We start from the raw sequence: 288,358 nt of genomic DNA, 5'->3' as shown, positions 1-288,358 counted from the left end.
CTCTTTGATCGGGTCCAGGCATTCCTTTTTTTGCTTGGCAAAGCCCTCCCGAATAAACTCCACCAACTGGTCTGGTGTCCACTGGACCGCTGAGCCAGTACTCTGTAGATCCTCCAGGCATTCCTTTGCTGCAGAATCTACACGTGCCTGCTCGATTCGGTTCTTCCTTCCCTTTTGTCCACTTCTGTACCGTGTCTCCATATACTGGGTGGGATTCCGCCGCATAGTCTCATCCACCACCGACCCTTCAAACAAATTCCCCAAAAAGTCAGGGGGAAAAGGTCCAACAAGTCCGTCACGAGCGGGAGCCACCAAATGTGCAACCTACTCCCTCATGGCTGCCACCGGAGGTCGATCTAACACGATCTTGCGAGACGTTCCAATCTGATCACTATTTTGCAGCTCTGCATATTAGAGCCAGACAGCTCAGTCTCACTCTAATATGCTCTCCCCTTCGGGGAGATTTCAGATCTCGGGTGAGCGATGTTCAGTGATGGTCTCCACAAACGGAGACCAGATGGAATAGCACTCATGGCGATCTCCCAGGGAATCGGAGACCCTCAGATACTTGCCCCCTGGGCAGGGTGGCACCCTGGCACTACTGGTGCCAGGCTGACTGTGCCTCGGTGTCATAGTGCCAGGTTGCCCATGCCAGGGATTGGGCCTGGGCAGCCTTGCCCTTAAGGTAGGCCTTGAAGACCCCATATAATAACAATAATCTTTGTCACAAGTATGCTTACATTAACACTGCAATGAAGTTACTGTGAAAAGCCCCGAGTTGCCACATTCCGGCGCCTGTTCGGGTACACAGAGGGAGAATTCAGAATGTCCAAATTACCTAATAGTACGTCTTTCGGGACTTGTGGGAGAAAACCAGAGCACCCGGAGGAAACCCACGCAGAGAGAGGGAGAACATGCAGACTCCGCACAGACAGTGGCCCAAGCCGGGAATCGAACCTGGGACCCTGGCGCTGTGAAGCCATAGTGCTAACTAGTATGCTACCGTGCTGCCCGGTAAGTTGGGTGCAGTGGGGGTTTCCAGAGGCCACGGTGTGGTGGCTGAAGGGACTTTTCCTGTCAGTGCATGAAATTATGTAAATGCGGCCTCGGCGGGGCGTTCTTTGCGGAGGCCAAAAGAGACCGCAAAATGCCAAAACATAGCAGTGTCATAGTTGGCGCCGCAGGTGCTGAGAAAACCCTGCTAAACGTGCCCAAAGCAGGACTCTGTTTCCGTCCGTTAGATCACGCCATCGGATTCTCAGAAACCTGATTGAGAAATTGTTTCCCCTTGTGGGAGAGTCTCAGAGTAAGGCATTGCTTATTTAAGATGGAGACGAAGAGGAATTTCAGGGGAAAGTGAATCTGTGGAATTCTTCACAGCAGAGAGGGTTGTAGAGGCTGGGTCATTAAGTATGTTCAAGGCTGAGACAGACAGATTTTTAATCAGTAAGGGAATCAAGGATTATGGGAATAAGGCGGGAAAGTGGAATTAAGGATTATATCAGATCAGAGATCAGTCATGATCTCATTGAATCGAGCAGACTCGATGGACCGAATGGCCTGCATTTGCTCCTACATGGTTTGGTCTTATGGTCGAACAGAGCATGGAGACTGAGCCCTTCGACAGCACCACCACTGCAAAGGACATTGAAATAATGCCAGAAAATGTATAATTGCTCACCAGGAGGGGAAAAAGGTAAACATTACACAAAAAAAAAATTGTTTGCTTGTACCGTGTTTCCAGTCATTCGCGGTTCTTTAGTTAACGTGTTGTATGCATGGTGCAGGTACTACTTCATACTGCCTTGAATAAAAGGAGAGACATCAGCTTTCTCCTCCTATTCTGGCACTATCGTTCTTCATAACCACACCTGTTTTCTTAATTCCTCCACTTACGGCTTGGCACCATGTTACCCACTCGTTTCCATGCTTGGCACCATGGTGCCACACGTCACCAGCTCCTTCCAAGGCTGACTGAACGAAAACCCTGACTCCTGTTTGCGATGTTGCTGCCATCACTGACATGGCATAGCAACATGAGCTCATTCACATGAAATCAAGCTTTTAAGAAAACAAAAAGACTGCATAGTCACAGATTCCAGGGGGCATAAAGCTATTTAAAAGCGTACGAGGCTTCATCAGAGGCTGCTGCAATTAAAATCCTGCCTTGTTACCTACAAAATTCAAAGTGATCCTGATTCCTCAGTGAGACTGAATGTTATTATCCCTTTATTAGCGCTGCTGCATTTATGACTCAGGCAGCACCCACACAGCCTTTCCTTTCTATCCCGCATCTGACACAAAGCTTCAACGTACCTAAAATCCTTCCCTTTCGCGCTCATTAGGTTCCACAGGAAGAACACGCACTGAAATTAGCAACAGAGGAACAGGCCATTCGGCCCAATTGGTCTATGCTGTATTGATGCTCCACACGTATCTACTCCATCCAGTGTCATTGGATAATGGCAGTAGGGGAATATTAACCCTCTGTTGCTTTCATTGTTCAACAATGTTCCAATTGAAAGACTGATTGTGCCGCCGTGAAAAGCTTTCCAAAAGCTCTCAGAGCCAAACTGAGTAGTCTCGCTGAGAATGATAACAAACTCTCAGTGACTTCCTTAGAGGATTTTCCAAAAATGTCACTTCAGTTCCTTACAGTGTTTCTAATGCCTGAAAGGGAAGGAATAACGGAGCAATATAAATTGAGAGGTCTTGACTAAGTCTGTTTATCTGACTGGAATAATCCAAATTTGATATTGGTCTTGTACAGGAGCTTCAACATTTTGCCACACGAAAATCATCAGAATCTGACATTTGACATCCAGCTCATGGGACAGGCATAGAGGTCGGATTATTTTATAAACCTCCTCTGTGGGATAGTTTGAACCCCTGTGGATGCAGACATCAAAAATAATCCTTCATCCTGTCATAGCAAGGGTAAACACACATACTTCATTGTGTCAAGTTATTTAATTTACATAAGAGGCAGTTGTACAAGCATAACTGCCTGTAAGAAAGGAAAGATGATTTAAATAATTTTATACATGATAAAAACAGGGTGTGTCTCTGGAATAGTTAGCTCATAGTAAGAAGAATAGTACCAGTGGGATTAACTCTCAACTTGATTCCAACAACAACAATATCTTATAATACCTTTAACACAATGAAATGTTCCAAAGAATTTCATAGGAGTATGATAAAATAAGCCAGTTAAGGAGAAATTAGATCAAATGACCAAAACCTTGGTCAAAGAGGCAGATTTTAAGGAACCTCTGAAAATGAGAAAGAGAGACAGAGAGATTTCGGGAGGGAATTCCAGAGCTTGGGACCTAGGCTACTGAAGGCACTGCTGCCACCATCTTCTGAAGGGCAACTAGGGATGCCGTAAGAACGCCACGGGTGAGCCACATACAATGGAGAACTCCATTGACCTCGGGTGGGATTTTCCCGTCGCCAGGCGAACACGGCCGGAGAATCCTGCCCAGTGTAAATCAGCGAACACAGGGGTGACAGCGGATCGGGGCTTGCTGCAAGTTAAGACACGGGCAGCAGGGTTTTGGACGACATCAAATTTCCAGAGGATGGAACGTAGACCAGCCAGCAGTGTGGTGGAATAATCGAGTCTGCAATGAGATTGGCGTAATCTCAGACAGGGAGAGGGGATGGAGTCGGTAGCTAGGGGATAACGTTTTGGAGCCAGGGCCAAAAACAATGGTTTCAGCCTTCCTAATATTTAATTGGAAGAAACTTCTCATCCAGTACCAGATGTCAGATTAGCAGTGTCATCATTTAGCAATAGTGGAGGTATCAAGAGATGTGGGTGCCATCAGGGTACACGTGAAAGCTACAGCCGAGCTTTTGGATAATGTTGCCAAGGGGCAGCATGCAGCATTTATACATCTGATGTTGTGTTTGCTGCTAAATGAATGAAATACTTCATTATACTTACTGGATATCCAGTGTAGTATTAAACTGTACAGAATTGAAAAGTCTGACGTTTGGATATGATATTTGTGCTGATCTTAGCCAAGGCAGCAGATGGGGTGTTAAATCTGCCTTCAGCACTACAGAGATGCAATCATCGCCCAACTAACACTACCGGGACTCAAACTAAATGTTTGTTTATCCCATTTATTGTTTGCAAATTGGTTACGAAGTGTGCATATGTGATAACACTTTCGCTGGGTCAGACCTATCCTCTTTTGGCAGGATAATTCAGAGGCTCTGGAATGTGCTAATGCTCTCAGCAGACACGCAATGCTGAGTCGGTGATGTCTGCGCTGGCTCGGTTCGGCCACCTTCACCAGTTGATTGACGGCCACATACCTAAAGACCTTCTATGCGGTGAACTGGCCACTGGGTATCCATGCATCTCCTCTACAAGGACATCTGCAAGCGAGATATGAAGATGGCGGACATTGACTGACAGCTGGCAGACAGTTTCTGACACTGTGACCACTGTAGGCCGACTGTTTGGAGGGAAGAGGCGAGCAGAAATGAAAAGCACAGCTGGCCAAGAAGAGAGCCCAAAGAAAGCAGAGGACTGTGAATCTCCAGGGCACACTGTTTTCCTCTGAGGTAGAGACTGCCATGGCAGAGTGGGGCTCCTGAGACACGGCAGGTGATGCTCAGCACAGAATTGGTCATCACAGTATAAACCATCGTCTGACAAGGCAAGCCGCTGCCACCAATAACAATAACCACACTTCAAACAATAATTCATTGGATGTGAAGCATTTTGGGTGAAGTAAATGTGATGAGACTCGCTATAGTTACACGATTCTTCCTGATTGTTATTCATGAGCCAACAGCAGCCAGCAGTCAGATTGGTTTGGCAGTGATGTTACCCATGACTGAAAAATCTATCAACACTCACAAGACTCAGAACTAAATAATGGGCACTTGTCTGACAAATTCTACGCTGGGAATTCAGTAAGAACAATAATAAAAATGTTCATTCTCCGATCCAGCAAACTGTGGTTTAAAAGCTGTACCAATAGCAAATGAAAATCTGTCGTATTCTGCCAGCTGGTTTCGGGCGGGATTTCCCAGCCTTTCCCGCCAGCGCGATCGTCCTGTCCTCCCAAAGGTAACCTGCTCCCCCGCCCCCCCCCCCCCCAGTGGCAGGGCGGTGATCCATGCAAAACCCGTGGACATCGGCGGGACCGGAAGATCCTGCCGGCAGCCAATGGCGAGCCTCCTTAGCTGCTGGAAAGCAGTCAGGAAATCCCGCCCTTTGTTTAAACTGCGCTGCATTTTCCTTTGTGCATCAATCACATTTTGACCGTTCATTGGACAACAGAACGAATCATATGAAAACTTAGCAGGTTTACAGGGTGTTTGAGGCAGGTGTGAATCCCTGACACGTGTAATCAGTGGTACCAAAATGGAACAAAACGGTTCCGGAAGTGACGCCATTTCTGCCAATTCAATTCACGGTTTTCTCAGCTTGGGTTTGTCTGAGGTGGGTCAGAGAATCCTGGAACCTTATCGGCAGTGGAATGCATGTTGCTCTATTTTGTGTTTGAAGGCCTGCAACCTCATAGTTCCAAAACAATAAATCCCAAATTAATTTTGTAATTGTTCGTACAAAAACAGGGAAGAAGTGTATAGCATGAGTAAAGCTTTCAATTAACTTATTTTATCTTCAGAAGTAAGTAAGAATGCAAGTCCTAACTGGTTCAATGCATAACATTAACATCAGAAGAGCCATGGACAAGATGAAGCTATTTGGTTCATTAAAGCTTTAGCATCATAATCCTCCCCCATATCAGGGGAATTATGTTACTGGTTAACCGTTTGGGTACGGTTTCAGCTGTTTCTTTCTTTGCTCGATGTTAAACCGCACCTGGTTAGTCTGTCTGGCTTGGCAGTGTACGGTTGTTGTTCCTCTTGATCATTCCTAGCGGCACGTACGGATTTGTCGACTTGGCGGTGTTTTTTCTTCTTTCTTCTTCAGTTAAGCTATATGAAAGCTCTGTGAGGTTAAGGAAGAGCGTCACCGTGTCAAAAAGTAGATTGAGTAGCATGCTCACCCTGCTTTTTGTTGCCACCAGGTTCCAGCATCCCTTGTGGTTCTGGCTGGAAGTTGCAGCATGTGCAGAGTGATTGGTGTGTTTATTTTTATAAATTTTTTATTGGGTTTTTGAACAAAGTATATTTACCGTTATGTACACAGAATAAGAGGGCGGAGGGTGGTCCGGTGGTGGCGAGGGGGGTTACAAAGGGGCACTATCTTACTAGTCGGGTCCGCAAGCGGCCGCCGCCATGTTGTACGGTGTGGCTACCACAGGCCGCCGCCGTGCACATGCGCAGCCCTGGACCCAGCCATTCTGCATCCATATCAGCAGGTAAAGCCGGGGTTTCACGTAGCGTGGCTACTAGCCCTCCACCGGGCAGAGCATCGGTGCGGGGGCGGCGCCGACATTTTGACTTTTTGGTCATAAGACCAGACGCTTCCTCCAGACATAGCCACAAAATCGGAGAATCCAACCCCACATTCCCTCATGTCCTCCAAGAAAATGGCTATGCATCTTCTGGGTCTTTGGTCTTGACCTCGTGGATGACCTTTGGGATTTCAGTGTTTGATGCTGGGGTTTCAACTCAGACAGTTTATCAAGGTGCCCCTGTCTGTCGCTGTGAAAGCTCTGCGCAGTACCTGTCGCACACTGATCTTTCCTGTGTGGACATTTTGAACCGCAATGCTGGCAAGGTCACTGTGCTGGATGGTTCAGGTGTTGCTTTCCCTGACTTGGGTGGTCCCTGCATTTTTTATAACTTGATGTGGTGGACTGAAGATTGGTTTCTGCCCACGAAGTGTTCTCTATCCTTAAGATAGCCCTCTGTCGTTCACATAGATCAGACAGTCTAACCAGCTAGATTGCCTTTTCAAGGGTAAGGTCATCTTCAGCTTCTGGAAGTCAGACAGTGAATCGCCTGCAGTACCCACCACCATTCTGTTTCAAATGAGGTCAGATTTCAAATCGCCATAGTTTTTAAAAAATAATTTATGGTATTTGGGCGTTGCTGTTTAGGCCATCATTTATTGCTCATCCTTATTTGCCCTTCAGAAGGTGCTGGTGACCAGCCTTCTTGGTACAGAGGTGTTGGTACAGCCACAGTGTTGTTAGGGAGGGAGTTCCAGGATTTTGACCCAGTGACACTGAAGGAACGGCCGATATATTTCCAAGTCGAGGTGGTGACTGACTTGGGGAGGAACCTCCAGTTGTTGGGTTCTCATCCTCTGCCCTCTATAGAAATCGGTAATAAAGAAATCGACAAGTTCCCCAGGGACCTGGACTTTCTTATTAAATTAAGCTCTTTCCAGTATTTCAGTGTTCCAGTATATGGATCTCAAGTTGAAATAGACGTTGAAAGATTTCAAAGTATCATCAAATTTGGCAGATACATCAATGGCTTGCCATGCAATAATGACGTCTGCTATCGGCCCAATTGAGTGAGGGATGTATTGACTTTTTCTGCCTCGGATTTTTTATTGAGACCTGAAGCAATGCTGTATCTTTAAAATCTTCACTTCCAAAGACTCTAATTGTGTGTCTTGTCTGGACCATGGATGGATCCCAGTGGAGCTGCAAAGTTGGATTAGCAATCCAGTTTTGAAGATGGCATTGCCAGTTACTGCAACAAAACACCTTCCCACACTTACAGGTTTATGGCTTTTCGAAACGTGATGGTATGCTTCTGCTGAACGAGGAAGGGACCGCAAGTGTGATGGATGCCGACTGGCTACTGACTTAATTGATTCAACAGTGTCATGTTTCGAGTCGGGGCTCTTGGGAAAGAACCACGGGCTTGCAGTTTCCAAACCTGGATAATTCATAGAATTTACAGTGCAGAAGGAGGCCATTCAGCCCATCGAGTCTGCATCATCCCTTGGAAAGAGCACCCTGCACCTCCACCTTATCCCCTTAACCCAGTAACCCCCACCTCACCTTTTTGGAAACTAAGGGGCAATTTAGCATGGCCAATCCACCTAGTCTGCACATCTTTGGACTGTGGGAGGAAACCAGAGCACCCGAAGGAAACCCATGCAGACACGGGGAGAAAGTACAAACTCCACATAGACAGTCACCCGAGGCTGGAATTGAACCTGGGACCTGGAGCTGTGAGGCAGCAGTGTTAACCACTGTGCCACTGTGACACCCAAAATTAATTATTAATCCTGATTTATTTTTCTCACGGGAACCATGCTGAAACTGGAGTCTGGAATCGGGTCGAGCGAAGAGTTGCTTTCAAATGGAGTTTCTGACTGACCAGCTTAAAAGGGGCTTTTCAGGATTAGCTGGCCCGGAATTGTAAAAATGTGATCTCACCCTTGCAGGTTGCGAGTGCTGCGTGCTGAAGCTGGGCTTCCAAGGGAGAGGAAATGGAGTCTTCTGCGTGAGTAAAATGTCTACCTTTTTTGTCTGCTTCCGGGGCTCTTGTGCCTCTGGTTTTTTTTCTTTCTGATGAGTTTTTCAGTGTATGTAGCTTGAGTTAGGAGTTAGGTTCAGTGTAGAATCTATTGACTGTGCCATTTTTCTTAAGTTTCTCAGCATTGCTGTGAGGACGCTGGTTTCAATCCCGATGCTGCCACCATGAAGAATCCTGCTTTGGACACCGTGAAGTCAGATGTTAACAGTATGTCTTTATGGACAACTCAAAGCTACGTAGATATTTACAGTAGAGGGTACAGGTATGGAGCTGACCCCATTCTAACCCCAATTGGGTCCATCTCCAGACTGACCCTGGCTATGGGTCAGGTGTCTTCTTACTTCACTGTGTGGGTAGCACTGCATTAACCCTTTATGTACCAGGCTCTCCTATGACACTATGTGTCAAAGTTTTGCATTAACTAATCTGTCGACGTCTCTGTAATACCCTGCTCTCTTCTATGCAGATTGCTGTACTTTCTAATTGCGGGGAAAGGAAGGAAGAAAAATATTTTAAAACTTTCTCGAACCTATAGCTTTGATCCATGCCTTCCGCAACTGGGTTATTGTTTTGATGTGGTGACAGTTCTAATTTACCAAGTATTCACCCCCCCTTCAACAAAGAAGCTCAAAGTCTTCTTACTGTGATGTTTATATGTGAAGTGTCACATTTGTTGTAGATAGAATAATAAAAGATTCTCTTCAAATTACTGAGAGATATGTCATCTTCAACAAAACGTTAATCAAATGCAGAAATCCCTCAGTTGAATGGAGTGATATTATATATTTGGATGTTTGACTGTTTCAAGTGCAAAGTATCCTTCCTTGATTTAAATTCTATGTAATACTTCCCGGAGAAATTATTTATCTTGTAAAATGAGGTGGCGCTGTTTAAGGTACTTTTAACTCCCAGGATTTGTATTTGTTCCCTTACTACAGTTTTTTTTGTTGATAACAGGTTTAGGTTCACCTAAATACCACAGAATAATCTGTATTCTGGCTGATATTTTGCAGGCTTGATCTGTGTGGGTATAATCACTCAATGCTCTCCAGCAGCATGACGCAAATCTATCGAGAATGAATAAAGCTGAGAAAATGTTTCGGCCCAGGGGATTTGGTGACTCATTGACATCCTGCGTCATTTATTCTTGAACTGAATGAGCTGTTCCATTCCGAACAGCACAATGACAGGCTGAAATGTTGTCATGCCTTTGGAGTGCTCGGTGAAGGAAATTTATGTGGAGTTATTGATGAGGTAGCAGGGTACCATGTTCATGCTCCTGTTACTCAGTTCAATCAATTTATTTTTCTGTAACATTTTGTCAGCATGACGATTTTAAAAAAACATCTGCGGAAGCAGGAGGTTTTCAGTTATACACGGATGGCAATCATAATTTAACTGACAGAATTTTGACAATGCAAACATGTCCAGATGATCTTTAGTAAAACACTGCCCCCTGTCATGACAGGGAGATATGAGGAACTTGGGTCTAGAAATAGGGTCTAAGATGTAGCAGGCAATTTAGGGGTTAAACAGACTGAGTGGAAAGGACTGCTAGCAGCAGACTCAGAGGGATATGCCTATAGCCTGAGTTACCTTATCCCAATCAGAATTAACCTAATTAGTGGAATACACAAGATGTCCCGGTTCAGACAGGATGACCCACTCAAGAGCCATTGTCATTTGGGACAACTGCTTTGACCAGCCATCAGCCCATCACAGAGTGTGATGGTCCATTTGTCCATCAATGGAAGGTTAGTTGCATTTAAATGGCATGGCTCTGTTCTTTTGTATAAACAGGAGTGGACAATCAACCAAGATAACGATAAGAACGCACCGTTGGGAACTCGGCCCATCGTGAGCACAGCATCGTGGGTGGGCTGGCCGATGAGGCACCAACGGCATTGCGACTGTGCACTGCATGCTGCGTGCATCACTATGATGCTATTTCGGAGGGGGCGGCGCATGGCTGACTGGCGTCAAACTGGTGCCGGCCCTGATTTCAGTGTCAGCGCCCATTCTCCACCCGACTGCCGAACACGTTTTCGGCGTCAGTCAATGGAGAATCCCGCCCTAAGTGTTGACGCCTGGACTTCTACGACAACTAAATTGGTGCTGGTCCTGGAGCAATTCATGGTCCATTAATGGGCTAGCACCGTCGCCACATGGAACTCGAGCAAATTCAATGAAAAACGGTGCCCGATTCGATGGGGTCAGGATTGCCACTCGAGAGGTCAACAAGCTTCAACCGCATATTAGCATTCCACCCCCCACACACACTTATCCCAACCAAGAAGATGGCAGAAAGAAGAGGGGCGCCCCAGTTCGTGGACACAGAGCTCGATACCCTGCTGGACACTGTGGAGCAGAGCCGAGCCACCCTGTTCCCCGGGCTGAGAAGGAGGCTGCCAGCTGCCGCCTTATACCGGGCCAGGGCGCTGGGGCAGAGGCCATGAACGCCATGGGCAGAACCGTCTGGACCGGACAGCAGTGCCGGAAGATGTTGCACAGCCTCCTCCGTATGGCAGGGTGAGTAGGCATCATCATGTCCCACACATCCGTAAACCGCCCCCCTCACTCCACCTGGAGGGCGACCAAACGCCACCGGCCGGCAATGTGCACGCACCCCACCTGCGAGGCAGGTTTTTTTGCACAGAAGGTGGTGAGTGCCTGGAATGCGTTGCCAGGGGAGATTTTGGAATCAGATACTTTAATGACGTTCAAAAGGCATCTTGACAAATTCATGGATAGGATGGGTATAGAGAGATACGGCACAAGGAAGTGCTGACGGTTTTGGCCAAGATTGGTATCATGACCAGTGCAGGTTTGGAGGGCCAAAGGGCCTGTTCCAGTGCCGTATTGTTCTTTGTACCACATGCCAGCACCCATACCGCCTGCCATGGCTGGATGCCTTGGCCACAAAGGCTATCAGCTGCCCTGATTCAGGCTTGAGATGGGTTTGCTATTTGTCCCAAGGTAAAAGCAAATTACTGTGGATGCTGGAATCTGAAACAAAAACAGAAAATGCCGGAATCTCAGCAGGTCTGACAGAGAAGGGAGCTAATGGGCAGGATCTACCGGTCGCGTTTCTCCCAAAAAGCAGTGGCGCGGCGCAACACAATCGATCGATGCCGTGAGATCGCACTTTCAGGATCCATCCGGCTTGCCACGCCTCACAAGATCTAACGTGATCTTGCGAAAAGTCGCAATGTGAACCCTGCAATGTGGGCGGGATCACTTTCTGGCAAATCTGCATATTAGAGTGAGACAGCTGATCTCACTCTAACAAGCATTCGCGAGATCTACCCAAGGCGTGGGATATAGCCCCCTCGCCTTGGAGACCTCGGGCGAGCGCTATTCAGTGCTGGTCTCCACAAATGGGGACCAGATGGTCACTCATGGAGGTCTTCCAGGGGATTGGAAGCCCCAGGTGCTTGCCATCTGGGCAGGGTGGCACCCTGGTAGCGCTAGTGTCATCTGGGTACCCTGGTACTGCTGCACTGGCACCTTGACAGTGCCACCTGGATGCCAGCTGGGCATTGCTAAGATGCCCAGGTGGCACTTCCAGCTGGTGGGGCACTGCCAAGATGGCATTTTTTACATGCCGACGATCGGGCCCAGGTGTGCCCTGTGGGAGGGTGCGGAGTGCCTGGAGACCTCCTTATAGAGAGTTGGGGCTTGGCGGGGCGATTCGCGCCAGGGGCTTGAGAGATTGGGATGCCATTTAAAAATGGTGTCCCGATCGCTCGCTGCATTGAGGAGTACTAGCGAACAGAGCACCTCAGGGCAGAAAGCAGGGCTAGTACGGCCTCATTGGGGAGTTCTTCGCTGAGGCCCCCGATCGACCCGGATGGGCGATAGATAATGGGGTGTTTCTCGCCGTTCCGAGCGCTGGGAACTGTTTTTGAAAACTCACCACTATTCTTAGAATTCCCCCTATACCAAAAAGGGCCGACATTCTAAATGGTGATCAGGGATTCTCACTCCCCGACTCCGATGCAAACTTCAGTGGATGCTATTCAGGTCAAACTTTGTTTTCAAGTTATCCCCGGTATAGCCCATACCTTCACCAAAGATTTCATCTACTTACCACTTAGTAGCATCGATCCTGGGTCCCGCATTGCTAAGTAAGTAAAGTAGACTTTGGAATAACCACTACTTCAGGTTAAATTAAGTTATTTTATTATTATATTTTTCCTTTTAAGAGCTGCAATTACTGTCTTTACAGAAAGGTAAAAAGATCTTGTTTCTGGATCCTTCTGGTTGGTTGAAGGGACCTTCAGGCCCAACTTGACAATCAATCTTCTTTAAAGTCTGGTCTTCTTTAGATGTATTCGCTGGTTAACTCGGTTGCTGTGTCCTATCTTTCCCATGTACCGAGCTGTGAGAGCTGACTCTGCTGGCTATCTCTGAGCTGACTGAGCTGACTCTGCCTACTTTTTAAATCTAGTCTTCCTTAGATGTATTAGCTATTTTAGCTCGGCTGCTCCGTGGGATCTTTCCCTACATTCTCTCATGTTTCTCTCAGACCAGATATTGCCAGGCTTCCATGTTTCAAATGACACATCTTTCCATATTTTCAATAACACCCCGTCTTGACATTTGAAACATAACTATATCATTTTGGCAATTATCCCCCCATCTAATTGCACTGACTAATATTTATCCCCAATCTTTTTCATTTGAATGTACATGTTTTGTGATTTTAAATTGTGCACCAAAATCAATTCGTAAATGTATCCATATCACAGTGCAGTGTCTTTTTTCGTTCTTTCCTCAAGTCCAATTACCGTGAACCATAGCCGCAGCCACTCAGGAAGGTAACACAATAGCTATATCCATGTGTTCCACTACCTCCAAAGCATTTTACTTCCTTGGGGTACCAGCACCGTAGAAGCTTCCTCATGTCCCTTAGAAACAGCACACAACTCAGTCCATCAGTAACCAAAAAGGTTAATTGTCCATCACTGGCTGTTAAGTGTCCCCTTTTTCCGTCATCCAAATTGCTTTCCGTTTCTCATTGGAATGGTAAATTATGATACCATGTACCACCCACTGATTCCCTTGCTTCATTAATTTAAAAGGTTCACTTGATCCTGCTTCTATCCCTGACTTCTCCACATTAATGTCTAACATTATCCTGAACCATGTATGTCTGCCAACCCCTGGTGTACATGAGAGAATATCTTTCTGACAAATGTCCTTCAAATCTATTTCGTCTGTCATCATTTCCCTTACAACATTTGCAATATAATATGCCACAGTATTCGCAAAACCACATCCAACTATCACTATTTCCAAATAAATTCTCCCTATTGTTAAATACACAGTAAAAAAAAATTAAGTCTTATCTTAACACATTACTCATTACCTAACCACACAAATAGACCGTGTGTTACAACTTTACATATTTGCAACTGTTATCACAATTCCAATACTAAAAATAAAGTACAATATTGACACATCCCTTTGTGGCTTTGGGATCAATAGTCATTATATACTAAATATGGCGTGTAAACAACATCAATATTATTTGTGATGTTCCATGCAGTTAAATCAAGACAGCACTCTAAACTAACACTATTCCCCCTCTATTAAAACATTCACACAGTTTAAAAATGCTGATCAAGTTCTTGAATGGCACACATACCCCCATTATCATACATAACAGTCCCGACCAATTTACATGACATTTCTTCCTTAATAATGTTTACAGCTCGTCAATGCAATATTGTTTGCTGCATGGGTAATAATTTTCCCACCGTGGCATCAAAGCTACAAAAATTCTTAAACTTTTGTCATTTATCATATTTGGGTTCCTCGTCAGTCGCTGCTGTCTGCCGAGACCCTTAATAACTCCACCGCGTAGTACCATACCCCGTGGAGACCGCAGATCATCCATCAGTTGATGTCTAATTAGAGATGTCTGACCGGAGGTTTCACTGTTCAGTAACAATTTGATATTTTGATTTATTTCTAACCCGTAAAGTTTTCCTCCGGGCTCTGTCATTTAATTCTCTCAAATATGTAGCCAATTGTATCATTAGTTTCCCCCCAATCCTGTCTAAAACATTATTTTCTGGAGTGCAGTTCTCTTCCTTCTTGTGAACTGGTTTGTCTGTTATTTATCCTTTCCATCTGAAAAATCAAATGAACAGGTCAAGGGTGGAGAGGGCCCTATTCTTTAATTTGTACTTTCTATTTTCATTTGGAAACTCCAGAAGTGCCCTCTCCAGGACTTCCGGATTTCTTTTGCCACCATTTCTTTCTTTTTTCTTTTTGAACTGGTTTATTTTCCTTATCCTTGATGTACATCATACAATTAAGGCCTGTTAAGCCTCCTTCTTCTATCATTGCACCCCTGAATGAGATTCAAAGAATCTCAAACTCCTCCTCTTTTGCTCACTCTGATTCAATCTGTCGAAACCTTACCCTGATACATTCCTGATATTGCTACTGCATTTACTTTCATTACTTTATTTTGATTACGGCCGGATTTTATGAAGGTAAGTTCCAAACATGACATTTTAACTTCATCATCTGTCCAATCAATGCTGCTAACGGGTTTCAATTTACTGTCTTCCCACCAGTTGGGTCATGTATTTTAATCTCTAATTCAACTGTATGTTCACCCATATTCTGAACAATCTTGTCTTTACATTTTACAGCTTCACTGATTATTCTCCCTGCAGTCTTAGTTGGGAGCTTCACCCAAACTTCCTCTGTGTTATCAATTGTTTTAATATCTTAATTTTACCTGCATCTATTTTTATCAAATCTTTTCCTGCCATCAGATTCTCTTTTCCTTATACTGCAAGTAATTCTCTTAATCTAACTTTTCATCCAATAACTTTATTCTCCAAAGCTCCTTCTTCAATGTATTTAACATTCTAAACATCATGGGCGTGATTCTCCACTCCCACGCCGGTTGGGAGAATCGCCTGGGCCGCCAAAATTTCCGGGGACGCCGGTCCGACACCCTCCCGCGATTCTCCCAAGCGGCGGGAACGGGCCGGTCGAGTTTCGCGGATCGCAGGCCGGAGATACCCAAAATGGCGATTCTCCGGCACCCCCGCTATTCTGAGGCCCGGATGGGCCGAGCGGCCAGGCCAAAACGGCGGGTTCCCCCCGGCGCCGTCCACACCTGGTCGCTACAGTCGTGGGCGGTGCGTGAACGCTGGGGGGGCGGCCTGTGGGGGGCGAGGGGGGTTCCTGCACTGGGCTTCACCTTGAATGTGGGGTGGCCTGCGATCGGTGCCCACCGATCATCGGGCCGTCCTCTCTGAAGGAGGACCTCCTTCCTTCCATGGCCCCGCAAGATCCATCCCCCAATATTCTTGCGGGGCGGATTTGGACAGGACGGCAACCACGCATGCGCGGGTTGGCGCTGGCCAACCCGCACATGCGCAGATGACGTCCGTTATGCGGCACCGGCCGCGTCATCTATTCGGCGCCGCTTTTACGCGGGCGACAAGGCCTGGCGCGGGTAGATGACACGGCCCCGATACTGGCCCATTGTCAGGGCCTGAATAGGTCGGGACCGGGGCCGTTCCGCGCCGTCGTGAACCTCGACGGCGTTCACGATGTCGCGGCCACTTCGGCGTGGGGGTGGAGAATCCCGCCCCATTATTTTTGCTAGTGACTTTCTTGTGATCATCGGGCACTAGGACCCTGCGGAGCTATGCAATGTCAATTTCAACGCTCAGTTTCAAAGCCTGCAAGCAGCTGACTGCTGCCCAGTACAAACTCTTTATCTGTTTATTCTGAGACCAATTTAGTTCTGAACATACTGATTCACTACCTCATAATACTGATCACATTTCTACCTGCCATTTATAACTTCCAATTAATGTGAAACTCGGTTTTACAAAATACAACATTTTTAAAAAATACCAACACCAAAGGAAATTCACAATTCCTTATTAAACATACACACACTCATTCATCCACTCAGATCTCGGATCTCTACTTTGTAGGGTTTCACAAACCCTTATTAAACACACACACATTTATCCACTGAGATCTTGGATCTCTATTCTGTAGGGTTTTAGTTACTCTTAACAAAAATCGAGACCCCTCCATGCTGATAAATTTTCACTTATGCAGGAGTTTATTGCCTCTGTTAATTTCTTCCACTCTGTTTCATTGCTTCAACTCTCTTGACCATGTTTCAGAGCAAGAGGATTATTCTAATTGCCATTTTTCAGAATTCTAAGTTCTGTTCCTGGTTGTCCCTTTCAACCGCAATCTGAAATTAAGGATAAGTACCCTTTCTGGGCCCTATCCAAGGCTAACTAAGGCACTATATTCCTGTTTTAGTTAAGGGTCGATTGGTTATTGGTCTCTAAAGATTCTAGGCATCCCCATTTCTCTAGGATTTAACCTCACAATCTGCCTTACTCTAAGGATGATTTATTTTTTGGCCTCCTTTTACCAGTAATGGATGCAAGATTTTTAGTGCTGTCACCAAGATGTCTTGCAGACTTTTTCTCAGGGTCAGCATCTTCTAGTCTGCTGATTTTCACACCCAACCTGAGTGTTATGTCCCCTCGATCCACAGAATATCCTTACAAAAGTCAATCACACATGACTTTACAGACTAAACTCGGCAGGTAAAGTCTGACTCACACATAGACTAGAAACTTCTAATATTCTAGCCCTTGTGCCGATTAGAAACTTCTAATATTCCAACCGTTTCTTGGGAACTAGAAATTTCTAATATTCTAGCCCCCACTCTAGCCCCCATTTTGCTCAGCTAGAAACTTCTAATATTCTGGCCTCGCTTTACCTAGAAACTTCTAATATTCTAGGCCTCCACGCTGGATGCCATGGAGAAAGCAAAACAACCAGCTGGGCGTAATTAACACAGTGTTAACACATAGGGTACCGAGCTGTGAGAGCTGACTACCTCTGAGCTGACTCTGCCTACTTTTTAAATCTAGTCTTCCTTAGATGTATTAGCTATTTTAGCTTGGCTGCTTTGCCCTGTACCTTTCCCATGGCCGAGCTGACTGTAATCTGACTCTGAACTGCTTCTCTTCTCTGCTTCACTTTCTCACCCTCTGAGTTCTGGTTCTCATTCTGGTTCTGCCATTCCCTTTCTTCGGGTTTATATATTTTTCTAACAGTTATTAAGTTTTTATGACGTTATTGTAAAGTAACATTTTTCACTTTGATTGTAAAAAGTATCTTTGATCTAAACCTTCTAATCCAACTAAGTATTCATTTTGACATGACTTCATCTCATAGATCTGATTACATTGTTTCCTTTGTGATGTTCGAAATGCTTTGGTTTCAATAGAGGTGTGAATTTTAATTCCTGTCATTTCTATAGTTTTATTTACCAATTGTGTCCTCAGCTCATAATTTTGACTTTAATTTTGGCTTTGAATTATGTTTCTCGTAGACTGATAGTCTCCAGTTTTCTTTAATTTACCTGGTATTAGCAAATTTTCACACTAGAATTATCACCAAATTTCAACTGATCCTCATCCATTTTTCCAGCTGCTAACTAAGATAGTTACTTTCAATGAAGGTGTGAGCCATTGTTTTTGGCTTCATTCAAAATCCTGTTTGTCTTGTTTGCTAAGCCTGCTTGACCAAGGCTAACTGCATTTTACAATCCTTCCCTGGCAGCTGCTGTTAACCCTTTGTGGGATCTTTCCCTACATTCTCTCATGTTTCTCTCAGACCAGATATTGCCAGGCTTCCATGTTTCAAATGACACATCTTTCCATATTTTCAATAACAGAACACCTGGCTAATCTCGCCCGCTATGGGACTGTAACCACCTAAAATGGCTGATTCCCTATTTGGCCAAAACCCGGTTTAAAATGGTTCACCGAATAGGCCGATGGGAAAAGCAGCCAACAGGACACAAACGGACAGCTGCAGACAGAATAGCGTATTAGGCTCTGGGGAAGTCAGCCCAGATTGATACTCAAGACCATTAGCACCACATCAACCCAGACATCTACAGTTTAATCAGCTATCCCCGGGAACAATTGCAACATATTAGCAATTGAATGCCGGGCCAGACCTGTCGGCGCCTGCAGTGGCCGAAACAAAGACAGGTGAATGACCACCCCACGATCAAGGAATCGCCCCGTTATTGGACAAATCAAACCCAGTGATTGGGAACAAGTCCAATCACTTGGGACTCAGGGTCAAGGGCCGCCCCGAGAGGCGGGAAGCCCCTGGGCCCTATAAAGTATGGGGCCAAGTTCAGATCTCTCTCTCTCATCTTCGCCTGCTCGCGACCTTCGCAACAACATCGGCCATAAAGCGTAAGTTTGACTCCAGCGATCGCTACCCGATAGAGACTCTGAGCCATCGACCTGTATCAGCATTTTGATTCCCGCGGGCCAGATCCGATTGGGTAAGCCATTCGTTTCCCTGACCTGGTGGGCCCTTCCTAAAGCTAAGTATTGGCCAGTAGTGATAGGTTTCCATATAGAGAATAGCATTATTGTGTAAGCATTACTTGTTGTATATAATAAATGACCGTTGATTTCAATCTTACTAAGCGGTGTGCTGACTTATTAATCATAACTCGAGCTTGAACCACGTGGCGGTATCAGAAAGATACCTGGCGACTTATGAGCAAAGGTGACGTAATTAGAACTAAATAAACTAAGGCTAATAAGAGCAACAGGACCCTCATTCCATTCGGGTAGATTCGCCTCACATTTTGAGTCTGGATGAGACCTGTTGAAATTGTCCAGCATTTTCTGCTTTTGTTCCTATTTGTCCTCCTGGATCGGCTGTGGTGATACGCCTGTAGACTGTGTTGTATCTAGTTGGTGGTAGGTAGCAGTGCAGCTTCACCATGCGTTCTTGAGACAGTGGTCATGTGACAAAGCACTTAGATATAAATCAGGGCAGATCCGGTGATCCTCAGAAGGTTGTAAGACGTACATGTGGACAGTCATGCACATGGTAGTTCCAGGGGAGTCTAAAGAAACTCCATGACTCAGTATATGATCGTTACCTTACCACAAGTGTGCTTTCATAAAGATCTAGGTTTGGACAAGTCACCAGCAGTTCTGTCGATTTCTTGTTAGATAACGAACACCGAACACAGCATGATACCAGAGTACTGAAGATTTGAAGTTAGCGACGACAGTGCCAAAGTTGCAATTCAGCGGAAGGACTGACCTGGTGAGCTGTGACCAGTGGCGACTCGGTGCAACAAAAGGATGAAGTTAGAGGTTCGGTTTAACGGGACCTCACCAGCTTCAATTCACGTGTAACGTAGAAAACAATTGGCGTGCTTTTAAGCAGCAATCCGGATTCTATGTATCAGACCTAGGTCTGCAGGCACAGCCTGACGAAAGGCGAGTAGCATTGCTGCTAACGGTGGCAGGTCTACCAGTAATTGAACTGTATAATACTTTTGGTTTTGACAATAAGGAGGATAGCAAGATATACAATGAAGTAATTGGGTATTTTGGACGATATTGCTCCCCAAAAAGAATGAGACCTTCCTGCGATCTATGTTCCGTACGCACGCCCAGAAACCTGGCTATTTGATCGACAGTTTCATCACTGACTTGAGGCTGAAAGCCCAGTCATGCAACTTCAGTAGCCTGAAATCTTCTCTGATCCACGACCAAATTGTCTTTGGTGTATCAAATGATAAGCTAAGTGAGAGGTTACTGCGGGAAGAAGATTTGGTATTGGAAGAAGCAATAAAGATTTGCCAGGTGAGCAACGCAGCTGCACAGCAAATCAGCACACTCTGCTCGAAACAACACAGAGGAAGTTGCCAGTGCCATTAGTGCTGTGAAGAAACATCATGAAGAAACGCGGTCTCAGTGCGGGCGGCCATTTTAAGCGGCCGACAGGAGCCCCCATCTTGTGCCAAAAGTGTAGCAATCGACGTGGCCCACGGCAACGTCCAGGAGCCTTTGGAAAAGTCTGTTACAGATGTGGCCGTGTTGGGCATTTGCAAAACAGTGTTTTGCGTGTCCTTCAATGGACCATATAAGATCTGTAAATATGGTTGATGAGATACATACACACGAATGGTTCTTCATCGATCTCATTGCAACCAAGGAGTAGAAGAATCCGACCAAAGAAAATGAACACACAATTTCAAAAAAGAACAAAGATAGTAAGAACTCGCTGGAAACCATCAAATCCAGATGGAAAGCGATGGTGTTCCTAAATAACTAATTATTACAATGCAACTTTGACATTAAAACGAGGGTCAACTGCCCAGTCGGTCAGCCTTGCACAAGCTGAACACACAGCTGAAAGTCGCTGACCGACTGGGACTCCCGGTATATTACGGTACAAATAAGATGGAGACTTTTGGTGAATGTGAACTTGAGCTCTCTGGACGAGATGGCATACATGTTACTCTTTATATTGTGGATATGAAAATTGAGTCCACCATAGGAGCGGACGCATGTGAATCTCGGAACTTAGTTGAGCAACTGTATGTCCCAGAAGACGGGTGGCCAGCTGAATATTACAGATCCATACAAGATATCACAGTGTGCACATTTGATGAAGATTCAGAAGAAATCCAGGCGAAGGACGACAAATCAGACAGAGAGACAGAAGGGTCAGTGAGCATTCCGCAATTAACAGTCTTCAAGAAGGTGTATGCGCTCAACGGTATGATACAGGAGCATGACGAGTCCGTATTAACGCATCTACAAGATGTGAATGTTAAATGTTCAGAGCAAGAGAAGCCGAGGAGCTTCATTTTGGAGTTGAAGTTTGAGCCCAATAAGTATTTCACAAATGAGGTGATTATGAAAACATACCAGATGGATTCACGGTCTGACAAGCTTGAATCTTCATTCTTTGATGAACCAGAAATCATGGGATGCACAGGCTGTAAGATTGACCGGAGGGAGGGCAAAAATGTCACGTTGAAAACAATTAAAACTAAACCGAAGCACAAAGGTCAAAGCACTCGCAGAGCAGTTACGAAAACTGTACTAAATTAATCATTCTTTAATTTATTCAGTCCTCCTGCAGGTCCACAGCCTGGAATGTTAAGCAAAATTTCGGCAGCAAAACCTGATGTTGACTTTGAACTTGGCTTCCTCCTGCGCGAACACATAATTCCGTGTGCAATGTTGTACTATACAGGTGAAATTATTGCAAACGATGCTGCATCTGACGATGAGTACTACGAAGATATATATGATGACTTCAATGATGATACAGAGAGTAATGGCATGGAAGGTGAGCCAGATGAAGATCAATATGAAATGCGCGTAAATCTCTTTCACAAGAGCAATGACGGGCGTAATGAAGAGGCCCAAGAGGCGCTGCTCCAGTGGTTTGGAAGGAATGACAAAGTGGTCAAAGGGACACCCAGACTGCGCTGGATACTGAGAAGGACGAGACCTCTGAGATGACGCACTCTAAAATAAAAAGTGAGATCGCAGTGGCTGATAACTCGGAGGATCAGTTCCTGGACAAGCTAGTGACAGATGTCACCGTACCAATCTTAGAGAAGCTTGCTCCAGAAGCACTTGGTGAATAGTTCCAGGTCACTGAAGTGGCTCCGGTATTCGACTCCCTGATCCTTGAGGATATTGATGATGCGTGAGAAGATATTGATGACTATGATGATATTAACTCTGATGTTGAGGAAAATGACAACTCTGAGAGTGAAACAGCGCAGGAGCGGATGATTCCTATGTAGCTCAACGGATCACACATATATTCTCGAAAAAGATCAGGGTGACCCAAATCCTGGATCATCAGACACAGAGACTGCTTGCATCGTCATTTCCAGTGATGAGGAGCCATTGAGCAATGCTCCAGTGAGCCAAGAAGGGGCAGCACCTGTTGTCGTAGATCTAACCTCCACCCGGGTCCCAGAAAGCGACGTTCTCCAACATCCAGTTGAGGCTGCAGAATTGGACGTGGTCACGTAACCCAGTGATGATGCACCTGTGCCTCAGGCTCCACCTGAGCATCCGCAGACCTCCGAGCACAGGGTGCAGACCAGCACCGATCCAGGAGCTGCCTAGACCAAACATAAAAAGAAAAGAATTTGCAAACTAATTGTTAAAACAAGGAGGAAGAGGAAAAGACTGGGAGAGCTAGTTTATCCCACTGACAAAAGTAAAAGAGAAGAAGGTGAAGTCATGATTGACAATCCAGAGACAGAAGGGGCAGAAAACATTTAGCAAAGCAGCCAACAGCGTTGTGGCAGGAAATGGGAACAAAAGAAGCTGGTGACACACGGGTGGCAATCATGGGTGCATGCCTTCCAAAGGCACAGAGTAAAGAGGATACGAAGCAAGAGACCAGCACATAAACCAGTCTTCGATAAGGCTGACAACAGCTCAAGTGATCACAGGGGTGATCCCATGAGGGAGGCACATTAACCTGTGTGAAAGGGACAGATGCTAACCAAGCATATCATGTTTATGGACACACTAGTTAAACCTGTGAGAACGTTTATGCGTATTACTAATGTATGGAGTAATGGTAGTAATCATATTTGTAAACAAACTTCAATATCTCCGAAGGAAGGGGGATGTGATGATATGCCTGTAGGCGGTGTTGTATATAGTTGGTGGTGAGACCTCCAACCAGCAGGTGGCGGTACAGATCTACCATGAGGTCTCAAGACAGTGGTCATGTGACAAGGCACTCAGCTACAAGTCAGGGCAGATCCGGTGATCTTCAGAAGGTTGTAAGACGTACATGAGGGCAGTCGTGCATAGTGGTAGTTCCAGGGGAGTATAAAGAAACTCCATGATAACTTGCTCTGTATCTGATCGTTACCTTACCATATGTGTGCTTTAACAAAGATCCTGATTTGGACAAGTCACCAGCAGTTCTGTGGAGTTTATGATCGACAACGAACACCGAACACAACATAGGCAAGGTTCATACTTTGGGAGACGATGAGAGGAAGAACACGAGATGGAAAAATAGATACCAACAAGATTTTAAAAATCGCTCAATTGTCTGCTTTTTTGCCCTCTCTCTTTATATATTGAAATCTGAGTGAAAGATATTTCATCTGGTATCTGGAATCAGTTCATCTTTGCAGCCACAGTTTATACTAAATTTAAGCAGATAAATGAATTTGGCGGTGCAGACTTTTGCAGACACTGTGTGGGATGTTAAAAAAGTCAAACGACTGAAGGACTATGATTCATACTTTTCTTGCCCCCCCCCCCCACACACGCACACACAAACGCCATGATTAAACTGTTTACGTTTTTAAAAAAGGCCTTGGGGATGAAGATCGGAATGGATCTAAACAGGAAGAGGAAACTTGGCAGTACGTTCATCTTGACCGTCTGCACTCTCCCCGCCAGGGAGAGTGGGAGTGAGCCCCACCGTTGAATGCCTTTTCTTTCTTCCTCCACCAGGCTGGTCAGGTTCCACTCGTGGATCTGTGTCCAGTCTCTGGCTATCTGGATCCCCAGGTAACGGAATCTGTTCTGGGCCGTTTTAAACGGGAGCCCCTCCAGCTCTGTCCCTCCCCTGTTTGGGTTCACTGGGAATGCCTCGCTTTTGCCCAGGTTAAGTTTGTAGCCCGAGAAGGTTCCAAACTCTTTCAGTATTTGCAGTATTGCCTTCAGTCCCTCCTGTGGCTTTGAGACATAGAGGAGCAGGTCATCTGCATAGAGTGCGACTCTGTGCTCTCTGTCTCCTCTCCGGATTCCCTTCCAGCTTTTCGCGTCCCGCAAGGCTATCGCCATGGGTTCGATTGCGAGCACGAACAAGAGTGGGGACAGGGGGCAGCCCTGTCTTGTTCCTCTCAGTATCAGAGCTGGTGGTGTTAGTTCGGACACTCACCTTGGGAGCGTTATACAGGAGCCTCACCCAGGCGGTGAACCCCGCTCCTAACCCAAACCATTCCAGCACCTCGAGGAGGTATTTCCATTCGACTCTGTCGAAGGCCTTTTCTGTGTCTAGGGAGACGATTACCTCTGGTGTTCTGTCTCTGGGGGGGGGTGCCATTATTATATTTAGCAGCCGCCGATGTTTGCTGAGAGCTGCCTACCCTTGACAAAGCTGGTTTGGTCCTCTGCGACCACCTCTGGTACACAGCCCTCCAGCCTTTTGGCCATGACCTTTGCGAGTATTTTCACCTCCACGTTCAGCAGTGAAATGGGTCTGTATGATCCGCATTTCGTCAGGTCTTCATCTTTTTTGGGTATCAGTGAAATTGTGGCCTGCGTTAGCATGGGGGGCAGGGTACCCCTTGCCAGTGAGTCCGTGAACATGTCCCTTAGGTGTGGGGCCAGGACTTGTGCAAATTTTTTGTAGAAGTCTGCTGGGAACCAGTCGGGTCCAGTCTGCCTCTGCTATCCTTTTTTTTTAACAAACAATTTATTGAGATATTTTTTGGCATTGTAAACAGTTACAGATTACAGAAATATGCAAACATCAACGGAAAACCAACACTTCAACCCAACCATAATGCACATACCCGCTCCTCCCCCATAGACACTACCTGCCTATTTATCCCTCCTACTCCACTCTAATCTCCCCCCTCCCCCCCCCCCCTCGCCCCCCACTCCCCCCACCCCTTCTGATGTTCACTCTCCCGCGAAGAAGTCGATGAATGGTTGCCACCTTCGGGCGAACCCCAAGACAGATCCCCTCAAGGCGAACTTGATTTTTTTCCATACCTAGAAAACTTGACATTTCCGAAAGCCATAGTCCGGTCTTCGGGGGTTTTGAGTCCCTCCATGCCAGCAGTATTCGCCGCCGGGCTATCAGGGAAGCAAAGGCCAGAACATCAGCCTCTTTCTTCCCCTGGACTCCCGGGTCTTCCGAAACCCCGAAAATTGCCACCTCTGGACTCATCACCATCTTTGTTTTCAGCACCTGGGACATCACCCCCGTAAATCCCTCCAAGTACCCCCTAAGCTTAGGGCATGCCCAAAACATGTGAACGTGGTTCGCTGGTCCTCATAGAGTCCAAGCCCGAGTGGAAGACCAGGATGATCCAGCCCTTCCTTAGCCTAGTCTGGTGCCTCTGCCATCCTTAACCTGTGCTGTTTCCCTCATGGCTGCCTGCTTTCTCAGCTGGTGAGCCATTTGGCGGCCAGCTTTGTCTACGTGTTCGTAGAAGGTCCCCCGTGTCTGGCGGAGTTGGTATACTGCTTTCCTAGTCGATAGCAGGTTAGAGGCCATTTGCAGTTTTTTCCTCTCTGCGTGCAGCCCTATGGTCGGGGCCTAGGAGTATTTTCTATCGACTTCCAGAATGGAGTCCTCTAGCTGTTGCCTGGTCATCCTCTCTTCCCTATCTCTGCTTGCCTTGTAGGCTATGATCTCTCCTCTAATCACGGCCTTCAGTGCCTCCCAAAACGGGGAGGGTGAGACTTCCCCGTTTTGATTGTTAATTCTTGTTGATCGCCTCAGAGGTGGAGGGGGGGACGCCGGCACTTGGACAGGCGGGATTGCTACCATGTCGATGGCCTCATGGAGAGGCGGGATCGCTGCCAGATCAGTGGCCTCTTGTTGCGAGATGTCCGGAGGAGGCATGGTGACATGCGGAGAAGTGCGGCCAGGCGGTGGGCAGGGAACTTTTCGTAGCGCCCTCCTGTTGCGCCGTAAAATGGAGCCATCAGCCATTTGGACAACGAAGGACCTGGGGGCAGCCTGCCTGATGACAATAGCTGGGGCTGACCAACCTCCCTCAGGCAACTGGACACAAACAACATCGTCTGGAGCCAGCGCAGGTAGATCCTTGGCATGAGCATCATACATGATCTTCTGCTGGTCCCTGGATTGCTGCACTTTCTGCAGCACTGTGAGGCGGTCAAGGTCTGGAAGATGGATGGCTGGAACAGTCGTCCTCGGGTTGCGGCTCATGAGCAGCTGCGCCGGAGACAAACCAGTCGACAGAGGGGTTGCCCTGCATGCCAACAGCGCCAGGTTGAAGTCCGAGGCTGAGTCTACAGCCTTACACAGCAACCGCTTGACAATATGGACCCCTTTTTCGGCCTTCCCGTTTGATTGCGGGTAATGGGGACTGGATGTGATGTGACTGAAGTGGTAGGATCGTGCAAAGTCGGACCACTCTTGCCTGTAGAAACATGGGTCGTTGTCACTCATTACTGTGAGTGGTATGCCGTGCCTTGCAAACATCTCTTTGCAGGCTTTAGTCACTGACTTGGATGTGAGGTCCGACAGTTTCACCACTTCTGGGTAGCTGGAGAAGTAGTCGACCAAGAGCACGTAATCACGCCCATTTGCGTGAAAGAGTTCTATCCCCACCTTGAACCCGGAGAAGTCACAATCTCCTGCTGTTGCAGTGTTCCCTTGGGCTGGGCTGGTTGAAACTTCTGGCATGTTATGCAGTTGAGGACCATGTTGGCAATGTCCTGGCTGATGCCAGGCCAGTAAACTGCCTGTCGAGCTCTGCGTCAACATTTTTCGACCCTGAGGTGACCCTCATGGATCTGTCTGAGCACCATGGCTTGCATGCTTTGGGGAATGACGATTCTATCTAGTTTAAGAAGGATCCCCTCGACAACCGTTAACTCGTCCTTAACATTGAAGAACTGGGGGCACTGCCCCTTTTGCCAGCCACGGGCAAGGTGTTGGATCACGTGCCGCAGTGGAGGACCTTTGGCAGTTTCTTCGCATATCTGGACAACTCGTTTATCAGTGGCTGGGAGGTTGCTGGCACACAACTACACCTGTGCCTCGATGTGGCGAATGAAGTCGCCCGGTTCACACGGCATGGTGCTGGATCGGGATAGGGCATCCGCGCCGATCAGTTCCTTGCCCGGTGTGTAGACGAGTTCGAAGTCATAGTGGCGGAGACGAAGAAGAATTCGCTGCAGCAGAGGTGTCATGTCATTTAAATCCTTCTGGATTATGTGGACTAAAGGCCTGTGGTCTGTTTCCACCGTGAACTTCGGCAGACCGTATACGTAGTCATGAAACTTGACTATTCCTGTCAGGAGACCCAGACACTCCTTTTCGATCTGGGCATACTGTTGTTCGGTCAGAGTCTTGGCCCTGGAGGCATATGCCACTGGAGCCCAGGACGAGGAATCGTCTCGCTGGAGGAGCACCGCCCCAATGCCGTCCTGGCTTGAGTCTGTGGATATCTTGATATCCTTGGTTGGGTCAAAGAACGCCAGTACTGGGGCTGTGGTGAGCTTCGCCTTCAGCTCAAGCCACTCCGCTTGTTGTGCGGGAAGCCACTGGAACACTGTCAACTTTTTAACGAGGTGCCGGAGGGCCGTGGTGTGGGATGCCATGTTGGGAATGAATTTTCCAAGAAAATTTACTATCCCGAGGAAGTGGAGGACCGCCTTTTTGTCCCCTGGTGTCTTCATGGCATTGATTGCCAGCACCTTGTCGGCATCAAGTTGCACACCTTGCTGTGAAATGTGGTCACCTGAAAACTTGATAGCGGACCGCCCAAATGAGCATTTGGCCCTGTTGAGCTGGAGGCCATTTTCATGAATCCTCTGGAAAACCTGTTTGAGGCGAGCAATGTGATCCTCGGGCGACATGGACCAGATGATCACGTCGTCCACATAGACTCGCACCCCCTCGATGCCCTCCATCATTTGCTCCATTATGCGATTAAATACTTCGGAAGCTGAGATGATACCAAAAGGCCTGCGTTTGTAGCAATACCTGCCGAACGGAGTGTTAAAAGTGCACATCTTCCAACTGGACTCGTCCAGCTGAATTTGCCAGAAGCCACGGGAGGCGTCCAGCTTGGTAAAGAATTTGGCTTGAGCCATCTCACAGGTCAATTCTTCACGCTTCGGTATCGGGTAATGCTCTCGTATGATGTTGCGATTCAGGTCTTTGGGATCAATGCAAATGCGAAGTTCGCCAGAGGGTTTCTTGACGCAGACCATGGAGCTGACCCAGTCAGTGGGTTCCGTGACCATTGAGATGATGCCCTGGTCTTGGAGCTCTCGTAGCTGCGTTTTTAGACGATCCTTGAGAGGAGCCGGCACCCGGCGTGGTGCATGGATGACTGGGGTGGCATTCGGCTTGAGCAATATCTTGTAGCGATATGGGAGCGTGCCCATCCCATCAAACACACTGTGGTATTGAGAATGTTGTCTATCTCAGCCTGGAGAGTCGCATTGGGCGAGGCCGTCGCCGGTGTCGAGGACATGGCATGAACTCGCTGTACCAGATTTAGGAGTTTGCATGCGCGAGCACCGAGCAGGGATGCCTTGTCAGGCCAGACGATCTTGAATCTCAACATCACCTTGATTGCCTTGTGAGAGACACCTAGCTGACACGACCCACTGGCAGCTATGGCATTACCATTGTAGTCAAGGAGCTGGCAGGCTGGTGGAAGAATGCTAGGTTGGTGTTGGATGCTGTCGAGGTCCGACTGTGATATGAAATTCACAGACGCGCCAGTGTCCAATTTAAATCGGATGCGAGACTGGTTGACCGTGATGACGGCACACCACTCGTCGTCAGGATCCACACTGAGGATCGAAAGGTGGTTGGCAGGCACGGTAGAGACCCACTTGCGTGTGGTGATGATGCCCACCCGATATGGAGATCAAGGCATCAGCATCGGAGGTCCGTTGGGCTGTCGGGATCAGAATCCTGCATGCCTTGTTGTACGCAGCGGACACGTCTGCGCTGCAGCTGGGATCGCTGGCTGTTGTTCGGTGGAGCGGTCCTGCAGAAGGCCGCGTAGTGGCCAGGCTTTCCACACTGTAGACATTGCCTGCCTTTGGCTGGACATTGCCCCTTTAAATAGGCGGAGCCATAATTCGGACACGTCATGACGCTGACGTCAGCACGTTCTGTGCGCCATCGCGTAGTGCGGTCGGCCGATGTTCGCGTATGCGCCTCAGGGTCTTCGGCCTCATCATCCACCCGGTTGTGGCGCGCATGCATAGGGACCCGGGAAAAGCGTGTGAAGTGGCCACTCTCCTCGATGCTCAGGCCTTGCATTTTCGCTATGCACCTTTTCTGCCTCGTGAGAGGCCAGTTTTGCAGTTTCTGCCACCCTGATGCGGGAGTAGCGATTTCTGGCATGCTCATGGACAACGCACGTTTCGATGGCGACGGAGAGGGTCAACTGTTTGATTTTGAGGAGCTGCTCCCGCAGGGAGTTGGACTGGACCCCGAAAACGATCTGATCCCGGATCATGGAATCAGTCGTCGAGTCATAATTACATGACTGCGCTAGGATGCGGAGATGGGTCAAGAAGGACTGAAAAGGTTCATCCTTGCCCTGAAGCCTCTGTTGGACGATGTACCATTCAAAGCTCTCATTCACCTCAATGTCGCAGTGGCTGTCGAATTTCAGCAGAACTTTGCCTTGTCTTCGCCATCGGCAAACGTAAGCGAGTTATAGATGTGGATGGTATGATCCCCCGCAGGCGACAGGAACAGAGCGATCTTTCTGGCATCCGATGCTGCCTCGAGGTCGGAGGCCTCGATATACAGGAGGAACTTTTGTTTGAAGACTTTCCAGTTGGCGCCGAGGTTGCCGGAGATCCGGAGTTGCGAAGGAGGCTGGATCCTTTCCATGCCGCTGGATGGCTGCTTGCTGGTCGTTGCAGATGCACTCGAGGTAGGTTTGTTAGGATTAATAGCTCCCTGGTACCATGATGTGTTAAGTAAGTTGGTTCAACGTTGACTGCAACTGGATGCTGTGAAACTAGAAACAGGCTTCCGACACAGGAGATGGTCTAACACTGTTTTATTGAACTTCCTGATTGCTGTACATAGTCTGCTGTGGGTTGACACTCTATCAATCTAACTGATAACCTCCTACTGGCTTGACCAGACTAACTCTCTACCTCATGGTGATAGTGCTCACTGGCTTGTGCACTCTTACTATCTCAGTAGCTGTGGCCTGTAGAGAGAGAGTCTTAATGCCCTGTGTGCTTTATAGTGGTGGTGTCCTGTCTGGTGATTGGTTGTTTAGTGTCGTGTGTGTTCATTGGTTATCCTGTGTGCCAATCACTACCTGTCTGCATCTCATTATATACATGAGTGGATATTATGACATTGCGGTCAGGGCCAACACCCACGGCAGCATTGCCCAGCCCGCACCGCAACATGCAGCGACTACGGCAAAAAGGGACATTTTGCCAGAGTCTGCCTGGCCCGACATAAAGCTCCGAAGTCTAAAGCGTACCAGGCCCGATCCACGGACTCACAGGCCCACAGACCCCACAATGTGCCTGTGTGTCGGCCGGGAACGCCCCCTTCAGACGCGTCATCCGCCTCGTGCAACTCGTGGGGGGTGCCATCTTTCACACAGCCCGACACGTGCAACTCATGGGGGCGGCCATCTTGGCTGCCATCTTCAAAACCAACCGACACGTGCGACCGATGGGAGTGGCCATCTTGGTTGCCATATTCAACTCAGCCCGACACGTGCGACTCTTGGGGGCCGTCATCTTGTGACTCTGATACCTCCGACCACGCAGACTTCCCGCAACTCGGCGCGGTCACCCTCGATCAGTCGCAGCCAAAGCACCTGAAAAATTCAATGATGGTCGTCCGGGTCAACGGACACGAGACCCCCTGTCTTTTCGACTCCGGGAGCACAGAGACCTTTGTCCACCCCTACACGGTAAGGCACTGCTCCCTCCACATCTACCCCGTGTCCCAGACAATCTCCCTTGCCTCCGGATCCCATTCGGTGCAGATCCGGGGGTACTGTATCGCGAACCTCGCGATACAGGGCTCAGAGTACACCCAATTTAAACTGTATGTCCTCCCTCACCTCTGCGCCCCCCTACTGCTTGGACTAACTTCCAATGCAGTCACTGAAGTCTGACCCTAAAGCTCGGCGGACCCTTACCCCCCCCTCACGGTATGTAGGCTCGCGACCCTTAAGGTCGCCCCCCCCCCGGCTCTTCGCGAACCTCACCCCCGACTGTAAACCCGTTGCCACCAGGAGCAGATGGTACAGTGCACAAGACATGACTTTCATCAAGTCAGAGATCCAGTGACACTTGAGGGAGGGGGTCATCGAGGCCAGCAGCAGCCCCTGGAGGGCACAAGTGGTAGATGTCAGGACTGGGGGAAAAAAATCGGATGGTTGTGGACTACAGCCAAGCTATAAACCGGTTCATGCAACTGGTGCGTACCCCCTCCCCCGCATTGCGGAGACGGTCAACCAAATCGCGCAATACCGGGTTTTCTCCACGGTAGATCTGAAGTCAGCCTACCACCAGCTCCCGATCCGCCCGGATGATCGCCATTACACGGCTCTTGAAGCAGCCGTCAGGGGGAATATCGTGGCTTCAATAAGTGGGCGGGCTTTGTCCGCATAGTTGGGGACCCACTGGGCATAGTAGGAGAATAACCCCAGGCATCGTTTGAGGGCCTTGAGGCTGTGGGGAAGGGGAAGTTCCGTGAGGGGGCGACTCTTCAACTTCCTCAGGGTCCCTTTCGGCGTCACTAATGGGGTCTCAGTCTTCTAGAGAATGATGGACCGAATGGTGGACCAGTACAGGCTGAGGGCTACATACCCGTACTTGGACAATGTCACAATGTCACCATCTGCGGCCATGATCAGCAGGACCACGACGCCAACCTTCAGAGCTTGCTCCAAACCGCCCAATCCCTCAACCTCACATATAACAAGGAGAAGTGCGTTTTCCGCACAACCCGGCTAGCCATCCTCGGCTATGTCGTGGAAAACGGAGTCCTAGGGCCCAACCCCGACTGCATGTGCCCCCTCACGGAACATCCCCTTCCCCACAGCCTCAAGGCCCTCAAACGATGCCTGGGGCTATTCTCCTACTATGCCCAGTGGGTCCCCAACTATGCGGACAAAGCCCGCCCACTTATTGAAGCCACGATATTCCCCCTGACGGCTGAGGCCTGCTCAGCCTTCAACCGCATCAAGGCCGATATCACTAAGGCTGCAATGCTCGCGGTGGACGAGTCCGTCCCCTTCCAGGTAGAGAGCGATGCATCAGACGTCGCCCTGGCCGCCACCCTCAACCAGGCGGGCAGGCCAGTAGCCTTCTTTTCCCGAACCCTCAACGCCTCCGAGATTCAACACTCCTCTGTCGAGATGGAAGCTCAAGCCATCGTGGAAGCTGTGCGGTATTGGAGGCACTACCTAGCCGGTAGGAGGTTCACCCTCGTCATCGACTAACAGTCGGACCCTTTATGTTTGACAACGCACAACGGGGCAAAATTAAAAATGACAAAATCTTGAGGTGGAGGATCGAACTCTCCACCTACAATTACGATATCAAGTATCGTTCTGGGGAGCTCAACGAGCCCTCAGATGCCCTGTCCCGCGGCACATGCGCCAGCAGGCAAGATGACCGACTTCAGGCTATCCACAATGACCTCTGTCACCTGGGGGTCACCCGGCTTACCCACTTTATTAAGGCCCGCAACCTGCCCTACTCCACTGAGGAGGTCAGGGCCATGACCAGGGACTGCCACGTCTGCGCAGAGTGCAAGCCGCACTTCTATTGGCCAGACAAGGCTCATCTGGTCCCTTTGAGCGCCTCAGTGTTGACTTCAAAGGGCCCCTCCCGTCCACCAACCGCAATATATACTTCCTGACCGTCATTGACGAGTACTCCCGCTTCCCCTTCGCTGTCCCTTATCCCGACATGACCTCGGCCACTGTTATAAAGGCACTGCACAGCATCTTCACCCTGTTCGGTTTCCCAGCAAACATCCACAGTGACCGGGGCACATCGTTTATGAGCGATGAGCTGCGTCAGTACCTGCTCAGGAAGGGCATCGCCTCGAGCAGGATTACGAGCTACAACCCGCAGGGAAACGGGCAGGTGGAGAGGGAGAACGCGACAGTATGGAAGGCCATTCTTCTTGCCCTCTGGTCTAGAAGTCTCCCGATTCCCCGCTGGCAGGAGGCCCTCCCCGACGCGCTCCACTCCATTAGACCGCTCCTCTGCACAGCCACGAACGAGACCCCTCACGACCGTTTGTTTATCTTCCCCAGGAAGTCCATCTCCGGGGTCTCACTTCCATCCTGGCTGACAACTCCGGGGCCTGTCCTTCTCCGGAAGCATACGAGGAGCCATAAGACCAACCCCTTGGTCGAGATGGTCCAGCTGCTTCACGCCAACCCCCGATACGCCTACGTCACGCACCAAGACGGACGGCAAGGTACGGTCTCCCTATGGGACCTGCCGCCCGCTGATTCCCCGGCTAACGCACCCCCCCCCCGCCGCCTACTGCCACCCCTCATGCTCCTTGCGCTCCCCTGGGGCTCCTGTACTGTCCCGCGCCTACACTGCCGCCATCCACCACCCCCCTTCCTAACCCCTCCCCTGAACTGATGCCGACACGCCGGACTGAAGATCCAGACAACACGCTCTCTGAGTCATCAACTGCAACGCCCCCAACCGATGCACCGCCAGAGCTGAGGAGGTCCAAAAGAACAATCCGGCCTCCAGATAGACTGAATATATGATGACCCCACTTCACCCCCGCCGGACTTCATTTTTTAACGGGGTGAATGTGTTGAATGTTGTCAGTTTAGTACTGTGGCCTATGGCCAGGAAATGGTAATACAATCTACCCTGTCTGTATAGTACCGTAGCCTATGACCAGGAAATAGTAATACGATCTACCACCATGTATTGTACAGGAGCCCCGGTGGGCTCTGCCTCTGGCTCCCCCCACCCCCCCCCCCCCCCCCCGGGCTGTATATAGACCTGGCCACCTGTGGGCGGCACTCATTGTTACTGGACTCATAGGCAGGCAAGTTCTCGGTTAATAAAGCCTCTGTTCACTCGTTCTCATCGTCTTGCAGTAAATTGATAGTACAACACAAGGCATGAATATTTAGCAAGGGGGATCATGTGGCAAAGGGGCCCTTTAATCATATTAAAATGTATTTAAATGTATTACAATGAGGTGCTCGCCCCTTGCAGGTGGGAACATCATTACGCCAATGGCTAGGGGGGTGAAAACTGGGAAACACGATCTCGCCGGCGAGAATCACGTTTCCTGACTCTCGCGATATTTTACCCCCATGTCGCCGTTCTTGCTGAAGGCTGACACGGGTGCAAAATCACCCCCGATTGGACCATGAAAGGGAATTAGGCCACCAAAAGGAAGATTTCTGTAAAAGGTTATAGATGTCACTCACTCTGAACCTGAAACCTACATTTAAGACAAATGCAATCATTGGTCTGCTGTAACTCTCCTCCAATATTATTGAAACAACACCCCATTTCCTCTCTTGTATCACTAATTGCTGAAATTTTGGAACAAAGTATGGTCAGCACTCTCGTTCCTGATCACAGTTCATCGAATCCTGCCTGAGTTGTGGATGTGTTGACATCAGGGGCGGGATTCTCCAATCCCACGGCAGAGTGTCCACGCCATCGTAAACGCAGTCACGTTTTACGACGGCATGAACGGGCTGCTCCCAGTACTAATTCTGGCCCCTACAGGGAGCCAGCATGGCGCTGGAGCGGTTTGCGCCGCTCCAGCTACCGATCCTGGTGCGAATTGGGCGCCGCGGGATCCGCGCATGCGCAGTTGCGCCGGCGCAAACGAGGACCTGTGGTGCCGCGCCAGTGAGCGCATGCGCAGTGGCCTCCTTCAACGCGCCGGCCTCGACGCAACATGGCGCAGGACTACAAGGGTCGGCGCGTAGGAAAGGAGGCCCCCAGCCATAGAGGCCGGCCCGCCGATCGGTGGGCCCTGATCGCGGGCCAGGCCACATCGGAGGCCCCCCCCCAGGATCGGACCCCCCCCCCCCACCACAGGCAGGCACCCGACCCTTCCACGCCGAGGTCCCGCCGGCCCAGAGCAGGTTAGAATGGCGCCGATGAGACTCGGCCCTTTTCTTACGGCCGCTCGGCCCATCTAGGCCGGAGAATCTGCGGGCCAGCCGCGTAGAGAGGACCGCGACCAGCGCCACGCCAACCACGCCGGCGCCAATGGTGTCCGGCCGGCGTGTCCCGTTCGCGGGGATTCTCCAGCCCGGCCCAGGGCTGGGAGAATCCCGCCCTCGGTTTTTTTTAAATTTAGAGTACCCAACTTTTTTACACCAATCAAGGGCCAATTTAGCGTGGCCAATCCACGTACCCTGCACATCTTTGAGTTGAGGGGGTGAGACCCGCATAGACATAGGGAGAATGTGCAAACTCCACACGGACAGTGACCCAGAGCTGGGATTGAACCTGGGACCTCGGCGCCGTGAGGTCGCAGTGCTAACCACTGTGTCCAAGTGATGACATTAGGTGATGACAGATTCAGGTTTGGCTGCAAAAGGCCTGGAAGGTGAGTGTTCTATCTAAATATATTGTCTGGAGTTAGGTATTATCGAGGAGCTTTTGGGTAAAACCACATCATTGCCTTGAAGAGGAAAGAAAAATGGAGAAGGAAAATGCTAATATTTTAAGCACACTCTGCCTCGTTGCTATGGTGCTGCTGTGGCTCATGTTTTCACTTGTGAAAAATAGACGGGAAATCCACGAGAGCTCTGATGTATAAGCTTCCCGATTCCCAAGATAGCTGTGCAAACCTATTAGACTGTAAACCCTCTCTTCAACTGGTTAATTGGACTGTGTGTACAAATCATGTTGGGTAGTTGGGACTTTGGAAAAAAGGTAAAGAAATAAAATGAATGATGGAGGGAATCGAAATGAAAGAAACTAAAAATTGGTGAGAAAAAAAACCTTACGAAGGGAGCAAAATAACATGCAGAAAGAGTGGAGCGAGGTGTTCTGTCAAAGCTAAATGTTAATTACAAATATAATGGCAAAATCTTAAATCAGAATTATTCCATTACTTCCACTGAGTGGAGGGAAATTTTACCTTTGACCCCCCACAGCGAGCGGCTCAGTAGCAAGTTGTGGCGAACCCAATATTTGTGATTCCCCAAACTCTATCGAGTTTTAATTCCACATTGTGCCAGTAACATCACTGGTTGCTTTCCCCACCCAAAGGTCCAGCCTGATTGGATCACGTCACTGATGGTGACAGCTGCAAGTAGTCTGAACCAGGGAGGGTGTGGGTCAATCAGGTGTGGGGGGAAAGGTGAGGAATGGAGAGGGTTTAATTTGAGTGGGAGGGACAGGGATCATTTAGAGGTGTTGTTGATCCGGCGGTGTTGGGGGGGGGGGGCAGAGTTGGGGACCTGAAAAGTGTTGTGGGGCAGCAGGTGGAGAATTGCAGGCCCGATGAGGGGGGAGAGGGGGTGGAATTGGAGGCCTCCTGCTGGGAGCAATCGCAGGCCTGAGGGTAATCACAGGCTTGATGGGAGTAAATCAGAGGCAGTGTGATAATAATAATAGCTTATTGTCACAAGTAGGCTTCAATGAAGTTACTGTGAAAAGCCCCTAATTGCCAGATTCCGGCACCTGTACGAGGAGGCCGGTACGGGAATTGAACCTGATGTGTTGGGTACTCTGCTACACAGACGAACCAACACTGTTGCGAATGGTACAACTCAGTTTTATTACTAACATTTATTTACAGTGGTAAACTGGTTACTGAGGTTCGATCATAACCCTAGAATCTGTGGACCTATTCCTCATACTATATTGGAGTGGCACTCAGCACATGGTGGATGTCTGAGTGGCTTGCTGTGAGCTCTCTGCCCTGAGCTGTCTCCTGCTGGAATGCCCGGGAAGTGTCGTGTTCCCTGTTTTGTAGTGTGTATGCTCTTGCCTGTGATTGGCTGTGGTGTTGTGTGTGTGTTGATTGGTCTGTTGATCTGTCCATCAGTATGTATGTATGTTTGTACCATGATGTTTACCTGAATATCATGACATCCCCCCTTTTTTTTACAAGAACATGTGCCTATGTGGTTATAAATAGAGATGTGTACTGAGTGCAGCTGGATGTGCGTGTGTGCAATATCTACAGCATGTACATGGGGCTAAACTATATACAAGGGGTGATGTCGGGTGCGACATAGCAACGAGGTTGTACCATAAACAAAGAACGGGGAAATGTTGAACGACAAAACAAATTCCTGTAACGACAAGGAAGTACAGAAACATATTAACACAGTGCTAATATGAGTTCAATGTACAAACAGGCTCATAAGTCCAGTCTAGTAGGTGGGCGACAAATTTGGGTTGACCGTTAGGGTGGCACACCATTCATCACCCAGATTGACAGTGTTCACTTGCAACAGCTGGTGGGTCCTGGCTTGAGACATCTGGTTCCCACGGAAGGCGTCCCGGTCGTCTGTGTCACTGGTCTGGATATCGTCTGGGCACGACTCATAGTAAGGAGGCTGAATGGTCCGCACGTCCCTGCGAGGTTGTCGGAATTGGGGAACATTGGCAGGTTGAGCTGCTCGACAGTAGGCAACGTAGTGGCCCATCTTGCCACAGCGGAGGCATTGTCGGTTTCTTGCCGGACATTGCCGCTTTAAATGTGCGGCTCGGCAGTTGCCGCACGTCGTGACATCATGGCGATCGTTGCGCCACCGCGCATGCGCATTTCGGTCTTGCGTCGAGCACGCCTGCGCATCACGTCCCACTGTGTCGACGTCTTTTTTGGCGCGCACAAACGCGGGAGGCCCCGGAAAGCGCGTGAAATGGCCGCCCTCGTCCGGGCCGCGGGCCGGGAGGAACTCGATCGCCTGGACCCGTTCTGCCTCGTAGGACACCTGCCTCGCCGATCCGGCCGCGTAGGACTCCTGCCGCGCCGATTCGGCTGCTTGAAATTGGGAGTAGCGGTAAGTCACGTTTTCATGCAGGACACAGGCTTTGATTGCGGAGGTTAGGGTGAGGCCTTTAATTTTTAATAGCTGCTGGTGTAGGGTGCCCGAGGTGACCCCAAAAACAATCTGGTCCCGAATCATTGAATCGGAGGTGGTGTCGTAACAGCAGGACTGCGCGAGGATACGGAGATGGGTAAGGAAGGCTTGAAAGGGCTCATCCTTACCCTGCAGGCGCTGCTGGAAGAGATACTTACCTCTCGAAACTCTCGTTGACCTCGACGTTGAAGTGTTGGTCAAGTTTGAGAAGGACCGTCTTGTACTTGGTCTTGTCCTCACCTTCCGCGAACACCAGGGAGTTGTAGACATGGATGGCGTGTTGACCTGCCGTGGAGAGGAGGATGGCGATCTTCCTGGTGTCCGAAGCGCTCTCCTTTTCGTTGGCTTCCAGGAAGAGCTGGAAGCGCTGTTTGAACAGCTTCCAATTGACGCCGAGGTTTCCAGTGACTTGTAGCGGCTGCGGTGTGCTGACGGTGTCCATAGCGCAGGACGGCAGATTCCTGAGGATTCGTAGGTAGGTCCCACAGTTACTCCTGGTACTATGATGTGTTGGGTACTCTGCTACACAGACGAACCAACATGGTTGCGAATGGTACAACTCAGTTTTATTACTAACATTAATTTACAGTGGTAAGCTGGTTACTGAGGTTCGATCATAACCCTAGAATCTGTTGACCTATTCCTCATACTATATTGGAGTGGCACTCAGCACATGGTGAATATCTGAGAGGCTTGCTGTGAGCTCTCTGCCCTGAGCTGTCTCCTGCTGGAATGCCCGGGAAGTGTCGTGTTCCCTGTTTTGTAATGTGTATGCTCTTGCCTGTGATTGGCTGTGGTGTTGTGTGTGTGTTGATTGGTCCGTTGATCTGTCCATCAGTGTGTATGTATGTTTGTACCATGATGTTTACTTGAATATCATGACAGAACCCACGCTGCTGGTCTTGTTCTGCATTACAAGACAGCTGTTTAGCCCACTGTGCTAAACCAGCAGTGTGCAAAGATACTCATCTTCTGTATCCATCTAGCCCTTGCCGTGATCAATAACAGTCCTGATCAATAACAGTTTAAATTGCAAACCTGAATGGCAATGAGGTACAGAACATCAATATCATATTTAAAATACCAACTCACCCACCTCCCAATCTCAGTTAGAGCTGGATTAGGAGGATTTGGAGATGAATTTGGTTCTTCAAACTGATTTCTAAACTCCCACTTGATCCAGCCTTGCAGATGTTTCTAGGTTAAAATTCTCCCCATTGTCCTGATGCATCTTCCACTTTGCAACCATTGGATCAGCAGTTAAACAGTGTTAAGAAAATGGTGGGAAAAACATAGGGCACGATCAGACAGCAGCGTCACATCAGGCGCGAATACGCACAAGTGGGTTAGATCGAGGGAGAGGCTAAAATCGGCTACCGTGCCTTCGATTGGTTTCTGATCTAACCGGCCCACTCCTGTTGGCGAGATCCAAATCCCGCCGTAATGTGGCGGGAAATCAATAATCGCCGATTAAGGCCAATCTCCATCCCGTTAACAGTAAGGGCCCCCTATCGAACAGCCTCCCTTGAACTAACTGGCTCCCCAACAAGTGGTCATGTGAACACCCTTTAGCACACTGCCATCGGTGGGGGGTCACCCCTGGGTTGGGGTGAGGGGCTCAGCGCGCGCGGGTCCTAAATGCCATTCCCCGGATTGTGAATACCAATGCCAGGGGCAACTTCAGCTGTTGCCTGTCTGTCCTACTGAACGCTAGGGACAGAGCCATGGCTGTGGTAATATGGGGCAGTTCACTTTAGCTCACACTGACCATGGCAGCCCAGTTAGGTCCTGGGATGCAGCAGACCTCTGATTGTCTCCTCTGGATGTTCTTGCCTCCACCTGATATGCAACAGCAACTGTGTGGTGCTCACCAGATTGTGCCCTAGAAGCCTGTCCACTACTTTTGCCCACGGCGATGTGTGTCTCTGCAATGGTGCAGGACGTGGATGACAGCTGTGACGCCTCAATGATGGCATCCTCTGAGCTCGCCTCTGAGATGTTCGCTTGGAAGATGGGGGCGGGGGTCATCCCTGGTCACCCCTGGTCACCCCTGGTCACCCCCGGTCACCCTGGATGGGCCGGCATCATGAGATGGAGATCCTGCAGGAGAATGGACATGTGGTCAGGGAGTGGGAAGAATCATTATGTCTGGCATGAACACAACTCACGTGTGACAAGTAATTTGGGTGGGGGCCAGTGGATACTTACCTCTTCAGTGCAGGCCAAGTTCAACATCAGTGACCGCTCTGTCCTCGGCTATCCCCGTCACCTCTAGGACCCATTCCTTGTAGGATGTGAGGACTGTCCGGCACCCTGCCAGGTCCCTGTCCCGTCAGGTATGGGTCAACTTCTCCTGCGGTGACAAAGAGGGGGCATTGTGAGCCGCACACTTCATGCATCGTGGGAGGGGAGAATGGTGGGGTCTGGCATGGGCACCACTGCTGGCAATGTGTGGGGTGTGCTGGTGAGTGCCAGGGTGTGCTGGGGCACAGGTGCGGTATTGTGCTAGGGGGGTGCAGCGTAAACCACAGGGTCATTGGAAGGGGAGGTGGCAGGTGGGACTGATGCCAGGGGGCCAATGCCAACTCACCTATGCAGCCTGGTGGAGGTCGTTTATCTTGAAAACTGAAATGAAAATCGCTTATTGTCACAAGTAGGCTTCAATGAAGTTACTGTGAAAAGCCCCTAGTCGCCACATTCCGGCGCCTGTTCGGGGAGGCTGTTACGGGCTGTTATCTTCTTGCGGCACTGGGTGGCGATCCTCCTTGTGACACTCCCCACGCTGACGGTCACTGCCACTGCCTCCCAGGCAGCCCTAATTGGCTTTAGATACTGGTGGCTTTCTCGCCAGGTCGGCCATCGGGTAGCACCCGGCAATTCTCGCTCACTACCGCACTTAGAAACGTTTTAGACCGCACCCATCCTATGGAAAATATGATCAAGGCATAATGTTAATGAGTATAATTTGAAATCAAATTCAATCTAGCTCTAAGAAAGTATAAAAAGTTTATGTAAATTAGATTCCGTTGAAGCATTATTTATTCAAGTTTTCTCTTGAACTGTAGGTGAGATAATTATATTGTTCTTAACATCAAGAAATGAATACTGCCACCTTCTGACTGTAATGTGCAACTGGTAAACACAATTGGTAAAATTTTGGTGAGATTATGACATTCAATATTTATTGCTGGGAGTGCTGATAAAATGCAGTTTAGTGCAGTACCATCTGAAAAAGAAGGATTTTTCCCTTCCCGATGAGTTTAACAGTTCCAGTTTATTATACCTTTAATGATATTTAGTTCTTGAGTTTTCAAAAGTTTTAATTCTAAACAAAAGAGGAGGATCTGTCAATGTCTTATCAATTACATTGTTATGGTTTAATGGCAATTACATTATTATTTTTTTTTTTTTAATATATTTTATTGAAATTTTTTTCCAAACAACAATTTTTCCCCTCTTACAAAGCAAACGTAACAATAAAGACATTTTTAACAATACACAAATAACAAAACCCCATTATCTTTTGACATAAACTAAACTAACCCCCCCCCCTCCCCGCCCTCCCCCCTGGGTTGCTGCTGCTGGTCATCCGTCTTCCCTCTAACATTCCCCTAGGTAGTCGAGAAATGGCTGCCACCGCCTGGTGAGCCCTTGAGCCGACCCTCTCAGGGCAAACTTTATCTGCTCCAATTTAATGAACCCCGCCATATCATTTACCCAAGCCTCCAGTCCGAGGGCTTTCGCCTCCTTCCACATGAGTAGGATCCTGCGCCAGGCTACTAGGGACGCAAAGGCCACAACGTCGGCCTCTTTCGCCTCCTGCACTCCCGGCTCATCCGCAACTCCAAATAGAGCTAGCCCCCAGCCTGGTTTGACCCGGGCCTTCACCACCTTCGAAATCACTCCCGTCACTCCCTTCCAATACCCTTCCAGTGCCGGGCACGCCCAAAACATATGTGCGTGGTTTGCCGGGCTCCCGCCACACCTCCCACATCTGTCCTCCACTCCAAAGAACCTGCTCAATCTTGCTCCCGTTATGTGTGCTCTATGTAGCACCTTTAAATTGAATCAGGCTAAGCCTGGCGCATGAGGAAGAGGAATTTACCCTGCTAAGGGCATCAGCCCACATACCCTCCTCTATCTCCTCCCCTAGTTCTTCTTCCCACTTTCCTTTTAATTCGCCCACCAACTCCTCCCCCTCTTACCTCATCTCTCGGTATATCTCTGACACCTTGCCCTCTCCGACCCACACCCCTGAAAGCACTCTGTCCTGAATCCCCTGTGTCGGGAGCAACGGAAATTCCCTCACCTGTTGTCTAGTAAACGCCCTCACCTGCATATATCTCAAGAAATTTCCCCGGGGCAACCCATACTTTTCCTCCAATGCTCCCAAGCTCGCAAAAGTCCCATCTATAAACAAATCTCCCACCCTCCTAATTCCCAACTGGTGCCAGCTCTGAAATCCTCGGCAATTACATTATAATAATAGGCATTTATACTGCCATAAACGGCGATAGCTGGGACATTGGTGGGTTGGAGTGGTGTTAACTGCGAACTAAGTCAATATCGTATCATTCTATTATGGAAAAATTGAACAAAGAACACAGAAAAGTACAGCACAGGAACAGGCCCTTCGGCCCTCCAAGCCTGCGCCAACCATGCTGCCCATCTAAACTAAAATCTTCTACACGTCCGGGGTCCGTATCCCTCTATTCCCATCCTATTCATGTATTTGTCAAGATGCCCCTTAAACATCACTATCGTCCCTGCTTCCACCACTTCCTCCGGCAGCGAGTTCCAGGCACCCACTACCTTCTGTGTAAAAAACGTGCCTCATACATCTCCTCTAAACCTTGCCCGTCGCACCTTAAACCTATGCCCCCTAGTAATTGACCCCTCTACCCTGGGAAAAAGTCTCTGACTATCCACTCTGTCTATGTCCCTCGTAATTTTGTAGACCTCTATCAGGTCGACCCTCAACCTCCTTCGTTCCAGTGAGAACAAACCAATTGATTTCAAATGATTGAGGAAGTATGAAGGGTCCACTTCTATACTGGTTACAAAGTCATCAAAAAAGTAGGCATGATCTGCAGATTTTGCAATTTGAGGAAATTTCGGGCAAGCAAGAAAATGGAGCAACTCCTTGAAGGGAACGTTAGATAATACACCAAAAGAGTTTTAAAAATGTTAACTCATTTAGTTTCTAATATCTTGATGTTGCTCCAAGAGAGTAAGAGTTTATCTTCTGGCTTCACACCAAAACTGTGGGCAGTTGTTGAGCAGTATATGCCCCCTCCCTCCCACCCTCCCGCCCACCCACCATGTTTGCTTCACCCGCTATTATTGGACTTACCCATATCCATACCTGCCGGAATTGGGAAGGCCTGGATCAGTGAACTGCTTGGGAGGACCTTTATTATTATAATGAGGCTACTGACCTAGATCATACTCTTTTTGACTTCAGGGATCGTTTATTGTTCAAAACCAGCCAAAACCCACTTTTACCCAAGTGAATTTTACCAAAACGAATACTTTATTACGTTAACCACATTTAACTTTGTTTTTAACAATAGCTTTAAAATTTATGAATACACACAACAGCTACTACATTGTGAACTTGAGATATCAACAAGTCCAGCAGAGGTCTCCATTGAACTATTGTATTATATTTTACTGTTACTTTTTTATAGTTCTTAGCTTTCATCATTGCTACCTTTCTCCCCTTTGTTAATTATTACAAGTCATTCACTGACAGGTCCTCTCTCTCCAGAAATATCTGAATATTTATTATGATCCCAATAGAAACGAATAGCTTAAAAAAAAGAGATATGAGCTTCCCTGCGATCAGCAGGATGAAATGTACAAGAAGATTTCACAAACAAACAAAAATCCACATCAATGAAACATTACTTGGTAGGCTACTAACACTAAAACGCAGAAAAGGTACTTTCCCCATTAACCAATTAACACAGCCTAAACTCCTATACCCTGTTTATGGGGCCAGTTTAGCTCAGTAGGTTGGGTGGCTGGTTTGTAATGCAGAACAAGGCCAACAATATGAGTTCAATTTCCGTACTGGCTGAGTTTATTCTTGATGCCCCCGCCTTCTCAACCTTGGTCCTTGCCTGAGGTGTAGTGGTCCTCAGGTTAAATCACCACCAATCAGCTCTCCTCCTCTAATGGGAAATTAGCCAATGGTCATCTGGGACTATGGCAACTTTAACCATGTTTATACATTATGACGCACTCTCAGCAGGTATGTAGCCTTGGACAAGTGTTCCAGAGACTTTTCAAAAGTTCCTTCACTCAACCTTTGAGTATATTCTAACTGACTTCCAGCACCAAGGCACACTCTGGCAATTCCATCCATGGGATGAAGACTGAATTGTGGAGCTCACAAGTGCAATGATTATTGTAGTCAAGACAACATGGAGTCATAGAGTCATAGATGTTTACAGCATGGAAACAGGCCCTTCGGCCCAGCTTGTCCATGCCGCCCAGTTTCTATCACTAAGCTAGTTCCACTTGCCCCCATTTGGCCGATATCCCTCCATGCCCACCCTGCTCATGTAACTGTCTAACTTTTTTAAAGGACAAAAATGTACTCGCCTCTACCACGGCCTCTGGCAGCTCATTCCAGATCCTCGCCACCCTCTGTGTGAAGAAATTTCCCCTCTGGTCTCTTTTGTATCTCTCCCCTCTCACCTTAAACCTATGCCCTCTAGTTCTAGACTCCTCTACCTTTGGGAAAAGATGTTGACTATCTACCTTATCTATGCCCCTCATTATTTTCTAGACCTCTATAAGATCACCCCTAACCCTCCTACGCTCCAGGGAAAACGTCCCAGCTTCTCCTTCTTGCTCAGACCATCAAGTCCTGGTAGCATCCTCGTAAATCTCTCTGCACTCTTTATAGTTTAACAATATCCTTTCTATAATAGGGTGACCAGAATTGAACACAGTATTCCATGTGTGGTTTTACTAATGCCTTGTACAACTTCAACAAGACGTCCCAACTCCTGTATTCAATATTCTGACCAATAAAACCTAGCATGCTGAATGCCTTCTTCACCACCCTGTCCACCTGCGACTCCACCTTCAAGGAGCTATGCACCTGTACTCCTAGATCTCTTTGTTCTGTAACTCTCCCAAATTCCCTACCATTAACTGAGTAGTCCTGTCCTGATTTGATCGATCAAAATACTTCACCTCACATTTATCCAAATTTATCTCCATCTGCCATTCATCGGCCCACTGGCCCAATTGGTCAAGATCCTGTTTCAATCTTATATAACCTTCTTCACCATCCATAGGGGCAGCACGGTAGTGCAAGTGGTTAGCACTGTGGCTTCACAGCACCAGGGTCCGAGGTTCGATTCCCCGCTGGCCACTGTCTGTGCGGAGTCTGCACGTTCTCCCTGTGTCTGTGTGGGTTTCCTCCGGGTGCTCCGGTTTCCTCCCTCAGTCCAAAGACGTGCAGGTTAGGTGGATTGGCCATGCTAAATTGCCCTTAGTGACCAAAAAGGTTAGGAGGAGTTATTGGGTTACGGGGCTAGAGTGGAAATGCGGGCGTAAGTGGGTCAGTGCAGACTTGATGGGCCGAATGGCCTCCTTCTGCACTGTATGTTCTATGCCATCAATCTTGGTGTCTTCTGCAAACTTACTAACCATGCCTCCTACATTCTCATCCAAATCATTAATATATATAACAGGGGCAGCATGGTAGCACAGTGGTTAGCACAGTTGCATCACAGCTCCAGGGTCCCAGGTTCGATTCCCAGCTTGGGTCACTGTCTGTGCGGAGTCTGCATGTTCTGTTCTCCCTGTGTCTGCGTGGCTTTCCTCCGGGTGCTCATGTTTCCTCCCACAGTCCAAAGATGCGCAGGATATGTTGATTGGCCATGCTAAATTGCCCTTAGTGTCCAAAAAGCTTATGTGGGATTACTGGGTTACGGAGATAGATTGGATGGAGGTGTGGGCTTAGGTAGGGTGATCTTTCCAAGGGCTGGTGCAGACTCGATGGGCCATATGGCCTCCTTGTGCACTGTAAATTCTATGATTCTATGATAACAGTGGACCCAGCACTGATCCCTGAGGCACACCGCTGGTCACAGGACTCCAGTTTGAAAAAACGCCCTCCACAACCACCCTTTGGCTTTGGTTGCCAAGCCAATTTTGTATCCAATTGGCTACCTCACCCTGGATTCCGTGAGATTTAACCTTTTGCAACAACCTACCATGCAGTACCTAGTCAAAGGCCTTGCTAAAGTCCAGGTGGACAACATCAACTGCATTGCCCTCATCTACCTTCTTGGTTACCCCTTCAAAAAACTCAATCAAATTGGTGAGACATGACTTTCCCCTTACAAAGCCATGCTGACTGTCCCTAATTAGCCTTTGCCTGTCTAAATGTCTGTAGATCCTGTCCCTCAGAATACCTTCTAACAATTTACCCACTACACAAGTAAGGCTAACCGGTCTGTAGTTCCCAGGCTTATCCCGACAGCCCTTCCTAAGCAAGGGCACAACATTTGCTACCCTCCAATCTTCAGGCACCTCTCCTGTGGCTGTCGATGATTCAAATATCTCAGCTGGGGCTGGCAATTTCCTCCCAAGCCTCCCACAACATCCTGGGATACATTTCATCAGGTCCCGGGGATTTGCCTATCTTGATGCGCTTTAATACCCCCAGCACCTCCTTCTCTGTAATATGTACACTCCTCAGGACATCACTTTTTATTTCCCCAATTTCCCTAACATTTGTGCCTTACTCAACAGTAAATACTGACGAGAAATATTCGTTTAGGACCTCTCCCATCCCTTGTGGATCTGCACATAGATGACCTTGTTTATCCTTAAGAGGCCCTCCCCTCTCACCAGTCACCCTTTTACCCTTAATGTATCTGTAAAACCTCTTTGGATTTGCCTTTGCCTTATCTGCCAAGACAATCTCATGTCCCCTTTTTGCCCTCCTGATTTCTCTCTTAGCTCTACTCCGACAAGCCCTATATTCTTCAAGGGATCCGTTTAATCCCAGTTGCCTATGCATGTCAATGTGATATGTCTCCTTCTTCCTTTTGACCATGGCCTCAATATCCCGAGTCATCCAGGGTTCCCTCTTTCTACGAGCCTTACCCTTCACTCTAAGAGGAATGTGCTCACCTTGAACCATAGTTAACAACTTTTTGAAAGATCCCCACTTACTAGCTGTCCCCTTGCCTGCAGGTAGGCACCCCCAATTAATTTTTGAAAGTTCCCGCCTATTACCCTCAAAATTGGCCTTGCCCCAATTTAAAATTTTAACTTTGAGCCAGAACTATCATTCTCCATAGCTATCTTAAAACTAATGGAATTATGGTCACTGGTCCTAAAGTGATCCCTCACTAACACTTCCATCACCTGCGCTTCCTTATTCCCCAAGGCGAGGCCAAGTTTTGCTTCCTCTCTGGTCGGGTCATCCACATATTGAATGAGGAATTCTTCCTGAATACACTTGACACATTTTTCTCTATCCAAACCCTTAGAGCTATGGCTGTCCCAGTTAATGTTGGGAAAGTTAAAGTCACCAACTATTACCACCCTCTTTTTCCGGCAGCTATCTGTAATCTCTTTACATATTTGCTGCTCAATATCCTGCTGACTATTTGGGGGCCTATAGTACAGTCCAATCGAAGTGATCTCACCCTTCTTATTTCTACCCATATAGACTCAGTGGGCGAACTCTTGGATATATCCTCTCTCTGTATTGCCGTGATACTGTCCCTAATCAAAAATGCAACTCCCCCTACTCTCTTACCTCCTGTTCTATCTTTCCTGTAGCATCTATACCCCCGGAACATTGAGCTGCCAGTCCTGCCCCTCCTATAGCCAAGTTTCAAAAATAGCGATAATATCCCAGTCCCATGTACCTATCCATGCCCTGAATTTATCTGCCTTGCCCGTTAGGCCTCTTGCATTGAAATAAACGCAGTTCAATCCATTTCTCTGCCTTCCACTGTTCTCCTTGCTGACTTTTGTTTCTATCCTCTCTTTACTACCCTCCGACTTCCTGCATTGGTTCCCATCCCCCTGCCACATTAGTTTAAACCTTCCCCAATAGCGCTAACAAACAACCCCCCCAGGACATTGGTTCCAGTTCTGCCCAGGTGTGGACCGTCCGATTTGTAATGGTCCTACCTCCCCCAGAAGCGTTTCAATGTCCCAAAAATCTGAATCCCTCCCTCCTGCACCATCTCTTTTTTTTTAATAAACATTTTATTGAAGTATTCTTTTGGCATTGCCACAGCAGCAATATAAATAATGTACATGAAAATATAAACATAGTGCAAATACCACCACCCTCCCGAACAGGTCCCCCCATTAATTAACCCCCTAATCTACGCAAACCTAACCCCCCCCCCCCTCTGCTGACGATTCATTCTTCGCGAAGAAGTCGATGAATGGTTGCCACCTCCGGGCGAACCCTAACAATGACCCTCTCATGGCGAACTTAATTTTTTCCAGACCGAGAAAGCTAGCCATGTCAGATAGCCAGGTCTCCGACTTTGGGGGCCTTGAGTCCCTCCAAGCTAGTAATATCCGCTTCCGGGCTACCAGGGAAGCAAAGGCCAGAACATCTGCCTCTTTCTCCTCCTGGATTCCCGGATCCTGCGACACCCCGAAAATCGCCACCTCTGGACTCAATGCCTCCCTTGTATTTAATACCTTGGACATGACGTCCGCAAACCCCTGCCAAAATCACCTCAGCTTTGGACATGCCCAGAACATGTGGACATGGTTCGCTGGTCCTCCCACACATTTTGCGCATCTGTCTTCCATCCCAAAGAATCTGCTCATCCGGGCCACTGTCATGTCCCGGACATGAAATCATGACCTTGAATTGAATCAGGCTGAGCCTGGAACAGGTTGCGGTCGTGTTGACTCTACTCAACGCGTCCGCCCAAAGGCCCTCCTCTATCTCTCCCCCAGCTCCTCCCCCCACTTTCGCTTCAGCTCCTCGGTCTGCATCTCCTCTGAGCCCATAAGTTCCTTATAAATGTCAGAAACGCTCCCCTCTCCTATCCATCCTCTAGAAACCACCCTATCCTAAATCCCCCTTAGCGGCAGGAGCGGGCAGGTTGATACCTGTCTACGCAGAAAGTCCCGCACCTGCAGATATCGAAATTTGTTTCCCCCCGCCAATGCAAACTTCTTCTCCAGCGCCCTCATATTCGGAAAGCTCCCCTCTATAAACAAGTCCCCCATCCTCTCAATCCCCGCTCTCCGCCATATTCGGAACCCCCCGTCCATCCTCCCCGGGGCAAACCGGTGATTATCGCAGATTGGGGACCAGACCGATGCTCCCTCTGCTCCCACATGTCTCCTCCATTGCCCCCAGACTCTCAAGGCCGCCACCACCACGGGGCTGGTGTAGTACCGTGCCGGCGGGAACGGCAGAGGCACAGTTTCCAGCGCACCCAGACTTGTGCCTTTGCAAGAAGCTGCCTCCATATACACCCATGCCCCCGCCCCCCCCACCAGCCACTTCCTAATCATGGCTATGTTAGCTGCCCAGTAATGATTACTAAAGTTCGGCAGCGTCAGCCCTCCCTCTCCCCGACTCCGCTCAAGCATTACCCTTCTCACTCACGGGAACTTGCCCCACCCACACAAAGCCCGCAATAACTTTACTGACCCGCTTAAAAAAGGACCGCGGAATGAAGATGGGGAGACATTGAAATACAAACAGGAATCTTGGGAGGACCGTCATTTTCACCGTTTGTACTCTCCCAGCTAGAGACAACGGGGGCGCATCCCATCTCCGGAAATCATCTTTCATCTGATCCACCAACTGGCCCAAGTTCAATTTATGTAGCCGGTCCCAATCCCTCACCACTTGGATACACAGGTACCTGAAACTGTCCGCAACCACTCTAAACGGCAGCTCCTCCAGTCGCCTCTCCTGACCCCTCGCCTGGACCAGAAACATCTCGCTCTTCCCCATAATAAGCTTATACTCCGAAAACCGGCCGAATTCCCCTAAAAGTCCATTGATTTCTTCCATCCCCTCAACTGGATCTGAAACATACGGAAGCAGGTCGCCCGCATACAGCGAGACTCTGTGCTCCCCCTCCCCTGCCCGACCAGCCCCTTCCAGCCCCGTGAGGCCCTCAGAGCAATTGTCAGCGGCTCTATAGCCAGCGCAAACAGCAGTGGGGAGAGGGGGCATCCCTGTCTCGTCCCCCGGTGCAGTTTAAAATAGTCCGAAGTTGACCTGTTCGTCTGTACACTTGCCACAGGAGCCTGGTACAGCAACCTGACCCAGTCGATAAAACCCCTCCCAAATACGAACCCCCCCAGAACCTCCCACATATAACTGCACTCAACCCGGTCAAAAGCCTTTTCCGCATCCATCATGACCACTACCTCCACCTCCCTACTTTCCGGGGGCATCATGATCAGGTTTAACAGCCTTCTTACGTTGGCCACCAGCTGCCTGCCCTTAACGAAGGATCCTCCACAATGACGCTCGGTACACAATCCTCAATCCTGGAGGACAACATTTTGGCCAACAGTTTGGCGTCTACGTTCAACAGGGAAATCGGCCTTTAAGACCCACATAGCTCCAGATTCTTGTCCTGTTTCAGGATAAGCGAAATCGTGGCCTGTGACGTCGTCTGGGGCAGAACCCCCCTTTCCCTTGGCTCGTTAAACACCTTCATCAGCACCGGTCCCAATATCCCAGAGAACTTTTTGTAGAACTCCATTGGGTACCCGTCCGGTCCCAGGGCCTTACCCGACACTATCTCTTCCAACACGATTGGGGCCCCCAGTCCTTCTACCAGCTTCCCGTCCACCTTCGGGAAAGTCAGCCCCTCCAGGAAGTGCTTCATCCCCTCCGGCCCCTCAGGGGTTCCGACCTGTACAGCCTGCTGTAGAAATCCCCGAACGCCTTACTCACCCCTGCCGAGTCCCCAACTAAGTTCCCATCCCCGTCAATAACTTTCCCTATTTCTCTAGCTGCCTCCCTCTTTCTGAGCTGGTGTGCAAGCATCCTGCTGGCCTTCTCACCATGCTCGTAGATTGCCCCCCTCGCCTTTCTGAGCTGTTCCACTGCCCTCCCTGTGGATAACAAGCCGAACTCCGCCTGTAGCCTCCGCCGTTCCCTTAGAAGCCCTATCTCTGGAGTCTCCGCGTACCTCCTGTCGACTTGTAGAATTTCTTTTACCAGTCAGTCCGTCTCTGCCCTGTCCGTCCTGTCCCTGTGAGCCCGGATCAAGATCAGCTCCCCTCTCACCACTACCTTCAGCGCTTCCCAGACCACCGCTGCTGAGACCTCCCCCATATCATTTACCTGCAGGTAATTTTGTATGCATTTCCTCAGCCTCTCGCACACCGCTTCGTCCGCCAATAGCCCTACGTCTAGCCTCCATTGCGGGTGCTGATTGCTATCTTTACTAACCTGCAGGTCAACCCAGTGTGGAGCATGGTCCGAGATTGTGATCGCCGAGTACCCCGTGTCCCCCACCCCTGCCAGCAAGGCTCTACTCAAAACAAAGAAATCGATCCGAGAGTATACCTTATGTACATGGGAGTAGAAGGAAAACTCCTTCACCCTCGGCTGCCTAAATCTCCATGGATTCACCCCACCCCCATCTGCTCCATGAACCCTTTCAGTTCCTTTGCCATTGCTGGCACCCTGCCCGATCATGACCAATCCAGGCCGGGATCATTAACTGTATTAAAGTCCCCTCCCATGATCAGCTTGTGCGAGTCCAGGTCCGGTATCTTCTCCAGCATCCTCTTTATAAATTCCACGTCATCCCAATTTGGCGCATATACATTGACCAGCACTACCTTCATCCCTTCCAGCTTACCACTAACCATAATATATCGGCCCCCCACATCCGAAACTATTCTACACACCTCAAATATCACCCGCTTATTAGTCAAGGTGGCAACACCTCTAGTCTTTCTATCCAGCCCCGAGTGGAAGACCTGACTGACCCAGCGTTTCCTCAATCTAACCTGGTCCACCACTCGAAGGTGCGTCTCCTGCAGCATTACCACGTCCGCCTTCAGTCCCCTCAGGTGCGCGAACACACGTGCCCTCTTAACCGGCCCATTTAACCCTTGAACATTCCGCCGATCAGCCATCCCCTTTCTTGGGCCCGCCTCCAGCCCATGCGCCATGTCTCCTCCGGCCTGCCCCCCAGCAGCCCCCGCCACTGACCTCCTCTCTGTCCCTCAACCAAAGTCCCCCCCCTCGTCAGCAGAATAACTACACCCCCTCCCCCTGCTAGCAACACCACTCAGAAACCTAACCCAGACAATAATCTAAACATACGCACACCCTCCACTGCGCTTCCGTGAGCTAGCTCACCCAGCTAGCTTGGTGGCCCCCGTCCCCGGTGCCAAAAATTCTCCCACCTATTGTTCTCTCGCTCCCCTCCCCCCCCACTCCTACAAACAAATTCCCTCATCTAACAACCCCCACATAATCACCCAGCTGAAAAAAAACCACCGAAACCCAAACAAGCACATCTCCATCCCACAAAAGTGCACAGCAAAGAAAAAGACATTGCCAACATCCACCAAAAGGAAAACCCGGAAAAGAAAAACGTTCCCCCCCCCCCACTTCTTAAAGAGAACTCAAAAACAGAAGCGAAAAAAATAAAAAAGACCCAATATAAGCCAACAAGTTACATCAAAGTTCGAGAGTTCTCAGCCCCCCACCAGTTCTTTTCTTTTCGCGAAGTCCCGCACGTCTACAGGCGACTCAAAATAATGATGCTGGTCCCAGAGACGAGCATACAGCAGTCCAAACTTCACCTGTTTCTTGAAGAAGATTGACTTAACTTGGTTGAAGCCTGCCCTTTTCTAGCCACCTCCACACTCAGGTCCTGGTACACCCGCAGGATACTGTTGTCCCACTTACAGCTCCGTGTTCGCTTGGCCCACTGAAGAATACATTCCTTGTCCAGGAACCTGTGGAATCTCACCACCATCGCCCTCGGAGGGTCCCCCGTTCGCGGCTTCCTAGCAAGCGCTCTGTACGCCCTGTCCACCTCCAAGGGTCGGGAGAATGCCCCTCCCCCAGCAGCTTCTCAAACATACCGGCTATGTATGCCCCAGCATCAGCTCCCTCAGAACCCCCCCGAGAGCCCGACAATTCTTAAGTTCTGCCGACGGAACCTTTCTCTAGGTCCTCCATCTTCTCCAGAAGCTTTTTCTGCTGGTCCCGCAGCATCCCCACCTCCAGCTCCATCGCAGTTTGATGCTCCTCCTGCTCAGCCAGCGCCTTCTCAACCTTCTGGATTGCTCGATCCTGGGCATCCAATCTGTGCTCCAGCCGATCAATCGATTCTTTAATCGGGTCCAGACAGTCCCGTTCCTGCTTGCCGAAGCCGTCCTGGATGACCTGCATCAACTGCTCCATTGATCGCTGGACCGACACCTCAGGGGTCCGGTCCTCGGCCATGCTGTCCCCTGCTGCAGCTTCAGCACAGCTCTTGCCTATCTTTCTATTCCTCCCTTTTCATGCTGGTTTTTCTGTTTCTTTTCTCCATACACCGATGTGTGAAAATGGTGCCCAATTGCCTCAGCCTTCGAATTCACCGTTTAAAACCGGAAAAAAGTATGGGGGAAAGGTCCAAAAGTCCGACCAGAGCAGGAGCCACCAAATGTGCGACTTACTCATTCATAGCCGCCACTGGAAGTCCCTCCTGCACCATCTCCTAAGCCATGCATTCATCCTGTCTATCCTGTCATTCCTACTCTGACTAGCACGTGGCACAGGTAGCAATCCCAAGATTACTACCTTTGAGGTCCTACTTTTTAGTTTGTCTCCTAACTCCCTAAATTCAACATGTAAGACCTCATCCTGTTTTTTACCTATATCGTTGGGGCCTATATGCACTTTGACAGCTGGCTGTTCACCCTCCCCCTGTAGAATGTCCTGCAGCCGCTCTGAGACATCCAGGACCCTTGCACACGGGAGGCCATGTACCTTCCATGAGTTTTGTTTGCGTCCGCAGAAACGCCTGTCTACTCCCCGTACAATTGAATCCCTTATCACTCTAGCTCTACCACTCTTTTTTTCTGCCCTCCTGTGCAGCAGAGCCAGCCACGGTGCCATGAATCTGGCTACTGCTGGCTTCCCCTGGTGAGCCATCTCCCTCAACAGTATCCAAGGTGGTATACCTGTTTTGGAAGGAGATGACTGCAGGGGACCCCTGCATTGCTTTCCTACTCTTCTTCTGTCTGATGGGCACCCATTTCCTATCTCCCTCAGTATTCTTTATCTGTGGTGTGACCAATTCGCTAAAAGTGCTATCCACGAGTTCCTCAGCATCGTAGATGCTCCAAAGTGAGTCCATCCGCAGCTCGAGAGCCGTCAAGAAGTCTAACAGGAGCTGGAGCTGGACACACTTCTTGTACGTGAAGGAGCCGGGGTCAGTGGACGTGTCCCTGAACTTCCACATCGCACACGAGGAGCATGACACGGGTCTGGGATCTCCTGCCATGTCTTAAACCTTAGGTTAACTTATACAATAATAATGGCAACAATTACTATTGGAAGGGGTTGTGCTGCCTAAGTAAATAAATGCTGTCTAAAAATCATTGTCTTTTATTATGAAAATGTCCTAGTTTTTGGACTCTGCCTTTCCTCTCTCATTCTTATTTGTTTATAAAAACTTAGACATGTGCTGACTTGCACCTTGGACAATAAAATTGCTTGATTCATGATTTGAAACTTGGGGCTGGATCTTACATGCCCCCAAAAGGCGTGCTTTCAGCGGCAGTGGGGAAATTAAAATAGGGCGGGTGCCAACCCTGTTAACTGGATCCTGGTTGGTGATGTTAAAAGTAAGGCACAGCAACTTTATTTGCTGGAGAAATTTTATTGGCTTAGTTCATAGTCAACACCACTCCTACCGACTCGTGTCCCAGCTATCTCCATTTATAGATGTACAAATAACATCACCTGTTTAACAATGTAATTGTCATTAAACCTTAACATGTAATTGATAAGACATTAACAGATCCATGGGGCGGGATTCTCCCAACGGGAGTCTAAGTACCGACGCCGGAGCAAAAACCGGAGTGTTTTACTCCGGCGTCGGCGCCCGTTCCCAGACCCCTATTCTCCCCTCTCCGTGGGGCTAGCAGGGGCGTCGCGTGATTTGCCGGGGTGGGGCCTCGGCGTGGCATCAGAGACCCAGCGCCGCGTAAAAGCCTTGGGTCCCACACATGCGCAGTGGCGCCGGTGCCAACCGACGCATGTGCGGTAACTTCGCGGAGCGCTCCGGCCCCTCACCAACATGGCGCCGGGGTTCTGGGGCCGGTCGCGCAAGGAAGTAGGCCCAGGGGGGGGGAGAGGCCGGCCGGTCGGCCGATCGGTGAGCCCCAATCGTGGGCGAGACCCCATCGGAGGCCCTCCCCGGGAACGGAGCCCCCCCCCCCCCCCCCCCCCCCCCCCCCCCCCACAGGCCGCCCCCCAAGCCTTTGTGACAGGTACCTGCCGGCAGCGACCAGGTGTGGACGGCGCCGGCGGGACTAGGCCGTTTGCGGCACTTCTCCAAGCGACCCGGCGCGATTCGTGCGACGCTGGTTTCGGGGGGGGGGGAGAATCGTGCGCGGGGGTCAGGCGCGTGGTGCGATTCACGCGGCGCCCCGGTGATTCTCCCCCCCGGCAGGAGGAGGGGGAGAATCCCACCCATGATTTTCTTTAGAATTAAATTGTTTGAAAATTCAAGCACAAACTTTCAAACTGATCGGAAAGAAAAACAATTATATGTATATTTTCATCTTCTATGTCTCAGACTATGGGCGTGATCTTGAGGTCACAGTCGCCATCCATGGGAGCGGCGGCGCCAGCAGACAATCTCACGGGAATCGGGAAACACGTTTCCCGTTTTTTCCTGCCCCTCGCCAGCCATGCCCCACAAAGGTGTGAATCTCATTTTAATACATTTGAATGGATTTAATTGTGATTTAAATCCCCCCTCACTAATTATTCAAACCTCGTCCACGTGACGTCACATTGGTGAGGTTTAAAACAGGTTTGGCCAGATGTGAGACAGTCGAGGTGTCCCTCCAGGGGTGCAGAGGTAAGTATAGACCGCAGGGGGAGGGGAGGGTACAGGGGCATGCCCAAACAATGCCATGGGATTTCCCTAGGCACAGGTTGGCAATGCCAGATTGGCACAGTGCTAGCCTGACAGTACCAAACTGGCAGTGCCAACCTGTCCCTGGGGGCAGTGCCAGAGGTGGGGCTTATTAGGAGCCCCATCAGTGGGCATTTATGTATGGTGCAGGGGGAGTATATATCTCTGCGGTGTTGGCAGGGGAGATCAATACCGACAGTGGATGTTGGGGGTGAGGCAGTGATTGGAGCGCAATCCAGGATTGTCACGTGGGGTACAAAGGGGGGAGTGAACAGAACGTCGTCGGTGATTATCGGGGGGAGCCTCCAATACCTCCATGAGGGGGGGCCGTTAGGCTGCAGTGCTGATTGGGGCGTCATTTAAAGAGGGCGCCCCGATATTGTGGAGCAACCAATGAAATTGTTGTTGGTTCTATGAGGCCCCATCAGAGTGACGGCGTAAGTCATGCCCACTCATTTCTGTTCTGCTTAAGAGTCTCAAGATTTGGCGAGAAAACTAGCCTGTGCAACTGGAGAGTTATTCAGTGTGAGCAGGGCACTTTGCCAAATTCTAGGAAGATTAGATAATTACAAAGCAATCAAAGAAAATATTGGTGTTCCATGTTCTTGTTATAACATAAGGCAACCCTCTTCCAGTGCACCCAATAATTTCTTGGAGCAAACACCTCTCTTTGTAAAACAGTCTTGACAATTGGTGACTTGCTGCGTAATTCTTTAAAATACAAAATCTTAATAAATATACTTTAAAAACAAAGAATACAATATTCCATGTTATACAAGAATATCAATCTGGAAAAGTGACATGTGAAGCATCGCTAAAAGTAACTAACCTCAGATCATCTGGATAACCTGAGGCTGAAATTGAGTTTCTTTATGATAATCTTTATTGCCACAAGTGGGCTAACATTAACACTGCAACAAAGTAACTGTGACAAGCCCCTAGTCGCCACATTCCGGCGCCTTCTCAGGTACAGAGGGAGAATTCAGAATGTCCAACTTACCTAACAGCATGTCTTTTGGGTCTTGTGGGAGGAAACCGGAGCACCCGGAGGAAACCCAGGCAGACACGGGGAGAACGTGCAGACTCCTCAAAGACAGTGACCCAAGCCGGGAATCGAACCGAGGACCCTGGCGCTGTGAAGCAAGAGTGCTACCCACTGTGCTACCGAGCCCATTTCTCCAAATGTAATTTCTCCAAACGTTTATTTTCTCTCAGAACTTCCTCAAGTGTAGCTTGTTTCATCATAGTATTCAGATTCAACACGTCATAACTGGCATCAGATCTAGTCTGAGTGTTCAACCATTTCAACTGTCCAGTCAAACTTCTCAATTGGCCTGTTTCTTACTTGGATGCAGGATTCTCCTTTTGTGAGGATCTGGCCGGATTTATTGGGATATAAATAATGTTTTCTAAATAAGACTGTTGATTCAAGGTCGCTCCCAGCCTATTCTGCTTAATGGCTAAACCTATGGGCGCGATTCTCTGGAAAGATTTCTAAGTGTGGTAGCGAGGGTGAACTGCCGCGAGCTTCCCGGCGCTCAGCCCAGCGAGGCAGGCTACGCTATTCAACATTAATTGGCCCACTTAACGAGGCCCCAGGGGCTTCTCGCCACAAATGAAGGCCCGCCAGCCGATTCGCCGGCACCGCGCTCACCAAGGTCGAGGAGCGCTTCCTCAGCCAACCCCAGCCAGCTCGCAACAATGGTGTCCAGGCAACCGGCCCCAAGATTCGGGAATGCCGATCTGGAGAGGCTCCTAGACGCAGCGGAGGCCATGAGAGTTGACCTGTTCCTCCGAGGGTCTCGGTGGGTCAGCCACAGGGCAGCCAGTGCTGCCTTGGATGAGGTGACGGCGGCTGTGAGCTCCGGAAGTGTGACCAGGAGGACTGGCCTCCAGTGTCAGAAAAGGTCAACGACCTACACCAGGCAGCACGAGTGAGTAGACACCAACACCACCCACTGCCCCCCCCACCCGCCCCCCACCGAGACCTTTCCGCCCCCACGCGAGCATCCGCCCTCTCAACTCTCCATGCAATCCCAACCCTCCCTTTACCCCCTACCTCCCCCCCCCCCCCCCCCACCACAGTGAACCAAGCATATGGCTAACGACGCCCTCTCTGTATCTCCTCAAGAAAAGTTCTCCCACAATCAGCGGGAGAGGGCCCACACTGGCAGTGAGGGGCCGAATTTAAGAATCATCACCCCCTTCGAGGAACGGACTCTGGAGGTGACTGGAGTGGCCGAGGTCAGAGCGGTCACCAACGTGGCGGCTGGCGAACACCGCAGAGGTGAGGAACTACCGGGGCCCCATCCAGAGGTCCTGTCAAACGTGTGTTGTTATTGCCTTACTGACTGACTGCCCATTCTCCAGTACGTCCTCCAGCCAATGGCACAGGCCTATCCCGGATGGGCCCATCTCTAGCCTCTCACGAGACCATGTCAGAGGGGAGCTCCGAGGAAGACACCATCGAGGGATCACAGCTGTCACCCTCACCCTCCCCTCACCCTCCACCAGCGCAGATACACGCACCTCGGTGGGAAATGTTAGTGGTCAGGCTTCTGGGGCACAATCTGATGAGCACCACACTGCTGATGATGCACATCAGGTGGAGGCAGGAACCTCCAGCTGTGACAGAAGTTGGAGGGCTGCTTGATCCCAGGACCCAACTGGGTCCCAGCCTGATGCTGAACCTTTGGAAGAGGTTTTCCCGGAGCTGGTGGAGCCAATAAGGAGTGGCCAGGACATTCAGAGGGAGATGTCAGTGACATTCCAGCACACCCATGGTCAACTGAAGGAGTCCTAGAGGCTATGGGCGCAGGAGATATCGGCAGCAATGCGTGGCACCGATGCCAACAACAGGGTCGCAACCGCAATGGAGAGCTTGGTGCACGACGTTGGCACCTTTAGTGAAGGTGTCCAAGGCGTTGTGCAGTTGGTGATGGTCGTGGTTGAGGGTCTTGACAGAATATCCGCCTTGCTTGGGGATGTGACCCAGTACCAGGCTGACCTTCATGAGGTTCTACGGGATATGTTCCGCTCTCAGATGGGAAAGGCCGAGGCGCTGTGGAGCTTGTCCCAGTCGCAGTTGGGCGTGGCCAAGGCACTGCAGAGCATGTCCCAGTCACTGAGGAGCATCGCTGAGGGCATTGACACCATGTGCAGACCTTGGGGAACTTCCAGCGCCGGCAGAGCCAGATGATGCATGGGCAGCCGGGCTTGAACCAGCTGCCCCTCTGTCCCGAGGTAAACTCCAGGGCCTTATGGTCACCGACCAGGAGGAAGGGCCACTGGGTGGCTACCCGTCCAATAGAGTGGCAACGGCGGCCACCAGCTCCCGCGAGTTCCACCCCTCTGATGAGGCCACATCTCACATTCAGCACCTGGATCAGGGCAGCACGGCTGTGCATGTGCTGCTGAAAAGTGCGCCGGGGCTCTCCTGCTCCAGAGCCCCCAGCGTACGCCCGTCAGGGGCATCGAAGGCCATGGGTAAGGAAAGAAACTGGCTGCCTCCACCTCTGATGTGCCTAGATGTAGCAGTAAAGCTAGGAAGACAATCAAGTATCACTGAGCACACTGGGGGAGGGGGGAGGAGGTTGGGGGGAACAGATAGGGGGTGGGGAGTGGAGGGAAGGGGGCAGCATCATCGTGAGAGCGGGGAATTGTTAAACACAATAAACACCCTTTGGCACAAACAGTATGATGCCTCTGTCACTTTCTTCCACTTTGCGGGCCGACATCCAAACCCTTGGCCCATCACTCCAAGCACCCCCCCCCCCCACTCACCCGCATACCACGTGAAGGTGACGGGTGTGAGCAAGCACTCAGCAGACAGGCAGGGGTCAGACTACATCATAGATCGAGGAATACTCAGGTCTCTGCGGGTTATCATCACTCCCCTGTCCTTGACTGTCACCCACTGACGGTGCCAACACAGTCCCAGTACTTTAGAGTGATGTAACACATACCCTGGGAGGGTTGGAGATGGGGGTAGGGGGCTGGGTAAGGTAGTGACGATGGACCAGGCCACGTCCTAAGCGAATCGCGTGGGTATGAGGGCATCCCATGCCTTCCGGGCTTGCCAGACCTTCGCCACTTTTGCTTGTGCTGCAGCATCCGGTTGGTCCTCTAGTTCTTCCCTGGGCTCATCCTCCAGTCCCTGCTGGTCCGGCGCCACCACATTATCCTTGTCCTCATCCACCTCATCCTCCTCCTCGGAGGTGGCCACATGTGATGGGCAAGCTAATGGGGCTAAAGGTAGACAAGTCTCCTGGCCCAGATGGAAGGCATCCCAGAGTGCTAAAAGAGATGGCTAGGGAAAATGCAAATACACTAGTGATAATTTACCAAAATTCACTAGACTCTGGGGTGGTCCCGGCGGATTGGAAATTAGCAAACGTAACATCACTGTTTAAAAAAGGAGGTAGGCAGAAAGCGGGTAATTATAGGCCAATGAGCTTAACTTCAGTAGTAGGGAAGATGCTGGAATCTATCATCAAGGAAGAAATAGCGAGGCATCTGGATGGAAATTGTCCCATTGGGCAGACGCAGCATGGGTTCATAAAGGGCAGGTCGTGCCTAACTAATTTAGTGGAATTTTTTGAGGACATTACCAGTGCGGTAGATAACGGGGAGCCAATGGATGTGGTCTATCTGGATTTCCAGAAAGCCTTTGACAAGGTGCCACACAAAAGGTTGCTGCATAAGATAAAGATGCATGGCATTAAGGGGAAAGTAGTAGCATGGATAGAGGATTGGTTAATTAATAGAAAGCAAAGAGTGGGGATTAATGGGTGTTTCTCTGGTTGGCAATCAGTAGCTAGTGGTGTCCCTCAGGGATTTGGATAGGCTAAGTGAATGGGCTAGGGTCTGGCAGATGGAATATAATGTTGACAAATGTGAGGTTATCCATTTTGGTAGAAATAACAGCAAAAGGGATTATTATTTAAATGATAAAATATTAAAACATGCTGCTGTGCAGAGATACCTGGGTGTGCTAGTGCATGAGTCGCAAAAAGTTGGTTTACAGGTGCAACAGGTGATTAAGAAGGCAAGTGGAATTTTGTCCTTCATTGCAAGAGGGATGGAGCTTAAGACTAGGGAGGTTATGCTGCAATTATATAAGGTGTTAGTGAGGCCACACCTGGAGTATTGTGTTCAGTTTTGGTCTCCTTACTTGAGAAAGGACGTACTGGCACTGGAGGGTGTGCAGAGGAGATTCACTAGGTTAATCCCAGAGCTGAAGGGTTGAATTACGTGGAGAGGTTGAGTAGACTGGGACTGTACTTGTTGGAATTTAGAAGGATGAGGGGGGATCTTATGGAAACATATAAAATTATGAAGGGAATAGATAGGATAGATGTGGGCAGGTTTTTTCCACTGGCGGGTGAAAGCAGAACTATGGGGCATAGCCTCAAAATAAGGGGAAGTAGATTTAGGACTGAGTTTAGGAGGCACATCTTCACCCAAAGGGATGTGAATCTATGGAATTCCTTGCCCGGTGAAGCAGTAGAGGCTCCTTCATTAAATGTTTTTAAGATAAAGATAGATAGTTTTTTTGAAGAATAAAGGTATTAAGGGTTATGGTGTTCAGGCCGGAAATTGGAGCTGAGTCCACAAAAGATCAGCAATGATCTCATTGAATGGTGGAGCAGGCTCGAGGGGCCAGATGGCCTACTCCTGCTCTTAGTTCTTATGTTCCTCATCACCAACATCCATCTTGTCACCCCACTACTGTACAGGGTTGTGGAGGACACAGCAGGCCTTCGCAAAGGGGGCAACCCTCCGGGGGGTGTACTGAAGTGCAGTGCACCGCCGGTGCGGTCGAAGCATTGGAACCGCAGTTTGAGCAGTCCGATGCACCGCTCGTTCACAGACCAGGTGGCCATATGGGCCTCGTTGTACCAGATCTCAGCTTTAGCTACCGGTCTCCATCCTGGTGTCAGTAGCCAGGTCCTCAGTGGATACCCCTTATCCCCCAAGAGCCAGCCACCCATCCTGTGGTATTCCTCGAACAGGCCAGGGATGATCAACTGCCCCAGGATGTAACTGTCATGTACACTCCCCGGGAAGTGTGTACACACGTGCGTGACCTTTATGTGCTGATCACACACGAGCTCGATATTCAGAGAGTGGAACGCCTTTGTGTTCACGTAGGGCACTTCCAGATGGCCCGGTGAGCGCAGGGCAACAAGCAAGCAGTCTATCAGCCCCTGGACCTGGGGCATCCCGATGATGGTGGAGAATCCTGCAACTCAGGCATTTTGCTGGGCTTGGTCCATGTCAAAGATGATGTACTTTTCTGCTCGCACAAATAGGGCATCCGTGACCTGTTGGGTGCACCTGTGGGCTGCGGCCTGCGAGATGCCACACCAGCTCCGTTCGAGCCCTTGAATGATCCCGAGTCGTAAAGGTTCAGGGCTGCGATGACCTTGTTGGCCACCAAGAGCGGGTGTCCATCACCTCCATGTGGTGCCAATTCCGCGAGGACATGGCACAGATGCCGCACCGTCTCCTTTTGAGGCAGAGCCTCCTGCAGCACGCGCTGTCCTTCATCAGTTCGAATGACCTAGGGTGATGCCTGGACACCCTGGGCCATCGCGAGACACCCCATCTGGGTCCCTCCTATGGTGCTCTTTGTGTTGCTAAATTCAGGATGGCTGGTGTGGTATTCACAAAGACCACAAATAGCTTTTAAATTGAACAAAGCTATAAATGTATTGACACATTTGGATTCAACACTTACTCCTATATAATACAGTTGATAATTAACATATAATCTACACTCATCTTTTACTAATTTCTACACTATTACATTCACAAGGATCTGCTCTCACCCATACTATCTTTCCTTCAGTCTGTACTCGAGCTATCTCCTTCATTTCTCTCCCCACAAGGCTTAGCATCAATGTCTTATATACTTGTATATCTAGCTCCCTCTAGTGGTTGATTTAGACATTTCATTCGCCCTTGCAATTCTTACATTTATGATAATGTCACACCTCCCTGGCTTGATGGACAGTCGGGTCCTCAGGATGTGGGGCGGGGTACAGCACGTGGGCCGTCGCCTTGAGCATCTGCTGCTGCTGCTGCTGCTGCCAACTCCGACGTCTGGCCACCCAGCCGAGCAGCAGCATCACTAGGGCAAGTTCTGGGTCCAAAACCCCTGCCATAGCGTTCAATATCTGTGAGTCATTGGGAGAGGATGTTAGACTGACAAACAGCGGTGGCTTCCACCCTGGGACTCTCCATTCCCCCGTAGATTCCCCCCACCCGGAATGCCCTGCCAGCCGCAGCGTGCTCCCCTCACCGGACCCCAGACCCTGTACCCTGGACACCCGCTCATAATGTCACCCGAACCGGGTGCTGGTCCACTGCCGACGGCACTCACCCACCCTTCACCGGGGACGTGTCCCCGGAGCTGCGTCCCATCTCCTGGGTGTTCGGATCTCAGCTGCTGTGTGTGTGCTGTTGCCTCCCGCAGTGTTCAGGCACAGTGTCCAGGCATCACAGCCTGATTGGGATGCTAGGCAATGACTCCCAAATGCTGCATGACCCGCCCACCCTCGGGAATCCACTTGGGTTGTGGGAAGTGCTCAATTAAGCACAATTCCCAATTCCCTATTAGCAATAGTCTTTAGCCGCATGGCCAGAGGCCTCGGCAGTCGATGGTGGTTATTGATGGTCGGTAGGCAGATAAACAGGGACAAGGGATGCCCCTGGAACAGACACAGAAGATCTAGGGGTTGGCATGGTGGTGCCGTGCACGGTTGCCCCCCCGGTTCCCCCTCCCAGTGCCTCCGCCCCACCCTTTCATGGTGACCCACCCCTGCGGAGGGTCCCCCACCTCCAGCCCAATGGCTTCCCACCCCCAGCTGAGGGTCCTCCCCCCCCCCCCCCCCATCCAGCCAAGGGACCCCCACTCCCCGTCGAGCACTGGGGCGGCAAGCACAGCGGCCCCAGGCTCTTTGCCTGTGAACAAAGGTGGCCACTCACCTCCTTAGCTCCCCACAGAAGACCTTCCGCGTGAGCACTTGCTGGGGAGTCCAATGAATTATGGAAGGTCATTGGAGTGGCTCCCGTTAATTGTGTGGCTATAGGGCTTAAGTGGTGATAATTAGTTTCTTGCCACGGCGCGATCCTGATTTCACCTAATGGAGCGGCCCGGTTGCATCACAAACTGTTTGGCGCCTGGCGCAGTTCTCATTTTCAGCCTCTCCCGCTATTCACTGGCCTCATTTTGCTCGAGTGAGAGTGCAATGAGGCTGCAGAACCACACTTAGTTTCAACTATTTCTTCTTAAAAGTAACTGTTGTCTGAAAAGGTAGCTTAGTTTCCAATGTTCACTGTTAGGTCAACCATTCTCTGCTACCAATGTTGACTGGATCCACTGGTGGAGTACATTGTGGCTGAGGGACAGGCAGGCATGTTGCGAGTCGGCTCCATGCCGACTTTGCTTCTGGAGGGGCTGGGAGGAGGGGTGTTGGGGGCAGCTGTGAGCCATCCTCCCCCATAATGTACTTCCCCTGGTTTCTATATCTTTACAAGTTCCATCTCTTCAATGGGGGAATCCATTCTTACCAGCATTTTGCTTGGTGCTTAACACAAAAACTGTTTCCAATCACTAACATAACCATTTACTCAGGTTAAACTAGACTATTCCCAACCATCATATCCTATTCATCCCTATACCTTCTCCATCACAAAGACTACCAACTTCACCTCTGTAACATTATTTCTTGCCTTTGCCTCGTCTCAGCCCATTTTCTCCCGAAACCCTCAGCCATGCTTTTGTCACCTCCAAAATTGATTCTTCCAAAACTATTGTCTTCAATCCCCATCATAAACTCTGTTTCCTACCCACCAACTCCATCCCTCTCCTGACCAGCTGTCAGAGACTGAATAAGGCCGTTTACAATTTGGTCCCTATATGATACCTCGCTGAGCTTCCACCACCAGCTCTTACCCAGCAACAAGATCTCCCATTTCCACCTCTGTAATTTTTCATGTCCCAACCCCATCTCAGATCGTCTAATGCTGAAACCCTCATCCATCCTTTGTTCATCTTGACTCAGTGTAGCACAATCAATCACTCACGAGACGAGATGAGAAGGAGTTGAACAATGGCTTTATTACGCAGACTTGTTCCCCAGCAGCACAGTTACACAATGCGGCTGCTGGGAGAACCCGGGCTCTTATACTCCGCCTTGCTGGGTGGAGCCAGCAGGCGGGCTGATCCAATCGGGATCCAGTGTCTATCTACCAATAGCCTCTCGGCATCCCAGGGTACCTTAATACCCCTAATACATACCACCACACTCAGCTATTCCAACATGAATAGGCAACCTCCAACTTCGCTCTCTCCTTAAACTTGAGTTCATCCAAAACTCTGATGCCCACATCCCAACCCGCAATAAATCCCATTCATACACCACCACAATGCTTGCTGACCTACATTGGATCCTAGTCTAGCAATGCCTCAATTTAAAAATTCTCATCTTTGTTTTCTAATCCTTCTTGTCCATTCTTAACTTTGTAATCTTCTCCAGCCTGACAACCCACCGAGATCTCTGCACTCCTGTGGTGCATCTTGGGACATTTTACTATATTAATGCAAGTTGTTGTTGCTTTCCTAACTGATCTCCCTGCCTGCACTTTCTATAAACTTCAGCTCATCCAAAACTCTGCTACCTGTATCCAAGTTCCACTCACCTATCAGTCGTATCCTTGCTAACCTACATTGGCTTCTGTTCCTTCAACGGCTCTGATTTAAAATTCCAATCCTCCTGTCCTTACCCATTGCAATCTCTGTAACCTTCTGTAACCCTGTAACCCTGGTGTAAAGATGCGCTTTCACAGACCCTTCATTCGTGAACACAAAAGGTATTTATTCATATTAATTATACATGTCTCATGGGTGTAGCTGGCTCCCAAAATATCTCTTTGCTGAAGGGCCTCTCTCGCATGGGGTGATTCCACATTCTGATTCCTGATTGGTCTCCCAAGCCAGTTTACCCTTAATCTGCCGTGTTACCCTTAAAGGGACAATCACCACCCCATGGCCATGTACAGGCTTAGCGACTCAAGGGCATTGCAGCTTCCAGCTTCTTCCAAACTGTTCAGGTCCAGGATTCTCAATGGTGTCTCATCCACATTGAGGCCTGTGCTGTGAAGGAGCTCACTTATCTGGGTCATTGCAAGTTGTTCGATGTTTTCCTCATGCTTTTTCCAATTCAACAGTGGCTTACTGGTGAACGTTTTGGCATGGCTAGACTCAGAGTGTTGTAAAGCGTTTATACAAGAGAAGATGTAAATGATTAACTAATCAGGGTCAATGGTGTTTGATTTATCAGGTTGTGTACTCCCTTATTTTAGATTCTGTCCTGAGCTTTAGTGTTATGCAGTCTAAAATCAAATCCATTGATTTGTCTGTTCACTACTTTGATGCGTACCCATGTCTCTGAGCTATATTTAAAAGCAGCCATTTCTATTTCAGAGTGTGCTTTTCAGTTTGTGATTTCTGTTTCAGCTCCATCCATGGGATGAAGAGTGAATTGTGGAGCTCCGCATGGGCTATGGTAGTCAAATTCCTATTGGAGGAAACTGTGCTGCCTAAGAAAGTGAATTGTATCTCTGATTCTGCTGTCTTGGAAGGATTGCCATTTATTCTGAAGGTCGTGTCCTTCATGATTGGACTTGTGCTTCTCTCTATCATTTAGAGTTAGATGGAAAAATGTCTACTGCCAAAGCATGTGTGGCTTTTACTTGTTTGCTTATTTGCATCTCTTTCAACAAATTTTGCTTGATGTTTGATTTGAAATTGTAAAGTTCCAGGCAGGCGACCACACAGAAGCGATGGCTGTTAGAAAAACTCAATATTTATTTAACCTACTAGATACAACTCCTACTCCCCGAAGGGTCGCCCGCACTTGGGCCAGGGTATTTATGTCCCATGGAACCCTTGTTTGAGGGTGCAGCTCCGCTCCCTCACCTGGGGAGATTATATTTAGGTGAGGACACAGGGACTCTGATGTTGTAGATCCCATGGACTCCATTCGGGTTATAACAGAAATAACTTGGTCAGGGACAGCACGGTGGCACAGTGGTTAGCACAGCTGTCTCACGGTGCCTAGGACCTGGGTTCGATCCCGGCTCCAGTTCACTGCCTGTGTGGAGTTGCACATTCTCCCTGTGTCTGCGTGGGTCTCACCCCCATAACCCAAATATGTGCAGAGTAGATGGATTGGCTACACTAAATTGCCCCTTTATTGTAAAAAAAAAGAATTAATTTGGTCAAATAGTTTTCCAGCACTCACTGTTTAGACTAACAAATAAAGAATGGCTCCTTTGGTGATACGCAACAGACATCAGTGAGATGGGAGGATCAGTGCTTTCAGGAGAGGTTGGAGAGCAAATTTGGGAAATATAAAAAAGGATATTTAATTCATCTGAATTGCCACATCACATCTCCAGGTATTGGTGCTCACTAATTGCTCTCTTATTTCTGTGCTCAATGCACTGTGGGCTGGAAGCAGTCAGTCAGTGGGCACAGACCACTGGAAATATTTCTAATTTCACCAGTGAACAATTTCATGTCACAGTAGTGGAAGTTGTACATTAATGTCTGCTCCAGTCTCTGACTAATCTGCTTCTAACAAAAGGCGGCAGAGAAATACGTGGAAGGACAGATGTTCCCCTTTCCGATTTACTGTGGATTTAGACCATGTGAGCTACGTTTACGCACACATATGTACATTTAGAGATTGTTAAAAATATGTGAAGCACTTAGGGAACGGATGGTTTTAAGCAGAAGAAACAAGGACTAGGGCTAAGGAATCAATCACCTTGTACAAGTAATTGAGCCATAAACCTATCGCCTGTTTGCACTACATCTGCTTTATGCCACTGTCAATTCAGAATGTATAATCCAAGCATTTGATAATGGCAAGGTCACAGTTTAATTATCTTTGGAAACAGTCCTTGTCCTGTTGCAGCCATAAGGTCAGTTTCAGTCTGTCAGAAAACTCCAAAATAGAAAAATTCTGCTCCTCCAGCAAAATAAGAAAAATAAAATGGGATGTTTTGCTGCATTACTTTTAAGGTTCCATTTGGACATCGGCGCTCCTCCATTTCTGGCCTCTTGCACATCCCCAGTTTTAATTGCTCCACCATTGACAGCCATGCCTTTAGCTGCTGAGGCCTCAAGCTCTGGAATTCCCGCCTTAAGCATCTTGGACTCTCTACCTTGCTTTGCTCTTTTAAGAGCTTACTTCTTTGAAGAAGTAACAAGTGCTATGGATAAAGGGGAACCAGTGGATGTTTTGCACTTCACTTTTCAGAAGGCATTTAATGAGGTGCCACATGATAGGGTATTGTGGAAAATAAAAGCTCACGATGTTGGAGCAATATACTGACATGAATAGTACATAGGCTAGCTAACAGGAAACAGAGAGTAAGCATAAATGGGTAATTTTATGGTTGGCAGGATGTGATGAATGGTGTGCTACAGGGATCAGTGATGGAGCCTCAACTTTTTACAATTTATAAAAATGGCTTGGATGAAAGGACCGATGGTATTATTGATAAATTTGCTGATGATACAAAGATAGGTAGGAAATTAAGTTATGAAGAGGACATAAGGAGGATACAGGAGGATATAGATAGGCTAGGCGAGTGGGAAACAATCTGGCAAATGGAGTATCAAGTGGGAGAATGTGAGGTTGTCCATTTTGACAGGACGGATGCAAAAGAAGCTTATTATCTAAGCAGTGAGAGATTGCACACGCTGAGATGCAGAGGGATCTACATGTCCTAGTGCATGAATTGCAAACGGTTAGTAAGCAGGTACAGCAAGTAATTAACAAAGCTAATACAACATTCTTGTTTATTCCAAGGGGAATTGAATGAAAGAGTAGGGAAGTTATGCTTAAGTGATACAGGGCAATGGTGAGATCACATTTAGAGTACAGTGTACAATACTGATCTCCTCGTTAAAGGAGAAATGTAAACTCATCAGAAGCAGTTCAGAGAAGGTTTACTAGATTAGTATCTGGAATGGGCGGGTTGTTTTACAAGGAAAGGTCAGACAGGACAAGTTTGTATCCACTGAAATTTAGAGAATAACTTGCAACTTGATTGAAACAGATAAGATCCTGAAAGGTCTTAACAGGGTGAATGTGGAGAGGATGCTTCCTCTTGTGGGAGAATATAGAGCTAGGGGTTATTGTTTAACAATAAGGGGTTTTCCGGTTAAGACAGAGAAGAGGAAAACAATTTCATCCCAGAGGACTGGCTTCCTCATAAGGTGGTTGAGGCAGATTTTGAATATCTTTAAGGCAGAGGTGGATGGATTCTTGATAAGAAAGGGAATTGAAATGCAATTGGAGGGTAGACAGGAATGTGAAGCTGTGGTTAAAATTAGATCAACCGTGATCTTATTGAATGCTGGAGCAGGCTCGAGGGGCCGAGTGGCCTACTCCTGCTCCTAATCCGCAAGTTTGCAAGCTAAAATGCACCTCTTTGACCAAGCTTTTAGTCATCTGCCCTGATCTGCTCATATTACTTGGTGTAAAATTTAGTTTGATAAAGCTCCTGTGAAATGTCTGTTACTGTGATAATGGCATTGCATAAATGTAATGTGTTGTTGTTGCTCAATGCCTGGGACCAATGGATGGAGCAGAGTGTGATTCTTTGACAGTTGTAAGACTTTTATTCACATATGAAAAGTTATCAGGTGAGACTTCTGGTCACCCATTTTGAGTTATGCAGGCCTCAGATGGAACAGTGTTCATTTGCTTCCACTCTGTGTTATGGAAGAAATGCAGAAGGTGTGAAAAATGGCCCTGGCATATCTTGCATATCACCTTTTTTCTCCCAAACGCAGAATTACTTTTAAAATACTTAGTGTCTCTGAGAAAGAATCTGACCAGCACATTCCAGTCTGCAAATTTCCTTAGCTGAACAATGATAATTAATGACTTTGGTCTTTTTATGGTCTTAAGGGAATATGGCCCCATCTTACCACCAAAGAACTGCGGAACAAATTAGGGGCAGAGGGGAGTACAGAAGTGACAGGGGTGAGTATAGGGAGGTGAGGGGAGAGTACAGGAGGAGCAGGGGAGAGTACAGGAGGGGCAGGGGGAGTACAGGAGGGTGAGGGAAGAGTAGAGGAGGCTCAGGGGGAGTACAGGAGGGGTAGGGGGAGTAGTGGAGGGTGAGGGGAGAGTACAGGAAGAGTAGGGGAGAGTACAGGAGGGGCAGGGGGAGTACAGAAGGAACATGGGGGATTACAGGAGAGGGTAGGGAGAGTGGAGGAGGGGCAGGGGAGCGTACAGGAGGGGCAGGCGGAGTGTAGGAGAGGCAGAGGAGAGTACAGGAGGGGTAGGGGAGTACAGGAGGGGCAGGAGAGTGCAGGGGGCGGGGAGCAGAGGAGGGGAAAGAGGAGCGTTGAGGAGGGGTAGGGGAAGTAGAGCAGGGGACAGAGGAGAATAGAGGGGCAGGGGGTGTAGAGGAGGGGCAGGGGAGAGTACAGGAGGGGCAGGAGGGGGTACAGGAGGTGCAGGGCAGAGTACAGGAGGGGCAGAGGGAGTAACTTGAAGCATAAAAATGGCAAATATTTACTATGGACAAAATGTAGTGCATCAATCAAAATATTGAATTGCAATGAATGACTATAATAGTTATGAATTGAAGTGATCTTACATTTTTAGTTGCTGTTCACTTGGAAATGTTGTAAAATCAGGTATTGCATAAAAGAGATATGTTTCCTGCCAGCAAAATCCATAAGGTATTGTGTGGATCGTTTTGTGGTCTGTTCAGTTCAAAAGTCATTGCATTCAGAAGCAATTTTAATCACGGAAAATCAGTAAAGCGTGAGGGAAAGAAAACACCTCGAGCTCTTGTGCACCCTGCTGTCAATTGAAGGAGATTATGGTGAAAGTAAACCCAAACTTGAACTGATTGGGTGGAATTTTCCCTAAATTTGGCAAAGGCTGACCGAGGGGCAGGAAAAGCGGCATTGAAGCTACCAGTACCGTTCCTGACACAGAGGAAAAAAACCCTGCAAGGGGTGAGGGTCACCCAATGTCCCGCTGGCAGGGCAGACTCTAATAGAGCCCGCGATTCAGGCGTAGAGGCCTGATAATGATGTGCTAACGTATGGAAAACATATTCCCAAAGTTGAACTGTGGGGAAAGTGCGACGTTACTGGCGGGGACAATCATGCTTATGTTGGCGCGAAACGCAATTTTCAGCTCCCATCGTTGAACCCACCCGAAAAAAAACGGGAGCGGAAAATCCCGCCATTGTGCATGATGGTCGGAATAAAAACATGACATTACTGTGCTCAACCTTCCTCTCTTTAGTTCTTAAATTGTAAAAATAACTCACCAGAAAAACAGAAATGTATCACATTTGTTTTCATGAAGCAGAGTAAAGGAGAGGTTTCTGGGTGAAACACCTGTGACAGGTATCAGCTGTGGCTCAGTTGGTCGCACTCTTGCTTCAGAGGTTTAATTCCCCATTCCATACTTGGGTAGATTGGTAGCATCTGTGTGAAGGGCGCAATACAGCACAAACGCATGGAAGGCTCTGTGTCAATGTAGAGACATTCAAACTTGTACAGTTTGGGAAGAAGTATCACAGTTATATTGAAGCACCTCAAAGTGCAACTTGATCGATGTAGACAACTTAAATGGATTTTTTGTAATGACCATTTTAAAATGTCTGCAATGTTGTTTTGATTGGATTGAAGTACCTCAGTGTGCAACATGATCTATCTGGAAAACATTTTTATAATTGTTCCAATTAAGGGGCAATTTAGCATGGTGCATGGCTCACTCGTGTCTGACACTGTGTCGCCCCTCACCCCCTCTGGGGGAATCCCAGAATTTGGCACATCGTAATTGAAGGTTCTTTTGTTTTTCTACCTCCGTAGATAGTTCAGGCAGTGTCCCATTGCCCCCCACTCCACCAACACCCCGTCTTCCTCCCTCCCTCCCCACCACCTCCTTTCCCCTCTCTCCCCACCACACCCCCTTCCTTTCCCTTCTGTTGGTACAGAGGCGAGGGTATCTGGTCTCTCCAGCGCAAAGTTTAGTGCTTGCACCATTTGTTTTTTGTACAACTGTGTTGTGAACTGTTTTAATAATCAGAGTTTCCGACCCCCACTCCCCGTACGTTGGTACTGAGGGGAGGATATCCTGTTTCTCCAACACAAGATTAGTGTTTGTACCATTTAGCCAGTATTTTTTACTGTTTTAATAAAAAGATATGGCCAATCTACCTAATGCGGAGGACCTCCTTGTGAACCTGCTCCTGGGCCTGGCGAAGCGTGGCATTTATAGGTCCAGGGAGTGGCAACCGAGGGGGTCGTCAGGGCAGACTGTCTGCCTCTCTTCCGCGGCTACATTCGCAGCCGGGTGTCCCTGGAAAGGGAGCATGCGGTGTCCACGGGCACCATCAAGGCCTTCCATGCCCGGTGGGCACCACAGGGGTTGGGGTGCTTTATTGACCCCTTTAATTGCACCACTATTTGATGTTTTTAAGTTTCCGTTGATCTTTGATATGTTTGGGCAGTGCCCTTAACAGGAGCGGCTCTTTTTTGCTTTGTCCCTCAGTTTGTTTCCTTTCTTCTGTTTTACCATGCACATCTTTCGGCTGTGGGGGCTGAGACCCACGGAGACATGGAAAGAATGTGCAAACTCCACACAGACAGTGGTCCAGCGCCGGGATCGAACTCGGGTCCTTGGCGCTGTGAGGCAGCAGTGCTAACCACTGCATCACCATGCCACCCCTCTATCTGAAAAACCTGAATATCATTGCACTTTCTGTGCTGGCCATTTTGAAATATTTCAGATATTTTACAAGTATTTTCCCAACACCCTGGGCTAGTACGCGGTCAATTCCAGCCCCTCTTGACCCGGGGTCTCAACACAAATGGAATTAGATGTTATTTTAAAAACCTGAGGTCCTTGGCTGAGCCCAATAAACTGCAATCACCAGGTTTGTCAATTTAACACACAAATAACCATTTAACAGTCATATAATTAAGCTGACAAAACTGTAACTGTACTTAATACCCTTTCCCAAACCCCACCCTCTATCTACCCCCACTCCCTACACACACAGACAAACAACACAGAGGGAAAAGGGTGGTTGAGAGATAAAGAAAATATCAATAAAAAATAAAAGGATAAAGGATCTTTGATGCACTGGGGTGGCTCCCAGTTAATGTCTGCCTGAGGTTCAAGCTTTTGTTTCGGTACTTCTTCCTTCTAGGCTTGAGATGGTTTTAACAGGCATGGTTGTTTACTTTCTCTGTAGATTCAAGATCATTTCAAATTTATAGTGAAGATGTGCCATGCACTCACTTGTTTTAAAACAATGAAGCAGTTTTTTCAGAAAGAGAGAGAGTTTGTTCCTTCTCCTTCCAAGATCTAATCACTTCTGCCCAGCTCTCTCAGAAGCATCACACAGGGAGCAATGACCGACTATTGTCAGGCAGAACACTGTCCCCGGTCAACCCACAGATTGCCAGCCAGCCAATTGAACCAACTTCCTCCAGAGCTGGATCTTCAGATTCGCTCAGTGCCGGCAAGTTTGTTTTCTCCTCACCAAAATACAAAACCTGCAGCTTACTGTCCCAATAAGTAGGCTGCTTCAGCGTAAGTCCTCTGCTTGAAGGCATATTTCGATTATGAGTTCACAGAGCAAAAATAATAAAAGAAAAGAAAATGGGAACAAAGGAAATAAACGGGAAGGGTTCTTACCATATACCTTTGCTTGAGAGCCTTGGCTGACAATCCAGTGCAGTACTGAGAGAGTGTTGTACATTGAACATGCTGTCTTTCAGACCAGACATTAAATTGAAGCTCCACTTGCCTGCTTGGGAAGATGTAAAAGATTCCATTGGTGCTATTTCAAAGAAAAGCAAGAGAGTTATCCCTGGAGGCCTGGCCAAACGTTTATTCCTCCATCAACATCACAAAAAATAGATTATTTAGTTATTATCACATTGCTGTTTGTGTGAGTTGCTGTGTACAAATTGGCTGCAATGTTTCTTACAGTACAACAGTGATGACACTTCAAAAAGCACTTCATTGGCGGTAAAGACCATAACAAACACCATATAAATGAACATTTTTTTTGACGGTGCATTTATAACTTCATATCCCAAATAGGATCTCAGTGACTTTTCTATATAGCGTATCTTCACAGACACTCTGTTTTTTAACCCTTTGGGGAACAGTGTGTGTGTGTGTGTGTCGGGGGGGGGGGGGGGGGGGGAGCTGCAGCACCACTTAACCCAAAGTCGCAACACAATTGAATTAGCCAATAATTCTTCGAAGAATACAAATCTTTAGCCCTTGACTGCCCAATAATTACAGTCACCAGGCTGTAAATTTAAACATAATTACTTTTTATTTACCACAAGAACTATAATGAGATATGCAGCAAATACAACTGGTTAACTATTATCTAATTCCTAATTCCCCCCCCCCCCCCCATTTTAACTTGCCCCCATCCTCTACACACACACACACCCACACACAAGACAAACAGAGGGAAAGAGAGGGGTGAATAAAAATATATAAAAGGAAAATAAAAAGTCTGTGTTTCAGATGGTTGTCTTAAGCACACTGTCCTTCAAACCAGGCTTTCAGGTCGAGATTTCTGCTTTCCAGTCTGTAATGGTTTTCACTGTAGATTAATTCAGGTCTCTGCAGTTTCAGAAATGGAGCAGCTCACAGCATTTCTGGATAAAACATGAGGGAGAGAGAGCAGGTCCTTCCCCATGAGTGTCCAGGATTCAAACTGAGCTCCATGGGTCTCTAAAAATCATTCCACTCGAATAGGATCCAATCGCCACCTGTTACCAGGCAGAATATAACCTTTTGGTCAATACATTGGCCACCAGCCAATAAATCAAACCAAGTCCCACCCCATCTATCTGGTGCCGGGAAGTCTGGTTCTTGCTGTGCAAAGCTAGCAGTACCCTATACTATGTATTTAAATTCCTCATCCTCTCTGCTGCTTGACTTAAAGATACATGTCCATTAAGCATCCATGGATCAAAATGCTGACAGCAAAAATAAAGAAAGGGGAAATAAGGGAATCAATAGGAAGGACCCTTACACAACTTTACGATGTGCCAAAGGGACTTTATGGCTAATTAAATACTTTTTGAAGTGTATTCACTGTTGTGATGTGGAAGTCAATGTACACACAAGCAAAGCTCTCACATACAGCATTGTGATGGCGATCAGATAATCTCTTTTTGTGATGTTGATTGAAGGATAAATATTGGTCAAGATACTTGGGGATATCTCCCCAGCTCTTTTTCAAAAGGGTATCATTAGATCTTTTACATTAACCAGAAAGAGTAGACGGGATCTCGGTTAAATGCCTGATCTGAAAGATGGCACCTCCAACACTGCAGCGTTCCCACAGCACTGCACTAGAGTGACAGTCTGGGATAGGGTAATGAGTTTAGGCCCAGGACTGGCAGTTGAACCCACAACCTCTGCCCCAGGGATATTTACCCCTGAGCTTTCACAAGATAACTGAAGTATCAAGCCAGCATCACCTTTCACTCCCTGAAGCCTCAAATATTGTGAGAAATTCTATTTTCCAAACAACACTACCATTAATCTTTGTGTTAAGGAAAATAGCATATCTTAATAAAAAATTTCACATAAATCAGCAGCAACTTTTGGAGTTAGTCAGAGTGTGAAGCCAAGCAGCAGAAGAAAGATAAATAAATAAATGACCTCTGTGACATTTTAATGCAGACTGTCATTGTTCAATTCATAAAACACAGGGCAGAGAAAGTCAAAGAGCATTATATAAACATTCTGCGTATTTATAAGTAAAGGGTAATGTGCAGATGAAGTCTGAACGTGTGAAAGGTTTACAACAATACCATCACTGAAGGAATCTACTAAACAGCAGGGGCTCAGGAACTAGTTCAAACCTTCACCATTCACTGTTTCAATGAAGTAAATTAATAGGTGACAATATAACAAGCTAAAGATAAGAACCATTTTATATGAATGAACAAATTGATTTTTTTGTACAGGATCTTAATAGAATTACATTTTTTAGATGAGAAAAGTTGTTAGAAGAACATTGTCACAGCTGGAGATACAGGAAGCCAAGATAGAAACTTGTTTGAACAATTAATGGCTAAACTATTTAGCTGGAAGACTAAAGCAAACAGTAAGACTTCTCAAATGGGACATGCAGTGAATGTGGACATCCTTATGCTAAGGAGAAATATTTAACACTTGAAAAAGCTGAGGATACTCCAGAACTGTACAAAATTAGAATGTGCCTTCTCTTGTGGATAGTGGATAATTACACTATCATCTGGGACTGTGTCCTGACAGATTTCAGGTTTAATCCTTAACTTGTACTGAGCCAACTGATTTGTTAAATTGACGGTGAGAGTGCTACAATTTACCTTAGCACTTCCAGGTTAAGGAAAGGGAAAAAATAAACCATGGTTTCCAATCCTACTCGCTATTCAGTGTTACAGGTGGAAAATGCGTGCCTGTATGCGAGCTGACGTTGAGTGAGGACAGGACTGGGCGAAGTTGTGATGCACTCATGTTGAACAGAATGCTGATTTTGTTTTGTTGCACATGTCACAGATATTATTTCAGTCGAATAAAGTAGACTGCTCCTAATCCATATAATTTCTACAGTGCAGGAGGAGGCTATTTGGCCCATCAAGTCTGCACCGACCCCCCCAAAGAGCACTCTACCTAGGTCCCTGCCCCTGCCTTATCCCTGAAACCCTACGCACGTCGTGCAATCCACCTAACCTGCATATCTTTGGACACTAAGGGGCAATTTAGCATGGCCAATCCACCTGACCTGCACATCTTTGGACAGTGGGAGGAAACCGCAGCAGCCAGAGGAAACCCATGCAGACACGAGGAAAGGGTGCAAACTTCACATAGAGTCACCGTAGGCCAGAATTGAACCCGGGTCCCTGGCGCTGTGAGGCAGTAGTGTGAACCATTGTGTGGCCTCTTGCATATGTGTAAGTGGGTGAGAGAGGACAGGGCAGAGTCTTAGTTGTGATGTTCCATGTTGGTAATACACACAGTCCAATTTCACACATGAAAGAACATTATGAATTACAGGAGACTGATTCATCTGCAGGCTAGATTTTCCACCTTTTAATGCATAAAATAATCTAACTCTTTTGCATATCAATTACAAAGTCATTGATATAATGATATTTGTGTTGCAAGTTATTTCGTGTTTTTTTCAATATAACAGATACAATGCTATAAACTTTTTATATCTAGCTGCATGAATGGGTTACTGAACTCTCTGCAAAATGTTTTAATTTGAGAAATATATGGCTGGCCACAGCATTAAAATATAAACAGCAACACTAAACAGCAAGCTCATTAAAGTGTCCTGGTAAATATTCTGTGCTTTAAAGATTCAGCAGCACATAGGGAATTGGCAAAAATAGTTATCCAAAGTTCAAGAAGTGTTCAATACCAGCTTTGCTGTCACTCCAACACCATCATTGATAAGCTATTCGAGTATACTAGTTGGGATATTTACACCACTATAATTTCCATTTGTTCAGACCTTTTGCCTCACATTTAGAAATACCATATATCACCAAGCATGCTGAACTATGCCAATTTTACAAGCAATAATGTTATTTTGCACCTAAAATTGACCACGTGGTGGGGAGAATAAATGAATGGTTGACATTTAATTGCTCTAAAAGTTACTAAATAATATTTAAGGTAGTTGGCAAAAGGTGAGAAGAAACGTTTTCAAGCAGCCGGTGGTTCAGATCTGGAATGCAGTGCCTGAGAGTGTGGTGCAGGCAGCTGGTACAATGGTAGCATTCAAAAAGGAATTGGATTGTCATCTGAATAAGAAGAATGTGCAGCAAGGGTTATGGGGAGCAGGTGAGAATTGGTATTAAGGGCTGGTTTAGCACAGGGCTAAATCGCTGGCTTTGAAAGCAGACCAAGGCAGGTCAGCAGCATGGTTCAAGTCCTGTACCAGCCTCCCTGAACAGGTGCTGGAATGTGGCGACTAGGGGCTTTTCACAGTAACTTCATTTGAAGCCTACTTGTGACAAGAAGCATTTTTCATTCATTTTCATTTTTTCATATTAGGTGAATTCTCCAATTGGAGAGCCAGAGCGGGTACGACGGACCGAATGGCCCCCTTCTGTCCTATAACAATTCTGTGAATAGAATTTTTTTTTTACCACACGAACTTTTGTTTTAATACTGATCTTTGATTTAACAATCTGACGCAATATTCCGCCTACTGGCCCTATGTGATATATGACTGTGAAAATGGAACTGCAGATCCCTCCAGAGGCTGATGTAATGGCGTGCGTGCGGTTTGAATCATGTCTCCACACACCTCATTTTGCCTTATATGGCCAATGAATGGCCTCTCACGGTCTCCCAGTCCAAGTCAATGAAACCAGATGTTGGAAGTTAGTGATAAGGTGGAGGAGCGCCAATTAAAATAGCAGGACTTTACTGGTGCATACAGCGAAATGACTTGATGAATGAGTGGGGAAGTTCTATTTTTGTCTGAAAACAAAAGTAAGAAAGCTCGCCACACACACAAATCTTTCACTTTATTCTGGTTTAAAAATTGGCTTTCGGATGCATTCGCGATATTAGAAAGACAGAATTATTCATACTAGATTAGTTGAAGATAATTCATTAAACAGCTGGGATATTTAGATGCAACAATCACATCTTCGCGATGGAAAATGTTAATTTAATTGCCAATAAATGTTACAACGTGCTGGTATTTAGGTTATGTCCATTGTTGCGACTTCCCACGGTGCAACCTGCACAGTAGGCGCCCATTCATTGAGTGCTACAGGTTAGAAGGTTTTTTATTCCCCATACAACAGGAGTTGGGTTCCCTTCCCTGGTATTTTGCAGGTTTCGATGTGAAGCAGTCGTTTGAAGGATACAATAGCAGCTCAGAGCTGCTTTGTTCTGCAGCTTTCGATACTGGACAGCTCTGCAAGCCCGGCCTCGTTGCAAGTATCCCAACATGATGTCATCCCAAAGCTGGATATTGTTCCACAAATCCCCTTTCTTCCCCAATCACAGGGACAACTGCTGCTGCTACTGCCTTTCATTCGCTGGGTTATGAAATGGGCATTTTCCAAATTGTTTGAAGCAGAGCATACAAAAAAGGACGGCGTACCCCCAATTCATCCTATAAGCCGCTTGTGTATATATCCTGGCACATCCTCAATCCCCCTCCTCCCCCTGTCTGGGGGTGTCTGAGCCTGGCCCTCCTCACCCCCAGACAGACCGAGAGGGAGATTAAGGGGGGCCAGGCTTGAGACACCTCCTGACAGACCGAGGGGGGAATGGTCTCAAGCCTACCCCCCCCCCCCCCAATCTCCCTCTGTCTGGGAGTGTCTGAGCTGGCCCATCCTCAATCCTCCTCCTCCCTCTCTGTCTGGGGGTGTCTGAGCCTGGCCCATCCTCAATCCCCTTCCTCCCCCTGTCTGGGGGTGTCTGAGCCTGGCCCATCCTCAATCCCCTTCCTCCCCCTGTCTGGGGGCGTCTGAGCCTGGCCCATCCTCAATCCCCTTCCTCCCCCGATCTGGGGGTGTCTGAGCCTGGCCCATCCTCAATCCCCTTCCTCCCCCTGTCTGGGGGCGTCTGAGCCTGGCCCATTCTCAATCCCCCTCCTCTGTGTGTGTGCCAGATCCATCCTCAATCCCCCCCTCCTCTTTTCTTTCTCTCTGTCTGTCTGCCTGACTTCTTCTCAATCCCCTCGCTCCGCATAGTCCAGCGGCGGTGCACCAGGGAATGAGCCAATCTGAATTTCGACAGCGTCTTAAATCTCCCTGGAGATCGGATGATTGACAGCTCGGGGGGACCAATGGGAATTGGAGGCCGCCTCTGCGCGGAAGACGGCCACCTCTCTCTCGCTCGCCTGCTGATGATTGTCAGGCGGATTAACCAATGGAAGACGGGGAGAGCTGGCGGGAGGCGAAGCTGTGATGAAGGAGTATCCAACCAGCGCGGGGAGGGGGCGGGGCTGGGCGGCGGAGAGGTTGAGGTGGCCGCTCCTCCCCCCTTGCTTCATTAGAGAGTTTGTGCGTTCACAGTGAAGGTGGTGGGGGGTGAGAAGGAAAAAAGGGGGCATTGTTTGGACGGTGCCGAAGGTCGGAATTTTTCCTCCGCTCTCGGGAAGCTGCTCCCGCTTGCAGAGAGAGACTTTGTTTCCAGCGAGAGGTAAGGGTGTTTTTTTTGGGGGGGGGCTCTTGCACACATTGTATCCGGGGCTGTCCCTTCCCAATGTCCCTTCAACCGAAACGTGTAACATTGTTCCCGTTATCTGAGGAATTCCTGGCTTGGCTCAACCCGCCTGGGTGAGGTCGTTGAACTGTTTTGTTACTCCGCCAACCCGCTTATTTCTAGCAGTTTAGATGTAACTGATTTTATTTTTTTCCTGGGGAGGGGGCGAAGGGGAAAACATAGCCCTTTATTTTGTCACATTGGCAAATTTCACTCTTTCGCAGGGCTGGTTTGAATACGCCGGCGTTTGTTTTCTACCTTTCCAAACTTCGACTCCTTTTTCAAAAATATTTTTCGCGACCTGTGTCGTTTTCTAAAAAGCTGCCAACTTGCACAGATTAAGTTTTTTGTGCAGTGGGGTGGGAATGCCTCTCCTCCGGCCACGGTGAATGCGGCGACTGCAGCAGCAAGCCTAACAAGTAAGCCGCGTTTTTGGGGGAGTGGGTCGCTATCCGTCTGGTAGCAGCCCTGTGTCCAATTAGTCGCAATGACAGCATGCGGATTTTTAAAATTATGGAACTGTGTGCTTTGGAATCCAAGAGCGTCAGCTCTGAAGGTGCGGTGGTCATCCTTCCCATTTTAAACTCTCTGCCCAACTGTGGTTGAATGCGAATGCAAGGCCACGTTTTGCATAAGTCATTGTCCAATATATGTTCATGACTTAACAGCTTGCCGTGTCCCTCTTCCCCCGTCCTCTGCCATATACAGGTATTATACCAGATATGGTCACCGGTGACTTTGTATACTTGATCATTTTGTGCTCTTAGTCAAAATACCTTGTTGATCACTGTCAATTTATAATGGGTGCGTGGTAGTAATCTGACTGACAAACTGATCTGTACTTGTACGAATGAAGTGATCATCTTAGCTATCATTCCCCCCCCCCCCCCCCCAGCTTATATATTTGTGAACAGGCTGTAAAGAATGTTGCACATCGTCACTCCAAGCAGAGCTTAGAATTTTTGCATATATGATGTATGTCTGCAAGTGTTGAGCACCACAGGAGTCCTTCATAAAGACCATTGTAATAGATCCTTCCATTTATAAAGATTCTGTTCACATTTTGCATATTTTGTTGGAGTGATTTTGGTGAGTGTGTTGAATGGATGTTCCCACGTGGTTTATGCTGTCTGGTTCGTGTACGTCCACAGTCTGGGGGGTCAGGGGAGGATAAAAATGAATAATTCAGTTTCCAATAAATTTTAAGGAGTTGTCTTAAAGGGGCCAAACCATGGTTTTACACTGTTTTCCTTTTTAAAAATATTAATCGATTAAACAAAAGACATAAATTAATTGTATTTTGCTAATTAAAAGTATTGCCTGCCACTTCAGATGCAGAGAGATTTGGAATTCTTTACTTTACAGCTTTCTTTACCCCGCTTCCCCTTTGCTCGCATTCTGTTGTTTTCTCTTCACTCTTAAGCCTGGAATTCCAAATCAAAATGTACAAAATCATCTGCTATCTCCATAGAGATTTAGAGGCATAAACTTCCCAGTGATCAAGGAATTGCATGACAAATGTGATTTATGACATTTACTGTAACAAATAAACTAAAATCAGCATTAACTAAACGTTGCCTGGGCAACTACAGTAATACATTAAACTATAGAAAAAGGTGTTTCCCATTAACCTCTTAACACAACCGAAACCTCTCTCATCACCTTTATTCATTATATTTTTCCTGAGAGTGTGGTGTATTATGTTTAAAGTTCCAAACCCCTTCCAGCTTTAACAGGATCATCTCTCCTGCCCCACCCAGGTCAATCTTCCAGTGACCTTTTTCACAAAGTCCCCTTCACTCAGTCTTTTGAACATAATCAAATGGTGTTTCAGTTGGAAGGCACCTTCTGGCCACTCTTAATCTTAACTCTCCAAGCCTCGTTTCTTCGAACTGAGAATCCATCCTCACCAACATTTAGTGTTTAACCCCAAAACAGTCCTTTTCTTCAGCTTGATATAGAAGCAGCTGTTGAGGATTGTATTCCCAAATCTCTCTGCCTAATGGTGTCTGGGCACAGCAGAAACAGTTTAAAATAATTTCAAGGGGTGCAGGCATCATTGGCTCGGGCAGCATTTATTACCCATCTTTAATTTCCCTTAAGACGCTTTGAGTCAGATGCGCACCTTACTTTCAATGAATTTTTTTGATTTTGAGCTTTTATCTCCATAACAACATGGGCTTGTCTCCTGCCAACTAGATTTCCTAGGAAGTCTCATCTTACCAAGCTATTCCATTTTCTTTTGAATTAGAGGAGACAGTTTATAACATAGCCACCTAAATATAAAGTCCAGCATTCTTAACACCTCTCAATTTTGTTTCATTGATCCTGGATGCGATGGGACTTAAGCTTTGTGGCCTTTTCTATCAAGTAAATGTTCTTGCATCTGTTCTATGAAACTGGCTTCACTATCCATCTTAGTTTTTAGAGTTTATATTGAGCTCCCAATTCATTTAAAAAGTCCTTTGCACATTCAATAAAATGATTTCCCTGGTGTTTTTTTTTCTTGTGTTAGTTGGGCAGCACAAGTATTTGTGATAATTGAAAGCTCTAGAAACTTGAACTGACTTTTTTTGCTGTATTTTCCAAGTCTGAAATTTCAAACAGCCACATAACCATACCCAAGTATACAACTTCAGGGTTGATGTTGAACTCTGCAACAACATCTGGGTTGCATTAATGGACATCATTCAAAAACAGAGGACACTCTTTTAAGTGCAATAGCAACAAAGCAAAAATGCTTTGAAATGCTGGAATTTTAGGGAGAAAATATTTAAAGCTAGCATGACCATTAGACCAAGTATAATGTTATATAGAAGTTAATCAATTAATAGACTGGAGATGCAAAGAGAACTGGAGGGAAACAGAACATATGAAACATAATGACAGATATTCTTTCAATACTGTAACAATAATTGGAGTGGAAACTAAGACCCTACAGTAATGCTTAGTTTTTTGTGTGCATACTTTAGGACATCAACAAATAAAACAAATTTTCTTGCTAATTTCACAAGAATGATCCCTGGAATGAAGAGCTTGTCATATGAGGAACGGTTGAGGACTCTGGGTCTATATTTGTTGGAGTTTAGAAGGATTATTATAATAATAATAATTTTATTCTCGTTGGAGTTTAGAAGGATGAGGGGGGATCTTATTGATACTTGTAGGATACTGCGAGGCCTGGATAGCGTGGATGGGGAGAGGATGTTTCCACTAGTAGGAAAAACTAGAACCAGAGGGCACAATCTCAGACTAAAGGGACGATCCTTTAATAAAACAGATGAGGAGGAATTTCTTCAGCCAGAGGGTGGTGAATCTGTGGAGGCCAAATCACTGAGTGTCTTTAAGACAGAGATAGATAGGTTCTTGATTAACAAGGGGATCAGGGGTTATGGGGAGAAGGCAGGAGAATGGGGATGAGAAAAATATCAGCCATGATTGGTGGAGCAGACGCAATGGACTGAGTGGCCTAATTCTGCTCCTATGTCTTATGGTCTTAATTTGATGATGAGGGAGATTTGTAAGTACTATAACAAGATGTCCTTAGTAAATGAGTGACACATGTAATATTGTTTGATCAGTGACTATTGAAGATAATCTGTAGACATATATTAGTAGCTTGGTTAAGGGAAGGAAAGAGTAGGAGTTGGATTGAAGCATTGGGTCATGTGAAGTTGCCATGTAGTTTTGGCTAGTAGCCTCCCTATTCCCATTGTTGATAATGGCCTCCATTTGCAACTTCACAAAAAGGTGAGAGTAGATGCCCTTGACATCAAAGCAGCATTCACTTTAATTTTGTTGCACTTTCTTGGTGTCATACTGAACTCATTGCAGGAAGGTCTGGAGTTCTGGTGAGCCATGTTGGTGGAGGAATGAGTCAAAAGGGGAAACTATCCAGCAACGTGTCTCATCACAAAGTCAGAGTGTGGCTGTTTTCTGGCCGTTGCAGTGCTCAATGTCATTCACTGTTAATTTGACATAAGGATTAGGAGCAAGAGTAGGCCATTTGGTCCCTTGAGCCTGTTCTGCCATTCAGTAAGATTGTGGCTGATCTTACCACTCTTATGTCCTTTAGCCAAGAATCTAGCTACCTCAGCTGTAAAAAGATTCAATGACCCTACCTCTACCACTCTCTTGGGGAACAGTGTTCCACAGACTCATGGCCCTCTGAGAAATGATTCTCCTAATCTCTGTCTTAAATGAGACACCATGTCCTCAAACCCTAGTCTCTTTCACAAGGAGAGAGTTCCTTTCAGCACCTCCTCTGTCAAGTCCCCTCAGGATCTTGTATGTTTCAATAAGAGTGCCCCTCATTATTCTAAACTGCAAAAGATACAGGCCCCACCTTTCCTTGTAAGATAGTCGCTTGTTTTTTCCATTAATTTAGAGCATCCAAAGGGACAATTTAGTGTGCTCAATCCACCTACCCTGCAAATGTTTGTGTTGTTGGGGTGAGACTCTCACTGGACGAATGCATGTGGAGTTTGCACAGTGTCCCGGGGCCGGAATCTACCTTCTACCTTGCTCGAGAGGATCTTATCCTGCTGTGGTTCGGAGGTGGCCAGCACATCGGGTATGTTCAAGCGGAAAATGAGGGAGGACACGAGCTGTGTTGAGGGAGTGAGAGCAAAGCGGATAGAGGAACTGGGTCTGGTTGGAGGAGGAGGTTTGGAGTGAGTCATTGAGGAGGGCGAACTCTACCTCATCCTTTGCAAGGCTGAGTCTCATCCAGCTGAAAGTAGTGTAAAAAGTCAAGCTGAAAGTAGCTGAAAGCACCCCTTATGAAGGCTAGAATGAGTCGTTTTTTTTTCTTGAAGCGGTGACTGATGGATACGATCGGTGTCTTATCATGGGCCTGGCGCTGTTCTAGTTGTGCTGAAAGCTGGCGGACTTCTGGAGGTACTTTTTTCAGACTGTCGGCAATACTAAACATTGGGTTGGAGCCTTGCTGATTGGTGGTAATGTTTTGGTTGTGTCGGAACTGCGGGCGGAGGCGTGTGGGAACAGGCAGCCGGGGAGGGGGGCATATGTGGGAACAAGGGGGCGGGTGGGGTAAGGGGAGGGAGGCTTGTGGGAACAAGGGTGGGGGATGGGAGTTGTGTGGGCACAAGGGTGGGGGGACTTGGTAACTAAGTTTAACTTTTGTAAGGCGGGGAGATGATTCTTCCTGTAGTTTTAATCAAAATATTTTATAAAAAATAGCCCCTTTTACCTCCGTGTTGAGTGAACCTTCTTGATTACATTTAATATAATTGTGTCCTTTTAGGTAAGCAGACCAAAACATAGTACTCTAAATGTGGTTTCATTAATGCCGTGAACAACTGTAGCAAAACACCTTAGCGTTAATATTCCATTCCCCTTGCAATGAGCAACATTCCATTGCCTTCCTAATTTCTCCTCCTCGATAAGATGTATCCCATGCCAGTTTGCAGCAATACCCCTGGTAACGTTTAGACTTTTGAGTAGTTGGTGAGCAGCACATCAATTGTACCACATGCCAGGTACACAAGAAAATCCAGTCATTTGTCCTTGATGTAAAATGCAGCACCATCAATCGGTCTTTAGCCACAAGCAGCTTGGTGACCACCATTGACTTCAAGTTTTACTTGATTAGCCAAAACAAACATCCTGTCTACAAGAGTTAGGACAGAAGCTGGATATTCTGCAATGAGCTGCTCACCTCCTGATTCCTCAAAACAACGTCTCCATCTACAGGCTTAAAATCAGTTGTATAACGTAATACATGCTTGAGGCATACTATCAAACATTCACCCAGATGCACCATAGAAAGCATCCTATCTGGCTGCGTCACAGCCTGGTATGGCAACTGTTCGGCCCATGACCATAAGAAACTACAGTCGTGAACGCCGCCCAGTCGATCATGCAAATCCATCTCCCATCCATTGACTCTTGACTACACCCCCCCGGTGCCTTAGGAAAGCGGGCAGCATAATCCAAGACTCCTCCCAGGCTTACTCACTCTTCCAACTTCTACCATCGAGCGGAAGTTACAAAAGGTTGAGAACATGCACTAACAGATTCAAAAACCGCTTCTTCCCCACTGTTACCAAACTCCTGAATGACCCTCTTATGGACTGAACTGATTGATTTCTTCACACATCTTCTCTACTGAGTAGTACTACACTGCTGTGTGCTTCACCCACTGCCTGTGTATTTGATGTTTCCCATATGTATTTTCTTTTCATGTGTGGAATGATCTGTCTGAACTGTATGCAGAGCAATACCTTTCACTGTACCTTGGTACATGTGACAATAAACAAATCCAAATTTAAACCAAGCCATATACTTGATTGGCCTCCCAGACACTCTGCCCAGTATATCATTGGAATGGAGAGATTGCAAAACTCTGAGATACAGAGGGATCTGGGTGTCCTGGTATATAAATCACAGGTACAACAAGTGCTTAGGGAGGCAAATGACATGTTGCTCGTTAAAACGTACCCAGCGAAGGCTGAGTAATGTAGATTCTTGGTTTGCAAGGGAATCTAAGGGTAGAGGGTGTGGACAGGAAAGTAGAGTTGAGGCCACCTTCAGATCAGCCATGATCTTCTCAAATGGCAGAACAGGCTCAAGGGGCCAAACTCCTTGGAGTTCATAGATGACACCAATCTGAAAAGAGTCTGCAAAGAGAACATCTGGGGATCTGCTAAAGATGAATATGGGCTAGTGCAAGATTAAAAATAGGAAGACCTTTATCTTCTATGTATAACTGATGTTGTTAAAATGGACATTGAACGAGACCCAGGAGGAGTGTTGAATGATTCATTGCACAATATCCCAACAAAATGGACATTGAAAGAGACCCAGGAGGAGTGTTGAATGATTCATTGCACAATATCCCAACAGTGTGATATGTTTTTTAAAAGCTGCAGTGTATTGCCATAAGTTATTAAATTAAAATTCTTGGAAGTTTGGCTGAAGCTCCAGACACGTTGTACCTTTAGTGGTGTAGTGTTCACATCACTGGCTGTTCCTCTGGAGCGCGGTGGTGTAGGAAGCCAGTTGAGCTCTTGGGGTAATGAAAAGGCAGTTCATTGAAAGGAATGGACACTTTAATTTTCTGTAAATAGCTGGAAACATGAAATTCATGTAATGGACTTGTGACATCAATTTAGCAAACATTGTACGCACTTGTATACTGAAGGCTTGTGCATGTAAAAATGGCTTGTGTTAGCTATGCTTTGGTAGTAAATTGTGCTTGATCGTCCCAAGTAAAGACCACTGCAGATGTTATACAGAAATGTTTAACTCTATTTGTAGTCGAGACCTCATTGAGACCCTGAGATATAAAAAAATCTTGAATTCAAATGGCTTATTGCCATTGTCTAGTCATTGACCTTTGTTAAGATTTTGGTTATTAACATGTAACTAGTGCAGACCTAAAAGTAATAACAAACAACACTTCTGAACTGAAGTACCTGCTTTAGTTTAATGAAATGGCATGGATGTGTTAGCGAGAGAGCTATATGAACATCAGGATTTCACTTCTGCCGAAGTTCTGCCTCTGTTCTACTTTGTTGTATTTCATAGCTGCTGAAAGCTTATAATACATTAAACTCTATTAATATTTTGTTTGCACATTACAGGAAACCTTGTGCTTAAAAACTAATTCTGTTGGGTCGTCAGATTCTCAGACAATACTGACTCCAAAGTACAGCTTTGTCAACTGACATTTTCTCTGGTTTCCTCTGAATATTTGCTTAATTAATGACTTCTAACTGCTTTTGAAATGTCCAAAGTAAACATTGAAATTCCTAGGAGATGTTTTCAAAAAGCGATAACGTGGCATTCCTATTGTATTAATTCATTATGGCCACTTGGGGATTTGTAGATTTTCACAAGATGTGCAGAATACGGAGTCTTGCCAAGTTTCATATGGAGAGTGACTCGGAAAGAAGATTCTCAAACTTTAAAAGGTGATTGCCTACGAAGTACCAGTGCATTCATTTGTAACTTGATACGCATTTTGGAGCATTTAGTTCTCATTTTGATTTCCATGTCCATGTTTTTAATGGAAATTGTCTATTTAAATTTGTCATGCTGTAAATGCCCTTCTGCCAATGATGCTATAATAGCACCTCCTCTGAGATGGGAGGGTGGATTTACAGCCTGACAAATTTTGTATTGACACTTTCCGCTTGCGTCGGCATGGGAATTTGTAATTCAATAGTTTACAGGGAGTACTTCGATTTTTAATAGATTATCTGCAGCATCCCTTGTTTGGTGATAATTGGTTAAGGAAGGACCAAATGAAAATGAAAAAAATGAAATGAAAATCGCTTATTGTCACAAGTAGGCTTCAAATTAAGTTACTGTGAAAAGCCCCTAGTCGTCACATTCCGGCACCTGTTCAGGGAGGCTGGTACGGGAATTGAACCGTGCTGCTGGCCTGCCTGGGTCTGCTTCCAAAGCCAGCAATTTAGCCCTATGCTAAACCAGCCCCAATGAAAGTTGGGGATAGGCTGATGCAGATTTGGGGGTGGGGTGGCAGGGCAGGAAGGTGCGGACAGGTATGGAAGGTAACTGCATAACTCGACATTGGATGTCTTGTAAGTGACTCGGCAGCTGAATTGGGGGTGCTCCATTGATGCATCCGAATTTGAAAAAAATCAAGGTCATACTCTGCCTCAGTCACGAGATTACTTCAGGGTGTCATGAGTAGGAGGATATTGTGGGGTGTGCATATTTTCGAAGTGCACCTAGCAAGCAGATAATGATTTTTACAAATTGAGTAAATTCTAAATTTGAGCAGGGTGCATTATACTGTTTGTGGGAGCATTGAATAGGAGTCACCTATTATATACAATGCCGCACCACACCTTGCTAATGTACAGTGCCCTCGTCACCTGGTTGAAGGCAGCCCGCCTCCTTGCCAACTCCACCGTAAAGTCCTGGTATACACTTATTCCAGCTCACTGCACCACCCGTTTCTGCTTGGCCCAGCTCAGGACCTTCTCCTTCACACTGTACCTACGGAAGCACAGTCACTGCCCTTGGCGGCTCACTCGCCTTTGGTACAGGCCTCCACGACCGATGAGCCCGATCCAGTTCATATCGGGAGGGATCCTCCCCCTCCCCCAATAGCAGCGAAATACTCAGTCGGCTTCGGTCCTTCAACTCCTTCGGGCAGCCCCACAATCCTCATTCTGTCGCATGGATCTGTTTTCCAAGTCTTCCATTTTTCCTCGCAGATCCTTGTTTGTGTCCATCACCTTCTGCATTTCTTTCCCCATCGAGGCAAGTTGATCACCGTGCTGCAATAATGTCTCCCCCACTTCCTTCAGCGCCTCCCTTTGCTCTCGCACCTCCGCCACTGCGCTCGCCACCTCCGTCCTCACCGGGGAAACCGCCACCTCCGTCAGCACACTCAACCTCACTCATCTCCTTCCTCACCATCTCCATGTATTTCGCAATATCCCTCTGTTAATGAATGCCAGCACACCATAGGCCTTCTTCACAGCTCTATCCACTTGAGCGGCAACTTTCAAAGATGTATGAACATAGACCCCAAGATCTCTCTGCTCCTCCACATTGCCAAGAACTCTACCGTTAACCCTGTATTCCGCATTCATATTTGTCCTTCCAAAATGGATAACCTCACACTTTTCAGGGTTAAACTCCATCTGCCACTTCTCAGCCCAGCTCTGCATCCTATCTATGTCTCTTTGCAGCCGACAACAGCCCTCCTCACTATCCACAACTCCACCAATCTTCGTATCGTCTGCAAATTAACTGACCCACATTTCAACTCCCTCATCCAAGTCATTAATGAAAACCACAAACCGCAGAGGACCCGGAACTGATTCCTGGTAACTGGGATCCAGGCTGAATATTTGCCATCCACCATCACACTCTGACTTCTATCGGTTAGCCAGTTCGTTATCCAACTGGCCAAATTTCCCACTATCCCATGCCTCCTTACTTTCTGCAGAAGCCTACCATGGGGAACCTTATCAAATGCTTACTAAAATCCATGTACACTACATCCACTGCTTTACCTTCATCCACATGCTTGGTCACCTCCTCAAAGAATTCAATAAGATTTGTAAGGCAAGACCTACCCCTCACAAATCCGTGCTGACTATCCCTAATCAAGCAGTGTCTTTCCAGATGCTCAGAAATCCTATCCTTCAGTACCCTTTCCATTACTTTGCCTACCACCGAAGTAAGACTAACTGGCCTGTAATTCCCAGGGTTATCCCTAGTCCCTTTTTTGAACAGGGGCGCGACATTCACCACTCTCCAATCCCCTGGTACCACCCCTGTTGACAGTGAGGACGCAAAGATAATTGCCAACGGCTCTGCAATTTCATCTCTTGCTTCCCATAGAATCCTTGGATATATCCTGTCAGGCCCGGGGGACTTGTCTATCCTCAAGTTTTTCAAAATGCCTAACACATCTTTCTTCCTAACAAGTATTTCCTCGAGCTTACCAGTCTGTTTCACACTGTCCTCTCCAACAATATGGCCCCTCTCATTTGTAAATACAGAAGAAAAGTACTCGTTCAAGACCTCTCTTATCTCTTCAGACTCAATACACAATCTCCCGCTACTGTCCTTGATCGGACCTACCTTCGCTCTAGTCATTCTCATATTTCTCACATGTGTAAAAGGCCTTGGGGTTTTCCTTGATCCTACCCGCCAAAGATTGTTCATGCCCTCTCTTATCTCCTAATCCCTTTCTTCAGTTCCCTCCTGGCTATCTTGTATTCTTCCAACGCCCTGTCTGAACCTTGTTTCCTCAGCCTTACATAAGTCTCCTTTTTCCTCTTAACAAGACATTCAACCTCTCTTGTCAACCATGGTTCCCTCACTCGACCATCTCTTCCCTGCCTGACAGGGACATACATATCAAGGACACGTAGTACCTGTTCCTTGAACAAGTTCCACATTTCACTTGTGTCCTTCCCTGACAGCCTATGTTCCCAACTTATGCACTTCAGTTCTTGTCTGACGACATCGTATTTACCCTTCCCCCAATTGTAAACCTTGCCCTGTTACACGCACCTATCCCTCTCCATTACTAAAGTGAAAGTCACAGAATTCTCAGCATTTATTTTGCTGCACTAATAAGATGCAACTAATTTTGACATGGATCACACTTAAATAATCAAAATACAGTATAATTACACAGTACTTTAGTTTTTCAGCCCTTGAGCGCAGAGGAGGGAAAGATGAATGTCACAACTCCAGAATCTTTTTGGACATTATTATGGTTTACTATCAATTGGTTTACATGTTAGCAGGATAATTAATTGGTTTATACATTGATGCTCAAATGAAGTAATACATTCTGTGCCTTGTCTGTATCAACCTTTTTGGTTGGTCATCAAAACTTGTGATTAAAATATTATCTTGAGATTGGATAAAATTGCCAATTCCCTTTATCTTGAATGCTTCCTCTAGAAAGGTAGGTTTTTGGAACTAGGAATAAATCAGAGAATGTTTTGCTTAATAACTTGATGATTAGTGGGAGAGCAGCTTTGTGGAATTTTGTTCTGATGTCATCCTAATAGTTTTAAACTCTCTAACATCTGTTGGATTCATTGCTGTGCATGTCAGTAGACACACTCTGAAATGAGCAGAGTCATTATGTATTTTGCTATTGAGAAAACATTAGTTGTTAAAAGATGGTACGTTTTTTGACAATAAATCACTTTAAGGTGAATTGAAGCTTTAACTAGCAGTTGGTTGAAACACTTCATGAAGTGTTATGGTTTTCAAATAGATTAATGAAGGACAGGCCTGTGGGAGTTTAGACAAAATGTTAATATGCATTTATCACTTGAATAAAGAAAGCAGAGTGATCCTGGGAGATTGTGGGCATGTGTTGCTAACTTTGCCTTAGTTTAATTGCTCTGTTTTATCACCTTTGCTCTTGAGTCGCCAGGTATCTTTATGATACCGCTGCGTGGCTCAAGTCCGAGTAATGATCAATAATCCAATACACCGCTCAGTAAAATTTAAATCAAAGCACATTTATTATACACAGTAATCACTACTCGTGTACAAATTCTACGTCAAAGCTACTTCTACAGCTAACAGGCCAATACTTAACTTGGAACTGGCCCACCAAGTCAGGGAAACAAATGGCCTTTCGTTTGGGTTCTGAGCCTGCGGGATTCGAAGTCGGTACAGATTGGTAGCTAGGAGCGCCTATCTCATAGCGAGCGTTGAAGTAAGACTTACTGGATATCGGCGGCGGCTGAACCGGTCACTGTCGAGGGTTGGTTCGCGTTGCTGAGTGACCCAGTCAAGAAGAACGACTGGAACTTGGGCTTGATTCTTATAGTCCCCAGGGGCTTCCCGCCTTTCGGGGCGGACCCTGTACCTGGTTTCAAGTGATTGGACTTTGTCCCAATCACTTGGTTCGATTTTCTCCAATGCTGGAGCGGTTCCCTGATAGATGGGCGGTCCTGAGGTGGTCGTTCACCTCCTTTTGTGTAGGCTTCTGCTGGCGTCGAAGAGTCTGGCTTTGCTTTGTGTGTCTAAATGTTGCTCATTGTTCCCGGGGATTGCTCATTAATATGCAGATGGCTGGTGTTTTGTTATGCTGATGGTTGCTGGTATCGATCTTGTCTGGCCTTTCCAGAGGTAAATACACACACACAACCTGCAGCTGCTCGTTTGTGTCCTGTTGGCTGACTTTCCTATCAGCCTCTGCCTTTCGCCATTTTAAATCGGGAGTTAGCCATTTTACCTGGCTACACATGCGAGCGACCCAACTCTGGAATTGTTGACACGCAGGGAAAAGCAGTAAATGTAGTTTGACCTGTATGGACAGTGCGGTGCACCAGCTGAGGTGTTTAAAAGGGGGGGGCGTGTATGTATATGGGGTATAGGGAAAAGGCCAGCCATCTTTGGCTCATCAACTAAGGCGACAGGAGGCTGTTCAGTGGTTCTCACCCCAGTGGCTGAGCAGAACCTGAGATAATTGTGTCGCTGGATGCAGAAAAAGTATTGGTAGGGACTGGAGGTACCTCTTTGTGGTCTTGGAGAGGTTTGGCTGGGCCCTGTGTTTGTCATAGGTGCAGTTATTGTACAAGGCTCCTTCTGCCAGCGTGCATACCAACATCATGAGTTTGGGTCATTTCGGCTGTACAGGCTACCCCTACCTCATCCCCTTATGTTCCCCTCTTGTTTGTGCTGGCGTTTGCGTCATTGGCCCTGAGGGCCTCCTAATAAGTGAAGAGGAATTGTTAGTGAGGGCACACTGTGTCCTTGACCATCTGCTATGTGTGAGTTATGGGCCCGTTATGGGAGACACAATGGGTATATTGAAGAGCCTTGACTTGTTCTTCACGGGATATAAGTTAAATTTAGGGATGAGTATTATTTTGGCCAACACTTCTGGGAGGGGAGCCAGTTTGGGTGGGGGTTGCTGCCTTTCCACCTGGCGGGCACTAGCTCTTGGTGTTTGAGGGTTCAGATGGCTCAGGATTGAGCGTGGCTCTGTAAATTGAATTACACCAACCTAGCGAGTAGGGGCAAGGTGGACCTGCAAACGCGGGACAGCCTTCCATTGTCCTTGGCGGGCCGGGTTCAATCCAGCAAGATGAACATCTTGTTTTTATTTCCGTGTCTTCCTGTATTCCTTGCCAAGTCATTTTGCCGGGGATTGAGCGGCTTGTATCTGGTTTCATATGGGCAGGGAAATCCCTGAGGATTCTGAGGGGTGGGTCCTAGAAAGGGCTAGACAATTGTGGAGGGGAGGCTTAGGCTGCCAAATTTCGCGTTTTACTACTGGGCTACCAATGTGGAGAAGGTGTTGTGGTGGTGTGGAGACCCAGGGCCTACCTTGGTGTGGATGGAGCCTGGGTCGTGCAGTTTGGGGGGCGCTTATGATGGGGTCTCTGCTCTGGCAAAGTACTCTTTAAATGCAGTGGTTGTCTCCACTTTAATAACACTGAGACAATTCTGGCAGCATTTCAAGCTGGGGGTCAGCGTCAAGGTGCATTTGTTCGAACTGGCAAAGTTGGGCGGCACGTTTGTGGGGTGGAAAGGGCTGGAGAGTGAATGAGTGAATTATTCCTGGAAGGGCGGTTTGTCAGCCTGGAGGAGTTGAAAGAGAAAGTTGGTCTCTTGAGCTCGGACACATTTAGCTACCTCGGGTATGATATTTTGTTTGGATGTTCCCGACTTATCTGGTGGCACAGACATCAACCTTTACTGGAGATTCTTTCCTGCTCTGTCGGAAGTAGATACTGTCTCCATCATATATGGGTGGATTTTGGGGGAGGATCTGGTCTCTGCGCAAGGGGTGAAGGCCAAATGGGAGGAGGAGCTGGGACCCATACTGTGAGGTGTGGAGTGAGTCCATCCTCTGGGTGAACGCCACGTCATTCTGTACGAGGCTGAGCCTGATCCAACTCGAGGTAGTGTTTAGGTCACACCTCCCCAAGACCAGAATGAGTCTTTTCTTTGGGAGGGTTGAAGATGGTGCAAGTGCTGCACGACGTGCGAACCACACACACATGTTCTGGTCCTGTCCCAAGCTTGTGGATTTCTGGATTTTTAAAAATTAAGGCCATAGTGGCTATATTTGGGGTATCAGACCGGCTGTGGGGGCAGATTTCCTGGCATTCTCCTCGCTCGTCGTTGTTGGGAGGCGAATCCTCCTGAGTTGGAGACTAGTGATGCCACCTAATGCATCAGCGTATCTAGGTGACTTAATGGAGTTTTTGCATCTCGGAAGTCAAATCTACAGTGAAGGGGTCAATTGAAGGGTTCTACCGTAGATGGCAACCATTCATACTGTATTTTAAGGAATTGGTTGCTGTTGGGGTGGGGGTTGTAAGGGGGGGGACTGGTTTACTCGGTTATTATTATTTGGTTTACTGTTTGTAATTTTTGTGCTTTTTGTATTTTTTGGTATAAAAATCCTAAGTTTAATAAATATTGAAAGCAGTGTGGAGCATTGAGGCAGCATCAGTGACTAACCCAGTTTTTCAACAACAAAAATTCTTGACAAAGGGGTTAAAGAATCTATTCTTAGTGATTTACAAAACGATGTAGGTTGGGGAACATGAGCTAAGAATTTTCTGATGGTGCATTTACAGACTCATTTCAGAAGCATTTGCTGCATTAGGATGCTAAATGTGGAAGTGTGAATGCACTAACATCAATGCAAATGTGGGTTTGAGCAGTGCTCTGCCTTTTTGCTGGTATAATAAAAACTGTTAATGGATTTAAAAGGGGGAGACTGGTTATTCTTTCTTGCATTATGCATTTGGGAAATAGGAAAATCAAGGCTTGAATAACTTTCTAAATCTAACCTACAATGTACCCTTGAATAAAAATCAGATACAAGTGTGTAATCGCCTCAACATATAAAAAGGATTAAAGTGGCATAACTGTATTTTGCATATGGTTCTTCAATTGCCTTGAGAAAAAACAATGTCGAAAATATTTATTAATTATTGGCAATCCTGCTGTACACCATTTTGGAGCACCGGGTGAAAAGCTCATAGGTTCCTAATAGTCTGTTTTGATTATTAGCCTATATGTTTAATCTTTAATACAAGTTCGATATTGTTAACCATGCAGTATAATTGAGGATCTTGGATATAAAGGTTCTCTTGGCCAAGTGGGGAAATTCACATGGGATGCTGCAGGTGAAGCGTACCCTGGGGTAAAACAGAAATCGATTCAATAAATTCCAGTTCTGAAGAAGAGTTCTATTGGACTCAAAATGTTAACTGTTTCTCCCTCCCCAGATGCTGCTGGACCTGTGAGTTTTTCCAGCACTGTTTTTATTTCGGGTCTCCGCCTTGAAATAAATTGCGGCTGGAATTCCTCGACAGCGAGACCAGTTTTGTGAGCATTTATTATAGCTCCAGGTTTACTGGTTTTGGCCTAATGCACCATTTCACCTTGATATGCATTTTTTGTAATGGATATTAATCCGGTTATTGATGTGAAGCCATCATGAAATCTAGAGTTGCATGCTTCAAATGAGATTTCAGATTTACGTTAGTCTATTACGAGGAGGAAAACCATACAGTTGCCATTGAAACAGTGTGATGGGAAAGTAGAGAGTGGCTTGAGGTTGAAGAATCTTGCATGACTCCGGTGGAACAAGAAAACCGTCCTGTGACATGGTATTAGTCACCTGAAAGTATTTGCCATTAACCTAATCTGTTGGCAGCTCCCGTCCTGAATATGATGACTCCTAGTGGAGTAGGGTTTATAACTCTAATTTTAAGTTGTTGAGGGATGCATTCTTTGGATTTAAATTAAAAACAACCTGTGACATGTCATGATGAATTTGAGAATTCCAAAACACTATCCCGGGTTCTTCTAATTTTGAATGACTAAATCTTAATTCAAAGGGACTGACTGGCAGTGTTTTTGCTTTATCTAGACCAGTTCCTCATTCCTTATTTTAAAAAATCAGAATTCCAGGTTCAATAATCACCAGGTACGTCACTCCATTGTTTCGAAGTCGGAAAATATTTTGGCTTTTTCCATTTTCCGTTCATACAACCTTTCCACTTGAAAATCCTAATGCAAAGTATGCATTTAGCGGCGCGAGTGCATTATAGAGTGGGCTATTAGCTACATTGTCAGAAAAATGTTTCCTTAATTTGCAATATTCTTGAGCTTAATAGTTTTGTGTTCAAAGTTAACATTTTTTCTCTCCCATTTTTCTTTCATTCTGATCCAGAAGAAAATAGTGTGCAGATGTTTCAAATGAACTTGTTCTCCCAAATTCCACCATGAAATCAAGGCATTTATGGCCCTTGTCTTTGTTTATTAGTGCCGTCCCGCCCCCCCCCCCCAAAGCCTTGGCACTATTAAAAAAGAATATTGCTGCAGGATTTATGGAAGCTAACTTTCACGTGTTTTCTATTTACTGCAGGTAAAGTTGTGCACTTATTCTGATGGCTCAGCGGAGTGGCCAAGAAGATCCGGAGAGATATCTCTTTGTGGACAGGGCTCTGGTTTACAACCCTGCTACTCAAGCTGACTGGACAGCTAAGAAACTGGTTTGGGTGCCATCAGATCGCCATGGCTTTGAGGCTGCCAGCATCCAAGAGGAGCGAGGTGATGAGGTTGTGGTGGACTTGATGGAGAACGGCAAGAAGGCTCTAGTCAACAAGGACGACATTCAGAAGATGAATCCCCCCAAGTTCTCAAAGGTGGAAGACATGGCTGAGTTAACGTGCTTGAATGAGGCTTCGGTCTTGCACAATTTGAAGGACAGATACTACTCTGGTTTGATTTATGTAAGTTTCAAATGTTTTACATATTTGCACAAATTAAGTTTTAAAAGTTGTTTTGTGCTCCATAGGCTAAGACTTGTGATCCTCCTGTTCCTTTTCTGAGGGAAGTTGTGGTAGGCATATGTGCAATCTTCAAATTTAGAGAAGCCAGTTTCCCATACCCCTCAAAAGTCCAATAGTAACCACTTTGAATCCCCCCCTCATAGAACATAGTGCGGAAGGAGGTTATTCGGCCCATTGAGTCTGCACTGACCCACTTAAGCCCTCACTTCCACCCTATCCCCATAACCCAACAACCCCTCCTAACCTTTTTGGACACTAAGGGCAATTTAGCACGGCCAATCCACCTAACCTGCACGTCTTTGGACTGTTGGAGAAAACTGGAGCACCCGGAGGAACCCCACGCAGATGGGGAGAATGTGCAGACTCCGAACAGACAGAGACCCAGCAGGCAATTGGACCTGGGACCCTGGCACTGTGAAGCCACCGTGTTATCCATTTGTGCTACCATGCTGCCCTCGAGTAGTGTATATTTGATGCATCATGCCTGTATGATTGGGAGGAATCAATTCATTAAGTTTTGATTCTGTTTCATTAAAATTATTTACAATTCATCAAAGTATGGGTATACAATTTTAAAAAAACAACCATCTGGGTGTGTATTTTATCTTTGTGCACATACTGTTAATTATTAAATTAAAGCAAAATACTGTGGATGCTGGAAACCTGAAACTAAAACAAAAACAATTCTGGAAAAACTCAGCAGGCCTAGTAGCATCTGTGGAGAGAGAAAACACCAATAACGTTTCTGGTCCGAATCCTACAAACTCAATGGGAAACTCAGATGTGACTGGGGCAGCGTGATGATGCAGTGGTTAGTACTGCTGCCTCGTGGCATCGAGAACCAGGGTTCTATCCTGGTGCCCGGGTCTCTATGTGAGGTGTTTGCACATTCTCACCCCAAAAGATATGCAGGGAAGGTGAATTGGCCATGCTAAATTGCCCCTTAATTGGGGAAAAAAAGAAATGGGTACATTAAATTTAAAAAAAAAAACTCAGATGCTGCCAGGCCTGCTGCGTTTTTCAAGCTGTCAATTATATTAAAGCAAATAAAAACAGATACTGGATAAACTCAGGCAGACCTGGCAGTATCTGCAGCAATGCTGGGGTGACCAAGTTATATTAACTTGATAGATGGGCTGAATTTTGCATTTCTGTCCTTTGTAGCTCCATTATACAGGAGGTTGAGAGTAGTGAGGTCATGAGTAAGGTTTCAAGGCTGCAGGAGTGTGCAGGCAGGAAGGTGGTTTAAAGTGTGTCTACTTCAACGCCAGGAGCATCCGAAATAAGGTGGGTGAACTTGCAGCATGGGTTGGTACCTGGGACTTCGATGTGGCCATTTTGGAGACCTGGATAGAGCAGGGACAGGAATGGTTGTTGCAGGTTCCGGGGTTTAGATATTTCAGTAAGCTCGGGGAAGGTGGTAAAAGAGGGGGAGGGGTGGCATTGTTAGTCAAGGACAGTATTACGGTGGCAGAAAGGACTTCTGATGAGGACTCTTCTACTGAGGTAGTATGGGCTGAGGTTAGAAACAGGAAAGGAGAGGTCACCCTGTTAGGGGTTTTCTATAGGCCTCTGAAAAGTTCCAGAGATGTAGAGGAAAGGATTGAAAAGGTGATTCTGGATAGGAGCGAAAGCAACAGGGTAGTTGTTATGGGGGACTTTAACTTTCCAAATATTGACTGGAAACGCTATAGTTCGAGTACTTTAGATGGGTCTGTTTTTGTCCAATGTGTGCAGGAGGGTTTCCTGACGGTATGTAGATAGGCCAACAAGAGGCGAGGCCACATTGGATTTGGTGCTAGGTAATGAACCAGGCCAGGTGTTAGATTTGGAGGTAGGTGAGCACTTTGTTGATAGTGACCACAATTCGATTACGTTTACTTTAGCGATGGAAAGGGATAGGTATATATCGCAGGGCAAGAGTTATCGCTGGGGGAAAGGCAATTATGAAGCAATGAGGCAAGACTTGGGATGCGTAGGATGGGGAAGGAAACTGCAGGGGATGGGCACAATTGAAATGTGGAGCTTGTTCAAGGAACGGCTACTGCGTGTCCTTGATAAATATGTACCTGTCAGGCAGGGAGGAAGTGGTCGAGCGAGGGAACTGTGAAAGAAGTTGAATCACGTGTCAAGAGGAAGAAGGAGGCTTATGTAAAGATGAGATGTGAAGGTTCAGTTAGGGCGCTCGAGAGTTACAAGTTAGCTGGGAAGGACCTAAAGAGAGAGCTAAGAAGAGCCAGGAGGGGACATGAGAAGTCTTTGGCAGGTAGGATCAAGGATAACCCTAAAGATTTCTATAGATATGTCAGGAATAAAAGAATGACTAGGGTAAGAGTAGGGCCAGTCAAGGACAGAGGTGGGAAGTTGTGCGTGGAGTCCGAGGAGATAGGAGAGGTGCTGAATGAATATTTTTCGTGTATATTCACACAGGAAAAAGACAATGTTGTTGAGGAGAATACTGAGATACAGGCTACTAGACTAGACTGGCTTTAGGTGTTAGCAATTCTGGAATGTGTGAAAATAGATAAGTCCCCTGAGCCGGATGGGATTTATCCTAGGATTCTCTGGGAAGCTAGGGAGGAGGTTGCTGAGCATTTGGCTTTGATATTTATGCCGTCATTGTCTACAGGAATAGTGCCAGAAGACTGGAGGATAGCAAATGTTGTCCCTTTGTTCAAGAAGGGGAGTAGAGACAACCCTGGTAACTATAGACCAGTGACCCTTACTTCTGTTGTGGGCAAAGTCTTGGAAAGGTTTATAAGAGATAGGATTTATAACCATCTAGAAAGGAATAATTTGATTAGGGATAGTCAACACGGTTTTGTGAAGGGTAGGTCGTGCCTCACAAACCTTATTGAGTTCTTTGAAAAGGTGACCAAACAGGTGGACAAGGGTAAAGCAGTTGATGTGGTGTATATGGATTTCAGTAAAGCGTTTGATAAGGTTCCCCACGGTAGGCTATTGCAGAAAATATGGAGGCATGGGATTCAGGGTGATTTAGCAGTTTGGATCAGAAACTGGCTAGCTGTAAGAAGACAGAGGGTGGTGGTTGATGGGAAATGTTCAGACTGGAGTCCTGTTACTAGTGGTGTGCCACAAGGATCTGTTTTGGGGCCACTGCTGTTTGTCATTTTTAGAAATGACCTGGAGGAGGGCGTAGAAGGATGGGTGAGTAAATTTGCAGATGACGCTAAAGTCAGAGGAGTTGTGGACAGTGCGGAAGGATGTTACAGAGGGACATGGATAAGCTGCAGCGCTGGGCGGAGAGGTGGCAAATGGCGTTTAATGCAGAAAAGTGTGAGGTGATTCATTTTGGAAGGAGTAACAGGAATACAGAGTACTGGGCTAATGGTAAGATTCTTGGTAGTGCGGATGAGCAGAGAGATCTCGGTGTCCATGTACATAGATCCCTGAAAGTTGCCACCCAGGTTGATAGGGTTGTTAAGAAGGTGTACGGTGTTAGCTTTTATTGGTAGAGGGATTGAGTTTCGGAGCCATGAGGTCATGTTGCAGCTGTACAAAACTCTGGTACGGCCGCATTTGGAGTATTGCGTGCAGTTCTGGTCGCCGCATTATAGGAAGGATGTGGAAGCATTGGAAAGGGTGCAGAGGAGATTTACCAGGATGTTGCCTGGTCTGGAGGGAAGATCTTATGAGGAAAGGCTGAGGGACTTGAGGCTGTTTTCGTTCGCGAGAAGAAGGTTAAGAGGTGACTTAATGAGGCATACAAGATGATCAGAGGATTAGATAGGGTGGACAGTGAGAGCCTTTTTCTTCGGATGGTGATGGCTAGCACGAGGGGACATGGCTTTAAATTGAGGGGTGATAGATATAGGACAGATGTTAGAGGTAGGTTCTTTACTCCGAGAGTAGTAAGGGCGTGCAATGCCCTGCCTGCAACATTAGTGGACTCGCCAACATTAAGGGCATTTAAATGGTCATTGGATAAACATATGGATGATAAGGGAATAGTGTAGATGGGCATTAGATTGGTTTCACAGGTCGGCGCAACATCGAGGGTCGAAGACCCTGTGCTGAGCTGTAATGTTCTATGTTCTCCCCTTATTGCCAGAGTCTTGTATCTTTTCCAAGTGATAATTTCTATGCATTTAGTCCAAAATGTTTTCCTGTAAACTGTTTGATTTGGGAGTGGGGGGGATTGGCATGTTCAATTGTATTCATGCCATAGACCATTGTCAGCTAGAGAACAATAGGTATTATGAATAGGAAGCCTGACATTTCACCACCTTCCAGCTGAGTGGTTTTAAGGTCAATTCTAGTGCCCTTGTTGCCATGTAAATTACCATGTGACTGATGGGAGAGTTGTAAATTAACCTGACCTCATCAGGTTAACAACAAAACAATTATCATAATCCTTGTTTGAGTTCTTTCATTAACTCTAGTCTGAAGTTTCTAATGGGGCCAGAAACCGAGTTCTGTTTTCTGTATAAATGTAAACATTTTTCAGGACGTCACTAAACTTAAACAAAATTTCCTCTGGGAAGCAACCTAGTAGCACTAGCTTGTTTGCTACTGAATATTCTTTCTTGTCTGATCCTCTTTCTATCCTTCTCTTTACTCTTCTCCTCTCGCTTTTTTAAAATAACCTGCCGCAAGAAGGATCTTTCATGTTTGTCCGGATGGGTGTGGTACCATGGGCATTCACAGCTTGCTAATTCTTAACAATTGATGCAAGGCACCAAATATCAAGCCATTTGTGCCTGATGCTGTCAGCTTGTTCGTTGAGTAGCCTCCTGGGAAATCTTTGGTGCAGGCCAGGAATTGCACCTGGTCTCTGGCTTGCTGATTAATTGCTAATGGTGCTGTTGTTGCTTTCTACAAAACCCAACCAGAATTGTAACTAAAACTATTGTTGTTCACGCTTGCCCTTGGTGGGATAAATATTAAACCGATATCTTGGAAGAGGTACTGTGAGCTTATGCCACCACATCTCATTCAAAACGTTAATGATTTGTTTGATCTGACTTGAAGGAAAGGATGGGGATGGTCAGTCGGGTGTTTGTTGAAGTAATGTGGCCTTCCTTGCTTCAGATAATTAAATACAAGTTACTAATGAATCCAGTAAGGAATCTTAGTCGGGAAGCTTTACTGGATTACCTACTGGACTGAAAGACTTGTTTCCTGACTAAGATTCTTGTACTTCCTTTAAAATTGTTTTTAATTGCTGGTGTTGAGGGGCCCTTGACAAGAGAATGGAGATACTGTCTGTAGAACTAGTTACTTATCACCAGTATTTCTAAGCAGTTTCCCATGGGAGTAGTCCAACAGTAGTTGTTTGTTGCAGATTTGTGACTTCCCTGCAATGTGAGAACATACTGTGCAGTTAATGTAAAATAATTTGTGGTTCTTGCTGTGAGTTTAGGCCTGGGGGGAGGTCTTCTAAGGTCAGCCAGCATACCTGCAGCTATATTCAGAGCTGCAATTGGAAGATGGTATTTAAAAGGGAAAAAAAAAAATCACCTGCACTTGGCTTCCAGTTGGCGGTTAAGACAAAACCTTGACTACAGGAAGGTTTCTGCACCTGCAAAAGTCAGCATTTGATGGGTTGCACCAAAAGCCCAATGCTGGCTCTTGCCATCTCAATTGGAGGGCAACTCACTGTCTGACTCCACCACTGCCTGACTCCACCATCTGCAAGTCAGCAGTGTGATGGAGTTCTTTCCACTTGCCTTGCTGTGTGCAGCTCCAACAACACTTAAGTTTGACACCATCCAGGACAAAGCTACCCATGTGATTAGGCATCCTGTGCACCATCTTGAGCATTCACTATCTCCACCATAGGTGCACCATCTAAAACGGGCTCTGTAGTAACTCACCAAGGCTCCTTCGACAGTACCTTCCAAACGCCCAACCTCTACCACCGAAGAGGAGTTAGGGCAGCAGGTGAATGGAAATACCACACACACTGAACATAAACTATCCTGATTTAGAACCATATCACTGTTCCTTTTCTGTGGCTGGATCAAAATCCTGGAGCACTCTCCCTAACAACACTGCAGATGTACCTACATCTTGTAGATTGCAACAGTTTAAAGTGGCAGCTCACCACCACCCAATTAGGGATGGATAGCCCAGCCAGTCATGTGTGCTTCCGTGAACGCAAATCCTTTGGAAGTCTGTTGCAAGATGCGTGTCAAAGTAAGACGCAAGATGTTTCTTCTATCAGTGAAAAATAAAAAATGTAATCACTCAATTGATTGGAAAACGTCACTTAAAACCCAGGATCTCCAGTTAACCCATTTAAAAACCAATAGTTGTTCATTGTGGTGCTCCTTGTAGCAGGTGAATTAACTCTTGGATAGCTGCTTTTGTATGTTTTAACTGGGAAGGCAACTTCTACAAGTCGCCCATTGTGGAAATGAGATTGGCAAGTTTCCTTTTTCAACTGAATCATTAATGAGCTAAGTTAGTTTTTGAATTCCTGTTAAATAAAGACAAATGCAGCCTGCATTGGCATTGCTGATTAGCCGGTTAAACATTGTCCCTTGTAGACAGCAAGATTGTGACTGTCTGTGCTTTAGTTAACAAAATGTAAATTGAATAAGATTAAAAAATTATCTGCCAAATCTACTTTTTTTTCTACTTTAAGCACTTTTCCTCCAGTACACGGCTGCCTGGCTGGTGTTAGTACAGATTACAGGGCAGCAATTGGCAATTATTTTATATTTGACACCTGAATCCTCTCTGGTTGTAGGAACCTGACTCTGAGTTTAGTTTCAGGGTCCCTATATTTAATCTCTTTCACAGATGCTTTGTAGTTTATCTTTTTGTTCTGACCTGTTTTGAGAGCCTTATTAAGCTTCCACTGTGGCAGTACTGTAACAGAATGATTGTATGTTTTCAGAGTTATAACCGACAGCTGATGACGTCTTGTATATCTAGGTTTCCTTAGTTTTCAGACCTAACTGTGCCCTGATGAGCAACCTGCCCTGACGTACAAAGGACTCCCTTCCAACGCAGCAGGTTCAATTCTGGATTTGAATGGAGATCAGTAAAGTGACAAAATATACATTTAAATCTAAAGTCTTTCACGATTTGCAAGTTTTTCGATTTCACACTTGGTGCATTCTGCGCATCTGCGTCATTCATGGTGAATGAGTCATTGCTGAAAAGATTGATTCAATGGTTACAGGCCTCTTTTAAATCATTATTCTCTTCATGTACTGACCCAAATAAAGGCCATAACTGGGTATAGCAAAACAGTGGTCAGGTACTGGTAACAATTACCTAAGCTGTTTAATATAGGAAAGATCAATTGAATGTTTACGCCATGCTGCCATATGTGCTTATATTAACATAAACTCCTTTACGCTATGTTAATGGTTTGATCGTAAGGCAGTTATGCAATTCTTTTATAAACAACATTATCATTGTTTAGTTTAACGTGGATAATTAATCTCAATAGACTTGAAATTTCAAGACTCTGGAGATGGTGCTTATTCTGAGCATCCAAATTGGCTGCAAACCAGAAACTGGTTGCATTCTGATAAGTGAGCGAGTAACATTTAAAATCTTTCTACGCAAATCTCTAGCATGATGAAATGAAAATCGCTTATTGTCACAAGTAGGCTTCAAATGAAGTTACTGTGGAAAAACCCCTAGTCGCCACATTCCGGCGCCTGTTCGGGGAGGCTGGTACGGGAATTGAACCGTGCTGCTGGCATGCCTTGGTCTGCTTTCAAAGCCAGTGATTTAGCCCTGTGCTAAACAGCCCCTAATGTCCATTGGTATTTGGTGTTTTATTTTCCTGCCTGTTTGCCAATATTAATCTCTAGATGTCCAGTCCCCTCTAGTTTCAGGTACATGGCAAAATATTTTTGGGTGATGCTGCAGTGTAAACTTATTTAGCCATGGATGATGCACATGGACCTTTCCCACCAAGTTCCAGCAACATTGTTCACCAATTCCTTTCAACTGCCCAGCAAAAGAAAAGGCAGTCCCCAATCAAATGTTGAAATCTGTAAGTGTACAGTTGTGTGTATTTAGTACGGATGCTAACCCTGGGTAGATGTTATATCTATGATTCAGTGTACCAGAGTGACCAGACGTCTTGCATTTTATGGGCTGTCCAAGCATCGCACATACACTCTGGACTGCACCCCCACCCCCCAACACACTCTGGACTGCACCGCCCCAGCTTGCTGTAAAAACTGGAAACAAGCTAACATTTCAATCCATTATTCCTAAATCAAGATGTTGTAATTCAGCTGTTTCACTATAAAAGGAGACTTTGAGCTTTTTGAGGCTACCTGCAGAATGTGGACTGAATATGGCGTGAAGTCGACAGTAACATTGTAATCAGTTACTTGGAGCATGAGTGGTAGTGGTAACTCATAAAAAAGATTGAAAAAGCATTGTACATTGAGACGGAGGATAAAAGGTCATTTCTCTGCCTTAAGCCTGAGATCGGGTGTAATGCCAGTCTGGTTAGCTTGGATCTGATATGTCCCTTGTCTGGGGATCACAGAGAATCACAGAATAATCCAGTGCAGAAGAGGCCCATCGACTTGGCCCGTAGCCTTGAATGTTATCAAGTGCTCATCCAGGTAGTTTTTAATGGGTGTGAGGCAACCTGCCTCTACCATCCTCCCAGGCAGTGCATTCCAAACTGAGCCACCCTGTGGGTAAAAACGGTTTTCCTCCAATCCATCCCTAAACCACCTGCCCCTCACCTTGAAGTTGTGTCCCCTCAAAACTGACCCTTCAACTAAGGGGAACAGCTGCTCCCTATCCAGCCTGTCCATGCCCCTCATAATCTTGAACATCTCGATCAGGTCGCCCTCCGTCCTCTCTGCTCCAGCAAAAACAACCGAAGCCTATCTAACCTCCCTTCACAACTTAAATGTTCCATCCAAGGCAACATCCTGGTGAATCGCCTCTGCACCCCTTCAGTGCAAATTACATCCTTCCAATAATATGGCGACCAAAATTGCGCACCGTACTCTAGCTGTGGCTTCATCAAAATTCTATACAACTCCCAACATGTACACATCCAACATGACCTCTGCTTTTGTAATCTATGCCTCGAATGATAAGGCAAGTGTTCCATGTGCCGTTTTCACTGCTCTTTAACCTGCCCTTCTGCCTTCAGAGATCTATTGCCAAGGTCCTTTTATTCCCAGTGTCAGACCATTCTTTGAATACTTCCTTGTCAGGGTTAAATGCCAGCTGTCACTTTTCTGCCCATTTGGCCATCCCATCTGTATCCTGTTTCAACCCAAGATACTCAACCTCCCTGTTTACCACACGGCGAATTTTGTGTCATCCGCAAACGTACTGATCCTATCCCCCCTCACAGTCATCTGTTATTTATCTAATGTCATACAATAGGGGACCCAGTACAGATCCCTGGGGTACGCCACTGGACACTAGCTTCCAGTCACTAAAGCACCCATCACACTCTTGTTTCCTACTGCTAAGCCAATTTTGAATCCACCATATCAAGTTACCCTGTATCCCATGTGCATTTGCCTTCTTTATATGTGCTATGTGGGACCTTGTCAAAGGCTTTGCTGAAATCCATGTAAACTACATCATCTGCATGACCCTCATCTCCACACCAGATCACATGCTCAAAACTCAAATTTATTAGGCATGATCTCCCTCTCCTCTGACAAAGCCAAGCGGACTATTCCTGATCAAACCTTGTCTCTCCAACTGGAGATTGATTCTCTCCTTCAGTATTTTCTCCAATAGTTTCCCTACTACTAACATGAGACTCTTGTCTGTAGTTCCCTAGCTTATCTCTACAAGCTTTCTTAAATAGTGATACCACATTAGCTGTTCTCCAGCCCTCTGACACTTCCCCCATTCCCAGAGAAGAATTAAAACTTTGGGTAGGAGCCCCTGCAATCTCCTCCCTCTCCTGCCACAGCATCCCGGGACACAATTCATCCGGACCTAGAGATAAGCCTGCCAACACCTAAAATGCCTTGTCACTCTGTGACAAATTGCTCAAGAACCTCGCAGTCTCTCTTCCTGAGTTCCATAAATACCTCCTCATTCTTTTGAGTGAAGACAGATATGAAGTATTTGTTCAACACCCTACCAATGTCCTCTAGCTCCACCCCACCGATTTCCCCTTGGCCCCCGATAAAAATCTTGATTTTTCCCTACTCTTACCAGCCAAAACTTTCTCATGTCCCCTCTTTGCTCTCCTCATTGTTTTCTTAAGCTCCATCCTGCATTTTCTGTACTCCACTAATGTCTCTGTTGATTTGCTCCCCTTGTACTCTCTAAAAGCCTCTCTTTTCCTTATATTCTGAATGTGTCTGATCATACGTGGTTCTCTGGGCTTGTTACTCCTTCCTATTACCCTAGACTCCCCCCATTCTTCTGTACATTTCCCCTTTAGCAACTTGTCTATTTATATTTTGTGGTCACCATCACTAAAATGCTCCCCCATATCAACCACCTGTCCAGCTTCATTCGCCAGAATTGGTTCCAGCACTGCACCATCCGTTGTTGGACCTTCTACATATTGAGCTAAAAAGTTCTCCCGTATACATTTGAAGAACTCCACTCCATCTAAGCCCTTAACACGATGACTATCCCAATTAATGTTGGGAAAGTTGAAATCGCCTAATATAATTACCCTATTATTTTTACACACCTATTTGAATTGTGCACATATCAGCTCCTCAATTTCCCACTGAGTGTGGGGGGTCTATAATAAACACCGAGTAATGTGGCTGTCCATTTTTTAAGCTTCATTTTGATGCCCTCTCCAAGATTTCATCTATCCTTTAAGGGGTAAATGACTCCTTAACTAATAATGCAATGCCTCCTTTTTTTACCCCACTCCTCTATCTCACCTGACGATTCTATATCGTGGGATGTTGAGCTGCCAATCCTGCCCTCCCTCAACCACGTCTCTGTGATGGCTACTATATCACAATTCCACCTATCAATCCTTGCTCTTAATTCATCTGTTTTACCTGTATTACTCCTGACATTAAAGTAGAGGCCATCCAGCCTTGTCTTACTCCCTTGAAACTTACTACTGTTGTAACCCTCTGGCTTGCTTTTCTATGTTATGCTGTGTCCCTATTCTGCGAACAGTCTGCATCCCCTCCCCCTGCGACTTAGTCGAAACTCTGCCAACAGCACTAGCTAACCTTCCAGCAAGGATATTAGTCCCACTGTGGTTCAGATGTACATGTCCCACTTGTACACGTCCGACATTCCCCAGAACAAGTCCCAGTGGCTCAGGAATGTAAAATCTTCACTCCTGCACCAACTCATAAGCCACAAATTCATCTGTGCTATTCTCCTATTTCTGCCCTCGCTAGCGCATGGCACTGGGAGTAATCCAAAGATTACAAACCAGGGCGGTCCTGATTTTTAGTCTACAGCCTAACTTCCTGAATTCTTGATGCAGGACCTCATCCTTCTTTCTACCTATGCCATGTACCATTACCTCTGTCTTATCGCCCTCCCCTTCAGATGTCCTGCAGCTGTTCAGTGGCACCCTGGCACCAGCGTGGCAACACCGTCCTGAAGTCCTTGACGGCCACAATAGCGCCTATCTGGGCCCCCCCCCCCCAACAAACCTGGGGATGAATCGGCCTCCGAAATAGAATATAGATTTGTGAGCAGGACCCCAGTGAACTCTTGAACTGACTGCCTGGTGGTCTCCCATTCCCGTACACTTGTGGCTCCCCTCGTGTTCTTTTGAGGGCAGGTAGGAAATGAAAGGAGCACCTCGTTCCCTCCTTGTCAAACTCTCTCAGTCAGCAACCCCCCACTTTAGTACTCCAATGCAGCCCGAAGTCAGCACTCCAGTGCAAACGAACCATAAACTTGGCGCAAGTAAGGAGATGAATTAAGGGCTTGCCCTATCTCCTGCAATTGCCTTTGTAATTCTGAACAAGGTATAAATTTAGAAATGCCACTTTAAAGTTGCTAATTTCCAGCAATCGATTTGCACAATTCAGTGGAAATAAAATTGGCTTGTGATGCATCAGCTTGCATTTCCTCCAAATCAGATGGGAATTTATTTTTTAAATGGAAGGCAAAGTTGAATAAGGTGCATTACTATGGCAGTTAGCATAACCAATTTGTTCACCGACTCCGTTAGAAGGATCACAAAATTAAAAGCTCGACCTGGGCTGGAATAAGCAAATAATTTGTTGTGTCCCAGCTGGCTGGCTTTTGGAAAGACCGAGCAGGCAGGAATACTCTACAAGTTTAATAAAGTTGTAAGGAAGTATGTCCCTATTCCATCTGTATCCAAAATCCCTATCCAGTTCCCAATTAAGGGATATACCAGATATTCAAAGACTTGCAATCATTAACAAATCCTGGTAGTTACTGTCAAGATATGTATAAATTATCCATTTTTATTGGGACATTTGGGTTCCAGAAATTGAAAGTAGTTTGGTACAAAGGATTCCAAAACGCAGAGGTATCCAGGCTTCTCTAGTCACTGAAGAAGCAGGGGTTTTGACGTGGGGAAGACCTCAGTAATTGATAAAAAAGCACTTTTTAGTTTTCCGAAAAAAAACCTAGCTTTTAAAATATTTGTTTGGGATTCTGACTGTAGAATTCTCTGGCTTTGCTCTTAACAGACTTGTCACTGTAAAAATAGTTTGTTTCTCAACCCCCCCCCCCCCCCCCCCCCCCAAATTTTTCATGCTGTCTGTTTCTCTTGTTTTAGACCTATTCTGGACTCTTCTGTGTGGTCATAAATCCATACAAGAATCTCCCCATTTATGCGGAACAAATTATTGAAATGTACAGGGGGAAAAAACGACACGAGATGCCACCACACATCTACGCCATCTCTGAAAGTGCCTACAGGAGCATGTTGCAAGGTAAGATGCAAAATTGTTGTTCGGAGGGGGGGGGGGGCAAAATCCGCAATTTCCAATTTATCTTGAGCATGTGGGAAACCGTTCCCTCCTGTCACCCTTCGATATTGGCGAAATCTGCAATTTCCAATTTATCTGGAGCATGTGGGAAACTTTTTTTCCCTCATGTCACCCTTCGATATTGGCAAAATCCGCAATTTCCAATTTATCTGGATCATGTGGGGAACTTTTTTTCCCCCTCCTGTCACCCTTCGATATTGGCAAAATCCACAATTTCCAATTTATCTGGAGCATGTGGGGAACCTTTCCCTCCTGTCACCCTTCGATATTGGCGAAATCTGCAATTTCCAATTGATCTGGAGCATGTGGGAAACTTTTTTTCCCTCATGTTACCTTTCGATATTGTTTGGTACATGCAGCAAACCTTTTGTTTTCTAGTCATTTGTGCTTTCAGACTATATGAAAACGTGTTCTGGTCTCGAGTAGTTGAAACTGGGAAGATGGATCTGTAGATTGTGGTGTTCGTTTTTTATTAATACCTCATTTGTACACTGGTCCTGTCAGACATTTTGAAAAGGCTTGAGAAATGGGTTAGGTGGGGGTTACAGGGATAGAGCAGGGGAGAGGTGCCTAAGTAGGGTGCTCTTTCAGAGGGTTGGTGCAGACTCAATAGGCCAAATGGCGGCCTCCTGCATGTACAGATTTGATGGATTAAAGACAGCAAGAAGCTTCGACCTTGCTTAAAATAAGAAAAGATTTCTAAACTTGGAGAACAGAAAGGAAAGCAAGTTGTTTGACTAAATTAACTTCCTTGTTCGGCTGTGTTGCTAGTTCAAGTGAGGGAAATTAATTATCTGTTGCAAATCCTGATTTGATTCTGTTATGGATCAAATCTGACTCATTGTGTAGTGCCTTTTTATGGTGTAACTGCAGGTATTGTGAGATCAGTTTTCCAGTTTATTCTGCATTTACAACCAATTTAGTGCTGAGTTTGTCAGATGTTCATTCAATTATCTAGAACAAGATGTAATTTTGAGTACGCATCCTATTAGCATTGAATCCTGATGGATAGGAGGACAAACAACCAGAGAAGAAGATGTGCTTATACAAGAGTATTATTTGCTGTGGTAGTTAATTACTAAGCATTTTTGTTTTGGAGTGAGGATGGTGTCGATTTTATTCATGGTTATTGATTCTGCTGCTTCCATTTGTACCACCTCCAGACACATTCTGGTTCCTTACCTGGCCTATTATCATATCCTGCCTTGCATCATTGCCCTTTTGCTTCCACCCAAAATTAATTCTTTCTCCCTCCACAGATGCTGTGAAGTGCATTTCCAGCATCAACAGTATTTTGCTTTTGAGGATTAACACTGTCAAATTCCTAATTTTCAGCCTAGTGGAGTCAGAAGGCCATGGGTTCGAAGCTCATTGTCCAGGCTGACACATCATCAGTACTGCACTGCCGGAGTTGTCATTTGGACTAGCAGCTCCAGTAGATATGGGACTACTTGAAGCGAAGCAGTGGTGTATCCTGAACCACTAACAGCAGATTCTCTGGCTATCTGTTTCTGTGGCCTTGCAGTGTGCTGGTTAACTGCTGCATTGAACTATTTGCAGTGTAAACACACAATTGTGGCTGTAAGGAAGTGTTATGTAGATTCAGGATTCATTCATTCTTGGGGAGATGGTGGCATAGTAGTAATGTTACTGGATTAGTAATCCAGAGGCCCAGGCTAATACTCTTGAGAACACTCATGAGGACACTGGTTCAAATCCCACATGCCAGCTGCTGGAATTTACATTTAATTACCAAGTGCAATTAATTTTAAAAATGACACAAAGGGTGGCATGGCAACTTAGCACTGCTGCCTCAGTGCCAGGGACCCGGGTTCAATTCCGGTGACTATCTGTGGAGTTTGCGTTCTCCCCGTGCCTACATGTGTTTCCTCCCACAGACCAAAGATATGCAGGTTGGGTGGATTGGCCATGCCAAAAACAAATGCCCCTTTGCGTCCAAAGATGTGCAAGTTACGGGGCTAGGACGGGACAGTGGGCCTAGGTAGGGTGCTGTTTCAGAGGGTTGGTGCAGACTCAATGGGCTGAATGGGCTTCTGCACCGCGTTCTATGGTTCATGCACCCCTTTTTCTCTCCACTTCTGCAAACCAAAAAAAACATAAGCAGGTTTTGACTGCGCTTCTGTGAGCTAGCTAGCCAGGAAACCCCCGCCGATGGTGCCAAGCATCCTACCCCCACCACCCTCACACTGATCTCCTCTCCTCTCTCTTCCTCCCCCCTCCTCCCTCGAACATACATATGCAAAACATCACAATCCCCAACAAACACAAAGATGACATCACAATGCTGAACAAAGAAAAAAATCCCCCCCCCCCCCCATTAAGAACAAAGTTAGCTCTCAAACAAATCATAGCAACAGCCCCAAACTAGCCTCACTTTGTGCAAAACAATACATACAAAACCGAAGAGAAAATAAATTTAGCAGCATATAAAGAACACAATTACTCACTCCCAAGTTCAATGTCCTCCATCACCGGTCAGTCCCCTGTCCTTAACAAAGTTCATTACCTCCTCTGGCAATTTGAAATAAAGTTCCTGGCCCTCATAAGTGACCCACAATTGCGCTGGGTACAGCATGCCAAACTTCACCCCCTTCTTAAAGAGGGCCGATTTCACCTTATTGAAACTCTCCCTTCTTTTGGCCAGTTCCATACCCAAGTCCTGGTAAATGCACAGCTCATTGCCTGACCCATCTCAAGACCTGTTCCTTGTCCAGGAACCGGTGCATTCATACCGCCATCGTCCTCGGTGCTTCATTCCTCAGCGGCTTCCTCATCAGTGCTCTCTCCACCCTGTCCATCTCCAGGGTCGAGCAAACACACCTTCCCCCCCAGCAGCTTCTTGAACACGCGTGCCACATATGCCCCTGCGTCCGATCCCTCACTGCCCTCCAGGAGGTCAACAATCCTCAGGTTCTGCCTGCGTGGCATGTTCTCCAAATCCTCCACTTTCTCTTACAACCTCTTCTGGCGGTCCTTCAGCAGCCCCATCTCCATTGCCATCGCGACTAGCTGGTCATCGTCCTCCGCCACCGCCTATTCCACCTTCTGGATCACCTGGCCCTGGGCTTCCAATCTCTGCTCCATATGATCAATCCCCGTCTTAATCGGATCCAGGTATTCTTTTCTTTGCTTTTCTTCTGGAGAAAGTCCACCAGCTGCTCCATTGACCACTGGGCCGGCAATTTTGGTCCCTGACCCTCCGCCATATTCTCCTGTACTGCAGACTCCGCCCCCTTCTTCGACCAACAATCTTCCTTTTCAGATCATTTCTGGTCCATGAATCCATACTCTAGTGGGGAATCCCTCTTCTCTACTTCACCAGTCTCCTGTTTTGTCGATTAAATCCACCATAAATCGGGACTAAGGGTCCCAAAGGTCCACCACGAGCGGGAGCTACCAAATAAGCGACCACTCACTCCATGCCGCCACTGGAAGTCGAGCGGCTCCAGTATTTTGTTGCCGCCAGTGAGATTGGGGGGAGAAGATGAGCAATAGGTCATTTTGTTAACTGTTTGCAGGCCCCAGACCTACAACTTCATTAGGAATTTAACGCCCCTGGACACAGTTGGTGATGTTTGTGAAAGAGCTCTTCAATCCCAGACCCCCTATGCTACAGCACTTTATGTTTAACTCTGCTGTCTGGGTTGCAGGCGAGACTGTTTTGGCTTTTGTTTCCAAACTGTCAGTTGGCTAAACTCTGCAAATTCGGCACAGCATTGAGCAACCGTCTGGCCTGTAGTCAACAACATTGATGTGCAAAGGATATTGTCTTCCGAGACTAAGATATCTCTGTACAAAGTGATTGAAACAGCCCCAGCAACCAAATGCGCTGAGAAGGGTGGAGTTTCCGAAGTGTGCATGAGGGCGAGGTAAACCAACTATGGAGTGGAATGGCTGCAAGGTATGCACCCAGACGGACATAGAGGAGGTTCATACACCATTCCCGTAGCAGGATTATAATCAGCAATCGGGAAGAAAAATGGGCTGTCAGCCCAGGAATTGTGACTAATGTTACAGATGTGGGGGAAATGGCTTCCAAGAAATGTCACTGCAGAAATTTCATCTATTTAGGTGCAACAGGGAGGGCCACACCGCAACACGTTGCCCATACCAGGCAGGGCACACCAAGTTTTTGGGGAAAAAAACTCACAACTACACCAGTGAACAAAGTAGAGAAGAACTCTGAAGAGGAATCAGAAATTTACAGACTGAATATGGTAAATGGCCCAAATAGAAATTGTTCTTGAGGCCAAGGGTGAGCATTAAGCATGGAGGTCGACATGGGGGTCAACCATGGTGGTGGACGAACAAACTTTCAAATATCTTGGAGTAGGAGTAGTCCCAAGTAGCACAACCGCCAAGTTGGTGATGTATACAAGAGAAACCGTGAAGATTTTGGGTACAACGATGGCACTAGTGTCGTATCAGCAACATGATGCCCATTTACCCATGATTGTTGTGGAAGGACCGCAACCAAGCCTTTTGGGTTGAGATTGGTTAAATAAATCCAGCACATCAGATGGTGCTTCTCATTTGTGAAACTATAAAGATTGTCTTTCAGAACAAACTAGGCTCACTTATACAACACTCTATTTAAGTCATGCTTATTTACAATTGGAACTGGACGAGGATTCCCAGAAATGTGTGACTATCAATACCCAAGGGCTTTTTCAATACACCAGTTTACTTCTGGTATCTCTTCTATCTGCAACATTCCCATGCGCAAAGGGAAATCTGCTCCAAGGCATCCCTACGGTTGTGGTGTACCTCAATGAAGTTAGTCACAGGAAGGTCACACAAGGAGTTTTTGGTCACCTTCGAAGTTTTAAGAGGATTCCGAGACACTGGCATCAAATTCAAAAGGGAAATGTACATTCCAAGCCAGTGCGGTCACATATTTAGGATTTAAACTGGATCCAAAAGGCCTGCACCACCTTGATGTATCTGCACCAAAGAAGTCACAACACTAATTCATTTTAGAGTGGTAAACTACTGTGGTGGATTCATCCTCAACTGGCAACTATGTTGGTGCCACTGCCAATGGCTGGATGTCCAGGAAATGGGCATCACCACCTTGGCTGCCACCATTGAGACACTGTTGCATCTTCGCCATCCATAGTATTCGCCGCGTATTGGTATCCAACAGTGGCATGGCTTTCGTGGGGAAGGAACTTCAGCACTTCACCAAATGAATGGCATTCACTGCATCCTTGCCATCTGGTATCGAATGGAGTAGCCCCCCCCCCCCCCCACATACATACATACATACATACATACATACACACACACACACACACACACACACACACACACACACACACACACACACATCACCACTCGAGTAGCAGAGCCTAATGGGTTAGTGCCTTTGTACTTGGACCTAGTTTTCCCCAATTTGATGGGGAAGGTTGAGGTGTGGCAAGCTTGCCAAAAGAAACGCCATGATTTGTCAGGTCACTTAACCGGTGGACTAGCAGAGTACACAAGTACGGAAGCACAGAGACCATGCAAGGAGCAGAGAGGCCACAACCCCAATGTATGAACAGGTGGCACCAGCAGGCACCGCCAACTGCCCCACTGCAGAACCTGATCTGGGGGAACCGGAAAGTTCCGTAGAGGCCCCACTTGGAACCCCTGAGAGAGCTGGAGAGGGTGATGCCACCGAAGCACTGGCCGAGTCCTCAATGCAACCTCCTGCTAATGACGCTACCTCACTGGTGGAGGAACCGGTCAGGGGGACTTGGGCAGTCTACCAGGTCTAAGAAGTACCCTGACAGATTAACCCATATGTCAGACTGTTATGGACATCCCTTTTTCATGCCGCAGCCTATGCTGTACATAGTTAACAAAATGACCTAAGATGTATATATATGTTATTGAAGGACTTAAAGGGGGAGGGATGTGGTAGTGTGGCCCCAAGAGCTGATCCTGTGTGGGCCACGTGACCAGATCTGGTCTATTGTGTAGGAACCCTGACCAATGGGGAAAAAGCGCTGGGAGCAGGGGACTGGTCAATGTGGACCCATGATTCATAAGAGCGAGGACCTGTTTGAGAGACCTCTTGTGCCTGTATATGGTTAACTTTTCTGCTATTCTCAATAAACTCCTTTTTGTTGCACATGAAGCCACCACAGTTGGTATTGCAAGCTAGATCAACATTTATTGCCACTCCCAAATTGCCCTGAGAAGGTAATGGGTGAGCTGCTACCTTGAACAATCACAGTTTGTGCAGTGAAGGTGCACCCAAGGGAGTTCAGGATTTTGGTACAGCGATGGTTAAGGAATTGAGATCTACTTCCAAGTCAGGATGGTAGGGGATTTTGCTGATGGTGCTGATCCCATATGCATGATTCCCTAACCTGTGTGGGAAGTTTTGTCACAGACAAATTGGCAAATTGCTGCCATTTCTTCCAAATGGTACATCAATGGTAGAATGGATACCATTGAGCTCGAGTGTTGGAATGGCACTCCTCGAGGCTAATGGTAGTATTACCTCGCACCTCTGAGTTGCACCTCGTAGATGGTGGGGAATGATTTTGGAGAGTTGGGAGGTGAGCCACTGTCTGCAGAGTACTGTTGCTAACTTTTGCCTTTGTTTAATTGCTCTGTTTTATCACCTTTGCTCTTGAGTCGCCAGGTACCTTTCTGATGCCGCCACGTGGTTCAAGTCCGAGTAATGATCAATAATCCAATACACCGCTTAGTAAGATTTAAATCAAAGCATATTTATTATACACAGTAATCACTACTCATGTACAAATTCTACGTCTAAGCTACTTCTACGACTAACAGGCCAATACTTAACTCGGAACTGGCCCACCAGTTCAGGGAAACGAATGGCCTTTCATTTGGGTTCTGAGCCTGCGGGATTCGAAGTTGGTACAGATTGGTAGCTAGGAGCGCCTATCTAGTAGTGAGCATTGAAGTAAGACTTGCTAGATTTCAGCGATGGCTGGACCGGTCACTGTCAAGGGTTGGTTCGCGTTGCTGAGTGACCCGGTCCAGAAGAGAAGCAGAGGGCCGATTTGAACTTGGGCTTGATTCTTAGTCCCCAGGGGCTTCCCGCCTTTCGGGGCAGACCCTGTACCTGGTTCCAAGTGATTAGACTTTGTCCCAATCACTTGGTTCGATTTTCTCCAATTTTGGAGCAGTTCCCTGATCGATGGGCGGTCCTGAGGTGGTCGTTCTCCTCCCATTGTGTAGGCTTCTGCTGGCGCCACTGAGTCTGGTTTAGCTTTGTGTCTAAATGTTGCTCATTGTTCCCGGGGATTGCTCGTTAATATGCAGATGGCTGGTGTTTTGTTATGCTGTTGGTTGCCGGTATCGATCTTGTCTGGCCTTTCCAGAGGTAAATACACACTCAACCCGCAGCTGCTTGTTTGTGTCCTGTTGGCTGACTTTCCCATCAGCCTTTGCCGTTCGCCATTTTAAATCAGGAGTTAGCCATTCTAAATGGGGAGTTAGCCATTTTAACTGCCTACAGTACCCAGCTCCTGCAGCCACAGTATTTGTCCAGTTAGGTTTCCGATCAGTCATCCTCCGGAAGGTTAAACCTCTAGATAAAGAGGGTTATTGTATGGCATGAAAGATACTTGCCAATTATTAGCCAAAGCCTTGATGTTGCCCAGGTTCTGTTGCATGACATGGACTGCTTCAGTATCTGAGGAATTCCGAATGAATGGAACACGGAAATCATCAACCACCACCACTTCTGACTTTTTATGATGAGAGAAGAAGGTTGAAGCAGCTGATGATGGTTGTGACTAGGGCACAACTCTATGGGACTCTTGGGGTTGGGATGATTAGCCTCCAGCCACCACAGCCACCTTTGATTTGTGCTTTATGTGACTCCTCCCTGACTCGCCCCCACAATCCCATCCACTTAGACACTTGCCTTCTCCATGGTTTGTTATTTTCAATGGGACATTATAAACTCATCTGCTTTACGACCATTCTTTCCGTAAGAAAGGGAGAGTGTCCTTCTTCGCTTCCTCCGCTCCTTTTACACTTGCTGCTGGAGCTGGGGGTGCACTTCATTGCTCGAATCTCACCTGAGCCAGGAAGATTGGGTGAGAATTTTAGTGGAGGTAAGTGGGTACGGCATGCCAATCTACCGCTGAGTGCCACTCCAAGGGAAATTATGGCCCAAGATACTTTGTGAGAACAAGAAAGAAAAGTTAAACCCCTTCAAAGGTATGTAAAGGACAGATTGAAAAATTATTTCTAAAATTCAATGAAGGGGTAAGTAAATGCTTGAATGCAAATTGGTTCACAAACAAAGGAAGCTGAGTGTTAGGAATGTTGTAAAGATTAAAATTTTGCATTTTTAGACAGGAGCATTAAGAATTTTATACTTTTTTTGAAACTAGCTTTAGATTTAAATTTTTTTCTAAGTTGTCTTTTTCTACTTGATCCCAAAGATTCCATAAGCATTGCTGCTCTATCAAATTCCCACTGTCTGAAATCCATTTTAGTCCTGGGAAAGGAGGGGAAATGTAGAATCATTTTGAAATTTCAAGACCGACATTGATCGTGTTACCTATGTGGATAAATGGGGTTGACATAAAAATCAGCCATGATCTAATTAAATGGGATGATCTAACCGGAGGTTTGGAATGGCCAGCACTGAATCCTATCTTCTGAAAAATAGGTATACAAATAAAACTGAACTGCCTGCATGTATTCCTGGACTATCGGTGAGTTGGATTTGGGGGCAGGAGGTATGGCTGCCGACTTGACCAAGCCCCACCAGCTGGGACTGACCAACATAAGTGGAATTCTTAAACTGCTGGCTTAGGAATGACTGACCAACAAAAAACAGGCCATCGCTCTCTGATCAGTAATAATCTTTTCTTCCATAATGGTCTGCTGATTTTTGGCCCAAGTGAATATGATGCAATCGGTAAATATTTGTCAACTGAAAATGCACGTTCCAAAAGAAAGTTGCTGATGTAAACTGCACTTAAAATAGTACAAATCAACTGTAGGATTTGCAATGCTTGAATGTTCATACATCAGATGTTTGTAATTGCAGCTGCAATGCATCATATTGGGCCATCTTGGACAGGTTCCATATTAATGGCTGTTCATGTAGGTTTGAATTGAACTCTCTAATGGTTGTTTTGTTTGGGGGTTATACCAGAGTGACGGAGAGCTGACATGATTACTGGAGTTCCTTTGTTCCCATATGTTTCTAGACACATTGTGCAGAGATAAGCCAGGTGGTCTGGTCAGTGACACTGGCATGAGCTAGGCAAAATGGACTTTTAACAGACAGCGACATAGTGGTTGCGTTGTTCTGGTTTTATTGCAAGAGGCTAGCTGTTAGTTTGATCCGTTATATGCAGTTGGGCTTTTTTTTTTTCCTGTCCTCTTTTATTGGTATGCAGCTGTGTAAGTTATCTGCTTCAGAATGTGAGTAGTTGGTATGCTGCTGAATTACTGAGCAGTGTGTGCTCTTGCCCTTGTGCTCCCAATAAGGCCAGGGTTTGAGCAAAAGGTTGTTTATCTTTGGCACCTCCCAGATATTTGGAAGATATGGGGAAAGAGGGGGGACAAGTATCACTTCAGTTAAAGGCTTCCTGTTCACCACTTCATTTCTGTAACCTCACTGGTTTTAAATGGGAGTGTTTGTGTGTTATGGAATTCTCTCTCCACAAATTAAGACCATAAGAAACAGGAGCAGGAGCAGGTCAGACAAGAGCAGGTCAGAGGCTAGGAATCCTGCAGTGAGTAACTCGCCAAAGCCTGTCCATGATGTACAAGGCACAAGTCAGGAGTGTGATGACATGCTCTTCAATTTGCTGGATGAGTGCAGCTACAACAACACTCTTGACAGCATCCAGGACAAAGCGTCCCACTTGATTGGTACCCCTTCCACAAAGACTCCTGTTCCAAGTCACTTACCGTCCTCACTTGGAAATAGATTGCCATTCCTTCACTCACTGGGTCAAAGGTCCTGGATCTAAGGGCCACCCCCACCCAGAACCCCTGTAGTGCCGGACATGACCAAAACATGTGGGTGTGGTTTGCTGGGCTTCTCGAGCATCTCCCACACCTATCCTCTACCCTGAAAAATTTACTGAGCCTTGCTCCGGTCATATGCGCCCTGTGTAAAACCTTGAATTGTATCGGGCTTAGCCTGGCACACGAGGACGATGGGTTTACCCTACGTAGGGCATCGGCCCACAGCCCCTCCTCAATCTCTTCCCCCAGCTCTTCTTCCCATTTCCCCTTCAGCTCATCCACCATGATCTCCCCCTCGTCCCTCATTTCCCTGTATACGACACCCTGCCATCCCCCACCCATGTCCCTGAGATCACTCTATCTTGAATCTCCTGCATCGGGAGCTGCGGGAATTCCCTCACCTGCTGCCTCGCAAAAGCCCTCAGTTGCATGTATCGAAATTCATTCCCTTGGGGCAACCCATATTTTTCCGTCAGCGCTCCCAGACTCGCAAACGTCCCGTCTACGAACAGATCTCTCAGTTGCACATCCCCCGCTCTCTGCCATGCTCCAAATCCCCCATCCATTCTCCCCGGAACAAACCTTATGGGTATTTCTTATCGGGGACCGCACCGAGGCTCCCGTCCTTCCCCTATGTCGTCTCCACTGCCCCCAAATTTTTAGTGTTGCCACCACCACTGGACTTGTGGTGTATTTCTTCGGGGAGAATGGCAACGGCGCCATCACCATTGCTTGTAGGCTGGTTCCTTTGCAGGACGCCATCTCCAATCTCTTCCACGCCGCTCCCTCCCCTTCTCCCATCCACTTACACACCATTGAGATATTGGCGGCCCAGTAGTATTCACTTAGGCTCGGTAGTGCCAGCCCCCCCCTATCCCTACTACGCTGCAAGAACCCCCTCCTCACTGTCGGGGTCTTCCCGGCCCACACAAAACTCATGACACTTTTCTCAATTCTCTTGAAAAAAGCCTTCCTGACCATCACCGGAAGACACTGAAACACAAAAAGGAATCTCGGGAGGACTACCATTTTGACCGCCTGCACCCTACCCACCAGTGACGGGCACCATGTCCCATCTCTTGAAATCCTCCTCCATCTGTTCCACCAATCTTGTTAAATTAAGCCTATGTAAGGTTCCCCAACTCCTGGCTTTCTGAATCCCTAAGTACCGGAAATCTCTTGTTACCTTCCTCAGCGGTAAGCCATCTATTCCCCTGCTCTGCTCCCCCGGATGGACCACAAACACTCACTCTTCCCCATATTCAATTTATACCCCGAAAATACCCCAAACTCCCTGAGTGTCTGCATTATCTCAGGCATCCCCTCCACTGGGTCCGCAACACACAGCAATAAATCATCTGCATACAAGGATACCTGGTGCTCTTCTCCTCCCCTGAGTACTCCCCTCCACTTCCTGGAGCCCCTCAGTGCTATAGCCAGGGGCTCAATCGCCAATGTAAACAGTAACGGAGACTGGGGACACCCTGCCTTGTCCCTCTATGAAGACGGAAGTAGTCAGACCTCTGTCTGTTCGTGACCACGCTCGCCACCGGGGCCCTATACAGCAGCTGTACCCATCCGATATACCCTTCTCCAAAACCAAATCTCCTCAGCACCTCCCACAGATAATACCACTCCACTCTGTCAAATGCTTTCTCGGCGTCCATCGCCACCACTATCTCCGCCTCACCCTCTGGTGGGGGCATCATCATTACCCCTAGCAGCCTCCGTATGTTCGTGTTCAGCTGTCTCCCCTTAACGAACCCAGTTTGATCCTCGGGGACCACCCCCGGGACACAGTCCTCTATCCTCGTCGCCATCACCTTAGCCAGGAGCTTAGCATCTACAGTTAGAAGGGAAATGGGCCTGTAGGACCCACACTGCAGCGGGTCTTTTTCCTCCTTCAAAAGGAGCGATATCGTTGCCTCCGACATAGCGGGGGCAGCTGCCCCCTTTCCCTGGCCTCATTAAAGGTTCTCGTCAAAAGTGGGGCCAGTAGGTCCATATACTTCCTATAAAATTCCACCGGGAATCCGTCCGGTCCTGGGGCCTTCCCCGCCTGCATGCACCCAATCCCTTTTACCACCTCCTCCATCTCAATCTGTGCTCCCAGCCCCGCCCTCTCCTGCTCCTCCACCTTGGAATTCCAGCTGATCCAGGAAATGCATCATTCCCTCCTTCCCTTCTGGGGGCTGAGCCTTATATAACCTCTCATAGAATGCCTTGAACACCCCGTTCACTCTCTGAGAACTCCTTACTCCTAGGCCTAATAAATCTCCAGGGGTCTACCCCTCCCATCTGTTCCATGAAGTCCTTAAGTACCCTGGCCGCTGCCGGCCACCTCCTGGTCCTGGACCTCGACCGGTCCAGCCCTGGATCAAGCACCGTATTGAAGTCTCCCCCCATTACCAACTTTCCCGCCTCCAGGTCCGGGATACGTCCCAACATACGCCTCATAAATTTTGCATCATCGCAGTTCAGGGCGTATACGTTCACCAGAACCACCGCCTCCCCTTGCAATCTGCCACTCACCATCACATATCTACCCCCACTATCCTCCACTGTGGTCTTTGCCTCAAACAGTACCCGTTTCCCCACCAAAATAGCCCCCCCCCCCCCCCCCCCCCCCCCGTCCTTCGCATCTAAACCTGAATGAAACACCTGCCCCACCCATCCTTTACATAGTCTGACCTGGTCTATCAGTTTCAGATGCGTCTCCTGCAACATAACCACATCTGCCTTTAATTTCTTTAGGTGTGCGAGTACCCGTGCCCTTTTAATCGGCCTGTTCAGCCCCCTCACGTTCCACGTGATCAGTCGGGTTGGGGGGCTCTTTACCCCCCCCCCTTGTCGACTAGCCATCCCCTTTTTTAACCCAGCTCCTCACCCGGTTCCCACGTACCCGTATATCCCCCCGACGGCGCCCTCCCGCCTCGACCACCCCATCCCATAACAGCTCCCCCTTCTCCTTAGCAGCAGCAACCCAGTTAACCCCCCCCCCCCTCCGCTAGATCCCCCTCTAACGTAGTTGCACCCCCCATGTTGCTCCCAGAAGTCAGCGAACTCTGGCTGACCTCGGCTTCCCCCCCTTGTCCTCGGCCCCCACTGTGCGAGGCCCCCTCCTTCCTGTGTCCCTGTTCCCGCCATAATTACCATAGCGCGGGAATAAAGCACGCGTTTCCCACTCGGCCACGCCCCTAATGGCCGGCGTCCACAGTTCCTCATCTCCCCCCCCCCCCGCCCCCCCCAACATGGGGAAGAGAGAAAAGTTACAGGATTGCAAAACTAACAAATTGAAACCCCCCCCCCCTTTTTTTTTCGCCCCATATAATCACCCCACCACTTTGTCCCAAAAGTTCTTTCTCTCGCCAGACTATTCCAGCTTCTCGTCCACAATGAATGTCCACGCCTCTTCTGCCGTCTCAAAGTAGTGGTGCTTCCCTTGGTGTGTGACCCACAATCTCGCCGGTTGCAACATTCCAAACTGGATCTTTTTGTGAAGCACCGCCTTAGCCCGATTAAAACTTGCCCTCCTTCTCGCCACCTCCGCACTCCAATCCTGGTATACGTGGATCACCGCGTTCTCCCACCTACAGCTCCGAGTTTTCTTTGCCCATCTGAGGACCGTCTCTCTGTCATTATAGCGGAGAAACCGCACCACTATAGCTCGGGGTATTTCTCCAGCCTTCGGTCTTCGTGCCAAAACTCGATAAGCTCCCTCCACCTCCAAAGGGCCCGTCGGGGCCTCCGATCCCATTAGCGAGTGAAGCATCGTGCTCACATATGTCCCGACGTCCGCCCCTTCTGTGCCTTCGGGAAGACCCAGAACCCTTAAATTCTTCCTCCTCGAATTATTCTCCAGTACGTCCAACCTTTCCACACACCTTTTGTGCTGTGCCTCATGCGTCTCTGCCTTCACCACCAGGCCCTGTATTTCATCTTTGTTTTCAGCAGCCTTTGCCTTCACGACCCGAAGCTCCAGCTCTTGGGTCCTCTGCTCCTCCTTTAGCCCTTCAATCACCTGTAATATCGGGGCCAACAGCTCCTTCTTCAACTCCTTTTTCAGCTCTTCCACACAGCGCCGCAAGAACTCTTGTTGGTCCGGACCCCATAACAAGCGGCCACCTTCCGACGCCATCTTGCTTTGAGCTTCCCTTCCTTGGCGCTGCTCCAGAGGATCCTCCGCAATCCGGCCGCTATCCTCTCCCTTATCCATGCGTGTCCGGGGGGGATTCCCTTTTGGTTTACCGCACAGTGTTTTTGGCCGTTTAAATTGCCGTTGGGGCTCCTGTTAAGAGCCCAAAAGTCCGTTCCAACGGGAGCTGCCGAAGCGTGCGGCTTAGCTGGTCATCGCCGCACCCGGAAGTCCCGTATAGGACATTGCTGAGGCCACACCTGGAGTATAATGTGTAATTTTGGTGTCCTTATCTGAGCAAGGATGTTCTTGCTATGGAGGGAGTTCAGTGAAGGTTTGCGAGGCCGATTCCTGGGATGGCGGGACTGTCCTACGAGGAGAAGCAAAAGTTAGGATTATATTCATTGGAGTTTAGAAGAGTGAGAGGGCATCTCATAGAAACTTCCAAAATTCTAACCGGATTAGACAGAGTAGATTCAGAAAGAATGTTCCCAATGGTGGCGGAGTCCAGAACTAGGGGCCATATTTTGAGGTTAAAAGGTAAATCTTTCCTCATCTTGAGGTGAGGAGAAATTTCTTCACCCAGAGAGTGGTGAACCTGTGGCATTCACTACCACAAAGTAGTTGCGGCCAAAACATTGTGTAATTTCAAGAAGGAATTTGATACAACTCTTGCGGCTAAAGGGATCAAGGGATTTTTTTGTTTGTTTGGTGTGTGTGGGGTGGCGGGGGAGGTAGGATCAGGTTATTGAACTTGATCAGCCATGATCATAAATGGCTGAGCAGGCTCGAAGGGCCGAATGGCCTCCTATTTTCTATGTAAAATGTGGTTTAGTTATGTGAATACAATTTGAACATTAGTCATTGAGATATTTAGCAATGTCACAACAGACCAAACAGTTTTCATTGACCATTCAAATTAGCCAAACAACTAGTTAGTTGTGAATGCCTCTTTGGACATCATGGTTTAATGACTTTTTATTTTGGTCTCCTTTCCAAAGAATTTGGTACTTAGTTGGCTTTCTCCAGTGAGCAGAGTTTCCGGGCTATTTGGATTCTGGAAGCATTTTACCAGTAAAGTAAGATTTCTTGTGTCTCCATACTAATCTGCAACAGCACTTGGTAATTATTTTCCTTGAAAAATGAAATGGTTCATTACTTCCACTCGACTGCTGCTAGCTAGAAGGACAGGAAAGAGCAGCAGATACCCTGCTAACACCCACTTGGTGGTTCCCCTCTAAACCACTCACCATCCTGACATTGCTTGGTTAAAAATCCTGGTATTCCCTCCCTAGCAGCACTGTGGGTGTACCTACACCACGGGCTACAGAGGTTCAAGAAGGCAATACACCACCATCCTCTCGAGGGCAATAAATGCTGGCCTAGCCAGCGATGTCCGCATCCCATAGATGAATCTTTCAAAAACTTTGTTCCATGTTTATTTTAATGTGGTGGGGGGGTGAAGGAATGTTTTTTGATTGTGATCAAACTGCTGTCTGCTTGGTGCATATTCTGACTTTTCAGCCATGAGAAGATTTCATGCAATGATCAGCAGCTACACACAAACTCTGGTTTGTGTAGAACGTGATGTTTTCCTGGCAAGTGGCTAATGATCAATAACAAGGGCAATATCTATTCAAAACCCCAAATTATAACCTGGGCTAAAGTGAAGCATTTCTTATCTTCCACATTTTAAAATTGTTGAGCAATAAGTGCAATAAATCCAGATCCAAAAGAAATGCAAAATACTGCAGCAACTGGAAATCTTAAAAAGAAAGGGAATTATCCAGGTCTGGCAGCATCTGTGGGAAGAGAGAAACCAGGTCATGTTTCAGGCCAGTGGCCCATTATCAAAACTGGAACAAGTTTGAGATGTAACTGGTTTAAGCAAGAGCTGAGGCAGTGAAGGAGAGGGAAGGTATGTGATGAGTGGAAAGTAGGATAGAAAAATGACGACAAATCCCAGTGTCTTTTGTCATTGTGACAGGATCAAACTGAAGTAAATTTGCCATATTCAAGTTTGTCCAGTTGTGTAAAGAGTATGTAAGAAAATGAATATACCCAGTGGCTGATATGACGACTAGCCAATTGAATTTTTGGCTGTATCAGCTTACTGCCATCTGTACTATGCTTTAAAATTGTGTTTATAAGAATTACCAATGGAAATCTAAGGTATTTTTAAAAAGCTGCAGTATCATTGTAGAGGTGACACTACTCGACTCTTGTCAGAAACAGTGCAGTGGGGTGAGAAATTGGAAGCCATGAGCTTAAGTAGTACCGGGGCCTGCATGAATATAATGTCATACGCTAATAAAATAATTCAAATTTATTTGGCTACCATTGAGTATTTAAAAAAATCTATACTTATTTGTGGGATGTGAGCACCGCTAGCTAAGCCAAAATTTATTGTCCATCTATAATTCTCTTTGAGAAGATGGTGATAAGCTGCCTTGAACCACTGCAGTCCATGTGTAGGTGCATGCACACTGCTGTTAGAGAGGGAGTTCCAGGATTTTTTAACGAATATTTTTATTGAAGATTTTCCGTTTATGTTTAACGACGAGATGCAGCAAATCCCCCTAAATTTAGTACAGTACAGAGTTATCGTTATTCCACATTTAGCACAGTGGGCTAAACAGCTGGCTTGTAATGCAGAACAAGGCCAGCAACGCGGGTTCAATTCCCGTGCCGGCCTCTCCGAACAGGTGCTGGAATGTGGCGACTAGGGGCTTTTCACAGTAACTTTATTGAAGCCTACTTGTGACAATAAGTGATTATTATGTACATGCAAATGTTCATACAATTGGTTCTGATTATCAGTACTTGTGACGATGTCTTTTGTGCGGCTAAAAAAGGATACAAAAGGGGGTGGTATCTCGGAATCTGAGGCTAAAGCCATGAGCACATCATAGATTATCATAGAATTTACAGTGCAGAAGGAGGCCATTCGGCCCATCGAGTCTGCACCAGCTCTTGGAAAGAGCACCCTACCCAAGGTCATCACCTCCACCCTATCCCCACAACCCAGTAACCCCACCCAACACTAAGGGCAATTTTGGACAGTAAGGGCAATTTATCATGGCCAATCCACCTAACCTGCACATCTTTGGACTGGGAGGAAACCGGAGCATCCGGAGGAAACCCACACACACACTGGGAGGATGTGCAGACTCCGCACAGACAGTGACCCAAGCCGGACCCTGGAGCTGTGAAGCAATTGCGCTATCCACAATGATACCGTGCTGCCCCTGTGGCACTGTGGTGCATACCTTTCTCCACAGGGCAGCAAAGACAGAGCTACCAATATATGGGATCACTTATGGGGTAAAATTAAACCAATCGGAACCTAACTCGGCATCCCAAGACCTCCTAGCAATAAAAGGATATCCCAGAAAAAAGGGAACAATGGGATACTGCCATTGGTAGTGGCTTAGCAGTGTATACTCTCCGATACAGGAGCCAGTAAACCAAGGATTTGTCTCGCAACAAAACAGACCTCCCACCTCTCCAGCCAAATCAGAGGTGCCATTCCGGCCGTCATCACCGGAAAACTTTAAAACTATTTTCCCACCAAGGAAACGCCGCTGACCCTGAGAAGAATCTCATCAAGGCACACCTCAACATGATGCCTCGGGAAGGGAAACAACCCCCCTCCTCCCAACATAAGGGAAATCCTCTAGAATTAAATGTAACAAATCAGAGCCTGTAGCAGCACCGCACCTGGCTCAATAAAGAAAGGAAACTCCAGAGTGGGAGGAACATCAGGATTAGCTTACAGACACCAGACATGTACACTTTTTTTCTTTATGCAAAAAGGACAGCAGGAAATGAATGGCACAATCTCCTAAGCAGGATACTGCTTCCCCAGGAGAGCCCAAGCCTCAAGAAGTCCCCAGCAGACCATTCGGAGGAGGCTACCATACTCCATCTAGCCTTATCCCCAACCGAAGAAAGAATCTTCTCCGCGATGAAATGCAGCACTCAGTCCCTGCAACTAACCGGATACTACACCCCAGCCAGGGGAACCAAATCTCAAGGAGAGTAGCCCAGGAGTCCCCAAAAGGGGATTCCCTTGGGGAGGATGGCCTACTCCACTGCCCAACGTACTTTGCACCTGACCTGGATAAAGAGTTGCTACTGCCCTAACCCCCTCAATCAAGCTAAAATAGGATCAACAGCACACTGGAATAGGGACTAACAGGCCAAGGATACTCCCATCACTCTTGTACATTGAACAAAGCAAACAATCCCTAACTAGGTACCCCAGTGATGCCATCAACGGGATTGCACCCATTTCCCCTCAGCACCCCTGCCCACCATACATTCCATGAGCCAAGTAATCAAATAACCACTATCCCTATCCATAGCCAAGTAAACATAGAAGACTAACCCAAGAAAGGCTAGATATCCAAGGATTAACTGATCACATCCGGGCGTGCGCCAGTACATATTTCCCCAATACCTACAGCACCAGAGGTGTCAACTACATGAAAAAGAACCCAGTCTTTTCTAGGATACATGATCTGTCTGTATCTTCATAGATACTAGCAAGGATTCCTTAATCCCAAAATAACAAGTGCCAAAGAATAACACAACACCAATAGTTTTAATGGGGAGGAAGAGACTAGTAAAACCATACCATCCATCCACCCACCACTCTTTTGTGGTGCTACTCACCTCATCTGTAAATGAAGAGCACCAAAACTATACCGTGTGGAAACAAGGATTACAGCACATAAAAACCCAGGTAAATATGCACTACCCTTGTCATACAACCAACTCAGCACGATTTTCGTAGGATAGCAAGTGGCAGATACTTCTGTGTTCTCATTGGACACCCATGTCAGGAGTAAAGGAAATAACATGAAATCAAAAGTATAATTACAAGGGAGTAAAGTTCAGGATTCATGATAGACTGCAGGATAATATAACCATCCACTGAGATTGTGAAGGCCAAAGACATGACAATCGTCGAGCAGCTTCCAGGATCCATCCACTGAAGCCTCTGTACCTCTGCTATGTCATTGTCCCAAAACCCTGGAAAGAGAAACCTATGCCCTGGCAGGTGTCAAAGACTGGTCTCATTGGGCCGCCTCCAGCCCTTGTCCCTGTGTTCGTCAAGACCAGTGGTCAGAGTCTTCAACCGGCCCAGCCCTCTTGAGTCTGGATACAATTTACAACATCGAACCTGAAACACCCAGCCTTCAAATCGAAATTGTAAAAGCATGGCAATCATTCGACTGGGAATTCATCCCCATCTTCCCTCGGTAGACCAGACACACGCACACCCCATCTCCCCAGATCACTAGGATGTCTACCATACCATTTCACAGGATTTCCAAGGTCTATAAGGTGAGCACCCACTGAGGAAACTGCCCTATTGACTGACTGGATTCTTTTCTCTGCTTCATCCATTCTTATCTCTCAGCTCATCAATGTGAGCACCAATAATCTCTGCCGGTGAGCCAAGACCGTTGTCCACAACTTCACTCACCATGGCAACCATTACCTCTATGCCAATGGCATCACCAAAGTGCCTGCCCACTTACCAGTGACTACAAACTGGGCCCCGCCCAGACCATCTCTGACTGCCTCCATCATCAAGGCTTTTCTTGACTTCTGCTCCCATCGCCAAAGTTTAGCCAGGATCTTCCAGGAGCATAGCACAATTTATGCACGTCAGGATCAAATAATTATGGGTTGTGCATCAAGATAAAAAAGGATTGCGAATACTACAGTGCTCACAAACGCAGTAGTTGACCCAGCAACATCGAAGGAAGTCTGGATGGTGAGTGGGGAATGAAGAATCGAGCATCTCTTTCGTTAAAACTTAATTTTCACAATCCAAACTGGGTGGGAGTTGTCAGATTCAATTTCCAATATTTGCTGAGCTGCAGATTAATTTTATATGAAAGAGCATGCAATTTGGTGTACAAATTTAGCTCTTTTCTCTGATCTTGGGTAGTGTCCTATGCCCAGTTGCCTTTAACTACTTCATCAATGACTGTCCCTCCATCATAATGTCAGAAATGGGGTTGTTGGAGGATGTTCAACAGCACAATGTCCAGCACCAACCACAATGAAATGGTTACTGAAACAGTCTGTGCCCATATGCAGCGAGGCCAGGGCAACATCCAGATTTGGGCTGATGAGTGGCAAGTAACATTCATGCCACACAAGTACCAGATAATCTAACCATCTCTGCTTCACATTCAGTGGACTATCGCTGAATCTCCTATCGACATCCTAGGAGTTACCAATGACCGGCAACTGTACTGGACCAGCCAACTAAATACTGTGGCTACACTTGAGAAGCTCTACACCATCCAGGACAAAGCAGCTCCCTTGATTAGCACAGATTTTCTTCCTCTGGCACACAGTGGCAGCAGTGCACCATATACAAGACTCACTGCTGCATCTCACCAAGGCTCCTCCAATGGTACCTTCCAAACCTCTGACCTTCCAAACCTCTGATCACTATCCCCTAATATAAGGGTGGCAGAGGCGAACACTCCTCCAAGCTACATGCCACCTTGACTTGGAACTATAATGGTGTTTCTTTACAGTCTTGGGATCAAAATCCTGGAAACCTCTTCCTAACAGCACTGGGGGTGTACCTACATCAGATGGACTGCAGCAGTTTAAGAAGGTGGCCCACCACCTTGAGGGCAGTTGGGCATGGACAACAAGTGTTAGCTTTGCCAGCACTGCAGGTTTGAATTTTAAGTAGAACTAGCTTTTGTGGAATAATATCAAATAATTGTCTACATCAGTGGGTTGTGTTGCTGGACTTGAAACCTCTGCTTTATGGATTAACCGCTTAATCCTGGTGAGAGCTTGCTCTTGTGTCTGACTTGTTTGAGAAACATTGCCGGAGTGCCTATGATGTATTACACACCCAGTACCAGCAAACACACAACGTAATGTCTGTGCAGTTCACATTTATTGCTGAGAGGTTCACTAATTTCTTCTTGCTCATGGAGAAAATAAGCATTTTATCGATTTTGTGTTTTCACAACTTGTATGAATGCGCTTTATTTGGAACCCAATCCTTGAATCTCAGCTAGTCCATGATCTGTAGTATGTTAGTTGATCTTGTATGGTGTCATATTGGTAGAGAAGTGGGAATGTTTTTCCTATTTTAATTTCCTATTATTGGTAGGTACCCCTGTATTGGGGAAGGAGGAAATAAATCAGCCTGCTGATCATCCAGTAACTCTTTCTCCTCTTTTTTTCCCCCCCTGCAACATCATACGTGTCTGTCTCGTGGTCAAACACGGCTGTTCAATAGTCTATCAAATAGATTCACAGATATTTATGTGAGTGAGGCACAAGAAATGTTCTTGGTCACGAATCATCATTCAACAAATTCCATGCCTTCCAACAAGGGAGAAAACTAACATGAAAAATTGTAGGGGTAACAAATGTTGGTGAAACTTGTCAATGTATTAATCACTGACAATTACCTGATGAAGGAGCAGTGCTCCGAAACCTAGTGACCTGTTGGACTTTAACCTGGTGTTGTAAGACTTCTTGCAATTACCTTGAGGGAATTGCTAGTCAAACATGTGACATTGTCCTATGAATGCAGACAGCTGGAACACTTTGAGAGATTTTTGTGGGTTAGTAGCTATGAGGAAGTGTCTTGCAATAAACCAGCTTGAACCTAAGTCCAGACTGGATTGATTCTTCCACCATGGCCCTTGGTTATAAGTAACCAACTGAAGATGTAGTTTTTAACAGAATGGATTAAGACTGTTATTGCATGGAAGTTTGTGATAAATGCGTATCTATTCCTGGAGAATGATGTGGGAAGCATCCATTTAGAAGACTGTTCCACGCCACGTTAGTCAGTAAATTAAACTATCTCGAGCTATAAAAGTTCAGTTTTCATTATGCTCAGTGATGCAGCTGCTGCAAATTTATATCTAAATGTTTTCCATAGCATTCTACCGCTTTGTATTGGGTCAGCATTTGGAAGCATTTTCGTCAGGAAATGCTAGTGCTGTTTCTAAATGGATCCAGCTGTCTTAAACTTGGCTCAAAGTGGGTGAAACTTGTATAATAGTGCATATAAATTTGCAATTAAATGTTTTACTAACTGAGCTGGAAGGCAATGTGCCAAGTATGTTAATGTTCCAAATAATAATGGCACAAAGATGAATGCGCTATAGCCCTGTCCTTGACCAATGACTTGTCCTTTTGGTTCCAGTATTAGCTGAAAGATCAGGCTGGTAAGTGCTGAAATTTGGGTGTTTTGTATTGCAACAGTGCAATCTGATCCCAATTTAACCAAAATTGTTCAAGTTGTTTGCTCTTTGCAAGCTGACCTTTTGAACTGATCAGAGAGACACTAGAATTATTTTTCTATTTATTCACCAGATGTGGATGTCTCTAACTAGACCAGCATTTATTGTCCATCTCTAATTACCCTCGAGGGTTGTGGTGAGCTGCCTTCTTGAAACACTGCAGTCCACATGGTGTAGGTATGCTCACTATGTTGTTTGGGAGGGATTAGTTCCAAGTTAGCATGGTATGTGACTTGGAAAGAATTTGCAGATGGTGGTGTTCGCATTCATCTACTGCCCTTGTCCTTCTAAATGGTGATGGTCATGGGTTTGGAAGATGCTGTCAAAGGAGCCTTGCTGAGTTGCTGCAGTGCATCTTGTAGATTAGTGTTCGTCAAACTTTTTTTTTTCAGGGACCCATTTTTACCAACCCAGCCGACCTTCACGACCCACGAAGATGTTTGGTCCCTTTGGCCCTCGTACACGCTCCTCCAATAGAACCTGTTGGATGAAGGTGAAGCCTTCCTGTGTTGGAAAGTATGGAGTCTCCATCTGTCCAAAGTTCTGCATTTTCTTCCCAGTAAAATTTTCAAATAAACCCCCCCCCCCCCCCGAACTTGTTTATAAAAAAAAAAAAAAAATTTAATAAAATAAATGAAAAAAAAATTAAATGAATAACCCCCCCCCCCCCCCCCCCGAACTTGTAAAACAAAAAGCAGCGACCGTTTAAAAAAAAGCGGACGCACTGCGCATGTGTGCCTGATCATCGGCGCACATGCGCATAGTATTGTGCATGCACGCCGATGATCTAACACGCATGCGCAGTGCGGCCGCATTTCTTTTACATGTTCGCAGCTATTTTGAAGGCGGTTTTAACAGCTGCCCGCTGCAGCTGTTGCGTGCAGATCTGCGCGATCTGGAGTGCCGCGACAGATGGCTCCGCTACCCTCCCGACACCCGTCCGCAACCCACCCACTGGTCGCGCCCCCAGTTTGACGATGCCATTTGTAGATGTCATACACTGCTGCCACTGTGTTAGTGGCGGGCTGCTTTATCTTGAATGTTGTCCAGTTTCTTCAGTGTTGTTGGAGCTATACTCTTCCAGGCAAGTAGAGAGGGAATGTTGTTTGTCACTTATTAACCCAAGTCTGAATATTGCCTAGGTCTTGCTGCATATGGACACGTACTGCTTCAGTATCTTGAGGAGTCTTAACTCTTGTTGAACACCATGCAGTTATCAGCAAACGCCACTACTTCAGGCCTGATGGGGAGTAGGAAGTTGGTTGATGAAGCAGTTGAAGATGGTTGGGCCTAGAATAGTACCCTCCGGACCCCCTGCAGCAATATTCTGGGGTTGAGATTGACTTCCAACAAGCACAACCATCTTCTTTTGTACTAGGTATGACTATAACCATTAGTGATTTTTTTTCTTCTTTCTTTTCTTCTTTCTCCCCCCCCCGCCCCCGATTCCCATTGACTTCAGTTTACCTAGGACTCCTTTTTTAAAAAAAAAAAACATTTTATTGAAGCATTTGTAATTTTCACACTTTAACAAATTAACATTCTAAACAGACTAGTGGCCCGACACATGCAAAAATATTACAATAACATGACCAACTACACCCCCCCCCCCCCCCCCCCCCCCCCCCCCAGCTCCTAACTACCTGTGTATTAGACTCCATACCTCTTATTTTACACTGCCATGCCTCATTTCCCCCGGATCCTCCGATACCCCACATATGGCCATTTCTGAGTCACCCTTCCTTCCAGGACCTCTGACATGACGTCCACAAATCCCTACCAGAATCCCCTCTACTTAGGACATGCCCAGAACATATGTACGTGATTCGCCGTGCACGTGGTTCGCCGGGTTACCCCCACACCGCCCGCACCTATTCTCCACTCCACATACCTACTCATCCGGGCCACAGTCATATGAGCCCGATGAAACCACCTTGAACTGGTCAGGCTAAGCCTGGCACGCGATGAGGCTGAATTGACTCTCCAAGGCCTTTTCCCATAGTCTGACTTCCAACTCTCCTCCCAGCTCCTCCCCTCTCTTCCTCTTCACCTCCCCGATGGGGACTCCTTCCCACTCCAACACCTCCTTGTATATCTCCGAAACCCCCCCCCCCCCCCCCCCCTCCCCAACCCCAGTTTCTGACTTCAACCTTATCCTGTAGTCCCCTTAGGGGTAGGCAAGGGAAGCTTGGAACCTGCCTCCGGATAAAGTCCCGTACCTGCAGGTACCGAAACACGTCCCCTCCCAGCAACCGAAGCTCCTCCTCTAATGCCTCCAGACTTGGGAAGCCCTCCGTGAAGAGATCCCCAAATCCCTCAGTCCCTGCCTGCTGCCACCTCCTAAAGCCCCTCTCCAGTCCCCCTGGAACAAACCGGTGACCACACTGACTCTCCCTCTAATCTCATGTGCTGTCTCCATTGTCCCCACACCCTCAGGGCTGCCACCACCACTGAGCTTGTGGAGTACTGAGTCGGGGAGAATGGCAGGGGTGCCGTTAGTAAAGCCTCAACTCGTACCCTTGCAAGATGCTGCCTCCACTCGCTCCCATACTGACCCTTCCCCCACTACCCACTTACTAACCATCGATATGTTGGCGGCCCAGTAATAGTGAATAAAAATTCAGAAGGGCCAAGCCCTCCTCCCCGCATCTCCGTTCCAAAAGTACTTTCTTCACCCTCGGGGTCTTACCAGCCCATACAAAACCCAAGATTGCTGTGTTCACCTTCCTGAAAAAAGCCTTGGGGTTAAAAATTGGAAGACATTGAAAAACAAACAGCAACCTTGGGAGGACTGTCATCTTCACAGTCTGTACCCTCCCCGCCAATGACAGCCAGGAGCATGTCCCACCACGGAAGTCTCCTTTCATTTGCTCGACCACCCTGCCCAGTTTTAAGTTATGGGGCTGAAACCAGTCCCTAGACGCCTGGATCCCCAGGTATCTAAAACTCTTTCCCACCACTTTAAATGGTAACTCCCTCAGTCTCCTCTCCTATGTCTGGATCGCGAACACTTCGCTCTTACCGATATTTAACTTGTAGCCTGAGAACCGACCAAATTCTTCCAATATCTCCATAATTCCCGGCATCCCCCCCCCCCCCCAAACGGGTCTGTTATGTAAAGGAGCAAATCATCCGCGTAGAGTGAAACCCTACACTAAATTTAAAAAAATAAATAAAAATTAAGCATTGGTAACTAATTAAACATAATTACTTAATTATAATTTAGAGGGGTATCTAAGCCAGAGATCGGAGAGTACTATATTTAGCTTTCGCATTTATATTAGAAATCTAGTGCTAGGAGACAGATAGTTAACAGTAACTTAAAAAATATATATATATTAAAACATTTATTAAAAAAAAAACTTTTAATTTTAATTAATTGACGCTATGTCAGTTAGTGGGGTGCAGTGCTCTGACTGTGAGATGTGGCAGGTCCGGGAGGCTTCCAGCGTCCCGGATGGCTTCATCTGCAGAAAGTGCACCCAACTGGAGCTCCTCACAGACCGCATGGTTCGGTTGGAGCAGCAATTAGATGCACTTAGGAGCATGCAGGTGGCGGAAAGCGTCATAGATCGCAGTTATATAAATGTGGTCACACCCAAGGTGCAGGCAGAGAAATGGGTGACCACCAGAAAGGGCAGGCAGTCAGTGCAGGAATCCCCTGTGGTTGTCCCCCTCTCGAACAGGTATACCCCTTTGGATACTGTCGGGGGGGATAGCCTATCAGGGGAAAACAGCAGCAGCCAGAGCAGTGGCACCACGGCTGGCTCTGATGTTCAGAAGGGAGGGTCAAAGCGCAGAAGAGCAATAGTAATAAGGGACTCTATAGTCAGGGGCACAGATAGGCGCTTCTGTGGTCGTGAAAGAGACTCCAGGACGGTATGTTGCCTCCCTGGTGCCAGGGTCCAGGATGTCTCCGAACGGGTAGAGGGCATCCCGGAGGGGGAGGGCAAACAGGCAGAGGTCGTTGTACATATTGGTACTAACGACATAGGCAGGAAGGGGCATGAGGTCCTGCAGCAGGAGTTCAGGGAGCTAGGCAGAAAGTTAAAAGACAGGACCTCGAGGGTTGTAATCTTGGGATTACTCCCTGTGCCACGTGCCAGTGAGGCAAGAAATAGGAAGATAAAGCAGCTAAACACGTGGCTAAACAGCTGGTGTAGGAGGGAGGGTTTCCGTTATCTGGACCACTGGGAGCTCTTCCGGGGCAGGTGTGACCTATATAAGAAGGACGGGTTGCATCTAAACCGGAGAGGCATAAATATCCTGGCCGCGAGGTTTGCTAGTGTCACACGGGAGGGTTTAAACTAATATGGCAGGGGGGTGGGCACGGGAGCAATAGGTCAGAAGGTGAGAGCATTGAGGGAGAACTAGGGAATAGGGACAGTGGGGCTCTGAGGCAGAGCAGACAGGGAGAAGTTGCTGAACACAGCGGGTCTGGTGGCCTGAAGTGCATATGTTTTAATGCAAGAAGTATTACGGGTAAGGCAGATGAACTTAGAGCTTGGATTAGTACTTGGAACTATGATGTTGTTGCCATTACAGAGACCTGGTTGAGGGAAGGGCAGGATTGGCAGCTAAACGTTCCAGGATTTAGATGTTTCAGGCGGGATAGAGGGGGATGTAAAAGTGGTGGCAGAGTTGCGCTACTGGTTAGGGAGAATATCACAGCTGTACTGCGAGAGGACACCTCCGAGGGCAGTGAGGCTATATGGGTAGAGATCAGGAATAAGAAGGGTGCAGTCACAATTTTGGGGGTTTACTACAGGCCTCCCAACAGCCAGCGGGGGATAGAGGAGCAGGTAGGTAGACAGATTTTGGAAAAGAGTAAAAACAACAGGGTTGTGGTGATAGGAGACTTCAACTTCCCCAATATTGACTGGGACTCACTTAGTGCCAGGGGCTTAGACGGGGCGGGGTTTGTAAGGAGCATCCAGGAGGGCTTCTTAAAACAATATGTGGACAGTCCAACTAGGGAAGGGGCGGTACTGGACCTAGTATTGGGGAATGAGCCCGGCCAGGTGGTAGATGTTTCAGTAGGGGAGCATTTCGGAAACAGTGACCACAATTCAGTAAGTTTTAAAGTACTGGTGGACAAGGATAAGAGTGGTCCTAGGATGAATGTGCTAAATTGGGGGAAGGCTAATTATAACAATATTAGGCGGGAACTGAAGAACATAGATTGGGGGCGGATGTTTGAGGGCAAATCAACATCTGACATGTGGGAGGCTTTCAAGTGTCAGTTGAAAGGAATTCAGGACCGGCATGTTCCTGTCAGGAAGAAGGATGAATACGGCAATTTTCGGGAACCTTGGATAACGCGAGATATTGTAGGCCTCATCAAAAAGAAAAAGGAGGCATTTGTCAGGGCTAAAAGGCTGGGAACAGACAAAGCCTGTGTGGAATATAAGGAAAGTAGGAAGGAACTTAAGCAAGGAGTCAGGAGGGCTAGAAGGGGTCACGAAAAGTCATTGGCAAATAGGGTTAAGGAAAATCCCAAGGCTTTTTACACGTACATAAAAAGCAAGCTGGTAGCCAGGGAAAGGGTTGGCCCACTGAAGGATAGGCAAGGGAATCTATGTGTGGAGCCAGAGGAAATAGGCGAGGTACTAAATGAATACTTTGCATCAGTATTCACCAAAGAGAAGAAATTGGTAGATGTTGAGTCTGGAAAAGTGTGTGTAGATAGTCTGGGTCACATTGAGATCCAAAAAGACGAGGTGTTGGGTGTCTTAAAAAATATTAAGGTAGATAAGTCCCCAGGGCCTGATGGGATCTACCCCAGAATACTGAAGGAGGCTGGAGAGGAAATTGCTGAGGCCTTGACAGAAATCTTTGGATCCTCACTGTCTTCAGGTGATGTCCCGGAGGACTGGAGAATAGCCAATGTTGTTCCTCTGTTTAAGAAGGGTAGCAAGGATAATCCAGGGAACTACAGGCCGGTGACCCTTACTTCAGTGGTAGGGAAATTACTGGAGAGAATTCTTCGAGACAGGATCTACTCCCATTTGGAAGCAAATGGACGTATTAGTGAGAGGCAGCATGGTTTTGTGAAGGGGAGGTTGTGTCTCACTAACTTGATAGAGTTTTTCAAGGAGGTCACTAAGATGATTGATGCAGGTAGGGCAGTGGATGTTCTCTATATGGACTTCAGTAAGGCCTTTGACAAGGTCCCTCGTGGTAGACTAGTACAAAAGGTGAAGTCACACGGGATCAGTGGTGAGCTGGCAAGGTGGATACAGAACTGGCTAGGTCATAGAAGGCAGAGAGTAGCAATGGAAGGATGCTTTTCTAATTGGAGGGCTGTGACCAGTGGTGTTCCACAGGGATCAGTGCTGGGACCTTTGCTGTTTGTAGTATAAATGATTTGGACGAAAATGTAACTGGTCTGATTAGTAAGTTTGCAGACGACACAAAGGTTGGTGGAATTGCGGATAGCGATGAGGACTGTCAGAGGATACAGCAGGATTTAGATTGTTTGGAGACTTGGGCGGAGAGATGGCAGATGGAGTTTAATCTGGACAAATGTGAGGTAATGCATTTTGGAAGGTCTAATGCAGGTAGAGAATATATAGTGAATGGTAGAACCCTCGAGTATTGAAAGTCAAAGAGATCTAGGAGTACATGTCCACAGGTCACTGAAAGGGGCAACACAGGTGGAGAAGGTAGTCAAGAAGGCATACGGCATGCTTGCCTTCATTGGCCGGGGCATTGAGTATAAGAATTGGCAAGTCATGTTGCAGCTGTATAGAACCTTAGTTAGGCCACACTTGGAGTATAGTGTTCAATTCTGGTCGCCACACTACCAGAAGGATGTGGAGGCTTTAGAGAGGGTGCAGAAGAGATTTACCAGAATGTTGCCTGGTATGGAGGGCATTAGCTATGAGGAGCGGTTGAATAAACTCGGTTTGTTCTCACTGGAACGAAGGAGGTTGAGGGGCGACCTGATAGAGGTCTACAAAATTGAGGGGCATAGACAGAGTGGATAGTCAGAGGCTTTTCCCCGGGGTAGAGGAGTCAATTACTAGGGGGCAATTACTTAAGGTGAGAGGGGCAAGGTTTAGAGTAGATGTACGAGGCAAGTTTTTTACGCAGTGGGTAGTGGGTGCCTGGAACTCGTTACCGGAGGAGATGGTGGAAGCAGGGACGATAGTGACATTTAAGGGGCATCTTGACAAATACATGAATAGGATGGGAATAGAGGGATACAGACCCAGGAAGTGTAGAAGATTGTAGTTTAGTCGGGCAGCATGGTCGGCACGGGCTTGGAGGGCCGAAGGGCCTGTTCCCGGGCTGTACATTTCTTTGTTCTTTGTTCTATGCGCCAACCCCTCTCACTATCCCCTGCCAGACATTCGATGACCTAAGGGCCATTGCCAAGGGCTCTATGGCCAGTGGAAACAGTAGTGGGGAGCGTGGACACCCCTGTCTTGTCCCCCTACACAAACTAAAGTATTCTGACCGGACCCGGTTGGTCCTGGCATTCGCCACCAGTGCCTGGTATAGAAACCAGACCCAATCCACACATCTTCCTAAGATATCCCATAAGTACTTCCACTCCACCCGATCAAAGGCCTTTTCTTCATCCATGGCTACCACCACCTCTACCTCACGCCCCTCTGCTGGCATCATTATTACTTTTAGGAGCTGTCTAATGTTGGATGTCAAGTGCCATCCCTTCACAAATCCCATCTGGTCCTCCCCTATTACCCCTGGGACACAGTCCTCTATACGTGTGGCCAAGATCTTTGCGAGCAACTTCACATCTACATTCAAAAGAGAGATTGGCCTATACGATCCACAGCTCTGGATCCTTATCCCGCTTCAAAATAAGGGAAACCGAAGCCTGCGATAGTGTTGGGGGGAGCACCTTCAGCTCCTTGGACTCATTAAAAATCTTTACCAGGAGCAGCCCCAGCACCCCGGAGAATCTTTTGTAAAACTCGATCAGGAATCCATCGGAGCCGTACCCGATTGCATCACCTCCCCAAGCCTGATTGGGCCTCCCAAGCCTTCCACCAGCTCCTCGTCTACCCTCAGGAACTCCAGCCCCACCCGGGAATCGCTTCATACCCTCCTCCCCGGCTGGGGGTTCCGATTTATAAAGTCGGCTATAAAATTCGCGAAACACATCATTCACCCCCTCCGGGTGCACAACCACCTCGCCCCTTATATCCTTTACTTTCCCAATTTCTCTCGCTGCCTCCTGTTTAGCTAGACCTCCTTGATGGCACACTGTAAAACGCTGCCATCAAGGGCAGTCACTCGCCCCATCTCGTGAATTCAGCTCTTTTGGTCATGTTTGGACCAAGGCTATAAGATCAAGAGCTGAGCGGTGCTGACTGAATCCAAACAGTGTGTCCGTGAATGCGTTATTGCTGCGTAAGTGCTACTTGATAGCACTATTGGCTACACCTTCCATTGCTTTGGCTACACCTTCCATTGCTTTGCTGATGGGAGTGTAGACCAATAAGATGGTAATTGGCCAGGTTCAATTTGTCTTTGTTTTGTGTACAGGTGATTACAAGTGTGGAACATCATTCCTTCAATTTTGGAGATTTGACATGTTTCTATTTTATCTTTCTCTTTATATCTCGCTCTACCTTTTTTCTTTCCCTCCCTTTTATTTCCTTTTCTAGGTCTGATTTGGTATTAAATCCACCCACTTAACGTGTGCTGTTAATTTCATAATCTGATCGGTTAAGGAGTTGGCTGCTTTCCCTCGCTGCAATGTTATGCAATTTGTGAAATTTCCATCTTAAAATAATTCGAACCTAGTAGTGCAAGGTGAAATCAAATGAACTGCAGATGCTATTAGATGACCTGCTACAGCACATTTGATTTGCATGCTACTCTCCGGGTGTAAGAAATGAACACTGGAATTTGAAGCATTTACAGTATGAGCCAAGAATAATCATTTGCACTTGGAATGTATCCCTCCTGATATTGCTGCACTCGGCATATATTTGGCCTGTATCTCACTGTCCCCTCTCTCTCTCCCTCTCTCTCTCTCTCTCTTGGTTATCTTCTCTTCAGCTTGGAATGCTGCCTTAGCATGCAGCCTTTTGCTTTAAAAGAGGTCATCGCTCTGAGGGCTATTCTCCAAAGGAAGTTTATCAGTGTGCACATTTTGTTCACGACGGTAATGGCGCCCCTCCCAGTTACTGCATTCATTTACCGCAATGCAAAAGAGTTATAGTACTTTTTTGAGTGGCTCGGTTCTACAAACTTATTTTTGAAATGTTATTTCCTGAATGTTACTTAAGGATATGATATAGCACATCACAGAGCTCTTCTCTGCTGTTAACTTGCGTTTTACTGACATGATATTCTGCCATCTGGTGTCTGTCAACAGCACATTTCACTGTTGTGACTGTTGAAGGATGTGCTTCTGTAGCATGCCATTTTATTTTGGCACATTATTGCAAGCTGAACTTTTAAGTGCAAAAGGTACCCTGGAGTTGTGCCTGTAGCTAATCTGGCCCTGATTTCCCTGCCAAAATAACAGTTTAGGCGCGTAGCACCCACAATCACATTGTTTACAAGTTAATATCTTTTCCAAAATCCTGAATGATGCATTTCTTCCCAAAAGTGAATTCTTATTCGTACTTGAGAGCTGTAACTGGATATCTCCTCGAGGGGTGCTGAATTAATTGCACACTGTATGATACTCTTAAACCAAATTGCCTTTAAATGACTAAAGCCTAGTTTATTTTAAATTTAGTATTTGGGCAGGCAGTCTTGACGAGATTCAGCTGTATAGTTGGGCCGAAACCTTATTTGACTTGGAAAGTGATTTGGGAAAATCAACACTGTTTAGGTTTTGCTGCAGCTCTTCAACCTCACACGAACCTACTGATTTAGGAGGCGAACATTCGGCCCCTCAATCCTCCACCATTTGATAAGATCAAGGTACGTCTGATTGTAGCCTCAACTCCATATCGCTGTCCTTCCCCTTTCTAACGTTAGATCCTAATGAGCATGCCCCACATTGCTCTCTGGGAAGAGTTCCACAGAAAATCTACCTCTGAGAAAAATAAATCTCATCCATCGCCATCTCAAATGGAAGACTCTTTAATAAAAAAAACTTGTTCTACTCTCTCCTACAAGAAGAATCATCCTTTCTGCATTCACCCTATCAGATCCCCTCAGGATGTCTTGTGTTTCAATAAGATCACCCCTTCATCTTCTAAACTACAATGGATACAGGCCCAACCAGCTCAGCTTTTCCTTTTAAGATGAGCTCTTCATCTGATCAGTTGAGTGAACCTTCTCTGAACTGCTTTTAATGCAGTTATATTCTTAAATTAGGATACCAAATCTGTACACCGAATACCAGATGTGGGCTCATCAAAGCATTGTTTCACTGTCGCAAAACCTTCCTACTTACTTTTATATTCCATTCCATTTGCACTCCTAATTACTTGCTGTACCTGCATACTAACTTGATCCATGTGCCAGGACACCCAGATCCCTCTGCATCATAGTGCTGCAGTCTCTCTCTCTTAAAAGTAACATATTGCTTTTCTTTTCTTCCTGTGGAGAAGTTGCATTTTCTCCCACAATGTTTCATCTGTCAAATTTTTGACCACTCACTTAACCATTCTATATGCCTTTGCAGACCCCTTTTATGTCCTCTTCACAACTTCCTCTCCAGCCTAGCGTTGTCATCAGTAAAGTGAGCAAGCATGAATTCCATCCCTTCATCCGAGTCATTGAATTCCATCCCTTCATCCGAGTCATTGAATTCCATCCCTTCATCCGAGTCATTGAATTCCATCCCTTCATCCGAGTCATTGAATTCCATCCCTTCATCCAAGTCATTGATATACAAAGAACAAAGAAAAGTACAGCACAGGAACAGGCCCTTTGGCCCTCCAAGCCTGCGCCGACCATGCTGCCTGTCTAAACTAAAATTGTCTACACTTCTGGGGTCCGCATCCCTCTATTCCCATCCTATTCATGTATTTGTTAAGATGCCCCTTAAACGTCACTATCGCCCCTGCTTCCACTATCTCCTCCGGCAGCGAGTTCCAGGCACTCAATACCCTCTGTGTAAATAAATAAATAAAATAAAATTTAAACTTGCCTCGTACATCTCCTCTAAACCTTGCCCCTCGCACCTTAAACCTAGTAATTGACCCCTCTACCCTGGGAAAAAGTCTCTGACTATCCACTCAGTCCATACTCCTCATAATTTTGTAGACCTCTATCAGATCGCCCCTCAACCTCCATCGTTCCAGTGAGAACAGACCGAGTTTATTCAACCTCTCCTCATAGCTAATGCCCTCCATACCAGGCAACATCCTGGTAAATCTCTTCTGCACCCTCTCTAAAACCTCCACAGCCTTCTGGTAGTGTCGTGAGCAGAATTGAACACTATACTCCAAGTGTGGCGTAACTAAGGTTCTATACAGCTGCAACATGACTTGCCAATTTTTATACTCTATGCCCCTGCCAATGAAGGCAAACATGGCGTATGCCTTCTTGACTACCTTCTCCACCTGTGTTACCTCTTTCAGTGACCTGTGGACCTGTACACTTAGATCTCTCTGACTTTCAATACTCTTGAGGGTTCTACCATTCACTATATATTCCTTACCTATATTAGACCTTCCAAAATGCATTACCTCACATTTGTCTGGATTAAACTCCATCTGCCATCTCTCCGCCCAAGTCTCCAAATGATCTAAATCCTGCTGTATCCTCTAACAATCCTCATCACTATCCGCAATTCCACCTACCTTTTTCTTTTTTTGGTTTAAAAAAAAATAATAAATTTAGAGTACCCAATTCATTTTTTTTTTCCAATTAAGGGGTAATTTAGCATGGCCAATCCACCTACCCTGCACATCTTTGGGTTGTGGGGGCGAAACCCACGCAAACACAGGGAGAATGTGCAAACTCCACACAGACAGTGACCCAGAGCCGGGATCGAACCTGGGACCTCGGCGCCGTGAGGCTGCAGTGCTAACCACTGCGCCACTGTGCTGCCCTCAATTCCACCAACGTTTGTGGCATCTGTAAACTTACTAATCAGACCAGTTACATTTTCCTCCAAATCATTTATATATACTACGAACAGCAACGGTCCCAGCACTGAACCCTGCGGAACACCACTCGTCACAGCCCTCCAATCAGAAAAGCACCCTTTCCTTGCTACATTCTTCCTTCTAGCCAGTTCTGTATCCGTCTTGCCAGCTCACCTCTGATCCCGTGTAACTTCACCTTTTGTACCAGTCTGCCATGAAGGACCTTGTCAAAGGCCTTACTGAAGTCCGTATAGACAACATCCACTGCCCTACCTTCATCAATCATTTTTGTGACCTCCTCGAAAAACTCTTATCAAGTTAGTGAGCCAAGATCTCACCTTCACAAAACCGTGCTGCCTCTCGCTAATACGTCCACTTGCTTCCAAAATGGGAGCAGATCCTGTCTTGAAGAAGTCTCTCCAGTAATTTCCCTACCACTGACTTAAGGCTCACCGGCCTGTAGTTCCCTGGATATAGATTGTAAATAATTGGGGCCCAAGCACTAACCTCTGTGGCACTCCAGTGGTTACAGTTTGCCAACCTGAAAATTACCTATTTATTTCTACTTTAGTTTCCTGTTAACTACCCAATCCTCTATCTTGGGGTTTCTCGCTACACCATGAGCCCTTCTTTTGTGTATGAGTCTTTGATGTGGCACTTTATCAAATGCTTTTTGGAAATCCAAGTGCACCACATCTACAGGTCCCTCTTTATCCACTTTGCTTGATACTTCCTCGGGGAAGTCAAATCAAACACTCTTTCCCTTTCACAAAACCATGAGAACACTGCCTGATTTCAAGTGCTCTGCTATAACCTTGATAACACAGCCGTGTCATTTTCCTAATGACTGATGTTAGGCTAATTGGCTTGCAGCTTCCTGTTCTTGCATTGCAGCTTTAGCATAATTAAAATGCCTCCAGGCACTTCCAAGATCTTTATCGGACAATATGACACCATGTAATGTAAGACATAGGACAGGTGACTAAAAACTTTTAAGGTGTTATATTTTAAAGAATGAGGTAGAGGTTTCATGAGGAATTCCCAGAGCTTGGGACCTGCTGTAGTAAAATGCTAGAGGCAAGTGAGTAGAAGGTTGATAGCTGTGCCCTTTTATGTGATTTCCTGACTGAAGGTTAGTATGAGCCTGATCGAAGTTGCTTGGCACCAACAGTTCCCGTTTAGCTTAATTCTTGTTAATTGCTTGTTCATAACCATCACATTGTATTGAGTTGCTGTTCAAAACCAGGTTCATGGAATTTTCAATCTGGAACATTAAATAAAACGTGAAGTTTCTCACACTAGGGATGTAGCCATCAAGTTGGTTCTAGTATATAGAACACTTTATTGCCTCTGGAACAAGCACTTGTGGAGGAGCAGTAACCCATGTTCATACAATGTATGGTTAGAGGTCTCAGTGCAAATGTTGCTGTGACTTTGTGTATTTCCAATTGTTAGTGAGCCAACTATAATGCATATATTGAGAAGAATCTTGGTTACTAACTAATTCAATTTTCAGTATGTGGAGTGTGATTATCATACCCATTTAATTGGTGCATGTTTGCAGTTCGGACATATTTTGAATCCAGATGCAATTTGATTTACTCTTGTTTACATGCTTGTACACTACCTTTTCTCTGTACAAATTTATTTCTTTGGTTAATGTTTGAATGATTTAATGTACCAAACACTTTTTAAAATTATAAAACCATTTTGGGTAATTCAAACACTTTGCCCAGAAGAGCAAAACTATTTTACCTCTATTGAACATGAATGTAATTTGGGTCTTGCAGTTTTCGATAGTTGTGCTGGTAAATTTTTACACACAAGATGAGATTCTTTTTCCTTGACCATGTGGTTTCTGGAGTTTAATATGATGCATGGATAACTGGAGAAAATAAAAGTTGGCTCAAACAAAAGTCGCTAAATGCAAAATAAAGCTTTCCTCGTGGTCCAGCCACATCTCTTTGCTTCTAGCCTCAGAGGAGATCCTGCCATGCTGCTTGGACACTTTCTCCATCTCTATAATTGCATTTGTAGATGTGGAGGTGCATGGATTGTGAAAAGTTGTTTGCCTCCATGAAACCGTAAATCAAGGTCACTCGTATGTGGAATTCTCTTCCTCAGAAAACAAGAGGCTGGGGCATTAAATTTATTCCCGGCAGAGTTAGACAGATTTTTGATAGGCAAGGGAATGGGAGTGACGGGAGGCAAGGGAATGGGAGTGACGGGTGGCAAAATGGTGCTTGAGACTGTAAACACAGCAACCATGATGGAGCAGGTTCGAAGGGCTGAATGGCCTACTCGGGAGTCCCATGATCCTATTTAAATTGGAAGGAAGAAATTGTAAAAGGAATGCTGCTTGAAAACATTTTTGCGATCCAATGTAATATTATGCTATTGGGTAGCGATATAGCACCAGAGACTATTGGGCGCAATAAGTCTATTTCTGCCATACTCCATGATGCACTGTAATAATTGAATGCAGTTGAACAAAGCTCCACGATATATATTTATCCACCCCAATCCCAAAACTTCAGGAAATGTTGCCATGGAATATGCCATCATATTAGTCTAGCTGTGTGAATGCTAGGGCATTTACTGTACCCTCCCTGAGTCTTGTGCCAGAGATATATTTTTCCACACCAGTCATAGAACTGTGTACCACTTCTTGTGGCATTTACAAGATTGGTCATCAGTTTGAAACTTAAACCTGAGACCAAAGTACTGTTTCATACTCTATTCGTAGTAAATTAGTATTTAATGAAGCAGTGTTCTCTAGATTTGAATTTGAGAAAGTCAAAAAAAGGTTTGTATTGATTTGAGATTATTTTGAAATTTTGTGCTGTACTTTACAAGATTTTGGAAACTGAACTGCCACTGAATGACTAAATAAAACAATTGACAGTGATTTTCTAATGCTAAACAATTCATCTGTGGGCTTTCTTGGTGTACAAACTGCACTCTTGAAATGGTACAACTTTATTTTTAAAAATATTTTAATTCTCCTTCTTCACATTGTCTCCCAAATTTACACCCAAAAATAAACAATCAGTAGCGAATGCAATGTCAATCCCCATATTAATAACAACAATCCCAGAGTACCCAATTCATTTTTTCCAATTAAGGGGCAATTTAGCGTGGCCAATCTACCTACCCTGCACATCTTTGGGTTGTGGGGGTGAAACTCGCGCAAATACGAGGAGAATGTGCAAACTCCACACGGACGGTGACCCAGGGCCGGGATCGAACCTGGGACCTCGGCGCCGTGAGGCAGTAGGGCTAACCCACTGCGCCACCGTGCTGCCCATTAACCCGTATGTTAACATAAACAAATAACAAAAAGGAATCGCCCACCATTAACACAAACACCCCCACTCTCTCTTCTCCCCCCCCCCCCCCAAAAAAAAATGTTCAATGTAATCCAATCCTCGAAAGTGCATAATGAATAACGCCCATGAATTGTTGAACCCCTCCATCCTTCCCCTCAGTTCAAATTTGACCATCTCGAGAGTCAAGAATTCCAGCAGGTGCCGACGCCAGGGCACAAGGTGGAGAGGTTGATCTCCATCCCAACAGAATCCGCCTACGGGCGATCAATGAGGCAAAGGCTACAACATCTGCCTCTGCACCCGTTTCAACCCCAGCTGGTCCAATACCCTGAATATGGCCTCCTGAGGGCCCGGGTCCAGTTTCATGTGCACCATTGTAGAGATTACCCTAAAAACCTCCTTCCAGTAATCCTCCAGGACCAAAACATGTAAACGTGGTTCGCAGCTCCCCGGCAGCGTTCACACACAACTTCGACCCCCTCTTTAAAAAAAAAAAACTATATATATTTATTAAAGTTTTTTTAACAATTTTTCTCCCTTAAAAACAATAACCCCCCACCCCCACCCCGTAACAAATAACAAAAAAATCGCACTGAGCAAGATATAGACATGGCAAAATGGTATATTTACATAACTTTATACACTGGCTCTCTCCCGCACGTGCCAGTTTCCCCCACCCTTCATGTTATCTCTTGCTCATCCATTCCCCCCCCCCCCCCGGATTGCTGCTGCTGCTGACCGACCTTCCTCTATTGCTCCGCGAGATAGTCTAGGAACGGTTGCCACCGCCTGTAGAACCGCTGCGCAGACCCTCTCAAGGCAAACTTAATCCTCTCCAGCTTAATGAACCCAGCCATGTCGTTTATCCAGGCTTCCACACTGGGGGTCTTTGCGTGTTTCCACATTAGCAAGATCCTTCGCCGGGCTACTAGGGACGCAAAGGCCAGAATGCCGGCCTCTTTCGCCTCCTGCACTCCCGGCTCGTCCACTACTCCAAATATTGCTAGCCCCCAGCTTGGCTTGACCCGGACTTTCACCACCTGAGATATCGCTCCTGCCACTCCTCTCCAGAACCCCTCCAGTGCCGGACATGACCAAAACATATGGATATGGTTCACCGGGCTCCCTGAGCACCTTCCACATCTGTCCTCCACCCCAAAGAACCTACTCAACCTCGCCCCCGTCAAGTGAGCTCTGTGAACCACCTTAAATTGTATCAGGCTGAGCCTGGCACACGAGGAGGAGTTAACCCTACCTAGGGCATCAGCCCACAGACCTTCCTCGATCTCCTCCCACAGCTCCTCCCATTTACCCTTCAACTCTTCTACCAGCGCTTCCCCCTCTTCTTTCATCTCCTGGTGTATTGCCGGCACTTTGCCCTCCCCGACCCATACACCCGAGATCACCCTGTCTTGAATTTCTTGTGCCGGGAGCAACGGGAATTCCCTGACCTGTTGCCTCACAAAAGCCCTCACCTGCATATATCTGAAAGCATTTCCCGGGGGTAACTCAAACTTCTCCTCCAGTGCCCCTAGGCTCGCAAATGTCCGGTCAATGAACAGGTCCCCCATACTGCTAATCCCTGCCCGATGCCAGCTCTGGACCCCTCTGTCCATCTTCCCCGGGACAAACCGGTGGTTACCCCTAATCGGGGACCACACCGAGGCTCCCACAGCACCCCTGTGCCGTCTCCACTGGCCCCAGATCCCTAACGTTGCCGCCGCCACCGGGCACGTGGTATGCTTTGACGGCAAGAACGGCAGCAGTGCCGTCACCAACGCCCCCAGGCTCGTTCCTTTACAGGACGCCATCTCCATCCTCTTCCATGCCGCCCCCTATCCCTCCATAACCCACTTGCGGATCATCGCCACATAACTTCCACCCCCTCAAAGAGCCGGCTCATCCTCTCACTTGAGGTGTGCTCTATATACCACCTTCGGCTGTATCAGTCTCAATCTCACGCAGGCGGTGGAGGCGTTCACCCGCCGGAGCACCTCATACCAGAACCTCTCCTCCATATCCTCTCTCAACTCTTTCCTCCCAATTTGCCTTGATCCCTTCCAGTGGTGCCTTCTCCTCTTCCAAAATAGCCCTGTAAACTGCTGACACTGCCCTCTTCTCCAGTCCCCCTGTTGTTAGCACCTCCTCCAGCAATGTGGAAGCTGGCTCGATGGGGTACAACTTTAAACATGTTTTTAGTTTTTTGGTGTCAGAATATAAACCAGCTTCAGCAAACAAAGCGGGAGGCAGAAAGAGAGCGGTGCCTGTGACTAACTTGCTGTAACCATTCAAAGCCCTGAAATGTGCATTTATTTGCAAACGTGTTTTGAAGTCTAACTTTTGTAATGTTGAAAAATATTTTATCAGGGGTTGGAAAATTGAGTAAAATGCTGTAAAGGCTGTTTTAATGTAGAAAGGAAGACCAGTTTCCTGAGTAGATTTCCTGTACAGTTTATACGGGAGTGCATCTTGAGGAAATTGAATGGAAGAGGTACGTGCACCAACAACTGAGTTTGGAATCCATGCAAAACAACAAGAGGGACATGTCTGTTTCAGGTTTATCATGGAGAGCTATTTGAGTATTTTTTTTATTAAAGCCAAATTATTTCCACGCTTTTAAAATGGTGATCAATGAAGTAGAATAACTAAATCTGCATGGTGGGCAAGAATCTTAATTGTAATGTTTCAAACTTCTTTTGAAATCCTAATAGCTGAGTGTGCACTTTTTGCACCAATTGATTTAACTTGTTCACATCTCCATTCCTTTCACCCTCGACCTCAAAAGATCAGCATCGGCTACATTTGCTGGTATCCAAATGATCAATGAAATAAACTTCCTTTGTTACTGAGGAGAACATGATTTGCTAATGTGAAGAGGACATAGTTCAGGCAACCCATTTTTAGATTTGCTTTCAGTCATTATGTCAGAGAAAGTGACAATTCTGCCCAAGTCTGTGCCACCTCTCTGTCACACTTGTCCTATCCAATGGTTCAAGAAAATCTGAAATCTGACTGCTTTGAACAACCGGTTTTACTTTAATATATAATGGGGTGTTCAAAATATCTCAAGTAAATTTAAAACTAGCAGATAGCAGTATTTTTCTTTAAAAAACTGAAATGCGGACAGTTTGAGATTGAAGATGTGTTTTTAAAAAAAAAAAACTATAAATTCTTGCAAAGAGTCTGGAATAGTATTCTTGCTCGCATGAGGTCAATCAATTTGTGTTGCTTAAAAGTACAAAAAGTTGTTTGTTGTTTCCTTTAGTTGATTTTCTCCCCCCCCCCCCCCCCCCCTCCCCTGGTGACCCCGAGGCAGAGGCTATCATTGCTTTCCTGAATAATTTTGTACGTGCAGAGCCCCAGAGAAGAAGTATCCATTCAATAGCGCTGTGATCCCATTTCTACACTTATTCGGCCGATGCAGTAAGTAAATGCCTAAAGCTTCGGATTGGGTCTTGATTGTTTTTAAGGAGGCTCCTTACTTTTTTTGGGCAGGGCGCCATAAAATCATAGAATTCCTGCAGTGAAGAAGGAGGCCATTGGGCCAACTTAAGTTTGCGTTGACCCTCTGAAGGAGTACCCTACCTAGGCCCAGTACCTAGCCCTATATCCCATGACCCCACCTAACCTGCACATCTTTGGACTGTGGGAGGAAAACGAGCACCTGGAAGAAACCTGTGTAAGCTCCACAACAGACATTCAGCCAAGGCCAGAATTGAACCCGGGTCCCAGTGCTGAGGCAGCAGTGCTAACCACTGCTATACCATAAAGGTACTTTGCATCTTGGAAACTTTTCTGGGAGGAACTATTCTGCTGCTTTCCTCTAATTCTCAGTTTGTTGCCCAGTATTTCATAGCTGCTGCGGACCTATTGTATTCTTGACATTCAAATGTCCTGCTCTGAATTATGCTTTTTTTTTTGTATTTGCCTTGAAGACCAAGATTCTGGAATTTTTTGAATATGTTGAGCATTTTTGAGTTTTCTGCTGTTGTCCTAAATATTCAGACTCCGCACTTAATCCAAAGCAAAATCTGCCAACAGTTACTTTTGAAGGATGCCACTTGAGTTGTCTATAATGGATGTGAGATTTTCTGTAGAAAGCAGCCAAGTTTATGTACCCCTTTTTGTGTCCCTTGGGTTTTTAAACCTATAACATTCCTTTGACAAGTAACTGTACATGACCTATGGCTTTTCCATGGGTACAGCTTCTGTGGTCAATGCAATAATATAACTGCTTTTGTGCCAGAATTTGACCACATGCACTTAGTGTCGATTTTATGATGCATGCCACTTGACATTTTGACCTTTTGGTTAGAAATACCTCACTGGCACTATACAGATGTACTAGCCACATCTCCTCCAATCAAAAAAATCTATCTTCACAATTCGTGGTCTAATTTCTGGAACATGCACTTGTTCTTTTATTCAATGCGCCCTACCGAATATTGTCCACTTGAGTACAGTAAAGGCTATGCATTCTATGGAGACACTGGATAATCTACTTAACAAACGCTACTTATGTATTTTAGAGTAAAACCAGCAAGGAAGTCTAAGTTCAGCACCACTTTTAAACTTCCTGTGGCTTTGCCAACTATTCTCTTCGATTGAAGATCTGCATTGCACTCCTTGGCTCTCATTTGAATGCCACCTTCATTAGTGAAGGAAGGATGCCATTCAACTTCATGTTCAGTATCTTGTGCTGGGTAATGGAAAATCAGCATCATTATTTCTCATTAAATATGTCTACTCAACATGCACATATAGAACTGCCCTACTGAGTGAATAGATGCTTATAACCTGCTTTTATTGCTCACTCTTACCTCCGTCATTTGCTCCTCACCATGAATGAAATGAGTAATTAAGCTGGTATTCGCAATTCTACAAATTTTCAGGCACTATCTAGGTTGAGACAACTAACGACAGTTGATTCTTTTCCAGTTTAACCATTTGAAAAAATCTAATCATCTTCTGTGAAATTCTCATTTTTAAAAAAAATTCGAAACACCAAGAGCAACCAGCCGTAATTTAAAATCTACAGCCATATGACCACGCACTCGTGTCTCAGTGGACTTGTCGCTTGAAGCCTTTATGCAGACAGCTGATTGGGAGTCCGCACCCACTTGTCTTAATATCCTGCATGTAATCCAACAAAGTGGTGAGTGACTAAGCTGACAACCAAACTGGGGAAGGAAGGCTGAATCCGCAGCAAGTTAAATTGGAAAATACAACGAAAGGAAACCCTGAACTCCCCACAATACTATTTAAAGAGGCTGAATTAATGTTTTGTGAACCACCAAACCAGCTTTAAATCTTTGGATTCCAAGATGAGCGATTTAGCAACACTGGAACAGGAATAGATCGTTCAGCCTTTTGAATCTGCTTCATGCAATTAAATCCTGGCTGGTACCTACCTCAGGTGGCATTTCCCCCTCCTATGAATCACTTTCTGACGTATTCCGTTAAAGATGCTTGCTTCATCCATGAATGCCTTACGGAACTATGTAAATCAGGAGGATGCCATGTTTGAGACCTCGGCTAAATGGTATATATTCTGATCAGGGAAGGAAGTGAAGTGATATCCGGTTTTATCACAGCATTGGGCAGCACGGTAGCACAGTGGTCAGCACAATTGCTTCACAGCTCCAGGGTCCCAGGTTCGATTCCGGCTTGGGTCACTGTCTGTGCGGAGTCTGCACATCCTCCCCTTGTGTGCGTGGGTTTCCTCCGGGTGCTCCGGTTTCCTCCCACAGTCCAAAGATGTGCAGGTTAGGTGGATTGGCCATGATAAATTGCCCTTAGTGTCCAAAATTGCCCTCCGTGTTGGGTGGGGTTACTGGGTTATGGGGATAGGGTGGAGGTGTGGGGTTGGGTAGGGTGCTCTTTGCAAGAGCCGGTGCAGACTCGATGGGCCGAATGGCCTCCTTCTGCACTAAGTTCTATTCTATTGACCTATATTAGACAATATAAATTTTACACTTGTTCAGTTATACCGCCCACAGTTCAAAATTTTTACTGATTCTCCTTAATAGCTATTTTGTCGGTTGGGTGATGTTGCCACGGAATCACCAACGTCAGGTGATGGTAAGGGATCAAAAATTGCAACATAAATTTCCTTTCTTTTAAACTTGCATACCTTATTTTGTATACTGTTACTATTGTGTTTCAATATCCGGATTGAAAGAGGAGGAAGTTGTAAGTAATCTATGTTTGGATGTTAGAAATACGGTACAGATTCAAGTGAGTTTAATTTGTTTTCTGCTTTTTGAATTTGAAAACAAAGGTGTTTGCATGTATGGGGGTATTTTGGCTTCATTTCAAACTGTCTATTGTGCTTTAGTGTTACGACATTAAAAGTAAACTAGGTTTTAGAAAGAATGAGATGAGCTGTTGCTTAGCAACCAGGGATCACCTTTAGGGGAAAAAACACCGTTGGAGTTTAGTGTAACTGAACCCAATATAGAAGTAGCTTAGCAGCTAGAGGAAACCGCTATCCCAGCTCTGCCGGAAGCAGAAAAGCAATAGAATGGAGTAATGGGCAAGAAAGCAAGCTCCATAAACTAAAACTAGTAATGGGACCTAGAGAATAAAAAGATGTTTCCAGGAAGATTGAAGAAAGAAGGAAAACAGGAATTTGAGCATGGTACTGTTCACCTGAAGTACAGAACTGGAAAGTGAAGACTGGATGAATTTGGGTAGGGAAAAACCAAATATCTGAAGCAATGTTAAGGCTGGTGTCCTTGCTGCAGCCTTTGAAACAATATCAGTCTATTGGGGGCTGAGTACGAGAGACTGTGAAAGCTTGAACCCCTGTAGCAATTCAGTACAAAGGAATACTGAAAGGAGTGTTGGAAATCCTGGCAGTGGATCCTTCTGGGAAACGGAGGAGAGGATTCTAAGCGGAAAAATTTGTGTGGAAGCTGAAGTTCAGCGAGGTCAGTTGGCTCAGTGTAATCATCTGTGGGGATTTGTGGAGAATTCCACAGACATTCAATTCGGTGGCATCTGTCACTTGGTTTCAGATTGGGGTGCATTTGAGCACAGTTAGCCTATTGGATTGCAGGGACTGGGTATTCACTGAACATTATAACATACACTTTGTGACCTGTATTCTTAAAATCTGTGTACATTTGTGAAAATCTGTGAAGATGAGTGGAAGTGAAGGAGCCTTGTATTATAGTCAAACTTTTCATGTTTGAATAATTTGTGTTGTTAAAAGCTAATCGGTTGTACCGTGACTATTCAGCCACGTTTTCGGTCTTTGAGCCAGGATTCCATTCTGCCCTTCCCGTCCATTAGTAACATCAACTGGGATTGTAACATTACATTTGTACTGAAGGAAGAATGGCCTGGTTAAGTTACTCAATTTGCTGCAAGGGTGAATTTCTAAGTCTGGTGTGGGGGGAGTCTGTTGTTTTCAATTTTACATGTTAGCAGGATTTTAAGAAAGCATTTCAAAACCAACTGTAGTTGCAGTCACCAGGAGCTCTCTATTTCTGACCATTAAGCTATAATTAATAGAATGGTATGCCATTGTTTATTGTGGTTGGTTTTCATGTGAAAGGAAGAGGTAATGATGGCACAGAATCCCACTGGCAGAATGGGGGGGTCATTTGGTGTCCATGATGCAACATGTCCATGATGCAAAATGAATGTAAGAGGATATCCTTGATAGTCTTGCGAGCAAAACCATTTGTATAGATGTCAGATCTTCGGACCTTTTGTCAAGAACTTAAAATCTAGTTTGTGTGCTTACTGAAGAAAATATCAGTGTTTGCTGCTACTTCAGCAGGGTACCTTTTATAACATTTTTTGGGAATGTTCAAGCACTAGTACTGAAAAATGAACCCAGAAAATAAGCAGGAGTTTTTACTTGAGCGTTTAATCATATGAATGTATTACTGGTGGTTCTCTTTGATATTACCCAATATCTGTCCATCATACAGATTGGCTTGTTTCTGGTTTTAATAAATTGAACAATTAATCACCAATTTTGTCCTCCCTTTTTAAATTGACCAGAAGATACTGGAAGCACATTAATTAAAATTACTTTTTAAAAGAAATATCGTCAGTAAAGCTGGCCTGGTAGATTTGCACCAGAATTTAGGGTGAATTAGGAAACATTGTTTGGTACAGAGGTCAGCAGAATACGACAATAACATTTATTTTATAGCATCTTTTTCATGTGCCATGACAACTTTTGACATGTCCCTTCACGACAACTGCCAAACACAATTTGACACTAAATCACAAAATGGGATCTTGTGGCAATTGACCAAAAGCTTGGTCAAAAAGATGAGGTTTAAGGAGTGAAAATTGCCACCGGACCATGGGCTGCCCTGCTCTTCCTGTGTGTGAGCAAGAGAGCTGACTGGTGGGGATTTAACCTGAGGGTTGCCACACTTTGGGCAAGGTGGACAGGGTGGGGTCTTCATGAATAACCTCAGCTGGCAGGAAGTGAACCCCGGCTGTTGGCATCGCTCCACATCATGAACCAGCCTAGAAAGTGTTGAGGTTTAGAGAGAGCATTTAAATCCAGCATTGTCCATAGGCCAGCATTGGAGGAGCATTTAAATCCAGCATTGTCCATGGGTCAGGATTGGAGGAGCACCAATACCTCGAGGTTGTAGGGCTGCAGGAGATTAGAGGTGGGGGGGGGGGGGTGCTATATTAGAGATGGGAGGTGGTGGGAGTTGGGACACAGGCAACATATTTGTGGATAAAACAAGTTTGGAAAATGAGGTCAGCCAGAAATGCATTGGCATAATCCAGCCTAAGAGTTAAGGATTGATGAGAGTTTTAACAGCAAAAGATTTTGAGGCAGGAGTGGAGTTGGGCATGATGTTCAGAGGTGGAAGTAGGTGGATTTGCTGATTGGTGGTTATATTGTCAAAATGACACTGATAAAATAAGATTTAAATGGGACTTCCTGAGAGCTTGATCTCAAACTGGTACATATACAATAATTAAAACTCTTCCAAATAAGTTCTATCTGGTTTAATTTGAGAATTAATATTCAGTAGGTATCTTTGATTAGTTAAAAATGTCAGCTGTTGGCCAAATAAGCACCTTATTCATTCTAGCAAGAACTTCTGTTCCAAGTTAATGATTTTCTTTTGAGTTTCACTTCTGGCGAGTAGGTGTTTTACATGGCTAACTAAAAGTGGATAAGAGCTTTTCAGTTCTAGTATTTTATGTAGGATTTAATTACAAATCCTTTGAGCTTATTGAATAAATATTAGAAGATGCCAGAAATAATAGATCCAATAGATGTGCCCTAAACCGCAAAGTTTGAAAATAACCTTCTTTTAAAAATGCTGAAATGAATTAATGCCAGCTAAACCTGCTTGAGCAATAATTAGCATTTACATTGGACATCTGATGTACAACTGGGGACAAGATGTTTGTTTGGTTAGACCAGTTCCCTTAGTAACAGCACCCACCTGACAAGTGTGCCTGAATGCCACTGCCACTAAATCACTCTTCCATTCCTTTTACTGACATTCCTGTCAAATAAAGCTCCTACCAGTCTCCCTTTATATGGCAAAGAAATTTCAGGATAATGTTGGGAATTGTTCAAAGGTTTTGCCTGCTAGAGAGAAGAGACTTTAGGAATGGTCTGCATGACCGCCAGCTTCCTGACCAGGTGGGTTAACGTTTGGGTCAATCTGCAGGAGTGTGAAGATTTAATCACTTACGATCATGGTATTGGGAGCTGTTGGCAGTGATTTATGTTGATTTACAACTGGCTGCATTCCACATGGCAGGAATCCATCGAGGGAATGTATTCGATTTATTGTGATTTTAAAAAGCCGAGTTGTAAAACTTGGAAACGGGCAATCCTAAATTGACCTGGAAAGCTGACTTTAAATTTAAAAATAAATTAAATAATTGAAGTGCGCAAATCTAGTTTTGCGCAATACAGTACTTTGGTCTAAAGCAGTACTTATTGTAGGGACTTGGGAGCAGGAGTAGGCCTTTCTGCCCTTCAGACCTGCTCACCCCATTCCATAAGAACATTTATGAACTAATCATTTCTTTCTGGAAGTGTATTTAATTGCTTACTTGGTAGAATTATGCATCTGCAGTAATGCTTTATATAAAGTGAGTGAGCAATCTGGCAGGTTATATTCAGTTTTATTTTTCCTATAGTAAGGTTGAATTCTGGACTTAGTTGCTCGCTGGGCGTATTTTTGGTTTGGGAATCTCATTTGGTGCTAATTATTTACTGATTAAATATACTATAAAGCTTGGCAGATTTCTCACACCTGCACCACTTTATTAGTTGAAGTTAAGTGTGCTAGTGGGTTACCAAAACAGTCTATACTCTATTATTCATAATTTGCTTTTTTGAGTTTGTAATGAAATGGAAACATCAACGCCTGAAAGCATTTAATGCCCATCAGAGCCTTTGATTGGAAACTTCCGTTCCCGCTGGTGGTGTGTTTTGGAGGCAGAGAGGGCCTTTACTTGAGTTGACTGGTGGAGAACTGGATCCTCTGCTCGCTTCCTGCCTCTGGTCTTCCATCCCCAGCTAACTCCGGGACAAATGTTCCATGTCCTGTGACCCAGGCCACAGGTGGGTAATGTAAGAGTTATTGGGGGGGCTCACCTGTGGCTTGGGCTGCTCTGAGACTTCTGTCCTAAGGGTCTTTGATTGGGGTAAGGTCAGTCCCTGGCACTACCACTGCTGAGCGAATGTGGTTCAGTAAAGGCAGTGCAGGTCTCTCGCTGCTTCTCCAGCTGGCAGGTGAGACCTCTGGCGTTGGATTAAAATGCTATCATAAGTCTCTAAGGTGGCAATCTAGCATTTGTGTTATATTGTGTCAACCGAGATTGTGCATTAGACTTGGAGCTTAATCCCTCTGCCTGGCTAGTGTGAATGTGTTTCAAACTGTGTATAACTGGCCCTATGGTCCCTGCCGCCCCCCCCCCCCCCATTCTCGTGGTTTCTAAGCCAGTTTCTCCCCAAAGAGGGTAGACACAAACTGCAACAATTTGAGAAGATCCGTAACTGTATACCAACACACTCTCAGCATGGGGGTTGGAAAGAGGAGAAAAAAAGTGAAACTCGGAAGAATTTTGGCTAACGTACATTTCAAGATTTGCTATCCAGTTAAATTGAACACTAGGAACATTTGGGGAATGTGCCTCAGATGCAGCCAAACCTGCAGAAGTGTCAGTTTCCTGCACCACATCAGCCCGAGATGGTAAAAGATTAAGACATTCCAGTAAACATTGAGGCACCTGGAATAGTGAGCCACAAGACCGGTGCAGTGAGCCCCGCACCTTTGGGAGGGTGGTAGTAGGTTTAATTGATCAATCTTGATATATACTGTGCTCGGGGAGTGTCGAATCACTGCCTTTTTATTCAGTCGAACGATAGGAAAATACGAAGTTGTTGCAAATCTGAAATTAAAAACAGAAAATTTTGCAAATGCTCAGCCATTGCATAGAACATAGTGCAGAAGGAGGCCATTCGGCCCATCGAGTCTGCACCGACCCACTTAAGCTCTCACTTCCACCCTATCCCGGTAACGCAATAACCCCATCTAACCTTTTTTGGACACTAAGGGCAATTTAGTATGGCCAATCCACCTAACCTGCATGTCTTTGGACTGGGGGAGGAAACCGGAGCACCTGGAGGAAACCCACGCAGACACTGAGAACGTGCAGACTCTGCGCAGACAGTGACCCAGTGGGGAATCGAACCTGGGACACTGAGCACCTGGACAGTGCTCGCCACTTGTGCTACCATGCTGCCTTGTCTCGGTGAGTGCCAGAATTAATATTTCAGGTTATGACAATTGTTACGAAGATAATTGGCTTAAGGCACACTTTTCTCACCGCTCCTGCCTGACCTGTGTTTCCAACACTGTTAATATTTTGATTTAATTGAGTTAGACGGAAGTCTCCCCTTCAGTTTACTGTCAGTTGGTTTCAGATAGTGTAGCATGATATGTATTCTGAAGTATCACCAATTTTTATGCCAGTTTCTCAGACAGCATTCATTAATATTTGATACAGCTTTAATAATGTGCAATTGGAATGAATGAAGTTCTATTGGAAGGAGCATTATGAGGAAACTTTTTTGACTTCTAACCTTTTACGTTGTCATGATCCCGGTGGAGATGCATCTTTTAGAGATTTGAATTCCAAGGGACTGATCTGTCAGATCACATGACCAGATTTCAAGCTTTTACTGTAACTAACAAAACTAAAAGCAGCATTGAATAATCATCATCATCTTTTTATTGTCACAAGTAGGCTTGCATTAACACTGCAATGAAGTTACTGTGAAAAGCCCCTAGTCGCCATATTCCGGCACCTGTTCGGGTACACTGAGAAGTCTGAATTCTCAGCTGGTACGGGAATTAAACCCATGCTGCTGGCCTTGTTTTGCATCACAAACCAACTGCCGAGCTCCTTTAGACCTAAGACACCTACTGCACTAAACTACAGAAAGGACATTCATTATTGGTGTTTTAACATACTCTAGGAAGTCCCATGCTGCAATTATACGTCACAGCACACTTTGTTTACAGAAATGCATTCTTTTCTCTCAAACCAGTCCCAAGTTATCCCCAAATTTCGACAGGCTTACTTCTGCATGTGTCCACCGAAGGTCATTTCTCTCGGTCTTCCAAATCCCCAACTGGCCTCCATTAACGCAGTTGGTGCAATCCCCCAGCCAACATGGACACATGTTCCCTGTTCTTAAATTTCCATTGGTTCAGTCTCTTAGACCAGGAAACATCTCCCTTCCTGCATTCTGTTTGGGAGCTAACACAAGAAAGGACCTTGTTCCCTCTGCTGACCACAGCATTGCTGGCTTCCCGATCAAGTTTTAAAAACTAAAACTGCCTGTTAGTCTAGGTTTATCCATGGCACTGCTCTGTCCTCGTTTTCAGATAGAAGTCTTACAACACCAGGTTAAAGTCCAACAGGTTTGTTTCAAATCACTAGCTTTCGGAGCGCTGCTCCTTCCTCAGGTGAATGAAGAAGTAGGTTCCAGAAACGTATATATAGACAAAAGTCAAAGGTGCAAGACTATACTTTGAATGCCAGCATTTGCAGGTAATTAAGTCTTTACAGATCCAGAGGGAGGGGTAATCCCAGGTTAAAGAGGTGTGAATTGTCTCAAGGCAGGACAGTTGGTAGGGTTTCGCAAGCCCAGGCCAGATGGTTGGTGGTGAATGTAATGCAACATGAACCCAAGGTCCCGGTTGAGTACGTACTCATGTGTACGGAACTTGGCTACAAGTTTCTGCTCGACGATTCTGCGTTGTCTCACGTCCTGAAGGCTGCCTTGGAGAATGCTTACCCGTAGATCAGAGGCTGAATGCCCTTGACTGCTGAAGTGTTCCCCGACTGGAAGGGAACATTCCTGCCTGGTGTCGAGCGATGTCCGTTCATTCGCTGTCGCAGTGTCTGCATGGTCTCGCCAATGTACCAGGCTTTGGGACATCCTTTCCTGCAGCGTATGAGATAGACAACGTTGACCGAGTCGCACAAGTATGTATTGCGTACCTGAAACATCATCCAAGCACAACGCAACGCCATCTGCGCTCTCAAAACCAACCGCAACATTATCATCAAACCAGCAGACCAAGAAGGGGCCACCGTCATACTGAACAGAACGGACTACTGCAAAGAAGTGTACCGACAACTCGACAACCAGGAACACTAGACAGTTACAAGGAACACACCCGCCAATTCAACAGACTGATCAAGACCTTGGATCCAGACCTTCAGAGCACCCTACGTGCTCTCATCCCACGTACTCCCCACGTTGGAGATCTCTACTGCCTCACGAAAATACACCAGGCCAACACAACAAGCCGTCCTATCGTATCAGGCAATGGGACCCTGTGGAGAACCTCTAGGCTACATAGAGGGCATCTTGAAACCCATTGTACAAGGAATGCCCAGCCTCTTTCGCGATACGACGGACGTCTTACAGAAACTCAGCACCCATGGACCAGTTGAACCAGGAACATTCCTAGTCACAGTGGACGTCTCAACACTCTACACCAGCACCCCCATGACGATGGCATTGCTGCAACAGCCTCTACTAGACGCCGTCAACTGCCAATATCCGGATGCAATTCTGCAACTCATCCGCTTCATTCTGGGTCACAACGTCTTCACCTTCGACAAGTTCTTCATCCGGACCTTCTACCGATGTACACCAGATGCATCAATGACATTTTTTTCCTTTGGCCCCACGGCGAAGAATATCTGAAACGACTACACGATGACATCAATAAGTTCCATCCCACCATCAGACTCACCCATGGACTACTCTCCAAAATCGGTTGCATTCTTGGACACACTCATCTCCATTAAGGACAGTCACCTCAGAACATTGCTTGACCGCAAGCCCACGGATAACCTCACAATGCTCCACTTCTCCAGCTTCCACCCTAATCACATTAAAGAAGCCATCCCCTACGGACAAGCCCTCTGTATACACAGGATCTGCTCAGACGAGGAGGAGTGTAAGAGACCTCTACAGACGCTGAAAGATTCCCTCATACGAACGAGATATGGCGCTCGAATCAACGATCGCGCCACAGCAAAAAACCGCACCGACCTCCTTGGAAGACAAACATGGGATACCACCGACAAGTACCCTTTGTCGTCCAGCACTTCCCTGGTATCTTCTTTGCAGCCTTCAACATGTCATCGATGAAGACTAACATCTTGCCATGGTCAGCCCACACCCCCACTATTTGCCTTCAAACAACTGTGCAACCTCAAACAAGCCATTGTTCGCAGCAAACTACCCAGCCTTCAGAACAGCGACCACGACACCACACAACCCTGCCATGGCAATTTCTGCAAGGCGTGCCAGATCATCGACATGGGTACCACCATTACACGTGAGAACACCACCCACCAGGTACGAGGTGCATACTCGTGCAACTCGTCCAACCTTCTCTACCCCATACGCTGCAGGAAAGGATGCCCCAAAGCCTGGTACATTGGCGAGACCATGCAGACGCTGCGACAACGGATGAACAGACATCGCGTGACAATCGGCAGGCAGGAATGATCCCTTCCAGTTGGTGAACACTTCAGCAGTCAAGCATACTCCAAGGCAGCCTTCAGGACTTGTGGCAACGCAGAAACCTATAGCCAAGTTCCGCACACATGAGTACGGCCTCAACCGAGACCTTGGATTCATGTCGCATTACATTCACCCCCCCCACCATCTGACCTGTGCTTGCAAAATCCTACCAACTGTCCTGGTTTGAGACAATTCACACCTCTAACCTGGGATTATCCCTCTGGATCTGTAAAGACTTAGTTACCTGCAAATGCTTGTCTTGCATCTTTGAATTTGTCTATATATATGTTTCTGGAATCTACCTCTTCATTCACCTGAGGAAGGAGCAGTGCTCCGAAAGCTAGCGATTTGAAACAAACCTGTTAGACTTTAACCTGGTGTTGTAAGACTTCTTACTGTGCTCACCCCAGTCCAACGCCGGAATCGCCACATCTTGTTTTCAGGTGTTAAACCGTACACATTAACACTTGCTCCAAGACCCCATTTCTCATGCTAACCAGGTCACATCACCCTGAAGTCTGGTCGAAACTAGCAGAAGGCTATTTGCAGTCTATATATAAACTACTTGGATATCGGGATAAAAAGTTCTATAGCCAAATTTGCAGACGACAATTTTGTAAGTTGTAATGAGGAACTAAGAACCTTACAAATGGATGTAGGTAGGTTAAGAGAGTGGACCAAAATATGGCAGATGGAGTTTGAAGTTTAATGTGGATAAGTGTGAGGTCATGCATTTTGGTTGGAAGGCAACTTGTTAACTAAATGGAGAGACTTTGGGGTGCTCTGTTGCAGAGGGATCTGGGGGTCGTCGTTAATGAGTCACAGAAAACTAGCATGCAGGTACAGCATGTAGTAAAGAAAGTGAAAGGAATGTTGGCATTTATGTTTAAAGGAACAGAGTATAACGATAAGGAAGTTTTGCTGCAACTATACATGGTATTGGTGAGACCACACCTGGAGTATTGTGCACCGTTTTGGTTCCCTTATTTGAGGAAAGATGTATTGACATTTGAGGCACTTAAGAGAAGGTTCACTAGGATGATTCAGAGGTGGGGGTAGGGGCACATAATGAAGAGAGATTGAACAGTTTAGGCTTCCTCTTGTGGAGAATTCTAGAACGAGAGGTCATAGTTTTGGGATAAGAGGAGGCAAATTTAAAAACTAGTTGAGAAGCTACTTCTCCCAAAGGGTCGTGATTCTGTGGAATTCGCTACCCCAGAGAGCAGTGGACTCTGGGACAGAGTAAGTTTAAGGAGGAGTTAGACAGATTTTTGCTTGGTAATGGTTTGAAAGGTTATGGAGAACAGACAGGATGGGGAGTTCATGCCAGAATTAGATCAGCTGTGATTGAATGGTGGTGCAGATTCGATTGGCCAAATGGCCAATTCTGTTCCTGTATCGTATGAACATGTGTATCCTGCAGTCTAATATCTCAAATTAGCATTAGTTAAGCATGAATTAACAGGCAATTTGGGGTCAAATGCAAATTATAAACTGCCCCTTAAATTGCCAATCACTAGGACAAATCTTACAAATTGGTCAACAATCTACTTCGATTTTACTGATCACAGTGGGTTACGAAGTCCTTCAAACCCTGTCTTCCTCTCATTTGAGGATTTAGCCTCTGATTTTCCTTCAACGACAGCCTCAACTCGGGCTGGAGGCCCTTTCACTTTGGCTGCCTGCAGTGAGTTATCAGGTGATGACTCCAGCTCAGATTATCCCCATGGCTGCTAGCATCCCAGCTGTCCATATCTCTTGGATGGTGTCCCATGGTATTTTCCAGGCTGCGGTCCAGAATCTATACTTGGGCACAATTCCAGCTCGGCTGCTGCCAATGACTGCTGCTAACCACCACCTGCTTGGACTAATCCCCTCGGCTAGCTCTTCTTGCCCCCACCCTCCATCAGGTTTCATGGCTGGATTTTCATGTTGCACTATTGTTGCCGATCTGAATACTATCCCACCAGCGCCACCAATAATGTTGCTCTTTAGAGTTGCCAATATGATACTGAGGCTCTTTTTATGATATGTCCCAACAGCGTTGCCAATACTGTTTGTGTTTCTATTTCTCTTACTGAACCACAAGGTTTTCCCGTATATCGGTCAAATGACCACAACCAGTTAGTCAGTTCAAGTTCAAAGATGGTTTATTTACACATGAGGGTTACTTCGACATGCAAGCACAATATACTACAAGTTAAACTGCACCTATCAACTACAATAACCTATACTTAACTTCAGGCGACCGGCACTGTGCAAGTGGATAAGGCCTTTATCTTGACCTCACGTGGCTGGTTTGACGAAGTGGCTCTGTCTCTGCTGGGCTCATCCGTCAGGTAGCGATCGTTGGTCTTGAACTTTGCTGTCTGGTCGTTCTGCTGCAGTTGGGCTGGCACAGGCCGGATTCAAATGAGGCTGGCACAGGCTTGGACCAAATGAGGCTGGCACAGGCCGGGTCCAAAAGAGACTGAACACATGGCTGTGTCTCTTTTTATCCCTCGACGGTTTTGCATTCTTTGGAGCGGTCCTTAATCTTGGACCCAATAATTCGACAGGCTTCGATCACTGCCTTCGAATTTGGCCAATAAAGGGGCGGATGCCTTGGTGGCTGGGCGGGTCCTTAGCGGTCATTGACCTTGGCAGTTGGGCTCTCTGAGTAAAGGGAGTGGTGCCGATCAGTCTGTGGCTGTACCGGTTTCTTGATTGGAGTCCTATTGTTCTGGGGAACGGGCCATTAAAATGCAAACTAACGGGGATTTCGATCAGGTCTAGCTATCTGGATTTCAAATACACAAGCTCTGTATCTGTCTGAGTCCTGGGTTGGCCATAATTCCCATGGTCCTTTGCAGGTGGCCATCTCAGATGGCTACACATGGGCTCATTGCTGATCTGTGTCCCTTCACCTTCAACGGCTCAGCCCCATCTTCAGTTGGGGTCTATCCTAAAACATGCATTTTCTATTTATCAATAAACATTCCCTCACTATCTACAGGTAAACTTTGATTGTAAGGCACATGGAGTACACTCGTGGGATCAGTAGTGCTGGGCTGGGGAGATTACCCAGTGTAGACCTAACATGGATAGCCACCAAGGGTGGTGTTCCAATTCGGCTAAACATTGACAGTCCATGGTGTTGTAATAGGAATGCATCTTTGTCATTTCAGTTGTAATCAGGGCCGGTCATGTTTTGGTGCACTTTAGTTCTATCTTATGCTTGTACAAAAGTTTCCAATTGGCAGCAATAGATTTGAGACTTGCATAAAGACTAATGGCCAAGATTGATTTTTGGCACTTAAGAACATGTTTGTATGAATCAAGCATTTTTGTAACACCGTGCCTATTATAACCATTCGGTCTGATTTTTGTTGACCTTATTCAGGAAACAATTTTTGAACTCCTGAGCAGTATTTGGAATGTGTTGTGAGGATCAAGTATTTCACTCTGCACCAAATGTAGAGCATTTCTTTTTGTGGGCACTTACTGAAATGCTATAGGAGCACATCCATTTGACTCTTTATTGAAGCCATGCACCTGTGCAGAAAGATGGGTGTGTTTTGACTTGGTCAAGGGCTCTTGGGATGGAAGTGCGGGATAGCAATAAAAAGATGTAGAACATTTCAACAATTGATTATCTCAATTCAGAACACAAAATCTGAGCACGAGTTAAGTTGAGCAGGTCATTTGCCCCTCTTATTTTCTTCTAAATGTTCCTGAATGGAGATGATGATTTAGTTTGTTCAGCTATGTGATGTTGATTGACGTGCCCAGAGCAGAAGTGATTAGAGACCGAACCAAGTGGGGTTTAAAATAAAAAATTCCTGTGGTTTTTAATGATGAGGATGCAGTATCATAAGATTCTGCTGCACAGAATTAATGTGGCAACCAGTTCTGAGTTTCACCGAAGCGAGGCTTGGATTGTTGCAATGATGTCATTCTAAGAGCTGGCTGCTGGTATCCCTGAGCTGATTGGTGCCCCCCAATACAACCACTCTGGGGGTGGGGGGGAGCTGTTGACAAATATTTTTCAATATCTGGTAAATGCCAAATTGCAAAAGCAACAACTCTATATTGGGAAAATCAGAAAATTGGGAAAATCAATAAAAATTGGTCCGTGTAGCCAATATAATGGCAATTAAAATGTAAATTAAACACTGTTAAAGTTGTTGCTGAAGGTTTGGTAGCATGGGTACTGGGTATCTTGCTGTTCAAAGAATTGACCATTATCCATGACCGCACTTGAAGGTATGACGGAATGTGGCACCTCCGAGGGTGGCACCGCAACACACCAGTCCTGTTCTTAACCAACTTCCATGGATATGGATATGTACACTCTCTGGTACAGATTAACAAATCTTTCCAAAACAAGCTTAGTTTTCCCCTCTTTTTCTTTTCTTTTTCTATTCTGAGGCCAGTTGTCATATCCCTATCATTACCTGGATTAAGATTAACTGGGTTTGAATCTGGCTAATACAGAACAATTTCATTTCTGGGTGAAGCGATGGTTATTTGGTGTTGTATTCCTTATATACACTGATATTTTATTTCCCATTTGCAGTCTCTTTACAATTGTATACAGCTGCGTGTTTGTTCTGGCAACTGTTCGCTGGGCAAGATCTTTCTCACGTTTTGCTCTGTAGTCTGTTTCATCTGGACTATTTTTCATTTTCCTATTCTCATTAATTTTATATTTGCTGATATTAAATTGTTTGCCACTCAGACTGTCTTCTCAACTCCTCCAAATCTAATTGTTTAGTTTAGCTATATCCGGGGGGGGGGGAAAGAAAGAGTTTATTGGGGCTATTCAAGTGCTTTCCCAGTTCCCTCCAAGCGGTTTTCTTTGTGCTGTCATAATCTTACATGGAATTTACAGTTTGCATTATGTTGTGTAAATGCACTATTACAATTTCTTATAGAGCCCACCCATGGGGATACCTTTTTAAAAACAGCCAGGACCTCCTGTTTTAGTTGTAAATTTGAATCCCAAATTAAAATTTTAATCTTGCCATTTTCACACTTTGTCGTTTAGTTTAAATGTCAATATTTCAGTCTTGTCTTGTGTGGATTTCCTGTCGTGGAAGAAAATGTTGTCAATTGCAGCATTAGTGTCCTGGTATTGTATTTTTTTTTGGTGATCCAAATGTTTAATTGCTTGAATTTCAGTTGCTGATCAGTCGAGTGAATCTTAAATAATGAGACCATTTGGTTAAGAATCGGCAGCAACTGCGGCAGTTAGCTTCTGATCTGTTTGAGCCCTGATTGCAATTTGTGTCACCAATATGCGTCATCACTACGTGCTTCATCTTGCCGTAGTTTCTATGGGGAATCATGCCTTTAATTCTGATCACGTTGTGTCAAAATAGGATTTCTGCCGCCTTGATCAAGGCTGTTTGAATAGTTGGACTGACTCAGCCAATATTTTGTAAAGTACTGAATCTCATTATAATTCAGATCACAGTATCATTAGTCTGCTCTTCAACGCACACTTTTAAACTTGCTATGTGATGGCCAATTAGAAAGAAATTGACAAAGTCATGAACTATGTACCATCTTCAACTCTGAAAAGCAGACAGAAACTTCGAATGGATTAATGTTTATTAACTTTTTTGCGAGAAATGTATGAACATCAAATGGTTTTGGCATGTACCCCTGCCCAGTGATACAAAAGCAAAATATTGCGGATGCTGGCAATCTGAAATAAAACAGGAAATGCTGGAAATAATCAACAGGTCAGATAGCATTGATGGAGAGAGAGAAGAGTTGATGTTTCGGGTTGCGTACCGTAGAACCGTTTTAGAAAACGTTAATTATTTTTCTCTCGCCACAGGTGCTGCTTTGCCCAATGATTGTTTCCAGAATTTCCTACATTTTTGGAGCAGAACAGTGCACATGAGCATAGAACAGTACAGGCTCTTCGGCCCACGATGTTGTGCCGACCATTTATCCTAATCTAAGATCAACCAGCATCTTAATTCAAAATGTATTAAGATACAGGCTATCTACACTGACCCAGCTTCTCCCCTTAATATCTATGAAAGTTGGTGAATAACTGGGGGGTGCGTTGATTACTGAGCAACTTTATGGCTTTCCTTAGACTTTTTTATTTCTCCAAATCTTTTATAAGAACCTGATGTGTAAAGCAAAAGGCTGCATCTACAACTGATCCGTGGCTTAATGGTGTAACACTCCTTGCATGCTGTTTTATTATCTTTTGCTTTAAACATTTGAAAAACCATACACTCTATAGTAACATCTTTTATCAACTTGAGAATATGGTTGCCTTTTTAGAATGAAAACCTCAATATGTAATGTATTAATAATACAAAAGCACCAAGTGCGCTCGAAGGATTGGGTAAACCAGTTTTTGGGTTCGTTTGTTAAGTCTAGGCACATGTATGGATGGAAGGCTTGAAGACATCCGAGTTCTATGTGCTCCGCTGAAAGCGAAACTAGACTGGTTTGCATGACAAACGTTCTAGTGATATCATTCCTGTCCCTTAAAGGCATATTGCAACATCCCTCTTGTTTTTTTTGATACTTGGCCTTCCAAAGCAATAAAACTATTTACAATGCATGTTCGTGTTTCTTTACCATTACACCAGTATATCGAACAGCGGTGTCTTAATTCTCTGAAGAGTTCTGTAATCTGCTGATACACTCAGATTTTGTAATGGTAAAGTTGTCGAGACATTCTTTTAATTCCTCCGTAATCTGTGGGATTGTTCAGAGTTGCATTTGGGATCTAGTCCTCTGCGCAACCGGACTGCACTGTAGTTGAGGAGCTGGAATGGATCGGATTTGTCCTCGCTTACACCTCCCCTTTTGTTGTAATGTTTGTAATGAGTTCATAGCACATTAATTTTGAACAATCCTGGTCACCTCAGCTGGCTGTCACGTACCTTCTGTGGTATCCACTTTTTACATCCTGAAATGGCTTGTCAATAAATTGCAGACCATTATCTTAAATGATCTCTACGTGCACCAAATAAACTTGATGTACGCAACAGCTGTGTTTAATGTATTGTGCAATGGATGAAAAAGGGGCACTTGATAAAGTAGTGGCGGTGGTGATGCAATTGGTGCCATGGACATGAGGTTGCATATCATTTTGGACCAAGGCTGAGTAGGAACCTCATGTAGAATCAATGTTTTTTTTGTACAGCAGTCCTGGCATATGCTCTTGACTTGCCTCACACTTTGATGACTTCAATGTCATTGTTTATACCCAGCCAATAGACTCTGTCCTGTGAGACTTCTCATCTGATCTATGCACAAGTGTGAGTGATGAGATTGAATAATATCTGGTCGCACAGAAATGACTCCCTGGGCGATGCCTAGCTCATCTTTGTAAATCCAAAATGGTCTTGCGTGTTTGTGAATGTGCTGATTTGACTCTGTATCCTTCACTGGTTTTCCACAGTTTTTAGATTAGAATTTTTCACCAATTCGTGTGTAGCTGCTGGCATTTGCATTACGCAAAATGTACCAGATCAATTGATGAACTTGCATTCTCCTGCAAGTGTAATGATGTAGCTACCGTAATTGTCAATTTTGTAGCAACATTCTGGATATTTTGATGTTCAGTTGTGACCTGAGGCTATATAGTAGTTTGAGGTTGATCTGCCATGAGATGTCTGATTAAATTATCGGGAGGTCACAACATGCTGGTAGACTTTAATCTCTGGGCCTCATTTTCATCATTTGGAGTATGTGTGACACCTAGGAGAATTGGTTGTACTTGAATCTAGTACTATGGATCCTGCAAATGGAATTAGTAAACTGTTGTATGCTGAGTTTTCAGAGCAGTAGGTTTCGCCTTGATCTTCCACGTCAGTAAATACATGAGGGTTGCATGTTGGCACTTGGCCAATAACGAGTTGCAAATGTTCTTGGGCAAGATAATTTATTTTGGCAAATAGATGGCATCTATGTTTTCCACATGATTGATGTTGTGAAACATATATGTTCACCGCTCTTCGTCTTGTGCACAGCATTTTTCTGTCAATCCCCTGGTATATATGTTTCTGACGGGCTGCAGGATGGCCATTCTTATTGCTTGAAGATGCCCATTGTGCGTGGTCTGTTGAATCCATGCATGGCTCTTTGTAGCTGCATCAACCGTTGCTCCAGTCCACTGCCAATGGCCCTTTCTGCCACATACCTGGCAGAATTGATGGAAAGCCATGGGAGGCATGTCCTTGGTGCTTACAGAAGACCATACCTTCCACATGTCTTGTTGGGTCTGGGAACTCGAGTGTGTATCAACAGTTGGCTTTGTGACTTCCGGTTGCGGCTATGCAGAGCTAAGTCGCACGTTCGGCAGCTCCCGCTAAAAACAGACTTTTGGGCTCTTTTTAGGGCCCGTAACGGCGCTTGTTCGATGTTTCTCGGTGTGGGAAGGGGACAGCAACATTCTCCCGATAGTGTATGGAGTGGACCAGGAGTGGGGCGATTTTAAAAGTGGCATTGAAGCAAAGAAAGGTGCAAGGGAGGAGGACCAAGATGGCGGCGGGCGGAGACCAGGCATCGTGGAGACAGTGGGTGCAAGAGCAGCAGGAGCTTCTCCAGCGCTGTTTTAAGGAACTGAGAGCAGAGCTGCTGGAGCTGATGAAGGCTGCAATTGATAAGCTGCTGGAGACCCAGACGGCCCAAGGGGCGGTGATCCAGCAGAAGGTCTCGGAGAACGAGGACGAGATCCTGGGCCTGGCAGTGAAGGTGGAGGCTCACGAGGCGCTCCACAAGAAATGGCCGGCAAGGTTCGAGCAGATGGTCAGCTGCACCCAATTCAAACATGGAAATTTTGTGGGCATTTTAACAATGTTCCTGTGAGCTTCCTTCTCCTGGAGAACTTGGGATGAGTGGTGCTCTAGCCGCTCTTGCACACTTTTCTGAAGCTCTGCCCTGAAATGCAACCTTCCCTGGCCCAATTTGTTGTGATTATTAAACACTTTATTTGACTCTTCCCTCACTTTCTATTGATCCAGCCCACACTCTCTCTGGTCACTCACACTTTCCCAATTGAGCTGGTATGCACAACATGCTGTCTCACTAACTGAACTGACAGGCTATGCCCTGCAATCTCGCTATGTGGGATTCATCTATTTCCCAGCTCTTGCTTTGGGCACTATCTGTGTGCAGTCACCATGCTGCAATTTGAACTCTGAAATTGTGACTCTACTCTGTTCTACCAGAATGTCGAGGGTCAGCTCATGCATTGGTCAACATATCATGCCTGTACTTAATATCGCTGCCAGGCTGAGCACCATATTGTTTAGAAAGAACCACTGCTGCACATGTTGTATTCACAGTAACTTCATTTTGAAGCCTACTTGTGACAATAAGCGACTTTCATTTCATTTGTTATATAAAAGCACCAATCGTAACATGTGGATTCATTCATTGACAGGAACATGTGAACAGATATGTTTGGATAGAAAGCTTGAAGACATTACAGCTGTGTGCTCTGGATCACATGAGACACTTCCTTTCCAGTGATGTCATGCTCCATTCTCTTAAAGCCATATTACAACAAATACCCCCAAAGGGTCTGGTGACCTTCCCTTGGTGCTGCTTCAACATTTAAGGGTGCTTTCCATCTCCACATTTATTCTGCACTAAATATATTTTTTAAAAACCTGATTGCCACTCATAATTGCCGTTTGGTAAACCCTGCAGCATGTAAATCAACTACAAAATAGGCTTCTCAAAAAAATAATGCATTGCTGGGAAGACATAAAAAAAACACAGCAGGAATGACTTTCTCACTGTCTAAGAATGTGACTAATGGTAATGCAATAATCCATCCAGTATAGAATGTTAACCCAGCACACAAAAGAATCAAATTGCATTTTTGCAATAGTTTAGCTGATTGAACATACCATTCACCGGAATAAAGTGACTGACTTCTAACGTAATAGAAAACATGTCAAAACATTTTGAAAAGTCGGTCATCTGCTTTCAGTGGGGGTTAACAGTGTTGTGGCTGCTTTGGTGGCTCACAAAGGTATTGACAAATGTTACTATCTTATACCTATGGGCACAATAATGGTTTCGTGAAAAACACGGTTTTTGAGGGAGGTATTGATGGTGTACGGTGCAGCTGAGGCTTGTGTGGCGCACAGGCCTGGTGTGTTAAATGGACTAATTCAGAGCTGTAAAATCTTGCATAAATGTTAAAGTGTGACTGACTGACTTCTGGTGACGGGGATGTGCTGAGTGGACGCGCGAATGGTAGCTCGCCTCCTGGAAACTTAAAAATTAGGCACTTTCAGCCCGAAAATAGGCCGCTAACCCCGGAGGGAAAAAAACCCCACCCTCTTCCAACACCACAACGAACACGACAGGCCAGGCAAAAATTTGAGGAGTTGAAAGGATTTCAGAATCAGTAAAAGCCTAGAGAGGAAGAATGATGTGATGATGAACACGCGGGGCTACCGCACCCGAATGGGATGGGCCGCTAGAGCATATGTCGGGCTTACCCGCCCGCTCAGTGAACAAATAGATGGACTTCTTAACTCCTGGAGCTCCAATACACACATACTATCAAATTAGAAATGATGGTGATGGTGACGGTGAAGGTGTTGGAGACACTGTTTCACTTCCAAGCAGCACTGGAAAATGTGGAGTGGCAACTGGAGATGCAGGAGGTGACATTCAGGGAGCTGGAGAAGGCTACAACCAACCACGACCAGATTACCTCACTGGAGACAGTGACGGCAAGGTTGGTGGTGACACGAGGGATGTTGAAGGGGAAGGTCGTGGACCAGGAAAATCGGTCATGCCAAATCTCCGCATTGTGGGCCTACCGGAGGGTACTGAGGGCAGGAACCCTGGAATACTTGGCCCAGATGCTGGGCAAGCTGGTTGGAGGGGAAAGCCACAGAAGTGAACAGAGCCCACAGGTCACTCTGGCCAAATCGAGGAGCAGCCGCGGGCCATCATTGTGAAACTGCACAGGTACCAAGACCGGAATAAGATCCCGAATTGGGCTAGGCACAGGGCCCTGTAAGTGGGAGGGACACTTGACCCGTGTGTACCAGGATATTGGGGCAGACCTGGCCAAGTGCCGGGGTGAATTCAACGCAGCCAAGGCGGACCTATACAAAAGCCAGGTGCTGTTTGGAATGCTTTACCCTGCCAAACTTTAGGTGACTTTCCAGGGTAAGGAGTTCTACTTCACCGCACTGGCAGAAGCAGACAACTTTGTGCACAAAGGCTGGGAAGACAGTGACACCAGCAGTGAACTCAAACTCTGGTTTCTTCTGTTTCACAAGAAGAGTGTAATTGCATAGGATAGATCAGCCTTGTCTTTGGTCTGACTGAGTCTCAGGAAGGAGGGGGATGTTGCTAACTTTGCCTTAGTTCAATTGCTCTGTTTTATTACCTTTGCTCTTGAGTCGCCAGGTATCTTTATGATACCGCCACGAGGTTCAAGTCCGAGTAATGATCAGTAATCCAATACACCGATTAGTAAGATTTAAATCAAAGCACATTTATTATACACCGTAATCGCTGCTCATGCACCAATTCTACGTCTAAGCTACTTCTACAACTAACAGGCCTATACTTAACTTGGAACTGGCCCACCAGGTCAGGGAAACAAATGGCCTTTCGTTCGGGTTCTGAGCCTGCGGGATTCGAAGTTGGTACAGATTGGTAGCTAGGAGCGCCTATCTCCTAGCGAGCGTTGAATTAAGACTTACGGGTTTGATCTTCACTGCTCGGTCACGGTCATTGTTGGTTCGTTGTTGCTGGGTGACCCGGGCAGGAAGAATAGCTAAAGAGGAGCTGCTGAAGAGTGAAGAGCTGGAGAAGAGAGCGATTTAAACTTGGGGCTCAATTCTTATAGTCCCCAGGGGCTTCCCGCCTTTCGGGGCGGACCCTGTACCTGGTCCCAAGTGATTGGACTTTGTCCCAATCGCTTGGTTCGATTTTCTCCAATGCTGGAGCGGTTCCCTGATCGATGGGCGGTCTTGAGGTGCTCGTTCACCTCCTTTTGTGTAGGCTCCTGCTGGCGCCGAAGAGTCTGGTTTTGCTTTGTGTCTAAATGTTGCTTATTGATCCCTGGGATTGCTCATTAGTATGCAGATGGCTGTTGTTTTGTTATGCTGATGGTTGCCGGTATCGATATTGTCTGGCCTTTCCAGAGGTAAATACCCAGCCAACCTGCAGCTGCTGGTTTTTGTCTTGTTGGCTGACTTTCCCATCAGCCTTTGCCGTTCGCCATTTTGAATCGGGAGACGGCCATTTTAAGTGGCTACAGGGCGAGAGCGGTAAGAGACAAAAAGGAGTAATAGGGAGGGGGAGAAACACAGCTGGGTTGGGGGCGGGGGGGGGGGGGGGCAGATAGTTACAAACTTGACCTTGGCAAGAGCAAGATCTTCCCTGTAAACCCGCTGGGGTGGGGGGGACTGGACTGCCGCTTAAGTAAGCCCAGACCAAATTCCGCTACCTAGGGATCCAAATATCCCACTACTGGACACGGATCTAAGAATGGAACCTGACGAGTCTAGTGGAGGAAGTCAAAAAGGACCTGCAGAGGTGGGGGCCACTCCCACTCTCCCTCACAGAGATTGCAGATGATCAAGAGCTGGTTGCCCAGATTTTTATTTCTGTTCAGATCCTTTAAGCCCCAATTCAACACAGTTGACAAACTAATCATGGCGTTTGTGTGCTGGCCCTATCGAACCTACAATTCTATCACTGGGTGGCCACCGCGGGTGGAGTCTGTTCCTCTTCTCTCTTTCCCGCCCCCCCCCTCCACCCCCCCCCTCTCTCTCCCTCCTCCCCCAGATCGAAGCACTGTACAGGGCGAACATCATCTCCATGTGCGCAGGGCTGAGTCTATCGCATATACTGGTGGTACACACAGCACACCTAACAGGAACTCCAAATGAGTGGGTTCATTCTGGAGGTGGAGGGCAGAGAGGCCTGGCCAACTACACCCACATGTACTGGTCTTGCCCCAGACTTATTGGGTACTGGACAATCCTTTGAGGTTATGTCCAGGTTTGTGGGAGTGAGGGTGGAGCCATGCCGAAAAGTGTCTTCGGGGTATCAGATCAGCCAGAACTCTTCATGAGGAGGGGGTGCAGACGCTCTAGCCTTTGCTTCCCTGATCGCCCGCCAGAGAATCCTGCTCAGCTGGTGATCGGCAGCACCACCTAAGGCTGCAGACTGGCTGTCCGACCTACCAGAATTTAGAGGAAATAAAATTTGCCATGTATGGGTTGGAAGAAGGCTTCCACAGGACGTGGTAGCGGTTCTTGTTTCACGACTTGTTCGTAGTCAGCAACCAGAAGGAGGGGAGGGGGAAGACATGACTAGCTGCGAGGCAGAGAAGAAAGGCACGCAAAAAGAGTGAGGGACAAAGCCGCAGGGGAACAGTCAGAGGACAAGCGAAGGCCCAAACCAAACTGTAAATAGATCATTGTAAATGCGCACTTTGGCCATACTGGGGATTGTAAAATATGCGTGCCGACTAAAGGAGGGGGCGGGGAGGTCACGGGCACAGATGCAATGAAGACACTTGATTATAAGTATGTGTTGGTTTTCTGGCCCAGTTTTGTAAGTTGTAATTTATGTATTGTTGGAGATAAAATATGAAAATTCAATAAAAACATCTTCAAAAAAGTGTGAATGACTAAGTTTCACTGAAGTTATTTTGTTGGCCCATATAAAATGCACTTGTTTTTCAATGTGCAAATTTGGTTTGATTGTCCTCATCTCTGACTGTGGATACATGCTGCAAATCAGCATTAAAGAATTGAGACTTTTTAAACTTAAGACATGTAACTGAGGAGCTCTCGCACTGGATAAATATACCAGCTGCCTGTGGTGTTGAGTCATAAGGACTAGAATGTCCAAGATTTGTCCTTGTCGCCTGTGCTGAATTATCTGAGGGTGTACAAGTTTACGATTATTCTTGAGTTTTCTTTTTTTTTAAGCTGTTACTCCGCTCTAGCTAGATATTTAGGTTAGTGATATAGTATGGTGTTTCAAACTGTTCCTCTTGGGGCATATATTTGTAAAGTGTAAATCTTGAAGCAATCCAGATTTGTTCTGAAACAGAATAACATTTTTCACTACTTTCTGCTTAAATGTTGTGCTTTCAATTTTAATTGCTTTTACGTTCCATTTTGAACATCCATTACTATGCACCAGTGTTATGCAGCTGAAAATGTGGGTGTTTGGTTGAAGTGTTTTTGTGTTTTCAATGAATTCTAACTGCTACTAAATTCTAGTCATGAGCATTTGGTATCCGCAGCTATAAGGGATAGAAGAAAACACATGATATTATTGTGTATTTATAAGCTGAAGACTACTAAAGGTGTCATACTTCCTAGGAAATCTATTTAAAATCACAGAAATTTTGAAGAGTATGCTTGAGACTAATGAGCAGCAAATCTAGACAGTTAATGTAACACAACATGCCAAATTGTGCCGAATGTTGGCTTATTTACTTTATTATTTACTTTATCCTTTTCCAGATCGTGAGGATCAATCAATCCTTTGCACGTAAGTACACTTTTTATTTGGTTTATGAATTTATTTAAATATAACTGGTGAGGGGAGGGGGAAATGAAATTAATTTTGAATGCTTATGTTTGCAGTGGTGAATACTGTGGTAATCATGAAGTTTGCATTGTTCGGTATTAGCCTAGTTTCTTTTAATTGAAATAATATGCAGATTAGAATTTGTTTTTTTTTTTTAGATGTAAGCTTTCTATTAGCTGTTTGCAACACAGTCTTTAATTGTCTAGGTGACCTATTAGGTTTACTAAAGAAGGTAACTATTGTCTATTTCTGAATTGTGTAATTATGCAACGAGGTCTGCTTGCCAACTCCAAATGGGAAAGGATGCGAATCTTTGGTAGAACTGTGCTACACACTTTACAAAGCAGGGAGCTGGCAGTGACCAGAAACTTTACTAACTATACGTCTTACTGTGCATCTTATTCTCCTGAATAGGCTCAACATACTGTCCATGTAGCGAAGAAATCTTTCAGTCCACATGAGTTTATTTTCTGGTAGCTTCTGAAATCATCCCTCCTTCTCAATAATCTTTCTCTGCACCTAGAATGAGCAAAGTTGAGGCTTGATATATTTTAAATGATTGCTTCATCATTCTGTTACTAGAGCTCTCCACAACCTTCTATAAACTGGGGGGAAAAAAGCAATGTCTTGGTCTCAAGTCATCAGGTTGAGCTGTCTAGCTTGCATTTATTGTCCTTTTTTGGAAATGCTGTTTATTAGGAAGATTATTACTGATCATTCTAACAATATGTATATGATCTTGCATGTGATTCAAGGACTTAAAATTAAGCCTGCGCATTGTTATTAATCTAATCCCCAATGATTAGTTATTTCTTTGTCCTATTTCAAACACACAATATTGCTGTAAAGCTAAGCTAAATTATTCATGTAACATTGTGTAAATGGTAAACCCTGTTTCTTGTTTAAAAAAAAAAGTTCATCGTCTTGGAAAAGCAAGAATACACTTAGACAATTCGGCAGAATTTTGCAAACTCAACTAGATTTCATAGACAACTCCTGTTTAATTTAGTATGTTTCAAGTTTAGTTTTACCTGATTAGCTTTGTTAATTCTGTTCCTCATAAATTAAATAACTGAATTCATTAACTGCAAAATATTTACACTTGTATAAAACAAACTTGCAACCAGCTAAACAGCACTAGGCTACAATGGTTGTCCTCTTGTCAACGCAACAGCAATTAAAATCTTTCCACTGTCACTAATCTGTTCGCTATTGCTCACGGACCATATACTTTGCATCTTGTGGCTTCCATGACTGATTGTGGTTTGATTAAGCAAATAATGTGCTTGCTTTTAAAATCGGTGTTCATGTTTTATCTCAAAATATCTCTAACCTTAGCAATGTATAAATGTTGTGTGTCTTCGTAATTGTATGAAGCGTAGAGTGTTTTATTTGTGCTAATGGCTCGTATCGGCATGCATGCATAAAGTTTTTCAAGGTTTGTTCTGTAGCCCAGTTGTAAATTGATGACAAATCATCCAGCATTCAAACGTCACCCGTTTTGGCCAGATTATAAAGGTATGCATGTTGTATTTTTTTTAATTTGTTAGTTTCCAAACTTCAAGTGACCAAAATACTAGAGCGTTCCTGCCAAAGAATGCAATTTGTACATGGTCTTAGTTTTGATTTGAGAGAAGAGGGTTACTTAAAATTTATTACTTTATAAGGACATGATGACCTAAACTAACTTCAGTGAATTGAAATCCTAAGTTGTGGTTTTGAATGCCAACAGCAATGGATAGCATACATTTTTGTAACCTTAATTCTGATCTGATGTCAGGCTCATGCAATGTAGATATCTGCAGGAAATTATTGCTTTCCAAGTCACCTTAATGAAAATAATGTGACATGGAGTTCAGTCATATGCCTAACAGCACAACTGAAAGCCAACTTGAGGTAACTAGTTATTTGTTAATTGGCTCGACCAAGCTGATGAATAAATGACAATTCATGACAACTGACATGGTTATCCATTAGTCATGGCTTCTTCCTACCTCCTACCAAACCTTAGCAACCTTACCAAGAACCAAATCTTTCTTTCAAATTGCAATGCAGAATGGCCATAACTGGTGGCCTGTATCTTGTATCCTCAATGACTTTTTCCTATTGACAGTTGGTGAGTTATAATGAGTGGAAACATATCAAGTATATTATTCACTAACGTTTCTGGAATTTATTATGAGGAGTTAAAATAGTGATGAGATATTTGAAGTTGACCCATATTCTAATGGAGCATCTGCTTTACTTCAGCCTGGTTTATAAGGTCTCGCTTGAGATTCATCTGTCAATTAATTTTCTGTTTGTAGGGGAAACCGAATGCCAGGAGCTTGTTCAGCTACTGTCTCTTATGCCAATGTTCGATTCCAACTCCCTCGACAAAGATGCATTCTTATCCCAGCGAAGTTGGCTTTATTACAATTAATTAACCCTACTTTGGATTTTTTTGTCCTTTTCCACAGCCAATTTAAACCTTATGATACGATGGTCTCTGTCCCATAAGTACTCTCCCCATTGATGTTTGGTCCACTTGGGCCAACTCATTCCCCAGATCATAAGTAAAACTGTGCCTGCCCTCTAAGACCGGGAACATACTGCTGCAGAAAGTTATCTTGAAAGAACTCTTCCCCCACTTGCCTCTTTGTCCTATTCCCATCCTAGTCTATATTTGGATAATTTAAGTCCCTGGCTATAATCACTCTCTATAATTCTTGCACCTCTTTGTTTCTCTACATCCCTTCCATTAGTTGCTGATCTATACGCCATACCAATAAATGTTCTTGCACCTTTTTCATTCCTTACCTCGAGCCAGAGAGATTCTGTCCTTGATCCCACTGGATCATCTCTCTCCAGCACTGTAATGTCATTGTTAATCAATATTGCCACTCCCTGCTCTTCCCCCACACTGCTTTCTTCCTTTTACTGTCTCTTCTCAACGTCTTGCTCCTGGGAATATTTAAAACCTAGGCCTGCCCTTCTTTGAGCCAAGTATTTGTAATAGCAACAATATTATTATTCTATTTGTCAACGTGTCCAGTTTTATTACCCATACTCTGTGTATTCACATACATGCACATTAACCCTGATTTAGGCATTTTTACTTCCCTCTATCTGACCCTTCTAATAACCTGTTACTATAGCATAGTTTAGGGCAACACAGTGGCACAACTGTTAGCACTGCTGACTCTCGGCGCCTGGAGCCCAGGTTCAATTCCGGCCTTGGGTAACTGTCTGTGTGGAGTTTGCATGTTCTCCCCGTGTCAGTGTGGGTTTCCTCCGGTGTTCCTGTTTCTATCAGTCCAAAGATGTGCAGGTTAGGTGGGGATAGGGCAGGGGAGTGGGTCTAGGTAGAGTGCTCTTTTGGAGGGTTGGTGCAGACTCGATGGGCTGAATGGCCTACTTCTGCACTGTAGGGATTATATAGATTATTATTCTCTGGACCTCTAATTCAATCAAACTCTTCCAAGTATTCTATTTACCTTGATTCTACTATGAGATATCCTCCATATCAGTTAATACTTCTCTACTTCCCACAGCTGCTTTTCTTCTCCTCTACTTCATTCTGAATATTGCCTCCGGTTCGCATTCTTCTCAACAGCACTGGCTTTTTGTACAGGCCCCACCTGACCTAGAACTGGCCCCAATGCCTCACAAAGCTAAAACCATCCTGACTCTATTTCTCCAGCCCTGTGTTCAATGGTTCAATCTTCCGATTCTTATGGCACTAGCACGAGGAGTAATCCTAAGATTACTGTTCTTGAGGTTCTGCTTTTAATTCACTTCGCTCCCTAAATTCTGCTTCCAGCATCGTGTCTCTTTTCCTACCCATGTCATTGATCCCAATATGGGCAACGGCCAAATGGGTATTTCCCCCCCCCCCCCCCCCACGCCACCCAACAAAAAATAATAATAATCAGCTGTTCTGTGACATTCTTGACCCTGGCAACATGCCATCCTAGAGTTACGTCTCGATGTATAGTAATACTTGTAATTATGGAATTCCCTACCCTACAGCACTGCCACTCATCCTCCTCTGCAGCTGAGCCACCCATGGTGCTGTAACCCTGGCTCTTGCCCTCTGAGGAATTATCCAGTATCCACAATGGAAAAGCAGAGGGTGGCTGTGCTATCGGTCTGTTTCTGTTAGATACTCAGGCTGTCACCCATTCCCCCTCTGCCTTAGCTGTGGTGTGTCGGCTAAATCCACAAAATGCTCAGCCTTGTGGATGCACCACAATGACTCCAGGCGCTCACTTGAGTTCTGAATCCGGACACAGTTTCTGCAGCTGTTAACAGTTCCTGCAGACAGATGGTCCACGGGTATTTTGTGCCTGCGGTGAATTCCCACATGCCACAGGATGCACATTTCCATGTGGCCAAGCTACACTTACATACTTTAAACTTTTAAAGTGCTTACTATTGTATGGTATAACTCGCCTATCACGCGCCCATTTCCTCTGTGCTGAGTCCAGAAAGGCCAAAGGAAAAGGAGCTGGTGGAAACTTGAATTGTAACAGGCCTGCTGAAATGTTCACTGCTCAATGATGGTTCATTGTCCAGTGTGCTGAGCTGCTGCTGTTAGTCATTGCCTATTAGGAATAAATTACGATTGGGAGTTTGTGGGAAGGGTAGAAATCTATCGTCTTCCCAGCTCTCAAACATCAATAATGAATAGTGTACTAAATGCTGAGGTGACAAATTTGATACAAGACTCTTCGGGGCAGCACGGTAGCATTGTAGATAGCACAATTGCTTCACATCTCCTGGGTCCCAGGTTCGATTCCCGGCTTGGGTCACTGTCTGTGCGGAGTCTGCACATTCTCCCCGTGTGTGCGTGGGTTTCCTCCGGGTGCTCCGGTTTCCCCCCACAGTCCAAAGATGTGCGGGATAGGTGGATTGGCCATACTAAATTGCCCTTAGTGTTGGGTGGGGTTATGGGGATAGGGTGGAGGTGTGGACCTCGAGTAGGGTGCTCTTTCCAAGAGCCGGTGCAGACTCGATGGGCCGAATGGCCTCCTGCACTGTAAATAAATTCTATGATTTATTTCAAGCACACGCCAGTATTAATATATTTCAGTACTTATCAGAAATTATCAGATGATGCCATTTTACTCTGCTCTTCTAGGTGGAGCACATAATCCAGCTGCCTCTCTTGATAGATTCTTTATCTGTGATATACACTCGAACTATCCAATCTCTTTTGTCTCCCGCTTATCAGTGTGTGCGCGTGGTTGTCTGTTGTCTGTTTGGTTTCTTCATCAAGTTAACCTTGCTGAAAAACAATGACCATCTCGCTCCCAGCTGAGATGTTTACTGTGATTAGGGGTTGTCTGTGGGTAATGCCAAATATTGATTACTTGATGTGAAAGCTCAGTGTTCTTTGCTGTCTGTTAATGCTTTGTCAATGGCATTTGGTTTTCAACTCTGTTTATTTGACCATGCAAAACACGATGGTTAAAGTAGACTGCAAAAGTCAATTTCTATTTCCTTGCACTAAGCAGGAGCTGGTGAAAACTTTAGGCTACGTGGCGATTTGAAATCTTGTGGGCTAGTACCTGTCATGGAAGAAGCCAAAGAAAAAACTTGTGTTAACCAAAAATTAACTTCTTCCCTGAATCTTTTTCCAATACAGAGGAGAATCTGGTGCTGGCAAAACCGAAAACACTAAGAAAGTTATTCAATATCTGGCCCATGTTGCTTCCTCTCACAAAGGGCGAAAGGACCATAATATTCCAGTAAGTTACTTGTTGCGGCATTCATCCCAGTTTATTGTATAATACAGGTACATTTGTTTTTATAATTCCTTGATGCAATACATTTAATGCTGACGTGTGGCTTATGAAATGTGCATAATACAACTAATTCATTGCTGTAAGGCTCTACCATATAGTTAATGCAGACATCTTGGTCTTTGTAGCATGGCATATGAATACCTATCATGCTTACAGCTGAAAAATAGACCTAATGTAACTTGCCATTAACTTTATGATTGAATAAGCTGTACTGTGAAATAATTTAGTGTGCCATGCTGAAATGAGTATTTTTTGCCTCATGGAATTGAATTAGATTTTTCAGATACTCAACATATTCTTTGTATTGAGATAACCAGTATGAAAATATTTTAAATCCAGGAGTCTACTGTAACCATTTGCTGCACCAAAAACTGTTGGCGCTTAAATGGCTCTAGCGAAACTGCTCCACCGTTCTGAAGTGGAAAACAATTTTTAGTTGTGAAAACTGAAAGAGGAGCTCTGTGACCGACCTTGTGTTTGTATTCCATCTCTCAAGTACCAGGACTGTTATGGTGACCCCACCCCCTGTACATTTCAATCACTGCATGTGTCCCGGCAGACATTCCAAGGATAATGGCAGCAAATGTTGTAACAAAAACATAAAGCTGCCCCAGGGAATTCCATTGATTTAAGACATTCTTTGCTGCCTTTGCCAGCCTTCTGCAGACCATCTATCTGTAATATATTTAATCGGCATGCACTTTATGGTAACTCTTTTTCTGTCCACTTTTTTCATAATGCAAATACCTCATTGTGCGTTATACCTTCTGATAAACGGCGGATCAAACATCTCCATCTCCCAGCTCGCTGACCTGTTCTGCAGAGAAACCACCTCTGTTCCAACCGGCTGTGCTTTTCTGCTTCTTGAATTGGAATGATTGTTGCTATTTAACTATAATGAAATGATTTTATCCTGTCCCATCGTTGGAATATTAAATACACAAAATGCCTACAAACCTTGGTGTTCTACCAAAAATAAATCCCTTTCCTAACTTAGTATCTGGGGTGCATACAACTTTAAGTTCAAACATTTTCAGACCTCTTTCACTGCAGCATTTAAAACTGTTGAGGAAAAAATGTATCCCACTTGTTAGCTTGCAAGATGATTTCTCGCTGTTTTTCCACTGACCACTGGACTGGTTATTTACATCACGTCTGTCCAGTTAACAATCCCAAAACTTCAACTACCTTAAATATTTTTGAACATTTCTGAGACATGACAAACTGTCATAAATGCACAGTCTATTTTTTGTTCAAGGGCTAATGTTATTTGAGAATCAGTAGGGATTTGTCCTTCTGCGCGCTCCGTGCTTTTTGCAGTGCAAAGCCAGACAGTTGTGTTGGGTCTCTTGCTGTGTCAACTCTGGCTAGCAATAGATGAGGAGAACATCAGAGTTGTAAATAATAATTCAGCCCTTGAAACAGTACACTTTTAAAAAGGCATGATTAAAATCAGTATTTCGCCATGGGTAAATTCTTCAGTTCACCAAAATCTTTGTTTAATTCCATGAGCAAAAACTAATACTTCTGTGCTTCAGTGGAATGCTTGGCTCTGCAAAACTTGGGGAAATGTGCCTCGCTGTGTTTATGCATATTTGAAATGAATGTGTATTTCCTAACGGTGCTATTTATTTGTTTGCAACAAGCAGCCCATATCGCCTAAACCAGTGAAACATCAGGCAAGTGTTGATGCTGTTCAGTTTAACTTTTTGCAGCATGTGATTGACACCACTCTTCCAGTTTATTGATTACTTTAGTTATTTTTAAATTTTCTTTTTACCTGTCCCTTCCTTTTATAATTGCTTTGTGAGTTCTTAAAGGAATCGTTAGGTGACTTTTCGCAAAAGCATACGAACACCTTCCTTTTCTGGTCTTTTTTCTATAATGTACATTTCTGAAGGAAAATGAGCGCTTCCATGTTTCAGCTGCCACTCTCACTCTCACTCACACTCACTCACTCTCTCTCTCTCTCTCTCTCTCTCTCTCTCTCTCTCTCTCCTCACTCACTCACTCACTCACTCACTCACTCACTCACTCACTCACTCACTCACTCACACACACACACACACACACACACACACACACACACACACACACACACACACACCTCTTAATTGAACACTAGCTTTTCCGATGCACTATATTTTCAAAAGCGACACTTTGAAGCGTATTCATACTAAACATTGCGACTTTTGAGCACTTTCTGAATTGGAGTTTCCTTATTTGATGTAGTGATTTTTGAATCCGATTTCCTGCAGGAAACGGCACAAGATGATAATTGATCTCTCCGGCCATATAATTTAGAGGCTGTTGCTTGAATTTTGGCCGTTGTCATTGCACCAAAAGCAAATGGTACATAAGAAATTAACTATCATCCTTTTTTAAAAAAGGATGCCTTTAAAACGGAAGCTGTTGACTGGAACGCATATGTGGAATCATTCTTGAATATATTGCCTTTTCTCTGTTTTATATCTTGTTTCTCTAGAAATCTCAGTTTCCTTTTGGAACTGAGCCTGTATTGTTAAGCTCTGTAATCCATTTCCTTTATTAAAAATTAAATGTGTCAGGGTGGCACTCTTAATCAATTTCCCTTTCCCACTTAAACTTGCCAGTCATAATTTAATTTGCAATGACTCCAACCTCTTCAGTGGGAAAAATGGTTAACATGACTCTCCTATTTCCACTGTGGGTAGTCATAAGTTACTAATTAGTGTATTTTATAATGTTCCTTGGTGCTGATCCCTCTTGTCCCGTAGTGTCACCTCATCAGGATAATTCTGATTCAGACCACTGACTTTATTTTGAAGTGTAAGAGCTTATCTGCTGCTGAATCTTTCATCCATATTTTTGTTATCTTCTGACTCTGTTCCAGTCTTCACCAGACAGACCAGTGACCTACCCCACCCCACCCCGTTCATCCAAAACTTGTCTGCTGCCTTATTTCCAACCAGCATGGAGTTCTGTTCACCAATCGCCCTGTACTTGCTCATTTACCTTGGCTCCTGGCCCACCCAACATCTTGATATTAAAAGTCTCATACTAACATTCAAATCCCTCCTCATCTGCCCTATCTCTAACCTCCTCTATTCCCATAGCCCCCAAACACACTGCATTCCTACAACTCTGGCCCCTTGTCTTCATTCCCCACCCACCCAAATTCCTTTCGACTCACCTTTGACCCATGTTTCAGCCATATGAACCCTAAATTCCCCAAGACCGTCCATATCTCTCATTCTTTTATGAATGTCCTTAAAACCTCTCTCTCGTCAAACTTTTGGTCTCCTTTGGATCAGCAATGATTTTTCTTTGCTTGCATCTTTGGATGCCAATTGCGTTATTTAAATTCAAGTTGTTGCTCTTGGGAATGTAGGGATCCAAATTCTGCGTTTAAACATTAGACCCATTATAAAGGAATAAGACCAAGTTAGTTGGAGGAGGGGAGGATAAGAAAAAAAGCTATGTTCTGACAAAACCTTTGTTGTTTTCTTCTGGGACGGGGATGAGGGTGAATGGAGATTTAATTAATGTAACAAAGAGATGATTACAAATGGTTTAAGCATATAATTTTGGAATTGTGGGACATTGTTGCTCCATTTGTCTAATGCTCGTTATTATCCATAACCCATCAGTGATACTTTTCAGTTTTGAACTTCACAATGTGTTAAATATTGACCTCCCTGAAGGTTGGTCAGATTCATTTTCGGACTTGTTTTAATCTCTGTCCAATTGAATTGTAGAAAGCAAAGTTATTTTTTTAAAAAAGAAATGAAAAGCTTTTGTCAAGATATTGAAATTATATCTAACTTTTCATTTTTATTAAATCCTGTGAACATCTCATCTTTTCACCTCCAATGTTAATGGACTTCCAATTTCTCATGCAGATTGGAAGTAATTTAAGTAAACTGTGTGTTGCTGTGTCACTAACATTTTATTTTGGTATGCTATTTGTTTCTGTCCATTGACTACAGAGTGGAACTTCACTTTTATATGTGAGTAGCATGTTGTTTTAAGTCCCTGCTGTTCGGGCTCTGGTAACAATTTCATGGTGTATCTCGCATTGGGCACATGGAACAGGATGCTATTGTTCTTGTATGCAACAGGCAGGATATTTTCTCGCACTAAGTTAAACTTGCAGCAAACAATAGCATCAATTCTTAATTATGCCTTTCCTGTTTTGCATTGCGTTGCATGATTTCATTGCTTATCTGCTAAAACCAAAGCAATTTTTTGTTACAGAATTGCTGGTCTGTACGCCAGAAGGCATTTTCAACATATTTGCATCAAGTGAAAAAAGTATCTTGTACTCTTTTCCCCAATCATTAAAGTTTATCCTGTTTATGTAATGTCAAATTATTGGAAGAGATGCAGACGTAGATGGTTGCAAAACTGTCCTTTTAGATTTGAGGCACAGCACTTGAGACTTTAACATTTCTAAGCGATGGTATTCTTCCTACTCAAGTTTACTTAGAGTTGATCAGCACCAGCTGCCATTTTTTGAATCAGCACCAGTGTGCTCGATGACTGAACCATGGTGCATTTCATTGTTCGAGCAATTATTTTTGCTTGATGGAAAACTGTGCAATTATTTTGAAAACAGGTTCTTTTTTTATTTATTGTACCAAATCTAAGCAACTTCATTGGAAAAGAAAATTCTTAATCTGAAGAGTTTTATTGAAGGATTCGGTGAAAGTCTGAGACTAATTGTAAAATAACTTGACCTTTCCCACAGTGCATCTTTCCATTGCTGCTGTGGGGGGTGGGGGGGTGGGGGGGTTGCAGGCCCACTCAGTTGGGGGAAGTTTTGCAGGAGTGCAGGAGCCACTGGTGCAATATGTCAGGAATTTGCTGGTTCTATCTAATTTTTGTAACCTAACTTCTCCATACTCTCCAAATCTTGTATGTTTGTTGCAGGAGCCGCTCTGCAGAGTGAGTACTGGACTATTTTATCTGCCATTCAAAAATGCTAATCTGGAATGTGTTAAGTGCAATAGCAGGCTGAAATTGTACAGTGAATTATGTATTTATTTTTCTGCAATATTTGTCCTAAATATTTATTTGGAAATTCCTCATCTACACTTCAGAAATTGATTTTAAGTTTCAGATATCATGTCCATGATCTGCTTCTGTACAACTCGAGATTGAGTCTTGTTATAAAAGCAACAGTAAAATAGAAGAGAAAGTTGCTGCGCTCTGCCTCATCTATTTGATCTAAGACTAATTTGTAATGTAAATTTTTCCCTCTTCCCAGCTTAGTAAATAACTCTCTCTGTCTGCCTATTGAGAATAAGGAATATGCACAGTTTATGCTTGGATATTGTCCAGTTCACATTGTTGATCTATTGGCTCCACTGCTAGGAAAGCAACCATCTTGGACATATTTATCCAATAAATATAACATCACAGCCCAAATATCCAGTCTGCAATACTGGGTTTTGTTTTTCATCACCTTATTTGAAATGTATAAATTTACTTGATATTTTGGATGTACATCTCAGCGTGCAAATTACTAAGATCTGTACATTTAAAGTTTTTTTAAAACTTCCAAAAATTTTATGAACGTTTATATTTGGTTCAATATATGATAGCACAGTGAAGATAAACCATCATATGCAACATTGCAGACAAAGCAAAAATAGGATTCGCATGCAGCAGTATGCTCCAAATCTAGATAGAAGTTGATAGTGTGTCAACAGTTGTAGATGAAGGTTTTTGTTCACCAACTCCAATGATGGGACTCCCAAATATTGGAGTCGGACATTTTTCTCCCTTTTCAGACTCGCAGATGAGTGAGAACTGTCATGAACGTGAAGTATTATCAATTAAGCCGATTGCAACTTGACTGGAACTAAAGTCTGAGGAGATCAACCACCTATGACAGATGAAGATAACGGTGCACATCCCTGAAGTCTGGTGTGACACTAGTGCAGACAAATTAGATGGCTTGACTCAAACACTGAAGACATGACATCTGTTGGCCTCTGCTTAAATACTCCAAAAGGAAGTAATCTAGCCTGATTCAAATGGGGACAAATATGTGCTTTGAGCTGTTTTCAAAAGCGCACATCTAAACCAGCTGTGTATATCAGGCAGCTTATTAGTGTGTAACTGATTGTAGTTGACTTGATAGCAATCAGGAGTGCAAGTAATAGTGAGCCTTCCTTTGTCCAGCAGATCCTGAGACCAGTTGTGATGTGGATCTATCACTGCCTTGGTTGGGATCAGCAAACGCTGCACAGGTCTGGGAATCCATTCACAAGAGCCTCCTAGTTTATATACTCTGCCACACTGCATTAATAGCCCAAACCACTGGGAAACTCTTGCACTTCAGAAAACTTTTAACGCAGGCATTTGTAGCACTGTACTTGAGTTCATGTAAAAAAAAAAAAAAAAAAAAAATGCTGATATAATTCTGTGTAATTTTACCTAGTTGCATTAAACTTGTTTCATGGCATTGGATTGTATTGAAATCTGAAATGACCCTTACAAATGTACAGGAGTTGCTAATTTTTTGCCATAAAATAGCCCCCCTGAGCAAACTTGGCTGGAGGTGACCTCCTTGAGCACAGATTTTTCGGAACAAGCCAAGCTCTGCTACTCTATGAAAAATTTATCCTGAAAGTTGCTAGATTGATAGGAAAAATAAGTCAAAGCATACAGTAAATCGGTAAGAAGTGAATTGCCACAACATTTTTAGACTTTGCATAGGTTTAATGTCATTTCTTGTTCTTGTTTGAATTCTTCATCTCAGTTGGTTGGAGTTTTGACCCATTCTTTTAAACTGGATAGCGAATACCATGTGGTATGACAGAGCGACATAGCTTGGCCACTTGAACAAATTGCTTGTTGACCAGCTGTAGTGTGAAATTATTTATTGTGAAGAAGCCCATGACTTTTACTATTCCTTTATTTTAGTTGATAAGTAGTTTTGGCAGATGTCATGTTTGAGAACCAAATGTTGAGGTTTGCTTTTTTTTGTGCGAAAAGTTTCCTATACTCTACCTCAGACTAACCAATGGATTTAAATTGCTTTTGTAAATGACCCAACCTTGTCAAGCTAATTGCCCCAACCTCTAACTGTCCATAAACACAAACACTTTCTCACTTTGGCGATCATACTTATCTGCTGGATATACTAAATGCATAAATATCTGCTATGCATGTAGTAAAAGCTGTGGAAATTAAGTGCATTTATGCAACATACTTGAACCTACTAGACTTTTTTGTGTTGCCCTAAACAAGCCCTGAACTGTGCATCTTCGCTGTTCCTTCATTGACGGCATTCCCTTAGATGATATACTGGATACTACACACTACAATTAACCTTTGAATGTTTTAACTTTAGCCCTTTAGAAATGCCTTTGAACTCCCAATGATGATTATATGAAAAATCGGTAAATTTCTGTCTCAAGAGTGGGTACAACAAATTCATTTTGGAAATCCCCATAGTAATTCTAAAGAAATGTCCAATTTTAAATAAAATTTCTGGCTTCAGTTTTTTAAATTTTTAAATGACATGATAAATTTATCTGCTTAATTTTGGAATTGTCAAATGACAGCATGAATGTGGCAGAACAGGCTGTGGTCAGTTGGAGATAATGATCATAAACATGAGTACAGGACTGGTTCTGAAGGTAAACTAATCGTTATTTCCATGATGGAAATTATTTTTTGAGTCTGATGTGCTGGAAATGGAATTCCACCTGGGAAATGCTACAGGGCAGAAAAGAATATCTGGGGAAAATATTATCAAAAATATCCCCCCCCTTTTTTAAGTGCTTGCGTCGTCGCTTGTAACTGACCTTCCAACTTTCATGTAAATGTTGTTCAAATATTATTTGCTAAAGATTTTTAATTCTGGTTTGTATCATGTGTGTATATATATATATTGGTGTACATTCATGAGCTTGTCTAAGATTATCTTTGCAACAAGTCAAAGATTAAGTGATTCACATGATTTCCACTCTTTTTTTAGGTGGGGGTAGATGGGGTATTATTACAGAGATCTGTTCATGTAAAGTCTTTGACAGCTATGAGTATATTTCAAGTGTTTGGTTATGGGAATGAACTTTGTCTCAACTGATTAGTCCTGGAGGGCAAAAATACAACTCTTGATTGGAGAAGGGGGGGGGGGGGGAAGGAAAGAGAGAAGAGAACGAGGATTGGGGGTGGGGTCCTTTAAAATACTGCTGTAGTTATTCTTAAGAGAATCCACAACAGACATTAATGAAAATGTTGTGGACTCAAATGAGGGACGACTAAGACAACAAAACCTACTGATAGCAAATATAGCCATGGCAAGTGTCCAAATCAATGTAGGACTCTTTTAAAAAAAATTTAAAAAAATAAATAAAAAAACTTTCCTAGAATTATCCTCATTAGCTTATATTCAAAAACCAGTTTCTTAATTTTGCATTACCTGCAACAATGGTCAACTTGGAATCCAATTCTAAAAATTTATATTCTGACAGGTCAATATTACGGCTCATTTGTTTCTAGGTAACACTGGAGTCTTCCCCTTTGCCCTTGCAGTTTGGACATGTGTCACACTGATGTAGCTTGGTCAGAGGTAAATCCAAAAAGGTTGGATCTATTTTGGCACATGGCAGCAAATCTGCATTACTGCCATCTTTTGCCTTTAGTCTTACCAGCTATTTGAAGAATAGTTTCCACCAATTGGGACCAGTGGCAACACGTTCTGTGTGAATTCACAAGAATTAAATGATTCTGACCCAATGCAAGCTGCAGGTTGTGGTCATTGCATGGTTTGCCGTAATTGTGCAACGAGTGCAAAATAAATATTTGAAGAGTTAACTTAAACTAGCTTGTCTTCCCCTTGGCATTCAAATATGACTGGAATTTGGATGTTGGCAAGCAGACATGGACTGAATGCAACTTTCCATGGTCAGACAGCAGGTGGTAAGCATTGCATAACTAGTGTTCCATGTTTCCATTAGGTGCAGGTTTCAAAACTTCTTGTACAACCTCACTAATCAAAAGCTCTGCAAATTTTACAAAACACCCAAAGCACTCAGTTGGCATTCGTCCAGTGTAGCTGGGCAGTAATTTGGGTGGCACAGTAGTTAGCACTGCTACCTCAGTGCCAGGGACCCGGGTTCGATCCCTGGGTTAAATTGCGGCCTTGGGTGACTCTGTGGAATTTGCATGTTCTCCCTGTGTCTACGGGAGTTTCCTCCCACAGTCCAAAGATGTGCAGGTTAGGTGGAATGGCCAGCCTAAATTGCCCCTGGGTGTCCAAAGACGTGCAGGTTAGAGAGGATAGGGCGGGAGAGTGGGCCTAAACAGGGTGCTCTTTCAGAGGGCTGTGCAGACTAAATGGGCTGAATGGCCTCTTGCATTATCGGTATTTAAAAAAAAATAAAAAAAAAAATTCTTCTTTAATTTGAGTTCTTTCTTCATTTTTTTTTAAGGGAGAACTGGAACGGCAACTTCTGCAGGCAAACCCTATTTTGGAATCATTTGGCAATGCCAAAACTGTGAAAAATGACAACTCTTCACGTTTTGTAAGTAAACCACAATGTTTTGAAGGTGACAAACTTGTCAGTTCTTTCTAATATTTTGAACTTGCATTTTATTGGATTGATATCATTAGATATTAATTGCTGCGTAAACCAAGTGGAAAATGAACACTTTTCTGGCTTGGTTGGAATGGCTATTTAAATCTTGCACCTTCACAGCTCTTTTTCCAGCACTGAGCTGTACCCCAGGAGGCCTCGCATAGCCACCCTTGCACACCTCCTTTAAATATCTTTGATCTCTTGCATTTTCGATTCAGTTGTCCTGGGCACTTCTGTGAACGTAACATTTCCAAAATATAATCAATCTTGTTCGCCTTAATGCCTCCACTCTTGCGTCAAATAAAATGTAATAACCTTTACAAAGTTGTAACATCTCTTGCTCCCCCATTAAAATTTAACAGCTGAAAATCTAAACCCTTATTTATCCCCTAATGCACATTTGTACCTACTGTTTGTTTACCTATGGAAAAATCACCTGACCATACCTACTTCAACTGCATGTCTTTAACACTAACTCCTTTCATGTCTCAAACCCTACCAGACAATCAGTCCCCAGCTTAATTAACTTATTTCCTCATGCGCATCCACAAGCCTACCTCACAGAATAAGATCTGGAAGCATGTTGTGGGAACGAGCTGTCATTACATTCATTTATCAATCAATGTTATGAAAGAAGATTATCTGATCATTCATTGTTCTCGTGTACACCCTTGCACCCACATGGCTGCCATGTTCACCTACAAAATATAAAGCACTTGGGGCATAAAACACTTTGAAAATGTGGACGATGTTATAAAAATACAAGTCTGTCTGATTGTGACAGGAGGCGGAAGACTTTGGGAAGATTGTATCTGCCCAATACTCACTATCAAATGAAGCACAAAGGCTAATTGTTGTGTATTGTGGCTGAGTATAATTAATCTGTGAAGTTCCAACAAAATGTTTGTCCAACATTCAGAACGTGTATTAGGTTAAGGGCCGTATGTACTTAACACCTCTAACAGTCAAATATGGTTGCAGTCTCCCAAGATGGCCTAGAATCACAATCCGATAAAAATGTTTTAGTTTAAACAAATAAGGAAGTAAAGAATTTTACCAATTTAAAACTAGCAGGAGAATAAACTTTAATCTAAGAATCCTTGTTTATACCTTTGGACTATCCTGCTGTGATATCAAATGGGCGTCCAATTACCTTTGGGGGCTACAATCTTTCTTGGTGTTTTGAGGAAAAACTAAAACTATAATTGAGCAAATTATCACATGGCTAATCTCAAATTTCTGTTCCTTGGAATAATCAAAGGTGCACTTTTTGGAAAGACTCGGGCTTTACTTACCCACTTAGTTTTTGTATAGTAGATCAAACAGTTCTCCAGGTCATGTAGCCAAAGCTAATGTTTCTGGCACAAGTTGTTAAATTATCACTAGCAGCTGGTCACCCACATTTTACCCACCATAAACTTGAGGTCATCCAATACTCATTGCCCATGTTTTAACTCACTGCAGGTCCTGTTCAAACATCACCCTGCTCGCTAACCTACACTGGCCTCTGGTCAAGTTCTCATTCTTGTTTTCAAATCCCTCCGTAGCTTCCCATCTGTGAGCTCCAATCCCTCAGCGATATCTGCATTCCTGTAATTCTAGCCTCTTTACCATTCTCTGTTCAAATCACTCCACCATTGGTGGCCAGGCCTTCGGTTGCCTAGTTCCCAAGTGATTAGTTTAGAGGAGCATGTTGGGAACCTTGGAGGTGGGTTGCCTGTCCGGTTAGGAGTTTGAGTGCCTCTTTCCGAAGGATTCCTGCACTGCCCATCTCTTTCCTTAATAGTATGCCACATAACAATGCTGGGCTATGAGTATCAAAATAGTTCTGTAAACTATTTTGGATGTCATCCTACTGCTAATGATGCCAGTCGAGTCCTTTGTAAGCGAAGGCCTTGTAATCCCCATGTAGGTTGAAAGAAACTCTGCAGGATGCACTATTTAACCATGTTGTGGGCAGCAATTTTTTTAAGTAACTTCCCTGTTTTCTTCTACGAGTTTGCATGCTTCTGCCCTTGTTTAGTCTCAAGCAGAAAAACCGTTCTGACCTGGGAACCTCTCTGGGCCTAACTAAAAGACCCAAACCTTTGCTTGGGAAAGGGCTGATCCCAAATCAATTTGACTGCATTCCCTGTGAGGTCCACTTACCAGTGGCAGCAGCAGCCCCACTTTGGTTTTGTACCATGTACCATTTGCACCCTAGCTTCTAGATCAATTTTGGCAGGTAAAGAAAATACATATTTTATTTGGAACATTGTAATCTGGATTGCAGGAGGCAAATTTTAATATCTTCTATCTTTGCCATATTTGGAGTTTTGGCTTGCAAAAGGATTTTTGTTTGCTAAAAAATAGTTGAGGCTAAGATGGTTCCAAAATAATTGAAAGAATAGTTTTAGAAGTGTGAAATGTTAAAGGAAAGTTGTAGCCAACTCTTGTTTTTTTTAAAAAAGTTCTTGGTCTGAAGTAGTACATCTGCAAGTTAGTTAATGTTTTCAAACTGTTGTGGTCTAATCCCCATGGCATTTTTATTCTGTAACCTGATATAAATTGTAGAAGCTTTAAAAGTGGAAGTGTCTACTGTGCCAGCTGCAATTCCTTAGATTTTAACTTTTCTATCATCCTATAAATCAAACATTTGACCATTGTGCGGAGTTTGTGAGATGAACTGGTCCATAAATTTTCACAAAGCAAATGATGGTGTTGAGGAGGAGAAGCTGGGGAATGATGGAATGAGCAATAAAGCTCATTTATTGATAGGTACACACTTAAGAATACAGAATTTAAATGCTAACACCACTGCAACTTTTGGATGAATGTAAAACATTTTAAATATCGATGGGATGAGCAGAATGTTAAATGTTACACAGCAGTTGTGGCTGTCCTCTTCTCTCTTACCATCCTGTCACTCCTATTCCAGACCTCTGACGCACTCAATTTTCATGGAATTGTTACTGCTTTTCCACATTCTGTTTCTTTTGATGTTAACTGCCTCCTGTTCTGCCCCTGCATGTCAATTTCTTGGCAAACCTGTCCACACTAGACAATAGACTCTTGTTGCAATCAGTTTACACAAATGGAAAAATTGAATCCAATACTTTCTCTAGCTGAATCCGTTCAGTGATGCGGAGCTGCATGTAATAGGAATCCACATATTTGGGAAGGGGGAGTGGGTTGGATGGGGAGGAGGAGAAACACCCGTAAAACTGTGTGCTCCAACTTTCTTTCTCAAGGTGACATCGTATGTTCTCCTGGTAACGTTTTGTAAGAAGATTTAAAATATTTTGGGGGTATGATCATCACTCCCATGAATATTTCACTTTTCCATTCTTGCCTTTTGCGATGTCCCACATCCATATCTATTTCTGTTCATGATAGATTGATGCAAAACGCTTGCTACAGTTTACTTTACTGTGAGTGTCTTCCATGATACAGATCTGTGCTTGGAGCCGGGTTCAATTCCGGCCTCGGGTGACTGTCTGGGGTTTTCAAGTTCTCCGTGTCTGCGTGGGATTCCTCCCACTGACCATGCTAAAATTGCCCCTTAGTGTCCAAAGGTTAGGTGGGGTTAAGGGGATGGGGCAGGTAAATGGGACTAGTTAGGGTGCTCTTTCAGGGGGTCAGTACAGACTCCATGGGCTGAATGGCTCCTTCTGCACTGTAGTTATTCTATTTTTGAAGTTCCAGAATAAGTTGGCTGCAGTGAATGGCAGGTATAGTTTTCTGTGGATTAAGACACTTGAGCAAAATAGTTTTTCGCCAGTTGAGCTTCACTCCAATGGTACAACTGTTTACCAATATTGATATGGAACTTTGTTTTAAAACATGAAAGATAACCTGAACAGACAATGCCAGGAACACTTCAGGTCATGTGTGGAGAAATGTCAAATCTCTTCAAATCAATATCTCTGGTGCTTGATCCTTGGGTACTGTTGATAATATAGCCGAAGATTGCATTTAGTGCGAAGGCAGGGAAGAACTTCAGCACTGGGAATGAACATCTATAAAATCAGCTGAGATGTTCCACAGTGAAATGATTCTTGGTTTAACCACAGTCGTGGCAAACTCTTGAATTCCACAAGAGAGACTGGGTTCTGTGGTTTGTCATCACAGTTGGCCCACATATGGCAATTAAGAATGAAACACAGATTGCTTCCATTGTCAATTATCTAAAACATTCCTGAAATTTCCTCTTGCTGGCATTTATTCTACAGCTGAGACTGTCTCCGTCTCACTGACATTTGAAGAAACATATTCTCATAGTTAACTATTTGCAAGAAGCAACTTGAGCTGTATGGATTCTCTAAAAGTGGCTACTGACTCGATCATGGTTATGGTTAAAATTCTGACTCCTTAAAGCCTGCCCACCATCTGTAAGGCACAAGTCGGGAGTGTGACTAAGTGCTCTCGTCTGGATGAGTGTGGGTCCAACAACTCAAACTGGCCACCATCCCAGGACACAAGCAGCCTGCTTGGTTTGGCACCCCATTCACCACTTTAAAACGTTCATTCCTTTTGCTGGTGGTAAACATTGTACCAACTAGAAGATGCACTGCAGGAACCTGCCGAGCTACCTCCAGCACCTTCCAAACCCACGACCCTCTACTGCCTACAAGGACAGCAGACACGTGGAAAAACCACCACCTGAAAGCTCTCCTTCAGTCACACATCATCTTTGCTTGGAAATATATCCGTGTTCCATCACTGTCGCTGGGTCAAAATGTACCTAACAGCACTGTGGGTGCACATGCAGTTCGCTTGTCAATCCCATTCTTGACCAGTATATGAGCATTGTCAGTTGGAATTTCAGCACTACTTTGGTCTTGAGAGCAAAACAAAATACATAGGCCTGTAGCATCTAAGCTGTGGAACACTGTAACTGGGGCAGGGCAACCAAAAAGGGTTGGCCAGAATTCCCCAGGTAGGATTGCAGGGCTGTGACCTGGGAAGTGGAAACATCTGCTGGGCAATTGACCTGCGACAGGAACCTGCAAGTAGATTTTAAATCTCAAACTGGCAATGGTTCTGACTGTCTTACAGCAATAGTTACCCAGAAAAAGGTAGACTATAGACCCCTTCATGAGACTCTGGCCTCGCGTGACCCCCCCCCCCCCCCCCCCAAAGTTCAAAAGAACAGGAGTGGAATGGCAGTCCGACTTTGGTTGCCACTCCATGGAGGTTGCCAGCTGTATTCTACCACAAATCCTCAGTCTGCTCCTCCATGGTAACAACCAATGCAGTAGAAAAGAAAGTTGGGTTTGCGAAAAAGAGTTCAACTTCAAAGATCACTGTACACTTTATATTAAAATTAATTGTGCTACTGTTGTCATAAATTTTAAATTATGTACTGAAACCGTTCCTACATCATTATTCAGCCAAATAATGAGCTGGTGTATGGATTGCACAGAACACTTAGTTTGTGGGTAGGCTATTATAGATTGACTGCCTTAGTTTTCCTCAACCTCTGATACTTAATTGTGAAAAGAGAAGTTTAGATACTTGAGCGTCAGGAATAGGATTGAATTGGAAATCTGTGTGCACTCCTAGGCATTATGTGGCGTTGGCCTGACTGCTGTTCAGAAGGTACCCTTTGTGAAAGAATGTGTTCAGATGCGCCTTGCATGGCTAATGTACTTAGATTTTCATGAAATCATATTGTGTATATTTGAGACTGGTCTATACTACTGAGTCTGTTTGCAAAATCAATGATGCTAGGAAGAGGGGTTGTTTGTTTATCTCCTGTCTGTGAAATGGAACAAAATGTTTCCAACATTTTGTGACATTACAGTCCAAACAACGTGAAGAAATGTTTTTCCAGTGAGTAAATTTCATTCTTTGTAGAATTATTATTTAGTGCTTATAAACAATTAAAATAAAAATGTGTGCTCAATCAAAACTTGCTGGAAATGGCTTTGAAATTATCAGGGATTTTGTGCCATGTTGGTGCCTCATTCCGTCTTTACTCATTCAGCCTTTACATTGGTTCAACTTTTGCATTGGTTCTCATTCTTTTTCCCTCTCTCCGTTATCCGGTTTCCCTTCTCTCTCTTCAACCACTCCCCCCTCCCTCTTTAAATTGAGTATTTTTTTATGTTCAGCAAAGCGTATTGCTTCAGCCAGAAGTCCTCTGGATGCTTGACAGAATTGCTTTTGATTTATGTTGTTTCAAATAAAGACAATCCATTTACAGTGTAGAAATATGATTGCAATCCTCCAAAGATTTGATGTTGGTAACAGATGAGAGGTTGTTCATATGTTGCACTGACAGTGTTGGCAATATTTTGTGGAAGGTTTTTGCAATGATTTGGTTCTCGATGGGGAATTTAAACTTGTGGAGGGACACATTTGAGCATTTTTAAAGAAAATAAATAAATCACAGGGCCAAGTCAACAGTGAGTTTTGGCGGCCTGTGATTTCGATGATAAGAATCTGCTTCACATAACTTCAGTTACTTGAGCTCACAGAATACCTTCAGTGCAGAAAGAAATTGTGATCATGGTAATGTCTTAAGCTTAAACAATTCCACCGATTTGAAAATTAGCTTCAAATGTTAAACACAAGTTTGATGGGTATAGAATCATTTATTTCTCTCTATCTTCCTTCTGAAGGATATAACGATGAAATTGTCTGTATAATTATAGGCAGGATTTGTTCCTCTCTGGTGACTTCACCTGGGAATCTTATTTAGATGTCTAGAGGCCATTTAATTTTGAAATATTTGGAAATGTTAAACATTACGAAAAGTGTCATGTGATAACTAAAATATTATACAAGTTCTGTACATTTAACCTTATGACGATTGGAAGGTTTTAGGAAAATTGGGTTACAAAAGTATTGTGCAATTTGAGGGTTGAAAGCCTGGGGTTGGAATGGTCATCATCATCTTCTTTAAAAAGGAGAATCCTGTTCTGTAGGGCTTGGGTAGTTTGAGCATCCAGCATGTGAAATTGACCAAGAAATGTGTTGTGGTTTGCCTGGGGAAGTGCTTTTTAGCCTACAGAGAGGTTTTGTTTAACTTGGAGGTGAGGCCATTGCTCAGTGGAGCCAAGGAATGCAGAGACATTTTGAGCAGCTGTGGAGGTAGGCAATTTTGGAGAAAGCAATTGTGGAACAAGAGGGTTTTTGAGGAAAGGCTTTTTAGAAGTAAAGTCTGATCTGGCAACCCTTTTTTTTTTTAGACAACAGATAAAGGCTGATTTCTTTCCTTGTAGGAGAGGGGGAAAATAAATAATAGTTTAAAAGCAGAGCATTCTTGTCTGAAGACAAGGAGGAGGCTGAAACAACAGTTGAAGTAGGGGCTGGTTTAGCACAGTGGGCTAAACAGCTGGCTTGTAATGCAGAGCAAGGCCAGCAGCGTGGGTTCAATTCCCGTACCGGCCTCCCCGAACAGGCGCCGGAATGTGGCGACTAGGGGCTTTTCACAGTAACTTCATTGAAGCCTACTTGTGACAATAAGTGATTATTATTATGAAGCAGCTATTTGAAGATATTCAGCCAGAGTCTGAAAGGGTTCTAACAAGATCCAGAATTTGTTCTGTACTGCAAGTATTACTCTATGCCCTGCTAATTTTAAATTTTAAGATGGATTAAGAGCTGTATGTTTATTGTTGCTAAGGGATAATTAGAAGTTCTTTTTCAGGTTTGAAGTTAAAAGTTTACTATTGTATGTCTTTTTGTTTTTAAAATAACCAAGCCTTATTTCTTCACGCGATCACTGGAGGGAGTCATTCTTTGCACCCGGTCTTTCAAATAAACTAAAATATTGGGTGTCGGACCAGTATCCTAGCCACTGTTGGGGTCTGGTCTAGTTGGGATCGTTTTGACTGCAGCTGATGATGCTGAGCAAGCCAGCTCTCAGATTGAAATCCATCTCGTCCGACTGTAATCTTTTTTTGGATTGCCGAAACTAGAAGGGAAGCTACTGAACACTAGCACAGGACTCCAGTGATGACTACAAATTTGAATTAAAATATTTATTGAGAGGAAAAACTATAAAATCTAAATGCACCACATGAAAGTAGACAGACCGTACAAAATAATCCCCAAAATGCCTAATCAAAGGTACACACAACTATATATTTTTGGCAACAGTCCTTGTAGATCCTTAACCATCCAGGGGATATTACCGAAGCTGAGAAGGTGCTTTAAAATTAACGACTTCCCATAACTCCATGCTGATATGGTTTTTCCAGAGGGAGATAGAAAGTGAACTGTTTCGCAGAACACCAAAAAATTTGCTGGTCCAAAACAAAGTTGTTTTTCCAATTAAGTGACTTTCACAGCTTTCTCAACATACTCCAAACACACTGGAGGTAGCTTTCAGCGGGATTCTGTCCCCCACTCACTACAGCTGAAATCCTGTTTACATAAATACTTTTCAGCCCTTTCATCTTTGCTCTCCATTTGTCTTCAAATATCCCTTTGAAAACTCTGGTTCAAAAACATTGAAACCCATGTTCCTATTTTAACTCTTGTTTTGGGTCAATAAAGAAGTGCCTGGTCATGCTTAGTCACAAGTTTCCTGTAAAATGCAAATGCTTGTTGTCATTTTCAAGACTTGTTTGAAATGAAACCCCTGCACATCAATGCTAACCCGTATCCCCAAATGCACATTTTAAATCTACTCTTTTTACATCTGACCCACCATAAGGCCTCATTACAAAATGCAGATAACCTTTCATCTTTCATCCCTTAGAGTCCACAGGCAATCTAGCTCCAGAACCCCCTCCTTTGATTAACCCTGGACACGCGCAAACACAGATATATCCTCACCTGCACAGAAGATATACACGTCATCACATTTATATTTACAGATGTACAATGTCTGAACTGGTGCTTTTAACAGTTTGTTTTTTTTCCCTCCTCTTGCAGGGGAAATTCATCCGAATCAACTTTGATGTCACCGGCTACATTGTGGGAGCCAACATTGAAACCTGTATCCTGTTCACTTTTGCCTTTGAGCGGGAGAGGTGTGGGTACAGCATGCAGGCTATAAAAATTACCTGGGTAGTTTGTTGATGTAGGCTATATGCAATTTTTACTTTTTTTGGTTGGTTTTGGTGAAAAACACGTGATGCTTGTGAAGGTGATTGGGAATCGTGCAAGAAGGATGGGGTGGAAGGTCAACAAATGTTTTATAATTTTTTTCCAATTAAGGGGTAATTTAGCGTGGCCTATCTTACCTACCCTGTACATCTTTGGGTTGTGGGGGTGAGACCCACGTAGACGGATCAAACCCGGTTCCTCGCCACCAGTGGGTGCCGTGAGGCAGCAGTGCTAACCACTGCGTCACATGGAAGGTCAACTATGACCCTATTGACTGCAGCAGATTCGAATGGCCGACACTGCATCGGATTTCTTACGTTCTGGAACCAGATCCAGACAGCTGGATTCTGTTAATCTAGTGCTTTCAGTCAGCCCAGTTTTATTTGAAAACTAAACAACTTGAAACGCGATAGAAGATGGAAAGAGATGTGCCACAAGTTGAGAAGTTTGTTTAAAAAGGCAGTGTGGGTTCTTCATTTTAAGTATAGAAGCAAGGGAGTTATGCTAAACCTTTATTAAACACTGGTTGGGGCCCAGATGGAGTACTGTGGTCAGTTCTCAACAGCCCACCTCGTGAAGAATGTCGCGGATGTATTCACTGGGTTGGCACCAGGGATGAGAGACTTCAGTTACCCGGAGAGGTTAAAAATTGGCATTTTCCTTTGAGCAGATATGGCTAAGGAGAGATTTTGGTCAAGATGTGCAAAATTGAATGATTATGATTAGATTAGGAGAAACAATTTATGGTGGCAGACAGGTGGGCTACTGGGAGACATAGATTTAAGGTCATTGACAAAAGAACCTGAGACGACAAGTGGAAAGAAAAAAAGTTCTGATGAGAATGCTGTCTGAAAGGATGATTGAAGTAGACTCACTGATGAGGTGAAGAATTTTTTGTTGTTTGAAGTGAAATCCGAAGTTAAAATTAGCTGTCTTGATATCCCGTTCTATCTCAAGGTGCTCATTTTTTTTCAAGATTGGGAGGAATAGGCTATTTTGCATTTTGAGTTTAATTGGAGTTTTTACCGAAGCTTTTTTAAGATGGTTTTCAGTGGTATTTAACTCTTTGAGATGGTTTGTGTTCTGTGGCGATCTATAAAAGCCACTTTTCTGTATTGTTTAGCAGTTCACAGTTTGTAACGGAGAAATCATTTGGGTAGAAATACGGTGACTAGAAACCATTTAGGCTCAGGAGACGGAGTAGCCTAATCTCATTTACTAGGTAAAGTGAGCAGTAAATCTGGCTCTTTTTGTGTGAGCATTAGTCATGCTGTGATATTTACACCCGTCTGCTACCGTCAGGTGATGAAATTTGCAATTGTAGAAATTTTTCACATGGTACGAGAATATTTATAATTTCAGGTGGGCACCGCTTGCCTGTTTTTTTTTTGTGAAATTGTGATGTCATGCTATTCCCCTTCTCCCTCTCCCGGCCTTGAGTAGCAGGTTAATTACCCAAATCTTACTGAACCCACAAACCCGATCCTTTGAGTTTGGTTTTGCAACTTTTTTTTTTTTTTTTGCTAAATGTTCAAAACGTCTCTGGTACACAGCACTATGCAAGGCAAAGTTTTTATAAAAGCAATCATCTGTGTTAATTGCAACAAAAGTCTATGCATTTGACAGTACTGTAGTCCATTAAATGATGAAATGTTTCAAAAAGATTATCCTTGACTTTGAAAAGATCTCCTGGAAAAATCGCGAGCGATCCGCCAGGCCAAGGAAGAAAGAACATTCCACATTTTCTATCAGATGCTTTGTGGGGCAGGCGAACATCTTAAATGTAAATCAGTTCTGGAATGAATGAAGTTGAGAGAAGTATTCTTGTGCTCCCAGTCCCATAGCAAAACTAGTCAAATATAAAATAAATTAGGCTGGGTGCAACAGTGTAGTGAATGCTATCTTCTTTCCTCCCCCGTATGAGGTTGGACTGGAAAGTTCAGGCATGGTTCAGGAAGTGTATAAGGCAGCATTTCTTTCCAAACTTCATTGGAAATGAGACATCTGAGATTGATTTTGACTTCAGTTAATGTTCAAGTCTCTGAAGTGGTTGCAAAATCCACAAGTTGGAATTTTTTAATTTATGTTAAAATCAAGTTGATATTATCCATTGTTGACTTGCACATAATTTGCTCAAATAATATGGAAAACATCAACACTGCTTAATTTTTAGATTACATTTATTTTGGCATTCAGACGAGAACTGGAACAGTTTAGTTTTGATCCATTGTTTAATTTCCAACTGAGTTCATAGTTTTGGCAAAGCTTTCTTCGTATTTCTTTAATCATATTCTATCAGAATTCATGGGATGGCAGAATGACTTTTGCATTGTTTGATTTAGTAAAGTATTTTGACTAATTGCTTAACGGGTAGAAGCATTGGCCAATACTCCAGCAGACTATACAGGCCAGAAGAGAGGGGTTTTAATTCCACCAATTAATCTCTGCAGTCTAGAACTAGAAAAGAAGAAACAGTAGCCAAAGTTCCTTCTGATCACAATCTAGTGATCTTTGGAAAGTATTTATTGGCTGAGAACACCACCAGATTGAGATATGACGGCCTCTGTGGCGAAATAAGTTTTTAATGCTCACTTCGATGGGAAGTTGCTTGATTAAGGTATTGTAGAGTTTGGCTGCATTTGGGCAACCAGTCAGCAAGACGACCCAGCAGGAATCATCAGCTTGGCTCTAGTATGTTTCTTTTTTGGGGACCATGAATTGAATTCCGTTTGAATTGGTTTTTGGAGCAAGGAGATAGATCAAGGGCTTTCCCTGTCCACTGTGCATTGGCTTTGTAACTCTTGAGAAAGGAATGTGTTTTAAAATTTCTGGAATGGTGGTTGAAAAAGAGGGGCTGAGGAGAGATGGGAGAATTTGTTTGTGGGAGTTGGAATGGAAGATACAATTTTGAGATTGCCCTTCATTATCAAACTTTAAGTCCATTTTGCGCAAATCATTCATTTTTTGGAATCTTTGTTTTGATGCTTCTAACCCTCCCTTGGTATACCAGTGGACTTCACTAGCGCATTTTATTTAGTGGGATCCTGGGTGTTGCTTTCTATGGTGTAATTTTGTTGTCTGTAAGCAAATCGGCTTCCAGTACGAAAACAATGATGGAACCGCTTAAACAAATTAATTTCTTTTTAAACATGCAGCTGATTTGTTGCTCGAAGGATTTAATAATTACCGTTTCCTGTCCAATGGCTACGTCCCTATCCCTGGACAGCAGGAAAAAGATAACTTTCAAGAAACCATGGAAGCAATGCACATCATGGGTTTCTCCCATGAGGAAATTTTGTGTAAGTTGTTATGTTTGCTGCATTATATATAATCAACCCATAAGGTTTCTGGTGAGATTTTATTATCTGAAAGGTGAGAAAACCTAAACCGTGAGTTATTAACTGGACTTTCATGGAAGTGGGAAGGTGGAAAAAAAAGGGTCAGTACTGCAGGGTGAATAGTTCATAAATGCAGAAAGCATCCAAAGAAAACCTGCTCATTTTCAGCCTGTTTCAGAAATGACTGGGGGCACTGATTTGACAATAGTAATGATGGTGAAAATGTCAGCATTCACAGTTTCAGAAATAAGCACGCGCGCAGTTAAGTGCAAAATTTGCTGCCAATGATTCATTGCTTCCACACGATGCAGAGTGCAATCAAACAGAAATCACTGAGCTGACCAGAATTCCATTTTTGGTCTATGCAAGGGTTGAAAAAGGTGGATCTTGCTGAACAAGGTATAACTGGCTTTTAAGCAATGTTGGTAATTTAATGCTGAGAGGTAGCTGGCCCTCCAATTAATTTTACATTTGAGTGTCCAATTTCTCCACTATGATAATTCCACTTTTTAAATTTCAAGTTTAATATTTATGCTCCTAGTTGAATAGCCCCCTCCAATCTGCCCTTTTTGCTGTCTGTAAAAATGATATTTAAAAAGGTGAGAATAGTTGGTGCATTTACTTCCTGGCCTGAGAATTCTTCAATCTGATCCGCTGCTTACTGCACTCTGATAACATTACTATTCCTGACACCCGGGGATCCCCTTAACTTGGCACCAGATTCAAACTAATATCAGGAGAGGGGAAAGCCACACCATAGAGAAATCACGTACTTTGTAGGCAGCCTTCTTCAAGGTCTAACACTAGCTGTGAAACCAGAGCCAGTATTGGCAGCATCTTGCTGCTGAAACCTCCAACAGTGGGTCAGAAATAAGATGTTGTCGATTGACACTTGTGATTCGTAGTTTTGTCAGTTTTAATGTAATGCATTGTTGATTTTATTTCGTTTTCTTTAACTTTATTTTTCAAGTCTTTCCCAGTTTGATGTAAATTTACGCAACCAATGAAAAATGCAGTGCCAATTTTTAACACCATATACTGTTCCTGTCAATCTTTCCATTTTCTAAGATCAAACTTGATTAAATTAAACAAGTAAACCAAAGTATGAACATGAGACCGTACATCTTCCTTGTTCAGAAACTCGTCCCGAGAATTTCTGGAAGAAAAAAAAAATCAGAATTAATTTCTATCATTTCTGCGGCTGATTATCACCATATATTGACCATCACTATCGCTTGTTGAATTAGATGGATTTTGAGAAGCAATTAACATGTAAACATATTTCTGGTGGTCATACCCACAACTGAGCATACTGGGAGTGTCCAAAGGTTAGGTAGGTGGGGTTACTGGGTTATGGGGATAGGGTGGAGGTATGGGCTTAAGTAGGATGCTCTTTCCAAGGGCCCGTGCAGACTCGACTGGCTGAATGACCTCCTTCCACACCGTAAATTCTATGAAAAACCTCATCCAACTGAAAATGAAATTCTGAATCTTAACCTTAAAATTAAAAGGACTCCGACTAAATGGCATCATCAGCACACCAAAACAGCTCTTCCACTTGAATCTGATTTTGACTAAGAATGAATCCATGTCATGATTAAATTAATCCAGAAGCTGTTTTTCACATTTCAGTTTAATGTTCTGCTGATTTCACTTTATAAACGCCAAACCTACAATGAAATATTGCTTTCATGTAAAATGTGCAAGAAGTGTTGCATTATCTTTACAAATGTATAACAATTTGTCTGTAGTTGTTGAGGATTGAAATGTTGAGTGGTACTGCAACAGTTGCTTCTGCTGAGTTGTGCCTGAATGCAGACGTTTTGATGGCCTGAAATATTGTCAACATTTGAGGGGGTTTAGAAAGGGCTTTTTATTTCTAAATTGCATTGTTTCTTTCCAGTTTTGTCCTGTTTAGTTAAAGGTGTCTTCATAGTATAACTGCGGCATCAATGTAACATTGTTTGTATCATTGCAATTAGTGTAAATGTAATCTGACTTGACTTCCAAGCAAGGAGCAGGCAATCTTGCTCCACTTCATTTCAGAGAAAGTTTTGGCCTTGGGCACGCAATTTGCACACTCTAGTCTTTGTGAAAATAGGATACTGCTCTGCCCAACAGTAAAGTTGTCATCTTGCACTGCAAGCTTCAGTTATGTCACAACTAGTTTACTGGTTAAAGTAGACATAATTGGTTTGAGAAGATAGATCCAAGAAATTTATGGGGAAGATTTTAAAGAACGGCACTCTATCCCATCTTTACTACAAAGAACTAGCGTGATATTTTGATGGATATTAGAGAAATTCTTTCCTCTGTTAATTGTTCTGATTCTGCTAATCTCTAGCAATGCTGAAAGTTGGTTCATCAGTACTACAGTTTGGTAATATAGTCTTTAAGAAGGAGAGAAATACAGACCAAGCATCTATGCCAGACAACACGGGTAAGGTGTTTTATTAATTTATCGTTTATTTTTAAATCATTATGCCATTTTCCATTGTGTTTAATAGACAAAATTTCTCATTCAGGTGGATCTAAGTAATACATTAGCAGGAAGCATAAAATTATTGTGGCTAGCATGTGCACTGTTGAAGATGGACACGATTTAATAGAATTTATATCGTCTGCATCGAACGCGTTGAACCGGGTGTTGCCTGGCACCAGCTGCACCGAGAATGGCCCCACTATCAAACGGGACTCTGCTTGATTTCCTGCACTGACGGGCTCCGCTTGCCAGTGCAGGAAGAGATCGGCCCCCGCTCTCGAGGACCCTCTCCCCACACACAGCACGGCTGTTTGCCCAATTATTTAATCTCTTCACACATCAATTTAAGCTAACTTCTAGCCTGGTTGCTGAGGTTAATTGCAGTTACTATATCTGCCAGCTCTTTGCTAGACCAATTCAAAAATCCCACTATCCCCTTTATAGTCCTGAAGCTTTTTGTTTATCTCTTATCACTTGAAAGATTGTGATCTCTGCCTTAGCTGCTTCATGTGACAGTGTTCCATGTTATAATGATTCTTTGAGGAAATTTCTCCGAAACCCTCAATACATTCTTAAGGTTCATGCTGAATAGTGAACACTCTGCATAGTATCAGATGACAACTGCTGCGAGTATAACTACCTTAGCATTCTTAACACCCAAGAGGATAATTGAAAGATGTGTGATGGTTGTGGTGCAGGAGAGGGGTAAATGTAAAATTCTGAGTTTCAATGATATTGGAAGGCCAGTTTGACTGTCTCAATCAGCCAACCAGCCTGCTTTAATAATAAAAACAGGAAATGCTGGAAGTCAGGCAGCATCGCCCGGCCATCAGAACTGATTTATGCTGTGGTCTCCAGCTTATAAAAGTATTTTTACATCCAGTAGTTTGTCTTCTATATTTAAAATATTGGGCTATAATTTCCTGACTCTCTGTGTCACATTGGGGGGGGGGGGGGGGGGGGGGGGGGAGGAATCTCTCTCAGAACTTCCTAGGTCAGGGTTTACCCAGCAATTGTCCAGAAACGCTAACTTCGCCTGGACAATTGTGCTGGGCTGGGAACCATCTGACAAGCGATTTGAATTGCTAATGTCAGATGGTTTTGCACTCACCCGTTAACTCTGAAAATAGTTTTTAACCCAGAACCATCCCTGCACAATTCCCCCCACCCCAACATGCCATCCACTTACCGTCAAAATTTGTCGTCTTCCTTTTAATGGAATCTTCAAACTCAGTTGGTTTACAGTTGTTAGTGCAGTAAAAGGGGGTGTGACCTCCTTCACTTCACCCCGCTCCTTTTGCTGCTGAAGCCAGGGGCGCCCTCTGCTTCTTTGGCCTCACTCGGCCTGAGTCCGGAGGGTCTGGCGAGGAGGGCGCTTTACAATTCAAGCGCAGGTAAGTCGCTACGTGTGACAATTCGCCACTGCCACCGAGGACGTTACGGGCCACAGATTTATTCATCCAGTGATCAATTGCAAAACCATGCAGCACAGTAGGGTATATGAATTCTGCATAAAACTGCATACCATATTTTTACTGCATGTCTGTTTGAAAAGGGATTTGTATTTTGAACTTGCATGAAATGTAATGCAGCCACTTGTTAAAATTTGTTAATCTATAATGTTCTCTAAAGCGGCTCAGAAACTCTGTCACCTGCTGGGAATGAATGTAATGGAGTTCACTCGTGCTATACTCACACCACGCATCAAAGTTGGTCGAGACTATGTTCAAAAAGCACAGACCAAAGAGCAGGTATGGTTGTGGCTGACAGAAATCTAAATGAATTGAAGCTGCTTCTTCACTGCCATATTATAAAAGTAATGTTTTTGTCTCCAGGCTGACTTTGCAATCGAAGCCTTAGCGAAGGCTACTTATGAACGTCTCTTCCGTTGGCTTGTTCACCGGATCAACAAAGCTTTGGATAGGACAAAACGACAGGGAGCTTCTTTCATTGGCATTTTGGATATTGCTGGTTTTGAAATATTTGAAGTAAGTCCATCATTATCTTTTAAAATCCTGTCTGCCTTACCTTGCATGCTTCACACAGTGGAGGCACCAGATGGTCACCAGGAGCAGAAAACCTGACTATTTTTCAGATGGGGTCGTGGATGGAGATCTGTTTGACCTAACTGAGCTCAAATGGATTCTTAGCAATGGTTATTTGGGCCTAGGCTGAGAGCAATGTTTCCTGTAAGCTGTGTACTCCCATGGCCATCAGCAACTCTGAAAGTATAGTGCAGACAGCTCCTAATGTGTCCCGTTTAACATTACCCACATGTGCAAAACCAGGCAAATAGTCCACAGAGAAAAGTATTTGGAGGGGATATTGTATGAGGTTAAGATTGATGTCCAGCCCCCAGGAGAAAGCAGACAAAAAACAATCAATAGAATAAACTAACATGGCCAAAACTCAATAGGTTTTGTGGAATCCACATAATTTAGCTTCTCGCCAGCTTGCAAAGCTACATGAATAACATGGTCCAGTAAGTCTAATCTGTGATATTTCTGTCTGCTTCTTTTTAGTACAACTCTTTTCCCATTTTAACAACAAGTTTGTTTTTAAGCACTGCTTTTGATTAACATGAAATGTTCTCGTGCATGTACTGTGTGGGTCCCATAGTCTGCTCAAGTAACGACTTGTGTTTCTGCCATTGCAGCTAAACTCATTTGAGCAGCTGTGCATCAACTACACCAATGAAAAGTTGCAGCAACTCTTTAACCACACCATGTTTATCCTGGAGCAAGAGGAATACCAGCGAGAAGGCATTGAGTGGAATTTCATTGACTTTGGCCTGGATCTGCAGCCTTGCATTGACCTCATTGAGAGACCTGTAAGAACAAGCGGGTTCTGCATTTTGATTGGGTGGTAAAAGCATAAGCAGCATACTGGATACAGCGACTTGCATTTAAATTAGCCTTGAATAAAACACGGCAGTCTGCTTCACATGAAAATAACTGTGCCGAACGATTTTAGGCCTGGGGGAGAGGTCTCAACTTGGGTAGAAGGAGATTATGAAGAGCATTTTAACAGCTGGGAGAAAAATAATAAAATAAGGAGGTATAGGGAAGGGTTTCCAAACCGTAAGACTCAGGCAGGCGATGGGCAAGAAGCCAGAGTCAGAGGTCCATAATTTGGGAGCCCCCCATTTTGACAACTAACATGTAAATAATGCTTCCATATGGCATTCCTTGTTCCGAACCGATTTCGAGCTATTACATCTCTCTCTAGCTAAACAAGACTTGTCCTGAATTTCCTTTCATTTAATGAGGTGCAATTCATTTATTGAAATTGCGAGCTCATGGTTTGACATTGCATCTATCCTAGAATGTTCCCAGGATGTCGCACTGCATTTTCTAAAAAGAAATAGCTGTGAGTTTGTTTCCAATTCTACAGTTGATTTTGGAGAAATATACAGACTAGAAAGTTCAAAGTACTTTAAAAATGTATGCATCCACCGAGTTTATGGAAAGCCGTGTTTGGCATACGTTGATGTATAAACACTAATCAATTGAGACATTTGAACGTAAAACTCACTTCAATCCATGTACTTCTTGTTGTGCCAGGCAAACCCTCCAGGCGTGCTAGCTTTGTTGGATGAAGAATGTTGGTTTCCTAAGGCTACTGACAAAACTTTTGTGGAGAAACTGAGCCAAGAACAGGGTACGCACTCGAAATTCCAAAAACCAAGGCAGCTCAAAGATAAGGCCGACTTCTGTATTATTCACTATGCTGGCAAGGTACGTCTAAGTATTTGGAACAGACTGTATAACTTGTCTTTGTTTCGCCGCTTTTCAAAATGTTTGAACCATATTGGTTTACATGAGCAACTTTAAGCCACTTTATGTAATTATATATTTAAGTTGATGGCTTCTTCAATTGTCGAAGGTTCTTTGACTTGGCAGCAACTCGGTCGCAAATAATCTGAAGTTCAACTGAGATTTGGCACATTCTGTCTTGAACAATTGTTATGCAGAGAAATAAACAGTATTATTCACTTTTGCTCAGGGTCGAAAATATTAATTTTTATCTATTCTTTGGTTCTCATCTGCCTCTGTCTGGTAGTGAAGGAAATTTTAAGTTCTTTGTAGGGCTCTAGTCAGACGGTCATTGTTTGCCAGGAGCTGCTTTATAATTTCCTAACTGATCTGTAGATCATTGTTTTGTTTATCATACGTCAAGCATCAAGTGCCTTGGCTTTTCACAATCTGCTTGAGTGACTGGAATGAGACGGCTAAGTGTATCCAAGATCGATGACGACACAAAGCTGGTGTGAAAGTAAAGCTGTGAGGAAGGAGGCACCAAAGGGATATACACTGGTTAAATGAATGGACAAGAACATGGCTGAATAAATTCTGTAGCCTGCCGATGCTTGTTGAATATGTTTGAGACTGAGATCGATACATGTTTGCAAACTTGAGGCATCTAGGGGAAAGCTGAGTTTAAATGGATGTTCTTTGCTTTAAATGAATGGGGACTAAGCTCACAGGTGTGAATGGCCACCCCTGCTCCTGTTTCCTATGGTCTGTATGGTACGGTTTTGCCTTGGAAACCATTGACCCATTTAATCAGCAATCCTTCCACAAAGGAGACGTTTTTGGCAAAATTTACCCTGAAGATTTTTGGATAGAAGGAATGTATTTCTAATTATAATACAATTCAACAAGTGAAAATATAGCAAACCTTAATCATACAGCATTATACTGAACCCCGTGAATGTTTGTACATCAGGCAACTTGTGGTTGACATTGAAATCTAGTCCTCAGTTACCATTGCTGCTTTGTTACAGATCTAAATCCTGCCTAATGTGCTGGCATTGTAAACAAAGGTCATCCTTTGATGCCAGAAAGGCTTGGGGGAGACATTCTATCATTATTTTGTGATTTGAAATGAAGGAGACTTCAATACAAATGGTTGATCCAGCCACATCTCTTGGCAGCACGGTAGCACAGTGGTTAGCGCAGTTGCTTCACAGCTCCGGCGTCCTAGGTTCGATTCCAGCTTGGGTCACTGTCTGTGCGGAGTTTGCACGCTCTCCTGGTGTCTGAGTTTCCTCCGGGTGCTCCGGTTTCCTCCCTCAGACCAAAGATGTGCAGGTTAGGTGGATTGGCCGTGATAAATTGTCCTTGGTGTCCAAAAAAGGCCAGGTGAGGTTACTCGGTTACGGGGATGGGGTGCAGGTATGGGCTTTGATGGTGTGCTCTTCTCAAAGGGCAGTGCAGACTCGATGGGCTGAATGGCCTCCTTCTGCACTGTAAATTCTGATTCTATGAAGCCTTTGCTTAAATGTTTTATTATGCAATGTTAGAAACAATTGACGGGGCTGTGGCACAGCCACTGGAAATCTGCTATTAAGTCGCCTATTTGCATGTAGTTGGATTCGGCCATGTTGAATGGGATACACGTTATTAAATTTCTTTGTTTCAATCTGTCAAATTACATAAGATGTATCTATTGTGTCTGTGGAGTTCCACATTGCTACTTTGTGAACACCTCTTGATAATGGAGGTCTCGGAATACAATTTCTGTTTAATATCTGTTGCCTTAATCGGTCCAACTGTGAACACTGTAAAACAAATGGGATACTTGCTTGATGAACCATTAATGTGTAGCTTGCTATCATTAGTTTGAGGACAAACGGTCAAAGGATTTTGTGTTCAGAGTGGAAACATCATTTGGAAGTTGATGGTCCACTTAACCTAACCTTTTCATATGGAGTGTGAAGTAAAATATTGCTGAGCATTGTGGAATCCTTTATGTGCACCTGAGAAGGCAGGTATGGCCTTAACATTTAATCTGAAAGAAGGCACTCTGACAATGCCCCTTCCGTGCTGTACTGAAATTTCTGTGCAAATTTTGGATTGGCACTTGGACCCACAGTCTTTCTGATGAGTGCCACAAACTGAGCTCTGGTCGACAACATGCAAGCCTTTCAAAGTCTCGGATTGGCAGAATGTTTCAAATGAGAAGTGTTCCTCCAGTAGATTCCTTTCTAATGAATTACGTAAGAGTTGTGGGAAAGACCGGCCGATCCTGTTCCGCTGTCTGCTTTCCCAAGGCAGCGAGAGGTGTAGACAGTCAATGAATGGGAGGCGGGTTTGTGTGATGAATTGGGCGGTGTTCACGGCTCTCTAATTTCTTACGGTCTTGGGCCGAGCAGTTGCCATATCAGGCTGTGATAGAGCCAGACAGGATGCTTTCTATGGTTCACCTGTGAAAGTTGGTAAGAGTCAATGTGGACATGTTGAATTTCCTTAGTTTCCTGAGGAAGTAAAGGTGCTGTTGTGCTTTCTTGGTGGTGGCATCGACATGGGTGGACCAGGACAGATTTTTGGTGATGTGCACACCTATTTGAAGCTGTCAACCATCTAACCTCGGTCCTGTTGATGCAGACAGGGGCATGTATAATGCTTTGCTTCCTGAAGTCAATGACGAGCTGTTTAGTTTTGTTGACATTGAGAGAGAGATTATTGCCGTTTCACCACTCCATTAGGTTCTCATCTCCCTCCTGTATTCTGACTCATCGTTGTTCAAGACCTGACCCACTACTGATATGTCATCGGCAAACTTGTAGATGGAGTTGGAGCCAAATTTTGCCACGCAGTCGTGTGTAGGTAAGGAGTATAGTGGGGGCTAAGTACGCAGCATTGCGGGGCCCCGCTATTGAGGACTATCGTGGAGGAGGTGTTTATCCTTACTAATTATGGGCTATGGGCCAGAAAGTCGAGGAGCAGGTGTCACAGTGGTTAGCATTGCTACCTACGGCATTGAGGATCTGGTTTCGATCCAGGCCCCGGGTCACTGTCTGTGTGGAGTTCGCACATTCTCCCCGTTGTCTGCATGAGATTCACCCCCACAACCCAAAGATGTGCAGGTTAGGTGGATTGGCCACACTAAATTGCCCCTTAATTGGAAAAAAATAATAATTGGGTACTCTAAATCTATTTAAAAATAATGTTGAGGATCTAGTAGCAGAGTGAGGAGCCACGGCCTAGATTTTGGAGCTTTGACATGAGCTTGGCGGGGATTATAATGTTGAAGGCTGAGCTGTAGTCAATAAATCAGAGTCTGATTTAGGAGTTCTTGTTGTCAAGATACTCTCGGGATGAGCGTGGGGCCAGGGAGATGGCATCTGCTGTGGACTGGTTGTGTCGGTATGTGAATTGCAGTGGATCTAGGCAGTCTGGGAGTATGGAGTTGATGTGCCTCATGACCAGCTGCTCGAAGCACTTCATTGCGATTGATGTGCAGGATGCTTCTGATCGGGGCACCCTGATCACACTGAAGATGGCCTTGCTGGCTTTATCAGGCCCTGCCCTGCCAGGCTGACTGCGTAGACCATAGCCAAACTCTCAGATTTGTGTTTGTCAGTGGCTCAAAATCTGGGCTGAAAACTTGGGTAGTGCATCTGGAGATCTGCGTGTCAGAGCCTGACACTGTCAAATAATCGGAAAATTCTGCCCAAACTCTTAATTAATTTAATCACGCTACTCCGTTATTTCCACCTGTGGTTGCTGAGCAGAATGGTTGATGTAGTTCATGTATAAAATAAAATTGAATTACAGATGAAAGTGAGTATCTGTTGTGTGGTCGCATTATGCATTGCTGTAGAAATGTACGTGATTTTTTTGTGTGTTGTTAAACATGCTGCAAGTACTTCTAGGTAACTTTTAAACCTCTATTAGGTGGATTACAAGGCTGATGAATGGCTTCTGAAAAACATGGACCCGCTCAATGACAACGTTGCAACGCTTCTGCATCAATCATTGGACAAATTTGTGGCAGAGTTGTGGAAAGATGGTTTGTAAATTACACTTATTGATGCTGCATTTCACTTGCTCAGTGGCAGTGAAGAGCTGTTGAAACATTCACCAGCTGTCTTTATTTTCAGCAGTATTGATGTCGATCGTTTCAGTGCCCCAAGTTGGAAATCACTTTGCATAACTTTTAGATAGAAGTTTTGAAAGTTCCTTTCACATTATCCCCTAATTTCCAGTTGCGCTCTTTAGATTTTAGAAATATTTTTATTCAGAGCATTTTTCACATATATGCAAAAATACATGAATCAAACCTTGGCAACAGGTGACAAAACTAACAACTGCTCACATCTTTCCCACCCTCCAACCCTCTGCCACTCCAAACTCTAACTTTTTTCCAGGTGCAAAATTTCTGCCAGGTTGCTCACCCATACTCTTTCCTTTTGGCAGGTCCGACTCCCGCCAACTTACCGCCTCTGCACTTTCGGGGAGGCATAGCCCAAGAAATTGCCGCCTCTCCCCACCTTGACTCCTGGATTTTCCTACACTCCGAATATCGCCACCCCTACACTCAAAATATCGGACATTACGTCCGAAAACCCCTCAACCCCTCAGTTATGCCCAGAACATATGCACGTGGTCCGCTGGCCGCCCTGCACACCAGCCGCACCGATCCTCCACCCCTGAAAAGAAAAAGAACCAGCTCACCTCGAGACCATCATATGGGCTCTGTGTGCACCACCTTAAATTGGATGAGGCTTAACCTCGCGCGCGACAAGGAAGCATTCACCCTCCAAGGGCTTCCCTCCACATCCGCAACTCTGCCCCAAATCTTCCTCCAACTTGCTCCTGACCTCCTATTGGGAGCACCCTCCCTAGCCATCAGCCCTCATGCATATCCGCCACACATGTGTCTCGTCTCCCCGCCCACTCCCCTCCCAATGTCATCCTCTGACAACAGCTTGTTTTGTAGCACCGGAGGTGGCAGCTCCGGAAAGGACAGTACCTCTTTCCTAACGAGATCCCTCATCTGCAGGTACCTGAACCTGTTTCCCGTGGGCAACTGATGTGTCTCCTCAAGCTCTTCCAGGCCTGCAAACATTCTGCCCATAAACAAGTCCTTAAAGTACTCTATCCACACTTGCCGCCACCCCGGAACCTCGCGTCCAGCCCCGCTGGCACAAGCCGATGGTTGTCTAACATCGCCGCCCACAGATATCCCTTCCAATCTGAAATATTGCCTACTGGTTCTAAACCCTCAATGCTGATACCACCACTGGGCTCACCGAAAATCGGACTGTTGAGAAGGGGTGCCGAAAGCAGTACCCTCAAACTTGTCCCCTTACACGATGGCGCCTCCACCTGCTCATATTCTGACCCCTCCTCCACCGTCCATTTCCTAACCATTGCGATGTTTGCTGCCCAGTAGTAATTCAATAGGTTTGGCAAAACCAGAACCCCCCTCGTCGTCCTCGCTGATACCTTTCCAGAAATACCGTCCTCACCCATGTGGTGAGGCCTTCCCCGCCCACATAAACCCCAATCATCCCATTCACCTGTCTAAAAAAGGACTTGGGAACAAAGTTGGGGAGATTTTGAAATACGAACAGAAACTTGGTCACCACTGTCATTTTCACCATCTGTACTCGTCGTGCCAAAGACAGGGCAACACATCCCACCTCTTGAAGTCCATCTTCATAACCCCTCACCAACTGCTCCAAGTTCAACTTATGCAGCTGGGTCCAACTCGGTGCCAGCTGAATCCCAAGATAGTGGAAACTCACCCCTACCACCCGGAATGGCAACTTCCCCAGCCTCCCCTCCTGTCCCTTGGTATTTATCGGGAACACCTCGCTGTTTCCTACATTCAATTTATATCTTGATAAACGGCCAAACTCCCTCAGGAGATCCTATCAAAACTCCCATTGAGTCAGAAATATTCAACAGGAGGTTATCTGCATACAGAGACCCTGTGCTGGATGCCCTAAGCACCATTGTCAAGGGCTCGATCACCAGAGCAAAAAGCAGCAGGGGGAGTGGGCACCCCTGCCTCGTCCAGCGGTGTAGCCCAAAATACTCCGAACTAATCCTATTTGTCTGGCCTTGTACGGTGCCTTGTACATCAGCTGAACCCAAACTGACCCAACACCTCCTCCAAATATGCCCACTCAACTCTGTCAAACGCCTTCTGTGTCCATTGCCACCGCCATTTCCTGCCCCTCCGAGGGCATCATAACGGCATTGTGCAGCCTGTGTAGATTTGCTGACATGCATCAGCCCATCATTAATCCCGTCTGGTCCTCCGCTTTCACACCTCTATCTTGGTGCCAACTACTTTGCCAACATCTTTACATCCACATTCAACAGTGGAATGGGCCGGTATGATCCACACTGCTCCGGGTCTTTGTCCTTCTTTAAAATCAGTTATATGACGCCTGCAATAACGTCTGGGAGTGGTGGGGGGGGGGGGGGAGAAAGAGGAGGAGAGGAGGAGAGAGAGATCTCGCGCTCTCTCGCCCTCGCCCTGGCCTCCCCCCCCCCCCCCCCCCCCCCCCCCCCCGCCTCGCCCTGGCCCCCCCCTCGCCCTGGCCTGCCCCCCTCGCCTTGGCGCGCCCCCCTGCCCCCTCGCCTTGGCGCGCCCCCCCTGCCCCCTCGCCCTGGCGCGCCCCCCTGCCCCCTCGCCCTGGCGCGCCCCCCTGCCCCCTCGCCCTGGCCCCCCCTGCCCCCTCGCCCTGGCCCCCCCTGCCCCCTCGCCCTGCCCCCCCCTCGCCCTGGCCCCCCCTGCCCCCTCGCCCTGGCCCCCCCTGCCCCCTCGCCCTGGCCCCCCCTGCCCCCTCGCCCTGGCCCCCCCTGCCCCCTCGCCCTGGCCCCCCCTGCCCCTCGCCCTGGCCTCGCCCTGGCGCCCCCCCTCGCCCTGCCCCCCCCTCGCCCTGGCCCCTGCCCACCCCCCCTCGCCACCCCCCCTTGCCCTGGCCACCCCCCCCCCTCGCCCTGGCCACCCCCCCTCGCCCTGGCTGGCCCCGCCCCCTCGCCCTGGCTGGCCCCGCCCCCTCGCCCTGGCCCCGCCCCCTCGCCCTGGCCCCCCCCCCTTCGCCCTGGCCCCCCCCCTTCGCCCTGGCCCCCCCCCTTCGCCCTGCCCCCCCCCTTCGCCCTGCCCCCCCCCTTCGCCCTGGCCCCCCCCTTCGCCCTGGCCCCCCCCTTCGCCCTGGCCCCCCCCTTCGCCCTGGCCCCCCCTTTCGCCCTGGCCCCCCCCTTCGCCCTGGCCCCCCCTTTCGCCCTGGCCCCCCCCTTCGCCCTGGCCCCCCCCCTTCGCCCTGGCCCCCCCCTTCGCCCTGGCCCCCCCCTTCGCCCTGGCCCCCCCCTTCGCCCTGGCCCCCCCCTTCGCCCTGGCCCCCCCCCTTCGCCCTGGCCCCCCCCCTTCGCCCTGGCCCCCCCCCTTCGCCCTGGCCCCCCCCCTTCGCCCTGGCCCCCCCCCCTTCGCCCTGGCCCCCCCCCCCTTCGCCCTGGCCCCCCCCCCTTCGCCCTGGCCCCCCCCCCCTTCGCCCTGGCCCCCCCCCCCTTCGCCCTGGCCCCCCCCCCCCCTTCGCCCTGGCCCCCCCCCCCTTCGCCCTGGCCCCCCCCCTTCGCCCTGGCCCCCCCCCTCGCCCTGGCCCCCCCCCTTCGCCCTGGCCCCCCCCCCTTCGCCCTGGCCCCCCCCTTCGCCCCGGGGCCCCCCTCGCATCACTTATACATCCCAACAAGCAGAGGCCTCAATTTAGACCCGAACTTGGCTGGAACCATCTGGATCCGGTGCTTTCCCCACCTGCATCAAACCCGCACTGTCCATCATCTCCCTCCGCACAATCAGGGCCCCCAATCCCTGCACCTTCTCCTCCTCCTCCACTTGCACCTGTCCAAGAACCACCTGATACCCTCCTCCCTGGTCAGAGGCTCTGATTCATGCAGCCTTCGATAGAGAGCCTCAAAGACACCATTCACCCCCTCTGGCTCCAACACCACCATGCCTCTCTCATCCCTCTCTCTTCCAACGTCTCTCCTGCTTCCTCAACTGATGTGCCAACATCCTGCCTGCTTTTCCCCATTATTCATAGGCTGCCTCTCCGCAGCTGGCTAAAGCCTTCTTCAGCGCAAACTCCATTTGAAGCCTCTGTCTCTTCTTTAGCAAGGCCTTCTCTGGTACCACCGAATATCCCTCAGGATGTCCTCAACTAACCTCTGCTTCTCCTCCCATTCCACACACTCCCTATGTACCCGAATAGAAATAAATTCTTCCCTTACTACTGCCTTCAATTCCCCCCACAGCGTGGAGGCCATGACCTCCCTTGTATTATTCAGCTCCACATAATTTTGAATGGCTGCCCTCACCCTCTCACAGACCCCCTTGTCCACTGAAAATCCCACATTCAGCCTCCACTGCGGCTGCAGAGCCTCTCCCTGCACCACCCGCAGATCCACCCAGTGCAGCATGTGTTCCGAAATCATGATCGCCGAATACTCCGAACCAACCACCCCTGCAACAGCACCTTATCCAAGAGTTATCCCGGTCCACATGTGAAAAGTATGAAAACCTCTTCGCCCTCGGCCTCCCAAACTGCCATAGATCTGACCCTCCCATACCTTCCATGAATGCCATCAACTCTTTTGCCATAGCCGAAACCTTCAGGGATCAAGGGCACGACCAGTCTAACCTAGAATCCAGGATCGTATTGAAATCTCTCCCCACAATCAACCATGCTTGCCAGGTCTAGATTCTTCCCTAAAGCCTGACTCAAAACCCACGTTAGCCGGGTGGCACAATGTCACAGTGGTTAGCACTGCTGCCTATTGCGCTGAGAACCCGGGTTCGATCCTAGCCCTGGGTCACTGTCTGTGTGGAGTTTGCACATTCTCCCAGTGTCTGCGTGGGTTTCACCCCCACAACCCAAAGATGTGCAGGATAGGTGGATTGGCCACGCTAAATTTCCCCTTTGGGGAAAAAAATCCCAGAATTATGTACTCTAAATTTAAAATAGAAAACCCATATCAACCCAGTTTGGGGCAATAACATTCACTCGCACCACAGGCATCTTCTCCAACTTCCCGCTAACCCCATCCACGCCTTCCTCAGCCTCGTCTGAACCCCAGCTTTAGGTATGTTGTCTTAAGAAGCCCTACGACTGCCTTCAAACTCTGTGTGCGAAAATATGTGACCGTTGGCCTGTTCAGCCCCCCACACATTCCATGTAATCAACCAGATCAGGGAGCTCCCCCCCCCCCCCCCCCCCTTGCCAGTCAGTTCATCCTTTCTTTACCCAGCTCCTTCCCCATGTCCATGCCCCACTCCTCTGGGCCCTTCCCAAGATGTCTGCCAACATCCCTCATTACCCAACTGTGCCACACCAACATTTCCCATGTCAGCATCCACCCCCCCCCCCCCCCCCCAACAAAAAAACCCCCTCCCATTGACTCACACCAAAACCCCAACATATAAAAGACAGGCAACTCCACTCCCATGCTCATTAAATTCACCAATCCACCCCTCATTCCCCACCTTTAACATCTCCGCAGTTCAGTGTCCTCACACTCCTCCCAATCCATCAATCCATGGTCTCTCTTAAACTCCTTCCACGGCTGCTGGAACTTTTTCAAAAGGTTCACAAGTTGCTCTGTACACCACTGGGCGAGCAATGATGCCCCAGAGCCTTCCACCATCTTTTTCGGTATTGCACCTCTATTTTTCCTGCTGTCAAGCTGCTGTCTCTTCTTTGTTACACTCTTGTCTCATAAGCTATGGACCAGCCCCACCAGAAGAGTATTGCAATCCTTCAGTGCTTGTCCACCATTCACCAGCAAACAGCTCTCCAATCGGGTGGGAAAGGACCAGAAAATTCTACCTCCAGCAGGAGTCACCAAATGTGCAACCACTCACCCCGTGGCTGTCACCATAAGTCACTCTTTAGATTTTAAATACTGAGCATGTTTGAGAATCTACCTCTACCTCATTCATGTATGCACCAAGTGTATCTGTTAGTTATTTTGTATCTTTGGACAGACCCTTTTTTGAGATTGCAGCAACTTTGTTTCATGATGTGGCAGAGCTGTCTTGTGTGCGTCAAAATATGACTAGTTGCTACATTGCAAAATCAATATCTTTGTTTCTGCAATTCACGCATCTGAATTACAGTGTAAATATAGCAAGTTAAGGTGCTTTTCAAATGTAACATTACTTTTTTGGTCGCTACCACAGAAAGCAGTTGAGGCCAAAATATTGTGATTTCAAAAAGGAATTAGATACAGCTCTTGGAGCTGACGGGATCAAGGGATATGGAGAGACGGCTGGATCAGAGTATTGAACTTGATGATCAGCCATGATAATGAATGGCGGAGCAGGCTCGAAGGGCCGAATGGCTGCCTCCTGCCTCTATTTTCTACAAATGTATATTTCTGTATCGTATTGTGGGTGCTTTTCAAATGTAACATTTTTTGTTTGTAGTTGAGCGTATTGTGGGATTGGACCAAGTTGCTGGCATGAATGAGACTGCCTTTGGCTCCTCTTACAAAACAAAGAAGGGCATGTTCCGCACTGTAGGCCAACTGTACAAAGAGTCTTTGGCCAAACTAATGGCAACCCTCCGCAACACCAACCCAAATTTTGTCCGGTGCATTATTCCGAACCACGAGAAAAGGGTGAGTATATTTCCACAAAATGGAAATCGCCGCTTTTACTGTGCTACTAATGCAAGATTGAGTAAAAGTTCATTATGGGGTTACGCAGCTTTAGTGACTTTAAATGTTTGCACATTCTTCAAAAAGAAATTATCACCTTGTAATACTGTACTGACATGTTCAATCTTCAGCTGGATGTTCAAGTCTGTTGCTTGTCCTAAACCGCAAAGTGGCAATTTTACAAGGATTTGCATAGATCCCTTCCAACTTAAAGCAAGCAGCTTTGTATATGACTTAATTGAATTTCAGGAGTGGGTGGAGCAGGAGCTGTTTGGGTATGCTTTCTTAATTTTGTCTTGTTTTGCATGAAATTGCACTGGGTATATGACGGTAGATCATAGGGATGACAGTAAGCTCAAATAATTTGGCTTAAAATATTTGTAGCATCATGTTGTGGGGCGTTTTTGAAGCATGGAAATGGTTACATCTCTATCTCATTTCACTGCCTTTGACTTCACTGGCAAAGATAAAGTATTCATTTGTGGTGCTATTTTGACTTTGGTGCTACTTTCATGAGTGAGTCTTTGAGGTCATCATTCTAGGGAGTTGAGATGTTAATACGTTAGTAAAGTTGCTGAAAGATTCCATACAAAGATGCCACATTTTATTTCCACACCATGGCCAAACAATGTGGCAAGCAAAGAACAAAGATGTACAGCACAGGAACAGGCTCTTCGGCCCTCTAAGCCCGTGCCGACCATGCTGCCCGACTAAACTACAATCTTATACACTTCCTGGGTCCGTATCCCTCTATTCCCATCCTATTCATGTATTTGTCAAGATGCCCCTTAAATGTCACTATCGTCCCTGCTTCCACCTCCTCCGGTAGCGAGTTCCAGGCACCCACTACCCTCTGTGTTTATATTAAAAAAAAAACTTGCCTCGTACATCTACTCTAAACCTTGCCCCTCTCACCTTAAACCTATGCCCCCTAGTAATTAACCCCTCTACCCTGGGGAAAAGCCTCTGACTATCCACTCTATCTATGCCCCTCATAATTTTGTAGACCTCTATCAGGTCGCCCCTCAACCTCTGTCGTTCCAGTGAGAACAAACCGAGTTTATTCAACCGCTCCTCATAGCTAATGCCCTCCATACCAGGCAACATTCTGGTAAATCTCTTCTACACCCTCTCTAAAGACTCCACATCCTTCTGGTAGTGTGGCGACCAGAATTGAACACTACTCCAGCTGTGGCCTAACTAAGGTTCTATACAGCTGCAACATGACTTGCCAATTCTTATACTCAATGCCCCGGCCAATGAAGGTAAGCATGCCGTATGCCTTCTTGACTACCTTCTCCACCTGTGTTGCCCCTTTCAATGACCTGTGGACCTGTACTCCTAGATCTCTCTGACTTTCAATACTCTTGAGGGTTCTACCATTCACTGTATAGTCCCTACCTGCATTAGACCTTCCAAAATGCATTACCTCACATTTGTCCGGATTAAACCCCATCTGCCATCTCTCCGCCCAAGTCGCCAAACAATCTAAATCCTGCTGTATCCTCTGACAATCCTCATCGCTATCCACAATTCCACTAACCTTTGTGTCGTCTGCAAACTTACTAATCAGACCAGTTACATTTTCCTCCAAATCATTTATATATACTACAAACAGCAAAGGTCCCAGCACTGATCCCTGCGGAACACCACTGGTCACAGCCTCCAATTAGAAAAGCATCCTTCCATTGCTGCTCTCTGTCTTCTATGACCTAGCCAGTTCTGTATCCACCTTCAGTTCAGTTCAAAGACTTGGAAACATAGACGGTTCATTGCAATAATTAGCAGGAACATTCCAGGCTCGACTGAGAATTTTCATCTCGTTAAGTATGATGAATCGTGTTAATTTTGAGATGCGGAGAATAGTTTTGAAATTAGTAACATATCAAAGAAATCAGCTTGCCAGCAAATCTAAAGGACCCTGATCCAAGTTTTTAAAGCTTTGAGCTCCCATTCTGAAGTTGAAGCAAACTTTGTTAAGGTTACACAGATTTTTAATGTTTTGCAGTTTTCATTTTGGTGCGATTCAAGTTGGTCAAAGATGTATTTTAACTTAAAAAATGCTTGCCCTGACCAATATTTTTGAATTCATCACTTTATCTGCAAAAAATCGTGTACACTGTTTTTCCATTTTAAAAAGGTAAAGAATAATCTTGAACAGTACCAGGGTTCTATCGCCGCCCAGTGCAGAAAAAATGACTTGCATTTGGAATTAACTCATTCCAAAATAGCAGTTTAGCAGTTAAGGTTAACATGATCATTTCCCTAGATTTTGTCATCGACTGTTCATGCAATGCTTCGGCATCAAATACATCAGTAATATCTGATAACTGTGCAGATGTAAGGATTAAAAGTGCAATGTTCTATGGCTGGTGCAGTGAAACATAGAAAATAGGTGCAGGTGTAGACCAGTCGGCCCTTCGAGACTGCACCACCATTCAATATGATCACGGCTGATCATGCATATTCAGTATCCCGCTCCCACTTTCTCTCCGTACCCCTTGATCCCTTTCGCTGCAAGGGCCACGCCAGCTCCCTCTTGAATATATCCAGCTATGTCAGGTGAAAAGACTGAATTTTGGAGGCTGATTGCCTTACATGGCTCCAAACATAAGCACACACTGTGTTTACTCACTTAACCTAGCTTATAAATGATGGGGGGCAGGTTGAAAGGTAATTCGACCAAAGTCATTTCAAATGATCAGTTGCCTATTTACTGAAATGATGTGTCCTCATATTTTGCAGGCTGGAAAACTTGATCCTCACTTGGTACTTGACCAGTTGCGTTGTAACGGGGTATTGGAGGGTATTCGAATTTGTCGTCAAGGTTTTCCCAATAGGATTGTCTTCCAGGAGTTCAGACAGAGGTAAGCTTTTGTTGACTTAAAGATGTTTGTGTGGCAGTGGTTAGCGCTGCTGCTTCACGGCGCCGAGGACCTGGGTTCAATTTCAGCCCCGTGTCACTGTTCGTGGCGTTTGGGCATTCTCCCCATGTCTGCATGGGTCTCGCCCCCACAACCCAAAAATGTGCAGGGTAAGTGTATTAGCAGCGCTAAATTTTTAAATCTTTATTGTCACAGGTAGGCTTACATTAACATTGCAATGAAGTTCTGTGAAAGCCCCTAGTCGTCACATTCCAGTGCCTGTTCGGTTACACAGGGAGAATTCAGAATGTCCAATTCACCTAACAGCACGTCTTTTGGGACTTGTGGGAGGAAACCCATGCAGATACAATAAAAACGTGCAGACTCCGCACGGACAGTGACCCAAGCCAGGATTTGGACCTGGGACCCTGGCACTGTGAAGCAACAGTGCTACCCACTGTGCTACCATGCTGCCCTTAATTGGAAATTTTGAAGAAAAAAACTTAGATGTTTGTCTTTATAAGTAAGTGCTCCATGTGTATATGGAAAGAATTCTGCAATTATTGTGTCCAGTTGCAATGAGACAAACCATAATGGACTTTACAGGTAAAGTTGATTAATGCTATCGTTTAATTTTTTATTCCCAGCAGATTCTTAGTAAACATGTCACTGTCAGTCAATGGGGGTAATTTGTTGATTAATTAATGAACAGTGATTCTTCATCTTGACTTTAAAAATAAATGTAAGAGTTCTAAAGTTCATATCTACAGTGCAGAAGGAGGTCCTACATCCTATTGAGCCTGCACCAACCCTCTGAAAGCATCTTACCTTGGCTCATGCGCATATCCCCATACACCCACCCAAGGGGCAATTTAGCATGGCCAATCCACCTAACCTGCGCATCTTTGGACTGTGGTATGAAACTGGAGCACCCAGAGGAATCCCACGCAGACACGGGAAGAATGTGCAAACTCCACACACCGTCACGCTAGGCCGGAATTGAACATGGGTCTCTGGTGCTATGAGGCAGTGCCACCATGCCCCTGCTACCCCCCTCTCGTGCACCCATAAATCTTTTATGGTGGAATTTGCATCATATATGTCCATCTTGTTGCATTGTCCTTGGCTAGTTGTATGGGAGGCGAGATGGAAAAGCGAATTGCTATAAAGGTATGAGAAAATGATTGGTAAAGGTACATTGTGGTACCTGCTGGTTGAAGTATGAATGGGGTTCTTCAGCTTGGCATAAATTTGGAATCTGATGCATCCTGCTCTTTTTAAATTGTTCTTTGACCAATACTGTGTAAATTAGATAAAGGCCATTTCTAGCTCCTGTAGGGAGCATGGAATTTATTTACTGTCTTTATGCAGTAGAAAGTATTTATACAAAATAAGATGTGAAATACAGCTGCCCGTAGTTTGTTTTTCATGAGAAATGTAATTCTTTTGAAAGTCTAAATTCTGCATAAATCCTTCTGAGCTTTAGAAGTGCATTGCAGCCAACAAGTATAAATTAGTTGTGAATGCAAAGGTTATTTTGATTAGACACAAGTTGTTCAGGTTAAAGCAAGTGTCAGCCTGAGTTCTACAAATGGCATGTTGGAAGGGTTCTGTACCCAGGCTCCATCCTGCTCTATGGCAATTGACGAGGCTGGATCAGGCTGTGTGCAACTTTGATTCCAGATGAGTCACCAATCACACATCTGTGCCATCATTAGACTGCCTACTTTCAGTTTGTCTGTTGCTGAAATCCTCACCTGTTTCTTTGTTACTTCTAAACTTTTCAAACCAACACGCACAACTTGCCTATTCCCCCCCCCCCCCCCCCCCCCCAATATTCTCTTACACACGCATAAAAGATCACACTGAACTTTCCTATTCTCACGCACACATTCACACTGTACCGGCCTCCCGTGCTCTAGCCTCTGAATCCGAGGTCATTGAAAACTGTACATGGCCCTGACTCGTACCATGTCTCATTCATCCATCAACCTTGTGCTCACTGACTTACTCACTGGTTGAACAGCACCTCAGTTTAAACTACTTTTGTCCCCTTGTTTTCAGTCCCTCCATGGACTTTCCTGTCCGTACCTTTGTCATCTCTTTCTGCCCTCACTTCTTCCAGGATTTCTGCACTCCACTGTTTATGGCCTCCTGAGCATCCTGATTTTAATAATTGCACCACTGGTGGCAGTATCTTTAGTTGCTATGGCCCAAAGTGCTGGAATTCATGCCCTTGACTTCCCTGCCTCCTTTGTAAGGAGCTTCTTAAAATCTAGCCGAGCAAGTTTTACTCTGATATCCCCTTGTGTGACTTTGGTATCAAGTGTTGATTAACAACCCTTGAGAGAGTGCCTCGGGCAATTTTAATTATGCTTAAGGTGCAAAACAAAATGTCACTGAAATGAAGAAAATAGTTTGAAATGGTTATTAAATATGAACATATTGAAAGGTATCCAAAGGCCTATTCTGGAAGTTAAATGTAATTTTGTAAGTTAATAGATGCCTGAACGTGTACTGTTTCCACACCTCTAGGTACGAGATCCTAACCCCTAATTCAATTCCAAAAGGTTTCATGGACGGCAAGCAAGCCTGTGAACGAATGGTACTCTTATTTTTATCTTTTTAAAAATTGTCTTTATTTGTACGTGCTTTTAGCGCAAGTGTATATTTTTAAAAATTCAACATCAAATGCATTAGAAATTGCAAGGCCTGTATCTGCATCTTTTTGTTGAATCAATTTTTGAAAAATAAACTATTCCTGACCAGAATGAATTGCAATTTAGTTTAAATTCCACTTTATGGCAGCTCGTTTTGAGAACCCCTGGGCGGGATTCTCCGTTCACCGACGGCGAAATCGCTTTTGGTGATCGGCCGGAGAATCCCCGTTTGCGACAAAATAGGTGGTGGTGCTGCTTTCGTGATGCTCCGCCCTCTCCAAAGCGGCGTACTTGAGGAGTACGCCGCACGCTGTATCAATGGCCTCAGGACGTAATGAGGCCCTCCCCCGGATTCTCCGCCCCTGACCAGCCGCGTTCCCGAGGGCGTGTGGGTCTCATGCCGTCGGAACCTCGGCGTGGCGGCTGCGGTCTCTGTCCAGCACCGCCACAGTTGGGCGGTGGGGGAGAGCCGATCTGCGGGCAGGGGGGGAACTTTGGCAGGGACTGGGGGCACTATTGGGGGGGGTCGTTCAGGGGTTGCTAAAGGGGGGAGCACTATTTGGCAGGCCGGTTCCGCGCTGCCGGCGCCATGTTGCACAGCGCGACCACTGACCCGGCAATTCTCCGGCCGTATCGGCAGCCAGAGTCAGGTGCTCTACGCTGCCTGCCTGCTAGCCCCCCACCAAATGAAGGATCGGTGGCCGTTTTGCGGCGATTTTTCGATCGTAAAATGCCACCGTTCCCTCACCGGAGTCGGAGCACAGCCTGAAAATCGGAGAATCCAGCCCCCCGTGTTTGCAGATATATGGGAATAAGCTGACTTGTCCAGATAACACTCTTTGAAAATGGACATTCATTTTCCTCGTGCCTTTCTTCTCTCCCCTCTTGCAATCAGATTCATGCTTTGGAACTGGACCCTAATTTATTCCGTATTGGCCAGAGCAAAATCTTCTTTCGTGCTGGGGTTTTAGCCCACTTGGAGGAAGAACGGGACCTGAAGATCACAGATATCATCATCCTCTTCCAAGCTATCTGTCGTGGATACCTGGCTAGGAAGTAAGTTGTATAGTTATTTTCCTTGCAGTTTTTCGGATGCAATCCCAATGGAATTTCTAAATAATAGGTGGACTTTACAAAAGCTGCTGTAAGTTCCCCATTGAAGAGAATGAAATAAAAGTTGTCTCGGCCCTCAGCGTTGCCAGGAATTTACCTTTTCAAAAATGTTGGACTTTTTAGTACCTAATAAGGAATATTTATTTGACTATCACTCACACTGCGCCCTTTTAACCATGCTGTCATGAATCAATCTTTCGCTTTAATTTAGGGAAAACTCTAAGCATAGTAAAACTCCTACTTGCGTAAAATGATCTGCTCGTTTTCCCCGATGAATAACCTATTAGTGCGTCTAACCCACTAAAGCTTGATTAATGGTATTGGCTACAAGGCAAAGTGTACAAGGTCACAGAAGACGAGTAAGGTTTGTTGCTAAAAATAACTTGGCCCTTGTGCAATTTAATACCACGGCTGAGTTCAGAGTGGGAGATACTTTAAACTGTGAATTATATTTACTGCTATTTAAATTGAGCTACAGTCCACTGCAATAATGTCACGTGTTTTCATCATGAGCAATGGCATGCAGGTTTTATGAACTGGTTGTTCGGAATTGTGCTTTGGTTTTTCAAAACCTAGGTGCAAACTGATTTGAAACTGAGATCAGTCCCATTCTGCAGCTTTCTTAGGAAATAGAAGCTGCTGGCCACTCGGCCCATCGAGCTTGCTCCACTATTCAAGCCGATCTTGACTGATCATCTACTCTTTGTGTGGTATGCATGTGGAATAGGTTTTATGGGAGTAGGACATGGATGGGGGTTAGTAAATCTGAAATATATATTGCCTTTAAACTAGTTTAAATTGCTCTAGGAATACGACTTTTTATTTCCATAAGCACATAGCTAAAAGATATTGGCTCAGAGTTTGCAGGGATAAATAACAACGCATTCATTGTGCATGGCATCAGTAAGCTTTTTTTTTAAATTGTGAAGAGCAGATATGCAATGAATTGAAAACTGTTGCATGATTTGTGTTTACCACTCTACCATCAGCTTTCCAAACTGAGCTCACTGATTTTCTCCTTAAACAAGCATTAAACTCCCAGAACACTGGGGCTGATATTTAACAAAGTAATGAGCAGATTTGTTTCAGTGTTTCACCTTTGAAGTCCCAAAAAGAAGCAATTTAATTCCTGTAGGTGGTATATTTATGTCCAGAAGTTTTTCTTAGCCATTGTCTCTTTTTTTTTTTTTCTCTCCATTCAATCTTGCTTATTTCTATCTTTCTTTCCCTCTCACTATCTAGTTTGATTCTTGTTCACTCTGATCCTTTCTCTCTGCTTCCTGTTTGTTTCTTTATCCTTTAATCAAAGAGGATAGATTCCAGCAACGTGTGACACACACTTTTCAAACTGACAGGTTGAAGTTTCATGATGTAACTCACTAGGTACACTGCCAGCTGTCTCACGCCTGGAAAATCTGGCCCATGCAGATCTTTATTCCTGAAGAATATATCTCTTCTCCTCTCTTTCTTTCTCCCCCCCCCCCCCCCGAAACATAGGTTCAAGTCTATTGAGCACTCTAATATTTTATTAATTTACATTCTTCTCTTTCTTTCCCTCCTGAAACATTATAAGCACACCTCAAGTTCGCGCTTCATCACATTCATTTGTGTATGTGGCTGTCTCTAGCAACGTCAACATTTATTACTCCTCTCTAATTACCCTTGAGGAGGTGGTGAACTGTCGTCTTGCATCACTGCTCTCCATGTGGTGAAGGTACTGTTAAGGAGGGGGACGTTCCCGAATTCTGACCCATTTCTTAACTACATTCCATCCACACTAGTAGAGCGTGTTCCATCAAGCTTATGGGTTGTAGCCAATAAAAAGATTGACTAGTGCAAAGGTAAGTCACTTACCACAGAATTTCCAACTTCCTGACCTACTTTTATAGCCACAATGTTTACGTGGCCTGTCCAGTTAAGTTTGAAGTTAATTGAGGGAAGTTGGTGGTGGGTGCGGGCTTTGGTGATGGTCATCCCATTGAATGTTGAGGCTTGGTAAGTAGACTCTCTTGGTTTGGAGATGGCCATTGACCAGCACTTGTGTGGTACAAATTATCTGCCACTTGGATCATGCTTACAAGGTGTCCAGGTTTTGCTGCATATGGGCATGAACTGCTTCGCTATTTGAAGAATTTGGAGTGAAAATTAACATGCAATCATCAATAAACATCCTGCTTCTGACCTTTTGATGGCGGTCATGGAAGCAGCTGAAGATGGTTGCATCCAAGGACGCTACCCTGAGGAACTCTATCTATAATGGCCTTAGGCTGCGATGAGTGACCTTTAACAACCACACCCATACATGTGTGTGTGTGTGTGCTAGAGTATGACGTCAACCAGTGGATTGTTTTCCCTGATTCCAATTGACTTCCAGTTTACTTGGGCTGCTTGATGCTGCATTCGGTCAAATACTGCCTTGTTATCAAGAACAGTCACTGTCGCTTCGTATCTGGAGATCAGATCTTTTTGTCCATGTTTGGACCAAGGCTGTAATAAGACCTGGGACCAAATGTCCCTGACTGAACCCAAATTGAGAGTCGGTGAGTAGGTTATTGGTACGTTGGGTGTCTGATAGCACTGTCAACAAACACCCTCCATTGCTTTAATTCAAAGAACCTGGTAGAGCAGAAATTGGATGGATTGGATTTGTGCTGCATTTTGTGGACAGGGCATACCTGAACAAATTTTAATTTTGTTTGCTAGATGCCCATGTTACAATGTGCTGCATTAGCTTGACTAGAGATGTAGCTAGTTCTGGAGCATATACATATTCAGTTAGAGTTGTCAGGGTCCTTATGCTTTGCAGAATCCAGGTGCTTAACTGTTTCTGGAACTGATTTAGCTGAAAGCCAACTTTATTGATAATGAGACTTCAAAAGGAGTCTGCAATGGATCGCTTTTGGCTGGAGATGGTTGCAAACACTTGAGCCTTTCCTTTGCAATAGCGATGGAGCCCAATCATCATTGAAGATGGGGATGTTCATGGAACCTCCTGTTCTTCCTGCGACTTCTGTGTCCTCCATCATTTAAACTGGGTGTGGCAGAACTGCAGAGCTTTGACCTGATCCCTTGATAGCTTGTGGAATCACTTGGCTTAGTCTAGCAAGTTGCATCCACTGTTCATCATCACCATCCTTTCACCAGTTTGAGTATGCCTGGCACTACTTCTGACATATTGAACATGTAAGCTTGCAATTAACCCTCAAAAGTAACTCTGTGAACTGTAGAATGATTGAGATACAAATGTTTTAAGACCCAACAATAATATAACCTGGTATAAAAGAACATTCTTGGCTAAATGATTTCTAAATTGATGTCTCTATTTTATTTCTCAGAGCTTTTTCGAGAAAACAGCAGCAGTTGAGTGCTCTGAAGGTTCTGCAGAGGAACTGTGCTGCTTACCTGAAGCTCCGACATTGGCAGTGGTGGCGGCTCTTCACCAAGGTTGGACTGGTTTCCTTCCCATTGCATTTTCACTGAAAAGACCCAAAACCGAGTCGAAATTGGGACGGTTTGTTTTTTCAAGATTGCTGTGCAGATGTGTGGATGTTTGCAGTTCGCTAGACTTTTTTTTTTCTGATTTTGTATTTCTTGACTACCATTTTTAAATCCATTCTGAATATCTGGCCAAGATAGTTTTTCCATTTTAAATGATTTTTGTTTTCCTTTGAAAAATAATAGAACGTTGGCGTTGATTGTGTAGCAGTATGAAAGGAGATGCATGTGAGGGAGCCACCTTTTGCCATTTTTCAAAATTCCCTTGCTTTTTAGGTTAAACCGTTGCTGCAGGTGACCCGTCAGGAGGAGGAGTTGCTATCTAAAGAGGATGAGCTGACTAAAGTGAAAGAGAAGCATGTAAAGGTAGAGGCGGACCTAACTGCTATGGCGCGAAAACACCAGCAGGTTCGTGGAGCCTTGAACTTTGATCTCTAATTTTCATGGCTAATGTTCGTAAGATGGAATACGACAGTTAGTTGCACGAGTTTGTAACTCAATAGGTTCCGTAGGGAGATATTGAGGAAATGATTATAAAGTGGGAGGTGAAATGAAATGTGTACATTAATAGGGATCAAATTGAATGAATGTACATACTCATTTTCCCTTTTGTTTGGATTTAGACGAGCCACAGTAGCTTCATTTACATTCTCCCAATTCACGGCCAGTATAAAGCTGCTTGATTGCCTAGGAGTTTTTGCCCCAATAATAATGAATGCTGATTAAGCATTAACATTTTAAGAGCCATTTTATTACAAGTGCTGCCTGCAGCTGTGCCACATCCTTTTCAATTTGAGTTGCCCATTTTGGGTAGCTCAGTGGCACAGTGGTTAGCACTGCTGTCTCTCAGCGCCAGGAACCCGGGTTTGATTCCAACCTCGGGTGACTGTCTGCAAGGAGTTTACACTTTCTCACCATGTCTGCGTGAGTTTCCTCCAGATGCTCTAATTTCCTCCCAGAGTCCAAAGATGTGCAGGTTAGGTGGATTGGCTATTCTAGATTGCCCCTTAGTGTCTTAACGGTTAGGTGGGGTTACGGGATAGAGCAGGGTGCTGGGTAGTGAGCTCTTTTGGAGGGCCGGTGCAGGCTCGATGCGCCAAATGACTTCCTGCAGTGTGTGAATTCCATGATTTTGTGATGCGATACGGGTTTTATTTTTTAACATGTAACGGAGTGTGATGGAATGCCCTTGTGCAGCTAGTTGAAGAGAAGAATATTCTGGCTGAGCAGCTCCAAGCTGAGACTGAGCTCTTCGCAGAAGCTGAGGAAATGCGAGCGCGCTTGGCCAATAAGAAGCAAGAGCTAGAAGAAATCTTGCACGATTTGGAAGCAAGAGTGGAGGAAGAGGAGGAAAGGAACCAGCAGATACAGAATGAAAAGAAGAAAATGCAACAACACGTTCAGGTGCATGCATTGACGTGATAAGATAATTTGGGCACCGCGAGGTACAGTGTTGGAGGTTTTGTGCTGGAATCTAGGTTCCTCTTGTCTGTGAGGCTGTATGTAATAATTATTCCAGTCCAACATGGAGACCTCTAATTATGACAGTAAAATGGTCATTGGCATGTAACCCATTGCCATGTTTCTAAGCTTTGAGGGGAAAGTTACTGAAAATTTTTATTCCCACTAAATTCCCACTGAGATTTCAAAATTAGATTAGCATGATTCAAATGGGAAATAATATTGTACCTTGAAGCTGTTTTTGTACCTTTAAGCTGTTTCAAGGTTGTCCTTGCTTGCTTTTCCCCCTTCGGATTCCTACCATCCAGTTTGTTTCTTCCTTCCTCCCCAGCCCCTCCTAATCTATCTATTAGAAATGTTTTCTAATGCCAAAATTCTTCATGAATATGTTTTCTCAGGGTAATTTTCAAACGCATCCAATTCTGGAGGAATATTGATGAATGTAAAGTCTTTAGACTGGGAATCCTAAATCAACATAGTGTTCGTTGCTAGGCTATGGTCGAAGCTGAGTTACCAATTCTAATCTAGAACTCAAGTCAAGGACATGAACATGTAATCATTAGTTGACTGGTGTTTCTACATTATTACCAGGATCTAGAAGAACAGCTTGATGAAGAGGAAGGAGCTCGACAGAAACTCCAACTTGAGAAAGTAACGGCTGAAGCTAAAATTAAAAAAATGGAAGAGGATGTCTTGCTGCTGGAGGACCAGAATTCAAAGTTGTCCAAAGTGAGTTGCAGTATATTATTTAGAGTTGCACAATTGAGCGGCGCAGTGGTTAGCACTACTGCTTACAGCACTGAGGCCACAGGTTTGACCCCAGCTCTGGGTCATTGTCCGTGTGGAGTTCTCCCAGTGTCTGCGTGCGTTTCACCCACACAACCCAAAGATGTGCAGGTTAGGTGGATTGGCCACACTAAATTGCCCCTTAATTGGAAAAAAATAATTGGGTACTCTAAATTTAAAAAAAAAAAATGAATTGCAAAATTTGTAGCAGCTTCTAACATTCCATTGTTAGATTAACTGAAGAAAATGGTTCAAGATATTTTCTTCACCTACAGTTTTATTAGTGTTGGCTCAGATGTTCTGGTAGTTGAGTTGTGCTGCTCAGTTACTGTTTTCCAAACCTCCATTTTAAGTCCCGTTTAATGTCCCAGTCTCTGTCAATATTAATTGTTCCTTGATTATCATCTTTTTAAAATGGAGAATTTTTGTCCAGTGAACAATCATCAGCAACTCCTGACAAATCGGTTCAAATTGTTCTCTGTGAATGGTTGAGGCATTTGGAATACAAAAAGGGGGTGTAGGTACTTTAGCCAATCAGAGATCACACCAAAGGCTCTTGTTTTACTTATTTAATTCTGATTTGGAGTAGAGATAACAGGATTAATGGGAATGGTAGTTTAGAGGTGATGTTACTGGATTAGTAACCCTGAGGCCTGGAATTATGACAAATCTCGCTTAGCAGCTGGTGTGTTTCGGGGTAGGAGTCAGCCTCCTCTGCCGTTCAATAGAATCATGGCTGATCTGCTTTTGGCCTCAGTTGCACATTCCAATTCCGTTGATAAACCTGGAATAAAAAGCGAGGACTGAATTTTGCAGGCCACCCACTAGTGGGAAAGCAGGTAGTTGGACCTGTAAGCTAGATCACTGTACCATCGGTGGTTTGTATATTGCTAGCCTGCGCTTCCCACCATGACTTTGCAAGTGCCTTCGGGTGGGTCACCCATCCAGGGCACAGTTGAGGCCCTTAATTGACCATTAATTGATTTGATGGGTGCTGGGAAAGGTTGGCACACAACCTGGCAGGTTTAACCCTCAGGCTGGTTTGTGTGTGGATGGGCCTTATACTCCCCACAGATTTGCCTCCACACGACCCCCACAAAATATTGACTGGAGTGCAGGGAGCCTACCCTTCGGCTCATGATCTAACCCTTCGTCTCAGTAATGGTGACTGTAATGGTTACTGATTTTCATTTAAACTCATCTAGTTCACTAATGTCCTTTTGGGGAAGGAAATCTGCCATCATACCTGGTCTGGCCTACATGTGAGGCCAGATGCACAGCAATGAGGTTGACTCTTAACTGTCCTCTCAAATGGCCGAGCAAACCATTCAATTCATGGGCAATTAGGGATGGGCAACAAACGCTGGCCTTGTGGTGACACCACGTCCCATGAATTGTTTTGTTTTAAAAAGAAGAAAAAAGTAGGTCTTTTTTTTTTTAATGGTTCAGGAATGTGGAAATCACACTTGTAGAATTAGCTTCATTCAAAATATTGTTGTTCTAAAATAGGAAAAAAAACTGTTTGAAGACCGGATTTGTGAATTTACCTCTCATCTGGCGGAGGAGGAGGAAAAGGCAAAGAATTTGAGTAAAGTCAAGAACAAGCAGGAAATGATGATTACAGATTTAGAAGGTGAGGAGGCCTCGGTGCAAAGTTGGCCCAACGTGATGACAGAAGAAACAAAATGTCACTGTTTTAAGTGGGACATAATCAGTGCAGCTATGAACTTGAACAATTCATCCTAGGAATGTGCTGGACTTGAATTAGCTGCAGCTGATGATGTAGTGCTTAAAAAGTAAACTTTTGAACAGTGCTAACCAGAAATATAAACAGAAAATGCAGCCAAGTTAAATGCCTCACAAAGGAAAGGTATTAATATTTTCACTAAATCATCAGGACTGATTTTCAGCAACGTCGGTTTCCTCAAATGCAATCGGCAGTGGTAATTGCTTGGACTCGGAATATTAAATCAATCCTCCAGGGGGTTCAGATGGAATTGGCTTGTAGGGCATAATGGTCTTCTGTTACTCTGAGCTATGTCTTTGATCCTTCAGCGATGCCTTTTAGATTTTCTCTCTTATATTCCCGTTCTGTCATAACGTTGTTGGATTATACTGGGCAATATAGTTCCTGGGATGATATTGAACCTTTTTGCTTTGTGCAAATGGCCATATCTTCTGTGTAAATGTGGTTGATTTATTTGACTGGGGGCATCTTTGTCAAATATATTTTTGTCCTAATGCAAGCATTCAAACATGCCCCTTTCATCAAAGCTCGTCATATAATAGTCGGGATGAGAATTCTGCTTTCTTGTTTATTTTCTTCCCCCTTGTATTTTTTTTTCTCCTCTCTTCTCTCTCTCTTTCTCTTTCTCTCTCTCTCTCTCTCTCTCTCTCTCTCTTCCCCCCCCCCCCCCCCCCCCCATTAGATCATATTTACGGAGACATGCCCTCTTATTTCTTGCGTCATTAAAGCAGCTTGTAATTGAGAAAGCTTAAGTTGCCCATCTTAAATCGGTCTTGTTTATAGCTTGCGCTTTGTGGATAGCAAGCAAGGTTTAAACTTAAATTATATATAGTTCACATTCTAGCAAGCGCAGGAGAATAGAATGAAAAATATATGGATATTTTTTTCCAGCCACTTACATTATTATCTTGCGCAGGACGTTTGAAGAAGGAAGAAAAAACTCGACAAGAGCTGGAAAAGTCAAAGAGGAAGCTGGATGGTGAAACAACTGATCTGCAAGATCAAATTGCTGAGCTCCAGCAGCAGATTGAAGAACTAAAGATTCAACTGGCAAAGAAGGAAGAGGAGCTGCAAGCTGCACTTGCCAGGTCTGAGACCTTAAAGTCAATCTCCTACTGACAGGCTAATTCCACATGCGGGTCACTGTCCATGTGGAGTTGCATTTGAATTGTTGATTGTCACATGTACCGAGGTACAGTGAAAAGTGTTTTTCTGCGAGCAGCTCAAACAGACCATTAATTACATGAAAATATAATTTTAAAAATTCATAATAGGGCAACACAAGGTATACAATATAAATACATAGACACCGATCGGGTGAAACATACAGGAGTGTGGTATTCATCATGTCAGTCCATAAGAGGGTCGTTTAGGAGTCTGATAACAGCGGGGAAGAAGCTGTTTTTGAATCTGAGAAACTGTTTTCGAATGAGTTTGTACATTCTCCCAGTGTTTGCGTGGGTCTCACCTCCACAACCCAAAGATGTGCACACTAGGTGAATTGGACACGCTAAATTCCCCTTAATTGGAAAATATAATTGGGTAAATTTATATTTATAAAAAAAAAAAAAGATTTACCAGAATGAAAGCTGGACCTTGAGCGTTAAATTAGGAGCAAAATGGTACACAAGCTAGGCTAAGGTCATATCTCCTGGAATTTAGAAAGCGACGGGATAACTTCCAAGATATTAAATGAAACTGATGAAGTAGATGAATTTATTTTGATGGTTGGAAAATCCTGGAGAAGGGGATATGGTCTAAACGTTTGGTCTTTCAAGAGTGAAGTTAGGGAATACTTATTGCTACATTTGCGCAAAGTGATAGACATTTGGAACACTCTCCCACAAGCAGCAATTAAAGTGATCTAAGATAGGTGGATTTTTGTTAACCAGATATATTAGAACATAGAACATACATTTCAGAAGGAGGACATTCGGCACATAGAGTTTGCACCGACCCATTTAAGCCCTTACTTCCACCCTATCCCCGTAACCCAATAACCCCATCTAACCTTTTATTTTGGGCCACTAAGGGCAATTTATTATGGCCAATCCCCCTAACCTGCACGTCTTTGGACTGTGGGAGGAAACCCACGCAGAAAAGGGGAGAACGTGCAGACTCCGCAGCAGGGAATCGAACCTGGGACCCTGGCGCTGTGAAGCCACAGTGCTAATCACTTGTGCTATCATGCTGCCCTATTGCAGGATATGCGGGGAAAAAAATAAGTCACCGGTCAGTTCTGTATGGGTACAGGTTGAAGAGGCTGGCCGTCTTCTGATTTTGTGTTCCTTTAAAGGCACCACCAGGTGTCTTTTTCAAGTTTCCATTGCAGTGTTTTTAAATATTGCTTTTTATTTTGAACTGCAAATGAGGATATAATCCATAGATTGAAAATGTCCTGCTCAACTTTGCCTCTAATGTCTAATGACTGGAGTTCGAATGATAGTTGTGGCTGGAAATTAAACTCTGCTGATTGGAGAATGTTGGGTGGCATTGGGGGGGGCGGGGGGGGGGGGGGGGGGGGGGGTGGAAGAGGCTGGTGGCAACAAAACTGCCAAGGTCAGTCTCATCCCACAAAGGTTTACCACATAGCCAATTGCTTTCCCAAAGATCAAGTTTGTTTGTAGAATCTTGGAGACGTACAATACTAAAGAGGCCCTTTGGCCCATTGTGTCTGCGCTCGAGCACCAACTATTTTGATCCCATTTTCAAGCGCTTGATCCATAGTCTTGTGTGCTGTGGCGTTCCAAGTGCTCATCTAAATGTTTCTTAAATGTTAGGGTTCCCACCTCTACCACCCTTTCAGGCAGTGGATTTCTGATTCCGACCACCCTCTGTGGAAAAAGCTTTTCCTCAAGTCCCCTCTAAATCTTGCTTCTTATTATAAATCTATGCCCCCCTGGTTATTGACCTTTCTACTAAGGGAAAAAGCTCCTACCCCTCTATCCTATCTGTGTCCTTCAAAATTTTGTACACCTTGATCAGGTCCACCCTCTGCCTTCTTTGCTGTCAGGAAAACAATCTCAGCCTCTCTTCAGAGCTGTAAATCCATAATTCCAAATGCTGTATAAAATGAAATCATCCAGAACTTTACAACACTGAATTTACAACTTCAAAATTGATGTGTTTTTCTTTGTGTGGAGCGGTATTGCAAAACTTCTCTGAACAATAGTTGTGCTTGTTGCTTTAATAAATTCTTATTCACTTCTGCATTTTAGAGAGGTAGCAAAGAGTCTGTGCAGACTGTTTTGTCTAATGTTAGAATTTACTAGCACACTCAAAACATCTGTGCAGACTAATTCATCTAATGTTAGAATTTACTGGTCTTTAAAATAATGTTCACTCAACATTTTCATATTTTGGTCAATTTTGCCAGAATCCGGTTTGTCCAGTGAATCATTTTGTTTTTAAACTGTGATCCTCCGCTATATGACTACCAAGCCTCCAATACAATGTTGTCAATTCTGTTAAAATGGTGGCTTGCGAATGGCAGTACTTGAGCTTGACCTAGAATATTTACTCTTGTGAACTCTTGTGTAATCATGGGCTTACAAATCTATGCTGTGTTTGGTGCTTACTTACAGAGGGGATGATGAAGGTGTTCAGAAGAATAATGCTCTAAAGCTAATCCGTGAGCTGCAGGTCCAGATTTCTGAGTTGCAGGAAGATCTGGAATCCGAGAAGGGCGCCCGCAACAAAGCTGACAAGCAGAAGAGAGATCTGAGTGAAGAGCTGGAGGCTTTGAAAACCGAACTGGAGGATACTTTGGATACCACAGCAGCCCAACAGGAACTGAGGTGAAGACTTTTATTTAACTTGAAAGTGGCTAACTTGAAGCTTGCTTGGTTGTGCAAAATTTGATTTATGCCATGTCTTGTGAAATGGCTTATTTTTGCTATCAGACTTGTTCCAGTCTCAGCAGTTACTTAAAAATACATAGTAAACTTCGATCAGACTGTTTTAGAGATGGATCTTTAAAACGATAGTTTACGTTTGAATTGAAATTTGTGAATGAAATGCATGCAAGATGTCAAGAATTCAAATGCATTTAGCAAAATGTAACTGGTATATTACACTAGAAAACAATTTCCCCTTGGAATGTACCATCAGCTGTTCAATAATTTACACAGTGCAAACAAAGAGATATGAAATTTAAACATGCATGTATTAAAAACTCCTAAATTTAAGTACAGTGCAGGAACGGGAAAGTTACCAAAGTTAATAGGCAAGTTCTTGCTTCGATTTTAATCGCTGTTACTTGTGCTGTACATGAGGATAGATTTTCTGAATACTGACCAGTCAATGACCGTGAATCCTGACTTAATACTAAAGTGTTTTAGAAAGTATTAGACAATCTGCACTGGTGGCAGGAAGGACCTTGAATCATACTCCTTGTTTTTGCATAAAACCATTAATTATTTAGTGTGATATTCAAAAAATATTAACATCGTACCTTTATTTTTAAAAAAAATCTTTTTATTGGCATTTCTCATATATAAACAGTTGTGTGTATATATACACATCACATTTTTCTCGCCTGCGCTAATTTCCTTTATTATACAAGAGGTTTAGTTTGTCCTTCGTTTAACTGCCTTTTATTGCCCTCTGGATCGGTCTATTGTTCCTCCCCCTTCCCTGTTCACCCCTGGCTTCGGCTGTGCTTTTCTTTTCTTTTCCGGACAGAGTGGAATCATCTCTCGTGGTTTCCCTGCCTTCCTTCTGCCTCTCCCCCACCGGAGAAATTCTGAAAGGTCAGCGAGCCAGTCTGCAGCTGTGGGTGGTGCTGCCGATCGCCAGCCGAGCAGGATTCTCCGGCGTGCGATTAGGGAAGCGAAAGCAAGGGCGTTGGCCCCCTTCCCCATGTGTAACTCTGGCTGCTCCGATACCCTGAAGATTGCCACTATTGGGCATGGCTTCACCCTCACCCCCACAACCTTGGACATTGCCTCGGAGAAGCCTGTCCAGAAGCCAGCAAGCTTGGGGCAAGCCCAAAACATGTGGGTGTGGTTGGCCGGGCCCCTCTGGCACCGCTCACATTTGTCCTCCACCTCCGGGAAGAACCTGCTCATTCGGGTTCAGGTCAGGTGCACTCTGTGCACCACTTTGAGCTGCATTAGGCTTGGCCTTGCGCAGGAGGAGGTGGAGTTCACCCTGCTCAGTGCGTCGCTCCAGAGTCCCCATCCTACCTCTGTCCCCAGTTCGTCCTCCTATTTTTGTCTGATCTCGTCCAGTGGAGTCCGGGCTCTGTCCAGTAGCTGTCCGTATATTTTCCCACATAGCCCCCCTTTCTCGTTGCTTGTGTCTATCAGGTCCTCTAATAGTGTGCTTTCTGGGGCCCCAGGGTACCCCACTGTCTCTTTGCGGAGGAAGTGTTTTATTTGGAGGTGTCTCATTTCCTGGCCTTTTGCTAGCCTCCACTTTCTCGTCAGTTCGTCTAGTGTCGCCAGTCTGTGCCCTACGTAGAAGTCCCCGACCGTCAATATGTCCCTGTCCCGCCTCCCTCTTTTGAAGGTGGTATCTAGCATGGCTGGGGGGAATCTGTGATGCCGCAGATGGGGGCCATGGGGGACATTTTAGTTATCCCGAAGTGTTGTCTAAGCTGTGTCCATGTTCTCAGCGTGGCTGCTACCACTGGGCTTGATGTGTATCTTGTTGAGGGGGATGGAAATGCTGCTGTAGCCAGGACCCGGAGGGTCGTTCCTTTACAGGATGCCTCCTCCATTTGTGCCCAATCTGTGTCAGTTTCTTGTACCCATCCCCTCACTCTTTCTGCCGTTGCTGCCCAGTGGTAGTATTGTAGGTTTGGTAAGGCCAAGCCCCCTTTGATTTTCCTCCTTTGCAGTGTCTGTTTTGGGATTCTCGGGTTCTTGCCCCCCCCCCCCAAACACACACACAAACGCCATGATTAGACTGTCTACGTTTTGGAAAAAGGCCTTGGGGATGAAGATCGGAATGGATCTGAACAGGAAGAGGAACCTTGGCAGTACGTTCATCTTGATCGTCTGCACTCTACCCGCCAGGGAGAGTGGGAGTGAGCCCCACCGTTGAAGGTCTCTTCTTACTTCCTCCACCAGGCTGATCAGGTTCCACTTGTGGATCTGTGTCCAGTCTCTGGCTAAGTGGATCCCCAGGTAGCGGAATCTGTTCTGGGCTGTTTTGAATGGGAGCCCCTCCAGCTCTGTCCCTCCCCCGTTTGGGTTCACTGGGAATGCCTCGTTTTTGCCCAGGTTATGTTTGTAGCACGAGAAGGTTCCAATCTCTTTCAGCATTTTCAGTATTGCCTTGAATACCGCCTGTGGCTTCGAGACATAGAGGTGCAGGTCATCTGCATAGAGTGAGACTCTGTGCTCTCTGTCTCCTCTCCGGATTCCCTTCCAGCTTTTCACGTCCCGCAGGGCTATCGCCAGGGGTTCGATGGCTAGTGCGAACAAGAGGGGGCAGCCCTGTCTTGTTCCCCTCTGCAGCTGGAAGTATTTAGAGTTGGTGGCTTTGGGAGAGTCGTACAAGAGCCTCACCCAGGCGGTGAACCCCACTCCTAGCCCAAACCATTCCAGTACCTCGAGGAGGTATTTCCATTCGACTCTGTCGAAGGCCTTTTCTGCGTCCAGGGAGACGATCACCTCTGGTGTTCTCTCCCCAGAGGGGGTCATTATTACGTTCAGCAGCCGCCTGATGTTCGCTGTGAGCTGCCTACCCTTGACAAAGCCGGTTTGGTCCTCTGCGACCACCTGTGGTACACAGCCCTCACGCCTTTTGGCCAGAACCTTTGCGAGTATTTTCGCTTCCACGTTCAGCAGTGAAATGGGTCTGTATGATCCGCATTCCGTCAGGTCTATATCTTTTTTGGGTATCAGTGAAATTGTGGCTTGCGCTAGCGTTGGGGGCAGGGTGCCCCTTGCCAGTGAGTCCGCGAACATGTCCCTTAGGTGTGGGGCCAGGACTGGTGCAAATTTTTTGTAGAAGTCCGCTGGGAACCCATCGGGCCCCGGTGCCTTCCCCGCCTGCATGGAGCTGATGCTCGCCATGATTTCTCCCAGGTCTATTGGTGCTTCCAGCTCCGCCCATCTGTCTTCCCCCACAACTGGTAGTTCCAGTCCGTCTAGGAACAGTTTCATCCCCGCGTCCCCGTTGGGGGGCTCGGAGGTGTACAGTCCCCGGTAGAAGGTCTCAAATGCCCGATTGACCTCCTTTGGTTCTGTTACCAGTCTGCCTCTGCTATCCTTTACCTGGGCTATTTCCCTTGTGGCTGCCTGCTTTCTCAGCTGGTGAGCCAATAGGCGGCCAACCTTGTCTCCGTGTTCGTAGAAGTTCCCCCGTGTCTGACTGAGTTGGTACACTGCTTTCCGAGTGGATAGCAGGTTAAAGTCCATTTGCAGCTTTTTCCTCTCCGCCAGCAGTCCTCCGGTCGGGGCCTCGGAGTATTTTCTGTCGACTTCCAGGATGGAGTCCACCAGTTGTTGCCTGGCCACCCTCTCTTCCCTATCTCTGCTTGCCATGTAGGCTATGATCTCTCCTCTAATCACGGCCTTCAGTGCCTCCCAGAACGTGGAGGGTGAGACCTCCCCGTTTTGGTTGTTACTCACGTAGTCGCCTATGGCCCGCGATGTTTTCTGACCGAAGGCCTTGTCGGCCAGGAGGTCCATGTCCAGCCTCCATGTGGGGCGCTGGGCACGGCCTGTCTCCAACCTCACATCCATATACTGTGGAGCATGGTCAGAGATGACGATCGCGGTGTACTCCGTTCCCGTGATCCCTGGAAGCACCGACATCCCCACTGCAAAGAAGTCGATCCGGGTGTATACCTTGTGTACTTGTGAGAAGTATGAAAATTCCTTCTCGCTCGGGTACAGGAACCTCCATGGGTCCACCGCCCTCATCTGCTCCATAAATGCTCCTAGTTCCCTAGCCATGCCAGTCTTTCCCTGCTCTGGGGTTTGATCGGTCGGTCAGTGGGTCCTGTACACAGTTGAGGTCGCCCCCCCCCCCATGATCAGTCTGTGTGTGTCAAGGTCGGGGATTTCTGCCATGGTCTTCTTTATGAATTCTGTGTCGTTCCAGTTGGGAGCGTACACATTTGCCAATACGACCGGTGCCCCTTCCAGGACGCCGATGACCATGACGTACTGTCCCCCTGGGTCCGTAACTGTCTTGGTTTCCGTAAACCTCGTCCTCTTACTAATTAATATTGCTACTCTCCTAGCCCTCGTCCCGTAGCATGAGTGGTATGTCTGTCCCAACCAGCCCTTCCTTACCAGCTGTCGGTCCTTCTCCCTCAGGTGCATCTCTTGTAGGTAGATTATGTCTGCTTTCAGGCTTCTTAGGTGGGTGAAGACTCTGGATCTTTTGACCGGGCCATTGAGTCCCCTTACGTTCCAGGTAACAATCCTGGTGGGGGTTTTTTGACCCCCCCGGTCCTGCGGAGTCACCCATACTTACCTGGTGGATGCACCCCTGCCCTCCGGTGTTTCCCTTTGTTAGGGGGCCGTACAAAATGACCGCAGTCACCGCTCTCACCAGGAGGTCGGGCCCTGGGCTCCGGGGTTTCCTTCTGTTTCGGAGGCACCCACCATGGCCGCCAGCTGTGTGTACGCCACGTGGCTGCGCCCCTGCACTCTAGGGTCTCCCTTCGTCCTGAAGTCCTCCCGAGTGGCTGTTTGTGGCACCGTCTTGGTTCCTCGCCCTGCTCCATGCCTGCCGAGGCCTGTGTTCGTGCTGCTTATCTGCCTCACCTTTCCCTTTGCTTTTTTGTCCTGCGCTCTCCCCCCGACGACTCTTTTCCCCCCCCCCCCCCCCCAACCCCCCTTAGTCCCTGTTCCTCTGTTCCCCCCCCCCCCTTCTGTCCTGCCCCCCCCCTTCTCTTTGTGCCAGACGCTCCCTCTCCCCTGAGACTCCTTTCTTCCTGCCCTCCCGTGTTAGCCCTCCTCACTAGGACGGTGGCCCCCCCTCCCAGCACTTGCCCTGTTCTGGTCCTGTTTTACCTTCCTTTTTTTAGCCCTTGTCTCGCCCACCTGTCCGCCATTTTCACCCTCATTCACCTTGCTTCGCTCCCCGCCCCGCCCCCCCCCCCCCCCATTGCATTGAGAGGTGGAACGAGCCCGGGAACGAGTCAGCACAGTCCCGCACAGTGCACCAAACACGTGTGTACAGTCCGTGATCTTATTGTCTCTGTTTGCGGTCTGCCAGCTGCTCTTTGTTCCGATTCTTCCTTTCTTTTCCATCCCCGTCGCTTTCATGATGGCCGTTGTGGCTGTCCCTCCCCCAGTTTGTTCGCACTAACAAACTCCTCCGCTGCCGCTGGGGTGTTTAAAAAAACAGCTCCTTCCCCTCAAACGTTACCCAGAGTTTGGCCGGGAATAACATCCCAAATTTCACATTACTTTTGTGGAGTGCTGATTTGGCCCTGTTGAATTCAGCCCTTCTTTTGGCCAGGTCCGCCCCAATGTCCTGGTACACCCTTATGGTCTTCCTTTCCCATGTGCTTGATTTCGTCTGCCGGGCCCACTTTAGGATTTTTTCCCTGTCTTGGAACCTGTGCAGCTTCACTATAATCGCTCTGGGCTGCTCCCCGGCTTTGGGCCTGTGTCGGAGCGACCTGCGTGCCCTGTCGATTTCTGGGGGGTTTGGAAACTTCTCCCTTCTCACTAGCTTGCCCAGCATTTGGGTGACATGGCCTGTTGGATCTCTGCCCTCCATCCCCTCTGGCAGACCCACTATTTTAACGTTCTGCCGTCTGGACCTATTTTCCTGGTCCTCTACTTTCCCTCTTAACGTCCCCTGGTTCATTCCAGCCTTTTCACCTCGGTTTCCTGAGTTACCATCCTGTCGCTCTGGTCCGAGGCGGCCCTCTCCAACTCATGAATAGTTTTCTCCTGCACCTCCACCTTCCTTTCCAGGCTGTTGATGGTTCGCTGCATTTTTTCTGTTGTCTCTGCCAGCATCTCCTTCATCATTGTGTGGAGCTCCGTCCTGAGTGCCTTCCTCATGGCGTTTATCTCCGTTTCTATCTCCTCCTTAATGGCGTTTATTTCCGTTTTCAACACGCTTCTCCATTCCTCCCCCTGTGCGCGGGGGGGGGGGGGGGGGGGGGGAGAATGGTCGCTGAGTCCTGTTCCTGCTCAGCTGCTCGGCTCGCCAGCTTTTCCGCTTCCTGATTCGCCTGAACCTCCGCCTCTCCCCGTGGGGTCGTCTACCTGTGCGGCCGCAGCTCCTGCTTTTTTTCCTTCGCCTTCGCTGCTGTTCCTTCTTGCATCGCGCCGTCCCCTCAATTTATTATTTGGAGACATATTTCTGTCTCTGCCTTCCATTTAAAAACAATTTTTTTTTTTTTTTTTATCAAAAGGGATTTTTTTTTTTTTTTTTGGAAAGTTTTTTTTTTTTTTTTTTTTTCCCCCCCCTTTAAAAAAGTTTTTCTTTTATTTAAAAAAAAAAAAAACTTGCAGGAGAGGAACAAGGAAGGTTGAATTTTAAAATTCTTATTTTGTCCTTGTGATCCTCTCCGTACTCCGATTTTTCAGGCCGTTTCTGAGCGATTTTCCCCACTCCTCCTCCACGTGCAGCTCACTGGGACCGGTCTCTCTTATTTTTTTCCTCTCCCTCTCCAGCTCTGTGGATCGGAGCTTTGGAGCCTGGGCAATGTCGAATCCGCGGGGCCTAAGGAAATTTTTTTTTTTTTTTAAATTCCCCGGGAAACCCCCCCCCCCCCCCCCAAAAGCCGTGATTTTGTGGCTGTGCGGGAGCGTCTTTGCTGCGGCGCTCCGTTCGCGATCACCACCGGAAGTGGTCACCTCGTACCTTTTATTGACTGAATTGGAATAGCTGTCAGCTGAGTACTGCATATGGGTGGCACAGTGGTTAACACTGCTGCCTCACAGCTCCAGGGCCCCAATTCCTGGCTTGGGTCATTGTGCAAAATACATTCTCCCTGTGTCTGCGTGGGTTTCTTCCCGGTGCTCTGGTTTCCTCCCACTGTTCAAAGATGTGCATTTAAGGTGGATTGGCCATGCTAAATTGCCCCTTAGTGTCCAAAATATTAGGTGGTGTTACTGTGTTACGGGATGGGATGGAAGCATGGGCTTCAGTCGGGTGCTCTTTCCAAGGGCCGGTGCATACTCGATGGGCTGAATGGCTTCCTTCTGCACTGTAAATTCTATGACTCTATGACTTCTATGAAATGCTGTTATCCCATAACATTTTGTAATTATGTGATGTGATCAAGCAGATTTTTCTTTATTTTGAGTAATTAATTTGGCTAATTAAGTCTGGACAAATGGAAATCGCTGTATTATTATAATTATTATTATGCAGTGACATGGGAATTATCACAGCTAATTCTGATAACATACACCTTTAAACCTGGAACCGAGCCCAGCTTAACATTAGATTTTGACTTGGGAGTAATGAAATGAAATGAAATAAAAATTGCTTATTGTAACAAGTAGGCTTCAAATGAAGTTACTGTGAAAAGCCCCTAGTCTCCACATTCCGGCGCCTGTTCGGGGAGGCTGGTACGGGAATTGAATCGCGCTGCTGGCCTGCCTTGGTCTGCTTTAAAAGCCAGCGATTTAGCCCTGTGCTAAACCAGCCCCTGATGGTTGTGCTTTGAAATAGATAACTGAGTAAAGGCAGTCAATATGTCAGGATGTGGAGATGCTGGGTTGGGCACAGTAAGAAGTCTTACAACACCAGGTTAAAGTCCCACAGATTTGTTTGGAATCACTAGCTTTCGGAGCAAATCTCCTTCATCAGGTGAGTAATATTTCAGGAATAATGGAATCACTGAAATGCCCTCCTTGAAACTCATTACAGGAACAAACGTGAGCAGGAGGTAGCTGAGCTGAAGAAGGCTATTGAAGAAGAGAGTAAGGTCCATGAGGTTCAGATCCAGGATATCCGCCAGAGACATAGCACTGCCCTGGAGGAGGTCTCCGAGCAACTTGAACAAGCCAAGAGGGTCAGTAGCAGGAGACTTTTTTGTTCAACAAATAGCTTTTTGTATTCTAATCCTGCAGCATTGAAACAAGCCAGTTGGCCCATTTAAACAGATGATTTTTGCACAGTCTGTGCAGGCAACTAAACATTTGGCTAGGATTTAAACTGGCAGGAGTTCGATATGAGAGAAAAACAGTGATGGTTAAATTTGCAAAGTGTTTCCACATCAGTCACTAATTGTGCCAAGTGCCAATAATTTTAAAACCATTTCAGGCTGAGGAAAAGTATGGCATAAAATGGTTTTGGGGGGTGCCCAGTATTACTTCTGCATAAACCTATTGTTCTTTCCTGCAGTGAGTTGCATCATTTAACCCTAGCCATTAAGTTCCTGTAAACACTTAAAAACATGAGTGCATGTTCACACGAGTAGTCCAGTGTGATTTAAAAAAAAAAAAAAAAAATATATATATATATATAATACCCATTCTCCACTTTGTAAACAGCACAAAGCCAACTTGGAGAAGAGCAAACAGAGTTTGGAAAATGATAACAAAGAGTTGGCCAGTGAGGTGAAGAGCTTGCAGCACACAAAGTCTGAATCTGAGCATAAAAGGAAGAAGCTTGAATCTCACCTACAGGAATTTCAGGTCAAGTTTGCAGAAAGTGAAAAGGCAAAGTCTGAGCTGGCTGATAAAACTCACAAGCTTCAGGTAAGAGAAAAGTCGCTTTTTTAAACGTTACTCGTGCAAATAAAGTTTGTCCTGGTTCATCTTCAACAAAGGGAGATTATTTTCTGTACTTGGAGCATGTTAGGTTCATGTTATCTGGAACCACAAGTAGTTCTCTGTACATTCAATCGAAGTCCTTGTGAATGGGTTTGCTTGTGATTTTTAATTTTGATTAACTCTGGCACTTGAATATTAATAGTTTTGACAGGCGTTGGAGCAGTGAATTTGTCACTGGACTAGTAATCTGGTAATGCATTGGGGCCCCAGATTCGAATATGCAGATATTTATCAGTAAATATCTGGGATTAAAAGCCTAATGATCACCACAAAACTGTTGTCAATTGTTGAAAAAGCCCAACCTGATGTCCTTTACAGAATGAAGTCTGGCCTACATGTGATTCCAGATCCACTGCAATGTGGTCGACTCTTAAATGCTGCCTTGGAATGGCCTAGCATGCCACTTAGTTCAAGGGTAATTAGGGATGGGCAATAAATGCTGGCCTAGCCAGCGACCTCCACTCACCGTGAATGAATTTTTAAAAAAAGTAATGACTACATAACTGAATTTTCAGTTGGCTATTTTGCATCAAGCTGCGAAACCTTTTTTACTGGTGCTCTAGCACATGGGTGCTATGCTAAAAATGATAGGCATATTTGACCGACAGAAGGTCATTTAACAAAGAAAAGCAATCCAAAGCATTTATGAATTTTTGTATTTTTGATGAGAATGACTGATTATTTATTGATTTTAGTTCATCTCTGACAATCTTGATTAGTTATAGAAGATACTAAAGAAACACAATTGCTCTTGGAAGTAGAAACTTCCACCTGTTTTACTGTTTTGGGGTGGAGGGCATTGAAACTCAAGATAGCAGTAATAAGTACCTATTGACTATTCATCAGTATTGACAAGCCTTTAGCCTTGTTTTAAAATATAGAAGGATTGAATAGATTTACATCTTAAAGATCTGATGTGAGATTTGTTTTGCAAAGAGGTGCACGATGTGAATTTAACTCTCTCCATTCTTAGAATGAATTGGACAATGTCTCTGGGCTTCTAGAAGAAGCTGAGAAGAAAGCAATTAAACTAACCAAAGATACAGCCAGTTTGGAATCTGCACTCCAAGATACACAGGTATGTGAATTATCACCGTTTAATGTGAAGATTTTTAACCAAGCTCAGTATTTTTATTCACCGGTTCAATTATTAGTCTGAGTGTGGGGACTAAATGGATCAATTCATTTAGGAAATTGCTAATGTCTGAGGGGAGGGATGCTTGAGCTAAATGTTCAAATATTTCCCTTTTTCCTTTGCAAAAGAGTGGGTGAGTTTCACTTGAGCACAATAATCACGGAAGCCCAATTCTGAATGTCATATCCTGCGTAAAATAAAACTGAATTTTATTCGTGCATGATCGTGTCTTGGCTAGTTTTGGGCTGAGAAAATTACAGACTTGCCCCATGTTGGAATATACTTCATTTATTTTCCTATTAAAGCTGCTGCTTGCAGCCTTGGAGATGTCTACATGCTAACTTTAAAAAATGATAGCTTTATGAAGTATGGGTGGGGTGGGATTGCGAAGAGACGAGGAGGGAGATGGTATGGAACAGTATTTGAATTTCACTGATGTTTTGACATGTTAACTGAACTAGACCACTTAACAAGGCCACTTTACGGCAATGGTTTGTTTGCGGTAAACAATGGCCTCCATTGTGATTTATTAGTCCCTAATGATCACACTTTAGTTTAGCAATGTGAGGCCCAAGTATATTTAAATATATATCTATTTGTATAGGAACTGCTCCAGGAGGAGACACGGCAGAAATTGAATCTCAGCAGTCGTATCCGACAGTTGGAAGAAGAAAAGAACAATCTCCAAGAACAACAAGAGGAAGAGGAAGAAGCAAAGAAGAACCTTGAGAAACAGCTAGCCGCACTCCATATACAGGTTTGTGGTTGGACCACACAAACTGCTCGCTGTAGTTATTGAGCCTGAATATTACTTTTCATGTGGAATGACCAAATGTCTGTTACGGAATTACACATGAACAGAAAAGTTAGGAGCAAAGATTGGGCCATTCGGCCCCTCGAGCCTCCTCTGCCATTCAATAAGATCATGGATAATCGGAGTGTGACCTGTCTGTCCCCCATAATCCTGGACTCCCTTGACTTTTTAAGGCCCATTAAAATGCAAGCTCAAGTCAATATACTAAAAATGCTTTAATGCCAAATTAGAGTAGATTGCCACAGAAAGACATGGTATTGGCCAACTTTTTTTTTGCCATGTATACTGACTGTACAAAGCAACAGACGGGTTTCCGCCAAGCAAATTAGTCCAAAAAACATTATATTGACAGTTTAATGTTGTTTAATAATGCATCACATTAGGAAAATGTACTAGATTCACCAAGAAGTAGCAAAAATGTAATATACAATTTGCCGGTGTTATGACCACAGCAGATGTTTATTACAACCCAAATCTCAGAGGGAAATATGCTTTATGGGCCAGAATCTTTTTTTGCATTCTGAAAATGAGAAAAGTACTGAAATCCGCAGCTAGAAGACCAGTAACACTTTGGGGTTTTAAGAACTAAAAGTAAAAGGTTTATGAACTGGAAGAAAAGACCGCTTCAGCACAGAAGATTACAGTTACACAGTTAAAATTAGTCTTACAAATATTCCCCTAGATGACTCCCTACTTGGTCAGACCCACAAATAAAAATACAGTAATATTACCCAAGGCCAAAACTGCTGTTGCTTTAGTGTACCAAACAACCTCTCAAACTCACTGCCACTCTGCTGTGGAAATCCAAGAACATTATAGCAAGACTTCTCTTTGCAACCGAAGACTTTACTAGCTTGACTAGATGGCTGAATCAAACTATACCTCGCATCTCTTTGAAAATCAAAACCTTCCAAACATAAAATCGTTCAGGTTTCTATTTTGCCTCTGCCTTTGGGTCAATAAAATGTAATATAACCCCTCTGTTTGCCTATGGAACTTCTGTAAGATGCAAAATATCTCTTGTCACTACTGACTTCCCGTTGATATTTAAACAAACTCTCCACTTTCCTAAAAATACGAATGTTAGATCCAACCTGTTGAGGGCTGGTTTAGCTCAGTGGGCTAGACAGCCGGTTTGTGATGCAGAACAAGGCCAGCAGTGCTGGTTCAATTACCGTACCAGCTTACCCGAAGAGGCGCCGGAATGTTGCGACTTGGGGCTTTTCACAGTAACTTCATACTTGTGACAATAAAAGGTTGTTGTTATTATTATTTAGTTACCTGTATATTTTTATGACTTAACTCTTCCAGACCATTTCCCAGCTTAATTAAATCATTCAGCATGCACGCGCAATATTCCCCCAAAATATTGAAAATAATAGCATACGTTTCTCACACCTGGTTAACTATTTCATATTTACAATTTTATTCATATGCTGGTGTACGGGTTTGTAAGCCAATGGCCTAACAAGTTTGTGTAGAATTCTGAAATGAAAGTGAAGTGCAAAACATAATCTGATATTGTAATTTAGTTGGCTGATGCAAAGAAGAAAGTGGATGAGGATGTGGGGACCATCGATGGCCTGGAAGAGGCTAAAAGAAAACTTCAGAAGGACGTAGAGGCTCTCAATCAGCGCTTTGAAGAGAAGGCAGTGGCTTATGATAAAATGGAGAAAACCAAGAACCGTCTTCAACAGGAGCTGGATGATCTCCTGGTAGATCTCGACCATCAGCGCCAAATAGTTTCCAACCTCGAGAAAAAACAGAAGAAATTTGATCAGGTACACTCCTTTTTTAACATGGCTTACTCAGGTGAATTGCCACCAAATTGGTTTTTAAAAACTGCAAAACTATTGCAGATATCAACAGCTTAATGGATTCTGCAGACTGCTTCTTAAGATTTGTTTATGTTAAATGTGCACTTCCATTGGTTCATGAGGGGACTGTCGTTTGGCGGCTTTCCATTGTTCTTTGAGAAGAGATTACTAAATTGGATTATTTTAATGCCTTTTTGATTGTCAAATTGAAATATTGCTCAAGGGATTCTGAATTGACTTTTAACTAGCTTTCATATATTCATGTGGATATGGTGCAGATGGATATCGTTCTGCAATTTGGGAATTTGTATGATGTTTACAGTACAGGAGGTGGCCATCAGGCCTGTCCTGTCTGGGCCAGCTTGTTCTCCACTAGAAATTAACTCTGCCATGTTTGTCAGATGCTGGCTGAAGAAAAGAACATTTCTGCTCGATATGCCGAGGAGAGGGACCGGGCCGAGGCTGAAGCCAGAGAAAAGGAGACAAAGACTCTGTCATTAACCCGAGCTCTGGATGAAGCTCTTGAAGCTAAAGAAGAGCTGGAAAGGCTAAACAAGCAACTCCGAGCTGAGATGGAGGACCTAATGAGCTCCAAGGATGATGTGGGCAAGAATGTAAGTTGATTTTAATATACTGTATTCTATAATGCACAATGCTCAGCTTATCTTTACATCCTTGTTTCACCATTTTGTATCTCTTGACCGTTTGCAATTCTCCAGCTTTCTGGCGCCAGCTCTGAGCCTTGTGAAGTCTGAAAGATTATGGCCAGTGCCTCCACACAATTTTCACTCTTTTCTCTCTCTCTGTCTCTCTTGCCTCAGTATCCTTGGATGTATTTCATCCAGTCCCGATACAGACAGCCTAGCCAATACTTCCTCCTTTTAAATTTTAAACCGATCTAGTGTCTGAATTACCTTTTTTCACCATTCTCTCCCCCCGCCCCCAAATGTTCTTTATCTAGCCAGTTGTATTTTCGACCCAACATCTGCCATACGCAGACCTTTTCTTTATCTTAACTTCTATCTTTTCGTCATTCAGGGAGCTCCTTATTTGTTTGCCTTACATTTCCCTAGCGAGGGAATATTCTTTGGCTATGCCTGATCTATTTTGTCCTAAATGTTAGCCCATTGTTCAGCTAGTTTTTCTTGCCACCCATCAACTCCCAATTTATTTAGCCCAGATCCGTTCTTACCCCATTGCAGTTGGCTTTCCCCAGTTAATTATTCTTACTGTGGTTCATTGTCCATTTCCATAGCCATCCTAAACCATAAGAATCAATGAACACTATCTCATAAATTTATTCCCTGAACACCTGTGTCCAGAAATATTTAGCGCCCTGCCCTTTGAGCCAGGTCTATGTTATAATCACATCATATTTCCACGTGGCAATCTGTGCCTAACTCTAATCTTGTTTACCACACTCCGTGCATTCACATAATACACTAACCCTGATTTAGACTTCATCACTTTCCCCCTTACTCTGCCCCACCTATTAACTTACTGTTCCCTGTTCTAGTGCTATTTATTTCTTCCAGTATTCTGCATACCTTGGAACATCGGCATAGGAGCCCATTGAACTTGCTCTGCCATTTAATTTGATCATGGCCAATTGTCTACCTCAATGCCACTTCCCACATTCACCACCCTCTGAGTGAAGAAATGCCTCTTCATCTTGGTCTCAAATTGCCTACCTCTTGTCCCCTGGTTTTGACTCACCAGCCAGTGGAAAATCTTGGGCTGGATTCTCCGCTATCGGGATTCTCTGTTGCACCGGCAGCCCGGGGATTTCCCGACGGCGTAGGGCTGCACTCAATGGGAAACCCTATTGGCCAGCTGGCGAGATGGAGAATCCCAGGGGTGCGCCGCAATAGAAATTTGGTGTGGCAGGACGGAGAATCCCGCCCAATAGCTTTCATGGTGGCACAGTTGTAGGCACAGTTGCTTCACAGCACCGTGGATCCAAGTTCGATTTGCGGCTTGGGTAATTGTCTGTGTGGAGTCTGCATGTCTCCCCATGTCTGCATGGATTTCCTCCTGGCACTCCAGTTTCCTCCCCCAAGTCCCGAAAGACATGTTTGTTAGGTGAATTGGACATTCTGAATTCTCGCTCCGTGTACCCGAGCAGGCGGCGAAGGGATTTTCATAGTAACTTCATTGCAATGTTCAATATAAGCCTACTTGTGACACTAATAAAGATTATTATCTACCCGGTCACGCCCTGTAACAATTTTGTTCATCATTCTTTGAAGCTCTACGAAATACAGACCCACTCTCCTTGATCTATCTTTGTAAGACATTCTTGCCATCCCAGAGATTAATCTGGGGAACCTCCATTTCACTCCTTCCACAGTAAGTGTAGCCCACTTGGGAAAGGGGGTCATAACTGTGCCACATAGTTCAGGTGAGGTCTCACCAAGGCTCTACATAACTGCAGCAAGCCATCTTCACTCCTGGACTCAAATCCCCTTGTGTTTAAGGTCAAAATATAATTTGCCTTCCTAATTGCTTGCTACACCAGTATACTCACTTTAAGTGACTCCTGAGCAAGAATACCCAGGTCCCTTTGGACACCTACAATTCCTGCCACCCACACACGCACACACCCCTGCAAAATTTTCAAAATATTTTCCTACCAAAGAAAACAACTTTACATTTTTTCGCATTGTATCCCATTCGCATTGCCATTCGCTTAGCCTCTTTACATCCTCCTCACAATTTGTTTTTCCACTCAGTCGGGGTGTCATCAGCAGATATTGTAATATTACAATTTGTCCCCACACCAAATCATTTCAATAGATTTTGAACAGGCATGGGCCTAGCACTGATCCTTGCTGTACCCTGTCAGCAACAGCCTGCCACCCTGAGAATGACCTGTTTACTTCTCTCTTTTCTGTTAAGCAGTTCTCCAATCCAAACTAATACATTTCCCCTCCCCAATCCCTTGCGTACTAATTTTAATTACTCACCTGGTATTCCTCTGTCTCCTGGTTCCTACGCCTCTGCCAGGTTATTTAAACTCTTTCCCCCAACAGCAAAACCCTCCAAAAGGAACCCAGCCCTGGCTCTGTTTTGGTGAAGCCTGTACGGCTCCATCCCTCCCAGAACCCAATATCCCAAGAATCTGAAGTCCTTGCTCTTGCACCATCTGCTTTATCCTACTATTTTGTGTACTCTGTGCTCGGTACTGGGAGTAATCCAGTGATTACTACTTTTGAGCTACTCCTCCTGGCTAATTTCTTACCTGACTGCCTAAATACTGACAGCAGGACAGCATCCTCTTTCTACCTATGTCATTTGTACAAAGGTGGGCCCGGACTGCTGGGTGTTTATGCCCCTCAGCCCTCTGCAGTTACTCAGTGACATAAACATGTAGGCATTTGCATTAATATGGGAGATCTTTCCTTTGATGGGCAAGACTTGCCTCTTCTGTTTTTGGTGAAAGTAACCATGTGGTTATTGCAATGTCAGCAATAGCAGTATCTGATTGCTGTTGTGTCTCATGGTAGGTGCACGAACTGGAAAAGTCCAAGCGAGCCCTAGAGCAGCAGGTGGAGGAGATGAGGACTCAGCTGGAGGAACTGGAGGATGAGCTGCAGGCCACTGAAGATGCTAAGCTTCGTTTGGAAGTCAACATGCAGGCCATGAAGGCCCAGTTTGAGCGAGACCTACAGGCCAGGGATGAGCAGAATGAAGAAAAGAAGAGAATGTTGGTTAAACAGGTAAATAGTTGCACCCTATCTTTTATTTTTCTTAAAATTTAAGGTGCCTAATTCTTTAAGGCCAATTTAGCGTGGCCAATATACCCTGCACATCTTTGGGTTGTGGGGATGAGACCCACTGTTGCTCTTTTACCTGAACCACAAGACGCGAGTACGTTTCTTGCATTGGACAAATGACCACACAACCAGTATGTTAGTTCAACTATAATTTATTAAACACGGGCTTGGTTCTATGCGTAATAATCTACACGCGGCTACTAATTAAAGTACACCTAACAACTAACTTCCAAGTGACCGGCTCTGTGCAGGTTAGATCAGGCCTTTATCTGGATCCTCGCGTGTTTTTGGCTGGAAGTTTTCAGGTTTGTCTCGGCTGCGGCTCGTCCTTCAGGTAGCGATCACGGGTCCTTGAACATGACTGGTGGATATGCTGCAGTTGGCTGGAGCAGAGGCCGGTCCCAAAAGCGACCGAATACTGGTTGCACAGTTCTTCTTATTCCCCGATCTTTTGGGGGGTCCCAACTCTGGATCCAATGGATCGATAGGGTTTGATTACCCTAATCGATTCTGGCCAATTAGGGGCGGGTACCTCGATGGCTTGGGCGGGTCTTGGCTGCCATTGTCCAGGCAAGTATGCCCTCCCATATAAGGTAAATAGGGGCCCCCGAGTCTGCTACGGTTGCTACGTTTCGATCTGTGTCCCATTGTCCTGGGGAAATCGGTGATTGACCTTTAGCAGGTGTGAGATTCAATTAGGTCTGGTTTCCCTTTGCAGAATACACAGGATCCGTGTACCGTCTGTGTCCCAACCTGACCATAATTCCCATTATCCTTCGGGCGGCCATTTTAGATGGCCACACCCCGCGCAGACTGGGAGAACGTGCAAACTCCACACGGACAGTGACCCGGGGCCGGGATTGAACCTGGGATCTCGGCGCCGTGAGGCAGCAGTGCTAACCACTGTACTGTCCCCTGAAGATTATTTGCATGTTTTTAAACTTAATCATTTTGTGAACATCCCCACGCAATGAACCTTGCCCAGAGATAAAATCCTGGAACCAGCTGTAGAATATTTCTGTGAGCCTGACTACTGATGAGCCACAAGCCCAACTGCTCTCTTCTAGCTTGACTTTTCAAATATTGTCCTGTATATTATTGCAAGGTAGCTTGGATCAATAGCTGTCACAACCACTTCCAAATTCAAGACCAGAGTTGTAGACCATCTACAGCGTTTCTGAAAAATTCCCATCACCAATTCAACAAGAGTTAACTAGTAAGGCTGCAAGCAAACTTGACTGTCGATCATGCACCAAGTTCCAGGCTTGCCCTCCTGTTTCCTGAACTCGCTAATTTCTACGAGGCTACTGCACAAAGTCACAATCCTCGTCGGATTCAGGATAGTGCAGATTGACAGATTCAATATGAGACTTGCCTCTTGGCCTGGACCTCCATTGGCCCATAGACCAAATCAACTTGTTTTACGCAAGTAACTCCTATGGGTGGCACTGATTTCTTCCTGCAGCAACATTGGGGGAGTGGGGAAGCAGTGAGGGAGCCAGCATGTCCTTTCCATCAATCCTTGGGCACTCCCAACTTCCCAGAGGCCCTCCTCTTCGATCCGGAAAACACCAGAAGGTCAGCAGCAGAAGTTGCGGGTGGACAATCTTTGGCTGCAGCGTCGAGATCTGCTGCCCAACCTCAACCCCCAGCTCCCAACAGATTTTTTTCTGATCATCTTTACTGCGTTTCAGTTCTTAACCAAATCAATTAGACTGATAATCAAATGTCATTTTAGATTAAGACTTGGGAATTGAGCCCGATTACTTGGTGTTGACTCCAAATTTGAGGCGCAATTGATAGTGTCTCCTGACCTCAGGATGTCCCAAAACACTTTACCTCTCGGAAGTACTTTTGAACTGTGGTCACTGTTGTAATGTAGGGAATTTTGACTGTGTTAATTCACCCCATAGGTTCGTGAACTCGAGGCAGAGCTAGAAGATGAACGGAAACAGCGAGCACAAGCAGTTGCAGCAAGGAAGAAACTAGAGATGGACCTGAAAGATTTGGAGGCCCAGATTGAAGCAGCTAACAAGAGCCGGGATGAGGCAATCAAGCAGCTTCGCAGGCATCAGGTAATTCATTGTTTTTAGAAGATTTTACTGTTATTTAATTTGTCTCTACAAACAAAAATATCTTGGCTTCTAACAAAGGTAAGCATTTCATTACTATATTAATAAACTGCATGTTACAGTAATTTACTTACTTTCCGAAGTAGAGTCACCATTGTGTAGCTAGAAGCAACTGTAAGATCCCCCAAGACAAAATTAGTCACAGAACTTTACAGCACAAAAAGAGGCCCTTTGGCCCATCGTGTCTGCGCTGGCCATCAAGCTCCTATCCTTTTGTGGCACTTGGCCCGTAGCCTTGTATGCTATGGCGTTTCAAGTGCTTCCCTAAATGCTACTTAGATGATGTGAGGGTTCCCATTTCTACCATCCTTTCAGACAGCGAGTTCCAGATTCCCACAACCCTCTGGGTGAAACCTTTTTTCCTCAAATCCTCTTTAAATCTCCTGCTCCCTGCCTTAAATCTATGTGCCCTAGTTATTGACCCCCTCACTGAGGGGCAATATTCCTTCCTATCTGCGTCCCTCATAGTGAACAAATAATTGTGATGCTTGAGAGGAAAAGCAGGTCACCAGGAAAACCTCCTTCCCCTCTCCAAGTAGTGAATGGGCTTTTATAATGCTTATTGCAAATAAACACAAGGTATTTCAACGCTTCATGTGAAAGGAAGCATCTTCGGAATGCAGCAGCCCTATGGAACTGTACAGAATTGTCAGTCTAGCTTGCATCTCCCAAGTCCATGAAGACAATCAATTGCACCCTTCAGCATTTGCATTAACTTACACCTGAGTAGAATGTAGTTTTTATCATTCATTGTGTATTTTATTTTAGTGACTCTAAAAGCACAGATGGATTTGGTGGAATCGTAATTTCCCCTGTAATGTCACTGAAAAAATAACAAAACCAAAGACTGACTTATAGGGAAGATACAAGGCACATTTTGAAGGGTAGCGCCAAGAAATATTAGTAATTGATAGTTATTCTCTTTAGCTATGATGGCTGTTCAAGATATGCGCTCTCTGGATAAACCGCTCCCTTAAATCCTTTTCAGGCGCAGATGAAAGATTATCAACGTGAGCTGGAAGAGGCTCGGGTTTCAAGAGATGAGATCTTCACTCAATCAAAAGAAAATGAAAAGAAACTGAAAAGTCTGGAGGCAGAAATTCTCCAACTTCATGAGGTTCGTCATATTGGAGATAAACCTCTCATTCATTGCTGGTATTGGGGTGTTGTCCAAACAGATGGTGTTTCTAGAAGCATTAATGCAGATGTAAAGCTCTAATGTTAACCTGAACCATTCCAATTAAATTATGAGCATCAAATTGTGTGTAGAAATTAGATAGCTGTACAAAATGAGCTTGGGTCCTGATAATCTAGGTTACAGGCAAGCTTTTAATTCGCTCTAATCAACAGAAATATTTGGGACTGACGTGCAACATTTCTGCAAGGCCAGTGTTGGGGCAGGTTTTGTTGATTTGGGGGGGGGGGGGGTGCTGTAGATGCGAAGAACTGGAACAAAACTCTGCCTGTGTCAGGTCGAGCTTCCAAATCTAACAAACTATCATGAGCTAACTTGGCTGCTGAAGTAATATTTTTATGTACAGAAATTTCCTGTCTGCATTTAATACATCAGCATGGTTGGCAATCATCTCACTTCAAAGGATTTGAAGTGTTTAAAAATTCACTGTTAATGAGCAGTGTATCCAAGCTTGCCGAAAACAAAAGAACAGCATTGTAGATGGGGCCATAACAGTTCAAAGACATTGAGTAAATGATACTCTGACAGATGGATTTCAAGGCAGATAAGTGTGAGGTCGCCTGCTTTGAACTTAAAAATGGTTGTATCAATGGTTATAGCCAAGAATTAAATTGGTGAAAAACCAAGAATAATTGAAGGTCCAGGGATTTGGGGCTCAAAGTAAATGTAACAGTCAAGTACAAAAAATAATCTGAAAGTCTAATGCAGTGTCAACATTTGTAACTAGAGGCTAAAATATAATGATGAGGATATTTTGCTGCACCCTGAGCGCTGTGTAGGCCTGGACGTTGAACCTTAAAGTGCCCTGCCCACTTAACATATCAGCAGAGCTGAGGTTAGATTACAGGAAGTGATTACATAAAACTAGGCTTGGATTCCCTGCCTAGAATATATAGTTTAAGGAGTGAATTGTTTGTAGTTTTTAGGCCTTTGTGTGTGGTATTAATAAGCTCAGTAGCGAGACATTTTTGCTGCTGATTGAGGAGTATAGGATAAGAGGTGATGACCTTAAAATCAGAGCCAGGCCATTTAGGGGAGAAGTTTTCAGGCACCGTAACACTTTAAGGATCGATGGGAAATAAATTTGGGATTGATTTAAAATATCTGTTCGTTAAGGTATTTAGGATGATGAAGCCCAGGTGGCTGGTTTTGTATAGAGATGATTAATCTTTTTGAATGATGGAACACCCACAAGAGCTATTTCTATGACCCTATATTTCAAAATCAAAAATAAGAAGGATAAAACTTGGAGCGCTACTTGTCATTAGTAGTGGATTGGCCGAAACATTGTATTGCTCTCTGAGGAACTGTTGGCCACCTTTTTAGGAATGTGGAATTCGGGAGGAGGCCGTTCAGCCCTTCGAGCCTGCTGTGCTATTTGATAAAATCATGACTGATCTGATGGTGTATCCGCTCACTTTTGTGCCTGCCCCTCCCCTATAACCCTCAACACCCTTGTTTACCAAGCAGTTGTCCTACTCTGCCTTGAACTAATACAATGACCCAATCTCCCCTACCTTCTGGAGAAGAGAATTCCCCACACTCAGCCCTTTTGAGAGGAAAAGATTCACCTCTTTCCCTCTTAAAGAAAGTTAGACCTTTATTTTTGAACTGTGTCCTCTAGATTGAGTGTTCCCCACAAGAGGAAACATCCTCCCAGTATCCACCCTGCCATGTCGCCTCAGGATCTTCTATGTTTCAATAAGATCACCACTCATCCTTCTAAACTTCAATGGGTAAAGGCCCAACCTGTTCAAACTTTCCTCAGAAGATAAACCTCGTTCCTGGAAAGAATTGAGTGAACTTTCTCTGAACTGCTTTAATTGATCATGTGACTGATAAATTCGGAACTAAGGGATAGCTGGTTTGCAGCAATAAGTTTTGCATTATAGTGAACCTGTTTGATTTTGAAGGAACTAGCTGCTTCGGAGCGAGCACGTCGACATGCAGAGCAGGAACGTGATGAGCTGGCAGATGAAATCGCAAACAGCACATCTGGAAAGTAAGGAAATATGACAGGCCCATAGCTCTACTACTTTATAGTGAGATGTTTATTTAAACCTCTTATCAAATTAAATCCCAAGTTTAAATCGAAATTAAATCAGTGTTTTGCCAGAAGCAATGCAGACTGGATTTGATTCTATCTTGGGAGTTCACAACTGGCTGAACTTCTCACCCAGCTGTAAGATGTTTATAAAGTACTAAGCATTTTGAGGTTTGTAATTTTCTTAAGGACATGCATGTTTGTGTCTAATATTTAGTTTCAAATTTATTTTTAAATTTAAAAGGTTTCTGCTTCACCAATTTAGCATCTGAAATGGTCTGATGTTCCCTGTGTGGACTGTCACCTCGATACAAAGGGGGTAGCACAGTTGCTTCACAGCACCAGGGTCCCAGGTTCAATTCCCCGCTGGGTCACTGTCTGTGCGGAGACTGCACGTTCTCCCCATGTGTGTGTGTGGGTTTCCTCCGCGCTCCGGTTTCCTCCCACAGTCCAAAGATGTGTGGGTTAGGTGGATTGGCCATGCTAAATTGCCCTTGGTGTCCAAAAAGATTAGGTGGAGTTATTGGGTTACAGGGATAGGGTGGAGAGTGCTCTTTCCAAGGGCCGGTGCAGACTCGATGGGCTGAATGGCCTCCTGCACTGTATATTCTATGATATGAAACAGTACCTTACAAGTAACTTTCAGTTACTGCCTGAAATTTATTCATCATCACATTTCACTCCCAAGATCAATCTTTCCTTTTCCTGCGATGCTTTTCCCACAAGTGCCAGTACTGCTCCTTCCCCAAGCGGTCATACTTTCTTTTTGTCCTTCCCTTGTGTCGGTAAAGTCTAAGTTCCAGCAGCCTATTTGACTTGGCATTGCTGTAAAGTTTGATTTGCTTCTTGATCCATGTTTATACACAAGCACTTTCCAGTCAAGGTCATGAAACTTTTAATCAGCAATAAAAATCCAGGACACAGAAATCTATTGTATAAATCGCACGCAAATATAACTCTTGGGAGAGGTGAAAACATTCTCCACACAACGTTGGCATGTGCTCGAGTTTAATGGTTCTGACCAAACAATGTACTTGGGAATGACCTAAGCAGTGGTGCAGAGAGTTTCCTACTCTCCAGCTGTATAAGCTTTGCACCCTGCTTTGCTGTCACTTTGTTCTTTGGAGATGCTGGAGGCTAATTTCACTGAAGTTGTATAATAGCACCAGCAACTAACTCTATGCTAAATGGTAAAATAAGCAGGCAGGAACCAACAGGTGAAAGGCACGAACTGAAAGTGGAATGATTGGCGACATAGGGTGGCTTTTTCTCTGCAGGTTGGCAGCAGAGAAAGTGGGTCAGGAGCTTTCCACCTATTTCAAAGTTACCTCCTATACATTTCTCAATCAGACTGCACAATGGCTAATGCAGTGCTCCCACAAGGGCACGTGTTTACATATAAAATATTTCTATCAGGAGTTAGCTGTACTGCACACACCGGTTCTGTGATTGGTTGGGACATGTTCGTCGATAGTAAAAGCGGTAGACAAGTACAAGATGTTGGGTTGCAATTTGTGGAGGAATGCCGCCCCCACCTCCCACATCTAATTTTTATTTGCTTTGGTGAACTCTGAAATTGGAAGAACGCAGAATGAATAAGATCGATAACTTTCCTTTCAATCCTTATTCCTGTTCAATATATCACACTCGGGGGAACTGGAGCAGTGCTGCCCAAATATTGCTACAAAGGCCTTGGGCAGGTGAAGGGTCACGGGTCAATGTGATGGGTAACTAAGGAAGGAATAACATGGGTAAGCTGCTAAATAGCTGATTAGCTTAAAATCCGAATAAACTGGCACCTGCCGCTGTGGCTCTGAAGGAGAGAATCCATCTCCACTTGGAGAGGCAAGATTTGATCAGGAATAGTCAGCACAGCTTTGTCAGAGGGAGGTCACGCCTAACAAATTTTGATTGATTTTTTTTTTTGTGAAGGTGACCACTTGTGTAGATGAGGGTAGTGCAGTTGATGTAGTTTAAATGTATTTCAGCAAAGCCTTTGACAAGGTCTCACATGGGAGGTGTACAAAGAAAGTAAATGCGCAAGGCACACCGGGTAATTTGATAAGGTGGATTGTGGGAGACAGAGGGTAATGACAGAAGGCTGCTTTAAGCTTTGCACCCTGATTCCAAAACATGCTTAAAAAATAGTTTGGTACAACATGATCTACTGACATCCAAATCACAGTGCATAAGAGGCCCTTCGACCCATCTAATCTCCTCTGCGCCCCCTCCAGTGCAATCATATGCTTCCTATAATGTGGCGTGCCAGAATCTGTGCTGGGTACCCTATTATTCGTCATTTATATAAATGATATAGACGACTATGGGGGTGGGGGGGGGGGGGGGGGGGTAGGATCAGTAAATTCTTGGGTGACACAAAGATTGGCCGGGTGGTTAACATTGAGGTTGAATGTCTTTGGTTACAGGAAGATATAGCTGGGATGCTCAAATAGGCAGGTAAATGCAGCTGAAATTTAACCCTGAAAAGTGGAAGGAGTAATTTGACAAGGAGGTATTCCGTGAACGGCATGACACTAGGAGGTTCTGAGGGACAAAGGGACCCTGGTGTGTTTGTCCATAGATCTCTGAAGGCGGATGGGGAGGCTAATAGTGTGGCAAAGGTGTATGGGGCATAGATTATAAAAGCAGAGAGGAGTTGTATCGAACATTGGTGAGGCCACAGAAGTAGTGTGCGCAATTCTGGTCGCCACATTATAGGAAGCATATGATAGCACTGGAGGGGTTGCAGAGGAGATTCAATGGGTCGAAGGGCCTCTTATGCACTGTGATTTGGATGTCAGTAGAACATCATGTTGTACCAAACTCTCTTTTTAAGCATGTTTTGGAACCTATACTGACTCGCCTTCCAAACAATGCCCCCCCCCCCCCCCTCAAATATTTTTTCTTTCTTGTGCATGGCCTGTTCGTTCCAATGCACAATACCTATAAATCTTTTCATGCGCATGTGTTAAAGGGACAATTTGAGAGTGGCTTGCATGGTACATTCTAGGCTGCAGATCCACCCATGCACAGGTTAGAAGGAACATTTGAGTTTGAGACTAGAATTTGAAGTTTGTAAGCAATTTGATTTCAGTGAATGTTGGAGTTTGTAGTAATTCTGAATTTCCCCTTTAATACACCTTGATTCCTCAGATCTGCTTTACTGGATGAGAAACGGCGCCTGGAAGCTCGCATCGCCCAATTAGAGGAAGAACTTGAAGAAGAACAGAGCAACATGGAACTCCTCAATGACCGATTCCGGAAAACTACCATGCAGGTTCGATTTTTCACAGTTTGGAATTACCCTTATTGTGCCCATCTTGACTGTTGCAAAACCTCCCCATTGGTCACGAGAGTAATGCAATTCCCCTCCTAGTTTTGTGTATCTCGATATGGGCGTTTCGTTTTTTCGTAATTTTTGTCTTTTGTGTTAAGTCTGTATAATATACAAGAAGCTTGCATGTCATCAGTTATAAACCAGCAATTATTTAACTGGCGTTTTGTATATGACCAGTGTTTACATCAGTGAAGTAGCTGCAATTTCTCAACAAAAGCAGTTTCTTAGACTGTTCATTTCTAATGGTGAACGCTGGAAGCCAGTTCTTCTCTCGTTCTGCGAAACTGTCCACGTCACATCTTGCTGCCGCTACAATCCTAGATAAGATTAGGTGATTAATTAAGAATTCTTTGTAGTATTGCATTGAAGTGCAGTACAGACACTAATGCACAAATTTCCTCAAGTAGCTGCGTCATATCCAGTTTAGTGGGACAGTGTGGCTGCTGACTTTAGTTTAGCAGCCACACTGTCACACTTGACTGACAGTTTAAACACCTAACTTCAAGATTGTTCACATTTTTTGTTCATGGGGATGGGGAACGCATGGAATCTTCCTTTTCAAATCTGTGCAAAAGCAATAATCCAGTGTTAGAATTGTGATTTGCACGGTCAGATGCATAAGTGAAGCTCTGGCTTTAGGAATGCCTTGCAGGAGTACAGCTGTGATGATGCATCCCCAAGTATTATTGTGATCTTTCATTTCCTCGAGGTCTTCAACAGGCTATCCAATCACACATTTCACTATTCCGGCCCCATCCGACCCTTACTCCCACCATCAAACATTCAACCACTCTTCCGTTGGTGAGATTATTATTCTATATACTAAAAGGAACACCAAAGAAAATTAGAAGCAGTCAACCTTGCTTAGAAGCTAGAATTTCAGATATCACGACCAAGTGCCCAAGGGTTTTGATGTTTGGTGTTTTACTTTTTTATAAAAGCAAGTTTAAGTCTTTCCAGAAATTTTCCTCCATTAATCAATGGTGTTTCGTTTTGGTTTTTAAAATGTTTTTAATTGGCATTTCCCAATTTTTACAGCATAACAGTTTAACATATAATGCACCTGATATTTACACGGTATGATGTTACTTATGTACAAATTGTACACACATTTGTTCCGTCACCCCCTCCCCCCGATAGTCTGACTCCTTCCTGGCACCCCCTTTTACCCTGGGTACTTCACTCTTCTCATGCGGACGGGGGGGCTCTGGGCTGCCCTGCCCTCCCCTCCCTTCACTTCCCCTGCTCCCGGCTGCCCTCCCCTCCCTTCACTTCCCCTGCTCCCGGCTGCCCTCCTTTGTCCATCCCTCCCCCCTTACTTCCTAATCACTGTTCGCCTCGAACAGGCCTTGGGCGGTCCGGCCCTTGGGCGGTCCGGCCCTTGGATGGTGTACTTGGTCTTCTCCAAGATCGACAGGTCTGCCGGCCTGTCTGCAGCTGTGGGTGGTGCTGCTGATCACCAGCCGAGCAGGATTCTCCAGTGTGCGATTAAGGAAGCAAAAGCCAGGTATCGGCCCTCTTCCCCATATGGAGTTCTGTCTGGTCCGAAACCCCAAACACTGTCACTCTCGGGCACGGCTCCGTGCTCAGCCCCACAACTTTGGACTCCCTCAAAGAAGGCTGTCCAGAACCAGTCAAGTCTGGGGCATGGCCAGGACATGTGGATTTGGTTGGGCGGGCCTCCCTGGCACCATTCAAATTTATCCTCCATCCAAGTGGAGTGTCTTATTTAAGCATTAGTCTCACTGGGCTGCATTTGGCTTCGCTCATTGCAAGTTTTTCACCAATGCAATAAGTCTGATGCTGTGGTCAAAGCTTCACTTTGGTGCCTATGGTTTAACAAGGTATTACACAGCTAAAAATTTAAATTGGAAATTTAAAAAGCTGTATGTAGACACTTGGTTGATCGGAATGTGGTAGAACACGGTAACGCTTTCCTCTGTAGCAGTTGGCATTCTGAAATGTGTTTCACTTGGGTTTTCATATCAATTTATACAATCATCAATCGCTGATGTTGAAGGGATGGATTACTGCTTTGTTCCATAAGCTGCTCTTTAAAACTTGAAAATTTCAGGGAAACTTGTAAACGGTCAGCAAAAATGGGTAGTTCTCCTCCAAGGATCACCTCAACGCAAAGCAATAGGCACTTTCACCATTTGTCAGCTGAGTGGTTTAATATTAAATCTGCTGTTGCAAGGTTGCAGCCCTATGAAATAGGGGCAGAATTAGACCATTCGGCCCTCAAACCGGCTGAGCCACGTGCGATTCATGGCTGATCTGTCCGTGTTTCAAGTTCTACATGCCCATCTATCCTGTTAACCTTTGATTCCCTCGCATAACAAGACTCTATCTCCCTCTGCCTTAAAAATATTCAATGACTCCACTTCCACTGCCTTCTCTCAACTCTGAGAAAAAAATTCTCCTAATCTCTGTCCCAAAAGGGCGCTCCCTAATTTTAAAACTGTCTACCTTAGTTTTGGACTCACCCACCCGAGGAAACGCCTTTCCACTTCCAACTTATGAAGACTATTCAGGATCTTGTATGCTTCAATTAAGTCTCCCCTCATTCTTCTAAACACCAGTGTAAGCCAAGCTCAGCCTTTGATACCTGGAATGAGTGGGTTGTCCTATGGGGATAGGTTGCAACTGAGTAAATTCTGTACACTAAATACTTGATTTCTTTGATTTATTCACTGTTGTGTGTATTTTTTTTTAATTGGACCACGGACGTAGTTCCTAAATACACTGGAGGTCATTGGTTAAAGCCAAAATATTATGATTTATGATTCTGCTTCAATTCTTGCCAGGTGGAAACTCTGAATTCGGAGCTTGCTAGCGAACGCAGCGCTGGGCAGAAGAGTGAAAATGCACGGCAGCAACTTGAACGACAGAATAAGGAACTCAAAGCCAAACTCCAGGAGCTGGAGGGTTCCGTCAAGTCCAAATTTAAGTCGACAATTTCTGCAATGGAGGCCAAGATAGCGCAGCTGGAGGAACAGCTTGAACAAGAAGCAAAGTAAAGCCACTATGTATTAAATGTATATGAAGCAAGTTTATGCTTGGTTCCTGCCAGTTTTGTTTTAATTATTCTGGTAAAGCTAGGAATTTGGCCTACCCAACTCCAGAAAATTGTGTTTCTTGAATCTTGTTGCAGAGATCCCTCGAGGGAATTTTCCCAATGGCCTGCATGTATTTTATAATATGTATTCTAATTACTTCCAAGTTTATTTTTGTATTCTGATCTATTCACTGGTGGCCTTGTTACTCAGGCCCAGTTCACAGTTTGTGAAAAAGGAAAACTCCCCATGGGGAAAAAAACTTTTTTTTTGACTCTTCAGTAATAAATGCTGGTAGGATGATGGAATGCGGTTAATGACTGTTAAAATTTTAAGCCAAAACTATGGTTAAAATGGTTGAAGCAGCGCTCATGGTTGCTTGTGATCGTGACTGAGACATTGGTAGCTAATTGGGATTTAATTTAAATGCAACTTTGCCATCTGAACCGCATGTGACAAGTGAATATTGCCTTTATTGAATGAAGTCTCATGTGCAATTAGTGTCAGAATTGTCACGAGAATATGGCATCACATCAGTGTATCTTTCAATGCATCATAACTGTGGAGATTTTATACATGCAGCTGTAACAGAGAATGGATGATTTATCAATCAAACCTACTCCACTTTACACTATCTATTTCACATTTCTATTCATTTTAGTGCAGTAAAATTGAAAGCATTTCGCAAGTTTACAAAATTGTTTTTGGTGTCCACATTTATACCAGTTAGTATTGTCTATTATGGCGCAGTGGTTAGCACTGCTGCCTCACAGCACCGAGGTCCCGGGTTCGATTCCGGCTGTGGGTCACTGTCCGTGTGAAGTTTGTACATTCTCCCTGTCTGCGTGGGTCTCACCTCCACAAACCAAAGGTATGTGCGTGTGAGGTGGATTGGCCATGCTAAATTGACCCTTAATTGAATTTAAAAATAAATAAACACAAGTATCTATTCAAGTTAGTGCAGAGAGGTATCACTGTTAAATGGTTTAGCATTTGACATTTGCTTTCAAATTATTGAGCTGAAATCTTCCTAATTGAATTGAAATGTTATCTGAAAAGGATTTCTTTTGATCAGGCCCAGTTTACTGTTAATAATCGCCCCCTACTGGAGATATGGCAGTATAGCAAAACATTGAATATTTCCTTCATCCATAATCTGTGCTGACTATTGTATAGTAAGAAGTTTTACAACACCAGATTAAAGTCCAACAGGTTTGTTTCAAATCACTAGCTTACGGAGGAGCACTGTTCCTTCAGGAGCAGTGCTCCGAAAGCTAGTGATTTGAAACAAACCTGTTGGGCTTTAACCTGGTGTTGTAACACTTCTTACTGTGCTCACCCCAGTCCAACGGCGGCACCTCCACATCATGACTATTATATAAGCAGTGTACTATGGTATAAAGCTGCAAAATATGCTGCCATATACAATTTGTAGTTTTATTGAATTTGTGAGTTATCGGTTTTGTATCAGATCTGACTAGGTATCACATTTGGGTAGCACAAGTGGCTACCACTGGTTTCGCAGCGCCAGGGTCCCAGGTTCGATCTCCCGCTGGGTCACAGTCTGCATGTTCTCCCCGTGTCTGTGTGGGTTTCCTCTGGGTGCTCCGGTTTCCTCCCACAGTCCAAAGACGTGCAGGTTAGGTGGATTGGCCATGATAAATTGCCTTTAGTGTCCAAAAAGGTTAGATTGGGTTACCGGGATAGGAGGGAAGTGAGGGCTTGAGTGGGTTGGTGCAGACTCGATGGGCCAAATGGCCTCCTGCACTGTATGTTCTATAACGTGGTGCATCTGGTAATGTAAATATGTACCAGCACTTAAATCAGACATGGCGCTTAATGCAAATGTTTGCATAAATTTGATGTTCTCTGGGCAAATGCCTACATTTTGGCTCAATCCTCGCTTTCATTGCTTATAGACTAATAACTTTGTTATTACAGAGAACGAGCAGCTGCCAACAAGCTGGTGCGTCGCACAGAAAAGAAGCTAAAGGAGGTCTACATGCAGGTTGAAGATGAACGCAGGCATGCAGATCAGTACAAAGAACAGGTAGCTTCTCATTTTACACCCCTCATCAAATTAACATGACCTTCACTTAGCCCTGCAAGAAAGTGGGCGAAATGGCCCAGTCCAAAGGTTGGGGGGTTTGGTTGCCTCCACAACAAAGAAACTTGGGGAGAAAGATCTCGAAGCAACCAGCAGTGGCCTCCATTGAGGGCTGCTGGTTGGGCTGCTTGACAGCAGGATACAAGCAAATGGCACACAATGCACCTCCAAATAACATTGTGAATGGGGTTGTAACTGTGTCACAGGAACCTGATTTGTAAATTGTCTCCTACTGACGGTCACCTCTCAAAGTGCTTTTGGCTGGAGGATTGGTAAGTTTACAAACTCCATTTTGAGTCTGTCATTGTCCATTAGTGCTGGATTCAGCTTAAAATTGCCACTGTGAAGTTCACATCCTTCTGCTTTTCACACATGGAAATGTGAAGAGCATTTGGAGTTCATGGAGGGCTGTTAAACAACATCTGCAATAGAAACATGCTACTGAAATATTTATTTTTGAAGTCAATTCCATGATTCGATTTTATTTTTAAAAAGCATTAGTTGAGATACAAATAATTTCTCCAGGTCGAGAAATCAAACTCGCGCATGAAACAACTCAAACGGCAGCTGGAGGAGGCAGAGGAAGAGGCAACAAGGGCTAACGCAGCCCGCCGGAAACTTCAGCGGGAATTGGATGACACCACGGAGACCGCTGAGGCCATGAATCGTGAGGTCAACACTTTGAAGAGCCGGCTGAGGTAGCGTGGCTTCTATTTGGAGTTTGATATTCGAAAAGAGAACCTTTTATATTATTTTTAAAAGAACTAGGTGAGTTTCACATGAAGTTAAGATCGCACACTGCTTTTGACCGCATTGTTCTTCATGTTGAGCCTGTGGTTTGGGGGCCACTTCGAGTCAATGCGACTGGCCAAATATCTTTTTTTTTAACCTTGTATGCCAGTCCGGCAGGGTCTTCAATAAACTATTGCCACTGTTTATAGAATAGAATTTACTAGTTTTTTTTATATAGAAGAGAATTTACAGTGCAGAAGGAGGCCATTCCTTACTATAAATGCAAACTAGACTTTTTTACTACAGGTAACTTTATTTCAAATCCATCTGGAATGACTTACTTGGCAAGTAGGGTCAGATACTCGGATACCTTCAACGCTACTATCATATCCCCAGTCAGCGAGTGGCACTGCCTACACCCAGCATGATTTTATATATTCAGTTTGTTTTTTTTGCTGCCCCTCCCCCGCCAGTTTTTGGTGCTGTGAAGCAAATGTATACAAGGACCTATTGGACTACTTTAATTGTGGTCAAGGTGTAAAGCAATCGGGGACCAAAAAAACCCAAGCGATTTCTTTAACTTGGGGCAAACGTAGCATTTCCATTTCCCACATCAGTCGTTTTGCTATATTCAGATGAGGTTGCCTATTTAGTGTCAGATATTTGATTGATCAATTTCGGCTGTGAATCCATGGCCACTGGAATTAGCTGCACCCTCTTCAGAAAATGCTTTGCAAACAACGAGACGGGCCTCCATCCCATTGGTATAAGATGGTGTCTTGCCCAGCTTCCACTGATAAATCTGCTAAATCCCAATAGCCACTATTAACACAGAACAAGCCTGGTTATTGTTTGACTTGCTAAAAAGCCAGATTTCCTCAGCCAGACTTTATTTTGTTTTTGCCGCCAGTTTCTGATGTAGCACATCGGATGGCTGAATACAGAGCTCTGCCCAGCTCCTGTTGCAGTCAGTCTCTTGGTGCCAATACAGTTAGCCGAATGCCTGGCTCATGGTCTGGTCCAACAGAAAACGGAAGCTGTAATCGTGCACTGTTGACTTGTAATATATTGCACTGTAATTACAACTTCTGTTCTATTCCTCTAGGAGAGGAGGTAGCGGCCTGACATTTACAACTAGTCGAACAGGAAGGCGTGCGCTGCAGCTGGAGGGCACTGCACTTGAACTCTCGGATGATGATGTTGACAATAAAGGGGGTGATATCAATGAAACGCACACCAGCCAGGGGGAATAGAGCCATTTCATAGTCAGCACAGCTCTTGTCAGATTTAAGATAGCCGCTGGGCATAAGAAGTGATTTCAGAACTTCTGATTCTGCCTTTTTAAACTTTTTTTTTTTAAACTGGCAAGTTATAAATCATATAAGCCGTTGTCCTCTTGCATCTTAATTTTCTGTTGTCTCAACATACTGCACCGTTGCATATTGTATTCACAAAATTGCTTTCCCTAAATTGTCTTTGATTATCAAGTACTAATTTGAGCACATTGACTGTGGAGACAACATCAGAATTTAGTTTTCTTTGGGAACCCGATTTGAATTCCAGACATCACTAAGGTGGGATTGGGAGGAGTCTAGTGTATTACTATGCATGCTACATGTACAAATAATGTATTTCCATATATAATTTTGTGGAACATTAATCAAATTTATTAGTCTGCAGCTGATTGCGGCATGAAGACCAAACTGTGACCATTGCTGGATCTGTATAAGCAAGTTGAGGAAGGAAACTGAAATAAGTCTGTTAAGATTGCAATAACTGGTTGGCTGGAATATGTTACAAAAGCAAGGACTGACCCAGACCGTTAGTGCCAATGTGTTTTGAGTAATCGGTGTTTACAGATCATGTATAGGGTAGTAAATAACCCACATTTATCTGCACTTGACCTTGAAATGCAGTCCGACACAAGATGCAATTTCACTTATGTGCATGATGATTTGTAATATGCATTCACTCGTGTCGCCCAATAAACTTGTTAGGAACTTAAAAACATTTTTTCTTCAAATTGCTCGAGGGGATTTATAGGTAGGAATGGCCGTTGGTGTTCAGATAATTTGCACAAATCATTTTGAAGTAAGTACACCTTTTTAAAGTGTTCAATAGCCATACTGGAAATGGAAATGTTGTAACAAGTGTGTTATAGTGTTTGAAGTATTTGTGTCTCATTTTCTCTTGGCTCCTTGCATTGCCTCACACAGTGGAAATCAGTATTTCAGACACTTCTTCTCGGGTGACATTAAATCCCTTTAGTAACAATTTTCTACCCTTTAAATGTGGCTGAAGACTGACTTTTATAGGACGGACCCAGCTGTAGAATGATCATTGTTGTTTTTGTTTTAATTGTACCACTGCGCACTAATGAACAGTATTCAGCAATGTTCTGGTTAACCACAACCCAATAATCTGATCTTGCATTCCAAATTTCCGCACTCCAAAAGACTGTTTAGATATGAGGTGTATACACTTGGTCTTTGGAAATCTATAAAATAAACATTTGCAACAGTCTGCACAAGCTACCAGATACTGCATGATTCAAAATTGTGTGAATAAATTCATATTGATCTTTGTTCTAACCAGAGTTACATCTGGAGTCCTATAAACAAGAGATTTCAGAAAGTGCCTTAGACATGGCTTATAATTTGATTACAAGAGCAAATATCACAGTTGAAACCTATATAGTACAAAATGCTGAGTAAGTAACCATTAAAATGGTTTTATATTTTACACGCATCTGTGCTTCACGCCTTGTGCAACCCTTGTCATCAGAATATTCCACAGGGGTTTAACTCCGTGTTATTGAATATGTACCTTGAGCCTTCTGCAACAAGCAGGAATTTCTCTATTTCTTCTGGTTTAAAGCTTTAACATCTGTTTGAAGTATTTTTACTGTACTGGCTGTTGACCACCAGGCCTTGTCGTTCTCATACCGTTGTATACCTGTTTCTAGGCAGTTATACCATTCAATAAAAATTCCTTTGGAAACAATTTTTTTAATAAAACCAATAAACTTATTAAATGCATATATTGTTCTGTGTTCTACTTTTCGATCTGTTCAATTCATTTTTAACTATACATTCCGTAATCATACATTCAAATATTTTAATGCAAATTGTCTCCATTATAAAATGTTCTCCATGCCAGTTTGTAGAAAAGACTGCTTCATCTCTCTATAAGGATAGATAGAGGAGAAATGTAATCTCCATATTAAAAACATGCATAATCCTGGCTCGGTGTAAAGTTACCTGATTTTATCCAGAACGGTGAGGGTGGGTAAAATCTGGAATTCCGTGTTCCCAGATTGAGAGTTCCTGTGCTCTCCTCACAGTTCTCTACTGACGTATGTAGGTGTGTGGGTGTTGGCTGAGGGCAAAGCCAGACATTCTTGTTATGACTGTCCCCATTTATGTATGAATGGCCAGTACATGAAGAATGGTTGCTTACGCAAGGTTAAATGGCAGCTGCGTACGTCACTGCAATTGTGTCCTTGCATGAATTGCTGCCTTCAGGAAAGAAATGATAGTTTCAACAAAATATTTCCGGGAGTCTCTGTACAAGTTACAAGGAAAGCTAGCTGGAGGTTGAAGGTTCTGTGCTGCACAGACGCAAGACAATTTTCTTCCTTGAGGAAAGCTATCAAGCTGTGTGAAATAGAAATTTACTAAAAAGTTGATGTGGTTTATATTCTCTGGACCTCCAGTTAATACCACAATTATTTTTTTAAAATGCATTTTATTCAAACTTGTATCAAAGTAGGTTATGAAAATAAACACCCCGGGAAACATTTTTCCCAACAATCAACTATACAGTTTGTACAGATTTTTCTTTTTCACCCCCCACTCCCCTGCGCCGAACAGCTCCGCAAACACGGTCACAAACATCCCCCACCTTTTCTCAAACTCCCCTGTTGAGGCCCTTAACTCATACTTTATCTTCTCGAACTGCAGGAAGTCACACAGGTCACCCAACCATGCTGCTACCCCTGGTGGCGATGCCGACCGCCACTCCAGCAAAATTTGTCGCCGTGCAATCAGAGGCAAAGGCCAAGACATCGGCCTTCCTCCCCTCCATGCTCCATGAGCTCTGGCTTCTCTGAAACCCCAAATATCGCCACCCAAGGGTCCGGGTCCACTCCCTCCTCCACTATCCTGGCTAAGACTGTGAACACTCCCGCCCAGAATCTTCCCAATTTTTCACATCCCCAAAACATGTGCGCATGATTCGCTGGCCCCCGCCCACACCTCTCTCACTCATCTGCTACCCCCTGAAAGAACCCAGTCATTCTCGCCTGAGTCATATGCACCCTGTGCACCACCTTAAACTGTATCAGGCTCATCCTTTCACAAGAGGAGATCCCGTTTACCCTTTGCAGTGCCTCACTCCATATTCCCAATTGATCTCCATTTCTCCTTGATCTTCACCACCCGCTCGCCCCCCTGCTCCCCCAGCCACGTGTATATGTACCCAATTTTTCCCTCGCCGTCCACATCCGGAAGCAGAAGTCGCTCCAGCAGGTTGTATCGTGGGAATCACTTCCAGACCTTTCGTGCAAAGTCCCTAACCTGTAGATACCTGAACTTCCTACCCCTCTGCATCTCTACCCTCTCCCTTAGCTCCTCCAGACTGGCGAACCCTTTCTCCAAATGCAAATCCCTCACCTTGACCAGCCCCATTTCCCTCCACCTCCTGTATATACTATCCATCCACCCCGGCTCAAACCCATGATTCTCGCACAGCGGCGTTAGCACCTACATCCCTTCCATCCTAAAATGCCTCCTCAGCTGATCCATATCTTCACCGTGGACTGCACCACTGGGCTCCTTGAATGCCTATTCGGAGCCATTGGCAGTGCTGCCATCACCATAGCCCTCAAACTAGACCCCTTACAAGATTCCTCCATCGTAACCCACTCTACCCCTGGTTAATCCCACAATTGATACGTTCTGACATTTGATTGAGCCTTGTAATCCAAGTATTTTGGTCTTTTACAGTTTTGGGGTTTATTTGCAGGGTCCTATGTTTGAATATTGTGGAGTCAAGCATGAGGAAAGGCTGTTTCCAGAAATGCTTACCCTTTACTGGATAATTCTAAATCTGGATACTTGGATCAATCTCTCAAATTGGGAGAATATCTATTTTAAACATGAGCCCAAAGTTAGTGGGACACCTCTGCTGAATGCATTTTAGTTCAGGCCGTACAACAAACACTATTGGTTCCTGAAAAATCTGTCTCTAGTTGGAACCAGTTTTTCGATGAGAGCAGTGTTATGAATCTGGGATTGGTTCCTGAGCCAAGGCCCGATACCCTATTTTCACCAAAATAATCCAGACTTTTGTAATCAATTACAAAAAGTAATATAGCAATAAATTAATATAAAGTTTGAAACGCACAAAGTTAATATGTTGGAACAGCAACTGAGCATCTTGAGACAGTGCAGGACGTTGATGGGCACTTATGTTTGAACTTACTTGCTGGTGTGGCCTCATAAAGCCAAAACAGTGTCAATTTATAAACTACCCTATTTGTCATAACATTGTAAAGTCTAGGGCTGCCTGTATTGAGAGAGCTCCAATGTTCCCTAACCTCACTAAATGTAAAGCTTGAGTTTGTGGTATGCAGGCATTTCCATGTCAGCTACACGTGCATTTTCAGCATCAGAATAACGAGGAGAGCAGGGCGGCATCTGAACAGGAGTAGGCCATTCAGCCCATCAAGCCTGTTGTACCATGCAATTAGATCATGGCTGATTATCTACCTCAATGTAATTTCCATATCCTTTGCTCATTGGAGTTTAGAAGAATGAGAGGTGACTTTATTGAGAGGTATATGATTCTCGGGGAGGCTTGACTGGGTAGATGCTGAGGTTGTTTCCCCTTGTGGGAAGGTCTAGGACCAGCGGGCATAATCTCTTAAGAGACCACCCATTTAAGACCAAAATTAGGAGGAATTTCTTCTGAGGTAATGATCTGTGGAATTCTGCACCATGGAGAGCTGTAGAGGCTGGGTCGTTAAGTACGTTTAACGCTGAAGGAATCTAGGGTTATGGGGATCAGGCAGGAAAGTGAAGTTGAGGATTGTCACCAGATTAGTCATTATCTCATTGAACCATGGACCAGACCCAATGGGCCAAATGGCCTATTTCTGCTCCAATGTCTTGTGGTCTTATCCCTTGATCTCATTAGTCTCAACAGCTGTGCACTTAGCACTGATCCTTGTGGTACCCCACCAGTAACAGCCTGCCATCCTGAGAATTATCCATTTCTTTTTACTCTCTGCTTACTGTCTGTTGATCAATTTTCAGTCCATACCAGTATTCATTCCTCCCTAATCCCATACACTTTTTAAAAAAAACTAACCTTTGTGGGGCCTTATCAAAGGTCTTCTGAAAATACAAATGCACCACATACATTGATTCTCCTTTATCACTACAAGTAACAACATAGAACATTACAGCACAGAACAGGCCCTTCGGCCCTCGATGTTGTGCCGAGCATTGTCCGAAACCAAGATCAAGCTATCCCGCTCCCTGTCATTCTGGTGTGCTCCATGTGCCTATCCAATAACCGCTTGAAAGTTGCTAAAGTGTCCAACTCCACTATCACAGCAGGCAGTCCATTCCACACCCTAACCACTCTGAGTAAAGAAGCTACTTCGGACATCCCTCCTATATCTCCCACCCTGAATCTTATAGTTAAGCCCCCTTGTAACAGCTACATCCACCCGAGGAAATAGGCTCTGAACGTCCACTCTATCCCCCTCATCGTATAAACCTCTATTAAGTTGCCTCTCATCCTCCTCCGCTCCAAAGAGGAAAGCCCTAGCTCCCTCAACCTTTCCTCATAAGACCTATCCTGGTAAATCTCCTTTGCACCCTTTCCAATGCTTCCACATCCTTCCTATAATGAGGTGATCAGAACTACGCACAATACTCCAAATGTGGTCGCACCAGGGTCATGTATAGTTGCAGCATAACCCCGCGGCTCTTAAACTCAAGCCCCCTGTTAATAAACGCTAACACACTATAAGCCTTCTTCACGGCTCTATCCACTTGAGTGGCAACCTTCAGAGATCTGTGGACATGAACCCCAAGATCTCTGTTCCTCCACATTCCTCAGAACCCTGCTGTTGACCCTGTAATCCGCATTCAAATTTTTTCTACCAAAATGAATCACCTCACACTTATCAGGGTTAAACTCCATCTGCCATTTTTTGGCCCAGCTCTGCATCCTATCAATGTCTCTTTGCAGCCTACAAAAGCCCTCCACCTCATCCACTACTCCACCAATCCTGACCCACCCTTCAGCCCCCTCCTCCAAGTCATTGATAAAATCACAAATATTTGTGAGGACCCAGCACTGATCCCTGTGGTACACCGCTGGTAACTGGTCTCCAGTCTGAACATCCACCACCACCACCCTCTGTCTTCTATGTGATAGCCAGTTACTTATCCAATTGGCCAAATTTCCCTCTATCACACACTTCTTTACTTTCTTCATGAGCCGACCATGGGGAACCTTATCAAACGCCTTACTAAAATCCATGTATACGACATCAACTGCTCTACCTTCATCGACACACTTAGTTACCTCCTCAAAGAATTCAATCAAATTTGTGAGGTAAGACCTACCCTTCACGAATCTGTGTTGACTAAACCAGATTAAACTGCATCTTTCCAAATGGTCATAAATCCTATCCTTCAGGACCTTTTCCATTAACTTCCCAACCACCGAAGTAAGACTAACTGGCCTATAATTACCAGAGTCATTCCTGTTCCCTTTCTTGAACAGAGGAACAAATTTTGCCAGTCCTCTGGCACTATCCCCGTGGACAGCGAGGACCCAAAGATCAAAGCCAAAGGCTCTGCAATCTCATCCCTTGCCTCCCAAAGAATCCTTGGGTATATCCCATCTGGCCCAGTGGACTTGTCGACCCTTCGGTTTTTCAAAATTGCTAATACATCCTTCCTCAGAACATCTACTTCCTCCAGCCTACCTGCCTGACACACACACTCATCCTCAAAAACATGGCCCCTCTCCTTTGTGAACACTGAAGATCCCTCTCCTTTGTGAACACGGAAGAGAAGTATTCATTCAACGCCTCTCCTATTTCTTCTGACTCCATGCACAAGTTCCTACTACTGTCCTTGACCGGCCCTACCCTCACCCTGGTCATTCTTTTATTTCTCACATAAGAGTAAAAAGCCTTGGGATTTTCCTTGATCCGACCCGCCAAGAACTTCTCATTCCCCCTCCTAGCTCTCCAAAGCCTTTTTCAGCTCATTCCTTGCTACCTTGTAACCCTGAAGCGACCCTTCTGAACCTTGTTTTCTCATCCTTACATACTCTTCCTTTTTCCTCTTGACAAGACATTCCAACCTCTTTTGTGAACCAAGGTTCCCTCACACGGCCATTTCCTACCTGCCTGACAGGGATATGCATATCAAGGACACACCGTATTTGTTCCTTGAACAAGCTCCACTTTTCATTTGTGCCTTTCCATGACGGTTTCTGTTCCCATGTTATGCTCCCTAATTCTTGCCTAATCGCATCATAATTACCCCTCCCCCAATTATAAACCTTGCCCTGCCGTATGGCCCTATCCCTCTCCATTGCAATAGTGAAAGACACCGAATTGTGGTCACTATCTCCAAAGTGCTCTCCCACAACAAATCTAACACTTGGCCCGGTTCATTACCCAGTACCAAATCCAATGTGGCCCCACCTCTTGTCGGCCTATCCACATATTGTGTCAGGAAACCCTCCTGCACACACTGTACAAAAACTGCCCCATCCGAACTGTTCGACCTATAAAGGTTCCAATCAATATTTGGAAAGTTAAAGTCACCCATGACAACTACCCTGAGACCTCCACACCTATCCATAATCTGTTTTGCAATTTCTTCCTCCACATCTCTTATTACTATTTGGGGGCCTATAGAAAACTCCTAACAATGTGACCGCTCCTTTCCTATTTCTAACTTCGGCCCATATTACCTCAGTAGGCAGATCCCCTTCAAACTGCCTTTCTGCAGCCGTTAAACTAGCCTTGATTAACAATGCTACTTTTTCACCAGCTTCCCTACTCTTACTGAATTATCTATACCCCGGAACTTCCAACAACCATTCCTGTCCCTGTTCTAACCATGTCTCCGTAATGGCCACAACATCATAGTTCCAAGTACCAATCCACGCTCCAAGTTCACCTACCTTATTCCGGATGCTCCTTGCATTGAAGTAGACACATTTCAACCCACCTTTCTGTCTGCCGGTACACTCCTGCGACCTTGATACCCTCCTCAGTACCTCACTACTCCCGACACTGGCTTCTGGACTACAGCTCGTTTTCCCAGCCCCCTGACAAATTAGTTTAAACCCCCCCGCCCGAAGAGCCATAGCAAATTTCCCTCCCAGGATATTGGTGCCCCTCTGGTTCAGGTGCAAACCGTCCTGTCTGTACAGGTCCCACCTTCCCCAGAATGTGCTCCAATTATCCACGTACCTGAAACCCTCCCTCCAACACCATCCCTGCAGCCACGTGTTTATCTGCACTCTCTCCCTGTTCCTCACCTCACTAGCACGTGGCACCGGCAACAAACCAGAATGACAACATGGTTTGTCCTGGCTCTCAGCTTCCACCCTAGCTCCCTAAATTCCTGTTTTAAATCCCCGTCCCTTCTCTTACCTATGTCGTTGGTACTGATGTGTACCACAAATTGTGACTGCTCCCCCTCCCCTTTAAGGATTTTGAAAACACGGTCCGAGACGTCACAGACCCTGGCACCCGGGAGGCAACATACCATCCGTGAGTCTCTTTCGCTGCCACAGAACCGTCTATCTGTTCCTCTAACTATCGAGTCCCCAATAACTATTGCTGTCCTGCTCTCCCTCCTTCCCTTCTGAGCCACAGGGACGGACTCAATGCTGGAGATCCGTTCCCTGCACTGACTGCTTCCCCCCAGCCCCTCTCACCATCACCCATCTATCTTGATTCTTCGGAGTAACTATATCCCTGAAGCTACTATCTATGACCACCTCTGCCTCCCGAATGATCCGAAGTTGCTCCAGCTCCAGTTCCCTAACGCGGTTTCTGAGGAGCTGGAGATGGGTGCACTTCCCACTTGTGAAATCAGCAGGGACACTGACGGTGTCCCTCACCTCAAACATTCTGCAGGAGGAGCATTGCACTGCCTTCCCTGCCATCCCCTCTAGATAAAAAAGAAAGAAAGAAAGAGCTTCCCTGTTATTCACTCTACCCCTTAGGTTAAAGGAGGTGGAAGGGTGGGGTACACTACAAGTGTCTAGGGTTTAGAAACTGGCCAACTTAAATACAGGTAAAAATAAAACATTTAACCAGCAACCACTGCGCCCCACACGAGAACAGCAATCAGCTGTTATGGGCCTGCACAAACAATTTAAATCTTTACTACTTACCCAGCAGTCACTCTGTCCTCACTCCGACCGGATTCAGCTGGAAACTCCCAACAGTAAGTTTTTAAAAAATGTACTCCCCTTCTCAGCAAGCACTGCACCCCGCACAATAACACCTCAGGGAAAAGAAAAACTAATTATCAGTCACCAGCCAATCATTTACCTGCAGGCCGTAATGTCACGGTTCACCTTTCTACTTCCACCTGCCCTCGAGTCTCCCTCTTGATCTTTACTTGGCTGGGATCCTTACAGTGATTGTCTTTTTTTTGGTTAGAGGAGGAGGTAGGGAGGGAAACACTGAAGAAGTGTTTAACTGTCACTTGACAACAGCTCCTCCACAAACCACCTTCAAGATATGGTGACCGCAATGCACTGATGCCAATTGTCCCCGCAACAGCCAATCAGCAGCTCTGCTCTTCTGCCCTCTGCTAGAACAGCCTCAAAGAAAACTTCCAAGTTTGTTAAAACTTGATTTTCCTTTCAGAAATCCATGTAAACTATTACATTTTTGTTCCCGCAAAGAGAAAAGGTATTATAGAATTTACTGTGCAGAAGGAGGCCATTTGGCCCATCGAGTCTGCACCGGCTCTTGGAAAGACACCCTACTTAAGCCCACACCTCCACCCTGTCCCCATAATCCAGTAACACCACCTAACCTTTTTGGATACGAAGGGCAATTTATCATGGTCAATCCACCTAACCTGCATATCATGTGGGAGGAAACCGGAGCACCCGGAGGAAACCCAGGCAGACACTGGGAGAACGTGCAGACTCTGCACAGACAGTGACCCAAGCTGGGAATTGAACCTTGGACCGTGGAGCTGTGAAGTGACTGTGCTAACCACTGTGCTACCATGCTGCCCACACTCTGGTTTCTTGAAAAAGTCAATGAGAGGTTTATTAGGCTCATGCAATCCAAGATGGTAATTCGCCACTCCCCCCACCCCCCCCCCCCCCCCCAACACCCAAGCAAGCACTGCGAATGTCACAGTACATCACGTGATGTAGAACCAGCAGGAATGTATTCCCAGATACATAACATTGACTCTGCCCAATTTTGACCATTCTTTTCCACATGTCCAGTTAACACATCCTTTATAGGAATTAGGAGAGGAAAGGGAGCAGAGAACACTCTGGCGATTAGATGTGGGACTGATGGCGGATGAGGGAGTGTGTGCAAGAGTGCGGGGGTGTATTGAGAGATATCTGGCGGTCAATGACGACGGCGAGGTCCCTGTGGGAGTGGTATGGGAAGCACTAAAAGCGGTGGTCAGAGGAGAGCTGATCTCCATTGGGGCCCACAAGAGGAAAACAGAGGCCAAGGAAAGGGAAAGGTTACTGGGGGAGATTTTAAGGGTGGATAGGGAATTTGCAGAGACCCCGGAGGAGGAATTGTACAGGGAGAGGAGACGACTCCAGACGGAATTTGACCTTCTGACCACCAGAAAGGCGGAGGTACTGTGGAGGAAGGCACAGGGGAGGAGGTATGAATATGGGGAAAAGGCGAGTCGCCTGTTGGCTCATCAATTGCGAAAGAGGGCAGCAGCGAGGGAGATAGGAGGAATTAGAGACGAAAGGGGAGACACGGTGCGAAGGGCAGGAAAGATAAATGAGGTGTTCAAGACCTTCTATGAGGAACTGTATAGGTCTCAACCCCCAGAGGGAGAGGAGGGGATGCGGCAGTTCCTGGACCAATTGAGGTTCCCGAAAGTGGAGGAGCGGGGGATGGTAGGCCTGGGGGCACCGATTGGGGTGGACGAGGTTATTAAGGGACTGGGAAGCATGCAAGCAGGGAAGGCCCCAGGACCAGACGGGTTCCCGGTGGAGTATTACAGAAAATATGTGGACTTGTTGGCCCCGTTGATGGTGAGGACGTTCAATGAGGCCAGGAAAGGGGGGACTCTACCCCCGACGATGTCGGAGGCGACGATATCGTTAATTTTGAAGAGGGATAAAGATCCGTTGCAGTGCGGGTCCTATAGACCCATTTCATTGTTGAACGTGGACGCCAAATTGTTGGCAAAGGTACTGGCATCGAGGATAGAGGACTGTGTCCCGGGGGTGGTGCACGAAGACCAGACAGGGTTCGTAAAAGGGAGACAACTGAATGTTAACGTGCGACGACTATTAGGGGTGATAATGATGCCCCCAGTGGAGGGGGAGGCAGAGATAGTGGCGGCAATGGACGCAGAGAAGGCATTTGATAGGGTGGAGTGGGAGTATTTATGGGAAGTGTTAAGGAGGTTTGGGTTTGGGAACGGGTTTATTAGCTGGGTTAGACTTCTTTATGGGGCTCCAACGGCAAGCGTAGTTACAGGTCGACATAGATCGGAGTATTTCCGACTATATAGGGGAACAAGACAGGGATGCCCGCTGTCTCCATTGTTGTTCGCGTTGGCAATTGAACCTCTGGCCATGGCGTTGAGAGACTCCAGGAAATGGAGAGGGGTGATTAGAGGGGGAGAAGAACACCGAGTCTCGTTATATGCGGATGACCTATTGTTATACGTGTCGGACCCAGCGGGGGGAATGATAGAGGTTATGCGAATTTTGAGGGGGTTCGGGGATTTCTTGGGGTATAGGCTAAACATGGGGAAGAGTGAATTATTTGTGATACATCCAGGGGACCAGAGTAGAGAGATAGAAGGCTTGCCTCTAAGGAAAGTGGAAAGAAACTTCCGATACCTGGGGATTCAGATCGCTAGGAGCTGGGGAACCTTGCACAGACTTAATCTGACACGGTTGGTAGAACAAATGGAGGAGGACTTCAAGAGGTGGGACATGCAGCCTCTATCGCTGGCGGGCAGGGTGCAAGCAATTAAGATGATGGTCCTCCCGAGGTTCTTATTTGTATTTCAATGTCTCCCTATACTAATCACTAAGACCTTTTTTAATAAAATAGACAGGAGCATCACGAGCTTCGTGTGGGCAGGGAAAGTTCCGAGAGTAAGGAGGGGGTTCCTTCAGCGTAGTAGGGACAGAGGAGGATTGGCACTACCGAACTTGGGCGATTACTATTGGGCCGCCAATGTGGCAATGATACGTAAATGGATGATGGAGGGTGAGGGAGCGGCGTGGGAAAGACTGGAGAGAAAGTCCTGTAAAGGGACGAGTTTAGAGGCGCTGGTGACGGCGCCGCTACCGATCTCACCTAAAAAGTTTACCACGAACCCGGTGGTGGCGGCAACATTGAATATCTGGGGACAGTGGAGGCGACAGAGAGGGGTGCGGGGAGCCCTGGTGGGGTCCCCAATCAGGAACAACCATAGGTTCGCCCCAGGAAGAATGGATGGAGGATTTCAGAGCTGGTTCCAGTTGGGAATTAGGAGGGTGGGAGATTTATTTATAGATGGGACTTTTGCGAGCTTGGGAGCATTGGAGGAAAAGTATAAGTTGCCCCGGGGAAATTTCTTGAGATATATGCAGGTGAGGGCATTTACTAGACAACAGGTGAGGGAATTTCCGTTGCTCCCGACACAGGGGATACAGGACAGGGTGCTTTCAGGGGTGTGGGTCGGAGAGGGCAAGGTGTCAGAGATTTACCGAGAGATGAGGGAAGAGGGGGAGGAGTCGGTGGGCGAACTAAAAGGAAAGTGGGAAGAAGAACTAGGGGAGGAGATAGAGGAGGGTATGTGGGCTGATGCCCTAAGCAGGGTAAATTCCTCTTCCTCATGCGCCAGGCTTAGCCTGATTCAATTTAAGGTGCTACATAGAGCACACATAACGGGAGCAAGATTGAGCAGGTTCTTTGGAGTGGAGGACAAATGTGGGAGGTGTGGCGGGAGCCCGGCAAACCACGCACATATGTTTTGGGCATGCCCGGCACTGGAAGGGTATTGGAAGGGAGTGACGGGAGTGATTTCGCGGGTGGTGAAGGCCCGGGTCAAACCAGGCTGGGGGTTAGCTCTATTTGGAGTTGCGGAAGAGCCGGGAGTGCAGGAGGCGAAAGAGGCCGACGTTGTGGCCTTTGCGTCCCTAGTAGCCCGGCGCAGGATCCTACTCATGTGGAAGGAGGCGAAACCCCCCGGACTGGAGGCCTGGGTAAATGATATGGCGGGGTTCATTAAACTGGAGCAGATAAAGTTTGCCCTGAGAGGATCGGCTCAAGGGTTCACCAGGCGGTGGCAGCCATTTCTCGACTACCTAGGGGAACGTTAGAGGGAAGACAGATGACCAGCAGCAGCAACCCAGGGGGAGGGGGGGGGGAGGGGGGGGGGGTTTAGTTTAGGTCAAAGATAAAGGGGTTTTGTTACTTGTGTATTGTTTAAAATTTCTGTATTGTTATTGTTGCGTTTGCTTTGTAAGAGGGGAAAAATTGTTGTTTGGGAAAAAATTTTCAATAAAACATTTATAAAAAAAAAAAACACATCCTTTATAATAGATTCTGACATTTTCCCTGCTACTGATGTCAAATTAACAGGCCTGTAGTTTTCCATTCTGGTAATATTTGCTTCTTTCCAGCCCACAGAAGCCGTTCCAGAATCTGCAGAATTATGAACGGTAACCACCAATACATCCACTATCTCTCTAGCCGCCATCTTTAGCACTCTGGGATGAAGCTCATCTGGTTCAGGGACTTTATCAACCTTCAATCCAGTTAACCTTTCAAATGTTACTTCTTTTACTATTACTTTTTTCGATCCCCAGTGTTAAGCAATAGAGTAAGTTATAAATGCATTGTGTTGGAATAAGCTATAGCTTTAAGTTTAATTTAGATTTTGTATTTGTGCATTAAGAAAGGGGGAGTGATGTTTGTGTACCTGCATTTTAATGAGGTTTGATAATTCTTGAGATATGTTATCAAGCAGGATAGTGGTCGAGGGAGGTTAAAACAAAGAAGAAGAAAAACTAGGCAGTTACCTAGCGACAGGTAACCAGAAAGCAGGTTTAGTTCAGTTGGAAGCAGGTACCAGGAGGAACTGGACACAGGAGAGGGAACTGTAGAAGGTATATTTCACAAATAGAGTGGAGTCGCGGAAACTAGGAAGTGGGACAAATGGGCCCAGGAAGACACCTGAGTCAAGGAACAAGAACAGGAATCTGAACAATCTGAAGTTAAAGTAAGGAGTAGAGGAAAAGACCCAAATTGAAGAAGGAAAGCTGCGGGAAGCCAAATTGAGACAAAGCTTGTAAGAGGTCAGAAGATCATAGCAGACAGCCAAAGATTGGCAACTCCTTACAATGGGCCTGTGAAGCAGTGGTGTTCTATGGTACAGCTGAGTATCGGAGAGTGTGTGTGGAAGGTGAAGCGAATGTACATGATGACCAAAGGGAGAAGAACAGCGGAAGGAGAAATCAAAACGCTGGAGGTAGATCCTTGTTGAAGATATCCAAGAGACTGGTTTGGGAGAAGATTCCAAAGTGAGTTCAAGCGTTGAGATTGCAAACCCTCGGGAAAAAGACAGCTTTCAGTGAAACCCAGACTGGCTGGCATGCTCAATGTGCCATGCCTGCCGTTGGGGGGGGGGGGGGGGGTGCAGGCGATTTTGATGATAAGTTGATGAGGCATCTGTCACTTAGTTTTACAGTGGGGTGTGTCTGACTACAGGTCACCGATAGGTTTGCATGGACTTTGTACTTACTGTGAACTTTAAAATCAGTTTTGTAATTTGCTAACCGTACAAATCTGTATATCTGTAAGGGTATATATAGTTGGGGGTAAAAGAATATTGTAATATAGTGCATCTTTTAAAAATATTTTTTGTTAAAAGTTCGTCAGCAGATTCTTGTGATTCTGTTCCAGCCTTGGGTTACTGTGTGGAGTTTGCATGCTTTCCCTGTGCCTGCGTGTGCTCTGGTTTCCTCCCACAATCCATATGTATAGGTTAGGTAGATTGGCTATGCTAAATTGCCCCTTAGTGGCCAAAGATGTACAGGTTAGGTGGGGTTAAGAAGATAGGGGGCACTGGGTCCAGGTAGGGTGCTGTTTCAGCGGGTCAGTATAGACTCAAATGACCTCCTTCGGTAGAGATTCTATGAAGTTGTTAAATATGTTTAAGGCTGAAGTAAACAGATTTGTAATC

At 45.3% G+C, this 288,358-nt stretch overlaps 1 protein-coding gene across 7 annotated transcripts; it reads left to right on the top strand.

Moving 5' to 3' along the window:
• Window positions 1–80,391: 80,391 nt before the first annotated feature.
• On the top strand, window positions 80,392–274,930 carry LOC140395442 (myosin-10). Of its 7 annotated transcripts, none has more exons than XM_072483197.1 (43): window positions 80,392–80,540; window positions 97,486–97,852; window positions 110,592–110,748; window positions 178,157–178,184; window positions 183,853–183,955; window positions 185,662–185,691; window positions 187,981–188,001; window positions 193,441–193,533; window positions 202,456–202,519; window positions 204,314–204,412; window positions 205,785–205,928; window positions 208,312–208,407; window positions 210,082–210,200; window positions 210,285–210,437; window positions 211,106–211,279; window positions 212,013–212,186; window positions 216,132–216,246; window positions 222,676–222,869; window positions 225,654–225,775; window positions 228,308–228,377; window positions 229,328–229,488; window positions 232,881–232,989; window positions 233,317–233,448; window positions 234,238–234,444; window positions 235,093–235,230; window positions 236,797–236,920; window positions 237,951–238,122; window positions 240,619–240,831; window positions 248,840–248,984; window positions 249,466–249,672; window positions 250,721–250,825; window positions 251,487–251,639; window positions 253,229–253,477; window positions 253,915–254,127; window positions 257,020–257,232; window positions 259,203–259,364; window positions 260,410–260,538; window positions 262,530–262,618; window positions 265,814–265,937; window positions 268,805–269,013; window positions 270,995–271,103; window positions 271,686–271,858; window positions 272,998–274,930. In XM_072483197.1, exons 2-43 carry the CDS (start codon window positions 97,508–97,510, stop codon window positions 273,143–273,145), a joined length of 5,985 nt encoding a protein of 1,994 aa, XP_072339298.1. In that variant the 5' UTR covers window positions 80,392–80,540; window positions 97,486–97,507; the 3' UTR covers window positions 273,146–274,930. The 7 variants fall into 7 exon arrangements, with proteins under 7 accessions (XP_072339298.1, XP_072339295.1, XP_072339301.1 ...); XM_072483194.1 differs by having other exon boundaries at window positions 185,659–185,691; XM_072483196.1 differs by lacking the exon at window positions 80,392–80,540 and adding an exon at window positions 88,520–88,540 and having other exon boundaries at window positions 185,659–185,691.
• The last annotated feature ends 13,428 nt before the right edge of the window (window positions 274,931–288,358 follow it).

Source organism: Scyliorhinus torazame, chromosome 18 (assembly GCF_047496885.1).
Source record: "Scyliorhinus torazame isolate Kashiwa2021f chromosome 18, sScyTor2.1, whole genome shotgun sequence".
In the NCBI taxonomy this organism is placed as follows: Eukaryota; Metazoa; Chordata; class Chondrichthyes; order Carcharhiniformes; family Scyliorhinidae; genus Scyliorhinus; species Scyliorhinus torazame.
This window is presented reverse-complemented; position numbering and strand designations above follow the sequence as displayed.

Excerpts from the sequence above, each read along its gene's own strand:
- LOC140395442 (XM_072483194.1), top strand. The coding sequence starts at position 97,508 with ATGGCTCAGCGGAGTGGCCAAGAAGATCCGGAGAGATATCTCTTTGTG. Across the intron at positions 235,231-236,796 it reads AGAATTCAAAGTTGTCCAAA|GAAAAAAAACTGTTTGAAGA; the intron begins GTGAGTTGCAGT and ends GTTCTAAAATAG. Across the intron at positions 254,128-257,019 it reads AGGATGATGTGGGCAAGAAT|GTGCACGAACTGGAAAAGTC; the intron begins GTAAGTTGATTT and ends GTCTCATGGTAG.